Source organism: Garra rufa, chromosome 11, assembly GCF_049309525.1.
Source record: "Garra rufa chromosome 11, GarRuf1.0, whole genome shotgun sequence".
Classification (NCBI taxonomy): Eukaryota; Metazoa; Chordata; class Actinopteri; order Cypriniformes; family Cyprinidae; genus Garra; species Garra rufa.
Window position 1 is genome coordinate 28,681,857 of NC_133371.1, and position 288,358 is coordinate 28,970,214.

The following is a 288,358-nucleotide window of genomic DNA, read 5'->3' on the forward strand; positions in this document are numbered from 1 at the left end:
CTTCCTCTGACCCCTCTACCTCTTACTCTCACTCTCATCTGCCTTAGACCTCCTCCATCCATGCTGGCAAAGAACAACACAGATGTGGCACCTTTTTTTATAAGGCCTGCAGACTGATTGCTAATTGAAGATTTGTGTGAAAGAGTGTCAAACAGGTGCCTTAGTGATTTCATTCTGATCTAGGTAGTTTCTAATAGTTAGGAATGGATGGTTTCTGTTTGGTTACCATAGCTAAAACTGAATGAAATCCGTGTTAACTGTTTTGCAAAAGGGTGGGGAAAATGTGTCAATCCAATGAGAAAGGGTTAACATATTTGCAAGACGTGTCTTCTGCTCTGCTGAGATAGTGATGATGAAAACTAAGTGGTTACTAGTTTCTTTAACCAGGTCAAAGCAATCAAGAAAAACTGTAACCGTGCAATCCATGCTGTTGTTTACATCCGAGTATCTCCAATATGGCGGCGTATCCATGTAAATGACTAAACCGTGACATAATTCCAGTAACATATATTGCAGTTATAAACAATACATATTGCAATTATAAACAGAGATGTGTCCTTGTTTTACACAAGAAAACACTGTGTAATGCTACATGTTGTTAGTGTTTTTTAGGTCATTGTTTTGGGTGACAAAGTGTGTTTGTCGGCTGTCAACCTTTGCTAGTGTTCTGGAAGAATGAGTTTATTTGAGACCTGAATAAAGTGTTTTGGTAGTTGGAGTGCATTTTGAATGTGAAATGAACTGCTTTGCCAAGCTGAAAGTCGGTTAGGAGAATTGTGTGAACTGTGAAGAGTTTTGCAAAAGTGACCTAAGTATTGAGAAATGCAGTGTTGGGCAGTAGCGTCGCTACAAGTAGTGACGCTACTAGCTTAACTACATTTCTCAGTAGCGTGGTGGTAGCGTCGCTGTTTTCTGAATCAAATAGCTTTTCAGTAGCTAAGCTATTATTTTGATCAAGTAACGCGGTAGCGTCAACAAAAGCTACAAGCTATATATTGTTCTATACTTTAAGCTCAAATCGGAAATATAACTGCTACGGATCACTGATCCTGGGTCAGTAAGCGACGCCACCGCCACTAAACCTCGTGATGCCATTGGCTCATTAAACTGTCAGTCAAACCGTATTATTCCTCCCGCCTCTCTCGTGAATGAAGTGCGGCACGCAGTTTGAAGCATCTCAGCGTGTTTGCAGACTTGAGGTAAATAAAGAAGTGTTGATTGAAAGTACATTTATAAAGGCTAATGTTTTTTTTTTTTTTTTTGCATTCGAAGATATGAGAATGCAATCTCCACCCTCAATACCACGACTGAGGTGAGTCCCTTGAGCAAGGCACCGATCCCCCAACTGCTCCCCGGGCGCCGCAGCAATGGCTGCCCATTGCTCAGGGTGTGTGTTCACGGTGTGTGTGTGTGTGTGTTCACTACTGTGTGTGTGCACTTGGATGGGTTAAATGCAGAGCACAAATTCCTTGTATGGGCCACCATACTTGGCCTCACTTCACTTCCTTTTCCTTTAGAAAAGTGTGTCTTAGTCTAGCACTGGTTGTCGAGACTTTTGTTGTCGATATTTTAGCTAAATGTCAGAAAAAAAACTGAGCGCCCACATAGCAACAGAAAACTGTATAATCTGCAATGCTAGTGATGGGCGCCTTGATTTTAGTATTTGAAGCAGGCTAGTGCTCTGGGAAGATCTCAAACTCAGAAGTACAAGATGGGCAGAGAGTGGGTGTCAAATTCATGGCGAAAGGCAAAATATTTCGGTTCGTTAGTAAAAACAAACAAACAAAAAACGACCAGGTTCCATAGCAAAATAAGAATGAAACCGTGTTCTAGTCTAAACGAATTATAATAATCTTTGCTAATATTCTGAATACTTCAAACTGCTTTGGACTTTGCAGTAGCAAATTATGCCTTTACTATGACCAACATGACAGAATATGATATTCAGCTGTTTGGTCGCGCTGGTGTCTTACGTGTCTTACGCGCACACTATGTTCATTTGAAAAATAAAACACAGTCACCCAAAAGTTACACTAGTCAATTTAAATAGTGTGTATAACATGCAGTTCAGCATGACCACCGGTCCTGTGGCACATTTTTGCTCATCATGATATTTTCCGTCGACGTGCATGAAGTACAAAGCTTACCCAATGCATAATAATTTTGCTTCAAATACATTGCAGATATGGAAACATTTGTATTTGTGGCAAGATAGTCTACATAAGCCCATCTTTACTTTCACATTTAATTTGTTTTGGATTGTTTAGGCAAATTTATTTATTTATTTATTTCATCATTGTTCTGTTCTGAATAAGATTAAAGTTAAAGGATTTGTTGTGGAGTGAGGGAAATAATGTCATAACATTATGCTGTAGGCCTGTTTATTTCAGAATATAATAAAATGTGACCCTGGACCACAAAACCAGTCTTAAGTCGCTGGGGTATATTTGTAGCAATAGCCAAAAATACATTGTATGGGTCAAAATTATTGATTTTTCTTTTATGTCAAAAATCATTAGGAAATTAAGTAAAGATCAAGTTACATTAAGATTTTTTGTAAAATTCCTACTGTAAACCTATCAAAATGTAATTTTTGATTAGTAATATGCATTTTTAAGAACTTAATTTGGGCAACTTTAAAGGTGATTTTCTCAGTATTTTGATTTTTTTGCACCCTTAGATTCCAGATTTTCAAATAGATGTATCTCGGCCAAATATTGTCCTATCCTAACAAACTATACATCAATAGAAAGCTTATTTATTGAGCTGTATGTATATATGTATATATCTCAGTTTTGTAAAATTTAACCTTATGACTGGTTTTGTGGTCCAGGGTCACAAATGTGACTTATAGGCCTAGCCGCTGTGACCTGTCGGTTAAATTTTTACGTTAATGCATTTTACCTTCTGCAAACGAAAATAGCCGCTTGATTCGGTTATATTCTTACTGTCAGTTAACAAATTTACAATAGAATTTAGCTTTGCTTCCCAGATAGTAACAGAGTCTGGGCCAAATCTGGCTTACATTCCACACTTGTCTTTTATTCACAGTCTTGACTGCAAAAGTTTGTGATTTGTTTTTATTTTTGTATTTGTTATGTACTATAGATTCTGACAATTAAAAAAATCAGGCTCCTGTATTCATGAAATCAATCACTATCTTTGTTCAAACACGGCAGTAAATTAAAGTGCTGTTTTTGTGCGGTCTGTCATATTTTAGTAGCTATATACAACAAATCTACAGCGCTTCCTTTAGGCTATTTATTACGAAGCTGTCAACACTGTAAACTCTGACGACATGCAATCAGTTGACGAACACCCATCCATATATAGACTATGTTATTCAATAATATGTATAAAATTATTTTATTTACAAATTTTGTGTTTTCCCTGTTTTATTCGTTTAATATTGTGAGACTGGTGCCATTGCTTTTTTGTTTTTATTTTTTTCAAGAAAGAATTCAACCCCCCAGAATATGAGATAAATCCAGCCCTGTACATGATACAGATTTTTGTTGCCAAATTGGTTTGGAAGAGTGGTTGAATAAACAATTAAACTGAACTTGCATGCCTGTATGACTGACAATTGAATTGATCACTGAGAGAGCACTGACTTTGTATGATGTTGGTTCAATAGAAAAATGAAATTTTAAAAAATAGCTTAGATGTAGTGAACTACTTTTGCCATGATGCTGTAGCTTAGCTTGCTACATTACCAAAGGCTGTAGCTTTAGTGTAGTTAAGCTTCATTTAATGAAGAGTAACTGTTAGCTTAGCTCACTACATTTTCCAAGTAGCTTGCCCATCACTGGAGAAATGTGTCCTAGCGTCTGTAAGAAACTGTAATATTGTATGTCTCAGGGTTGCCAGGTTTTCACAACAAAACCCGCCCATTTGCTACTCAAAACTAGCCTAAAGTAGCCCAATCGCGTTTCGAGGGGGGTCCCTCGGTAAAAATTACGTTCCAGGGGGTAAAATACACTTTTTACTGGTGAAGTTAGCATTCCAGTGGCTAAATATTACGTTATTTAGGCTCGCTTGGCCATTTGGCTCTGCAGTGAGCAGTACTTGCAATTCCGTAGGAAAACCGCGGACTTGGCAACACGGGTTCAAATAGCCTCAATGCTGACGTATGACAGGAAGCAGACGAGCCGTAAAGCGAAACGCAAGGTCGTAACACAGGACGTAGCCGGATGTCCCGAATATGCTTTCACAACAGAGTGCCGTATTCCAGTTTTCATCGAGCGCCAAGGCTGTGCAATTCAATCTCACTAATATCGTAATCAACAGTAAAAACGTGATTAGTGCAAAGATTAAGAAGCCAATATATTATACGTCGTACGATGTCAGTTGTACCTCCTAATCGATCATCTACCGGTTGGCCTCGTGGAGTAAATCAGTTCGGCAATAAATACATTAGCCAGCCGGCTAAACCGCTCACCCTGGAGAGAACAATCAATCTGTGAGTAACATTCGACAATGCAAACTGCGTGTGCAATTTATTTATTTTATAACCAGTGTTTAGCGATCCAAGTGGTGCATGATGGCTTCTTTCTGAAGTAGTATCGCGTTTGAAAATAGCAAACAGTCGTAGCTCCTTCCTGGTTAACTTACTGTTGTTTGGATGCGTGTGCACGTTTACATTAAAGTGTGCGTTCATATGTAGACTAGTAACGTTAATAATAATAGGGAAAATGTAATTCGAAACACTGTTTTTGTTATTGCCACTGGTATTAGATGGTTTTGGTTTGCTTGTTGTTTTATTGTAAGTTTGCACAGTTAATCGAAAATAGCAGTAGTCGATTGGTTAAATGACCTAATCGTTAAAAGTTTCGATTACAATATTTCGTTTATGTCCATTACACTCGCGGCATATGTTTCTGTTTACATATGTTTGCAGTGTGGCTAGCCATTGTACCAGTACAATCATAAATTTGTGTTTTTTTATTTAGTTAGTCAGTAGGTTAGTTGTATCATCCCTGTATTTCTCTCTAAAATTTGTGAGCAATTTAAATGTGACCCTGGACCACAAAACCAGTCATAAATAGCACTGGTATATTTGTAGCAATGGTCAGCAATACACTACCCTGTATTCTTTAATACCAAAAATTATTAAGATATTAAAAGAGTAGTTCACTTTCAGAACAAAAAATTACAGATAATGTACTCACCCCCTTGTCATCCAAGATGTTCATGTCTTTCTTTCTTCAGTCGTAAAGAAATTGTTTTTTGAGGAAACCATTTCAGGATTTCTCTCCATATAATGGATTTCTATGGTGCCCCTGAGTTTGAACTTCCAAAATGCAGCTTTAAAGGGCTCTAAATGATCCCAGCTGAGGAAGAAGGGTCTTATCTAGCGGAACAATCTGTTATTTTCTAAAAACATTTACAATTTCTATACTTTTTAATCTCTACACAGAGTACACACAGAGCTAGACAAGACGAGCATTTGAGGTTAAAAAGTATATAAATTGTAAACCCTTCTTTCCTCTGGCTGTGGTTGTTTAGAGCCCTTTGAAGCTGCGTTTTGGAATTTCAAACTCAGGGGCACCATAGAAATCCTTAAATGTTTTTGTCAAAAAACATTGTTTCCTTACGACTGAAGAAAGAAAGACATGAACATCTTGGATGACAAGTGGGTGAGTACATTATCTGTAAATTTTTGTTCTGAAAGTGAGCTACTCCTTTAAGTAAAGATCATGTTCCATGAAGATATTTGGTAAATTTCCTATAGTAAATATGTGAAAATGTAATTTTTGATCTGTAATATGCATAAGAACTTCATTTGGACAACTGTAAAGGCAAATTTATTTATTTTGTTTTTCTCAGTCAAATATTGTCCTTTCTTAACAAACCATACACCAGTGGAAAGCTTATTTATTCAGCTGCTTATTTATTCAGCTTTTAGATTATGTATAAATCTAAATTTTAAAACATTTATGCTTGAGACTGGTTTGTGGTCCAGGGTCACAAATATAATGTCTTTGAACTTATTTAAAACCAAGTTTCACACAGTTGCTGTTGGTTTTTGTCTTGTCACATTTCTTCATCTCATTTAAATGACTCCTGATCATCATGATGTTTGTTTTTGCAGATACCCACTAACAAATTACACATTCGGCACCAAGGAGCCGCTCTATGAGAAGGACAGCTCGGTAGCCGCACGCTTTCAGCGGATGCGGGAAGAATTTGAGAAAATCGGAATGCGGCGGACGGTGGAAGGCGTTCTGATCGTTCACGAGCACAGACTCCCTCATGTTCTGCTGCTGCAGCTGGGAACCACCTTCTTTAAACTGTAAGTAGCCAATTGTTCTCTGCAATTAAGTTATGGATATGATCAATATCAAATGGGTGTTTTTCAGTGGTTAAGCTATACTGTATTGTTAAAAGTAACCTTCTTTGCAGTTTTGTTTGTTCATCTTACATTCGTTTGAAAAACTGTCTACTAATGTTATATATTGTTTTTACAGTCCTGGGGGTGAGTTGAACCCAGGGGAGGATGAGGTGGAGGGGCTGAAACGACTAATGACTGAGGTATTATTGCTTGCACCCTTTTAAACTGTATTTAAAGTTAAAATTGGTGGCATTTACAGATATAACTACAATCTGAAATGCTGTACAATGTAACAAAACTAGCAAAGAAATACACTGAATAATTCCTAAATTTATTTTCAAGATTTTGGGGCGTCAGGATGGAGTGAAACAGGACTGGGTCATTGATGACTGTATTGGGAACTGGTGGAGACCAAATTTTGAACCACCTCAGGTAGCTACTCAGTTCCCTTTCCTTCAGACAGACACATACTGGATCACTAACAGTATTGTTTCGTTCACACTCAAGCACATTAACTATACAGAATGAAATACAGTTGAGGTCAAAAGTTTACATACCCCTTGCAGAATCTGCCAAATGTTAATAATTTTACCAAAAGGTGGATCATACAAAATGTATGTTTTTTTTTTTTATTTAGTACAGACCTGAATAAGGTATTTCACATAAAAGATGTTTAGATATAGTCCACAAGAGAAAATAACAGTTTAATTAATTTAAAAAATGACCCCGTTCAAAAGTTTACATACACTTTTTTTTTGTTTTGTTTAGTTAACTGTTCTTCAGAAAAATCCTTCTTTCTAAATGAAAAATATATTTTGGCAAAATAAGAATCCGTCAAAAAATTATTCTGTTCAAAATTTAAACCCCTGGCTCTTAATGCAGTGTTTTTCCTTCAGAAGGATCAGTAAGCATTTGAACCTTCTGTAATAGTTGCATATGAGTCCCTCAGTTGTCCTCATTGTGAAAAGATGAATCACAAAATCATACAGTCATTGTTGGAAAATGTTTAAATGCCTTCAAATACAAAATATAACTATAGTTTAACTGTTTAGAACAAACAAGGGACTCATGAACAACTTTCACTAAACAAACACATAAAAGCTGTGGATCATTCATGTAACAACACAGTATTAAGAATCAAGTGTATGTAAACTTTTGAACAGCAATAATTAACATTTTGCAGATTCTGCAACCTGTAAACTTTTGACCTTAACTGTATATTGTTATTATAATTTGATTCAATAGTAAATCACATTGAACATGCCTCATTTCCTTCCACAGTACCCTTATATTCCAGCACACATCACTAAGCCTAAAGAACATAAGAAGCTTTTTCTAGTACAGCTGCAAGAGAAAGGTAGGATGAATTGCTTTTGGTTTACTCGATGTACCCTGAGTAAAAAGTGATTATCCCGCTTAACTTGTGTGTTGTGCTTTTTTAGCATTGTTTGCTGTGCCAAAGAACTACAAGCTGGTGGCAGCTCCCTTGTTTGAGCTTTATGATAACGCTCCTGGATATGGCCCAATTATATCCAGTCTCCCACAGCTACTGAGCAGGTGAGATATTACTTTTGAACTCTATAGCATGTAGTAAATGAGCTTTACATCATTTAATATTGATACGTGCTGTCTAATTAAGTTTACAGTCACAACTGTTCATTCCCCTGCACAGATTTAACTTCATCTACAACTGAGAAGCATGACGTCTTTTTTCATGACCGTTAACTGTCTCTGTGAGCGCAGTCTGATGGGGTAACTGATGAGGATGTGGTGTTCAAGTGTTGGCGAGGTCCATTGAGGTTTACAGAATCTCTTGCTTTCTGGCCTGTCTGCATTATGTTGATTTAGATTGCGTAGAAATGTGTGCATTTTGTTTCTGTCATTTATAGATGCATTGCAAGTCTTTATTATTGAACTTTGTCATCAAGTAACTACATTTTTATGTTTGACTAAGTGGGTGAACACAATGTCGTTAGAAAAAAAATGTTTCAGTGACTTTTTTTTTTAAAACCTTGTATATTTGTCAGTGCTTTTTATAATAAATTGTTGTCATGGAGATTTTCCAGGTTTCTTTTTGTCATTTGTTGCTTTATATGAAAGGATTTGCATTTTGCAATTTGCATGTAACTGATTTTTACACTGTTTTCTAGGTAACACTTTACAATAAGGTTCATTAGTTAACATTAGTTAACCACATTAGTTAACATGAACTAATAATGAACTGCACTTACACAGCATTTATTAATCTTTGCTAATGTTAATTTCAACATTTACTAATGCATTAATAAAATCTTGTTAACATTAGTTAATGCAGTGTGAACTAACATGAACAAACAATGAACAACTGTATTTCCGTTAACTAATGTTAATGAAGATTAGTAAATACAGTAACTAATGTATTGCTCATGGTTAGTTCATGTTAGTTAATACATTAACTATTGTTTAAGTAATGAACCTTATTGTAAAGTGTTACCGTTTTCTACATCATATTCTTTTTAAAGGGAAAGATTCATCTAAAAATACAAAATTGACTCACCCCACCCTCAAGTTATCTGAAGTATAGATGAGTTTGTTTCTTCATCAGAACAGATTTGGAGAGATTTAGTGCAATTACTGCAATAAATGGGTGCCGTCAGACTGACAGTTTAAAGAGCTGGTGAAAACACAATAATTTGGCCAGAAGCAGCAGTTTTGAAATTAAATACTTAAATGATGGATTTGGACGGTTTATGTTGCAGCCTTATGTTGAACGGCTTTAAATAACTTTTTTCCCACATCAATCTACACTCCATACACCATAATGACAAAGCAACAAACTGATTTTTGTCAACTTTGCAACTATATTGAAATTGAAAAACTGAGTACATAAGTGTTCATTTGGCAATTATCTGCCATTCTTCGACTCACCTCTCAAGCTCTGTTAGCTTGGATGGGGTATATGCATATTTTCAGGTTTCTTCAGAAATGTTTGATTGAGTTCAAGCTCAGGATGTGGCTAAGCCACTAAGGGACATTCACACAGTTGTCTGTAAGCCACTCTTGCTGTGTGCTTAGGCTCATTGTCCTGTTGGAAGGTAAATTTTCTGCCGAAGTCAGAAGTTTTGAATGCTCTAGACTGGATTTTCTTTAAGGTTATCTCAATATTTTAGTGCATTGAGCTTTCCTTCTATTCTGAGTCCATCAGTCCCTTCTGCTGGAAAACAGCCCCACAGCAGGTTGCTACCTCCATACTTTACTTTTGGGATGACACTGTGCAAGTGATGAGCAGTCCCTGGTTTCCTCCAAACATGATGCTTGAATTTGAGGTTCATGAGACCACAGAATCTTGTTTCTCACAGTCTGAGGGTCCTTTAGGTGCTTTGTTGCAAAATCCTAGTTGGTTTTCATGTGTTTTCACTGAGGAGAGGATTGAGTTTGGCCACACTGCCATAAAGACTGGATTGGTGAAGTGTTGCAGTGGTGTTTGTCCTTCTTTAAGTTTCTCCGATCTGCATATATTATCACGGAGCTCAACTAGAGTGACCTTCAGCTTCTTGGCCACCAGTCTAACGAAGACCCTTCTCAGTCTGCTCTAGGAAGAGTCCTAGTTGTTCCAGCATTATGGATAATGGAGACTACATGCGTCTCTAAACCTTCAATGCAGCAGAATTTTTTCTGAACTTTTCTCCAGATGTGTGACTTGACAATCCAGTCTTTGAGCTCCACAGGCAGTTTTTATTTATTTATTTTTTTTACCCCAGGGCTTGGTTTTTTACTCTAATACGTATTTTCAGCTGTTAGACCTTTTATTGAGAGGTGTGTGCCTTTCCAAATCATCCTCATTCAGTTGTGTGTAGTAACGTCTATAAGCGACATGAATACTCCTGAGCTAAATTTGAAGTGTCCAGGAAAGGGTATAAATACTTATGCAATGAAATCATCTCAGGTTTTTTTATTTCTAATAAAATTGCAAATTACTGTACATGTTTTCTTTTTAGATCTATGTGTATTTGCACTTATGATATAAAAACACTGGTCACACTTGAATATAACTTAATATAACATAATTTTACATTAGAATCCTGAATAGATATTTACTGAATGTACATTGAAATTTAGTCTTCATTAATTTTTCATATTTGTTTGTACACCAACTATTGATCTTTTATCATATAATGATATACTGTCATATTGCTAATTACTTATTAATGAAAGTGCTTCTAAAACCTGTGCTTGATATGTGGTCTTTGTTGTGTGTTTCCAGCTATAGGTGATGCCATTTGGCATATGTCGTTTTGTGGGAGGGTTTATTTCAGCAACTCATATATATTGTTTTGACTATTCAAGATTCAAAATATTTGTGATCATTATGGAGAGCAACATAGGCTGCAATTCAACATCTAACAGCACTGCTGTAGGTTCAGAGAAGATCGCTCCTGCTGTAGTTCTGGGTTTGTGTTGTTTAGTTGGTTTGCCAAGCAACATTGCGGTGATCATCAGCATTGCTCGTGAGTGGAACAGAAATCTGAGCTTCACCTTAAAGCTAATGCTAAACCTAGCGGTGTCTGATGGTTTGACCCTGTGTTTGGCTCCTTTTGTGCTGTATGGAATACTGTTTGGATGGAAGCTCGGCCTTTGGTCTTGTAAGGTCCTGTATTTTTTGGGTCACTGGAGTCTGTATGTTGGAGTCCTGACGGTCACATCCATGAGCGTGCACCGCTATCACAATGTCATCAAGTCAAGAGTCGCTAACAGGATGATACTGCAGAGACTAGAAAGACGGCACAGGCGCCTTCAGCTGATTGGTATCTGGATTCTAGCCTTTGCTTTTGCCCTACCAGTAATTTTCACTCAGGGAGTCAATGACGGATTGCTAAGATGTCAGAGGACAATGGAGTCACAGTCTGTAGAAGTGACTATTTTGCTTTTTGAGATCCTGTTGGGGTTCCTCATCCCATTTTTGACGATGTTGACATGTTATCTATGGTTGGACAAAGGGCTAAGACAAAAAGCCAAGAGATCCAGTCTAACTAGAGCTCCACAGGACCAGGAACCCAGAAACCAGGGGACAAATGTTAGAGCTTACAAGAAGAGTAAGCTTGTGATTAGCATCGTCTTGGCTTTCTTTGTGTTTTGGACTCCTGTGCACATTATCAATGTGATTGATATAGTCTCTACTCTGACTAAAACATCTCATCCAGATGTTCATTGTCAACTGAAGTTCTTCCGCAGAGTATATGGTGATGCAAGCAAGACTCTGGCTTTGCTAAACTGCTGTCTGAATCCTTTTCTCTATGCCATCTCTTCAGGCAATCTTTTGAAATGTTTCAGAAAGAGATAATTTAACATTTCTGATTGAATTAGAAGTCAAATATGCTTTAAAGACTTAATGCACTATTAATAAAAATGGTTGTAAACTCTGTAAATTCTTTGGCTTGTAACAGTAGCAGAATTGCACAGATGGAAATGCTCATATCAAGGTTGCAGGCCTGCGATCTCGTGCCTACGGCCGAATCACAGCAGTGCCAATATACAGCACATATCTCACGTCTAATCGTGTGATATTGCTTATATATATGTTGCAAGAAATGTTCACTTGAAATGCCATTTTAAAAGTAAGAATTAAGAACATTATAAGTGCAGTTATGAGATGGCTCTACATAGCAGGCAAGGTAAAAAGGATGTTTTCAGTTTGCAAGAGGGGCTGCATCAGGAGTCAACAAAAGAACTGAAGAGAAAGAAGAGTGTGAAAACCACAAAACAATAAAGAACATCAATAAGAGTATTACAAGAAGGTAGCATCAACACAGCTGATGGACTTAAAAAGTAAGAATTAAGAACATTATAAGTGCAGTTCCTAGAGATCTTCCATTCTACAAAGTTCAGCTCCAACCCTGAACAAACACACCTGAACCAGCTAATTAATCTCTTAGGTAGCACTTGATAATTACAGACAGCTGTGTTGGAGCAGGGCGGGAACTAAAGTCTGCAGGTTGGAAGATCTCCAGGAACAGGGTTGAGCGCCCCTGCTCTAGACAGAAGGCAAGATAAAAAGGATGTCAAATGTCTTCAGTTTGCAAGAGGGGCTGCATCAGGAGTCAACAAAAGAACTGAAGAGAAAGAAGAGTGTGAAAACCACAAAACAAGAAAGAACATCAATAAGAGTATTGCAAGAAGGTTGCAACAACTGATGGACTGAGCTTCACAACTGAGACTTCCTTCAAAAGGAGGACTGGACAATACAAACAACAGAGATCATCCTCCAAATGGTGACCCTACAAAGTATTTTTATTTATTTATTTAGTTTATTTAGCTTATTGCTTAACTGATTTTGACATTTTATATTTGAATACTTTATCCACCTTATTTTTTACTGTGGAGGCAAATTATTTCCTGCAAATGTGCCAGACTTCAAATTTTGCTTTTGCCTTTATGCACTGCAGTGGTTTATAGAGTGTATTTTGACATAGCAAGATCGATTTTGTTACTCGATTATGTAATTTGCAAAGCTTCATTGGAGTGGGCGTACCCTACAGAGCTCTTGTAGCTTGATTTGCTCATGAATAATTTAGTTGTCAAACTGAATTTCTTATTTAAACATTTTTATTTTAATAATCAGCAAGCAAATGGCTTCTACAAAAGCATATACCTTAGGGCTGTAAAGAATTATAAGTTATCATTGACAATTAGTGCTGTCAATCGATTAAAAAAACTAATTAATCACAAATAATCCCACCTGACATTAAAGATTTTAAATATGCTTTTATAGTGCAAAAATTTTACATTCAATTTTCAAATGAATAATGAACCAACTTAAAGACAGTATAATTTTAATATATGTTAAATATTTTTTATGACTGAAAATAATCTGTAAAACATTTTTTTTCCTTATATAACCATTGACTATTGCCATTCAACATTACAGTATACTTGAGATCTATCCATTTTAACATTTATTAATCTTTAAAAAAATTACTTCTTATTTAAGTGAACTTAAAACAATTTGCCTGTGCACTTCAGCAAGTAGGAGATATACAGAAATTGAATAAAGTTATCCTTAAAGCTACAAAAGTTTTTTATTTTTTTGTGCTTTTTTTTATTTTGTTCTTTCGTTAACAGACATCACAGCAGCTGGGTTATTAGTTTATTTGGCTGCTATTACTTTAAGAGCTACCACTGCTGAATGTTAGGATTTGGCTTTTGCTTTCTACAGTCACCATTCATTATGTGCAGTTTTGTATTAATGCCTTGCTTAATGACTTAATGACTTTTCTTAATACCGCTCCTGCAAACATTCTAATATTGAATATAGTTTTTGCGCATCATGGAGTCTCTATTAATATGCGGAGTATTTAAAATGCTTTGGATGCAGCTTGTGGAAGTAGGGTTATGTTAGGTGACATATGTCTTAAAGTATCAGTTGCGAAAGAAAACGCACGTTTATCAGTATATTGGATCTGTGCTTTCGTTCTGAAAGAAAAATACAAATAGTGCTCACTGCTCCTGACTAAATAACGTTTGTAGCATCAATAATGATTAAAATGTGTTTCATTTATACTGCGAAGACTATGCATTTGAATATGAATTTCTGTCCCTGAAAATGTCTTTTATACCGACCTGAAAAAAACTGAAAAGCACTGTCTATTAAATTTGTCTTTGTTCTATTGTATAATTATTTTCTGCCATTGCTTGTAATTTGGTTATCTGTAGGAAATATTTTTAGCACTGGGGCCATAGTATCTGCCAAATGTATTTTTGTTTCCTAATGAGGATTTGCACTATTTTACACATTGAAGCCTAAAAGACTTTCTTGACTGTTGTCATGTCATAGGCTTACCGATCTTATGTGTGACTTGTTTTTTTGTTTTGTTTTGTTTTTCAAATTCATAGGCCTATTTTTTGTTGTAAATGTCCTAACTGAGGTACAGGATGTAGATGGTTGTTTAAAATAGGTATATAATATCAAAATATTAATAAATCAATCGTTATACTCCTGTATTGAAGAATTTTTTGATGTATCTGCAAATATACCGCTGGGTATAAGAAACAAAATTGTATCGTATCTTGACGAACGCTCCGATTTACACCCCTACAGGACAGGTAAATTAGTTTTTACTTACATATGGCCTGGCAACATCTCATCTGACCACAGTTCACTGTTGTTCTACTGAAGCTTCACCTGTACCATTCCTGTGCTTGTTTGACCAGCACCTAGCGCTGAAACGAAGTTGGAGTATACTTCTGAAAAGTCTTCTGGTCAATGTGGCCATAAGGACGTTCTGCAACTAAATAAACGCAATTCTTGTCAAGAAAAAGAGACAGAAGCAGCAGTTGTGAGTAAGGGTGGCCAGCTATAGCACCACCCCTGTGTTAACTGTGTTGGATATATTTTTAACGCCGTTAAACTGGAAAAATTAATTGCATGTGTTAATGCGCTAATTTTGAATGCACTATTAAAATATCTATATTTTCAAAGTATTTCCAACAATGTTGTTCCTCTGTTATTATTTTAGCTGTAGTGTGGACAATTCTATTAAATTTATGACAATATTTATTGCGTTTATCGTCATAGTTATCAGTCTTATTGTGAACAGGCCTTTCCACGCTATATCAGTTAATTCATCCGGGTAACTGAAACAGGCATTATTTTCATCCTTGTTCATCTATACATATCACATTGTTGACTCGTTCTCTCTTTCTAAGGCAAGTCATTTCACTGAGACTACCATCTTTTAAACGCCTCTAGGGCAGCTATTTCAGAATGCAAGTACAGTTTATATCTCTTTGAATTGGGAAACATCAAATTCTTCACAGCTGTCGACCAAGTAAGTTTCAGATAAAATTTCATATTTGGACTTCAATTAAAATCTGACAAGTGTCTGGGAACTTTTGTTTCTAATGCTCAAAAAAAGCTTATTTTTCAGGCTAGACCAGCTACTGTGCATGTGCAGTCCTCAGGACTATATGCTTCTCAGGACACTGAGTAGGTTCTACATTTGAATTTGAAACTTACTTTGTGACTGTTCTATGGTATGGATATGGGTAGCATGAATGAAATTTGGACATACTATTTTGCTCCTCTCTAAAGATTTATACTTTTTCCAGCTAAAAATGACAATTTAAATAGTTTTTGATTTCGTTTCATATCAAAAGTAAGCTGCTCTGTCTTACTGTAGGCACAGTGTACTGCGAGGTGGTTTTTTTTTATGCACTTCATGAGAAAATGGACATGTGATGTGAATGTGGCAAACCTGAATATTTCACCTCAAAGTGGAAATGAAAGAGACATTTGAGGTTTATCTCAGAGCGTTGCACTTACAAAGGAAGAGAAAGCCTTCCATTATGCTCTTTTGATTGCCTATGATTAGTAATTTTGTTGTGTCCTGTTGCTGTTTGTCTGGTGTGGACAAACTACTTGTTAGTAGAACCTCATCGTATCTTGTTAGGACACGTGTGAAGGGGTAGGTGTAAATACATTTTTCCAAGTCAGAAGGGATCTTTACTGATATTTGTTTGTTTGTTCTTCCTTATTCTTGGTAAGTAAGAGTAAATTTATGGGTTTGGTTTAGATGTGGGAGGTGTTAACATAACCCCTGTTCCTCAAACAGTCTCGTTCATTTTGTTGTCTAATGAAAAAGATTCAACATTTTCCAGACAACAAAGTTTGATGATGGGGCTAATATCATGCTTTAATTCAACATCTAACAGCACTACGGTGGTTTCACAGAAGGTCGCACCCGCTGTAGTTCTGGGTTTGTGTTGTTTATTTGGTTTGCCAAGCAACATTGCGGTGATCATCAGCATTGCTCGTGAGTGGAACAGAAATCTGAGCTTCACCTTAAAGCTAATGCTAAACCTTGCGGTGTCTGATGCTTTGACCCTGTGTTTGGCTCCTTTTGTGCTGTATGGAATACTGTTTGGATGGAAGCTTGGCCTTTGGTCTTGTAAATTCCTGTATTTTTTGGGTCACTGGAGTCTGTATGTTGGAGTCCTGACGGTCACATCCATGAGCGTGCACCGCTATCACAATGTCATCAAGTCAAAAGTCACTAACAGGATGATACTGCAGAGACTACAAAGACGGCACAGGCACCTTCAGCTGACTGGCATCTGGATTCTAGCCTTTGCTTTTTCCCTACCAGTAATTTTCACTCAGGGAGTCCATGATGGATTGCAAAGATGTCAGAGAACAATGGACTCACAGTCTGTAGAAGTGACTGTTTTGCTTTTTGAGATCCTGCTGGGGTTCGTCATCCCATTTTTGACAATGTTGACATGTTATCTATGGTTGGACAAAGGGTTGAGTCAAAAAGCCAAGAGATCCAGTCTAACTAGAGCTCCAAAGGACCAGGAACCCAGAAACCAGGGGACAAACATTAGGACTTACAAGAAGAGACTTGTGATCAGCATCGTTGTGGCGTTTTTTGTGTTTTGGACTCCTGTGCACATTATCAATGTGATTGATATAGTCACAACTCTGACTAAAACATCTCATCCAGATGTTCATTGTCAACTGAAGTTCTTCCGCAGAGTATATGGTGATGCAAGCAAGACTCTGGCTTTGCTAAACTGCTGTCTGAATCCTTTTCTCTATGCCATCTCTTCAGGAAATCTTATAAAATGTTTCAGAAAGAGATAATTAGCAATTTCTAAATTTTAATTATTTATTTTTAGTTAAATATTTCTTCGGCTTGTAACAGTAGGAGAACCCTTTTTATAAGGTTCCATAAACAGCAGTGCTATATACTGCTGGACCTTTATATTGTTATATAACCTTTTCATATTAGTGTATTGTTTAACTGATATTAACTGATCAATTGATTGAATTGTTTATATAATGAATATTTGTATAGATATATTATTTATTAATATTGTTTTAACCTCTCTATCTGCCTTGTCTTATAATATATTGTAGCCTGTAGTAAAACAAAAATAGAAACAGGAAATAGTGAGGAAGACCAAATTCCAGTAAAATATCTCATTATTCTCATTATTATGTATATATTTTGGTGTAATTTAGTAACAGTTTATCTCTGCCAATGATGAAATTGTGGGATGTGATGCATCTGAAATACAAAATTGAGTTGTGAGTTTGTGTTCTTTTTCATTGATATAAAATCAATTATGTTTATGATGGCCAAACATAGAAAAAATGGACAGTGTGTGAGCTTCACAATGGTAAAAGAAAAATAGTCCAAAAAGTCTAACACAATTCAACACCTGTCTGATTGCATTTTATATGATCATATATTGGTATTCACATATATTATCTGGTTTAAACTGGATATGTTGCAGGAAATGCTGACTGGAAATGGCATATTAAAACTAAGAACATGTATAAGTAGAGAAAAAAAAGAGAACCAGAAGAGAAATAAATGTGTGAAAACCATAAACCACAAAAGAACATCATGAAGAAGGTTGCAAGAAGGCAGCATCAACACAACTGTTGCCATAGGACTGAGCTCAAGAGAATTCCTGCAAATGGAGGACTGAACAATACAAATGTCAGAAGAGATCACACAGCAAACGTTGACCCTAAAAAGTATTTTGCTGGTTTGAGTTGATTTATTTAGCTTGTTACTTAACTGATTTTGATATTTGCTGTTTTAATTCTTTATGCACCTTATTTTTCAGTGTGGAAGCATGCTATTTTTCTGCAAATGTGCCAAACTTGCTATAAAAGATTTGTAAATATTTTGTGTTTTTAGCTAAAATACGTAGCCATTTCTATGTTTTAAACAATAAAATATGCCCAATTTGTATGTTTCAGCATCAAAAAAAAATTACAAAAATGTATGTTTTGTGCATCTAAACATTATATAGCTTATATAATTAACGTATAAAGCTTAATTTAAAACGTAAAGCACTTTTTTGTTTGTTAAAAAAATTTTAAACTGATTTTTGTTTTTCTTCAAGAATTGCACTCTGTACCTTTTTACTGTAAGTTTTGGAGATCTCAATGGGGAAATGATATTTGCTTTTTCAATTGTTCTGAGTGTTCTGCTGGTGTTATTACTTTCTTAAATCATTTAATGGCAATGTCTTACACGCAGAAGGTGATAATAATTGCCACTTTCTTATTAATGTGATATCTATTATTAACACAGCATTTTTGATTATCAATATAACTCCAATGCAGAGAACGCCTGGCTGCTTGATTTAGAACATAGAATTAAACACTGGTTGATTAAATTTCCTAGTCCGCATATTTTAATTGAAGGAGATTTTAAAGTGGGAAAAATCACTTTCATATGGTGTTTGAACACAGTTGTGTAACCACAGTGTGTAAAATCAACAAGCCTATAATGGTAAAAATCCACCCACTCATTTTTTTTATAATCCCAATAAATCATAAACGGTCTTTGAGCACACAATTCCAGATTTCTCCCTAAATACACGTCATCGTAGGAAATAATCCCACCCATTTGTGACGAACTCTGCCCTATTAGCAGCATAGACTCAGCCCTAAGTGAGAAGCAGCAGTCTGCCATTACTGTTTTCTTGCTGTAGCTGCTGAAGATATACAATGTCAGCGCCAAAGAAGCATTACAAGTGTTGTGTTTTGGGATGCACCAACAAACATAGGAGTCTCCATAGACTCCCTTGATCTGAGCCACTAAGGACATTGTGGTTAAATTTCATTTTCAAAGGAAATGTCCTAGAAAAAAATGGTTTGTTTTTGAACGTCAGCTCCAGATTACGCATTTGTTTTCCATATTGCCTTTCTGATAGAGATTCTTAGCTAAAGCTACCATTGTCTCTGATTGTTTTTACTGATGATGCTAGTTAAAACTTCTGCTGTGGGTGAAGCTGCATTACAAATGATTGGCACGAGTATAGACGCATATGTAAATCGGGATCGGCACTTTCCTTTTAAAAACGAAAGTAACGTTAATCCTCTGCATCTTCAGCGGCTCAGATGTCAGGAGTAAATGACTACTGCTATGTTCATGATTACATCCAACAACAGAACACCTTAATCACTCAAGCAGCTGAGTCGACACGATGGCGGTCGGAGTCGGACTGTTTCAGCTCAGCTCACATCGACAAGAAGCTGAGAATGACTTGATTTTAAAAAGAGGATATTAAAAAGATGAAAAAAATACCACTGGGTGGATTTTTATTATTGTAGGGTGTTTGTGTACACAAACTGCCAGCACACATTAATGTTCAAACAACATGTAAAAGTAAGTTTTGCATCAAATGACCCCTTTAAACAGATGGACTAATAGCAGATTTGTATAAGCCTTTTGCCCAGCAGATGGCACAATTCTTACTGCATATATTTAATAAGTGTATTTCCAGTGGGACTTGATGTTAAAAGTGATATATGTTGAAGTGTCTGGACCAATCAAACACCCAATTGTTCATTAGAGTATCAAACAATCACAGACCCCCCCTTTACCCAGTCCCCACTGTAGGCGCCGGCAAGTCTCAGATGGCCCACAAGGCCCCCGGTTGCTATAGTGACCAGGACACCTCTGCCAGACCAGATAAACTTTACGACTCAAAAGTATGTGAATCGCAACTTCCCCAACCAACTCTCTCTTAAACAGACTGCAATAGTAACTGACTTCGTTCATTAATTCTTTGACAAACCTTCCTATGAATGAACACACCAATCCCCAAGTCAGTGTGTATTTCATTGTGGTTTGGGTATCTTGTCTTTTGGTATTGTGTAATGTTTTTATGCATGTGTTACTATAGATATGGATGGATGTGTTGTGCGGTGTAACCACATGGTCATGTTTGGTATCTCTGAATTCGTATTTTGATGGTCTAAAGGATGATGCATATTATACGTCGATACACATGTAACATATTAGAGTTTAACGAGTCCCTAGTAGATTTGCATGAATACCCACATGAAGTACCTTGCTCTCAGACAAAGGGTCATAAAAAACCCACTTTATATCCAAACCTTCCGCTTGGAATTTCAGCCTCTCTCATTGGTCAAGCCAATCCTGAGAGGCGTGACTTTTCAAGATTTTAAAGGGCTCACACACAGTTCCGCCCTCTCTCTTCTCTTCCCTTCTGGACTCGAACACACGTCATCCCGCAGGGGCTCACCTAGCATTGGCCTGCAATCATGCTTTGAAAAGCCATGCGGCCTACAAACCCTTCTTCGAAGCCATGCGGTCTCAAGGAACTCTCAAGGAACTGGAAAGGACTTTCTGAACTGAACACATACGGAACCAATGCACAACAACAAGAGCTTGCAAGTATCTGTTCTTTCTACAAATGTAGATAGCTGCGTTTAAGGCGTTTTATGAAAAACGATTTCAGGTTGTTCAGAACCGTTTCATTCCTATCCCATGCAACTCACTTTCTGTCTCTCTCTCTCACTCTCTCTCTCTCTCTCTTACTCTCTCTCTCACGCGTTCTCTGTCTATTTGTGTTTTATGTACGTTTGTCTATGTGCGATCGTTTGTAAGTAGAATAGTTTAATAAACAACCATATATTCACATATAATGATTCTCTGTGCTGAATGCTTATATTACAATAGTCACTTAAACTGTTTCGATCTCATATTGCTACCTTAAGCCCTATTTTGTTCAATTGTTTTAACTCCCTTCTGATTAGTAAAACACGTTGCCGTGACGACGAGCCAACGTAAGAGTAATGGGTATCACTGAAGAATTTGCTGGACAAAGAAACAAGTCGATATCATCATTACTGTTACTGATCAGAAACTGGAAATTGCGTATATTTAATGACGATTATTATACACAATTTCCTGAGTTAAACTACTTTCCCTGACTGAAATGTATGTTTTAAATAACTCATTTCATCCTATTCATTGGTCAAAAGGACCTGGTGGAGATTTGAAGTGCACATGTGATGAGAGAAACATAGTCTCATACATGTACACAAACATATTGATCAATTTGAAATTCTTTGAGCTAACAAAATTCCTACATAAATTGCATCTCATGTGTCTCATTGCTTGTTTATTCAAACTCGGCTCGTGACTCGCGTCTCTTTTGTTTGTGTGTGTGTGTGTGTGTGTGTGTGTGTGTGTGTGTGTGTGTGTGTGTGTGTGTGTGTGTGTGTGTGTGTGTGTGTTAGAAAGGTGTGGACCCGCCTACCTTTAACACCTTCACAGATGCTTGAGCCTCTCGCACAGAGAAACTCAACCGCTGTTAAAGATGTAACTTAACTGCAGTTTATATATTGACCCTATAAAACAAAGAAATCTTTTATAGAGCGTCCTAAAGCCACCCTAAATTGAGCGTAGAAATCCTTTTTTTAGCGTGAAGAAGTTGATTGAGCGAGTTTCCTCTTTCACCTTACAAGGCCTTTATATTTATATTTTGAGTGTAGATAGATTAGCCATTGATGTGCATTCCAATGCTAATCAGCTATCTTGCTCCTTTGGGTTAAAACCTCAGCTTAGCTACCTGATAAGGTTGACCCCGTTTGCTTATCAAATAGATTTAATATAGTAAACAACTTCGCATCATTACTGTACAAATCTTGATCGAGTGTTATTTATTTGTTTTTGTGCAAAGCACACACAAGTCTCGTGTCAGCAGCCTGACTCAAGATCAGTGTGCACGCATCGTAACTAAGCAACCTTTTAATAGTGAAACCATCCTATTAAGTTAAAGTTTGCAAACACATACATGTACCTGTGTTAAAGTAAAACAGACACAAGAAATATACACCCGCGATAACGCATCGCCATGGTAACTGCGCTTAGATGCGCGTTTAAATCCACACAAGGTGGAATCTGAAATCCGGCATAAAAAGGTATTTCCTTCTATTAAAAGCTAGAAGTCTGTCTAACACCTCTTCTCATACCTATGCATGATTTCATGTTTTTTGTTTGGGCAACAACGCTTATGGACAGTCCCAGTCAGTCTCCCCCTTCTCTTTTCCTTTTTGATTTTACATTATTAATTATTGTTATTTAAACCATAATGATAATTAACATAATGTATGTTTTTTTTGTGTGTGATTTAATTTTAATTATTTCACCGCCTTAGTTTCAACTTTCCCTTTAGCAATTATAATTGTTATTTGCTCATTTTTAATTTTTGATTAAACTGTCTTGATTAAAATTTAAACTTTGACCAAATCGATCAAGTTGCACTCTCAGTACTCCAAAAGGGTAACCCAGCCCATCCCAGGGGGTCTGTCCCTGCTTTCTCAGCTCTGCCATTTCCCAGGTGTGACGACTCCATAGCGCCCCCAGCCGGCGGGCCCCGTCACTGACCCTAGGGCTGGCAGTCAGCTCACTTTCTCTCTTTTGCTTTAACCCTTTACACCTCTCTTTCTAATCGATTTTTTTTCCTCTTCCTTTTTTTGTTTGTTCTTTCTTTCCCTATTAGAGACTGAACCTGTCTGAACATCAGTGAAATCTTTTGGTAACTACACCGATGATCTGAATAGCTACAAAGTTAATCGCTCATCATTAAGTTTACACATAGTTTTCCTGTGTTTACCCACACAGATTATCTTCCCCCGTCTTTACGGCTAGGATAATAAGCGTTTAGTTTGCGTCACCATCTGATGACATCAGTTAAGTGCGCAACACATAGCCCAAATTTTAACTCATTAGTTCTGTACGGACTTGCATTGGCTCCTTGTGCTTTGTCTCTCCCTCTCTATCTGTGTCAACATGTCTCCACGCAGTCCCGCCATCCAGTCCCGACAAGGCAAAGATGCCATCCTGCCCTGGATCTACAGTGACTACAGCACCTGAGCGGAGAACAGCCGGACGACCACGCACACAGGCGAATGGATCACGATCCAGTCAAGAGCTACAGCTGCAGAGAACCAATCAACTCATCTACAGCCCGGATCATCAGTGACCACGCCCTCAACAAGATCGTCTGACTAAAGCCGCAGCGGAGAAAAGCTTCAAGACATGCCTGCAACACTCCCACGGACTGAGCACAGAGAGCAGTACAGCAGAACACTCCTAAACAGCAGAAGCTCTCTTTACAATGGCGCCAGGCAGACAACGACAATCATGCCACAGCCAAAGCCTATAAAGGCCACCTGCAAGCAGCCTACGCCGAAGTTCAAGCAATGACTCCGCAAAGAAACACAAAGTGAGCTGAACCCAGCACATCTTAAAGAACTCAAATGCTTGCAAATAACAATGTGAACAAACAGGAGAACTCAACACAAAATCTCTCCCGAGTCTAACAGCCCACCGTTCACACCTCACACGCCAGCAAGCTGGCCAGGAATCTGACAGCTGTCACCACTAAACGCTGTCTTCCTGAACACTGTAGTAGGCTACAATACACGCCTGTCTGCAAAACATTGACTTTTAAGCAAGAACATTGCCCAGTGTGACCACGAGACAGATCTGCTTAGCTCCAAGCCTTTTGTACCAGCAGTCAAAACTGTCAAAGCGGAATACAGCAGCTAAGAACACGCCTGCTACGACCAGCATCTGAGCCTACGTGACACAACAGGCACCAAGGGAAGACGGCATCAACGCCAGAACTCTTTCCCCTCAGAAATCCGCATCACACTGTGAGTCACCACCCAAATGCTACGGCCTTCTTCCGCACAGCGATCGCTCGATTCGGCGGATTCTACAGACAGCCGGAAAACAGGCAAGCATCAGACAGCACGCCCTGTGACGACATGGAGCAGACCACTTTCGACGGCATCTCATGGATCCTCAGCAGACGGCCTCTGGAATGCTGAACCTTCTTGGCCCTGCAGTCTTCAAGGCATGAAACAAAACATGGACTACGACAATCCAGCGAGCAGAACAGTGCAACGACGGCTTAGTCAGCAGAGACTCCAAGGACACTGAAAGAACAGACCTTACAAGAGGCCTCCATAGTAGGAGTTTAAAAACCAGATCAGACTCTTTTGATTATGAGTGGCATGAAAAACAACAACCCTCCAGTATGCCCTTTTTTAAAATGTCCAAAATTTTTGCCACCTGCCTGTCAACCACAGAGACACCACGGCACTCAGACAGCTTCTCATAAGGCTGAACACTGGAAACAGGCCAAAACACACACACGGCCCAAAAGATGCAAGCCTGGAGCTCCCACGCACCTGACCATCAGCACTAAGTGCATGTATGCACCACATACAAATCACAGATGGACACGCCCTTTCTTCATCAGCACCAACCTGCTGACTCGTGTTGAAACCACACATTACAAAGATTTGGGCTCAAGTACGGGAACTTAACCAGCCAGCCAACCAGTCAACTCATCTGAAGTTCACTGCCAGGTCACAAAAGTCAAGTGTGACATCCCAGCCACTGGGCTTACAAAACACAGTGTGGCCAGAACCCTAACGGTGCACACACATTCAATGGAATATGTGAAGCAGTGCCCACTCTAGAAGCCACACCCCTTTTCTGAAAAGTCATCTTTTGCAGTGTACATACCATACAGGTATTTCAAAGACTTTAAACAATTCAGTCATGAAGAGCCTAAGAGAAAATGGCCACTCCGAAGTGGTGCCAAAGCTGCTCTCCACATATGACGATGATGCAGAACTAATGTCATGTACATGTTCCCACGCACAGAACCACATGACATCACACCAAGTCTACCTGCATCCAGGACTACACAGAAACCACCTACAAGCTCGGAGAACTGTGAAAAGAACTGCCCACTCAGGTAAACAAGCGCTCAAGACAGTGTCACAAACACCAAAATGACACCTGCGCTACACCAAATCCCTGATTTACACACACTGAATGGAGTATCATCTGCCATCCACTACCTCCGCCCTGGTCCACACTGACAGCGCGGCCAGAAGGGGGGTGGATTACACCTGCAGCGGCTCTCAGCAGAGCGCAGCACCCAGATGACAATAGCTGCGCTGCACAAGCCATCCAGCGATGTGCCAGTCACACCAGAAGACAGAGGGAATCACAGAGACCTGCCACCAACGTGTGATGTTTATAACTGTCAATGCCTGCAGACAAAGGATCCCACGCACACAAACCCATGTGCTCATAGACCCAAGAGCGAGTCAAGACACGCCCAGAGCAGGTACCTAGTGGAAAACGACAAGCCTGTCCCACTGCAACACCTTAAGCCGGGCCACCTGACATCACAGCACGAGTGACAGCTACCCGGATCGACCCTCCTGTCGCAGCAACTCACAAGAACTCCCTCTGAAAATTGCTAACCTGCATAGACTCAAAGTAGACTAAGCTCAGTTTCAAACATCACCACTCAGATTGAAACATGGAAAACCAGAAGCCAGCCGAGCATCAACACCTGTTCCAGACAAGCATTGCCATCACAATAGGAACATTACATGCTATTCGTGGAAAAACAGTGAAAGGCCCAGTAAAAAACTGAGGGATTTTGTGGCACCCTAAGGTTTTCAACAACAAAAAATCCACCCACCCACCCCAAGCATCGCTTCTAAGCCACAAGCAAACACCTCACGCTGCTACGCCGCCTGCATCACACCCATGCACACTGGCTCCACCTACAAAATAGCTCTGCTAAAGCAGCCTCCACTGCTCACAAGCAATACTGACACCTAACCTTGCACTGTCCGACCACACTGAGGCACTAAGCCAAAAACAACTCAGTGATGTCACACACATGCTGCATCTAGATGACAACATCCTCACATTTGTTCCTGATAACCAAACACCGCCACAGCTCCCAGCTTTCCAGGAACAAAAGGGGGGTCATTGCTGATGTATGCCCAAGATGCACCATGCAGAATACACCAGAGTACCAGAGCCACTACCAACGCAAAAGTGGCGCACTGCCAAGCATGCAGTGACAGAGGACATGCTAAGAATATGCTAAGTTTGATGCCAGCTCGAACCAGCGGATTTCAAACGACACAGCCTCTCTACGATGCAAAGCAGCCAGTCGACGAGAAACATCTGTGAATGTTTACCACCAGATGGCACCAGAAACAACACCCCTGTGTCAACTAAGAGACCATCCTTGTCACCACCTACATTGCTCACCAGTACTTCAGTGAAACATGCCGAGTGCGACACCTGCATCCAAAGAGCGCAGGAAGCCAAAAGCATGCAGCAGCCAGCGAGATTCACAATAGGAACTGTGAACCAGCGTGTCTCGGACATCCAGCCCTGCCACTCACCAGGACCAACTGGAGACTCAGCAGAGTACAGAGAACGGCATCCTTCAGCCTAAAGCAGCCAACGGCCTGCAATGGCAGAGAAAGGAACAACAGGACTGCGACAAATGGACAACTCACATCCAGCCCCATCCAAAACAACAAGCTGTAGGTTACATCGCTAGCTGATCTATTAAACCTTTGGCTCTGATCTCTTTAGGGTGGTGCATTAGCCCATCACCCTTACTCTCACCCTGAGCATGGCAAAATCTATCAGATGGTCTGCGTATTTCCTCAGAGGGGTGACCTGAAAGACTGACTAGCCAGTGTGAGGAAAACCATTCTTCCCAGGCGTGCTGACAACCTAGAGCCCCAGAGGAAAATACAACTGGACAACGAGAGAAGACGACCAATGACACCAGACCCAAGCCAGAATTACAGCCATGCTGGGCTGACCAAGGTTATCATCACCTTAGCCCATCTCGGGGTTCTCAAACAGTCGGTAAACAACCTCACTCGACCGAGCACAGCATCCTGCAAGGAGCAGACATGTGCTCAAAGCCTCACAAACCAGCTAGAGACTCACACACGAGCCAGAGTCAAAAGACTTTAAATGGATAAGCCAGCTGCTGAACAAAGAGAGCAGCTGGAATGAACAACACATGACATGCAGAAATGTCGCTATGGCAACAGCCCCATGCTATGAACACCATGGTATGTCCAACGGCAATCCACCACAACATCCTCCTCCGCACCCTTCACACAGGTGCCAAATGGAGGCTGCACAAGGACAGCTGGACACGCCTACTTCTCCAGTACAGGAGCTCCTAACGCTAACAAAGAGCTCCTTGAATGAAACTCCACTGAGAAGTACTGAAAAGATAAACTTCTGACTCCTTGCCCAACGCAACACCGCATTAGACCTCTTCAAAGGAAAAAGCATCCCGTAAGACCAGTCGACACCTCAGGAGCAGCCAGACAATGTTGAATGGAGCAACGGGCCCACAGGCCCAACAGCAAAACCCCTACCAACACAACTCAGACCCGCTCAAGTCAGTGTCGACACCCCCAACATCAGACGCCTGATGACGTTTGAGCAAAACAGCGGGATAACAGACACCTGCTGCCCTCCTGCCACCCTAACTGGGTCCGTCTGAAACTTTCTTTACACTACAAAATCTTTATGACAATTCCCTGCGAACCCTGGAACTACCTGCCCTCTCACAAGTGAGAGTCCAACCAGCGATTCCAGACTGCAGGGACCACAGATACTAGATAACAACCACCTGACACAGACCAACTTGGGTCAGGATGACAAGTGACAGTGCCTCGACACCTGCTGCACAAGCTCGAGGACCCATACCTTGCCACCGTCTACATTATCACACCTGATAACGTCGACCACGGCACCACAGCCACTCCTTGAAGCACCAACCTCCAGAGAGCCACCTCTCTCTTCCAGCCGTGAGTGCCGGGTGCATGTCTGATTGTTCCGCACCTTTGACGTCGCTCGCTGTTGTCTGTTGGACGGACAACAACGTTCGAAAGAGGGGATATGTAGTGTCTGGACCAATCAAACACCCAATTGTTCATTAGAGTATCAAACAATCACAGACCCCCCCTTTACCCAGTCCCCACTGTAGGCGCCGGCAAGTCTCAGATGGCCCACAAGGCCCCCGGTTGCTATAGTGACCAGGACACCTCTGCCAGACCAGATAAACTTTACGACTCAAAAGTATGTGAATCGCAACTTCCCCAACCAACTCTCTCTTAAACAGACTGCAATAGTAACTGAATTCGTTCATTAATTCTTTGACAAACCTTCCTATGAATGAACACACCAATCCCCAAGTCAGTGTGTATTTCATTGTGGTTTGGGTATCTTGTCTTTTGGTATTGTGTAATGTTTTTATGCATGTGTTACTATAGATATGGATGGATGTGTTGTGCGGTGTAACCACATGGTCATGTTTGGTATCTCTGAATTCGTATTTTGATGGTCTAAAGGATGATGCATATTATACGTTGATACACATGTAACATATTAGAGTTTCACAAGTCCCTAGTAGATTTGCATGAATACCCACATGAAGTACCTTGCTCTCAGACAAAGGGTCATAAAAAGCCCACTTTATATCCAAACCTCACCCGATGCCCTATTCACTCTCATTGACAACCTGTTGTTAGCGTCAGCTAACTGACCCCAGATTTCGGACTGCAGGACACAAACCGAGATGAGGTATGCAAGGTACGTTCACACTCGGTATCATGATTCAATACACTTTAGGTCAATATCACACCGGACTTCTCCTTTAAAACTAATGCTCAAATCTTTTGTGCTGTACAGAATTCTGTTTGGATGGAAACTTGGCCTTTGGTCCTGTAGGCTCCTGTTTTAGGGGGGTCACTGGAGTCTGTTTGTTAGTGTCCTGAAAGAAGAGAATTGTGATCAGCATTGTTGTGGCTTTCTTTCTGTTTTGGACTCCTGTGCACATTATCAATGTGATTGATATAGTCTCTACTCTGACTAAAACATCTTATCCAGATGTTCATTCTCAACTGAAGTCTTTCCGCAGAGTATATGGTGATACAGTTGTGTTACTGCTGTCTGAATCCTTTTCTCTATGCCATCTCTTCAGGGAATCTTATTAAATGTTTCAAAAAGAAATAATTACAAATTTCTGATTGAATTATTCCTTTTCAGTCAAATATATGCTTGAAAGACTTCACACACTATACGAATATAGAAATATTATTTTCATTTTTAATTTTTTGTAAAATGCTCTACTCCAAAGAGTTATTCTTTTTCCAGCTAACTAACATGATGTAGACAGTGAATTAGAGCTCTTCACAGAGGACCCGAGACCTGAGGACCCGACCCGGGACCCGTGCGGGTTCGGGTCTATATTTTAAATGGTCAGCCGGGTCCGGGTCGGGTCCAAATCTATTACTTCGGGTCCCGGGTATGTTTAACTTGTGTGTAATACCCGAGTCGATCGGAGAACATCGCACCTGCCAGTGTCAGTCACCACTTTGCACGTGTTTTGTAACTTGCAACTTGTAAAATTAAAAAAAAAGAAGAAGATTAAATAAATAAAAACGCGTGTCGCGTGACCGCAGCCGCCAGAAGCAGAGCGCGGGAGGAGTTAACGTAAACGGACGGTCAGTGATCATGGATTCCTTCATGAGTGATGTGAAATAAAAAGCCTTGCACATTTATTTATTTCACATCAGCAATAAAATATGAGATCGAAAATGAACAGTCACATTAATGTTGTCTGTGATGTTTACACTGCATTAAAATAACGCGCATGAAATGTTTCTATGGCAACCAGAGCTGGCGACTTTTACCAAAGACCAGAGCCATAGAGAAACTCTGCGAAAGACTATAGAATACTCTTAAGGCCTTAAAGGGACTTTGCTTTTACTCTGCCATAGTACACATTGCATTCTTTCTTAAGTTTATAATAATACGGAAGAACCATCCTGTTATATTTTAATTTTTTGGTCAGGCTCGGCTCAGAGAGCGCAGTAATGATAGAAAATATGGGGGGAAAAATACACTCTTTTCAGAATAAGCTATTTACGCTATCAAGCTGTCTCGTGCTATAGACGTTTTTCCTGAACACGGAAGTAAGTCCGACTCTTAACAGAAAGAATGTTTTGCATTTCCGGTCTGCATTGTTTCTAGTCAAATTAGGGTATATTCCGAGCTAATAAACTAATGTTAAACCTATTAAAATGTTTTTAAAAAGCACATGGCTCCATAGCCATCACTGTCGCAATGACCGTCATTTGTCAGTGCCTCACTTTAATGAGTGTGTAGATGACACGAAGCAGCGGACGTTAGCTACATTAAAAACAGATGGACGCTATTTGAATGGGTTCCTATGGAAACCGCAACATAAAAGCATTCAATCTGACGTTAGAATTCGTAATGGCGGCACTCATCGTTTACTCAGGAAAAAGGTCTATACGTGTGAATTCCTCCTTTAAGTTTCATAAGATGACCACTAGGTGCCGTAGGTGGAGCTCTAAACCACAGACATATAGACGTTTTTCGTGAACATGACTCTTAACTGAAAGAATGCTTTGCATTTTCGGTCTGCATTGTTTCTAGTCAAATTAGGGTATATTCCGAGCTAATAAACTAATGTTAAACCTATTAAAATGTGTTTAAAAAGCACATGGCTCCATAGTGCCATCACTTGGCAATGTCGCAATGACCGTCATTTGTCATTGCCGCACTTTAATGAGTGTGTAGATGACACGAAACAGCGGAGGTTAGCTACATTAAAAACAGATGGACACTATTTGAATGGGTTCCTATGGAAACCGGAACAGAAAAGCATTCCATCTGACGTTAGAATTCGTAATGGCGGCGCTCATCGTTTACTCAGGAAAAAGGTCTATAGAGAGAGCCCCGAATCTTTTAGGTTTTTAGCGCAATTTTCCACCAGACAAAATTGCGATTGTTAACTCATGATTTCTGTTCTGTCTGTGCGCACTAATCTTGCACTTCTATCTACTCCTCAACTAGACCACCTAGAGACTTCGGGTTTTCGGCATTATGTTAAGGAAGGTCTAATCTCGGGAACGCACAAAAAAAATCCAGGAAAACAATTATCTCTTAGTGTTGTGATCCCATGACGTGAGAAAATTGCGCTAAAACACTCACTGAGTTTTTATTACTTGTTTAAAATAACTTCAACTTTGTTTCATTTCCTCTTGTAGGCTCTACTGGGTGAATTTTTTTTTTGTTTTTGTATTTTTACTGAGTACCCTAACTATCATCATTTTCCCAGATAGTGTATAGATTTTTAGGCATTCTATTATCTCAAACAGCCTGAAAAAATAGTGCATTTAGCTGATGTAATTGGGAAAAAAATCTACATGGGGGAGCATGCCCCCGGACCCCCCTAGGTTTGGGCTAAGCCCCGAATGTTTACATCGTCTGGCTCCGCCCCTGGCTGCATCGACCGATACTCCCTACTGGCGCTGATGAGACGTGGGGCCGCCATCTTGGACCGGTCACCCGCTCCACTCAGTGTAATCTGTTTGGCAGGTGTAATGAGCTGTCAACACATTTATTTAATCATACCGAACTGATTTTCACGCTTTTTTTTTTTTTTTTTTTTTGCTGCAAAGGTCATAAATACAGCTGTGATACATGACACATGGTTTGGCGTATTTTAATATTGATAGTGAGCTTTACAGTAATATGAATATCTCCGTTCCTGTGATAGTATTGGGTCTTTTAAGAGGGTCTAAAGACTTACAACATGGACTTAGTTCATTAAGCACTTCTAATGCGTTATGGTTTGTATAGTTTTATTCTATTTTCATTTGGCTGTTTATTAATTTGACATTGTTGTTCATTACTGATATTCTCCTTAATGTAGTCTTACCATGCTGTTATTATATTTTGTAGTGATGGGAAAATGAAGCTTTTCGAAGCACTAAAGCTTTCCCCTCAACTGTATCGTAAAAAGGTTCATTACTCAAAGCTTTTCAACACGTTGCACACTATTGACATCTTGTGGCCAAAGGTGGAAAAAGTTGCCTTTGCGTCCCAGATCTCAGTTTCATCAAATGGACAGTTTCATCAAATACAAGTGCAACGAAAACCGTCAGAAATTAAAAAAATAATAAAAATGTAATTTTACTTGAATTAATCTGTAAATAAACTTTTTTTTATAAAATTCTAAAAGTATAAGCATGGTTTATGTAGGCATATAGACCTTTTTCCTGAGTAAACGATGAGCGCCGCCATTACGAATTCTAACGTCAGATTGAATGCTTTTATGTTGCGGTTTCCATAGGAACCCATTCAAATAGCGTCCATCTGTTTTTAATGTAGCTGACATCCACTGCTTCGTGTCATCTACACACTCATTAAAGTGAGGCACTGACAAATGACGGTCATTGCGACATTGCCAAGTGATGGCTATGGAGCCATGTGCTTTTTAAACACATTTTAATAGGTTTAACATTAGTTTATTAGCTCGGAATATACCCTAATTTGACTAGAAACAATGCAGACCGGAAATGCAAAGCATTCTTTCAGTTAAGAGTCGGACTTACTTCCGTGTTCAGGAAAAACGTCTATATGTTCAAAGTAAATTAACTGTCAAGTTGACTAATAATTATTATTAATTAGAAGTGCTAGTGAAGAAAGGATAACTACAAAATTAACATGCACAGAACTATACATGTACATATTTATTCGTATTATGATTTATTCTTAACAAAAAGCGAATGACACTTGAAACCTGCGCAAGGAGTTTGCGTTATTTGAATCAGAGGGCAAATTCCAAATGGAAGTGCGCATCCCTACGCCCTACTCCCTCCGAAGGGCAGATCCCTTTGAAGTGAGTTCTTTTAAGGGAGTAGGGCATTTCTGTCTCTTTTAACCGTTTGGAACTCCCTTGGCGAAGGGAATGACTGACGAAATGTTACCTTGACAACGCTGCGCAAACGTGATCACTAACGGAAATCACTTCCGTGAAGTGACCATGGAATGTTCCCTTCGCTAACGGCCTTCTGGAAGGGCCCTTCGTGAAGGGATTAAGTTGCTCACTTTCGTTTGGAACGTCCCTACAAATGGCGTCCCCTTCTAGAAGTGCCCTTGAAGGGCGCAAAATAGCCGTTTGGAATTCGCCCAGAATATGAAGCATTCACGTGGTTGTGTGTGAAAACGAAGCATCGGACGTCACAGGTCACGTGGTTGTGGCAAAACGAATCAAGCTCCGGTACAATGCTTCACTGTGAGATGTTTCGTTTTTTTGATACAAGCTTCGAAGCTTCGGTGTCAAACGTTACATCACTAATATTTTGCTTGAATTGACATTGTTTATTATTGCTGTTTTCCCTCATTTTCATTGTTTATTTCATTATGCTATTGACTGAATTGACGTTGTTCATTTTTGCTATTCTCCTTATTAGCTTTAATCTGACCAACATCTCAATCTGTTCCCTGTTAAATTTAAGTATTATATTGTTTTGTATTTATGTCACTTTGGACAAAAGCGCAACCATAACCATATGAGGTTTAGGCTATGATAGGAATTTTGCAAATCACACACTATAACTTGTAACAGTAGGAGAACCCTTTTTATAAGGTTCCATAAACAGCAGTGCTATATACTGCTGGACCTTTATATTGTTATATAACCTTTTCATATTAGTGTATTGTTTAACTGATATTAACTGATCAATTGATTGAATTGATTATATAATGAATATTTGTATAAATATATTATTTATTAATATTGTTTTAACCTCTCTATCTGCCTTGTCTTATAATATATTGTAGCCTGTAGTAAAACAAAAATAGAAACAGGAAATAGTGATGAAGACCAAATTCCAGTAAAATATCTCATTATTCTCATTATTATGTATATATTTTGGTGTAATTTAGTAACAGTTTATCTCTGCCAATGATGAAATTGTGGGATGTGATGCATCTGAAATACAAAATTGAGTTGTGAGTTTGTGTTCTTTTTCATTGATATAAAATCAATTATGTTTATGATGGCCAAACGTAGAAAAAATGGACAGTGTGTGAGCTTCACAATGGTAAAAGAAAAATAGTCCAAAAAGTCTAACACAATTCAACACCTGTCTGATTGCATTTTATATGATATATATTGGTATTCACATATATTATCTGGTTTAAACTGGATATGTTGCAGGAAATGCTGACTGGAAATGGCATATTAAAACTAAAAACATGTATAAGTAGAGTTATGAGATGGCCGGCATCAGGAGCCAAAAAAAAAAAGAGAACCAGAATAGAAATAAATGTGTGAAAACCATAAACCACAAAAGAACATCATGAAGAAGGTTGCAAGAAGGCAGCATCAACACAACTGTTGCCATAGGACTGAGCTCAAGAGACTTCCTGCAAATGGAGGACTGAACAATACAAATGTCAGAAGAGATCACACAGCAAACGTTGACCCTAAAAAGTATTTTGCTGGTTTGAGTTGATTTATTTAGCTTGTTACTTAACTGATTTTGATATTTGCTGTTTTAATTCTTTATTCACCTTATTTTTCAGTGTGGAAGCATGCTATTTTTCTGCAAATGTGCCAAACTTGCTATAAAAGATTTGTAAATATTTTGTGTTTTTAGCTAAAGTACGTAGCCATTTCTATGTTTTAAACAATAAAATATGCCCAATTTGTATGTTTCAGCATCAAAATTTTTTACAAAAATGTATGTTTTGTGCATCTAAACATTACATTATATAGCTTATATATATATAACGTATAAAGCTTAATTTAAAACGTAAAGCACTTTTTTATTTGTTACAATTTTAAACTGATTTTTGTTTTTTTCAAGAATTGCACTCTGTACCTTTTTACTGTAAGTTTTGGAGATCTCAGTGGGGAAATGATATTTGCTTTTTCAATTGTTCTGAGTGTTCTGAGTGTACCCCTCGATTTTGACTCCTGATTGAACACGCTACTGCATACACTTATGCCAATTGCCCTGATAGCACACGTACGTCACGGAGACATCTATTTGACATCTGCATTTACATCTGAAAGACATATTTTTTATACACCTTTTAGATGTCTATATGATGTTTATGATTTAGAATGTATGTAAAACTGACACCTTACAGACGTCTGCCAGGTGTTTGTACACAGCAGATGCTTTCCAGGTCAAGCTATTTTTTTTTACAGAGATCTTGCAGATGTACATGTGCTATCTGTGTGTTTTAGACTCTAAAAATTAGTTCCCCCATATGTAGTTTGTAGAGCTAAATATGTTACTAGTTTCTGCATTGCGAACATGCCAAAAAATGGCTACTTCCGACAATAGTTCTAGGAACTATGAAAATGTTCCTCCAGTGTAAAAGCCTCTATTGTGGGAGGTGCCAACATAGCCCTGTTCATTAAATGGTCATAGCTCATTTATTTAGTTTCTAATGAAAGAAGATTCTGCATTTTACAGACAACAAAATTTGATGATTGATCTTTGATAGGATTGATCTTCAATTCAACATCTAACAGCACTGTTGTAGGTTTAGAGCAGATCGGTCCTGCTGTAGTTCTGGGTTTGAGCTGTTTGGTTGGTTTGCCAAACAACACTGTGTTGATCTTCAGCATTGTTCATAAGTGGAAAAGAAATCTGAGCTTCACCTTAAAACTAATGCTCAAATCTTTTGTGCTGTACAGAATTCTGTTTGGATGGAAACTTGGCCTTTGGTCCTGTAGGCTCCTGTTTTTGGGGGTCACTGGAGTCTGTTTGTTAGTGTCCTGAAAGAATTGTGATCAGCATTGTTGTGGCTTTCTTTCTGTTTTGGACTCCTGTGCACATTATCAATGTGATTGATATAGTCTCTACTCTGACTAAAACATCTGAATCATGAATCCTTTTCTCTATGCCATCTCTTCAGGGAATCTTATTACAGTTTTTTACAGACGCTAGGACACATTTCTCAATACTTAGGTCACTTTTGCAAAACTCTTCACACAGTGAGCACAACAGAAGTCTATGTGGGCTAAACTGAGGATCAATTATCATTGTTTTGGCACAAAATACATTCAATGACTACATCTCTCAAATTTCATGAATTCTTTTCTCACTCAGACACAACAACTGCCAAAAATCTTTGTACGTACAGGACATTTTGCACGTGCTTATGTACTGTTTTCAAAACTGTTAAACTTATGTTCAAAACAATAACATAATGCAAAACTGAATAAGACAGCAAAATTCAACAGCAATATTTTATTGAAACATATTTCAAATCTAAAAATGCAGTTTAACCAGCCACAGCTGATTCTCATTGTAGATGAACATCTACACAGGTGTTACTCTTTCAAATTCATTACAAAAGGAGACAACTGCTGAATAGGTTTGTATTGTGATGTAAACATGGACCCAAATAAAAATAAATAAACGACATAAAATATTGATGAATTCTGCATCATGTCTGATTCATTCCAGTAACATATATTGCAGTTATAAACAATATATATTGCAATTATAAACAGATATGTGTCCTTGTTTTACACAAGAAAACACTGTGTAATGCTACATGTTGTTAGTGTTTTTTAGGTCATTGTTTTGTGGGTGACAAAGTGTGTTTGTCGGCTGTCAACCTTTGCTAGTGTTCTGGAAGAATGAGTTTATTTGAGACCTGAATAAAGTGTTTTGGTAGTTGGAGTGCATTTTGAATGTGAAATGAACTGCTTTGCCAAGCTGAAAGTCGGTTAGGAGAATTGTGTGAAGAGTTTTGCAAAAGTGACCTAAGTATTGAGAAATGTGTCCTAGCGTCTGTAAAAAACTGTAAATGTTTCAAAAAGAAATAATTACAAATTTCTGATTGAATTATTCCTTTTCAGTCAAATATATGCTTGAAAGACTTCACACATTATAAGAATATAGAAATATAATAATGTACATTTTTATTTTCATTTTTTTTATTTTTTGTAAAATGCTCTACTCCAAAGAGTTATTCTTTTTCCAGCTAACTAACATGATGTAGACAGTGAATGTCTCTCCTGAGGTCACATTTGTGACATATTCAAAAGCTTTAAAAACCCTTTTTTGTGCAGAACTATTTCCTTCTGCCACATATTCACATTTCAGTTTGACAGTTGAACAGCTAAGCCCAAGCCTCCGTTACTAATTCCAAAATGTCACTTTAGAACTAGTAACGAAGGAACGTTGAGTTGCTTCACTGAAAGCTTATTGTATTACTGCATTAAAAGCTCACCGTTATATTAGGATTATGAGAGAGAGATGGACTGAGCGATTGTGATTACCTGCATCTGATACAGCATTTATTCCTCAGATCAATCCATATTCAAATATCATGTTTATGTTCTTGTGTCTTATTGTGTTAGCTGTATTTCTTCATTATTTTTACTTACTCAAAATAACCCAACTACAGTTTGATTGTAAAAATGGTTAAAAACTGATTTGTCTGTTTCTGAACTCTTCATATACACACACACACACACACACACACACACACACACACACACACACATATACATACATATATATATATATATATATATATATATATATATATATATATATATATATATGAACTTAAACTGCCAGTAGGTGGCAGCAAGTGACTGTCTTAATAAGTGAGCCATTGAGTCAATTCATTCAAACAATTCGTTCAGATAGCTGATTAAGTCAAGTATGAAGCAAGTGCCTGTCTTTATGAATGAGTTATTGTATCATTGACTCACCCCATTCACTCAAAACACTCAGTAAGGAAATACCAAGGTGTGTTGCTCAAACTCGCAAAAAAAGTAGCCAAAAGGAAAAATTCACAGCTGTTGCTGTGGCCATTTTGTTAACCAAATCAAGCAAAAGCATGCAGCTGTGTTCAGTTGTTTTGGTTTTATTTATTTATTTTTAATGTGACTTTCACAAAAGTGAAAGTGTGTCCAGGGTCACATATACCAAACAAGATGAAAACAAACAAACAAACAACCAAAATGGTAGACACAGGCCTAGGGACATAGAAAAAAATGGTGATTTTTGGTGGTTTAAAATGCTGTAAAATGTTTCGAATTGCTAAAATAAATAAATAAATATCCTTAAAGTTCAAAATGTGTTATGTCAAAAAAACTTCAAAATTGATGTTGCTGAAAAATTGAAGGTAATAATCTTATTAATGTTGTCTCTTTATTACTCCCCAGAATAAAATGCGAGTCTGCGTAGTTATCAATGCACAATCAGTGCACGTTATGTGTTAATAATTACTATTAAAGTTCACTCAAAAGTGAAAATTCTGTCATTAATTACATACCTTCATGTCGTTCCAAACCCGTAACTGTGCGTTCACACCGCCGGCGGCGAGAGCGTCAAAGTGGCCGGAAGTCATTCATTTTCAATGTGAGCCAGCGGCGAGAAGCGGCGAGAGCGGCGCGGCGCGTTTTGGGGGGTGTGGGCATCGGGGAGAGTTGAAGTCAGGTCAACTTTATGGTAATGAGCTATGACGCTGCTCGGCGGCAACCAATCGGAATGTAGAAGTTCACTGCTGAGAGGTTTCAAAAGAACGCAGTCCTGTAAACTTGGTTCCGGCCACATTAGTTCCCAAGGAAAATGGAGGAGAAGTTAATTATTGCTGTGGCGGGTTTCCCCATAATCTACGACGTGTCCCTGTTTTTAAGTTTGCACTTAACCATGAACACAAAACCCACACCATACAAATGGCTTTTAATTAGTTTATTTCCTTAGCAAACATGTAACTACAATTAAATTCAATTTCTTATTTTCATGTTTAAAATATTTAATATGGTTAACTAACTTACACCCAACTTGTGGTCAGTCTGCACAAGATCGACATGCTTGTTTGCTTTGCGGCCGCTTTAAATACAAGATCAAGCGTTCGATCGTCAGAGCGTCAATCTTTCTACAGCGTTGCTTGCAGGGCGGCCAGAGCGAATTTTGACGCTCTCGCCGCCGGTGGTGTGAACGCACAGTAAGACCTTTGTTCATCTTCGGAACACAAATTAAGATATTTTTTATGAAATCCAGGACAGTAAGGGTCCACATTTAAAGCCTAGAATGGTACCAAACATTACAATTGAACCACTGATGTCACTCCATGAACCATGTGACAGTGAGATCGAAGCATGTCACAACTCCATTTCTCAATGGCTCTGGTGTAACATAGAATGACACATTGCAAAACAACGTAAAGATGTTAACGGCGAGTTTATTATTTGTTCTCTGTATTTTACCAAGTAATTGTTTATGTTTAGTAATTGTTAAGTAATTATTGAGTTATGTTTAGCTATCAAGTAATTATATATAGCTAGACAGAAGGAAGCTTTTAGGTTTTGTTGACCTTGGGTTTTTTTGTTTATGCAACCTTGTTTCTGTAAAGACTGAAGTGAGAGCAAAGCTGTGGTTTTTGGTTTAGATGTGGGAGGTGTTAACATAGCCCCAGTCATAGCTCATTTATGTTGTTTGTAATGAAAGAAGATTCAGCATTTTTCTTGAAAACAATACTTGACGATGGAGCTAGGATTAGGCTTCAATTCAACATCTAACAACACTGCTGTGGGTTCACAGAAGATCGCTCCTGCTGTGGTTCTGGGTTTGTGCTGTTTGGTTGGTTTGCCAAGCAACATTGCGGTGATCATCAGCATTGCTCGTGAGTGGAACAGAAATCTGAGCTTCACCTTAAAGCTAATGCTAAACCTTGCGGTGTCTGATGCTTTGACCCTTTGCTTGGCACCTTTCCTTATGTACGGAATAGGGTTTGGATGGAAACTTGGTCTTTGGTCTTGTAGGTTCCTGTTTTTTTTTAGTTACTGGAGTCTGTATGTTGGTGTCCTGACGGTCACATCCATGAGCGTGCACCGCTATCACAATGTCATCAAGTCAAGAGTCGCTAACAGGATGATACTGAACCGACTGGAAAGACGGCACAGGCACCTTCAGCTGACTGGTATCTGGATTCTAGCCTTTGCTTTTGCCCTACCAGTACTTTTTACTCAAGGACTTAAAGTCAAGAATGGATTGCTAAGATGTCAGAGAACAGTGGAGTCACAGTCTTTAAAAGTGACTGTTTTGCTTTTTGAGATCCTGTTGGGGTTCCTCATTCCATTTTTGACAATGTTGACATGTTATCTATGTTTGCACAAAGGGTTGAGTCAAAAAGCCGAAAGCTCCAGTGTAACTACAGCTCCAAAGGACCAGGAACCCAGAAACCAGGGGACAAATGTTAGGACTTACAGGAAGAGGCTTGTGATCAGCATCATTGTGGCTTTCTTTCTGTTTTGGACTCCTGTGCACATTATCAATGTGATTGATATAGTCACAACTCTGACTAAAACATCTCATCCAGATGTTCATTGTCAACTGAAGTCCTTCCGCAGAGTATATGGTGATACAAGCAAGACTCTGGCTTTGCTAAACTGCTGTCTGAATCCTTTTCTCTATGCTTTCATTTCAAGAAATGTCATCAAGTGTACTAAGTAGAACCCACATTTTAGCCTTGTCTGCTAATCTGGGATCAGTATGTGTTAAAAAAAAACTATTTGTTGCATTTATGAATTTAATAGCTGCTGTAGAGTCTTATAAATGTTGTCCCACTATCATATTGTCAGGCAGCAATTTTGTAGGTCTTATTGATTCTAAACTGTTTCTTCCTTTGTATTTTTGTCTTGTTTTCTAGTATAAATATCTAAACATTCTTGAATCAAGATGTACTTACTTGATAGGTAAAATGACTTAAGATTATGTAGTTTTCTGAAAAAACAACAACTAAATTTCATTAGTTTTTGCTTAAAACATGCAAACATATATGTCAATGGGGCAAGAAAAATAATCTTGTTTAGCCTTTGAATTAAGATTATTTTTCTTATCTACTTGGCAGATATTTTTGCTTGCTTTAAGCAAGAACTAACCAAATCTTTTTAGAAAACATGACAAAAAATCTTCATTTCAGTTTTTTTACTCAAGTGAATTCATCCTGATTCAAGAAGAATTTTTAGATATTTATACTAGAAAACAAGACAAAAATACTAATCATTTTTGTGGCATAAATGATAAAACACAAGCAGGAAACACTGTGCATGGTGATTTGACCACTTTTAGTTTCAGATGAGTACCAGACATGCGACGGGCATGATGATTGGTTTGCACTGTAACATTTAATCAAAGTATGAAAATATATGTTTTAAATTAACTTGTATTACTTAAAACATGATTAATAGCAAGATGGACTGAATTTATTTTTTTAATGAAAATATATTAAACATATATTTCCAGTTATGCAATTTACAGTAACATATATGTCAATATCATTCAAATCCTTGAACACAGATTTAATAACATAATAACAGTACAACATATATCCGGTCACCGTTTGGCTTAAATGCTTCTTTTTTCGTTCTTTTTTTTTTCAACTGGATAAGGATTTCGACTATATGCACAACAACATGTTGCAGTACTTAAAAAGTTTAATAAGTTTCATTAAACTACTTTTCTGACATATTCTTAAATTTAGAATACAACCAACAGGGAGCTAGAAGACAAGGCGAGGGAATTCGAGGCAGGTGATTCAGATGCAGTGGAGGAAGAGTTTTACACAAGCTGGTTTTGGATATAGTATACTTGTGCACTGAATGCCTCAGTCTATGTTGGATGTGGTGTGATGTCTGAGAGACAAGGGATAGAAATAAAATCAAGGACTCTCAGGATGTTGTTGCCACAATGCACCTGTCCAGCAGGAAGTGGCACTACAGTGGAGGAGGTCAAATGATGCTGAAGGACTAAATAGTGGCTAATCAGATCTCAAATAATGAGGTGATATGTTATCAAACTAGCCTAAAACATGCCAGAGAGGCGCAGCCATGAACAGGCATTTGAGAACTTACAGGCAGGGAATATTTCATGGAATTTTCACAGAATGTTCCTGATTTATTTTCAAAAGTAGTCAAACTTGTATAAGGTGTTCTCCACTGCTTTTTTGTTGCTTTGCATTGGTAAATATTGGTAAATAAAGCTGCGTTCACACTTTAGGCAAATCTGGATCTGTTTTTCTCATGACGGTGTGAACAGCACAAACCGCATGAAAAACCGCATGTTCCACTTCCGTATGTGGTACTAAATCCAATACAGGTCAGATGTTTTGCAATGCAACCGCAGTATGAACAGTCATATAGGAATTCATGTGACTTTTATGTCACTCTAGATCTAGATCTTGTTGCCAAGTCCACAGTTTTACCGTGGTATTGGGCTATGTTTTTACTGTTGGCTGCGGGTTGTTTTTCAAATGTGGGTTGAAGTGACCCCACTAATGATATATTTTCCCCCAGGAATGCGATTGGGCTAGTTTTGGACTAGGTTTGAAAAGCAATTGAGTGGATTTTGTTGTAAAAACCTGGCAACCCTGTTCGTACTGATATTGGCCAATTTTTCTGATATTGGTATTGATACTAAGGCCCGAAGTGTGAATGTAGCCGTTGCTTTACATTGGTAAATATGGGTTCACACTGCAGGCAAATGTGGCCCAAATCTGATTTTTTTTGTTCACATGTGACTCAGACCTGTTTTTCTCATGACAGTGTGAACAGCACAAACCACATGAAATCTGATATTTTCAATTCCGATTTGTTTCACTTCCATATGTGGTACTAAATCCAATACCGGTCAGATGTTTTGCAATGCAACCACAGTATGAACAGTCAAATCGAAATTCATGCAATATTTACATCACTCTAGATCAACATTCATCACGATTCTACACTCATGGGAGACACAAGTGTTGCCAAGTCCACAGTTTTACCGCAGAATTGGGTTATGTTTTTACTGTTGGCTGCGGGTTGTTTTTCAACTCCGTGGGTTGAAGTGACCCCACTAACGCTATATTTACCTCCAGTAATGCGATTGGACTAGGTTTGAACAGCAATTTGGTGGATTTTGTTCTGAACCTTGTTTGTATTGTTCTTTTGCAGTTCACACTGTAAATCTGATATTGCCCACATTTGAAATAACAATGTGAACAGCTATACAAAAAAAACAGATCTGAGCAGAAATCGTAATTGAGCACTAAGGCTTGCAGTGTGAACGTAGCCGTTGCTTTGCATTGGTAAATATGGATTGATAAGGCTCCATTCACACTGCAGGCAAATGTGGCCCAAATCTGATTTTTTTTTTTTTTTTTTTGCTCACATGTGTCTTTTTTATGACAGTGTGAACAGCACAAACCACAGTGAATTTGATCTTTTCAATTCCGATTTGATTTGTGCCACTTCCATACGTGGTACTAAATCCGATACAGGCCAGATGTTTTGTAATGCGACCACAGTGTGAACAGTCATATCGGAATTCATGTGACTTTTACGTCACTCATTCACCATGATTCTGCTCTCATGGGAGACACAAGTGTTGCCAAGTCCACAGTTTTACACCGAAATTGGGTTACTTTTTCCACTGTTGGCCATGGGTTGTTTTTCAACTCCGTGGGTTAAAGCGACCCCACTAACGATATATTTACCCCCAGGAACGCGATTGGGTTAGTTTTGGAATGAGTTTTAAAAAGCAATTCATAAGGAGTCGTATCATAAAAATTTTCTGTCACATCCTTGTCTTTATTTTTCATATTGCCTGCGGATAATTTCAGTGGCTTCTTCGGCAGATTACACGATAAATTAACGCATAATCGCTTAATATATGTATGACAGCGTGCTGCACAAGTGTTGCCAAGTCCACGGTTTTACCGCAAAACATTTTCATTGTTGCTGCAGGTTTTTCAACTTAGTGGGTTGAAGCGCCCCCCACTAATGCTGTATTTACCCCCGGAACACGATTGGGCTCAATTTAGACTAGTTTTAAGAAGCAATTGGGTGGATTTTGTTGTGAAAACCTGGCAACCCTGTTCGTATTGCTCTTTAGCACATGCGGGTCAACTCAGAATTGTGATCTGTTCACACTGGAAACCTGATATTGTGAACAGCTACACAAAAAAAACATCTGAGCAAAAATCTGATTTGAGCACTAAGACTTGCAGTGTGAACGTAGCCTTAGTCATCTGAATTCTCACAGTAAATAAGAAGAATGTCTCATGTCTGCCAATTGGCTCACTCCCAGCATGCTTTGCGTTCAGCCTGTTTGAACAACAGCAACAGCAAGAGGATAAACGTCAAATGCCATTTTTGCTTCCAACAGGCACAATTCATTAAAAAAAGCCTCCATTGTTGATCTACGGAAATGGTTGTACTTCTACATACACGTTTAAAATTTTAAACACCTTTAGTCAGCATCTCATAATAATAATGATGACAATTATAATAATCAGAGCAATAATTACAGTTTCGCTATAATAATGCATAATGTCTTAAATCTACTCTTTAGATATTTTCCATCTCTTGCTCCTCCCTTGTTCAAAAAGTTCCTCAACCGTCTGCATTCAGCAACTTAAATATTTACAATGATTCATTTACAACCAATGGCTCTGCCTGTCCTTTTCAGAGATAAAAAGCTCGTGGCACAGGGTACATTTGTCCAGTGAGTTTAAAACAGGCTCTGTGCCTGTACTGTCCCGGGGCACGTTCACATGGTCAGTAGCTGACTGAGCGCCATGCGGAACTGCTGGGTACAGCCCGCGAGCTCCCGCACCCTTTCCGTCATGTCTCTGGCGGCCCCTGGTGAAGGGTACTGCAGGGCTGCCGTCTTGGTGCTGACCACAATGTCTTTGAGCTTTTCGCAGAGTGTGTTGCTGTGCTGGGCCACCCTGGTGCGAACCTCTGGAGACTTGGCTTGCCTGGAGAGCGTGTCTCCGATGAAGACGAGCTTGTGAGCGCTGAGGATGACGAATTTGCTGTGAGCGACGAAGATTTTGGGCGGCTGGTTGTTGTTGATGGAGGAGTAAAACGCGTCAATGGCGTTGGTGAGCGTGGTGATGTTGGCCTCGCACTGCTCCATGTAAAAGAGCAGCAGCTGCCGGTCGCCCATGCACAGCTTACTGCGCGGCGTCTGTGAGTAGTGAGAGGGCGGAGTCCAGCCCGAAATGTCATTGTTGATTGGTCGGGAAACCTCCTGTTCCAGTCGCTCAAACTGCTTCAACTGTTGGAGACAAGAGTGAGTAATACTGTATTTAATAGATGAACAAAAAAAATACCATCGTAAAAAGTGTACTATGTACTATTTAATAATTTATTTGTTTAATTATGTATTTTCTATTTTAATATACATTCAAATATAATTTATTCCTATGATCAAAGCTGAATTTTCAGTAACATTACCCTAGTATTCAGTGTCACATGATTCTTCAGAAATCATTTTAATATGCTGATTTATGATCAGTGTTGGAGTTAATATTGTTGCTTAATATTTTTTTGGAACCTGTGATACTTCTTTTCAGAATTTTTTTTGATAAATATTAGTAAAAAAAAAGAAAAAAGTAAAGAAATCTTTTCTAACAATATACACTACTGTTCAAAAATTTGGGGTCAGTACATTTTTATTTTTAATTTTTTTGAAAGAAATTAACACTTTTATCTAGCAAGGATGTGTTAAATTGATAAGAAAGTGATGGCAAAAACTTAAAGTGTTAAAAAAGTGTTTGTTTTTTTTATGTTTTATTCATTAAATAATCCTGAAAAAAGTATCACAGTTTCCAAAACATTCACATAGATAATTCTAATAATAAATCAGCATATTAGAATGATTTCTGAAGGATCATGAAACACTTAAGACTGGAATAATGGTTAAAAATGTAGGTTTGCATCACAGGAATAAATTCTATTTTAAAGTATATTAAAATAGAAAACCACAATTTAAAATTACAATAATATTTCACAATATTACTGTTTTTTCTTTATTTTTAATCAAATAAACGCAGCCTTTATGAGCAGAAAATACTTTTTTTTTTTTAACAAAAAACTTACTGATCCCAATCTTTTGAACGGCACTGTATATGTATTATGTATATAAATTATTATATTTAAAAATAGTAAATAAAATTAGAATAATCCACAACTACATGTGGCTTTGAAAAACTGAATTACATTTATAATAAATACAAATATATTTATATAAATACCATGATGCCTGCCATATTTGAAGGCTTCACATGTATTTTGTTCTGTGATAATTGCGTTTATGGATGTTATCTTATTAGATGAAATTCTAAATAGTTAAACTCCCTCAAAAATGATATTGTGACACTTTATAGAGTGTTCTATGAATAGGTGTTATAGTTACATATACCTGTTGCTGTTCCAGCAAAGTCTTATTGTGTTTGATGCTCCCTTTTTCCAACAGCTGTCTTTGGTTCTTTTCAAACTCTTCTTTACCCTAAAATAGAAAATAAAAAATATATTATTCAATGAATAAATAATTTACTGTCTATGGATAGATGGAAGTCTCCTCCAAACTTTATATAAGCAACAAAGTACAAGATCATGTTAAATTATTTGTGCATATCCAGATAATATTTATGAGGCAACAACCAACATACAACAAAATTGAATACCATCCATCCACTACTTTCAACTCAAATAATGTGCACTGAAAATGTCTGTTTAGTCCATTAGGGGGCAGTATAATATCACAGTGAAACTTAACAGCCATTTTCGGCTGTGGAACACATTACAAAAGTCATATGTCCATTCGAACATGCTGCTTCTGATTTGACAGCTAAGAGGATTTTCACATGCAAATTAAATGTGCATACATATATATACCTCTAATTATTCAATCTTACAGTTATTAAAGGGAAAAAAGTGGTTGTCTAAAACACTGTGGTAGAAATTTGCAAATATAGTCAGCCCCTCTGAGTCACAGCTTTCACAATACTATTAAAAATAATGTGTTGGCGCTGACAGCATATAGTGCCGATGTGCTGTGGGCATCCCAAGTTCGAGTCCCAGCTTGTGGACCTTTCCTGATCCTGCCCCTGCCCCCCTTCTCTATCTTTCTCTCCCACTTTGCTTTGAGTCAAATTACTGACCTATCAAAATAAAGGCAAAATGCCAAAAATAAAGCTTAAACAAATTATGTTAAATACCATGTAATATATAACACTTAAAATAATCTAAATTTTATGCAGTTTATAATATAATCAATTAATGATATATTTGACCCTGGACCACAAAACCAGCTATAATGGTAACTTTTTAAATTAATAAATAAGCTTTCCATTCATGTATGGTTTGTTAGGATAGGACAATATTTGGCTGAGATACAACTATTTGAAAATCTGGAATCTGAGGGTGCAAAAAAAAAAATCTAAATATTGAGAAATTCGCCTTTAAATTTGTCCAAAAGAAGTTCTTAGCAATGCATATTAATAATCAAAAATTAAGTTTTGATACATTTATAGTAGGAAATGTACAAAATATCTTTATGGAATGTGATCTTAATATATCCTAATGATTTTTGGCATAAAAGAAAAATATCATTTTGACCAATACAATGCATTTTTGGCTATTACTACAAATATACCTGTGCTACTTAAGGTTTTGTGGTCCAGGGACACATATACTAGGCCCCAAATGAGCCAAGACTGATACTTAAAAAAAACATGTGCATGACATGCCTGAAAGATGAAGAAATATCTGTGTGACTGAACAGAATTTATCTTATCTGCACAGTTTCACTGGAAGTTTTGACAAAACCACACAGCAGACATGCAACAGCTGGTGCTAAAGGAAGATGTATGTGAGCTTTGAGGAAAAGCAGGTCTGCACATGCAATCGGAGTGATTGATGAGAAGACCTGAGGCTCGACACATTAGGGATTACAGGTAGAGCCCATATTGAGATGCATGCAGACCATTGATCATATCAGTGTCTGAGAACATACACCTGGATGCTGTTCTCAAAAGGAAATATATTGCAATGTGTACCTGTAAATGGACATAGTCATAGTCCTCCATCCAACCCTCCTCTGTCGTCTCGTACGGTCTGTCTGGAGTCTCTTCCTCAGCTGAGAATTTGGGAGGGGAGGGTAACGGGCGGGACTGGATGTTGGCTCGTTCAGGTGTGCCTGACTGATAGGCTGAGATGTTGTTATTGTTGGTCATCTGACCTTGCATGTCACCGGTATGAGGAACGGGCGGCAACGGAAGTTGCTGCTGTTTGTTTGTCCGTTTGAAGAGCAAAGAGGCATTTCCGTGGAGAAACGATGCTAACTGCTTGGTGTCGTCAGGCACGCCTCGGGCACACATGACCAGCCGGTCTAGGTCGTCTCCACCGGTGCCTGTAGGAGGTGCCATGAGAGCCGCTGGGGACCAGCCCAGCGAATCCAGTGCTTGACTGTACCTCACCAGACCTTGGAAGGCCTCCTCCATCTTCTGCACCTGCTTGCTGAGCTTAGTCTGCAGTGTACGGTCGGTGGCCTGGGTGGCATTGGACACGGCTCCTCTAGCAAACTCCAGCAGGTCCCTGACGGCCACACGAATCCGGTCCACAGCCTGTCGGATGGTAGGGAGGTTAGACTCCATCTGAGTGGGGCTGCGCCAGTTCCCACTGATGAATGACATGAGGAGGGACACCGAGCTCTCCACAGCTTGTTGATGACGGGACAGCCGCTCCATGGCCTGGTCTAGATCCAGAAGCAGCAGGCGGCTAGGCCCAGAAGATTCCCGCACCGGCACCATGTCCAAAGAGGACGTTGAGAGGTTACTGCGAGTGCTTCCCGTGCTGGACGCTGACAAGCGTTTGAAGCTCACAGTGAGCTCCTCGGCTGCGTCACGCACCACTTGCGGAGGCACATCGTACACATAATCGCCTGATTCTTCACCTGCAGGTCGCTCGCGGGGGAAGTCATACACATCTGCAGGATGGTGGTTCTGTGGGCTGCCTTTTCGCAGGCTGCAAGGGATGTCGTAGATCTCCTGGCCCTCAGGCTGTCGTTTTCCTATTAGCTGAGGAGGAGGAACATCATAGACGTCCTCTGGTATGGGAGGCTCGGGACCACCTGGCATCTGAGACAGATAGGCCTGGTTCTGATTCTCTAGACTCTTCATCTTGGCAAAGTGAGGAGGAACATCGTAGGTTTCTTCCCTGATTGGACCATCTGGAACATCTTTGCTGACAGATGGAGGAATGTCATATACCTGTAAAGAGGAATAATGTGTTTACCAAAACTAGCCTTGTATAATCATAACTCATCAGGGATGGACTGATATTAAGATTCTGGCTGATACTGATAAGCTGATAATCAGTCAATCTTTGAAATGCTAAAGTGAATTTAGGCATCACAACATTATAACAGGCAATAGGTAAAATGGAACATTTTTAACACTTTACAATAAGGTTCATTAGTTAACATTAGTGAACTACTTTAATTATTGTAAAGTGTTAAAAATGTTAGTTAGCTACTTTCATTAACATGAACTAAGAGTGATTAATACTTCTACAGCATTTAATAATCTTAGTTAATGTTACTTTCAACATTTGCTAATGCATTATTATTAACAAGCACAATGTTTAATTTTAATAGTTAATGCACTGTGAATTAACATGAACAATGAATACAATGAATATTAACAAAGATGAATAAATACTGTAATAAATGTATTGTTCATTGTCATATAAACCCTATTATGAACTTCTGCGATTAGAACAGACGAGAACACAAAAAATATACATATGTCAAAAGTTTACATACTGTACACCTTAATGCAAAATGTTAGTTATTTTACCAAAATAAGAGGGATCATAGTAAATGCATGTTACTTTTTATTTAGTACTAACCTGAATAAGATATTTCACATAAAAGACGTTTATATATAGTTCACAAGAGAAAATAATAGTTGAATTTATAAAATGACCCTGTTCAAAAGTTTACATACACTTGATTCTTAATATTGTGTTGCCTTAAGAGCCAGGGGTGTAAACTTTTGAACAGAGTGAAGATGTGTACATTTTTCTCATTTTGCATAAATATCATATTTTCTCATTTAGTAGGTTATTTTCTCATTACAGAAGGTTCCCCTTGGAACCTTCTGTAATAGTTGCATGTGAGTCCCTCAGTTGTCCTCAGTGTGAAAAGATGGATCACAAAATCATACAGTCATTGTTGGAAAGAGTTCAAATACACAAAAATGCAGAACAATCAAAGAATTTGTGGGACCTGAAGGATTTTTCTAAAGAAGAGAGGGCAGTTTAACTGTTCAAGACAAAGAAGGACTCATGAACAACTATGGGGTCAGTATGAAATAAAAAATAACATGCATTTTGTATGAACACTCTTATTTTGGTCAAATAAATAACATTTTGAAGATTCTGCAAGCTGTATGTAAACTTTTGACCTCAACTGTATTTGTTGAAGCTTCCCTTCACCAATATAGAAGTTTACCAAACTATAATGACTTCTGCTTCTGAAAACCTTTTAAATGTGAAAAGGATCAATATGGAACCCAAATATTGTGCCCTTTTTAAAATAAATGTAAAAGTTATACACACTTAGGATTTGCTTAATGAATAACTAGCTGATCAGAAATTCTTTATGCTTTTGAATCATTCTACACTGCAGACTTTCCTGTCATTGGGTTAGTTGAGATGTCATTAGTGGGCAGGGTTTTGGAGGGGCGGCATGTGTTTGTAGTAGGCGGATGCCTAATTCAGCTGCCAAGTCTGGCTAAAGGTAGCAAAATGACTGAAATCGCTGACAGAACCTATTCTGAACGCATCTTGTGATTGTAAGTGGTCAGTGGTGTTTTGTTTCAGGAAATACAGATCTCTTTAACCCCCATTAGTGTGCAGATCAAAGGTGTACATAAAACCAGAGTGTAATTGATTTGTGTCAGTCTTGTATGGAGAAAAGATGGAGTGTTACCGTTTGTTGGTAGTGCATCTGGCTCTTGTCCACACTAGGTGGAGTGTCATAGATCTCCTGACCATCTCTACTGGGTGGGCCTTTCATTGCCATGGGAGGAGTATCATAAACCTGTGACCCAGAGAGAGGAACAGAGTCAAAAACAGATGTAAAACTCATTTGCAAGTTTAAGCAAGTAAAAAAATGAAATGCATACACTTTCAAAACATAGATCTTTCAAAAAATTGATCATTTTGACCAATACAATATATTTTTGGCTATTGCTACAAACATACCCATGCTACTCAAGACTGGTTTTGTTGTCCAGGGTCACAAATAAATCTCAAATTTGTGTTAGTTAAACAGAATCAAATAGGAAAGGGCTGTGCATTTTTTTCTGTCTGTTTCTCTCGTTTATTTAACACCCCAGGGTCCCTGATTCCCCTCCTTCTCCAACAAACTTTGTCCTTTTCTGTCTTTTTATCCCTCTTCCTTCCACCCCTTGTTTTTTATGCATGTTGAAGCAGAATTGGGATTTAGGCAGTTGGATGAATGAGGGTCGGAGGGAACACAGGTACACCCGATAGGGGACACACTCCCACTGATGTGGAGAGATTACAGGAGCACGACCTCAGACAGGAACAGCTGGAGGAAATCAGCAGTGCTGCAGAGATGCTGACCTCCACCTTCACCCACAATCTCTCTCTTTCTCTTTGCTACCTGTCCAGTGGCTCTGTGAATAAGCTGAGATTTTGAACATGTGTCATAGTAAAGGAGTTTTGTTTTTGTTTTTTTGTCTAGAGCCTTTATCGCAGATATGCAGAGCTACCAAAGACTTCCATGTCTTCATGAAAATGACCATTATAATAACAAGAACAAAGATTACATTGTGTGAAATACTATAAATGTCACCAGCTATGTTGCGCTATGGCAGTTTATTTTTCAATGGCAATGAATTATAATGGCAATTAAAATTTTATTTAAAAGTTTAGGGTCAAAACCATTTGTTAATGTTTTTGAAAGATGTCCTTTATGCACACCAAGGCTGAATTTTTTGAAAGAAACTAAAAATGTAATTTAAAAAAACTCTGTCGTTCAAAAGTTTGGGATCAGTAAGATATTTAATGTTTTTTAAAGAATTTTCTTATGCTCATCAAGGCTACATATATTTGATCAAAAATCCAGAAAAAACAGCAATATTATAAAATATTATTTCAATGTAAAATAACAGTTTTCTCTGTGAATTTATTTTAAAATGTAATTTATTCCTGTGATGCAATGCTGCGTTTTAATATTTTAATATGCTGATTTATTATTAATGTTGGAAACAGTTGTGCTGCTTAATATTTTGTTGGAATCTGTGATAATTCTTTCAGGATTCATTAAAAAGAGTTAAAACAGCATTTATTTAAAATAGGAATTTTATGTTCTTTTGTGTTAAATTGATAAAAAGTGATAGCAAAGACTTATATTGTTCAAAAAGATTTCTATTTTTAATAAATGCTGTTCTTTTGTAACAATGTTCGTCAAATCAGCATAATAGAATGATTTCTGAAGGATCATGTGACACTTAAGACTGGAGTAATGGCTGATGACAATTCAGCTTTGCATCACAGAAATAAATTCTATTTTAAAGTACATTCAAATAAAAAGCATTATTTTATATTGTAATAACAATTCGCAGTATTACTGTTTTTTTCTGTATTTTTTTTATCAAATAAATCAAGCCTTGATGAGCATAAGATACTTCTTTAAAAAAACATTACTGATCTCAGACTTTTGACTGGCAGTGTATATATAAAAATGTTTTCAATTAGAGACCCACCCTACCCACCAAGGAGCCTTTTTTAGATTACTGTAAAAATAAATGTATATATTTTATTTATGGAACATTTTTTCCAGTTGAGGGCGCCCCCAATGTATAATTAAGTAAACCCACACACACAGAGCTATGCATGCATTCAACACTCCGACAACAGTTTCAGAACGTGCTATAAATGAAGTGTGACTTCCTGTCCCAATGCTCTGTCAAACCTTTGACGACCGAGATAAATATCAAATAATGCCTGCAGCTCAACTGGTACAAACAAGAAAAAAAAAAAAAACACGCACACACACACAAAGGCTGAGAGCGCTTGAATTTTAGTAAAGGATTAAAACCTAATAAATGTTTTATAGCGCTAGCAGTAAAAGTGTGATTTTTCCACTACTGCATCTGATATGGGTGAAATGAGGTCGAGGGAATTTGGATTAAGCTGAAGTCTAATCTTGTCTGAGATAGAGTGTCACACACACTTAGGGAATGGTAAATTTCAATAGTACACTTTAAGTTTAATACTTAGGCATTAATAATTTAAACCAGTGGCTCACAAACTGCCTTTAAGAACTGTAATGGCAGAAAATGTATATTATTACAAACGCTACTATTAGATATAGACTTCTTGTTGGTGTACAGTACAAGATGGTATTTCATGGACAACTAAAATGTCAAATTTAGCATTATATACCACTTCTTCTTAATTTATTACTGCTATTTAATTTATTAATACCTGCTAGCAGCAATACTCATTGTTTATAGCAAATATGTGACTCATACAAAGTAAAAATGCTCAATTTGAGTTAAAAATGTACTCTAAGAATGGGGTGCTACGTAATTGTCAAACACCCATTGATTTAAGCAATTTACACCTCAAGCAACAATCACAAATTCACCCAAAGAATCCTAATATATGCCTTTAATGTGTACTAGAGACTTCTCAAGTCATGTCTACTCTACACTTCTATCAATACTGCACCAATCACACATATACACACCCATCCTTACACAAACACCATTAGCATTTATAATGCTGGCCAAACAATGGCTCTCAATCTGTTGTGCGCCCCCAGGAGAGCCTGCAGTCAGAGTCTAAGGCAGGAGAACCCATGAATACCAAAAGCTCTCATTGAGCATCCAGCAGCCGCTGTGCCAGCTCCATTTGATTAAACAACCATGTTTTTTCCTCCGTATCGCTCTAATCTGAGAGATGACGATTTGTTACAATGAATATTTGGAGCGGTTTTGAAGTGTAAGTGGTTTGGCTTGCAGCATTTTTGGTCAGTGGGAGAAAATTGGGGAAATTTGCTAAACAGTTGCTGCGTGGCCTTTTTGTGTACAAATCTGCATTTTATTCACTAACCTCGGATGAACCAGATTAAGGAGATACTAAATATGCTTGAACAGAGCTGCGTTATTAAATCATGAATAAATTAAATACCTGATTCTTTCCCCTAAGCTTTAATATACAGGAACATCCTCCAAAACGGCCTACAAAATGAGGAAACTCTATTTATTGTATTTAGTTTTTTTATGTTTGGGCTGTTGAGAGTTTTATGTTTGTTTTACACCATTTGTGTTTGTACACTCTCATCTGTCCTGTTTAGTCCACTTCTCTGTCATTTACAGCATGTGCTCGGGTCTTTGCCGTCGTCCATGTTTCTCTCATTCTCTCTGTATGGCTATGCTGCAGGCTGTATGTGTGTTGGAATTGTGAGGTCTGGGTATTCGTGGCCTTTGCCGTGAGCCAGGCTTTGTCTGTCTCTCTTTGCTCTAGTCCTAGTGTGTGTGTGTGTGTGTGTGTGTGTGTGTGTGTGTGTGTGTTGCACTGAAGGACTGATCTCGCTGACAGCACATTCCCTCTCATATACACACAATGCATACACGTGTGCACACACAGCAGTCTTGGGATATTCTGCTTCACATACACACATACACACACACAATGCTGACCTTCTTTTTGAAATGCCTCCAGACACTGAAATATCTACTTCCACTGCAAGTAATGCATGACCTCATCTAAAAATAGGCATGCAATCATCGAGCCAACAGGAATATAAGGATGCAAGAATAAAGAGAGAGGAAGAAAGAGTGAGCAAAAGAGTGAAAATGAATGAAAGATGGAAAGAGAGACTGATGGAGGATGAAAGCATGAAGAAATTAAAGTGAAAGAGTGAAAGAAAGAGTAAGAGAAACAGAAACAAAACAAAAATGAAAAAAAAAACAAGATAATTAAAGAATACACGGGAAGTGAATGAAAGAAAGAAAGCAAAATAAAGTGAAAAAACCCTGAGAAAAGTGAAGGAAAGATGAAGGAAAAAAACAAAGCAAAAGAAAGCAAAATAGCAAAAAAAAAAAAAAAAAAGTGAGGAAACTAAAGAAGAAAAAAGTGAGATAAAGCAAGAGTCAGCAAAAGAAAGCAAATGTAAGTGTTAAAGAAAGAAGCAAAAGGGAAAACATGCAAAAAACATTATGTTTGAAGGAAGAGTGAAAGAATTAAAGAAATTAAAAGTAAGAGTGAAAAGAGTGAGAAAGAGTAAGTGCGAGCAGAAAAGAGAAAGAAAGAAAATGATAAAAAAATAAAAAGAAAGAAAGATTAAGTATTCTAATTGCTTGTATTATTAATGAAAGTGTAAAAGAGTAAGGTAAAAGAAAGGTAAAAGACTTAGACAGACAGACAGACAGACAGACAGACAGACAGACAGACAGACAGACAGATAGATAGATAGATAGATAGATAGACAGACATATTGCTTGTATTATTAATGAAAGCATTAAAGAAAGGTAAAAAGTGAAAGAAAGAAAAAAGTGAGAATGCAAAAGTGTGAGAAAAAACTGAGAGAAAGAAAGAATGAAAGAAAAAAAAAAGAAAGAATGAAAGAAAGATAGATAGAAGAAAGAAAGATTTTATATTCTCATTGCTTGTATTATTAATGAAAGTGGAGGTTCTTCGCCAGAGTCTGGCAGAGTGTGTGATGATCATCTATTACACACACACACACACACACACACACACACTGCAGACATCTGAGATACACTTAAAGATTATTATCATCAATAACTGGCTCATCCACAGATTACTAGATATCAAATAACCTACAGCGTAATGATCTTCACATGGACATTAAAGTGCATAATATGAAACTCAACACAGTGACATAATCAGGGCCATGTGATGCTTCTGTCCAGATTAATTCTTTACCTGTTGATTGTACTGAGTGCGGGTGGGCGGCACATCATAGATATCCTGGGTAGGCGGGAGGTGTCTGGGGACGTCATATTCATCCTGTTCATTTTTCCCCGTGTCGTAAACATACACTTGACCAACCCGTGTGGGAACAACCACCTGAGAAAGAGAGAGAAAGAGGAAAACAACTGCATGAGACTGTGAATAAATGGCTAGGCACATAAAGGAGGATAAAGATGCTGCCCCGATGGTGCCATTCATACTAGGTTAACACAAACACTACTACAACAAATCTGGGGTCTCAAAGGTCACTGTGGGAACAGGGGCCGTCCTTTTGTCCGCCTGTTTATATTCTGTCTTAGGCTTTGAGGACTGTGTCGACAGCGTGAGCCTGGGAAATGAAAACAAGCTACGACCCCATATTTGTACAAGGCCTGAGACATAATACCAATCACAACACACTCAGATGAGCTGTTCAGCATGTGGTACTCCTTCACAAAGATTGTACGCACACTCAGAGAATACTGTGATATATTTGGAATGCAAGATGCAGTGCCTTGCGAAAGTATTCAAACTCCTTCATTTTTGGCACGTTTTGTTATGTTGCAGTTTTTTTCCACATCAATCTACACTCCATACGCCATAACGAGAAAGCAAAATACTGATTTGTGACAACTTTGAAAATGTATTAAAATTAAAAATCTGTAATAAGTACATTGCATAAGTATTCATACCCTTACTTCTTTTCACCTCTCAAGCTCTGTCAGCTTGGATGGTGTAGATACACATTTTCAGGTTTCTCCAGAAATGTTTATTTGAGTTCAAGATCAGGCTGTGGCTGGGCCACTTGAGGACATTCACAGAGTTGTCTGTAAGCCACTCTTGCTGTCTGCTTAGGGTCATTGTCCTGTTGGAAGGTGAACCTTCTGTCCAGTCTGAGGTTCCAAGACCAGATTGGTGGAGTTGCAGTGACGTTTGTCCTTTCTGTAAGTTTCTCACATCTACATATATGATCATGGAGTTCAACTAGAGTGACCATCAGCTTCTTGGTTACCAGTCTAACCAAGACCCTTCTCAACTGAATGCTCAGTTTGGCCAGGAGGCCAGCTCTAGGAAGAGTCCTAGTTGTAGAGTCCAAACATCTTACATTATGGATAATGGAGGCTACATGCTTCGGTGAACCTTCAATGCAGCAGAATTTTTTCTGAACTCTTCCCCAGATCTGTAGCTTAACACAATCCTGTATCTAAACTCTACAGACAGTTCTTTTGACCTCAGGGCTTGGTTTTTGATCTGATATGCATTTCAGCTGTTAGACATTTTATTGAGAAATGTGTGCCTTTCTAAATCATACCAATTTAACTAAATTTGCCACAGGTTAACTTGATATGATATGAATGCTCCTAAGATAAATTTCAAGTGTCTCAGAAAAGGGTATGAATACTTATGCAATGGAATCGTTTTGGGTTTTTATTTTTAATAAATTTGCAAAGTTGTTACAAGCATGTCTTGTACTTTTCATTCCGGTGTATGGAGTGTAGATTGATGTGGAAAAAATGTAAAGCAGTTTAACATAAGGCTGCAAAATAAAACATGAAAAAAATGAAGGGGTTTGAATACTTTCGCAAGGCACTTTATATCAGTGCCATATCAGTTAATTTAGTGTTTTATTTTTAATTTATTTAGACAAAATAGTAAAGAATAGTAATACGGTGCATCTCTATATTTTATAAAATGGATTGTTCTAGCTCTAAGTGAATTTACCACGGTCAAGGGGTTTTGTTGAGCATGAAGCGGACCAAAATCACCGTAACACATTGCCTCAAGAGGTTTAGTGCTTTAGTATGTTAGTAATGCACTCTGTTCTCTGTGAAACAAGTATTCGCTCCTTAATATAAAACATGTATGGACGGGCAGCATTGGTTTGTATGCACTGGTAAGGTGTGGACCTTAATGATCAAGGTGGAGTGAGCTTTATGTAGTTTTCATGATTCCCCGCAGGCCAGTTAAACATGATTGCTGGCCTTCACTCATAACACTCAGTTAATGAGATTACTTGCGCTTTCATTCTCGCTCTCGTTCTCCCTTTATCACTTCACACCAGCCAGTCTATAGGAACGCACTGTGCCAGCCTTGCGTATGAGCGTCACTTCTCGCATACTAAACAACAGATACTCACATGCATCATACCGACACAGATTTGTCACTCAATAATTCAAGTACAGGAGTGAATCTTATATGACCAGATCATATTTCACCTCCAAATCAAAAGAAAGAAATAAGACAATTAAGCAAATATTTAGAAGCATTGGGTTTCTATGATATTATTTAAATTGGTATCTATACATTTAGTAAAAAATGTATTTAATTACATACAAATTTAATAAATACTTATTTTTTACTGTATTAAAATTGGGAATCTAATGTTAAACATGAGTATGAAAAAAATCAGTATGAAAATGGAAAAAAAATGTATGGTTCTACAAATATGATTAATTTTTGTGCGAAATATAATTTCTAGATCCACAGAAGTCTTCACTTATTGTCAGGGAGGGCAAAGCAGTGCTGATTAACCACACAGACTCAATGAAGCTTTTCTTTGTGAGGCGTTCATGCTTTGTTAGATTAAATCTAGTGGCTATGGTAACCAGGCACGAGCGACGACAAGACGAGCACAATGGAAAGCAGAAGAGCACACATGTAAAATGCATATAAAGAACTAAACTGTCTTCCAAATGCTGCAGAGTTGCTTGTCATGTATGGAAAGTGCGACATAAAGAAAGAAAGAAGACAGTAGGCTAATGAAAATCCCAGCGATCTTGTATTAATATTTACTTTCACACTCACACAGCCTGTCACTTTAGATGTGACATCCCTGCTAACCATCCAATTAAGTCGTTCTCATTAAAGAAAGCTGACAATCTGTCACTGTTAATTCTCATCTTTCTCACTCTCTCTCTCTCTCTCTCTTTCACTCTCATTTTCTCTCTTCACCTGTCTCACCCCTCTGCCTGATTCTTGGCCCTTTTGTTTCCAAATGGCAGTGCAAAATCGATGATAAATTTCTTTGGATTTTTGGTCGGTGAGGTAAAAGCCTGTTATTGGTGTGATTTAATTGGAGAAACCCTGTGACCTGTGGACCACCCGATCTCTACCTCCAGAACATCCACACACTCGCGACCTTTCTCACTCTCTCTGACACTGCTGTGGTAAATGGCCGCATTCTCCACGGTGCTGTACACACTTTCACACACATTAAGACCGAACTGCAGGTGTTTCATCTGACACATCCACACATATACACAACCTCCGGTGGCATCACACTCTGCATATTCACTTAACCTGACTCACACAAACAAAAATGAATCTATAAATGTATATATCTATCTAGTTTAGTCAGTATCTATCTAACCATTAGGGCTGGGTTTTGACACAACCTTCATGATTTGATTGATTCTGATTCATAAGCTTGCAATTCGATTCCATTTCCAATTTGATATTGATCCCTTTGGATATACATTTGAAGTCAAAATCATACAAGATTCATGGTATTTTTTATTTAGTACGCACCTGAATAAGATATTTCACATAAAAGATGTTTACATATAGTCCACAAGAAAAAATAAAAGTTAAGTTTTATGAAAATGCCCCTGTTCAAAAGTTTACATACACTTGATTATTAATACTGTGTTGTTACCTGAATGATCTACAGCATTTTTTGTTTGTTTGTTTGTTTTGTTTAGTGCTAGTTGTTCATGAGTCCTTTGTTTGTCCTGAACAGTTAAACTGCCCACTGTTCTTTAGAAAAATCATTCAGGTTTTTCAGCATTTTTGTTTATTTGGACCCTTTCCAACAATGACTGTATGATTTTGAGATCCATCTTTTATACTGAGGGACTCGTATGCAACTATTACAGAAGGTTCAAACACTCACTGTTGCTTTAAAAGGAAACACAATGCATTAAGAGCCGGGGGTGTAAACTTTTGAACAGAATGAAGATTTTACATTTTTCTTATTTTGCCTAAATATCATATTTCATTTAGTACTACCATACGAAAGCTACAGAAGATACTTATATGTTTCCCAGAAGACAAAATAAGTTAAATTTATCCTGATTTTTACATCAGCTCTTAATGCATTGTGTTTCCTACTGGAGCATCAGAAGATGTTTGAACCTTCTGTAATAGTTGCATATGAGTCCTGCAGTTGTCCTCAGTGTGAAAAGGATCTTAAAATCATACAGACATTGTTGGAAAGGGTTCAAATACACAAAAGTGCTGAAAAATTGTTATACATTCAACTTTTATTTTCTCTTGTGGACTATATGTAAACGTCTTTTATGTGAAATATCTTATTCAGGTCAGTGCTAAATAAAAATTAACATGTATTTCGTAAGATCCCTCTTATTTTTGGTGAAATAATTAACATTTAGCAGATTCTGCCAAGGTGTATGTAAACTCTTGACTTCAGAGTCAGTTGGTACTGCATTACTATAATATTGAAGGTTAAAATTAACTGATTTGTATACAAATACTTAAATTACAATCAACACAAGTTTTATAATAATAAAGCTATAATTACATAATATCTGTTATTTATCTGTCATCTAGCAAAGTTCTTCTCTCTAACGTTCATTTTTCTAGCTGACTAATGAGTTTATGGTCGCTGAATATGTTTGTCTAAGGTAAATGTGTTGTTGTTTACAAGCTATTATAGTGACCTCTTTCCAGGTGAAACACTGAATGAGAAATTACATAGGACAGGGCACAGATTTTGGTAAGTTGTACTCTTTCTTTTAACAAACTGTTTTAGTATGGTTTCTGTTTTGGTTTCTGTTTGTATTCAAAATTCTATGTGAGACCAGTGTGGTGTGTATCGACAAGAGGAGGTGCCAATAAAAGGTCCGTACACCATACTAATCAAGCAATACAACTGTTTATTTGATGTAAAATACAGCTGATCAGATTATGATAATAATAATCAATAATGAATCAATAACCAACAAGTAAAAGCATAAAAGGATAGACAAAGCTGGATAGTTATATGCTGAACCCCAAGCAAAATAGGAAAATAAAACCCATATTTACAGCTCAGAGACGTGCCATCATCTCCACTCTCTAAGACTGGGGAGCCCGTTGCAGTCACCGTAGAAGACCAACACGTATGTCCGAGAAATGCCGGGCGATGTGCACTAATCCCACGGCTGAGCTTCCACTGTGCCAGCAAGAAGTCCCATCTTATATACTTTAAATTTAGGTGCAGTTAAAGAAAACCTCCAAGTGAGAGAGAGAGAATCAAGTTGATCAGGCTTGACCATCTCCCCACGTGGGTGCACATCATTCTAATTTCAAGAAATGATGGTCCACTACTGGTTATTTCAAAAACTCGTAGCCATACCCTCACGCCCATAAAGCGTCATAATAAACCGTTTGTTCTAAACTAGTGATAAAACGTATCTATCTGAAGGCCGAGGCCGACACTTTCCCAGGAGACCAGATGTTCTCGGGAGAATAGTGGTACTAAGTTGCACCCCCCCCCCCCCCCCCCACATGCTCACACTCCTTTCATATTGTTCATCTCCATTGAGTGCACAAAAGCACACAGAAGAACAAAAATGACCCATCTCTTACACAAACCTTCGAATGCTCATTCATGTTTATTTTGTGCTGTAACTGGTATTAAAGCAGAGGAGGCGGTCAGTTCACATCAGTTAAAATGGATGCCTCAATGTTCATTGACTGAAAACATTTTGAATTGGTGACAGGGCTGTCTGTGAGAATGAGAACTATTCAGTTTAGCAAATGAGTCAGAATTAAAGTGAAAGTGATGAAAATCTATCAGATCAGATGAGCCACTTTCAAAACTGTTGTATAATTTATAAAATAGCCACAGTACTGCATATTGATTGGTCTATACACCATTCCAACCATGCAAAATACACATTTATAATGTGAAACACCTGTTTACAAACTCTGTATATCACTGTAGATAGTAGATGTAGACTGTAGATAGAATACCATTATGTTATCGCTTACAGGTCAGAGACTCTATATACATCAACACTGTCCACACTGTGGTTCTTTAGTGGCGCACACCCTGTGTTTTATTTCACTGCCCTCTCAGACCTGTGCCTTAAGTAATAGTCACTCCATCCCGCTGAGAGCCTCTGAAGGGCCGTCCGTAATGAACGTCGATCAATAATGTGAATTATCAATGAGCACTGCTCTGGGGAAGCGGAGATGGCACATATGGCGCATTGCCATCATCTAGCCCTCATCAATATAGCTGAAAGGGTTTGGTCATAAAGAGTGGGTGGGTCCAGGCCTCCAGCTGTCACAACAATCTCTGGGGGGGGGGGGGGTGAAGTGCCTGTAATGATGATGTCACAAAGAGACAAACACTCCCCGGTGTGGAAGGAAACAATAGGGGAGCGGTGACCGTCTGACTGCGTTGCCCTGCTCCATGACAGCTGGCCAAGAGTCACAATCACAGCAGCTACACAGCCATTAGGTTCAGCCCTGAAGAGAGGGACAGATTGCAAAGGCTGCTTTACAAAAGCCCCCGTACCCCCTGCTGCATCGACGAGCTGTGACCTCCTTACCCCAGCTGACACAATGACACATGCCACCACTCTAAAGAGCGCAGCCAAGGTCTGCTGAAGACATTCCAGCCAGGCCTTGCTCCTTGGATCATGGATGGCGCTAATTTTAATCTACGCCTGCAATCCGAAAACCTTGATGAGGATTTTGGGAGATCTCAAGAGGGCTATGATTTGCATTATGAATGCATGCTTAAAATAAAACACTAACTGTGATTAAAATAGATATCTTTCTTCTTGTTTTGTTCTGTGCTCAGATGCACATTTTGGCTTTCTCTTTCTTAAAAACATGCTGAACGTTTTTGAAATGTAATCTTTATTATTTACTCACTTTCATTCACTTCTTTTCTTTCAGACTTTCAAATGGGGGTCAGAAGTCACGGCGCATTTCCTCAACTCACGCCAACAAGAATAATTAATTTAATTTAATAACGCCAAGGAAAAGCGTAATGACTGTGAACGGAGTAATCCGTTAAATGCAATTTCAGCTCATCTCACATTCCACGCAAGCCATTCATTTCAGTTTCCACTCTTCCAAAGAGTTTCCTATTCTCTTCTGAAACACATTCACAGATTCAAGGTTGCAATAGTTAGATTTAACAAAGTTGACCCTAAGCTTGGCGTTGATTCAATGCAGTGCCATGAATAACTGCGTCCAGAGGCCTGGAACATAATGAGGGGTCAAAGTCCAAACGCTGAAGGGCTTCCACATACCTTCACATGCACTTTTTTCTCTATATAAGTGGCCTGTGCACAAGAATTTCCCCTGTAGCCCCCTACCACCGCTCTCGCCTTGGCCATCTGTGAAGCAAGCTGTCCTCTTTACCATGTGCGAAGCGAGGGGTGCAGGTCAGGGTTCTGTGTGTGTTGGCATCATGTACACTTTAGTTTTACCCTCATTTTCCACCAGTCTTGGCATTACCTGAGTTTATTTTGTAGGTCAGTTTCAGAAGAACATTTGATCTTTTCACGTATGGGATTTTTAATATATGTTAAAGGAATATGTTGGGTTCAGTAGTTCGACAGCATTTGGGGTGATTACAAAAAAAATACTTTAGACTTATTACTTCTTTGAAAAGAAAAACAAGAAGGCTACAGGGACACTTGGAAGTTAATAGGGGCCAATTTTTGGAGGATAATTAATTTTTAAAAGGAGCTTTATAAATCTGAAGCTTATAATTTTCTAAAAGCACTGAATTCTTCTGTTTAACCATGTGTATAGTTGAGTTGTAATGCTGTTTAAATAATTATTTTTAGTGTTGGTGTTTGGTTTTTGACAATATACAGTACAGTTGAGGTCAAAAGCTTACGTACACCTTGCAGAATCTGCAAAATGTAAATTATTTGACCAAAATAAGAGGGATCGTACAAAATGCATGTTATTTTTTTATGTAGTACTGACCTGAATAAGATATTTCACATAACAGATGTTCACATAGTCTACTTAAATGATCATAGTGTTACTTAAATGATCCACAGCTGTTACTTTGTTTAGTGATAGTTGTTCATGAGTCCCTTGTTTGTCCTGAACAGTTAAACTGCACGCTGTTCTTCAGAAAAATCCTTCAGGTCCCACAAATTCTTTGGTTTTTCATCATTTTTTATGTATTTGAACCCTTTCCAACAATGACTGTATGATTTTGAGATCCATCTTTTCACACTGAGGACAACTGAGGGACTTAAATGCAACTATTACAAAATGTTCAAACGTTTACTGATACTCTAGAAGGAAAAAAAGATGCATTAAGAGCCAGAGGTGTAAACTTTTGAACAGAATGTGTCCAATTTTCTATTTTGCCTAAATATCATATTTCTTTTCCATTTAGTACTACTCTTGAGAAGATATTTACTTGTTTCCCAGAACACAAAATAAGTTAAATTCGCCCTGATCTACAAATTGAAAAAGTTTTTTGTATTATCCCTCTTATTATATAAAATAATTAACTTTTTGCAGATTCTGCAAGGTGTGTGTTAACTTTGTACCTCAACTGTAACTACAGAATCATTTTTAGCATTTTTTCATACTTAACTATCACATAATGTGGCTGTACTATTGAAACTGACTAAAAAATAACTGGAGTGTTTTAACATTTATGGATTAGCCCCATTCACTTCCATTATCAGTGCCTCGGTGTGGCTCAGATTTGTGCTGTTTTTAAACAAAAGGAGGAATGAGTGTAATTTACTGAAGGACATTTGCAATAATGCCTTTAACTAGAGGTGCTGTCATGGTTGACAGTGGTCCACACATGCCCTAGTGAAAGATGTCCATCACTGGGATGAGGCTTCTCTAGGCTACAGCTGTGGAGAGCTCAGCTGGGCTCTGTGACTTGGTGTGATGTGGGTGCCAGTGGAGCCCCATCTGGACCACGGACACACACATACATTCTATCCCACAGAGAACTGCCTCCCTTGGGCATATCTGCAGATGTACTGGATGAATTTTTGCCTGATTTGGGTTTGGAAGTCCACTTTTGGGTTTATATAAACACGAGTGAGCCAAAGCTTGACTTTGGTTGCTTTTAATTTGGGGAATCTCTTAAAATAGTGAATTTCACTAAAAGAATTAGTTCACTTCCAGAATAAAAATTTCACGGTAATTGTCATCCAAGATGTTCATGTCTTTCTTTTTCTTTAGTTGAAAAGAAATTAAGGTTTTTGAGGAAAACATTCAAGGATTTTTCTCCATATAGTGGACTTCAGTGCATACCAATAGGTTAATGCTCCAAACTGCAGTTTTAATGAAGCTTCAAAGGTCCCAACCAAGGAATAAGGGTCTTGTCTAGCGAAACAATCTGTAATTTTCCAAACAAAAGAAAAATGTATGTACTTTTTAACCACAAATGCTCGAAAGGTATCAACTCAGAGCTTACAAAGCTAATGTGCAAAGAAAGTCAAGCGGCCTTTACAAAAAAAGGTAAAACAATGATGTCGGACGATTTTAAATTTGAGGAGAAAATGAGATTGAGTTTTTTACCCTACCCAACCTTTTTGAACCAAAGTACACAGACAAAGAACTAACCATGCATGACCTTTCCAACATGATTGCATAATGCATGAAGTCACGGATGTGCATGGCAGAGCTAGTACGAGACGAGCATTTGTGGTTAAAAAGTAAATACATTTTCATTTTTTTTTACAAAATGAACAAACATTTTACTAGATAAGACCCTTATTCCTTGTCTGGGATCGTGTAGAGCCCTTTGAAGCTGCGCTGAAACTGCAATTTGGACCTTCAACCCATTGATCCCCATTGAAGTCCACCATATAGAGAAAAATCCAAGAATGTTTTTTTCAAAAACCTTAATTTTAAACTGAAGAAAGAAATACATGTACATCTTGGATGACATGGGGGTGAGTAAATTATCAGGAAAATGTTTATTTTTGCAGCACTGTGCCACTGTGGGTAAATTCACAGTTCCTTGGGAAAACAAAAATGTATTCTGTGTTAAAATGAAAAAAGTACAGGAAAGGGTTCCCTCACTGCACAAACATAATTCAGTAGGAAACACTTTGCACAAAATGGGCCATTTAGAACCCAAAACTTAAAGGGTTTAAGTGAAAATTGCTGTCAGGTGACCCAAATCAGAATCTCAATCTCTGAAACATTAACAACCATGGCAGCGAAGTGCCAAAAACCTGATTGAAGCAGAAAAAGTGGGGTAGCTGTAAGGATTTATAGCCCATATACCCATCTTCATCCTCTGCTGTGGAATTAATCAGTGGCTAATTAGCTCACACTTGCGATTCTGTGCTTTGCTTGGGGCCAGTGCCATGTGGCATGTGCCACATGTGAGGGTGTGTGACGGGACGGCTGGTGGGACAGGAGACCAGAGGGGCTCCTGGAGACAGAGAGCCCTTGGGTACTAATCCACAAAGATCTCCAGTATCAGCCCCCTAAAGCCCTCTGACACATGCCCCACATTACTGTCATGACCAGGATGGGCGTGAAATGTCCCTTATAGGGATAGCTCACCCAAAGATTACAATTCTGTTATTAATTAGTCCCCCCATGTCGTTTCAAATCTCATTCAACTTCAGAACACAAATTAAGATGTTTTTGATGAAATCCGAGAGCTGCATAGACAGCAACACAACCGACACATTCAAGGCCCAGAAAGGTTGTGAGGACATCAATAAAATAGTCCATGTGACATCAGATTTGAAGCTATGAGAATACTTTTTGACTTTAAAACTTTCATTCTGTTTGATTATTTGTTTCTTTCAGAGCATATTTGTACCGAAAGGTCGTTCTTTCTCTTTTTCTCTTTATGGTTCACAAATAATTTACCTGTGGTACGCATGAGTGGCATTTACTCAAACCAGCTCAGCATATTGTATTTCTGTTTGTGCATTTCCTTTCTCAGTTTCAATTCGCTGCTCTTCCTTTTCTTTTTTCTCATGTCTTTCTGATACTGGTTGCAAAAGTGCATATAACTGAGACAGCATATGTGCAGACCTCCGTACACACACAGATACACACACACGCACACACTTCCTCTCCCTCTGCTCTCCTGGCAACACAACACTCAGGCCTGTCCGCAGCACCTATTAATAAGACCGAGATGAGTGTGTCTCCTTGGAGACCACACTGTCCCTGTGGCCAGTGATCAAAGGTTAGTCCCTGCCTAAGACCATTGTGCGTGTTTGAGGAAGTGAAAGACGCTGAAAAGAGATATCATTCAGGATATTTAGCCATGAAAGTGCATTTAAAGAGATCGTTGAGGCAAAAAATCTCTCACCATTTATTCACCCTCATGCTGTTTTAAACCTGTGTGACTTAATTTCTTCTCTGGAACACAAAAGATTGTTTGAGACTGTGTTGTTACTGTTAACTAACTATCTATTAAAGATTTGTTCGTTGAAATAAAGGTGAAATTAATAAAATGTTAACATTAGATTGAAAAAAAAAAAACTACTAAAAAATATAACACACTGAAGTACTAAAACTGAACTGAAATAAATTAAAGCTAAATATAAATACGAATAATATATATTTATGACCCTGGACCACAAAACCAGTCTTAAGTAATAGCACGGGTATATTTGTAGCAATAGCCAACAATACATTGTATGGGTCAAAATGATCGATTTTTCTTTTATGCCAAAAATCATTAGGATATTAATAAATAAATATAAATTTCGCACCGTAAATATATATAAACTTTGTTTTTGATTAGTAATATGCATTGCTAAGAACTTTATTTGGACAACTTTAAAGGCGATTTTCTCATTAGATTTTTTTGCACCCTCACATTCCAGATTTTCCACCCTCAGATTCCAGATATTGTCCTATCCTAACATTATTTTAGCATATTTACTCAGCTTTCAGAAGATGTATAAATCTCAATTTCAAAAAATTGACCCTTATGACTGGTTTTGTGGTCCAGGGTCACATAAATAAAAATAGTAAAAATAAAAATGACAGAAGGACACAAAAAAATTACTAAAACTTTAACTAAAATTAAAATTTAAAAATAAAAGCTAATTAAACAGAATAATAAATACTACAACCATATATAAATAATACTAAAATAACACTGTTTTGACTCCATTGACTATTGAAAAAAAAAATAATAATAATTCAACTTTCCTTTTAACTCCAGCTATGACTAAACAAACGTGACAATAAATATGACATTTTTACATAAAGCCACATTTGGTCTTCATTACAACTACAACTAGCTGTAATTTCCTGTATCCTGCTCCAACCTTCAGGGAAAGATGTAAAACATCACAGAGATGGTTTAAGTGCTGACCACTGAGTTTAGCCCGTGGTGCTGGAGTTAGCTTTTCACAAGCCAATTAAAATCTGACACCGTGCCTCCTTTAAACCTACCCTTACATACATATACGAACATAAAGCGAATGACGAACGACACATAGAGAGCAAAGGTTGTGTGTATTCTTCAGCGGAAGACATACGGCGTGTGTGAAGATGCAGTAAATGAGTTTGCGGCTCCATTAGGCCCCCGTTCTTCTCTCTGATCTGTGTTTTTTCAGTCCTTTCAACTCCCTGCAGTACAAAGTGAACCCTGTGGCCTCCTGTGATATTCCAGCTCTTTGATGAAGGCCACTGGAGCAAAAATAAAGGCTCGCAGTGGTCTGCTGTTTACGCTGAGGGGCCCGCATCGGGCCCCGTCTCCCCTCCTCTCCCTCGATCCGCTGCTGGCTATGCGGGGACGTTAATGACAGGACACAGCGCATGAGAAGAGAAAACCTCCTCCATTGCCGCTCAGGCTGCTAATTCTGTCTCACTGATCTCGCCGTTTTCCTCTGCTCCCTTCAGCTGTCAATCTCCCGTCCCCTCGCTCGGCACACGCTGTCAGAGCAGAAAATGAGACCACAGCAGGTAATGGAGGAGATCCTGCTAGGAAGATTCGTATTTTGTCTTTCTTTAGACAGACACACGCTGTCTTTTTCACTCTCTATTGTACATGACCTGTGGCTGTGTGGCTGTGTTAAACTGACAAAGTGGTGTGCTCAAGGTTACAGGGCGCGGAGACCCCCTCGCTGGTCCTCACTGACCTAGCGAAGATCTCCTGAGGCCTGAAGGAGAACAGCAAATGGACACATGATGTGTCCAACAGTGATGTGTCCTCGAAGACAGTCACTTTAAAGCTGTTCACCTACAGACTGGAAAACATCTTAAATCAGTTTAAGCCAGGGGCTTTTCCTCCGAGGAGGCAAGGGAGGCAATGTACGATGTAAAAAAAAAAAAAAATCTAAAATTACAAGATTAAAGTTGTAATATAAAGTCGAAATTACGAGAATAAAGTTGAAATTTTGAGAATAAAGTCGAAATGTTTCGAGAATAAATTTTAAATTACGAGAATAAAGTTGAAATTTTGAGAATAAAGTCAAAATGTTTCGAGAATAAATTTTAAATTACGAGAATAAAGTCTAAATGTTTCGAGAATAATGATGAAATGTTTTGAGAATAAAATCATAGCAATTAAAGTTATATTTTGAGAGTATAGCCTATACTGTCCATGCAAATAGCACGGATTGGGAGCACCGGGAGAAGTTGCCAGGCCACAGGAATTTATTTGAATATATGGGATAATTATTATTGGCAGAAATCATACCATGTGTTATACTCGAAGGGACAGTGTGCTTGGAAATTATATTTCACGTCTTTGATTGCATTCATTAGGCCTATTTGTAGTTTGCCAGCCACCCTATAATAGCAATAAGCTTTGTGCTTTTGGTACTTTTAATATAAAACAAAGCACATCACATTAAAGAGTGTGAAAAACACATTATTGTAATAGACATATTGTTTGTATTTCGCTATAAATCTGACAGATTTTGAAAGCTGAGATTTTGGAATATCTCCCAAAGCTCCAATTAAGCTATTTGCATGCGCAATAGGCTAAAATATACTCTCAAAATATTGTAACTTTAATCTCGTAATTGCTACAAATCAATTCCTGTAATTTTGACTTTATTCTTGTAATATTTCGACTTTATTCTCATAATATTTCAACTTTATTCTCAAAACATTTACACTTTATACTTGTAATATTTCGACTTTATTCTTGTAATATTTTTAACTTTATTCTCATAATATTTCGACTTTATTCTCGATATATTTAGAATTAATTCTCATAATTTCGACTTTATTCTCAAAATATTACGACTTTAATCTCATAATCACGCCGTCATAGCAATGCCTTCTCAAAATATTTGTAATACAAATATAAAACAATGCCAATGTTACAAAATGTATGCCATTGAGTTTTAACAGGCTCCCTAAAGCGTGGTGGGTTTGCTGGGGGGTAATTGAGAATGAATGGGGAAAAGTTCCATCAGAGGAGGCAATGCCTCCATCGCAATATGATTGGATATGACTGGTTATGTTCGGTTATGATTGGTTCATGCAATAAATCCTGCCTCTTGTGTTTGAGCATTCATGAATCAGTCTGAATGAACAATATAATGCCGTTAATAGGAAGACTAATTTAAAAAAGCAAGTAAATAACTCACACACATGATCTGTGGGAGTTTGTGGAAGAAAAAACTTTGAGGACTTCTGAGGTGAAAGTAAAAACTGCCCAAAACCCTTCTAAAACCAGACTGGAAGACCAGAAAACCAGAGTAGGCTAGCAGCAAACAGGACTTCTGTCATGCTACTGAAAAATGTAGTTAAATTAGTCTCTGTTTTTAGTTTGTTACTCCTCAACATTCGTCATGAGGACGCACTGAGATTTCAACTGAGCTCTGAAGCTCAGGGAATTATAAATAAAGCACATCGGTGCACCAGATGCACAATGTGTTTTACGGCTGCCCAGTCATCACACTGCTTCCTGCGTCTCCTCCAGCTGTAAGGGAAACATGGCATCAGCACTTGTTTTCTCCTTTTAGTCCCCCTCTCTTTTCCCCTCTCTTCCGCCTAAGCCACATCACAGGAAACCTGCAGCCGTTGCACTGAGCCCAGACACGCTGCTTGTAATGGATGCCGTGTTGTCTTCAGACACACTCGCTGCATCACATTACTATGTGGAGGAGACTGCTGGTGGATATGTGCTGATTCAGAGTCAGCGTGTGCAGTCTGAGGAGAGAGTAATGAGGCTACGTGGAGGCGCAGTGCCCTGGAGCAGCCAATGCTTCACTCATGTGCTGTGATGTGAGGCCAATATCAAAGTCCCTCTTTAAAAACCCACAATGCACTGCAGTGAGGCCCAGAGATACGAACTAAAATCACACATAGGCCCCTGAGGGGAACCGGGACTATTTAAACAACCATTAAGAGCTCTCTATTCAGTATTCTGAGGTACTCACAGAGAAGAAAAGAATAAAAAGAAGGAACAGAAAGACAGAGAGAATGCCTTTGGCAGGGATGTCCAGTTTACAAATGAATCCTCCTCTTTCTCTCTATATCAATTAATTTGAAGCATTCACTTGAATTTAAGAATCATAAACAATGAAACATTTGACACAATTTGGTTACTTAATGAAAAACAGTCATAATGCAATTCGAGAGTGAGGTGTTCTTAAAGGGATAGTTCACCCTCAGCAACACAACTACCACGTTCAAGCTTGATAAAATTAATGTCTCACAGACTATTTTAACAATGTCCTTACTACTTTTCTGGACTTTGAACCAGGGCTCTGAACCGGTTCAAGGAACGAAAACGAAAAACGAAAACAAATGACATTGAACAGGAACAAAAACAAAAACGAAAACAAAATCAATTTTAATCGTTCTGAACAGAAACGTAAACAGAAATTCCAAATTAACCGGTTAATAACGGTATTTTTATCGTTCTCTTTATTATATCAATTTGGCAGACCAAAAACATGAATTCAAATTGTGTGCGCAAATGCGACGGTGACGCATACAACTTGAAATGCCCGCCAAATAGACGTCATAAGCAGAGCCCTTTCTGATGCGACGAGCTTAAGTTTAGCACCTGGCTGTTTCATGTGCAAAGGTATGTTTAGGTTTAAGTTATTGTAGCCTAATTAAAACTTGTAGTTTAGGCGATAGATTGACTTTTTTTTTTTATAAAATATTTTGCTGAAGCCCATCAAGTTTTTCCAGTAGCCTATTTGGTATATTATAATTTAAATTGTTGATCTGTTGTGTTAAATGTAAAATAAAAAAATCTGTTGTTGTTTTATAATGTTACAATGCATTACGTTTTCTTTTACTTTTATGCATTAAATGTAAAATCATAACTATCTGGAGTTCTGTTTTGTTTGAGTGATAATAGCCTATTATGCATATTAGGTAAGGAATAAGTCAACAGGTTTTTATCGCAGATTAAGCCGTGTGGTCAGGATGTTAAGCAAATGGTCTTGAAGGGGCTTATTTCGCTATAGTATTATCAAATAAGAAAATTGTTTTTTAAAAATTATTAGCGCATTTGTAACAAGTTTCCAGGTGAACTCGTTTACTTTCGGATTTAAAGACAAGAAGTTCAAATGACACGAACACGGAATTTGGTTTAATCATTTGTAAACATAAAGCCAAACATGTTATTAAAAGGCACACTATCTATCTATCTATCTATCTATCTATCTATCTATCTATCTATCTATCTATCTATCTATCTATCTATCGCGCGTGTAATAAAATAACGTTAATTAACCGGTATTTTTTTCTAGAAAACCGTTTTCGGAACGTATTGTTTAATGAGGAACGCAAGAACAGAAACCTTATAATATCGATTCTGCTCGGAGTGAACCAAATGGATTTTTTTTTCCCGTTTTTAAGCCCTACTTTGAACGTGTCAGTTGTGTTGCTGTCTATGCAGGGTCAGAAAGCTTTTGGATTTCATCAAAAATATCTTAATTTGTGTTCTGAAGATGAACGAAGGTCTTACAGATTTGGAACAACATCAAGATTAGGAATTAATGACAGAATTTTCATTTTTGAGTGAACTATTCCTTTAGTAATCATAAACAATGAAACATTTGACACAATCTACATAACTTCAGGGCCGCTGCTGGCCAAATGGGTGCCCTAAGCAGAAATTTACTTTTGTGCCCCCTCCCCCAAATATTACGGAAGTTATTTTTGGTCAAAAAGGTAAATAAAGAGCGAAATAGCAAGATCAAGAGCAAGAGTTTTATCAACAAAAAAGAGTTACCTCCAATGGCTATGATTTTATTAATACAATTGTCTGATTGATTTAATAATCTCAGAATCATAAAAAAGGAAATTAAGTAGTTTTACTATGATAAAAACCATGGTTATCTGCCTTTTTATCTATCTTTCTATCATATCCATGCTTGTAAATTGTGTTTTATAGAATATATAATATTTGTATTTGTCTGTATTTTTTTAATTATATTTTTATTCTGTGTTTTCACCTGTACATGCACTGTACATGTGGCAGTTTTGACAATAAAGCAGACAAGGGTTATGATGTCTACATATTTTTGTTGAGGAAATGATAGGAAAGATTATGTGGACATTTTAATTAAATGTTTGGTCAATATTAAACAAGGAATTCGATCATCATGTAAGTGTAACAACTGCATTTACCAGGCCTTTGGTGCTCTTTTCAGGCATTTCTATTAAAATTGTAATGTAAACTGTTAATTTTGTATTAGATTATGTATTTTAACACTGTTATTTAATGGCACCATATGGTCATTATTAATCAATAATCATTATTGCCTCAGTGTTTTAATATAATGCATTTTAAGTCATTTTGTTTACTTAGATCGGCTTGTATTCATATTAAGAAAGATGCGTTAGTCGTGAAATTATTACCGACATTAAAACACTATTAACGTCGACAGAATAAAATAAAGTTTCACAGGATTATGAACGTACCTAAGTGATGCACGGGCTTCATCTTGGGCTTTTTTTCTTTCGTTTCTCGGCGCCGGACTGTTGATGTCTCTTTCCAGGACCAGGCATATTGTTCATCAATTATTATCATCATTTTTGGCCAAATAGGCAGCCGTAAACAGAGGTAAAGGCGCGTCGCTGCGCGTAGTCACGTGTGCTTACTAGCCTACTCTGCGTTCACAGAAAATGCAATATTTACGTTTATATTTTTGTTTATTTGTATATGTATATTATTAATATTAATTTATTATTATAATAGGCTATATAAAAACTAAAATAAATAATAATAAAAATAATAAAATAATAAAAATATTTTTTTGAGCAGCTGGGATGGTGCCCCCCTGGGAGTTGGTGCCCTACGCAGACTGCGTACTCTGCGTATAGGGAGCGGCGGTACTGCATAACTTAATGAAAAACTGAGATTATGCAATTTGAGTGTGAGGTGTTCTTAGGGGGCATTCAAACAGAATGTGTTTTGGCATTGAGAAATGCAACACGTGAGCAGTGTAATGGAAAAAAAGCATGGTCTCAAGATGCGCTAGATGTCCATCTAATACGTTTACACAAAAAAAGTGGAAAAGTGTCAGAGTGGAATGCAAAAATGAATAAACACAATGTGAAATGGAGAGCCTGAAGCCACCTTTTCAGTAGTAAAATTACTGAAACTGTTGAACAAGCCTCATCCAATTAAACCTTAAAACGCAGTGCTGACATTTTAAACCAGTTCATGAAGTGAGCCAAAAAATGATGCCTTGGAGGCCGTCTAAAGGCAGGGAGGAGTATCTCTGGTCTTCAGGAATGTGAGGTGGGAGAGGGTTGCACTAGATTACAGACGTGCCAGCCAGTGAGGGAAATTCCCACAAGATGCACACAAGCACCCAATGGCATTCCTATTCCCTCTGCACTGAAATACTACTGAAAAACACAGTATATAAGGCACAAGATGAAAACTGCAGACATGTTGCTGAACTAGTTTGTCAACCAATGGAAGCCTGTAGAAAATAGTATTTTTAATCACTACTTCAATATTTTTTTAAATGTAACCCTTGACCACAAATATATTTGTACCAATAGCCAACAATAGTGTCAAAATAATCAATTTTTCTTTCATGCCAAAAACCACTTGGATATTTGGAAATAATCATTTCGAAAGATCATGTTCCATGAAGATATTTTGTAAAATTTCTTCCATAAATATATCAAAACTTAATCTCTGATTAGTAATACACATTGCTAAGAACTTAATTTGGACAACTTTAAAGGCAATTTTTTTTATTTAGATTTTTTTGCACCCTCAGATTCTAGATTTTCAAATAGTTGTTTCTCGGTCAAATATTGTCCTCTCCTAACAAACCACACATCAGTGGAAAGCTTGTTTATATTGATGATGTATGAATCTCAATTTCAATAAATTGACCGTTATGATTGGTTTTGTGGTCCAGGGTCACAAATAGTCATAGGAATTACAAAAAACAATTTTTATAGATACTTCTTGGGTGCACAAGAGCAAGAAATGGTTTTGATCTAAAGTAAACTAATCTGTCTAGAAGACAGAATTCCATGGCTCACTTTTTTTCTGGAATAACCAGGAATAACATTCCTTTTTAGCAGTGCCCTTCAATGCTGTAAAAATGATACTGATAACATTGCTTAACACACTGATAACATTGTGATAGCAGATGTTAAACTGGTATATTTCTCCATATCGCTGCAGCTCTGTGGATGTGTTGGTGGAGTATGGATCCATGGATCCCTCTGGTCTTCCTTTATTCTGTCTCCACACAATGTTCTCTCCTCCCTCTCTCCTCTAAACACTGCCTGCCTGGTCCTGTAGATAAGCCAAGCCGGCACGTCCTCCCTCAACCTCCTCTTCCCCGCCTGATCAGGTGAGCAGCCTCAACTAAGTCTCCAAAGATTACACATTTACTTTCAGAACAGGCAGTGCGGCAAACTAACCACAGAATCTCAATCTAGCCCCGTTTCCCAGCGCACCTTTTCTTAATAAACTTGGCTATCTGTCCAGCATACTGAACGTTTATAGCAGGGGCCATTAAAGAGATAAACCAAAACTCTTTCTCCACCTCTTCAAACCCTCTTTGAGACAAGCTCACGTGGTCTTAAACCGGACGAACAAGCTTACGCTCCAATCTTTCTTCATACGTTGGTTTTATTTACTCTAATGGTCAATGTGCAACTTGAGTTGATAGTGCAAGCTCACTTTGGTTAATGTGTAAGCAGGACAGAAGGCGAGTCTTAGAGGCGGTGAGTCACAAATATGTGCAAATCTTATTCTTGCAACTGAAGGTCACATCCGGTATTAGTCTTATTTCGTCAGAGACATCTTCACAAATAGCTTTCGGTTTGATTGAAGCATGTCATAATGTTTAGTGTTCGTTCTTATCTAATTTTTATTGATGTGAGTCACTAAGTTCAGGAAAAACTAAATCAACTCAACTCCAATGTGATAACTCTGACTGCATTTCTAGTAATTGCAATTTTATCTCTCACAATTATGACTTTATTTCTCTGAATTATGGCTATTTATTGTAATAAAGCATAATGTGATTTTATTTCTTATTTTAATATTTAATCTCACAATTATCGGTTTTATTTCCCTGAGGCAGAAATTACTTTCGTGAATAAGAGTTCATGATGATTCATTCAGACAAGGCGAAGTTAGGGAGAATTAAACTCCTGGCCGTTGGAGGAACGTGCTGGGGCTTTGCCGGTCGTGTGCTAACACACCCTGCCCGCACATGTCTTTGATGTGACACACAGCTTAGTTGTTCCTATTGCTTTATCACAATCCCTCAGTCCTAACCCTGACCCCATCCACAATCATATAACTTCTCTTACTGCTGCCACAGTATCGCCTGGGTGAGTGTTTACGGTTAAGCAAATCAGGATTAATAGTCAATTTACTCACCCCTATATCATCCAAGATGTTCATGTCTTTTTTTCTTCATTCGAGAAAAAAAAAAAAGAGTGAATATCAATGGAAGCCAATTGTAGTTACAAAGCAGCTTCGAAGGGCTCTACACGATCCCAGCCAAGGAATAAGGGTCTTACGCTCTTAAAAATAAAGGTTTAAAAAGGGTGTTTTTGAAATGATGCCATAGAAGAACCAATTTTGGTTCCCCAAAGAACCTTTCAGTGAACAGTTCTTAAAAGAACCATTTTGAAGAACATTTTAAAAATCTAAAGAACCTTTTTTGACTATAAAGAACCTTTTCTGCATTTGAAAGGTTCCATGGATGTTCAAGGTTCTTTATGGAACCATCAATGGCAATAAGAGTGTGTTCACACTTGTTATGTTTGGTTAGATTAAAACGAACTCTGGTGCGATTGCTCTGTTAGTGTGGTTCATTTGAGTAAGTGTGAACACTGCCATCCGAACTCTGGTGTGCACCAAACAAGCGGACTGAGATCACTAAAAAGATGGATCTTTGTCCACTTCCAAACAAACTCTGGTGTGGTTCGAATTAACACAACATGGACCAAAGACTTCAAAATGAACCAAAATATACGTTATTCATCCCGACCAATCAGGTTGTGAACATATAATTTTGCCTTTAGGTTCGGTATCTTTAGGTTCGCTGTCAAAAATGCCAGTGTGAACTCTAAGCAGGCCAGGACCAAATGTATCATTTTCCATTTTGGTCCGGACCAAATGAACTAAACTACAAGTGTAAACACACTCTAAAGAACCTTTATTTTTAGGAGTGTAACTAGTGTAATGATTGGTCATTTTCTAAAAAAAAAACACACACAAATACACATTTTTTTCACTGTATACTACCTGAAGAACAGATGAACAACAGATGAAGAACTAATCGTCATCTTTCCAACATGATTGCGTAATGCATCAAGTCGTGGATGTGAATCGCAGACCTAGTGCAAAACGAGCATTTGTGGTTAAAAAGTATTTTAAATTGTTTTTGTTTTTTTGGAAAATTACAGATTGCTTCACTAAATAAGACCCTTATTCCTCGGCTGGGATGGTGTAGAGACCTTTGAAGCTGCATTGAAACTGCTATTTGGACATTCAACCTGTTGATTCCCATTGAAGTTCACTATATGGAGAAAAATCCTAATGTTTTCCTCTTGAGAAAAGTAACCAACTGGAGTATTTATGCTCTGAAATAAATTCCTTTATTAAGCAGAGCAAGAGTATAAAGGTGTTTTCAGCGCTCTGCTGTATGTGTGTGTGTTCAAATGTGTGTATCCATCCTCTCCTCTCTCAACAGGAACTCTTATCACATAATGAAAAACTGTCAGTGGTGGAGGAACTGTGGGCACAAGGACAAGTGATCATAATAGAGGACATTAGGAGAAAACACATCAAAACCTCACCTCATAAACCACATGAAAAGAAACCCCCAAGACAAGCACTGAACAGAAAAGTAGAACTTCTGAGAAGGATCACGGAAGGACATGATAATACAAGTCTTGTGCGTTTCAATCTTTTCCATCTCAAATTGCTATAGCAACAGTTTTCAGATGGAAAACTGCAGTGAGAGAATGTATTTGTAATCTGGAAGCAGACGTAGTATTGCATTATCTTTGGCTTCAATATAGCACCAAACCCTGAAGAACGTAAGCACTGACTCTGCTCTGGATTTGACTACCGATCCACAACATTTCTGTTCCCTCACTGCGGTATTCAGGGTGTTTTGCAAGTTCTTGGGTCACTGCCATCAGTATTGATCCTTCCAGTGTTGGGTTTGCAGCACAGACTCTACCAGCTTCCAACTGACTGTCAACTACTCATATGACACCAAAGGCAATAAATTGCTGGTAGTTTCTCACAGACTCTGTACAAAGTGACTATGGTAAAGAAAAAAAAGGTTGGTTGAAAAACCAAGGCTGAGGACAGACAAAAAAAAAAGATTTGTCAAATCAAAGCTGAGTTAAAGCTTAAACCATTTATAAAATGTGACAAATAAGATTCTTGTTAAGGTATTTCAGTTTGATTGCTTTCAGTCGCGCCCTTGAACGGCACAGACTGAAGGCCAGAAGGTTTTTCATTTGCTTTTGATTGACTATTTTTCAAATTAATTAAACTTACTGGCTGACAACTGAGGGGAAAAGAAGAAAGAAAAAGATGCCAACCATTTTACAATGAAAAAAAAAAAAAATCCACAGTAATACCTTGGTATTCTTTGAGATACCTTGAAAACCATGTAAACGTCATAGTACATTAATCCATGATTTTTCCAGGACTGTTCCAGACATTTGTGATGCCTAAATAAAGATTTTAAAATCACTTTGTTGATAATACACTCACAAAGAGCAATTTCTAGTCAAACAGCATAACTAGAAATACTAATATTGACTATAGCAGGAATTCCCGAACTTTGTTTCAGTCGAACATATTTGACTGAAAATATTTAAAATATATACATTTTTCATTTATTTAAATTTTATATTTTTATGAAATATTACATTATTATATCTGCACTGCCATTCAAAAGTTTGGGATCAGTAAGATTTTTAATGTTGTTGTTCTGCTCATCAAGGCTGTGTTTATTTGATTAAAAATTGTGAAAAAAAAAACTGTAATAATGTGAATGTTATGGGTGTGTGCAGGACGAGACGATAGACAATATTCGAATAAACAACTATATTTAATATTAATCTTCAAGAGGAACAAGGCAGGAACACAGAGATCTTCTCACACAGATACAACATTAAGGACCGACAATAAAATCAAGAAACAAACAGACTTATAAATGGTGACTAATCATTGAACACAGGTGACGGTGATGACACAAACGAGGATTAAACCAAATGATCACAGAAAGACAGGGGGAGACAATGGGGAAAAACCAAGTACAAAACAGACATGAACGTAACATTACGCCCCCCTCCGCATAGGCGCGTCCTCGCGCCGTAGACAGAAAACAAAACAGACGAGAGGGGCGACAAAACAGGATAACAGAGTCAATAAAGGAGGAGGCTTGGGTTGAGGACGCAACCCCGGGAGGGGGACCAAAACAAAAGTCAACATAGTCCAAGGGGGCGACGACGGAGGGAGGAGCCAGGGAAGACACAGGAGGAACCTGAAGCAGGAGAGCAGGACCCAGATCGCAGCCAGGATGAAGGCCCACGGTGGAGCCGAGGGAGGGAGGAGCCATGGTGGAGGAAGGACCGCCGACTCCAGGGGGCCGGCCGACAGAGGCGGAGCAGTTGGCAGAGGAACCCGAGGCGGAGATGGAGAGCCGAGGGACCAGGGCGACACCGCGGATCCGGAGGGCCAAGGCGGAAACGGAGGCTCTGGCGGCCGAGGCGGAGGCGGAGATCCGCGGCGGAGCCGGAGCGACAGAGGACAAAGGCGACGCTGACGGGAAGGAGGAGCCTGACAGAGCCGGAGGGACGAGGCGAAGCCAGAGGAGTGGAGTCCAGAGGTGGGCCGACGGGCGACGGTGAAGCTGAGGGCGTAGAAAGCCGTGGTGGAGCCGCAGGGTCGGAGGGCCGAGGTGGAGATCTGGGCTTGGAGGCTGGAGGCGGAGCTGAGGGAACCTCCAGCCATGCCCCCGATGTGAGCTGGCATCCCTGCGGCGAGCCCACTGCATGGATGGTGGGCTGAGGGTGAGCAAGGGGACTGGCTGATGACTTCAGGGACTCTGGACGGCTGGACGGAACCAGCGGGGACTCAGGACGGCTGGGCGGAACCAGCGGGGAACAGGCAGATCCAGACAGAAGAGGGCGGGTGGGGGTGAAGTTCATGCAAGCCAGTGGTTCAGAGAAAAAGTCTATTAAATCAGGCGTGTTATACTCCACAATTTCGGAAAAGTCAATTAAGTCCCCAGAGATGTCTTCCAGCTCACCCCCAGCGGTGTTGCAGTGGGCAAGGCTCTCCATTTCCCTCACCTGCTCCACGTCGCAATCCACCGTCGCAGATGTAGAAACCGGCTCACGCACCTGATCAGTCGGAGAGGGCTCTGACTCTGTCGCTCGCGGCTCTAGTCCCTCATCCGCGGTGTGCTCGGGTTCGTGCTCTGCGTGTCGGGGTGATGGTTTGCTGCTCTCTGGGTCAAGAGTGGGGCTGACGTCCTCCTCGATGAAGCCGACAGTCCAGGAAGATCTACAGGACGCCAGCACCCGCTCGATGTATTCGGCGATGCTCTCTCGAGAACCCTCCCCGGACAGCTGCGCTTTGGTGGTGGTGTTAAGTCCCTTACGGTAGAACGTGCACAGGCAGCTGTCCGGGTAATGTGTCAGCGGTGCGAGGAACACAAAGTCTCTTGTGTGGTCCTCGAGAGAGCAGTTCCCCTGCTCCAGGTTGATAATGAGGACGTTAGGGTCATCCATGAAGGAAAAAATAAATAAGTAAAACACTGATACAAAAAACGGAAAAGAAACGCAGGGGAAGACGCCCTGAACGGTTTCGGTCGGTCCTTCTGTTACGGGTGTGTGCAGGACGAGACAAGACGATAGACAATATTCTAACAAACAACTATGTTTAATATTAATCTTCAAGAGGAACAAGGCAGGAACAGGCAGGAACACAGAGATCTTCTCACACGTATAAAACATTAAGGACCGAAAATAAACTCAAGAAACAAACAGACTTATAAATGGTGACTAATCATTGAACACAGGTGACGGTGATGACACAAACGAGGATTAAACCAAATGATCACAGAAAGACAGGGGGAGACAATGGGGAAAAACCAAGTACAAAACAGACATGAACGTAACATTGAAATATTATTGAAATTTAAAATATCTGTTTTATATTTTAATGTACTTTAGAATAGAATTTATTCCTGTAATCAAAGCTGAATTTTCAGCAACATTACTGCAGTTTTCAGTGTCACATTATCCTTCAGAAATCATCATCTTTTTTTTATCTTTTTTTTTTTTTTGGAACCTGTGATGCTTTTTTCCATTATTATTTGATGAATAAAATGTTAAAAAGAACAGCATTTATTTAAAACAGAAATATACACTACCATTCGAAGTCTTAATTATTCTTCTTAATATTTTTTTAAAGAAATTAATACTTTTATTTAGCAAGGATGTGTTAAACTGATAAAAAGTGATAGTAAAGACTTATATTGTTAGAAAAGATTTCTATTTTGAATGCTGTTCTTTTAAAATTTTCATTCATCAAAGAAACCTGAAAAAAGTATCACAGGTTAAAAAAATACATTAAATTTTAATTTAAATTAATAATAAAATAGCATATTAGAATGTGACACTGAAGACTGCATTAATGGCTGATGAAAATTTTCAGTTTTGACCCACAGAAATAAATTTGATTTTAAAGTACATAAAAATAGAAAACTGTTTTTTAAATTGCAACCATATTTCATAGCATTACTGTTTTTTCTGTACTTTTTATCAAATAAAATGGAACTCTGATGAGCATAAGAGACTTTTAAAAAAACATTACAAATTTTGCTGATCCCAAACGTTTAAACGGCAGTCTATCAACTCACAAACCCTCTGCAGTTTCCTCACAAACCTCAGTTTGGAAAACCCTGGACTATAAACTACATAATATTCTTTTCCAAGACTTTTCCAGGCCTGGAAATTATAATTTCGACAATTTTCCAGAACCGTGGGAACCCTGTCTAACACAATACCTTTACTGTACCAAGGTGCCGCCACAGTACTTTTTTAGCAGTGGAAACTCTGCACACAATGAGAATGTTACTGTCAGTGGTTGGAACTGCCTGACCACATTCAGCTGTTTTATAATCATCATCAAGCAAGTAACGATGTGGTCACGCTAACATCGCAGCGTCTCATTACCATGCTGTAGTTTAAATATCTATGTAACCATGTCACGGTGACCAGAACCAGTGACACGGAGTCATGTCTCATCTTTATGGCTGTAGGTAGAGCAGAGTTGACAGGTGGCTAACAGTGAGCAGGCCTGCAGCTGAACCTCTCCTCACTTCATCCTTCCATCTTTACACTTCATTTCCCCCGCCGCTGCGGCAGTCGTGGCATATGGCTCAGTGCCCTAAGAGTGGCCTGCATTGCTCTCTCAAGGGACCATCACTGCCCACAGCTTCAACCTGTAGTTACCACTCGGAAAAAAACCTGCTTACTCATTCTGCGCTGCCCACGGTCACTGGCATTATCAAACTCTGCATTATTTATGACTGTCTTTCACACCCTCCTCTCCTCCCTCACACACCCTTCTTTCCTCAGCCTATATTTCACTCTCTTCCTGTATGTTTTCCAAGATATCACACGTCCTGCTATATGACCATGGCCAACATTAAACGCTGTTCCTGTTTTACTTCCCAAATATGAAATTTTTTAGATTGAAATAGCAGTGGAGTCAAAGAACATCAAATAAATAGGACATATATTTTAACATATATATCATATATAGACATATATATAGACACACATATAAAAATATAAATAATATATAATATAAAGGATAGTCAATAAAATAAAATAACATAAAATAAAATAGGATTAGTCAATCAATAAAATAAAAAGTAAATAGGTAAATAGGATCGATTTTGATTTGATGTTGATTTTAAAAATGTAAGTGTATTATTTAAGTATATAGAAATCTTTAAAAATATATATATATATAAATAAAAAAATAATAATATAAAATCTAATATCTTTTAAGAAATTAAATCATTTAGTATAAGGGGTAAAATCAAATAAAAAAGGACAGATTTGTAAATAGGATCAGTCAATCAATAAAATTAAAATTAAGGACATAGATTTTAATTAAGTAAATAGGATTGATTTTGATTTGATGTTATTAAAAAATGTGAGTGCATTATTTAATTATATGGAGATCTTTTTTCAAAAGAATAATGAAAAATAAATAAATAAATAATAAAATAATAATATAAAATGTATATATGGAGTATATGGGGTAAAATAATGTTTCCACAAAATAAAATAAAAAAAAAATCAGATTTTGCTGTAATTAATGTAAATGTCTAAAAATGTGTTACACATATGTGTATTCAAAAAATCTTTTCCTACCTTCCCCAAGGGTTTGGGAGAGTCCCAGCTCCTCTCTATTGATGGGGGAATCTGGTAAACGTCTTGTGTCTGGTTCACAGAGGGTGGCACCTGGTAGACATCCTGCCCTGGACATGGCCCTCCTGCAGAGGGTGGCACCTGGTAGATGTCCTGGCCCGGAACATTAATGGAGGGGGGCACTTGGTAGACATCCTGTGGGGTGGAAGGATACTGTGCCTGGCTTTGCTTTTGTGCCAAAGCGGGGGCTTTGGGTTGGGGCTGTGGAGGTTGGGGCCCGGTGGGCACCTGGTAGAGGCTGGAGGGGGCGGGCAGGCCGTGGTTGGGGGGGAGCATGTACACGCCGTCCGGGTTGGTTGAGTTGGCGGAGCTGGAGGAGAAGGCAGGGTGCATGGCCGTGTACTGGGAAGCGGGGGGAAGCTTGTTGTAGGCACTCTGAGGCAGGTTGAGATGGCTCTGCGTTGGGCTGGGTTGGTTTGCTAGCTGCTGTAACTGCTGCTGTTGCTGTTTATCATACATGCCCACGAGGATCTTCAGCCGGTTGCCAGGAACGATGCCTTGGCGGCCGTGTAGCGAACAGAGCCACCAGCCTTCTAGCCCCTGCGTGTCCCGCTCCAGGACGGTCATGATGTCGCCCTTGCGAAAGGACAGCTCATCTGGAGACTCCGCCACATTGTCGTACAGGGCCTTTGCCAACACATTCTGCAAGAGAGGAAACAGAAAGAGATTGAGTTTAGTTCACAAATGATCCCATATTACACCAAGACCATCAGGATCTCTTATTCCTAGGCTGTTGTTAGCTGGATTTTAGTTTTTTTTTTACTGAATCAGCTGGTTTTAAGCTGTTTTACTAAATTACCTGGTTTTACTTGGTTATAGCTGGTTTTTAGTTGGAGTTTTTTCCCCATTCAAGTTAACTATATGTTAAATCACACTAAAACATGCTAGCAACATCCTAATCATGTAAAGAAAACATGTTAGACACATGTTAACAACATGCTAATCATGCTAGAAAATGCTAACAACATGCTAATTGCATTAAATTACGTTTAAACATGACAACAACATGCTAATCGTGTTAGAAACATGTTAAAAACACGCTAGACGTGCTAGCAATGTGCAATCGTGTTAGAAACATGTTATTTATGCTGGAAATTAGCTGAAATTAGCTGTTTTTTCTTAGTTTTAGCTGGATTTTTTTATTCATGTTCACTATATGTTAAATCCCGTTAAAACATGCTAGCAACATTAATCCTGTTAGAAACATGCTAACAACATGCTTATTATGTTGAATCAGCTGGTTAAGCTGTTTTTTACTTGGTTTTAGCTGGATTCTTTTTAAATTCATTTTAACTACATGTTAATAAAATCATGTTAAAACATGCTAATCATGTTAGAAACATGTTAAAACCTGCTATAAATGTGCTAACAACGTGCTAATCAAGCTAGAAACAAGCTACCAACATGCTAATTATGTTAAGAACATGTTAGAAACATGTTTACAAAATGCTAATCATACTGAATCTATTGATTTTAGATGATTTTGCTAAATCGGCTGATTTTAACTGGTTTTTAGTTGGCTTTTTGCTAAATCAGCTGGTTTTAGCTGGTTTTAACTGTTTTTTTGTTATTTTTAAAAAGTAATCAGCTTTTAAGCTGTTTTTTTTTTACTGAATCAGCTGGTTTGAGCTGGATTCTTTTTCTAATCAGCATTTTCTAATCAAACTTTCAGGCTAGGGTTTCTCAATTTCAAGGTTTGTTCTCAAACTTTACTCATCTAGTTCATTTTTATAGTTACAAAATTCAAGACCACTTTTGATTAGATCGCCCAAGATCTTAAAGGGATAGTTCACCCAAAAATTAACCATAAGACCTTTGTTCATCTTTGAATATAAAGCTATAAGAGTACTTTTTGTGCACAAAGAAAACAAAAATAACAACTTCATAAAATTACGGTTGAACCATTGATGTCAGATGAACTATTTTAACAATGTCCTCACTACTCTTCTGGACCTTTAACACGGAAGTTGCGTTGCTGTCAATGCAGGGTCAAAAAGCTCTTGGATTTCATCAGAAATATCTTAATTTGTGTTTCGAAGATGATTGAAGGTCTCACAGGTTTGGAAAGATATGAGGGTGAGTAATTAATTACAGAATTTTCATTTTTGCATCAACTATCTCTTTAATATCATGTGTAAACAGGGTCTGTGCCTCGAATGCAACGCTCCATTGCTTTTTACATTTTGTCTATTTGCTCTAAACCCCTTCCCGACACATTTACACACCATGGACTCCATCTGTCCTCTCATTTACAATGCCACCCACAAGTGTGGCTGGTCTTTAACACTTAAACAAATATTTGCAATTCGGCCCCCTGGACCAGTACAACCCCTTTTCTCTGGCACAAGAGCGCTGGCAAAGTGCCAATAGACACGTGTATCACCACTCTATATGCCACCTGAATAAAGCCACAGTCACCCAACAGCACTGCACTCCATCATGGTCCTCTCAACAAAATCACAGCATTTGATTGGCTGATTGTAATCGTTCATTGTGTGCCGCGGAAACCCTCTATAACCACTAAAGGGGGAAAAAAGAGAATAATAGACTAGTTTAGCTTCAATCAAGACAAACATCTCGGCTATTGAGTGATTCAGTAGAGGGCCTTTGTGCAGGAGAACAGTACGGAACGGCTAATTTCCAACACAGAGGGCTCCATGTCCCCCTCACACCCCCGTCTACAGCTCTCCTACCGTGAGTTCACTGCGGTTTGCGAGAGTTTTGAGCTCAAGCTAACAGGTGATTGATGCAGCGCAGCAGATAGCCAGCAGGTGTTTGATTACTAACAGACCTCCCCTGTCAGGACACACGCTGCCTTCGAGTCATGTAGGAATGATCGTATTTACGAGATGAGCTCCGCGTGAACGCCAAAACAAAGTTGTGATTACCAGTGGGAAACTCTTTTAGGACTGGAGGCATCAATTTGTGTATCATGGCGGAAACAAATTTGTATTTATTACACAGTTTGTATTGTGAATGTTGAATGTTGTATTCATTACTGTTGACGATAAAATAGCAATAAAACTAACCAGAAAAGATGTCCTTACTACCTTTCTGGGCTTTGAACGTGTCAGTTGTGTTGCTGTCTATGCAGGGTCAGAAAGCTCTCGGATTTCATCAAAAATATTTTAATTTGTGTTACAAAGATGAAGGTCTTATGGGTTTGGAACGATATGAGGGTGAAAATATTACCATTTTTACTATATTTTAGATCAAATAAATGCAACTATGTGAGACTTTTTGCTACTGGAACATAAAATCTGATAACACATACTCAGTGAAAACCGTACATTATCAAAGCACCTCTGTCCTTCTGTTTTTAACATAATATCTGGGATAGTAGGTGACGTGAAATGAGATGCAGCCACAGCTTGCGGCTACGTCTTCCTTCAGGATCCCTGTGGTATAATGCTAATTATGCACCTCTGTACACAGAAACTCCTCAGTGCCCACAATATCTGGAATTGTGCCATACAAACCGCTGCATTTTTTGCCCTTGTTTGCATCGCTCAGTGCAGAAACAACGCAGACAGCAGAACCAACGTGCAATTGATTCTGCGTGAATCCCTCCCTGTGTGTTTTAAAGGTCTGTGTGGAGAGCGGCAGCGCTCTGATGAATGGTGTCTCTGTGCTCGGAGCTGGAGGAGAGAGAGGAGAGGCTCACGGAGGGCATATCTGACAGATGAATGCCCTGCCTGTGCTGCCCGGGTGAGGGACAGTCCCTGTAGTGTCTCCCTTAAAGCCGGAGGAGACCGAGGCTGGACACAATAGCGTCCGAGAGGCTTTACTGCCTGCGAGCAGCTGGTTGAGATGTCACCATGTAGTGCTGGCACACGCATGCACACACAGAGCTCTGATGCATGTATAGAGGGAGGAATGCGTGTATGTACACGCACAAATGCATGCCCGCATACCTCCACAGCCCCCTCTATGCATTCAAACTCACACGCACAATGGCAAAATAATGAGAAGCACTCAGACCAGCTGAGAGAGCTCATTAACTCCATGGGCTTTTTCCGTAGAGGCAGTTTAAGCCATTCTTTGGGAGTCTTTGCAAAGGAACGGGACATTCTGACTGGGGCTGAGTGCTATGAGCAACAGTAGGAGTTTTTTTTTTCTGAGGAGGTAGTGCCTAAAAATCATAGAAACGAAAATAAAACAATGGCAATATTACAAAATTTGTGACCCTGAACCACAAAACCAATTGAAAATTGAAATTGAGATTTATACATCATCTGAAATTTGAATAAATAAGCTTTCCATTGATGTATGGTTTGTTAGGATAGGATATTTGGCTGAGATACAACTATTTGAAAATTTGGAATCTGAGGGTGCAAAAAAATCTAAATATTGAGAAAATCGCCTTTAAAGTTGTCCAAATGAAGTTCTTAGCAATGCATATTACTAATCAAAAATTAAGTTTTGATATATTTATGGTAGAAAATGTATAAAATATATTTTTGGAACATGATCTTTACCTAATATCCTAATGGTTTTTGGCATAAAAGAAAAATCTTAAATTTTTACCCATACAATGTATTGTTGGCTATTGCTACAAACATAGCCATGCTACTTATGACTGGTTTTGTGGTCCAGGATCACATATAACAGTAAAACCAGCATAAATCACTAATTTTTCTAAAGAAACATTGTCCAAAAGAGACACCAACAGGTAAAGTTACAGCGAGAGTCAGTGTCTCTCTCGCCTCCTCTGAGCCCATTGAATTTTAACAGACCCCCTAAAGCATGCGGTGAGTTTGGTGGGGGGTAATTGAGAATGAATGGGAGAAAGTCACGTGAGAGGAGCAATGCCTCCACTGTGATATGATTAGATATGCCTGGTTATGTTTGACTGAGATTAGTTCATGTGATATATCCCACCTCTTATGTTTGTGAGCATTTCGCATTCGCGAATCAGTCTGAATTAACAATATAATGGCATTAATGGGAAGACTAATTTTAAAAAGTAAGTAACTCACACACTTATAAACACTTTATGTCAAAATAATACTTGAAATGACCTGAAAACATAATCTGTGAAAGTTTTTTGTGAGCAATCAAATTTAAAGTAAATCTGTGTCAGTGACCAAAATTTACAGAGCTTTGATGACTGATGTTCTGATATATTCAAAAAAAGTTAAGAATAGATTTTAATTTTTTAATTAGAGTGTGTAAAAATTGGAAGAACTTCATAAAATGTAATCAAATTAATAATCACAAATGAATATATGTGACCCTGGACCACAAACCAGTCTTAAGTAGCATGGGTATATTTGTAGCAATGGCCAAAAATACATTGTATGGGTCAAAATTATTTATTTTTATTTTTCCCAAAATCATTAGGATATTAGGTAAAGATCATGCTCCATGAAGATATTTTGTAAATTTTCTACCGTAAATATATCAAAACATAAATTTGATTAGTAATATGCATTGCTAAGAACTTCATTTGGACAACTTTAAAGGCGATTTTGTCAATATTAAGATTTTTTGCACCATCGGATTCCAGATTTTCAAATAGTGGCATCAATAGAAAGCTTTATTTATTCAGCTTTCAGATGATGCATAAATCTCAGTCTGACCCTTATGACTGCTTTTGTGGTCCAGGGTCACATATCATAAAATGTATTATAAATATTATAAATAAATTCATTTGATCAAACCGCCCACCCCTAGTTCTGACTCTCTAAATATGTACTAACAAACCTGCTGAGGTTTGAATCAGTTCTTCCTTCAGAGATAGATTTACATCCTTCCAGATTAGGCTGACAATAACGAATACATTAATTAGATGATTGACATTGTTGTTGCAGCAACTGGATAGAAGCTCTCCGAAAAGAATTTCCTGTGACTTGATGTCTTTGTCTTTATTCCGCTGTCTTATCTCACTTGCTTTCTCCGCCTTTGAAAAGCGGAAGCAAATTGCAGTAGAAAAGGAGTGCTGTGTGCTTTCTGAGCTCTTTTTTTCACAAGAATATTTTCCTGCCAAGCAAAAAGCCTCTGGAGGACTGATGACATCACGAGCTGTTGAACTTTGCCTCCATTACAGAAAGTATGCCAAGCCTCTCTGTCTGTCTCTTTCTGCCTCACTCCCACAATTCAGTCTCTCCTGCTCTGTCGATCAGGACGCAGGACGTTCAGGGAGTGATTCACAGGGGTTTATATGTAAAGGGCGAGTCGATGATTCGGTGACAGTGAGTGTTTTCTCATTTGTTGGGAATGTACACAGGAGAACACAAGCACATCAGCATTAAGACAACAGCAGGAGGATAAATGAAGGAAAATAACAGAGTTGGGAATATTTGACTATTGACCAATGGATCTATTAGCATCTTCACAGCCTAGGATAAATCACACCTTGCATCTCGTACAATTATAATGTAAAACAGTAAAACACTGTGCATTAAACAAAGACAGAAAATGAGTTGGTTCCTCAAGGGTGTTTTCTAGCGCACATCTGCATTTATCAAGCAGTAATGGGAAGCTGCTTTGAAAATACTTAGAGCTATTTATCACTAAAAGCAGTTAAGCTACAGTCAAACTAAAGTTTTCAAAAAGTAGATAGCCAAAACAATATTTCATACGAAATCCTGTTTCTGCAATTAAATAGTCCAGACTTCATGAGGGCTTTGAACGTGTTAGTTGTGTTGCTGTCTATGCAGGGTCAGAAAGCTCTCGGATTTCATCAAAAATATTCTAATTTGTGTTCCAAAGATAAACAAAGGTCTTATGGGTTTGGAACGACATTAGAGTGAACTATCCCTTTAAAAACAACAAAACATTTTAACACACTACAATGCTACTTTTTGGAAAAAGTATCTTGTTACTGGAAAAGCTTCACAATGGCTGAGTTACTGTCACGCTACTGTAAGTTTGTTACTGGCTAACATTGTTATCAAGGAATTGTTTGAGAAACCGTAAAGAGGCTTGTATAAGATGAGGGGATGGCAAGAGTTTCGCTTCATTTCTCCCTGGCAATCATCACCATGGAAATGTCCAGGTCAACCACTTTCCCCGTGGCTAGAGCAGACAGAGACTGATGCTTAACTGTATTATCTCTAGAGAAAGACAGAGAAAACGGATAAAAGAGATGGAGAAAGAGAATGAAGAAGAAAAGGAAACTCATCATCCAAAGGACAAAACGTTCAATCATTTGCATTTAAAAGGGTCAAGAGCAGGAGAGCATTTAGCAGGCCATGACAATTCTATCATCATTTACTCACCCGTATGACTTTTTTTTTCTAAAACAGATTTTTGATGAATATTCTGGTTACTCATTTTAAAATAATGAAGGTGAACGAGGACTGGGGCTGTCAAATAACTACACTATATACAGTTGAGGTCAAAAGTTTACATACACCTTTCAGAATCTGCAAAATGTTAATTATTTTACCAAAATAAGAGGGATCATACAAAATGCACGTTATTGTTTATTTAGTACTGAACTGAACAAGACATTTCACATAAAAGATGTTTACATGTAGTCCACAAAAGAAAATAATATTTGAATTTATAAAAATGTTCCAGTTCAAAAGTTTACATTCCCTAGATTCTTAATACTGTGTTCTTACTTAAATGATCCACAGCAGTGTTTTTTTTTTTTTTTGTTTAGTGATAGTTGTTCATGAGCCTTGTTTGTCCTGAACAGTTAAACTGCTGTTCTTCAAAAAAAAAAATCCCACAAATTCTTTAGTTTTTCAGCATTTTTGTGTATTTGAACACTTTCCAACAATGACTGTATGATTTTGAGATCCATCTTTTCACACTGGGAACAACTGAGAGACTCATATGCAACTATTACAGAAGGTTCAAACACTCACTGATGGTCCAGAAGGAAAAAACATGCATTAAGAGCTGGGGGTGAAAACTTTTTGAATTTGACGTTCAGGGTAAATTTATTTTGTCTTCTGGGTGAACATGTAAGTATCTTTTGTAGCCTCTAAACAGCAGTACTAATTGAAAAACATATATTTAGGTAAAATGAGAAAAATCTCCATTCTGTTCAAAAGTTTTCACCCCCTGGCTCTTAATGCATTGTGTTCCATTCTGAAGCATCAGTGAGCGTTTGAACCTTTTGTAATAGTTCCATGTGAGTCCCTCAGTTGTCCTCAGTGTGAAAAGATGGGTCTCAAAGTCACACAGTCATTGTTGGAAAGGGTTCAAATACACAAAAATGCTGGAAAACCAAAGAATTTCTTGGACCTGAAGGTTTTTTCTAAAGAACAGCAGGCAGTTTAACTGTTCAGGACAAACAAGGGACTCATGAACAACTACTGTCACACAGACTATTTTAAAGTTAAAAATAGTCAAAGTCCTAACTACCTTTCTGGACCTTGAACTTGACAGTTGCGTTGCTGTCTATGCAGGGTCAGAAAGCTCTGGTATTTCATCAAAAACATCTTAATTTATGTTCCGAAGATGAACAAAGGTCTTACAGGTTTGGAATGACAGAATTTTCATTTTTGGATGAACTATCTCTTTAATTATGGGGACAAAAGTGACAGAGATGGAAAGAGGAAGAAATATTGAGAATGAAAGAGAATTCCACAGGATGGAGGGAAGAGGAAAGAGGGATGTGGAGCTGTGAGAGAGGGAAGGAAGGAAGGGGCCGAGCGCTTCATTCAGATAGAGCCACTGAACAGGAGGTAATGTGGCAGCTGCTGGAGCGCGCTCTGTACAGACAGGTCAATGAGTGTATGTGTTTGTATTGTTATGGGGGGGTGGGGCCGAACAGCTTTTGTCTGGTGCCTCTACATGACCCCATGGGACAAACACTAGTAAAGTTAGCAAGGTGGGGGCAGGTAGTGTTTTTTATGTGTTATTGTGAGTGTGTTTGAGCTTATTCACTTCAAGGGCACATAGATAGACGAACACCTCTAAACCTCGAAAACACACCAAAGCTACAAATCATCTTGTGAGCACAGTCTCTGTAAACTAGGAAATGCACAATATAGCCACAACAGTTATTGTTATTGGTTTAACATTGACTGAGCGTGGATTGTTTAACTGAAACTCTGAAAACCTTCCCATATTTCACTTGAGTGAATAATCATCATTCAGGTACAGTTCGAACAGGCTGTACTTTTGTCCCTCATGGCCTGGTTTTCATTCACACCAAATTAAAGATAGAGTCTCATCTGTCTCAGGTCTATTCTCATCACATATCCACCTCCTGAGCTCTGGGAGAAAACGTTCCCTACCTCATCAAAAGTTTTTATTGGTTTAAAAACAGATGGGCGCTGCAGACAAAACAAGGCTGTCTCTGTTTTGTCGTTCAAATAAGACACCTGAGCCTGACCAAACAAGAACAAAAGCTAGACATTTTTTTCTGAGCTGTGTTGCCAGAGGTTTCTAAAATCTCTGATCTATATATGTGAAGCTTTGGTGTTATTCTGCGGTCAGGTTGTTATTTTGAGGGGCTTACTGGTTGCATAAGTAGCAGGTTGGCTGGAGTAATTATAAGGCGGGTGGAGTTTAGGATGGTAAGCTGTTGTAGACACATTTTCAGACATATACACAAGGAGCAGACGCTGTATCAGACAGCAGCGATAGTCATCATAGCTGAGACAGTGAGATGTGACTCAGACAAGCAGACGTGTGTTTGGACGTTTGCCGCTATCAGCTGTGTCAGTCGTGTATGACACACACACACGGAAAAGAAGGTTACAAAGAAACAGACCACCTAATAATGATTTTGTCATCATTTATTAACCCTCATGCTCATCCAGGTTTGAGGATAAGGATACGATGACAGAAGTATCCCTTTAAGATCACAATAAACAGTCTACTTCTCCTGAGAGAACTTCCATGTATACAAACCGGATGAATACCTCTTTTAAGGGATTAAAGCTTGCTGGAAATAATGTAAGTGGGGCACAAACCTGCTCTATTTACAGGAAGGGACATGAAATCTCGACAGAAAGGAAGACAATAGCCGAAGGTTGATGGCAGAGACAAACAGTGGGCCAGTGGCCTGCTCTATTTTCACTATATAGGTGAGTTTACAAGAGACAAGACCAGACTTGAGCACCAACAACAGGCCTGCGGAGGAGAAGAGCAAAGGCTGGGAGGCACATAATTAATCGTTAGTTTGAGTGTGTGTTCAGACCTAAGCGAAAAAGAGACAATAACAGATGATAAAGTCAGAGCTTACGACGTAAATATGGAGAAATATGATTTATGTATATTCTCAGATGTAATATAATGAATAGTGAAGCATTTTTTGGAACAAATTATTGTATTATTATTATTTTTTTTTAAGTTTGTTCTTGTTCTTATGTATTATTTGTGAAAATTATCATAACATTTAATAATAATACTTATGAAAATTATAAATTATTGAAGTTGGATAATAATTGCATTTTTTTTTTTATATATAAACACACACTACCACCCAAAAACTTTTTTTTTTTTTTTTTTTTTAAGAAATCTCTCTGCATTTATTTGATAAAATATACTATGGAAAAAAAGGTTATTGTGACTTTTTATCTCACAATTCTGACTTTTTTCTCAGAATTTCGTGATACAAACTTACAATCCTGACTTTTTTTCTCAGAATTGTGAGAGAAATGTACAATTATGAGTTATAAAGTCCAATTCTGAGGGAAAAAAAGACTATGTTCTCAGAATTGGGAGTTTCTCACAATTCTGACTTTATTAGTCGCAATTGCGTGTTATATCTCACAATTCCGAGAAAAAAAAGTTACAGTTGTGAGGTAAAAGGTCACCTTTTTTCTTGCAATTCTGAATTTTAAAGTCCAATTCTGAGGTTGAAAAAAACAACTGATATGTTCTCAGAATTACGAGAATTGTTTATATCTCACAATTCTGACTTTATTACTCGCAATTGTGAGTTTATATCTCAGAGTTCTGAGAAAAAGTCAGAATTGTGAGACGTAACCTCGCAACGGCAAGAAAAAAGTCACAATTTGAGATAAAAAAAAATACCTTTTTTCTTGCAATTCTGACTTTTCTCAGAATTGCGAGTTATAAAGTCCAATTCTGAAGTGGAAAAAACAGTGATATGTTCTCAGAATTAGGAGAATTGTTTATATCTCACAATTATTACTCACAATTGCGAGTTTATATCTCAGTCAGAATTGTGAAATATAAACTTGCAACTGTGTGAAAAAATGCAGAACTGTGAGATAAAAGTCGCAAATATCTTCTCTTTTTTTTTAATTGTTCAGTGTCAAAAAGTATTGCTTTACTTAATATCCTAATGATTTTGCCATAAAATAAAAATCTATAATTTTGACTTTTTTGGCTATTGCTACAATTATACCTGTGCTACTTAAGAAATCTGTGGTATGTCACATTTAGAAATGTCAAAGTGTGTTGGTAGCACACTCAGTGCAAGTCTAGGCCCATGCTTTCATTCCTAACACATTCCACAGCTTCAATATAACGCAGATATTAGCCAACATTCCATGCCTTCAGCCACCAGACCACACCGTCACACTTCCATACTGTACGTCTTTTTTATTTCATGTCCTCGGTACAGTCAACACTAATGCACGCATGCAGACACCACCGTTGATTGGTGCATCCGCTGCTAACACCCTCACAGTGTGTGATTCACAGCCAGACAAACATCACACAATCACAAATCCTAAAAACACAGCTCATCCCACAAACACAACTGCATTCCTACGTGCACTTAACATCGGTCATTCATCATCCATTTCACTCGTGTTCACTGAAAAACACACAAAGACACCTCCTATGCCCCTCCTTTCCTGGCAGGGTGAGGTTGCAACACCCTTTTAAAAAAAAACAGCTCTGATTCTTGTAGCTACAGGCTACGACTAAGTGTTGGTTTACTGCCAATGTTTTTTCACGGCAACACAATGCTGATCTTTACAGCTTGATTTACAGTGCTGGCCGGTCAAAAAGAGATAAACGTGAGAGTAACAAGGACGCAGGGAATTTTCGTAAGGACTGCAGCGTGTGTTATAAACACTCTTTCCTTTTCACCCTGAGCGAAGGACCTTCATCACTGCACAAACATGTCCAGAATCCTGCCTATCCCAAACAATAAATCCAAAAATGACAGGCTTCAATGGAACACGATGATTCCTATCCAGCGCGAAGCGTCACTGCGACCTCAAACAGTCATTCCGCAAGTTCAATAACAGTGACGAGGCCATAAACTCAAGGAGGTCTGAGATACAAAGACAGGAAGAGGCGCTCTCAGATGGAATGTGCACGACTACACACGGCGTAAGACATAGCTATTGAGAAAATGACGATTGTTTCATTATCTGCACTTGCAATTGTATTGGAAAGCCTTGATGTTGTCTCTTTGAAGAGTTTCAAGTCTTTGAAACAAGGTACCATAGGTTATTACTCAAGCTTTGTTACAAGAGACACACTGAATCATATTCACTTTATAACTCTGGCGGCTAAACAATATCTGTTGTCCATGTTCAATGAGATGAAGGACAGGGCTGTGAAAAGACCCATAGGAAAGAATGATCACAAATGAGTTCTTTTAAATTTCTCAATTGTATCTCTTAGACATAAGGTTAAACCCAGCTGGAATATAAAGCCTTAAACCAACATGAACTGATTTGCTGATCTTTGCTAGTCCCAATTAGGTGGCCTTAGGGTGGTTTTGCGCACTTTTCTAGCTTATAAACCAACTTAAACCAGATAATACCAGCCTAAACCAGCTGAGACAAGCAAACAATCTTAGGTTGGTTTTAACTGGATCTTCTTTATAAGGGAGAGCAAATATTTTCTCCTGAGAACCCCTGAAATGATCAAAACTCCTCAGATTAGGAAACTGGAATAAAATATTTCTCATCAAATTCTTCCTTGTCCAAATTATTAAAGGGTTAGTTTACTTCCAGAAAAAAAAAGAAAATCCTGGTAATTTACTCAGCCCATGCCATTCAAGATATTCATGTCTTTCTTTCTTCAGTTGAACAGAAATGAAGGTTTTTGAGGAAAACATTCCACTATTTTCTCCATATAGTGGACTTCAATGGAGATCAACGGGTTGAAGGTCCAAATTGCAGTTTCAAAGCAAGGCCTCTAAAGATCCAAGCCGTGGAATAAGTGTCTTATCTAGTGAAACGATGGCCATTTTATTAAAAAAAAAAAAAAAATGTATACACTTTTTAACCCCAAATGGTCATCTGGCACTAGCTTGACTTTACATTACATTGTCAAATTGGAAAGGTCATAGATAAGACCCTTTATTCATTGGATGGGATCATGTAGAGCAATTTGAAGCTGCAATTTGGACCTTCAACCTGCTGATTCCAATTGAAGTCCACCTTATGGAGAAAAATCCTGGAATGTTTTCCTCAAAAACCTTGATATCTTTTCAACTAAAGAAAGACAAGAACATCTTGGATGACCTGGGGGTGAGTTTAAGAAACTGGCCCTTAAAGAGTTAAACACAGCCAAACTTGTATAGTCAACAGTTTTAGAGGAATCAGTCACTTATTTTTTAAACATTAGTCTAAAACATTCTCCTATTGTTTAAAGGTTACACCTGCCGACCTTTTTTGTTCTTATCCCACCTTGGTTAAACACCTGAATCACTTATGGACCACATTTGAATTTGTTCTCAGATCAGCGCAAGTTCTACACAGCTTGATCCTGACATCCATGTGCGCATGATTATGAGAATAATGAGGATGAGGAGCAGGTCCCTTCCGTCAGAAGAACCCCCATGAGAGGGTGTAGGGGGGTTTAGGTCAGCGATGGGGAATTCCTCCCTCCTAAACTCAAGAGCTGGTGAAAAGAGGGTGAGTCAGGATTGAGTCAGAGAGGCGATGCAGGGGGGAGATGGACTCAGGTTACTCAGCTGTCCTTTAAGAAGGGGTCTTTCTCTTATTTAAAGATCCCTAACACAACATGACTCAACATTCTTAACTTAGCATCTGATTCAGCCTGGTTACCTCAACTCAAGAGTGATCTCAAAAAGTCAACAGCCCACACACAAGTGTACATAACTCCCCTTCTTCATCACAGATCACCTCAGGAGGAACCAATATAGAGTACTGCGTCTGGTTTCAACAGACTTGAGCCTTGAAACGGAAACCCAGTCATCATTTGTTTTCAATGTACATTCTGTTATTTAGTACACTAATAATTGACAATAACCATTTCAAGGTCCATTTCTATGGCCGGGGAATATCCCAGCCTCTGCAGGGGGTGAATCTCAGCGTCCAAATTCCTCACGGACGGAAATACAGTACAGCTCAACTCTCACGTCCAAATACCAAAGCTTTGTGTCATTTCTAAACTCTTACAAGCTGAACAAGCGCCAACAGTTTCAAACAATGGCAAGGAACGGATGCTTGGGCCCGTCACTTCACGCTGTTCTTCTCTCCTTCTCGTTTTTCTCTCTCCCTCCTTCTTTCCCCTGCTCCTTTCCATAAAACCTTAATCTTTCAGCTTTCTCCTGAGTCAGCAGAGAAGCTCACAGCGGCAGGGCTCCTTTTCCTTCCACTCTTTCCCCCTTACGCCTGCTTTCTCACACTCTCTACTAAGCTTTCAAAACTCCTTGAGAAAAGCCATTTTTAACAACCTCAGACTACGCAGATATATTCCACTGGCTTCTGTGTTAACAATTATTACTGCTTCTTTTTGAAGCCTTTTAAGCTTCTAGTCAACTTGTTCTGATTTGTTGCTGTCATAAACAACTTAAAGTTATACAAGTTTTAACTAAGAACTAAGAAAAAACATGGCAAGTGTGTCTCATCTGTCCACTAAGACTAAACTTCACCATCCACTATATATATATTACCCGAGGGCATTTAGCATAACCAACTTAAACCGTTCACACAACAATAAGAACAGCAAACACACTCACCAGATAATTCATTTTCAGCCCCGCTGTGTGAGTCTCTGGGACTCCAGACAGCACTCAACTGCCTGAGATTTGACCCCCGATGAAAAATCCCTCGGACCGTCCAGCTCTTTGTCAAACCTATCCGCGTCTCCGTCGGGCAGAAAGTCCGGGCAGCTCCTAACACATACTCCAATTCCGTGATGTCAGAGGGCAAGAATGAGACACTTCTCTCTCTTGAACGTGCTCGCTCTCTCTGTGTCCGTCCTGTGCTCTTTCTCTCCCTCCCTCTCCGGCAAAAGGAGGAGGGAAGAATGCATAGGGTAACCTGACACCCTCCCAGTTCCTTCTCAATCCTGACATTCCCTCTCCCTGCCGCCGATTGGCCGAGGACTCTGTTCTTATGTTAATAAGCTTACCCTCTTCCTCCCCCTGCCTGCGAGGAATGTTTAGTGAACCTCTCTGTAGACCTGAGAAAGACACAGACATTGGGTTTTTTGGCCATCCGCTGTACCCCTCACACACAAACACACAGCTTTGTCTAGACCCTTTCCTTTAGCCTCAAACTTTCTGGCTTCCCTCTGCTTGTGCTTTTGTGCTAAAAAGTAAAAAATCCCCTCACACAACCCTTCTTCTTCACTTCAACAGGAGACAAAAAGCTAAACTCCACTGACATTTTGCAGTGTTTTAAAACATTTAACCTCTTTTTTTCAGTATATCTGACCTGAATTATTAAAGTACTATTGATTAGAAAAAGCAAGGACGTTTCATGGACGTTTTATGGATCCTGAGGGGAATAACTGTTATTTATTTAACGTATCACTGAAGCCAAACTCAGTTCCCTGTTATTTTCTGTCTCCGATGGTTAAATTTTCGGAAATTGAGATTTATATGTCATCTGAAAGCTGAATAAATACATTGTTAGGATAGGACAATATTTGGCGGAGATACAGCTATTTGAAAATCTGTGGGTGCAAAAAAATCTAAATATTGAGAAAATCGCCTTTTAAGTTGTCCAAATTAAGTTCTCAGCAATGCATATTACTAATAAAAATTACGTTCTGATATATTTACAAAAAATCTTCATGGAACATGATCTTTACTTATTATCCTAATCATTTATGGCATAAAAGAAAAATTGATCATTTTGACCCATACAGTGTATTGTTGGTTATAGCTACAAATTTACCCATGTTACTTACGAATGGTTTTGTGGTCCAATGTCACAATTTAAGTATTTATGCAGTACAAACTATTATGGAAGAACAGTTAAGCAAATAAACTGGACAATATTTCAAATAATAAACAAAAGCAAAACACGTGAAGCTAAAAGATAATCCAGAGACATTTAAATAATGACTGTTAGATAGGTAAACTAAGCTAATCCGTTCCTGTTTGCTTTTGTCTTCGCAATTCACCAGAAAGACGAATTTCAAAGCATGACATCATTCTCCAATTCTCCCGTGAGGGAGTGACCAGGTCAGAGGGTCAAATTGGGATCCACATTTAAATCAATGTGGTAAATAGGCAAAAGCTGCAGGTCCTAATGGACTGTCTCCTGCGATTTACAGATATAGAAAAGTCAGTCCTCAGATGAGCGCAAGGCATAAACTCACTATTTCTACAGTCTCTAAAATCTGGAATGTAAGAGAGGTCACCAAAGAGAGGCAAACTGTCCTCAAACCATGACACTGTCGTTTGGGCTGGTGCTGAGGTCAGGAGAAAGGTCAGTCAGGTAGGAGACAGCAGGCCTCCAGCATTTTGGAGCAGCATTCCAGAACCTGATCTGCCCTGCCAGAAAATATTCTCTTATTTTGAGCTGAAGCCAATTTTGTAATATCACTTGATGATAGATGGTTTAATAGATGACCAGTTACCATTTCAATTTAGGTATATGATTAAAAAATAAAGTGTGTCTTAATCCGCTGACTAACCTGTTGAAAAAAAAAACAGCATATGGTTAAGTATGTTTTGAAGCATGGCAGCTGGTTTAAGTTGGTCCTTAATTGGTCCTGAGCTGGTTACAAGCTGGTCCTGAGCTCATGACCAGCTAAGAACCAACTAAGTACAAGCTTAAATGGTTAGTTCATCCAAAAATGAAAATTCTGTAAATAATTACTCACCCTCATGTCGTTTCAATGAGTAAGACCTTTGTCCATTTTCGGAACACAAATTAGGATATTTTGGACAAAATCTAAGAGTTCAAAAATTACGGTTAACCACTGATGTCACATGGATTATTCTACAGATGTCCTTGCTACGTTTCTGGACCTGGGAACATTTTAGTTGTGTTGCTGTCTATGCAGGGTCAATCAGCTGAAAGATATAAAAAATATCCAAATTTGTGTTCCGAAGATGATTGAAGGTCTTACAGGTTTGGAACGTCATGAGGGTGAGTAATTAATGACAGAATTTTAATTTTTGGGTGAACTATCCCTTTAAACCAGCTCAAACCAGCTACCATGTTTCAAAACTTAATACTTAAATACCCAACCAGCATATGCTGTTTTTTTTCAGCAGGGCAGTTCTGTAGTAAAGCGATAGTTCCCATACCTTTATGGTTTTCTTTCTTCTGCGGAACATAAAAGAAGGTATTTTGTAAAATGACTCAATGTTTTCTGGTCTAAGTGTTTAGCCACCCCCCCTCCTCCCCCCAAAAAAAGAATGGCATACAGGTTTGGAATATTATCAATAAATTATGAAAATATTTTCATTTTTGGGTTAATTATTCTTAAAGTCCACTAGCCAGGCTATGAGACATCATTCAACCTGATCTCATAAGGAAAACGTACCTGTGGGAAAGACGTGAAAAATATACCGCCATGTACGTTTCGTGACATATTCAATGTGAAATGTCCACTTCGAGTTGCACTAAAAGAGTGTTCTTAATTTTTTAAATGTTCTTCAAAATGGTTCTTTTAATAACCGTTTACTGAAAGCTTCTTTGGGGAACCAATAATAGTTCTTCCATGGCATTACTGCAAAAACATCCCTTTGGAGCCTTTATATTTAAGAGTGTACCATTCAAAAGTTTAGGGTCAGTAACATTTTAAAATACTTTGAAAGAAGTCTCTGATCTTACAATGCACTCTTTTGAATAAAAAAAAAATAGTAAAATTAGTGCATTTTTAACATAATACTTTTTTCAGTGTAACATTATAAATATCACTTTTGATCAATTCCAGTCAGACTTCCGGTCTCATCCATGCCCACCTGTTTTTAGCTGTACAAAACTGATTCTGCAAATTGGTGTGTCTTACAATTTTGTTTTAATGTGTTATTTTAATTATGAGCATGCTGGTTTGTAGAGCACAATTTTACCATTTACTGCACACTGTTATTCTTCTCGTCATTTCCCTATAACAGGTAATAAACTGGTGGATAGATGAATAAACATTCGTATAAAAATCTAAAAAATGTGGTTATGCATACAGTGTCTTGCTTAAAAATGAAAAGAAAATGCATTATGTCACAAGTAATTTGTCATCAGTCTCTCAATGTTTAGTGGTTCAAAGCCTTTTCCAGCACTCAAATGCATGCTCACAATATACCGAGGACCAGAGCGGGAATTGAGACACAGCCCTCAATACCTGAGTGACTACAATCCCCTGAAGTCCATGAATGTGGGGCCATGAATTACACAGTACAACTGGTGTCAAATCAGCAAGATTCCCCCTAATTGAAAGTGCAGTAGGAATTTCAAGCCCTTATCTTCACGCAGTGGCTGTCTTCTCAGGCCACGAGGTGCCGTGTCTGGTCTCCATGACAATTGAGCGGCACTTCATCTCGCAGTACGGGGCGGCTGCTACGCAAGATGGATTTCGATGGTTGAGACGACATTCTCCCTTTCTAATATTCTCTGGGACATTTGTTATTTATTTCCGTCAGCTAAGCCTGAGTGACATCAGAGCTGTCATTGAAATTAGCAAGTGTGCAAGGATTTTGTCACCATAGAGATTAGGCTATCACATCAGACATCATTTCAATTAGCGCCCCACCTCCTCTTGCTCTCAGCTAATAAGCCCCCTTCCGTCAGCGCCCACTAATCACAATCCTGTTATATATCGGAAAGAGGCGGGTGTTGGGCAGCGCTTGTCTAGAGGTGAGAGGTCTAACTACATGTCACAAAACACTAGAGGGGTGAAAATGTGACAATCTTTGCTGTTTAGCAGACAGCTAAATCGTTTTGTATAAAATATTCAATGACTAGAATATGTGTGACGTCCGCTGTACCTTAGCCTCTTTTGGAGAGCATTCATGGCTCAGTGAGTGTGGGACAGTAGGTTCATTGTGTCCGAGCGGCCCGGTCTCGGTTTGGTCAGGCTGTCACACCTACGCACAATGTTGTTCAGCTGGCAGCGTTTCGGCCGTGGAACCGCGACCGCTGCCCAGTGGCCTCTGTAACCCCCCGCATGCCACACGTGTCATGAGATTCAGGGCAATCCAACAAGAAAGGCTCAGCCAAGTCGGATAGGACCCGGGCCACCCCAGAACAGACCAAGCATTTAGGGCTACAGATGTGGGTCAGATAATGTGAACATGGAAATCCCATTTCCCTCTGAATCAAGGTAATGTTTCTATTTTTTTCTTTTCTCTAACTCTCTGAACCGTTCCAAGAAGTAAAACATCTCCGGTAGGACTTTTCTACATCAGTCCTCTAAATTCCAGAAGAATCTGCTGGAAAATTCTGGTGGGAAGGTGAACAACAGGATGATTTATTTAATACAGCCAAGCTTCAAGAATTGAGCAGAATTTCAAACACTAGGCACAGTTTATTACAGTATCTTAGTTTTATATTTACTTTTTTGCATTATTTATTTTGTCCTTGATTAAAGTAGTACATTTTTAAAGTATTAAAGTAAAATTGTGTCTGATATTTAAGCCTTTAATTAGTTATTGACAAGATTGATGAATGGCTGATAAATTGTATACCATTGAAAAAATAACTAAAAACTAGGGCTGGGTAAAAAATATTGATTTCTCAATTTTAAGAAATCTTATCTATTCTTAAATCCCAAGAAATCTATTAGCCTAGCCTGTTTTCAGTTATAGACTGGTACATCGTACCACACTTCTATCTAATAAATCGCAATAAGCTTTGTGCTTTGTTACTTCTGATATGAAACAAAGTCTCAGAAGTCAAATTCTGTCCATTTTATTACAGTATTCAAACAATAAATGGCGTTTCAGAGCTGTTTAATTTGGAGTGACAGATGGCTGTAGCGCCTCAGTGTGTTAAGCACACGTAAACTGATCATCTCCTCCGCTTTATTACCAGTTATAGCACAAAATAAACATAAATGAACATCCGAAGGTATGTTAAAAGAAAGTGTATTTACTGAAATCCGTATCCTGTCTCATGCAATCTCTTAAACACAACGTCAATATAACAGCTTGTAAACAATGTGACATAACGTCACATTTACCTCAGAAAAAAACGTATTCATGACCATAAACTCTTTAGTCAACTAGAAAAATGAACTCTAGAGAGGAGCATTTTGCTAAATATATGCAGCATATAACATTGCAGCATTCATTATCATTTTTACTATTCTCCAATGTTTCATTTATGTTTGGATAAATCGGTCAAGTTTTTATCACAGCCACCATTCAAATGTTTATATTTCAAAAAACGAATTGGAGTAGAAATATTTTTTTTATGTAATTGTAACTTTATTACTATAAAAAACTTAATTCAGTGTAATTTAAGCGTTTGTATACAAATCAGTTCATTTTAACCTTCAATATTATAGTAATGTAGTATCGACTGATTTTCATGTATATTTTACAGCATTAGTTGAGAGTTTTCTTTTTCATCGAGAAAGTTTGGTATGTAAGTACCTGATATATATATAAAAAATTATCTATACTGAATCTAATCAAATCAGGGATCAAACTGAATCACAAGCTAGTGAATCAGAAGCATGTAAATACGGGAAAAAAAAATACTGTCCAATAACTGACATGATACTGATATATTGTGCAACCCTATTTTAACAGATTTATTTTTATGTTTTATGTCCTATAAAACACCTATGACAAACATAAAGCACCTATGCTCCAAAAGCATTTGTTTAAAACCAACATGATCTCATGACAAAAACGTACCTGTGACGCGAAATACGTACCAATAACCAATCACTGCACTTTCCAACAGAAATAAACACAGAGGCAGTAAAACAGCAAGCACTTGTAATCTTTTTCGTACACAGTTATGATTACAGCTCCATATGTTACGCTTTCCGGACGTAACAAGCTTGCTCGGTAGCTCAGCCGACAAGGAATTGGACGTAGGATGCGGAATCCTTGGATACGAAAACATGACTCACGATGAAAGAGCTAAAAGACAAGAGATCGAAAAACAAGCTAAAATGGCATGCTTGCGATTGCGTTTTTACGTCGTATTCACTTTTGTTCATACTATCGGGTAGGTTTAGGTGTGGTGCAGATGGTACGTTATTTTAAAACATCACTGAGCATTAGAGTTATAACACCACTCAACGGACATTTCAAGTCAGAACTGCGGTGACACGTACAAAACCAGCGTCACATAAAACGTACTATATGTACACTCATCTGTTCAGGGGGAAAAAACAAACACTAATTTAGGTACATATTTTGCGTCTTGCAAAAAAGTTCCCACAGGTATGTTTTCGTCATTAGATCAGGTTGCTTAAAACAGTTGAAAATTTTAGGAAATTAAAAATAGGAAGGTGTTTTCTTCAAAAGTTCAAAAGTTTCAGATTCTCAAATCAACAAGTGCTGCTTCCCTTCTTCTATATTTCTGAACCCACAATATCACATGACATTTGAACTGGCTAGATTGACTTGAGCACATCTGAGCTCATCTTTATGACTTGTTATGATGGATGCATTGAAAAGCCTGGCTAAAATAAATCCCAAGATCACTGTCAAAGTCAAAAGAAACACTCAAAGCATTTCCTGTGTCTGAATGAGCGCTGTATTGGGAGCTTAATTCTTTAGTGCCACATCATCAAGAATTACTAATGCAGCTCCTGAAAACAACAGCATCCTGCCCATGATGCACTGCTCCAGTCTCTGCTCCGAGAAAAAACAATGCACATCCTTGTATTGAGACATCCGGCCCCCCAGCCAACAGCAATATTCAAGCAGCTTTGAAGGACAAAGGAATAAAGAGTTCCTTTCTTTGTTGGGACTGTCAGGCCCGCTGCGTAGTCTGTCACCGAGGCCTTTCAACTACTTATGACGAATAAGAGAGAAAATCCTCAGCCACACACTCACGTGAAAGCGCGCACACACACACGGGTCTGTATAAACATATAAACATGTACTAACTACACAAAACAGGACAATCATCTGTCCTACAGGACACTGCAGCAGATGCAGTGACCGGCGGACAGGCAGCTTTCCAAACTCCCCTCTGGAGCGTTTGTGGTCTTCCCTTATCCACAAACAGAGGATAAGCGTCTGTATCTGTACAGAACAGGAAAAAACAAGACCTAGCTCCTACGAAAATCAACCCCAATCTAAATCACAGCCTTATTTTGCACACTTAACACACGGCAGGAGAAACAGGGTTGATCGGACCAAACCGAAATTTAATTTCCATAGATAATTATATTTGTTTATTTTCAGATTTGGGTTCTCATTATTATTTGTCCTCTTATCAGTCATGGTAATACTTTAAGATGATTAAAAACCACAAAGTGAATCAGTCTCCCTCTCTTTTAATCTAAAGTTGCAAGGATGAGACCTATGCCGTGTGCAAAGCAAGCAAAATAAGCACACACACACACACACACACACACACACACAGAGAGAGAACAACATCAGCACTAGACGACTAGCGCACTTTTCTCATCCTCACTGCAATAAAAAGATTAGCATTAATGTGGCAGGAAGTAAATGGCATTATGTAGAGTTGAGCATAATCAGAGAGCGCTGGGGATATTACTATTCCTCACAATCTGTGTGTGTGAGTGTGTGTTTGCTACACACAGTCTCAATAATGCAGAAAGCCTTCCAATCAGCACCTTCTTCTTTACTCTCCCAGCACACACACACACACACACACACACACACACACACACATAAAAGGAGGGGAAAGATGGAGGAGAGCAATAAATGAACCTGGGCATCCCGCTGGTTAATTAGATAGTGCTGATTTGATTTTTCATTTCAATCTGTTTTTTTGATGCTCTCTGGTTTCTGGATCCCATTGGAAAGCGCTCTTTCAACAGAGCTTTATTACCAGGATTGTTAACATTTACAATATCGCTGAAGTGTATACAGTACTTACAGTAAACAACACACACAACACAGAAAAAAAAATCATAGTGTAGTAAACAACGTGATAAGGAAATTAAGAGGGAAAAAGGATGAGGTTATGAAACAAAAGAAAAATGTAAATGATTTTTAAAAATAAAAGAAAAATGTAAATAAAAAAACGTAAATAAAATAAACAAACAATTAAAACAAAATACATAAAATATAGAATAAATATTTAAAATAAATATATTTATAAAATATGAATTTAACATTGAAATATAATCAGTTATAAATCAGCCAATAGAAGAAATGATTAAAAAAAAAAAAAACGCAAAGGAAAAAAGAAAAGATAAATTTAAAAAAATACATAAAATATAAAATAATAATAAAAATAAACATATGTATAAAATGAAAAATAGAAAATATAATCAGTAATAAATTACCCAATAAAATAAAATGTCGATGATTTAAAAAAAATTAAATTTAATAAAATTTAAAATAAATGAGAAATGAAAACATAAATAAAACAAATTACATAAAATATAAAATAAAAATATAAAAAATAAACATATTTATAAAATATACATAAAAAATAATAAAAAAATATAATCAGTAATAAATCACCCAAAAAGAAAAGTAAAAACAAAATGTTGATGATTTTTAAATTTAAAGAAAAAGTAAACGAGAAAAGAAAACGTAAATAAAACAAAATACTTAAAATAAATATAAAAAATAAATATATTTATTAAGTATAAATAAAAAATGAAACACAGAAAATATAATCAGTAATAAATCACCCAATAAAAGAAAAAATTTAAATGTTAATTATTTGAAAAAGAGAAAAGAAAATGTAAATTAGAAAAAAATCCTAAATAAAAGAAATAAAGAAATAAAAACTAAATACCTAAAATACAAAATAAATTGAATAAATATATAAATATATAAAAATATATATTTAATTCAATATACATAAAAAATTAAACAGAAAACATAATCAGTAATAAATCACCCAATAAAAGAAAAGAAAATGTTCATGAAAAAGTAAATGTGACCCTGGACCACAAAAACAGTCATAAGGTTAAATTTTACAAAACTGAGATGTATACATCATATGAAAGTTCAATAAATAAGCTTTCTATTGATATATGGTTTGTTAGGATAGGACAATATTTGGCCGAGATACATCTGTTTGAAAATCTGGAATCTGAGGGTGCAAAAAAATCCAAATACATAGAAAATCACCTTTAAAGTTGTCCAAATTAAGTTCTTAACAATGCATATTACTAATCAAAAATTACATTTTGATACATTTATAATAGGAATTTTACAAAAAATCTTCATGGAACATGATCTTTACTTAATTTCCTAATGATTTTTGGCATAAAAGAAAAATCAATAATTTTGACCCATACTACATATTTTTGGCTATTGCTACAAATATACCCCAGCGACTTAAGACTGGTTTTGTGGTCCAGGGTCACAAATGAGAAAAGAATACTTAAAACAAATAAAGATATAAAAACAAAATACATAAAATATCAAATAAATATTATATATATATATATATATATATATATATATATATATATATATATATATATATATAAAATAAAAATTAAACAGAGAATATAAAATCAGTAATAAAAAAGAAAAAAGAAAAGAAAATGTTAATTATTTAAAAAAGAAGCAAAAGGTAAATGAAAAAAGAAAACATGAATAAAACAAATAAAGAAAAAAAAACATAAAATATAAAATAAATATAAAAAATTAAATATACTTATAAAATATAAATAACAAATATCAGTAATACAATATCATCAGTAATAAATCACCCAAAAAAGAAAAGAAAACGATTTTTAAAAATAAAAGTAGATAAAAAAGAAAAGTAAATACAACAAATAAATACAACAAAATACATGAAATAGTAATAAATCACCCAATAAAAGAAAAGAAAATGATTTTTAAAAATAAAAGAAAAAGTAAATAAAAAAATGTAAATACAAACAAATAAATACAACAAAATACATAAAATATAAAATACATTTTTATAATGTATATATACAGAAAATATAATCAGTAATAAATCACCCAGTAAATTTATAAATGTTCATCACTCATGTCTATTGACATGAAACATCATTAACTGTGTTTCAGAATGTTTAGCATCTTCATTGACTTCTATTGTTTTTCCATGAAGCAAACAGACTAACCCTAACCCGAACCCTTACAAAACTAATTTTAAGAATATAATTTCTTTTGACTCATTTTACCTGTAAGGACATTACCTGAGGGAGTTGTCAGATTTAGCTATACTTAGTCAACTCACACTCACACTCTAATCCATAGATCTAGTGAGAATTGCACCTAGCGAGTGACTAACTTCTTCAACAACTATAAAAAAGAAAGACCATCAGATATGAATGAGCACAGACATGCAAAAACACACAGTGAGACACCAAAGAACTTTGAACAATCCTACAAATCTCCTTCAGACGGACACAGACGGAGCATTAGCCGGCCTCCCCTCCCCCTCTCAGTGGAATGCAGGAATGTGGTGCTAAACCTAGCAGAACGCCACTCTCTCCGACCATCACTTCCAGGAAGCGGACCATTTTTCCCATGGGCTGGGTTTGTCCAAGTAGCCCGTGCTGTTTGAACCCCACCTCATCCATATAACCCAAGTGAACAAGGGTCTCCGCAACAACAGCTTTAATTACGCTCCTCCCGCCAAACGATCCGGCTGGAGAATTGTGAGGTAATACTCTTCCCAGACATTAACACTGTTATTACGCTCTCTTACAAATAGCTTCGGTGTCTGAAAGGTTAATTACGAATCGCTGCGATTTCCCACTTTCAGAAATGTGCTTCCAACAATAAAAAGCGCTGTTGTAATCAGAAAGCGGCAGCTGTTTGAAGCTATCTGTGGGGAATGAGAAACGTTTGATATCAACTCAATTGCCTGATACACTGCTTCATTCGTTTATTTCTAGTCTACTGCATTTCACTGCATGTGCGTGTGTGTGTGTGTGTGTGTGTGTGTGTGTGTGTATGGCCCACGCAGCCAAGATTTCACTCTCTGCCCTTGAAAATGAACAAGTCAGTGTGAGAAACAGAGTCTCTGGGTCCCAGGTGTCTGGATAAGGCAATAAGCGGAGGTCTTGGGGAAGTGTTGAGATAAGACCACCACAGCCAGAGCTGACAGGCCATCAGTAACTGCCATCTAATGTAATCTCATTACCAGTCTCTCCACCGTCCGACTCCTGTCTAATTTCATCTGATTAGTCTTCATGCCACTCTTTACTGTCAAATATAGATGTTCAATGATACACAGCGGTGTATGCGACGTTTGCCAAAAAAGTCATTATATGGAATGTATTTTTAAAAGTTGTAAATACTCTTTCACACTAAAAATGTCTCTATAAGGTTTGAGATGGTGGATGCTGCACTCTGTTATCAGGTTTATGGACTACAGTCATTGGCATTTAACAATACAACATTTTGAAAAATGTTTGCTATAAAATGATGTTATTTCTATTTCTTGTGATGGAGTGAATATGTTATAATATTTATGTAATAATATTTCACAATATTAAATTTTTTCCTGTATTTTTGATCAATTAAAAGCAGCCATGATGAACATAAACTTTAAAAACATTAAAAATCTTACTGATCCCAAACTTTTGAACAGCAGTGTAGCCCTTTATATATAAGATTTTTAAATGTTTTTAAAAGAAGTTTCCATGGCTAATCAAAAACAAAGTAATAATGTGAAATATTAATACAATTTAAAATAAATGTTTTGCATTATAATATATTCTAAAATGTAATTTATTTTTGTGATGCAAAGCTGAATTCTCAGCAACTAGTCCTCAGTGTCACATGATCCTTCTAAAATCATTCTAATATGATTTCTAATATTTTTATTAGCATTCTTTCATGAACAGAAAGTTTAAATAAACAGCATTTATTTAAAACAAATATCTTTTTCAAAATTAAAAATGTCTTTAATGTCACTTTGAATCAATTTAATACATCCTTGCTGAATAAAATACACATTTCCTTCAAAACAAATCGTTTTTAACCCCAAACCTTTAAACACTTCATCAAATATTGTGGACAAAAAAAAAAAGAAGTCTGTGCATGAAAGACTCATTCAAATGTATCCTTAAAAGACGGCTTGACATGCTGAAACAACTGATGGCTGAGCGAAACCACAGCAGCAAATAACTAATAATGAAAATAGCTTGAGATGAAGGGGGAAAGGTCAGAGTTCAATTATGAGGTCTGAAATGCAGTCTCTGGTTTCTTTCAACTCCAAGTTCTGCAGTCGCCTCCATTCCACACACTGATACATTCTCTCAAATCCTCAGCCTTTTTACAATCTACATCACACAATGAGAAAAGCCATTACTATCAAGTATTTATAGTCAAAGATATCAGCCAAATAATTAAAATAACTCATGTGTGCATCTCATTTACTAAAATTAAGATGTATAAGCCTATATAATACACACTGGCATAATATCAGCCATGAGCCACTCTAGTTATTACTAGCATAAGAACCAGTGAAAAACATACACTAGTAATTTATACTGGTAATTTATTCAAAGCCACTTACACAAATGGGCAATTCCTATGGAGCAACCTGTGATTAAGTGTTTCAAGCTCACAATAGTAGCTCATAGATCGCCCATATTGCAGAGTTTAGACCTGCAACCTTTTTGTTATCAACCATTACATCACACCACCCATAACTTAAGGTAAGTAGACACTGATGAGATTCCAGGGAGAAACTCAGTGTGTTTAAAACAGATTATAAAAGTGTTTCTTGCATCAAACAGCATCAGACAGCGGCATCATGTAATACATGGACAGTTATGTCAGTCGTGCTGCAGTGCAGTGGTGCTTATAGAGTTCAGGCGGGTCAGATTAAATTATTAACTCCACTGACCTACAGATAAACATCACATTGATCTGTGTAAGAGACCGGAGAGTGGGGATTGGTCTCTCCACCACAGCATATAATCTAACACACCTCATTTAGCCCACTGGAGGAGAGGGCAAACGCTCACAGAGACGGAAAGATTTTTTGAGACACCGTGATGTCTGGGTCTCAAGGGTTGAGGTGTTGTCGGTGGGTTAGGGCAGTGCCAGGGTCGGCTGTTCTGACCTCTCCTCCCAGCCAGCCACTGGCGGCAAATCCATTACCCCGGCTGAAGTACAGTGCAGTGTGGGGTCACTGACCCCTCTGCACGCTGGTGAAATACAACACCCATTTATCAAGGGGTCTGGAATGCAGCTGAGAAATTAGAGGGGGACAGTGGGTGACGGGCCAAAGCCAAATATCCCCCAAATACCAGGCATTTAACAGCCCAGAAAGCAATTTTGCACGGGAGAAAGAAAACTGGTGGATGACAGAGTTCTCTCTTGTTCTCCGATGATGACATCGTTGGGCAGTGGGGTCAGGGGTCACACAGCGCTCTGCAGTATGTTCGAGTTGACTAAGTGACAGCGTACTAGACACATCTATGCAATGTTTCATAACCATTTTTGTCTTATGTATTCCAACAGCCCTTCCAGTAAGCTCAAGAACCACTTTAGTCACATATCGGCAGGGTTCTTACAGATACTGTAAAATAGAATTCCAGGACTTTCATGGACTTTTCGAGCACTATTTTATTTTCAAGGACTTCAGTCAGAGATTTCACCTATCAAGCAATTTCTTCTCTTTTAAATTCTAAAAAAAGATAATTATAGATAAAAAATATATATACTAATAAAACAAAATGGTAAAAATAAAGTTAGGAACATTACTACTAAGTATACTACACTTTTACTATAGTGAAACTACAATTGATTTTATTAAGGGATTTGTATTTGTGTATATCTTTTTTTTATTTTTGTTTTTTTTATAACTGTACTGCCTTAATTTTGATGTTTTCTAATGTTTAATATAAAATATCAGAAAAAAAGATTTGCAAAACCGCTCTGAAATCCTGATCTGAAATGAATAATCGGCATTCGCATGTCAAAGTCATAAACTGAATCAAATGATTCGCGAACCTTCTCCAAAGTTCTAATCTAAATCTAGGGCTGCAACTAACGATTATTTTAATAATCGATTAATCTGTCGATTATTTTGTCGATTAATCGATTAATCGGATAAAAAAACAAGGGATTTACAACCCTTTATTCAAAAACAGAACTAAAATCTTTAGAAAGTGCACGAACATGTTGCTCCTTGAACTGTTATAATAATAATAATAAAATAAAAATGGACTAACACAAAAAACATACACATGTATGCTTTACATCTGCCAAATATATAGACTAAATAAACTAAAAATACTATCCGTCAAGACAGCGGCTTGCTGTGGTGTACATGCTGCATTTCCCATCAAGAAGCCTCTCAAATTAAATTCCTCAGTGCGCATTAAAAAAGTCATGTGACTTTGCACGCTGGAACGGGATAACTTGACTAACTTTCTGCTACATTCATTCTGCCATGGCGGTGTTTAGTGTCCTGCCATCAGCAGCGACCAGCTGGAAGAGTTCCGCATTCAAATGCACGCAAAACTGGCCTCAAAGCCCCAGCAAAAGTAATTACCATGAATGTGTCAAGGCAAAAATTAAGAAAATATTCGAATTACTTATTAATAAACTAGTATTTTCTGATTCAGTGTTGCAAAGATGAAATTGACGATCCTGCCATCTGCTCATTAATGCCTAATGCATCTTTATGGATAAGCTAATGAAAGAGTTTTGTTTTCGATTTTAATTATTTCGTTTTATAGTAAAATAATAATTTAAAGCTTTCTATAGATATTGTGTTTGTGAGGCAATTACCTGGGTTTCGGTTAATTATTGTGAAGCGCTCCTGTTTAAACCAAAGATATCAAGCATATTCTGTTTGTTTTCTTTAAGAGCACATTTTGTTGATACTGTGAGTACACACAAACTAAGGTAGACCCTTTACAGTTCCGGCCCGGGTGGTAAATTACTCTTACCTTTATGAGCAAAAAAGAAATTCCACATTGCACTGGCGTCTCCATGCCCTGCAGAGCGCGCTTCTCTCCGCACAAACTTTGGATTTATATTGATTGAATAATTAAACTAATATTGTGATATGTTTTACGTTTTTTTATCAATGGATTTTAATTTAAATCGCGATGAATTAAGCAGGCTTTTGATCTGTCTGCCGCTGTTTGCTAGGTATAACTTTAAAAAACAAAAACTTGAATTTAACAAACAAAAAGTGTTCCAAATCTCTAAATTAACTTTATAAACTAAAGGAACGAAAATAAATGTAATCACTTTGCTATTAAAATCAGCAGCTGTGTAATGAGGAAGAGAAAGAGAAAAAAAGACAGTCGGACTGGAAATTCAGTCGGCCAAAAATTGATGAGCTGTTGGACATTTTTACAAGGAATGTTTGTTTAATAACCTATATAATATTCTTAGGCTACTTTCTTAATTAAATATATTATTTCTTTGATTTATTTTAGCGTTTTTAGGCTGCTTGTTAGCTGACTGAAGTGTAGGCTATATATAAAAAAACAACGTGCCACCGTCACAGCCCTATTCAAAACTGAGACGATTTCACCTCAGCAGAGCTCCTCTTTCTCCTTACGGTTGTGGTATGTTTTCGACACATAGACAGACAGTGTTACAAAAACTATAGAAGTAGTTTTCTCCATCTCCACTATCCAACGACCCGTACAGCAGCTGTTTTGCGATCGAGCATTGGCTGCTGTGAAAGTACGCTAGCCAAAGTAGGCTTAAATATCAAACATGTTTGATATAAATCGGGGCAGCATATATATATAATGTAGAAACGGTGCTTTATGCTCAAATGTTCCAGTCTTGCGCATAAGTTAAATTCGCATCTTTGGATGGAAACACAGCTTATGAGGTGCCGAACTCTGCTGGCATCAGTGCGGGAGAGAGACCGAATGTGTCCACTCCGCTCTGCGCTCAATTTTTTTTAAATATATATAATAACAACCAAATGTCTCTGCGTCGCGCGACACAACGAATCGATTATGAAATTCGTTGCCAACGCTTTTAGTAATCGATTTTTATCGATTTTATCGATTCGTTGTTGCAGCCCTATCTAAATCGAATGATTTGCATATTGCGAATCATTTGATTTGAATCATTCAATTGCGAAATGATTCACAAACCTGTTCCGATCTAAATCAAATGATTTGCGATACATGCTCTGAAGTCCCGATCGCCATCAAATTGCGATACGCTAAGATCAGATCTAAATCTAATCATTTGCGTTACACAATTTAAAGTCCTGATCTGAAACAAATGATTCGCAAAACTAATTCGTTTAACTGATTCAGAGTTTTGAAAAGAATCAATTAGAGCGGATCCAGCATAAATGACTCAATTGAATTGGTTCATCTATTCCTCTTTTCCTCTTTAGCCATGTTTTAGTCTCAGCCTCAGACGTCACGTCCACGGAACATTGGCTAAACGTCTGATGCATATGGTACGCTTAACTGGAAACACTTCAGGAATGTCGAAGTCGTCATCTGATTAGTTGAATTTGACCGGATTTCCGGAAGACGCGAATGTCGCGTTTATTTTCGGTCCGCCGGGAAACAAAGCGCAGACTGATTTACTCTGTGTTTTGCTAAAATGTGCTTATGCAGACGCCATTGTTGTTATACACATATGCAACGTTCGCAAACAAATTACTGACTTACTGCTTGTTCTCCCTCTTCTTCGTTATCTTCAATGCTGGTTATTTCAATGACTGACTTGTTGCACGCCAGTCTGCTGTTGTGGGGGCATTTCCACACCCTGAAACGTGACGCTGAACGAAACGAACTGTGATTGGTTGTTTGACATGTCGATCAAACGTCTTATGGGCGGGACTTGGCTAATGAAAGCTGCCATGAGTTCCAGACCTTCAGCCGTCAGTCTGAAGGTCTGGCTACGCGAGACTAGCCATGTTTACACGACATTGTCAGTACTACTACTGATTTAGCTCGATAGTTTTATGACATCAACTGAAATAAGACGAAAAAGTGTGTGAATTTTGTGTGGAAAGATATATGCTTATTTCATAGATACACTGTCTATTAATAATTTAAGCCCTTTAAAACATCTCCTCAGGAATATTGCTATTTTCAAGGGTTTTCCAGGCCTTCAAATTGCGTAGCGCAAATCATTTGATTTGAATCATTCAATTTGCTAAATTTTTCACAAACCCGTTCCAATCTAAATCAAATTATTTGTGTTATGCAATTTCAAGTCCCGATCTGAAACATTTGATTCGCTATACCAGATTAGAACTGATTTGGAGTTTCGAAAAGCTCAGTTTCACCCATTACATGTTTTTTAAAGTCGTAACAAATGACATAGAAAATTGGAAATGTAGCTCTTTTCATTTTATCTGGCTAGTGAATCGCTTAAAATGAATAGCTCAGTCTTAGGTTTGAATCAATCAAAGCGGATCCTGGTTTAGTTCGCTAGGTTTATGACATTAACTCAAATAAGACAAAAAAGTACAATGTTTTTTGAATTGTGAAAATTTTGTGTGGAAAGATACATGCTCTTTCAATAATTCAAGCACTTTTCAAGTACCTCTTCAGGAATATTGAATTTTTTTTATAAAAGTCTAAAAGTCTGGGAAGACTAATAAAAAATAAGTAAACAAATTAAACACTTATATATCACCACATCAAAATAAGACTTAAAATGGCCTGGAAACATAATCTGTTGGAGTTTTTAGTGAGTAACTAGCTTGGAGAAATTTAAAGTAAATCTCCGTGTCTGTGACTAATTTTACCAAGCTTTGATGACTAATGATCTGAAAAAGTTAACTATTAAAAAGAATATTTACATTTGATTTAAAAAAAAAGAAAAGAAAAAATGTCATAACACCACTGCATTCCACTGAGATATATAATAACAAAAATTTGAATTAATTTGTATAAATCCAAGTACAACCAAGGTACATATACCTCTTATTTTAAATCACTCTGAAATGAGTATGGGAATGTCAGTGTGTAGATATAATGGCTTTTAATGAGCAGATCAGTATCTATGCTGCTCTTCCATGCTCTGTGTGCCATTAACGCCTCTTAGAGATCATCTCAGAGACCCATCAATTCCTGATAGGCTCCTACTCTAAATGCTGCCTGGAGCACTGGAAATAAAGGCCTGACCAGCAGCTAATAACTCATTACGGACCCACTGAGCTGGTGGTTAGATAAATAGTGAGGGGAAAACAAACATGTCATTCAGCTTGGTGCCAAAGCATGCATACGCACATAAACACACACTCTGCTCTCCAATTTAGTAAAGTTATGCCTCAGCTTGACCTTGTGAGGCGCCTGTGCTTCAGTCTAAAAATATAAGAGGCCAAATAAACATATTTCATACTGTTTTCACGCCCTGTTTAGACATGTGATGAGCAGCGATCAGGCAGACATGATTGCTGGGAGTGTTGTTAATGAGAGTTATGTGTGCCATGCCAATAGTGAGCATTCACCAGCCAGCAGGAGGCGCCACTGATGGCTTCACAGTCACTCCTTACCAGCGTCTCTGTAGGAAGATGCTCTAGAAGAGTTCCAGATCCCACAGATGAGGGGTTTAACGTTCTAGATGCTATCTATCAAAGAACATTGAGACAGAAAATAAATTACTGCACTGTTTTGGAGAATAACAACATTGTAATGGGACTTTGACTTGACTTTTAGTACACATAGACACACACAAACTTATAATTCTTCACATTCTTCTCATTGCAAACCTTGCGTTAAGCAAAAAAGGATAAGAAAATCGTTACTGAATTTCAACTGGTGTAAAAGTTTCTGACATAAAGTTCATATATACATAGTATAGATATACATCATATTATATTTTCATTATTGATCATTGCTGTCACTTCTGGGTACTCATGCCCATCCCTACTGCACACACAAATACACACACACACACACACACACACACACACACACACACACACACACACACACACACACACACACACACACACACACACACACACACACACACACACACACACACACACATATATATTTGCTACCAGCTGCAGACAGTGCAAGAGCACATTAAAGCTTTATGGAGAATGAAGATCTGTTTAAGCAGTGAAGAATGCCCTGCTGATGGGCTTCTAATTCCAGTTTCATTTAGAGAGGGAGTTTCCTCACAGCCAGGGCCTCGATTAGAAGGGTAACGGGCCGTAAACAGAGAGAGAATGAAAACCGGAGAGAGAGAGGGATGGGAAATTAAGAGAAATCAGCTGGAAAGAATGGAAAGAGTGTTCAGAAAGGAGTACAGAAAGAAGGATCAGAAAATGTCACTGGTAGTTAATCGTCAAGTATCTACATACATCAAACTGTCATGCTCCACACTCCAAGAGACTTCACTGCAAACAAAAGCAAACAGATCCACAGCAGCCATGTGCAGCCAGCAGCTGTTAGGTCCATCTTACGATCAGTCGTGCAATCAGTTCTCAGCTCTCTGACTATCCTGCACTCCATGCTGCACCTACCTCAGCTGGAGCCCCCTGCAGACAGTCAAACATTTTACAGAACACCTGGAAGGGGAGGGGAGGAGATGAGACGTCCGCTCAGACAAACAACACATCAGCCTTGATACAGTATGACAGCGCTCTGTGCTTCAGGAAGCACAGCAAAACAGAACAACAGACTTCATCACAGCCTCAAGATAACCATGTAGTTTGAGGGTTTATCTCACTCATACACATTATTTGGGTATAAAAGCAATGTGGTCACATAGTATTTACAATATAGCAAGGCCTCAAGTGTCGTATTACCAACCTGGTCTCATGGGAATATTTTCGGGAGACGCAAAATACATATCAATAAGGTCATATCACTGCAGTTTCGAATAGAAATGTCCACTGTGTGGCATTAAAAGAGTGTTTGTTTTTCCCCAAAACAGATGAACACACATATGGTCCATTTTATGTGACGTTGGTTTTGTATGTGTCACCTCAGTCCTGATTTGAAATGTTCGTTGAGTGGCGCTATAACTATAAAGCTCTATAACTCTATAAAGCTCTGTGACGTTTCAAAATAACATACCATCTGCACTACACCTAAACCTACCCGATAGTATGAACAAAAGTAAATGTAACGTAAAAACGCAATCGCACGCATGCCGTTTTAGCTTGTTTTTCGATCTCTCATCTTTCAGCTCTTTCATCGTGAATAATGTTTTTCACAAGATTAGTACCCAAGGATTCCACATGCTAAGTCCAATTCCATGCTGGCTGAGCTACCAACGTCTGAAAACAGCTAAACGATTACAAGTGCTTGCTGTTTTACCGCCTCTAGTGGAAATTTTCATTCACAACAGCGGCGTGTGATGCATGAACGTGCTCTGGCATAGTAGACGCTCATGCGTATATGTCATTCATTTTTTACATAGAGAAATTGTGGGTATGATGGCTACTCAAAATGGTATTTACTTGTGCTTATCCTGATTGTTGCAACCGATTAAAAACTAAAAAATTACGTTTGCTTGCGCAAACTCATCCAGGAGTGTTGACTTTTCACAGACTGCCAACTTTTAAGCCTGATTGACAGAAGTTATGGTTGCTTGCTCTTCGTCACGCGCCGGCTGTTGTGAATGCGTTCAGGACAGTTGGACATTGCGGTGGATCAAAGGTAAAAAATTATATTAATACTGTTCAGTTTCTTGCACATACCGATTGTTTCATGTGTTAAGACCTCAATGTATCGTCACGAGCCGCAGGGTTTAATTTGGTTTTGTCTGTGTATGTTGACTGCCATTGACTGCCATTACATGACTGACAGACTGCAAAGGTTTGAGTTAAAAATTATTTGTTTGTGTTCTACTAAAAAAACAAAGTCACCTACATATTGGATGCCCTGGAGGTAAGCAGATAAACATCAAATTTTCATATCTGGGTAAACTATCCCTTTAAAGGATGAGTTTACTTCCAGAAAAAATAATTCCTGGTAATTTACTCACCCCCATGCCATCCTTTCTTAGTTCAGTGGAAAATGAAGGTTTTTGAGGAAAACATTCCAGGATTTTTTTCTATATAGTAGACTTCAAAAGCAAACAGCGGGTTGAAGGTCCAAATTGCAGTTTCAATGAAGCTTTAAAGGGATCCCAGAAGAGGAATACGGGTCTTACCAAAAAAATGCATTAGAAAACGCATTTTACCAAAAAAAGTCAAAACAACGATTTCGGATGATTTTGAAGTTGGAGAGAAAAGATGTTCTCGCCCTACTCTGGGTGATGCATATCACAGAGCTAGTGCAATATGAGCATTTGTGATTAAAAAGTGTACACAATTGTTTTTTTTTTTTTTAAATGACGGATCGTTTTACTAAATAAGACCGTTATTCCTCGGCCGGGATCATGTAGAGCCCTTGAAGCTGCATGGAAATTGCAGTTTGGAATTTCAACCCATTGATTCCCATTGAAGTCCGCTATATGGAGAAAAATCCTAGAATGTTTTCCTCACAAACCTTAATTTCTTTTTGACTAAAGAAAGAAAGACATGAACATCTTGTATGACATTGGAGTGAGTAAATTACCAGGAAAGTTTTATTCTGGAAGTGAACTAATCCGTGAAAACTGGTTTCAGACAGACTTTCAAGGCACCGTAACATCATGATCTAGAACAAATCCAATGCTTTAGACATAATCAAGCAAATACAGAACGATCTTTGACTATGACATTTGCCTGCATTGTTTAAAGTTGCCATGAAATAAAAATTCACCCTCATTCATCCATGCATAAATTACATACATTTTCATTGCAAGTCAATATAACGGCATTTAAGCGCTGGAAACTATTCTTTCATGGAGTAAATGTCAAATGTTTTGAGGAAAGAACAGCACACATAGACTTTTGCCCTTTAAAATTCATGTGCAGGCATCTTAGTAGAAAGAAAGTTACACAAACACTAGATGTGGATGTGCCAGCTATTGGTATATAATTATATTACATGTGACCCTGGACCACAAAACCAGTCATAAGGGATTTATACATCATGTGAAACCTGAATAAATAACCTTGAGATACAAATATTTAAAAATCTATTGGAATCTGAGGGTGCAAAAAATCTAAATATTGAGAAAATCGCCTTTAAAGGTCATAGTAAAGATCTTAGCAATGCACATTAATAATCAAAAATTAAGTTTTGATATATTTATGGTAGGAAATTTACAAAGTATCTTCATGGAACATGATCTTTACTTAATATCCCAATGATTTTTGGAGTAAAAGAAAACAATCAACAAATTTGGCTATTGCTACAAATATACCCGTGCTACTTAAGACTGGTTTTGTACTCCAGGGTCACATATAATAGTCTATATTGTGTATTTTAGCACAAGTGAAACTTGAAACTACACATTTTAAAACACGTAATGAAATTATGGATATACAAGGTTAGCTCTACTAAACCTTTCGAATGGTGCTAATTCTACTAAACTAGATGAATGTATACATGGCATGTGATGCTGTAAATCTTCGCAGGCCGTTTAAATCAAATCATCTGCTGTGGAGTAATAATGAGGATGCTCTTGTAAAACTGCATTCATATGCAAATATATTCAGCGTGTGTCCACGTACGCGTGCGAGTGTGCGCTTTGAGGCTTCCCTGCTGCCGTGGCTCATTCCTGACCTGTTGGATCCTGTCTCACTGAAGACACGCTTCGTTCATTGTAATAGTTCCTATGTGTTTCTACGACTAAACGCTCCACATTCCACACTCCACACTCTTTTCTCCCTCTTGGCTCTGGTGTTATCATACTTGGAAAATACAGGCCTGCATGAAACATACACCTATAGCGATATGTAGTCATAGATATAAGTTCGCAGCTCAGGGTGTTTCCTGTGCTTTCCATGTTTTCATGCCTGGACCGAGAGCGCGTCTCTGATTGGGGTCGCCGTGGAAACAGGGCGACGGTCCAATGCAGCTCGTGCCTGCACAGGTAAAGCACGCGATGCGGCTTTGATGAATCAACCTGTTGTTGACACAGCTGCACATTCTTTCTCTCACTCTCTCGCTTTCCTCGATAACTCGAAACAGTGTAAACACAGAGATCAAGTTCATTTTAAAAGTTTGCCAAATTACAGAATAAGAAGTACACATTCACCAAAATCCAGATACACAGCCAAAACATTTATCCGGATATGTTGTAAACAGAAAAACACAAGCCAAAATATTACGTCAAAAAATAACGTCAACAGAAACGGTTACTGCCAAAACCAATATAAAATATGTGTAACTCAGTTAAAATAAGACTAAAAGTATGTGTACTGCAGGAAACAAAAGTATGAAAGTATACATGTTGTTCTCTGCTAAAGAAAGCCGACGATGAACAGGTGCCATTTTGAGCTTTATCCTGAGGCGTATGACCGTAAAAGCCTAGATGCTGACGGCCACTGTTGAAAACCACTGGTGTTTTGCACTTACTGCATCCGCAACATTTTGCATCTCCTTTCCCGTACGCTGCCAGAGGCCTATACGCCAACATGTCCGACATCAAATGCACATAAACACCACGCTGAGCCTGTACAGCTGATGATGTCATCCGCCTCAGGCCACGCTCACGCATCATCAGCGCCAAGTCAGGCTCCGTCCAACAAAGAGAGAGCGCCCGTCACTAGAGACCATGAGAGGGAATAGGCAGGACAGGACTGAGGAAAGGATAAAAAGGTTGGGAGAAGATAGACTGATAATGGCTTGAGGACAAATTAGAGTGACGGTTTACAATCTGTCATATGGTATGTATAATCTAACCAGCAAAAGCATTGTGTCCCACTTTTGATTCATCGATCTATCTATATTTCTATACATTATATAAATAAATAGATTTCTATTAATTTTTATTAATTTTTTATTATGTTTCTATCTTTCTATTTATTGAAAAAAAAATTATTCTATTTTTATATCTATCCATCAATCCATCTATCTGGGATTCTAAAATACAAAACATTAAAAACATGTATGGCATTTCAGAAACAGAACTACAGAACAGATCTATCTATAGATTTCTATTCATTATAGAATAAGCTTTCTATCTATCTATCTATCTATCTATCTATCTATCTATCTATCTATCTATCTATCTATCTGCCTGTCTGTCTATCTATCTATCCGTCCATCTATCTATCTATCTATCTATCTATCTATCTATCTATCTATCTATCTATCTATCTATCTATCTATCTATCTATAAATCCATTTATTTCTATTTATTATGGAAATAGATCATTTCTATTAACTTCTATTCATTCTGTTTATTTATCTATTTATCTATATCGATAGATATATTTCTATTCATTATAAAATAGATCATTTCTATTCATTATAGAATTAGGTCATTTCAGTTCATTCTGTTTCTATATCTTTCATTTATCCATCCAATATATTTTTTTACTTATTATAGAAATAGATAATTTATATTCATTTCTATTCACTAGCTATCTAGATTTATATTCATTATAGAAATATGTAATTTATATTCATTATAGAAATAGATAAATTCTATTCATTCTGTTTTTGTCTCTGTCCATTTAAATTGCTAGATTTCTATTCATTATAAAAATACATAACTTCTAATCACTGTTTTTATATCTATCTATACACATGAAATTATATCAAATATACATTTTGATTTCAAATAAACACTGTTTTTTAACTACCTTTTTATCAAAGAATACTGAAAAAATGTACACTTTCCACAAAATGATTAAGCAGAACAATGTCTTTAACATTACAATATTTCAGCACCAAATCAGCATATTAGAAAGATCTCTGAATTGTATTACTTTTCCTCTAACTCCCCAACATTACTATATATTTTATATATATTGTAACAAAAAAAAATGTACTCTACTCTACTCTCATGCACACTAAAAACATCCAGTATATCATGAAAATTTAGATCCCCTTTCAGCTTGAAAATATGTAGTTTTGTATATCAATTAATTTTGCAACAAATTTTATTGTCATTGTCATTCAGTTTCTTTAAACATCATCTGTCAAGTTTCTGACAATGGAATATTTCAACTTTCAAAGTTGGAAATCTTACGTGTCAATATCTTAAATCCAAATTTGACTGGAACGCATCACAATTATAACCGCTATATTCTGCAAAATTCCTGCACATACACCCCACATTGACACTGGCCTAAGGGTCAGACTGTGTTTCTATGGTTACCAGCCCCAGAGGACAGCGCGGGAGTAGAGGAGAGTAGCAGCAAAGGGAGTGGAGACAGATCGGACTTGTCCAGTTCTTCTGATAAGAGACTCTGAGCAGCTCGTTCCACATTCTCCTACTACCATCCATCAGCTCAGGTCACACAACGTTGATCCTGCATGCATCCTCACCTCTGACCCTGCTCATCACTCACGCTAACACAGTGTTTATCTGTGCCACACACACAGGCAGATCTGAAACACTGCTCTACTGAAACACATTCACCTGGACGCCTCATACCAAAGCTTTTCATTTTCAGATAATAATGCTTTAAAGTAGTTTATCAGGCAGCAAAGCTGATAGAAGGGGCCCTAGAGAGGAATGCTGTTCTTTGTGGGGGAGTAAATGGCTGACCACACTGCCAAAAACAGGTTAGTAAACATGTCTACTCAGCAGCACATGCTGCCCCTCCTCACGCTATACATTTCAGCCCACTCCAATTAACATCCACAGGAAGAAAGGGGGGAAAAGAGATTGAGGAAATGGAGGAAGAGGATAGCGGGATAGCGGAAATACAGTAGATGACTACTGATGATTCATAAGAGGGCAAACTGAGAGATAGATGTGGGTGGTATATTAAAAATATACACTACTGTTTTATAATTTTGGAAAAGAAAACTTTTCTCCCAAAAGCTGATTTTAACAAAATACAGTAAAAGAGTATTATTGTGAAATATTATTACAATTTAAAATAATTATAATAAATAATTATATATTTTAAAATGTAATTTATTACTGTGATAGCAAAGCTGAATTTTCAGCAGTCATTTTTCCAGTCTTTAGTGTCAGATGATCATTCAGAATCATAGGCTAATCTGGTGCTCAAGAAACATTACATAACACAACTGCGTAATATTATTTCTACAGTATAATCAATAGAAATCAATAGATTGATAGATCCACAGATCAATAGATAGAAATAGAATGAAGAATAGAAATAAATAGAAATAGAAATCAATTTCTATAATGAATAGAAATCTATAGATAGATAGATAGATAGAAATCTTATTCTATAATGAATAGAAATCTATAGACAGATAGACAGAAATTAATGGAAATCATTAGATACATAGATTGACAGATCAATTAATAGACATAGAATGAAGAACAGAAATAAACAGAAATTGATAGAAATCTATAGCCAGATAGACGAAAATGAATGGAAATCAATAGATACATAGATCGATAGATCAATTAATAGAAATAGAATGAAGAACAGAAATAAATAGAAATTGACAGAAATCTATAGATAGATAGACAGACGGAAATGAAAGGAAATCAATAGATACATAGATCGATCGATAGAAATAGAATGAAGAATAGAAATCAATAGAAATTGATAGAAATCTATAGATAGATAGACAGATGAAAATGAATTTAAATCAATAGATACATAGATCAATAGATCGATCGATAGAAATAGAATGAAGAATGAAGAATAAAAATAAATAGAAATTGATAGAAATCTATAGATAGACGGAAATGAAAGGAAATTGATAGATACATAGATCGATAGATTGATCGATAGAAATAGAATGAAGAATAGAAATAAACAGAAATTGATCTAAATCTATAGATAGATAGATGGAAATGAATTGAAATCAATAGATACATAAATCGATAGATCGATAGATAGAAATAGAATGAAGAATAGACATAAATAGAAATTGATAGAAATCTATAGATAGATAGACAGACATAGATACATAGATCAATAGACCAATCGATCAATAGATAGTTCAATCGATCAATAGATAGTTCAATAGAAATAGAATGAAGAACAGAAATGAATAGTGATCTACAGATAGATAGACAGAAACAGAATTAATAGAAATGAATAGAAATCTATCCATTTCTATAATGAAATCTAGCGATAGCTAGACAGACAAAAAATGTATGGTTATTGATAGACACTTAGATCGATAGATCAATCAATCGATAGAAATAAAATAAAGAATAGAAATGAATATAAATCAAATTCATAGACAAATAGATAGACACAGAGAGACAATGGAGATTAATGGAAATCGATAGATCGGTAGATTGATATACAGAGAAACAATGAAAAATTAAAATATTAACAGAAAACCTTTTTTTGTTTTTGTTGAAAAACTATATTGATTAAATATGATATATTTTATTATTTTATGTTTTGCATTACATGTTTTAAATATAACTGGTAACAAGGTTCAAAATAAAAAATATTAAGATAAATATTATACGCCAAATGTGTGAAAAAATCAATATGATATTTTATGATCGCCTATAGCCCTCCCAATTTTATGCAGTGGTTTCCATACAGTTGATAGGATTACTGCTGGATTCTGAATTGCTGATATCTTATCAATTACACAGAGATCAGAAATCTGTCTGCTCCAGTCCGATTGTGGCACTTCCTGTGAGCCTGTAGCTGTGGGGCAGTGAGTCCTTCTGAGTGGATCTGGGGAATAGCGAATAGCGCCATGAGCCAGTGTGTCTGTGTGTTGTCAGATGTGCTGCCTATACACAAATACACACACACATACACACAGATTGAGAGAGATAGAGAGAGAGTCTCCTCTCCAGGACATGGAGACTGACAGCTCAGACACTGTCCAGCTATTTGTTCCACTAACTCGCAGACAAGCTCTCCCAGCGGGCAAAAGCAGCTCGAATAACACCACATTTGACTATAAAGACTCACACAAAGTCACAAAAACACATGTACACAGAGGAAACAACAAATGTTGAAATACACAGAAGACAAATATACCAACAGTTCTCTCCAATGTACGTGTTTCTTCAATTACCAACTCTGTTGAACAGTACACCTTAATTTGCTATTCTTCAAATGAAAATGAGCCTTGTAAGGTGTAAATAAAAATAAATTAATTGGCAATGAAATTAGCTTTAGCAAGACAAATAAATCTGTCGTTTTAATCTAAAATCATGGTAATTTCCAGCACGGCACCAAAACACAAGCAGACATCCACACGTTTGTTTGTGGCGCACACACACAAACACACATCAGCTGGAATGAGCGTCACTGTGCATGTTGGGAACAGTGAAAAAAACGAAAAGAGAAGGAACAGTGTTTCCTCTGAGAAAAGACAAGCTTTTTATACTCTCTCGGAAGTGGAGTAGGCTAATTAGAAAAGCAGGCCTACATAAATCATATTAATAACAGCCATGCTACCTCACTCAGAGAACAGGCGAGAATGTGTGAGATCCACATCCTAACCCTTCAGACACCCCAGCTCAGAATAATACAGAGTCTCCAACTAATGCTTTAATCGAGGATGATCAGGAGATATATAGGAGATTAACAGTGTTTGCTAAGACAAGCATTGCCATTATTCATGCTCATGCTAACCCTCTGAATTAAACTTCAGGGCATAACTCATCCCACACCGTTTGTGCTACAGATATTAATTATATCTTAAATTGCACGACATGTTGCAGACTTACAGTGCTCATCTAGTGCCCAATAAAAAATGGGAGTTGGACTTGGATTCGGAGATGGATGCTTTTCCGACTTGGACCAGTAACCGTGTTGCCAAGTCTGCGTCAAACCCTGCCAAAACACATGCATTTTACCCCCTTGAAATGCAATAGGGCTACTTTTGGGCTAGTTTTGAGTAGCAATTGGATGAGTTTTTTTGTGAAAACCTGGCAACCCTGACCAGTAAGCAACCACTGAGCAATGTCCTATAAACCATTCAGAATACCACATATCAACTCACTGGAAAACATTCATAATATCTTTGCAACCTGAATACTACCAACTGTAAGAATCTAGTTTTTAAATCCTACTGAAAAATCCTTCACCAGACACCAGATGGAAGGTTCAACGTTCAGATATATTCATTACTACAACTATTTTATCATGTTGACCGCATGCACACATCAAGAACACTTCCTGTTTTAATGCAAACAGTTTTTTCCTAAAGGGACCGTTCATTCAAAAATGGAAATATTGTCATCATCATTCCAAGTCTGACTTTTTCTGCGGAACACAAAAGAGGAAAGTCAACTGGGTCGAATGCTGTTTCAATCTGACTTATTAGCTATATTTACATGCATCCAAATTAAAATGTTTATAATCAGACTGATGGTTTAATCAGAGCGAAATCCTTCATGTAAACACCTCAATTGATCCAACGGAGCTTATCCGAATTAAATTTCGTTTGGACTGAAAGGGAAGGTCTAGACATCAAATCCGATTAACAGGAAATAATTTAGCATGTAAGTTTTCTCAGTCAGATTCAAAAATACCTTTCACATGTGCAGTGTTGTTTATATATATTGTATGCCATACGAACATGTGTGTTTATTAACGTCTCATAAACTAAGTCAGTGGATGAGACTGAATATTTACTAAATATTTGCTAAACAAAACCTCTTTGAATGAAGAGCCATTTTATTTTTTTCCCAAATTGTTTTTTTTTTTAGTTTTAATTTTTCTAGACTCTGATTTAATGGTTAAATAACAAAAAATTAAACAAAAATCACGTCTAATAATTGAAATCATGAAACTTACACAATTTAACAGCAATTTGCTATCTAGTTTAACAGTTTAACAAAAAATTTAATTTTTAAGGCCCTGTGAAATCCTTTAGTTTTATTTTTTACCAAATTCCATGTCAATTTTAATGAATTTATAACATTTTATTAACCAAAAACATCTCTAATTAATTTAAATTAAAAAATATTATTTTACTTATTCATTTTACTTGTCTAAATTTTTAAATTCTGGTAAATACTTTCTTCTGGTACATATTCCATAAAAAACATATTATTAGTAGTACTATTATTACATTTAATAATATTTTTTCTGTCACCATTTCTTCAAGTTAAACCGAAATGTAATTTTGACAGGTTATTATGAAGACCTTTCTGTTTGTATATGATATGATAATAGTATTTCTCAAAAGAAACGGTAAAAGGCTCATGAAGTGACTCTCAGAGCAGTTTAAGAGATTGTAATTATGTGTTCATGTACTCATATTTTGAGACGGCGTCAGTATGTGTGGTAAACGAAACCGTTCATTCACACAGAAAAACACGGAACATGCATGATTCATATTTAAATTGTATTTTTGCAGCTTAATATTCACAGACACCAGTCCATATCGAGTTGTAATTTGAGTGTACTAACCTACTTTCGATTTATCCATCAATATATTCCATTTTAATGGCTGGATTCAGCGATTCCGTATGCATTTTCTGAATTGCCAAAATCATAGTGCCCTAATCAAGCATACTGTTAGTTCTGGCAGGTCACATGAGTCAAGCTTGCATCAGCTGACTCACAGCTGATCCACATCGACCTATAGGAATATGGCACCTATCACAACATTCCTATATAAGGTCTATTCTATATTATTCAGCAGCTTTATCGCTTGCTTATGAGCAAATTATCCTCCTCCATCCCCTGCTCCTCCTTTCATCACAATCAAGACTTAGCTTTCTGATGTTCCTCCTTTTCCTGGATCAGACTTCTTTTATCTTGAACAATGTTGTCTAAAACCAGATTCATTCTGATTAATGAAAATAAGTGCATCATCCAAATATTTTTTTTGTGTTCCACCAAAGAAAGAAAGTATGGTTTGGAACAGCATGAATGAGGGAATGATGACAGAATGTTTTCTGGGTGAAGTATGCCTTTAAGTAAATGAAGCAGCATGTGTATTTTTGGAATGATGACATCACTTATGGAATTGTGGTAAGACTGATTTAGACTGTTAAAATGAGTGCCAATCATCTCTCATACAGCTGATGGAGAGCAGCGTGTGTTTGAGTGAGAGAGAGGGAAAGGGGGTGGGTTATTCCTGAGAGTGTGAGACCAGTGGCAATTTGAAGGTCACCTCCAGTCAGCTTAAAGAGAGACCAACCCTCCATCCATCACTTCAAATGGCTATGGACACTTCACTGATGGACAAGAGAGAGAGAGAGAGAGAGAGAGAGAGAGAGAGAGAGAGAGAGAGAGAGAGAGATATGCACTCAAACAGACAGATTAAAATCTTCCCCATGATCCCAAACACAAACCTAGACAAGCAGTTCATTTTCTTTGTGCCTGGTATTATGCCTCCAACTGCTTGTATCCTTGTTTCAATCAGCTCTTGGACGTAGAGCAAATGGTTGGACACGGCTCCCATCGCATACTAGCAGCAGCTTATTGAGTGCAAATCCTTTCCTCAACACGCCAAGCACTTTCTGGATGTAATACCTGTAACATGACAAATCCGTGGTTGCACAACTTCCGAGTCAGCGACTATGGAAATGCAAACTGAGACTCGAGGGACACGATTTCATTAGGATTCCACTCACCTACAAAAGTACCCAGACTCCTATCGGCCAATCACGTCTTGCAGCAAGGCTCAACTCCACACTCCCCATGAGCGATTACAAGCATCATTTACACACAATGACGTATCGTCTAATCTTGACTCTGAAGAACAGAATTTTGTATGTGTATTGCATTGCTGTTATTTTTTTTTGTGATAGTTGTTCTTTCTTTGTCCTGAAGTTAAACTGCCCACTGTTCTTCAGAAAAATTATTCAAGTTCAACAAATTCTTTGTTTTTTTTTTAGCATTTTTGTGTATTTGAACCCTTTCCAACAATGACTGTATGATTTTGAGATCCATATTTTCACACTGAGGGCAACTGAGAGACTCATATGCAACTATTACAGAAGGTTCAAATGCTCAATGATGCTCCAGAAGAAAACACAATGAATTAAGAGCCAGAAGGTAAAATTCAGGGTAGATCAGAGTAAATTTAACTTATTTTGTCTTCTGGGAAACATGTAAGTATCCTCTGTAGCTTCTGAAGGGCAGTACTAAATGAAAAAATATATATATTTAGGCAAAATAAGAAAAATGTACACATCTTCATTCTGTTCAAAAGTTTACACCCCTGGCTCTTAATGCATTGTTTTTCTCAGTTGTCCTCAGTGTGAAAAGATGGATCTCAAAATCATACAGTCGTTGTTGGAAAGGGTTCAAATACACAAAAACGCTGAAAAAACAAAGAATCTGTGGGACCTGAAAGACTTTTCTGAAGAACAATGGGCAGTTTAACTGTTCAGGACAAAGAATGGACTATCACTAAACAAAAAAACACAGAATCAAGTGCATGTAAACTTTTGAACAGGGTAATTTCAACTATTATTTTCTCTTGTGGACTACATGTAAATGTTTTACATGAAATATCTTATTGAGGTCAGTACTACATAAAAAAGAACCTGCATTTTGTATGATCCCTCTAATTTGGTAAAAGAATTAACATTTTGCAGATTCTACAAGGTGTATGCAAACTTTTGACCTCAACTGTAATTCGATTTGCAGACTGAAGCATTTACTGTATGTCCATCATTTTCCTGTTAAACTGTGTTAATGAACTTACTGAATTACATACAATATTGAAACAGTCAAAGTTCACCAAAACAATTTTCAAAATTGTTCTTTTGTGTTCTGCAGAAGAAAGTTGATCAAACTGAATTTTCTAGGGTGACATCTTTAAGTCAAATTAGTCGTTCTGGCAACACGTCAACTAAAATATGTCATTTTACACATCCCTAAATATGAACAGACCTATTTATACAAGCACACCTGTTGCAGACGGACATAAACAATACTTTCATCTGTGTTTTTGCCAATGAGAGATGTCTGTGAGTACTGTACCTCTCCATGGCAGAATTTCCTGACCTGTGCTCCCTTGACAGGCTTCATGTTCCTGCCAATCTCTCACATTCTCACATTCAAACACGCTTCCATTCATACTGTCCACCCCAACCCTACTGACACAATCAAACAAGAGAAGAACACAAACTAGAGCCTGGACAATAGACAGAAGGATTTAAATCTCAAGAAGAAAGCATAACCTGAGGAATGCACCGCCTACGGCAATGTTTTCTTTGATAGTCTGCTTGTCCTGACCTGTTGGCTAGCAGTGAGTGTCAGTCCTCACTGTTCAGCACACGCTGACTATGTATCACTTTATAGCCCATTTGTAGTCAGGGCTGTTCTAGTTTTATAATCCTTAAGGGCTAAAATATGCTCAAAGACATAAATGCAAATGCTTCTACTGTAGCTTTGCAAATTTGGTTTCACACAGAACATAAACAGGCTTTTTTTTAATTAGGGATGCACAATATATTGGTTCCATATTGGTTAGCAATATCAGCATATTATTTCTAAAGGATCATGTGATACTGAAGACTGGAGTAATGATGCTAAAAATTCAGCTTTGATCACCGGAATAAATTACATTTTTAAATATATTCAAATAGAAAACTGTTTTTTTAAATAGTAAAAATATTTCAGATTTGTGCTGTTTTTACTACACTTTGGATCAAATAAATGCAGGCTTGGTGAGCAGAAGAGACTTCTTTAAAAAACATTTAAATCCTACTGTTCAAAAACTTTTGACTAGTTGTGTATGTAAACCAATTAAACTATGAGTATGCGTATGTAGGGAACAAATGTGTTTTGCTCCGATCTGAGTAGTACACCCCAAAGCAGACAACTCATCCACTGAAAAAACAACATGATTTTGCTGGTGTGATGGACAGTTGAGGACATATGTGTGACAAGAGACAAAAAAAAAAAGGAAAGAGAGACCGGTTACACTACATATACTTCTATAGTACATATATAGTTTCTGTTAAGTGAAAGCTGAAATAAAATAAAACAATTATTTAATTTAAAAAAAAAATACTAAAATATAAAATATTTTAAAAAATTCAAAATACTAAAATGCCTCAAAATGTATTTAGACATATAAAATGTCTGTATATCGCTGTGTTAGATAACAAAACATCAAATCATGTAGAATATGAAAACAAATTATACTAAATGATCTTTAAAATAAACGCCACTTTATTTCATACATTTGAAGTGTGGCATAAGTGTCAAAAAAATACTTTTTGAGGCCACTGCAGCTGTTTCCATCACCCTGTTTTTATGTGAATTTTAAAGTATCCCATAAGGAACTCTAGAAAATTCACAAAAAAGTTTTTAAACTCACTTGAGGTGGTTTATGACTTGTGCAAAAGAGTTAATGCAAATAATGGGAAAAGGAAACAAGTTTGCAGATTAAATTCCTCCATGCGAATCAAAAAGTCATGACTTTGCATGATGGGATGGCATAACCTAACCACAGTATCTGAAATGTTGTTGTTCATTCTGAAAAGCCCGAACAAAGTCTGTCGCCAAAGTATTTCTGTACAATTGTCTCCCAGAACTGTCTTACACGACTGCATTCCCAAACAGCAGGCATCCACCTCCAAAAGCAATCAACGCATGTGTTTACACCTGCTTGCTCTGAGGCGCAAGTAATTTTTTATATATGAAAATGATTATATTCAGAGGCTTCTCCTACTTTTCTTAGTGATATTAATTGCTAGTTTATCAGGAAGTGACGATTTTGTTCTCTTTGACTCTGGATGTTATTCGCAAATGTTTTATACGATATTCCAGTCTTTGGCATAAGCTAAATTCACAACTTTGGATGGAAACCCAGCTAGTGCATACAAAGTGAGCACACACATAGAGATCCAGGTATGCTGCACCATTTAATCTCAAATCTATATGCAGACATGCTCCACTGACAGTAAAATGCCAGGAGAGACCCATCAGCCCCGCTTTTTCCCCCCAAGTCCACTCAAGGAGAAATAATGTCTGGATGGTGTGACCACCATCAGATGAAACCCAATCAAAGCTCTTTCACACATACAGCTATCTCAGTCTCATTGCTGTCAGGATGGGATGGAAGAAAGAACTCTTCAAAGTACGTGGCCACATGGAAATGTCACCATCAATCCCGGTTCTTTCACTTGATGTGTCTGTATGCATTAATGCAGACTATTTTTTTCATTTGGCTTTGAGGCTTGAGAGTGGGCGGAGCATGAAAAACATGTCACGACACATGAGAGAACTTCTCGCCAAAATGACCTACATTTGGATAATGGATTCAGAGAGTTGAGTGAGGGCATTGTGAAACACAAACACAAGCATACAACTTCCCCATCTGTAGGAATCTCTGCCTCCTGAAGTTTCTCCATTAGGGAGGCACATGTCCGCTCTAATGGATTGCTACTAGAGGCAATAGCACAACATCCCTTCGGTCTGAGAATGATGGGTATTCAAGACGCAAGGAGCTGGAGAACGGAGCGAGCCAACATTCAGAAACAACTGTTCATCATAACTTTGAAAATAAAAACGGCTCTGATTTATGAGCGCAGAGCACTGAAGCATTTCATGCTAAGTGAATATGCATGCTTGCAAACCAAAAATATTGACAAGGCAAGTCTGATTACTAAAACAGGCATCATGCATCACCTAGAGCAGTGTACTGTATATCTGATTTTATTATATGCAAAAGTTACCTGGTTTACATGCTTCGCACAGCCATAACCATAGCTATAACACTTGCATTTACAGAGGAAAATAATATTATAGTAGTGTTTTTCAAAAGTGATTTTTGTCTTTGAGTTAGGCACTGCACATTAGGTGGCCTCTGCTTCTCTCTCTGCATTTGTTTATCTAGCTGCTCTGTAGTCAACGGGGCATTGCCTACTCTTCTCCCCATGTCCATTAGTGAGCATGTGATTAGCATTCCAGCAAAATTCCCTTAACGAGCCCTCGTCTGAGCACACAAACACATGCATAACAAAACACCACATACACACACAAACTGTATCTCAGATTTGTACACACAAGCTCAGCCAGTCAGGATAAAGGAATGGTCCATTTCCTGACCCATAACACAGAGTTGAGTGAGCATGCCCAGTGCAGGACCGCTGAGAGATGGGGAGATGATGATGATAAGGAAACTCACATCAGCCCATAACGCTCCTTCTCCAGTCTGACCAGCACAAGAGTAAATCACAAGGTTTAAAAGCATTATTAACCACTATGGAGACTGGTTTTAGGTAGTAATGAAGCCAAAAATGACAATTCTGTCATTGATTACTCACCCTCATGTCATTCTAAACCTATAAGACCTTCGTCCATCTTCTCAACACAAATTGGGATATTTTTAATGAAATCCGAGAGCTTTCTTACCCTGCATAGACAGCAATGCAAATACCACGATCAAGGCCCAGAAAGGTAGAAGAAATTGTTAAATAAAATCATTATTTTTGCTTGCATTGTGCACAAAAATTAAGGTTTGAACCACTGATGTCTCAGTGACTATTTTAACAATGTCCTTACTCCCTTTTTGGGGTATGGAATGTGTTAGTTTTGTTGCTGTCTATGTAGGGTCAGAAAGCTCTTGTATTTCATCACAAATATCTTAATTTGTGATCCAAAGATGAACAAAGGTCTTACAGGTTTGGGTGAGTAATTAATGACAGAAATTTCATTTTTGGGTGAACTATCCCTTTAAGCAAATTGGATGCTTCACAACAACATTTGCTTGAAGACAGTTAATTATATTGTTTTGTTTTTGTGTGACATAGGATATATCAATTTTAGATTTCTAAACATTCCATTAAAAATTCAAGTAGCTTGCATGGATGTTGTTCCAAGTTTCTTTCAGAATTTACCACAGTTATTTTTTGGATTTGCTTCAGTCTCTTTATGTAATTCCAGACTGACTCAGTGATGGTGACATCAGAGCTCTGTGTGGACCGTACCATCTGTTGAAGGAATCCTTGTTTATATGGGTCATTGACGTGACGCCTACATTTTTTGTCCGATTTATTTTTTTCTGCTAAAAAATTGGTTTAAATGCAAAAAAAGATGCCATATGTAAGAAGTACCTCTCCCAAATATGGACCAACTTTAACTTTTCTAAAAACATAAGTTATTTGTAATTTTTTTGTTATTCGAAGTGTCAAAACATCATGTGGTGCGACCGTCCGGCCATAACTTTTTTTGGTAAACATCTTTGAAATCACCTAAAATTTATTAAAATGAATTTTCTGCACTATTTGGCATGATTTTGGCAGTGTTTTGTAATTGTGTATAAAATTGCAAAGCATTTGTATTTATATTTCCATCATAATATACAAACAAACGTTGTCCGATGGTTTCCATTTTATAAAATATCATGTGGTGCAACCATCAAGAAACTACCATTTTGGGACTTTTATGTTGAAATCCATTCAAGGACAGGATGTTGCATCATATTGCAATTCTGCCAAGGAGCAACTGAAGCAGCAAGCAGGTGTGTAACTCTCTTTCAAATTTTGAAAAAGAATACTTTTTTAACAGCTGTTATGTAGTGACCACATTTGGATATCATGTGGTATGACCTCAAAAAAACTATGAATATTAAGTTTTCTCTTCAAATATATATTTTATTATACATTTCATATTAGCATTTTTTGGAAAAGCTAGCTTATTTTTTTAGGTGGCCAGTCATGTGCCTGTAAATTTTAAATGAATTTGAAAACATCATGCGGTGCGACCAAATATCATGTGGCGCGACCACTGCAGAGTGTTTTTCATGATAGATATATGTCTTAGATAGGCAGGTCTTCTTATTTTATATTCAATTAATGGGTTAAATACATAAAATACTTTATTTCAGTCTAATCTGGAATAGAGTTTATGCAATTTTGGGTCATTTTTTAAACATCTGTATTTTAGATGGGTTATATTTAATCTGTGTACAATATGAGGGAAAAAAGAACATTTAGAGCATGTACTTTCAGTTTGGTAATTATACATGCATGCTTTCATTCATTCGTTCATTTAACTATTTTAATTGATTTTACCAGGTGGCACTGTCAAGCAAGGAAAAAAACGCTCGCCATAGGCAGCATGTTAATTCTGACCCTGCAGCAAGAGGAGAGTACCCTGGAAATCCAGAGGTCTCGCGAGAGCACAATTTAAATTGTCTCTGCAAGACACTCTGGCATCGAGCAATGATGCATGTTACTGCAATACGTAAGCGTTTCTGGGAACTAATCAAATCGGTGTATCTGATGTAGGCGGGCCAGAGGCGGAGCTAAGCTGATGACAACAGCGCTGCGACGTCCGGAATCATTTAGTAAACATTGAAAGATGACTACAGTTGTTTGAAACGGCTTTGGCCGCTACAATGAACGAGTTAGACTCGGCTTTTCATATAAAACCGCGCTCGAATCGTTCCTTTGCAAGAAGGATGTTTTTGCTGTTTTGCTGACTGGATACAGCAAGAGTTTAATCTATCAGTTATCTCCGCTGGTAGCTAAGCGTATGGGGCTTAGTGAAAACCCACTGGTGGTTGTGGTCTCGCCGTCGATCGCCCTTATGGAGGACCAGGTGAAAGAGGCGAGGAAATACAGTCTTTTGGCTCTGCAACTTGGCGACCACGAAGAGGAACAGATCCGAAGCGGGCAATGCCAGATAGCATTCGGCAGAAAAAAGAAGTGGCGAGAAATGTTATCGAACAAGGATGAACAGGATGATATGTCTCACTGCTGAATGAAACGCTAGCGTCCATCCACATATTAGTTGATATAATGAATAGTTTGATCGGACCTAATTGTTTTATGAGGTTGATTCGGCTGTCGTAATTAATAGATATTAATCTTGTCACATTGTTTATGTTATAACATTGAAATCCACTCTTATATGTTCACCGTCGCTCAGGATACGTCACACCGTGTATTGATGTGATTAGTCGTGGCATTATCCAATTGCGTGCAGAGAGAGTTTCAAATGCATGCTTGGTGCCGCCCCTTGAGTTAGGCCCTTTTCATTGCTCGATGCCAGACCCTTAATCTTAATAGATTAGGGTCTGGATTTTTCCAGGCTAAGAGCAGAGTACCTTGCTAGGAGAAGAGAAAGGTATTTTTATTTTTTAATTATTATTAAAACTATATATAAAGCATTATGAAGTTGCTTGTGTGTATTTTTCATTACTTGAAAATGCTTTTTTGGTAAAAATTCCATATATCAAGTCAAGTGAGATGCTAGAGAGACATGATGTAAAACCTATTTTAATGCCATGTTCTGCAAATACCCCTCAGTTTTTGTTTGTTCATCAGTTGTACTGTTACATCTGAAGGCAAGTGTTTACTTAAATCTTTGATGTTTTATGATGTTTAGTTATGATCATACTAATCGCTGTCATACTGATACATGATTGTTCCGATCAAGAAGTATTTGTAATGTTTTATAAAGAATGTTTACATAAAATGTTTTATAAAATGTTTATTAATGTTTGTGTAAATGAAATTTCTGTGAAATTTGAATAAAATGTAAAAGTTTAAATCTTTTTTTTTGTATAAGATCTCTTTAAATAGATGTATGGTCTTTGTGTCATTTGGAGCGACCGCTCATCATGTGGTGCGACCAATAACAGCAATAACTGTATTCAATAAAAAATATATATATATAATTTCTGTGGCTGAAATATGAATCACTGCCACAATATGCTTAAGTAAATGGTATTTTTAAAACTTTTTTATCAGCTTTATGCAATTTACAGAAAAAAATAAGTCTGCTAAATACATTTAAGGCGGCAATTCTGAAATTATAGAACAAATATGTGAAATCGTTATTTGCAAAAAAACAAAAGAAATGCAAATACTTTGTTTCTAAACACTTCAATTACTGAGAACATATAAAAGAAATGTTAAGCATGTTAAGGGAATAAATTAATTTTAATATAAATCATGGTCGCACCACATGACATTTTTCAAGGCTGCGGCCAGTTCATCAAGCTGAAAAAAACAATAAAATCACTTAATTTAAAATTTTAATATGAATTTAACATTCTTAACATTCTTATTGTTTGAACAACTACAAAAGATATTATTAGTTTTTGCATTTTAAAATTTGCTTGTTGAAAATCCTTATACGTCAATGACCCATATAAAAACCTCACTGGAATTTTACAATATTTGCAAAAGGAATGTTTGGAAACCTATCTAACTGGTGGCAGTAAAACCATATAAATGAAGCAAAAGATATAAATAACCATTTTAAAAGACTTCTGCACAGCACTATACAGTCAAACCAAAAATTATTCAGACACCAGATAAAATTTTTGATATTTTTTACTAGTGGGTGCAGGACACTATAGTTACATTTACTTACATTTATGTAAGTGAGTATAGCAAAATAAAGTAAACGGTGACATTTTTTACCCAAAAATTCTTCATACAGTGGACTACCAGTAAAATTGATTAAAAAAAAAAAAAATTGTGACCAAAAATTATTCAGACACTTTGACCTGACCGTGTTTTGTTACATACCTTTCTATCAAAGTTATCTGACATTATCAAGATGAATTTGTTCTGACACAGTTTAATTCTGAGTTCTTGTCAAATTTCATTACCATTTTCTAAACTACAGCGAATAAACTGTGATAATGTGAGACATTTTGAAGATGTGTAAATAAATTTTGGTTTGACCGTAATTTATTTGTGATTATCAAGATGAATTTGTTCTGACACAGGTTAACTCTGAGTTCTTGTCACATTTTATTTCTATTTTCTAAACTAAAGTGAATAAACTGTGACAATGTGAGAAATGTTGAAGGTGTCTGATTTTTTTGTTTGTTTGACTGTATATATACACTTCCGTTCAAAGGTTTGGGGTCATTAATCTATCAATCAATCTATCTACCTATCTATCTATCTATCTATCTATCTATCTATCTATCTATCTATCTATCTATCTATCTATCTATCTATCTATCTATCTATCTATCTATCTATCTACCTATCTATCTATCTATCTTAACAACCTCAAGCAGATTCAGAATAAATTCAAGTGATATGACAGTGTCATTTCCCCAAAGCTATTCTGCATTATTTCATCTCAGGGAAACCTATCTTCCTCCAGTGTTTGTGTTTGTGTTTATTTTGCACTGCTGTTTTCTGCTTTGTCCACAGATGAGCAATGAACGACCTCTGAGCTGTAATCCAGTGGAGGAAGATTTCCCTGTGGGCCCCGTTCTGGATAATCGAAGTTCTGCAAGACTGTCTAAGGTCTGTCTGATTCCCTCCTTAAGAACAGGAGATAAAATCCTGATAAGAAGCCATATGATTGGAGGAAGTTCTGTGCGCCAACCACAACACTCAGATCTAAAGCTCAGCTCAGCTCAGCTGATGACTGAAGCGGATAAATGAGAAAACGTGATCAATAATGATATCATGCGAAGACTGTATGATCAGAGAAATAGCTGATCTGAGCAAGACGCACAAGCACACTCGAGTGGGTGGTATAATCAAAATCATATCACATATATGTATCACAATATAGCCTAACTATTTTTGCTAGAAAGTGAACAAATCAAACGTTCTTGAATTGAGAATTCAATTACTTTTCTTCCTCTATTCCTGTATCTCATACATTTACTGCAGTTTCAATCAAAAATCATAGTCTAGTGAGTGATACTCTGCAAAAGACAGCTGATTCCCAAGATTCATTCTTGTTCAATCACACAGTGGTTTTTCAAAGCTCCTCTGAGGGTCTCGGTCCCATCGAGAGACTATCAAGAGCGATGACAGGTTTGCAGCACACAAACAGCGATTCAGAGCCCGTCGCCGCATTCATCGCCAATAAATATTTACAATCCATTTATTTCATCACATACACACACATGACAGAGTGTAAAATGGCCAGCTCAGCGAGCTGGAAGAGGAAGCACGCAGGAGACCAGAACAATACCTCTTCCCAGCTGGTGCCACCACCAGATCCATCAGTGTGTCAACGGCAAACGGATGTATGTATGTGTGTGTGTGTGTGTGTGTGTGTGTGTGTGTGTGTATGAGAGCCTTAGCACCTTCACTGACAAACACATCAGTCAGACGTAAAACACATCCTAACACACACCATCAATCTGCCATCAAATAGACATTAAAACACACACCGGTCAGTCAGCAAACACAGTTCAAAGGCTGTACTCAGCTGGTGAGAGCAACTGCTCGCTAAACTGAAGAGAAAAGGATGGTCAATTGTATTTTTTTCCACAGAAATTTACTTTTACATGGTGTTTGCATATAAATGTGTCTTAGCACTGTGTGAACATAACCACCCTACAATGAAAAAAATCTACTCACTTCTTTTTTTTATCCCCAAAAAACCTAAACAGTCTCAATTATCAAGCCGTTTTGATTGTCTAAGCAGTATGATGTCATATTGCTCAGGCCCCACCCACAACCGCTGACTGTCCTGTAGCATATTTTTGCCCTCAGCCAGTTGTATGTTGTTTTCTCCACGCTTAAGCAGCTGTAGCAATGTTTTTTTGATTGGATGTAGAAGTGAACATAAGGCTAGTTTCACAACACAAGCATGAGCAGACGCTGTACAAACGCTGTACAAACGCTTCCAGTGTGAATACTTTCGCATGAGAAGTGTGAAAACAGGCATAAGATTAATTTTCTCCCAACATCAGAGCAACTCAGGATGCATTTGTTTTGTTTTTGATGGTAACGCTTTACCAAATACACAAAAAATGAAAGAGAGGGGTGGGGTGAGCAGAGCTTATTAGCATTTAAAGAGACATGCCCTGAAACAGGTCTCTGTGAATAGCATATTTCTGCCGTCAGCCAGTTGTATACTGTCCGCCATTTTGTCCGCGCTTCAGCAGCTGTAGCAACAACATTTTGCGAGCAATGCAGGAGTTTTGTAGTTGGATGTAAAATTAAACATGAAGGCTGGGACACACCAAGCCGTCTTCAGAACTACCGGCGACGAAAGGCAACAGTGTTGTCGTCTCGCGTCGGCAGCATCTGGACAAAAATCTGTGCTTAAACACACCGCACAGACTACAGCTGACTGCAAACTAACTAACTAACTAACTAACACTGCACCTGCGTGAGAACATTTCCTTGTCTATATCAGCAGCTCTTAATAGTATATATTTGTCATTGAAAAGGAAAAACTGAAACAAAGATATACAAGATAAATGCAGATACATGAAATGTAAACAAAGCAGCGCTTGCTTACCATTTTGAATGTCAGTTATGTTAATTACTTTCAACATTTTAAGCGGCTCATGTTGATATGATAATATTCAAATATCGGAAAGCTTGGGTAAGATCACAGAACATTAGAAAAGTCTTCTGTTTGTGCAACCTTCATTTACTTACTCGTTTTCTTTACTTTCACTTTAATTCTCAGCATTCGGCATTCTTAATTCCCAACGTCGATTCAACATGTTGAATTGGGCAAACTCCCGCTGATGTGAGCTGTATGACAGCCGAAGTGTGGAACACACCAAACAAACTAGCCTGACAGACACTGCCCAACGGTCCAACGAGAGCCAGCGAACCCCAACCCTAACCGAGGCCTTAAGGCCTGTTTTACAACGCAAGAGTGACCAGTCACTGTTGTGACACTGTACAAACGGTTCCATAAAATGTGTGAAAACCGGGATGAAAGTCATTTTCTCCTAAAATCAGAGCCACTAAGGACAGATTACTTTTGCTTTTGATGGCAACGCATCACCAAATACACAAAAAGCAGAAGAAAGGGGCGGGTGTTGTTTTACACGCCCATTGAGGAATTTTAACCAAAGTATGTAATAATAACTCCTTATATTTATATAGTGCTTTTCTGGGTATTCAAAGCGCTTTACATAGAAGCAGGGAATCTCCTCATCCACCACCAATGTGCAGCATACACCGGCAGCCATATTGCGCCAGAATGCCCACCACACACCAGCTTACTGGTGGAGAGGAGACAGAGTGATGGAGCCAATCAGAATATATGTTGCAGACATTTCATGAGGGCCCTAAAGAATCATACCATAAATATAGACCCTAGGAAATCATAACAACTTGTGTGCCTTTTAATAAAATAAAACATTTTATTTTCACTCAATGCCTCTTTCCTCTCCGAGGATCCTTTAAGACATCCCACTGTGTGGGAATAATGCTGCTCTACTGGGCATCCCATGTGAGCCTACTGGCTACTGTATCTAATCAATTCCAGTGTAATATCTTCTGCAGTGTGATCGTATAGGCACAAACAATATCAGAATAGCCTGTGTCCTGATTCAAACCAAATCCTGAAGAGGAATGATCTTGTGTTATGAAGCTTTAAGGCAGTGTAGGAGAATAAGCTGGGTGCTACAGACACGCGACCATCACAAGTAAACAATAACCAAAAACAAGCTGGCACGTGACAAGTGCATAACTACAAAAACAGGATTTAGGTAATTCTTCCTTTGCACTCAATGTTTTCATAGCATGAGAATGTCTAGTTAAAAATAGACACGTTTCAAGTTGGCATTCACGTTGCTTGTTGTTTTTAAACGCAAGAATGCAAACTGTGTGTAACTCTACTGTTCTCTCCGTCTATCTCTGGACATCTACCAAGGCCTTAGTCAAGGCAAGCCTCTGACAAGGCTTTCAAAAATGCCCACAGCATAATTACTGTAAACATCTTTTTCTAAATAAATATTTTCCGGATTACCCTCTTTTAATGCTGCGATTTTCACAATATCCTTTCTGACTATGACAGCTGAGCTGGAAAGTTATTATCATAGATGCTCTGCACTACTCTAGCGTCAAAATGGGATTGCTCCTTGGGAAGTTGATATGTGACCCATGAAACTGTTCCATGACACAACAGCTATCCTGAGCTCTAGGGTGAAGCCTGTGGCATTAGAGGGTCTTCTGGTCGACAAAATAATCGAGTGTTGAGGTGCCTGTGTATATTAGCAGCACAGCGGCTGTTGACATGACAGCGGTCTAGCCTAGACTCACTTTGGCTTCTGGGAGTTTCCAAGCCCAGAGCTCCTGGACACAGTCTGGAAAAGAAAAGAGAGGAGCTGCGGGAGAGAGAAAAAGTGAGAAAGAGAGGAACGGAAGCCTGCATTCCAGTGTGGCGGTCCAAAAGTCTGCAAAATAGCTTTCCAACAACATTCAGAAACAAAACCTATGCACAACATTACACTAACATTGCAGATACGGATCTGATTCAATGGATGCTGTTTTGTAGTAGAAATGTCACAGAAATTATGCACAATAATAACAACTTATGACTCAAATGTTGTTTATCCACTTAAAAGTATATGAAATAGAATTCAGGAAAAAACATTTGGAAATCTTGGAACCTTAACAAGTGGTACAACCATCATATCAACAAAGCTTTGAGCCTCTCATACAAACAGATCCCACAGACTTTCTTTTCTTCCTCTTATTCTGTATATTTCATCTTCACAATCCCTCCTTTTTGCTTCATATTTATCCTACTCGTTCTATCTCCTCTATGTTTCTCATCTCATCCTCTATCTTTTGCTCTCCATTTCTATCTAATCCATTCTTTTCCTCTTCATCTTCCTCAACCCCATCCCCCTCTTTTTTTCTCATAAGCTGGGGAACGGTCTGCGAATGAGCAGTAAATTGCTTGCCCTCCCAGTTCAAACCCAATTCACATGGCAGTTGAGCAGATTACCTGCCCAACCAACAGGGCAAAGGGGCACGGGACAAGAACAGAAGCTTTTCCGCAGTCTCTGAACACTGTAGATTTGTCCATCAACAGTCCTACATACATTAACATTCACCTTAGAGTTATTCACCCAAAAATGAAAATTCTGTCATTAATTACTCACCCTTGTGTCGTTCCAAACCTGTAAGACCTTTGTTCATTTTCAGAACACAAATTAAGACATTTTTGATGAAATCTGAGAGCTTTCTGGTCCTGCATAGACAGCAATGTATTGATGAAATAGTCCATGTGACATTTTATACAAAAACATGCTGAAAAACATTTTGCTTATCAATCGGACCAACCCAAGTTCAAAAAGTTCTTGTGCATAAACTTTGTTACAAATGGGACCAAACACATGATAAGCTTTCCAGACTTTCTCGTCGAATCCAGAGCAGACCTCTAGGAACACTAGGAGTCCCTCAGCCATGTAGCTAAATTCAGAGACCAGGAAAAATCCAGGTAGGGGGCCCAGATGGCAAACCTTTCATGTTATGAAGAACAAGGCCCTCTTTTACCAGTCTGCAATTGGCCACATTGGTTACCTTCATTTGTTGCCAAGTCTAGCAATGATCCATGAGCCACGGGGATGAACACAGGGCCTCCACCTGCTATGTAAATTAAAGACCTTGATAAACGCTGCCTCTATCTGAAACCCATCATTTACCTGCTTCACTGGATAGCAAGATCTACAGGCCACCTGTACTGACACACATCTCTGCATTCAGCAGAGCATGAACATCCTACTTATCACCTAAGAGACGAGTTGAATCGACTCAGTCAATACGATCGCAGACCCTTTGTGGAACTGAAGTCTTCCTTTTGGACCCGAACCAGTCTCACATCAGCACACATGAGCAACTCTAATAAAGACGCATTAGATGAAGTATGAAAGTTTGTGAGGGAAGAAGTAGTGCTGTGAGAGTATGAATGTCCAGCAGGTATATCTATAAAAGCCAGCTGTGGTTCATTAATGTTAACTGATGAGTTTGCAGAGGTTGGCTGGAAGCATTCCGGAGATCATGCTGGGATTCTTATACAGCACTCTGAGTGTGCTACAGGAAGTACAGCATTCCTATAGCACATAAACTGTGTAATAGCTACTCCCTCCTGAGACTAGCATGCTAACACACACACTTACACAAGGACCTTATAAAGGAAGAAAAACATCAGCACATATAAACAGCTCGTACATCAAGAAATGGTTAGAAGCCTATGAAAGCCAGTTTCCGCCACTGAATAAAAAAAAAAGGTAACTGCGATTTTCTTATCTCACAATTTTATCTCAAAGTCTTTTTCTCTCGCAATTGCGAGTTTACCTCTTGCAATTCTGACTTTTTTTCTCAGAACTGTACGATATAAACTCACAATTGTGAGTTATAAAGTCAGAATTGCTAAATATAAAGTCAGAATTGCAAGTTATAAAGTCAGAATTGCTATATATAAAGTGAAGTATAAACCCGCAATTATAATAATTATAAACTCACAATTGCGAGATATAAGCTCACAATTTTGACTTTTTTTCTTAGAATTGCGTTTGTATCTCGCAATTCTGACTTTTTTCTCACAATCGCAAGTTTATATCTTGCAATTCTGACTTTTTTCTCAGAACTGTAATATAAACTCGCAACTGCGAGTAATAAAGTCAGAATTGCTAGATATAAAGTCAGAATTGCAGGATATAAACTCGCAATTGCAAGTAAAAAGTCAATCAAAATTAGTCAGAATTGGGAGATACAAACACAATTGTGACTTTTTCTTAGAACTGCATGCTTATATCTCATAATTCAGACTTTTTTCTTAAAATTGCGAGGTAATATCTTGCAATTCTGACTATTTTCTCAGAAATGTGATATAAACTCGCAATTGCGAGTAATAAAGTCAGAATTTCAGGATATAAACTTGCAATTCTGACTTTTTTCTCAGAATTGCAGGACATAAACTCACAATTGCGGGTAATAAAGTCAGAATTGCAGGATATAGAACTGCGTGTTTGTATTTTTTTCTTGCATTTGCAAGTTTATATCTCACAATTATGACTTTTTTTTCTCATAACTGTGCTATTAACTCGCAATTGCCAGTAATAAAGTCAGAATTTCCAGATATAAACTTGCAATTTTGCCTTTTTTTCAAGATATAAACTTGCAATTGCAAGTTATAAAGTCAGAATTCAAAATTATATCTTGCAATTCTGACTTTTTTTGCTATTGCGAGTTTATATCCCAATTCTGACTTAACTCACAAATGTGTTCTGACTTTTGTTCTCAGAACTGTGAGTTTATATCTTGCAATTGTGACTTTACAACTTGTAATTGCGAATTTATATGAGAAAAAATCAGAATTCCTAGATGTAAAATTTAAATGAGTCATTTTGAGATTAAAAAAAGTCACAATGAGAAGAACATTTTAGAACTACAATAAAGTCACCGTTACGAGAATTAAAGTCAAATGAAAGAAATAAAAAGCAACTGTGAGATATTAAGTAGGCTATAAAGATGCCTTTTTGCAAGTCACAATATTATGAAAATTAAGTCGCAATTATGAGACACAAAGAGCAACTGACATGTCACGTTTCAAACTATGATAAAAAGTCAACTTTGTGATATGAAGTCACAACATTGTGAGATACAATCTGATGATGACAGAAACAGATCTTCATAATGCCAGATTCTTGTTCATAAACATGGACATTATCTTTCAAGTGAGTGAGCATTTATTCTGTATGCTGTGTGTTTGAAAATGTATGTGAGCTGTAATAGGACTGTTATTAAGCAACCATTGCTAATCTCCAAACAGTAGCACAAAAGCAAGATCCAAGCTGTCGCTCGCCACTCTACGAAACCACGAGAAGCAAAGTCCTACGAGAGATCGAAAGCCAATCTTCAAAATCAATTTTCTTTCACATCAAGCTTCTTTGTTGCCTACAAATGACTTTTTTTTTTTACCGCAAAGCTGGAGTAATAACGTGCAACGTCCCTTTATTATACTTCTGCAAGTGCGGCTCACTGGCGTTGGCATTAAAAAGGCAACAAGCTGCTTAAAGGTCGCCCCTCTAGCGGAAAAATAGGAGATGCAACATTGGGTTAGCCCATGCTGCAGCTGATGCAACTTTAATCCTCTGCACTGCATTGATGAGGAAGAGGGACAACGGTCTGCAGAAAGGTCACATTATAGCAGCTGTGCGAAATGGAGTCGCCCACTCCAAAACATCACCTCCTCTCTCTCTCACCTTTCGTTCTCGTGCTCTCTCTCTCCCTAAATCCCCAATCACACCTCACAAGTTCCCATCATCGAAAAGGTCAACAGGAGCAAGAACACATCCGCAGCGACTTCCAATGAGACGCTTCCTCAAGGAGAACCACGGAAAGGTGATGAACGAGGTCAAGCCGAATCAAAGAGGGCACCCCTAATCTATTCCAGCGCTAGAGTGAAATAAATTACATTAATTATGCATTATGCTTGCTGTTTATCCGAGGGACTCTGATTATAACAGCTTCCAGGGTGTTAGCACACACTGTACGTTATTTGCATGCCACTAAATGACCCCGGATTGTCCCAGAGGTCGGATATAGAAACCTGGAATGTAGTTAATACATTGCGAAGTTGATTAATCCACCTGATCCATCAATTACGAAATTGAGTTCCGGCATTCCAACACATACATAAAACGCTGTTGCTTTAATTTAAGGAATGCAACATACAGTGCAGCGTTAACCTTCACGTGGATTAGCAGGACTTCAACTAAAGATTACAGCCTCTTCATGCTGCTGCAGTGCGGCTTAGGCACATCAAATAAGAGGCGCACGCTCACACGTCAGTGCCACACACTCACTCAAGCACGCTCATTAGCATTAAGAGTTCCCATGTGCATATACAATATGATATTTCACGTACACACTCATATGGACACACATGGCTGAGAGGATGTGATTGAGGTGCTCTACACTCACACGTCCTTAATGAGCATCCAGACAGAGCGGTTCATTAAAACACAGGCGGATGCTGATGATGTCATGCCCATGCCCTGTGGAGAGGTTCATGAGGACAGGAGCAGTGTTGTTATTATAAACTATTTCATTTAATTTGAACAGCTTTGTTTTAAAGCTGAAACGAAATATAAATACTATATAAATAGTACTGAACACAATACTCAGAATGTTCAAACTGATGGTCTTATCTGCCTGTAGTCCACATACAACATCTTCTGTAATCTTCCTTCCTCAAAGTTTTCATTTCTTTCCCTCTGTGCTTACTATTATCTTTTCCTAAGCCTCTCGGTGTCCTTCACTGCAACCCTGCTCTTGTGTTGCCATTATGTCTTTCTCTTTTCAACTTTCATATGATTTTCTGGTTCTCTAGAGGCTGTTACACTTGACTTTTCCAGTTCTAGTCTCATTTGTGTCTCTTTTTCTTCCATCCCCCTCTCTCCTGGCTCCTGCTCTTCATCTGACCCTTTCACTTCATCAGTCATCACTGCCAAGCTACTCTGCAATTCAGAGGGCGATCAATCCGCAGCTGAGCTGGGCTGTGCTGGTCTGGGATCAACTGAGTTGAACTGGATTGGCCTTAACTAAAACTGGACTGAACTGGGCTGGCCTTAGCTGAAATAAACTGGACCTGTTTAGCTAAAATGCACTAGACTGGGTTGGGTTTAGCTGAGTACAACTGGACTAGTCTCAGATTATCTGAACTGAAAAATAGGCACACTAGAGTGGACCTGAATGAGTTTAGCAAAACTAGAGTGGACTTGATCGGTCTTAGTTAAGATAAACTGAACTGGCTTTAGCTGATTTGGACTGAACTGGGCACACTATACTGGACCTGACTGAGTTTAGCAAAACTAGAGTGGACTGGGTCGGTCTTAGTTGAGATAAACTGGACTGGCTTTAGCTAATCTGGACTGAATTGACCATGCTAAACTGGACCTACCTAGGTCGGTTTTAGTTGAGATAATATGGAATGGCTTTAGCTAATCTGGATTGAACTGGGGGTGCTAAACTGGACCTGACTGAGTTTAGCAAAACTAGAGTGGACTGGGTCAGTTTTAGTTGGGATAAACTGGACTGGCCTTAGCTAATCTGTACTGAACTAAACTGGACCTGATTGAATTAGTCTTAGTCTTAGAGATAAACTAGACTGGTAATTGTTTTGCACTAAACTTGGTTTAGCTAAACTGGAATGATCTAGGCTGGATTTAGAGTAGTACAAGTATACTGGTTTTAGCTAATCTGGACTGAACCAAGCATGCCAAACTAGACCTGACTTGATTTAGCTAAACTTGACTAGACTTGACTGGCCTTAGCTAATCTAGACTAAAATCAACATGATAAACTGGACCTGACTGGGTTGTTTAGTTGACAAACGGGACTGGCCTTAGTTACTTTGCATTGAACCTGGTTTTATCTAACCTGCACTGAACTGGGCATACTATACTGGACTGGACTGGAGTTTTAGCTAATCTGGTTTGAACTGTGCACGATAAACTGGACCTAACTCAGTTTACCTAAACTGGACTAGACTAGACTGGGTTTAGCTGTTTACAGCTGGACTAGTGTTAGCCAAGCTGGAATGAACTGGGCAAACTAAACTGTACCTGACTGGGTTTAGCTAAACTTGACTAGACTTGATTGGTTTTAGCTGAATAATACAGGACTGCCCTAAACTAATCTGGACTGAACTGAACATGCTAAACTGGACCTAATTGAATTAGTCTTAGTTGAGATCAACTGAACTGGCCATAATTATTTTGCACTGAACTTGGCGTGATAAACTTGACATTAGAGGGTTTAGCTAAACTGGACTGATCTAGGCCATAATTACTTTGGAATGGACTTAGCATGATAAACTTGACACAACATGGTTTAGCTAAACTGGACTGATCTAGGCTGGTTTTAGAGTTGTACAACTGCATTGGTCTAAAATAATCTGTATTGAATTAAACATGCTAAACTGGACCTGACTGGGTGGGTCTTAGTTGAGATAAACTGGACTGGTCATAATAACTTTGCACTCAACTTGGCATGACATGGTTTAGCTAAACTGGATTTATCTAGTCTGAGTTTAGAGTAGTACAACTGCACTGGTTTTACCTAATCTGGACTGAACTAAACATTCTAAACTGGACCTGACTGGGTCTGTCTTAGTTGAAATAAACTGGACTGGCCACAAAGACTTTGCACTCAACTTGGCGTATTAAACTTTACATTACAAGGTTTAGCTAAACTGGACTGATCTAGACTGGACTTAGAGTAGTACAAGTATACTGGTTTTAGCTAATCTGGACTGAACCAAGCATGCCAAACTGGACCTGACTTGATTTAGCTAAACTTGACAAGACTTGACTGGCTTTAGCTAATCTGGACTACAATGAACATGGTAAACTGGACCTGACTGGGTTGTTTAGTTGAGACAAACTGGATTAGCCTTAGCTACTTTGTATTGAACCTGGTTTTAGCTAACCTGCACTGAACTGGGCATACTATACTGGACTGGACTGGAGTTTTAGCTAATCTGGTTTGAACTGTGCACGATAAACTGGACTTAACTCAGTTTACCTAAACTGAACTAGACTAGACTGGGTTTAGCTGTATACAGCTGGACTAGCGTTAGCCAAGCTGGAATGAACTGGGCAAACTAAACTGGACCTGACTGGGTTTAGCTAAACTTAACAAGGCTTAACTGGTTTTAGATGAGTACTACTGGACTGGCTTTAGCTAATCTGGACTGATCTCGGCTTGGTTTAGCCGAGTACAACTATACTGTTCTTAGCTAACCTGCAATGAACTGGGCCCGGTAAACTGGACCTAACTAGGTTTAGCTAACCTGGACTTGGCTAGGCTGGATTGAGCTGGGTATGCAAACCTGACTGGGTTCAGATAAGGTGAACTGGCTGGTCTGAGCTTATCTGAGTTTAATTGACTGGGTTTAGCTAAACTGGACTAAACTGGACTTAGCTGAGATAAACTAGACTGAGCGTGCTAAACTGGACTAGACTGGAAATAGCTAGACTGGACTAGGCTAGGCTGAGTTCATGTGGACTGGTCTTAGCTGAACTGGTCTAGTCTAAACAGATGTCTCTGTCAGGTTCACTTGTAGGTACAATTCCCTCCCCCATCCCATCATGCACATACAGTCTAATCTCAGACAGCCTGGTGTGATTGATGGCGCTCCATTAATATGACCACGGCGCACATCAGCCAGCAGATTTACGACGGTGGCGACGGGACGATTTGGCACAGGCAGTGGCAAAAGCAGACACATGCACACAACTACACTCGCTCGTTTTTCTATCATCCTTTCTCTCTCACAGCTGCACTATAATGAGGATCCACATCAGGATCCAGCGTCCTCGAGCTGCAAAACAAATATGCACAACACCATCTCTCTCTTTGTCTACCAAAACAATCACTCAACACAAAACATGAACTCGAGACATGCAAATTTTACACATACACACCCAACATAATCTCCATCCACAGACGCACGAACACACACACATATTTCCCTCTCCTCCCCCTCTAATGCTGACGAAAGAGATTTACAGGGCAGTGGAACAAAAGAGCGGGTTACACTGAGTTCAAATCATCATATGGTGAAAAAGCCCTGCGTTTTATTAGCGACTCAGCACAGCCAAGCCACGTTGACACACACATACGACTTCAACAGCAGCAGAAACAGAACTCTAGAGAGGGCCATGCATCCAGTTCAGCCCGTCTGACACACAGAAACAAGATGCTACACTTTAAACACCCTGGGGTCAAGAGGAGGGGGAGTTGTGACTTGTTTAGAAGAGACGTGTTTACCGTGACTCTTTTAGGTCCCGTGAGGACCGGCATGTGTCCTCCCAACCAGCTGAGAGTGGTCGTCTGCAGGACAGTCAACGCCAGGGTGAGTAAAACGACACCGGCTTTTGAAATCATAAGGGGCCTACTTGGATTTCACACTGAGTTTGTCCCCCGCTGCTGCAAATATAACAGCAAAAGAGCTTTGTAACACAAAAGCAAGCAAGCGCACACACTCAGATTGTTAAAAGCAGGGAAACTAAAATTAAAAACAAAAAGAAGCCACATGAACCTTTAGAGAGACAAAAGATGAAGGACAGAGAAAAAAGGATGAAAAGCATTTGGCGAGGATAAAGAGGCTGGTGAAGCTATATTCAGACAAAGAAAACCAGCCAGAGAGTATCATTTCGAAGTGATCTGTTTGTTTGCCAGTCTGCAGACTTGCACACTATCACTGCATACATAACCACATATTTCATACGCTGCATTCTTTTACTAAACTATATCAGACAGGTACTCTCTTTACTCCATCATGTGAATATACAGCACTTCTGCATATACATAAACCATTCAGAACTGAACAGAGAGTGAAGAATGAGAATGAGTTAAAATTCAAAGAAATGAATATTACTGTAGTTTTTTAACTCAAGTGTGTAAACCAATATTGCCTTGACAAAGTATTGCGTTTTGAAGGTTTGCAGCACTTAGACAGAGAATGACAGAATGAGACAGAAAAACAAAAAGGCAGAATGACAGAAAGGCAGACAGACAGACAAACAGATAGATAGATAAATATAAAATTATAGATAGAATGGTAGAATAACAGATAGATAGATAGATAGATAGATAGATAGATAGATAGATAGATAGATAGATAGATAGATAGATAGATAGATAGATAGATAGATAGATAGATAGATAGATAGATCAAACTAGAAAGCACAATAAACCAAAGGACAGACAGACAGACAGACAGACAGACAGACAGACAGACAGACAGACAGACAGACAGACAGACAGATAGATAGATAGATAGATAAAACTAGAAAGAAAAAACCGAATGACAGACAGACAGACAGACAGACAGAAAGACAAACAGATAGATAGACAAATATAAAATGATAGATAGAATACTAGAATGGTAGAATGACAGACAGACAGAACGACAGACAGACAGACAGACAGATAGATAGATAGATAGATACATAGATAGATACAGATATATAGAACAACAGACAGACAGATCGCACTAGATAGAACGATAGACCGAATGACAGACAGACAGACAGACAGATCGCACTAGATAGAATGATAGACCGAATGACACAGACAGACAGACAGACAGACAGACAGACAGACAGACAGACAGATCGCACTAGATAGAACGATAGACCGAATGACAGACAGACAGACAGACAGACAGACAGACAGACAGACAGACAGACAGACAGACAGACAGACAGACAGACAGACAGACAGACAGATCGCACTGGATAGAACGATAGACCGAATGACAGACAAACAGACAGACAGACAGACAGACAGACAGACAGACAGACAGATCGCACTAAATAGAATGATAGACCGAATGACGGACAGACAGACGGACAGACAGACAGACAGACAGACAGACAGACAGACAGACAGACAGACAGACAGACAGACAGACAGATCGCACTAGATAGAACGATAGACCGAATGACAGACATACAGACAGACAGATCGCACTAGATAGAACAATAGACCGAATGACAGACATACAGACAGACAGACAGACAGATCGCACTAGATAGAACGAGACCGAATGACAGACATACAGACAGACAGATCGCACTAGATAGAACGATAGACCGAATGACAGACAGACAGACAGACAGATCGCACTAGATAGAACAACAGACCGAATGACATACAGACAGACAGACAGACAGACAGACAGATCGCACTAGATAGAACGATCCTGCTGAAAACACACACATAGCCTACAACACAACACGATTTTCTCTTCATTTGTATTCTTATGCAAAATACATGTGCGCCGTACCAAGACATAAACGAGAATGAGGAATATTCACACATATACCCATATACTGCATACTAATGTGAATGGTATTTAAATCAAATGAATATGGAGAGCTGTTTGTCAAAAGACTCCTGAGGTGACATAAACGTTTATATTTACATTCATATTCATCATACGTTCTAGCATTCCTATTTTTCTCCTGAGCTGACAAGCAATAAACTAATGAGCGTGTCAGCTGGTCTCTGGATTAAGATGGTCCGGTGTAAGAGTGTGTGTATTTGAGCAAAAAAATGGCCGTCCTTAATCACTAAAAACGGATAAAGATGCCTGCCGGGAGTGGCAAAGCAGGGGCCGCTGATGTGTGACTGCGTGTAGGCAAGAATGTCTATGAGATGAGACACTTACTATGCAAGGACAAGCATAAATAGTGGGATTTCTGAAAGGAATTCATAGACGTATTCACAAGCGCGTGTCGCAATTCGTCTTTGGACTCGTGCTTGTTCATGCATGGCATGTGTAGCATTATACGCTGTTTACTATGAGTTACGCTGCCAATGAAACTCATATGTGAAAGGCTGGTGGCCTCTAGTTGCCAGGGCAACGCATACACATAGCAAAAGGTCTTTATTGGGTGATTGAAATGCGACAGCTCACCTAAGCCAACATTATTAATATGTATGTGGAGTATCATCTATGACAAGCACCAAATGTCAGGCGTCGGAGAGTGATCTAGCAAGCTCGTTCCCTGCTGGCGTCGCATTTAACCTCTCGCGGCAAAACTCAGAAGGACGGTGGGGGGGAATATGTGCAGGCCTGCCGTCGTAATGCGCGCTCTCTGGGAACCGTCCAGGGGACGGGATAAAGATCTGAAGCTGAGGCAAATGACGTTAACAGCCAAACATTAATACCCATCAATATGTATGAAGCTGAGCATGTGCAGAACTCGAACTTATGAATTTATGTATTAAAGGAAGTATGCATGTATCCATACAGGCTTGCGGTATTCAGGTGAAAATGTAGGGAGATATGCATGTCTGGACACAGAGTCTTCATATTGTTATCTAAAAGAAATCTGAAAGTATTCTGTCAACTGAAATAAAGCTAAAATAAAATAAAATAAAAATATTAAATGACAAAAATTTACTTAAAAACAGAAACTTTTAAATTGCAAAGTTAGAAATACTATCCATCTATGTCTAAGTTTGAATACCTTAAACTGGAATAAAAATAAAGCTACATATAGAAATATTTTTAAAAATGAACAATAACAAACTCTTAACTAAGTTAAAGTTCATTCAAAATATTCATAAAAACTACAATATTACATACAATATTATATAAATAATACTATAACAACATTGGCTAATCATTTTTACATGCTTTCTGACTTAAAAATATGGAAGCATAAATAATATGGCTAAAAAGATATATTTTACCTGTGTTTGAAGTCCATTGAAGTGATAAGATTAATGAGAAAATGTTGTATACTGCTAAGTAATAGTAAGCAAACAATGCCATGTTTCTTGAGTTTACAACTGAATTTTGATGCAAAATGTATTTTCTATTAATTTTGCATAATGTTATAATGTTTATATATATAATGTTTTAATATATATAATATATATATATATATGTTTTAATAATATAATGTTTTAAACAAGAAATACACTATTCACAGATCAGTTTCGGTGATTGTTATATCTCTTAAATATAGTTGGAGAAAATATTACGATTTTCGTACACTGTAAAAAACGAAAAACACAATTTGTTGAGTAAACTTAAAATAATTTGTTACCCTGTTGCCTTAAAATTTTAATTTTAGTCAGCTCAAACAAGTTTAGTCAACTTGAAATGTTAAGCTGTACTAAGAGACAACTTAGATATTTGAGTTGACTTAAAACATTTGGTTTGTTAAACTTAAAAGCTGGGTAAGTTACGTGGCTGCCTTAAAATTTTAAGTTGAATTAACTCAAATATCTAAGTTGTCAATTAGTACAACTTAACATTTTAAATTGACTAAACTTTTTTGAGTTGACTGAACTTAAAGTTTTAAGGTAGCCAGGTAACAAAATTTTTTAAGTTGACTCAACAAATAGATTTTACAGTGTAACATACCAAGTTAGGAGGTTCCCATATGCACGCAAAATGGATATTTTTAACCAAGATGACCAAACTGATCAGAATTGAATGAAGAAATAAAGCTGAAATAAAATAAATAAAATAAAGTATAAATATCAGATGACAAAAATTTTTAAAAACTTTTAAACTGAACTATCCTGGTTTACACTGATTAGGCTAATTTCACAGGCTGGAAAATTACTAAATAATAATATGGCTATAAGAAGTTATATTTTACCTGTGTTTGAAGTCCAAATTGATGTGATGAGACTAAAATTTTGTGTACTGCTAAGTAATAGCAAGCAAATAATCACACTTTTTTGAGTTTATGACTTAATTTTTTTTTCTATTTTACAGACTGTGATAATAAATGATTTAACTAACTTACACTATTCACAGATCAGTTTTTGGTGATTCTTATATCTATTAGATATAGTTGGAGAAAATATTAAGAGTTTCGTAATATACCAAATTAGGAGGTTCCCACATGCAAACAAAATGAATATTTTTAAGCTAAATATGACCAAACTGAATGGAGATATAAAGCTGAAATGAAATAAAATATAAATAAATAAGATAAAATATAAATATCAGATGACAAAAACTGACTTAAAACCAATTTACAGAAATATTTTTTAAGTTTATAAGTTTATAAAAACTACAATATATAAATAATACTAAAATACAATGTTCTATATTGATTAGGCTATTTTCAAAGGCTTTCTGACTGAAAAACATGACAGCATAAATAATATGGCTAAAAAGTTATATTTCCCATGTGTTTGATGTCCAAATTGATGTGATAAGATTAAAATGTTGAATACTGCTAAGAAATAGCAAGCAAACAATCCCATTTTTCTTGAGTTTGTAACTGAATTTTGAGCCAAAATGTATTATTTTCTATTAATTTTGCATAATGTTATAAATACACTATCCACAGATGGGTTTTTGGTGATTATTATATCTGTTAAATAACAAATGAACAGCAAAGTTGGAGAAAATATTATGGTTTTCATAATATACCAAGTTAGGAGGTTCCCATATGCAAGCAAAATTGATCTTTTAACCAAAATATGACCGAACTGATCAGAATTGAATGACGAATCGATGTAAACAAATCAGGAAGTTCGGATTTAAACCCAGACCTGATGAATAAACCAACGTAAGATGCAATCCTGACACTCCTGCAGGTTTCCGACTGATGCAAACAGGCTGATTAAAATGCTTCAGCCATTACACTTGTTTGTTTTTCACTTCTTGGTGACATCTGTTACTCTCAGGTAAACGGAATCACACCGGTTGCGTGGAAAACGAGGCACAAGACAAGCAAACCATACTCTCGTCTTTGTGGTAGAACAGCTGCTGCGATCAAGCTCGATCACCCCGGGCAAAAACAGCAATCTGGCTTCTGTTTGTTGAAAATGGCGTGGGACATCAGTACTCATGCGACACTGAATCTGAACATATTTCTTTCTCACTGGCACTGAGCATTATCTTAAAGAGTTAAACTGAGCAAGGAACAGAGCACAGAGGTGGCCTTCTGAGACCAATTCCTCACTTGGATGCAAAGAGCAGAAGTGATTTTATTACTTATTCATAAGATCATCAAGATGCCAGCTCTCCTAAAAACAGCAGTGGGAAAAATATATAGGTAAGCTGCCAAGACATGCAAATTAACCTCATTCCTCCCACAGGGATCCGCAATGATGTTTTGCAGGGCTGCGCATCCTCCACAGCCCCGTATTAGTAATCCACTGACTTCTTCCACTTAACTTCAGCCAGCGAGGGCAAACATTAAATCGTGTTGCAGTATGTCGAAATGAGATGCCAAAAAGCAGCAGGGAGGCGGAACACAGGTCTCGCAGGTTGAGACTCGATGGAGAGATCTGAACCGGGACCAGGTCCATGGTGCAAGAACAAATTTTCCCTCAGGGTCAACCATGTTTGGTTGTGAATATGCACAATATTAGTAATACTTATCAATTATTGATAACAATACCACATCTTAAAGTATCCACTTTGCACATCCATCAAAACAAATGGCATTGCGTCAAAACAAATCCATTGTGCATTTATGAATTGCTGCAAGAGAAAACTACTTTCAACTCTTCGAAGCCTGCACACAGATAAAAAACATGACCAAATCTTAGAAAATGTCAGATTTGGTTAACTGAAAAAAATCTAAATATTGTGAAAATCGTTTTTAAAGTTCAAAGTCCAAATAAAGTTCTTTGCAATGCATATCTTTGGCATAAAAGAAAAATCGATCATTTTGACCCATACAGTGTATTTTTGGCTATTGCTACAAATATACAAGTGCTACTTATGATTGGTATTGTGGTCTAGGGTCACATATGGGTTAATCATAATGCAATGTAACACTTTTTACAAAAAAAAAAAAAAAGTTATAAAATGTGGGAAAATGCGTTTGATCGATTTAAGTAGTTAATTTAGGTTTTTTTGAAACCCAGCAGAAACGTGAAATATTTAGTATGGAGAGATGTCACGAGGAAATTCTGCATCCTATCTGTGCGTTTATTTTTTGCACACCAGTTAATTTATTCCGAGGTTGTGTGTCAAAACCTTGTGAGCTGCCTATATAGAACGCATTTTTGGGCACCTCTGGAAGACGCACCATTTCGGGCATCCTCGGAACGCGCCTATGACGCCCAAAAACGCTGTCTATACAGCTCACTATGTTTTGACACACAGCTCGTGTATTGTCTTGAAGGAACTACAAAAATTCAGGTCCACTACCACTACCGTCCTGAACAGCTGCTTTATAGCAAATGACCACAGCGCGCAATACCGAGAGCAAACTGCCTATTCTTTCAGACCAACATCTGTACGTCCAATAATACAATGCATGTAAGTTACTATCAAGCAGCTCGGTAACTTTTCCACATCGCGATGAATCACACCAAAGGTTAAATTGAAGAACTTACCGGTACAGACATCTTGAGCTCCTTCTTTCAATCCACTACAAAGCTGATGCTGATTTTAACGGACCAGTTTCTTCCCCTCTAACGGGTTTTCAGCAGAAAACATCAATTTGTCTTGTTAGGCTTCGATTGGTGTTTTTCTATTCCATGTTGTCGGTAGTAAGGGTGCAATCCGCGTCTCGATGGGGTGAGAAGTTTGATGTGAATGTTTCAGATGTGTGTCTCCGCTCCACCTCGCACGGGCTGCGCTGCGCAGTTTCAGTCCTGCTCTCCAGAGAGCTGCGGCTGGGCTAGTAATAAAATAGCTGTGTTTAAATTAAAACGCTTCTTCACTCGTTTTTTCCGTATAGTATGGAATGACCTGGCTTCTGTTTGTCTGTATTGCGGCGGCGTACACTGACACTTCATAGCACAGCGAACCAGCACGCTGCTCCCTCGCTCGCTCTCTCTCCCTATGATGGAATCATCAAGTTCTGTTTAAAGGGATAGTCTCCTGTTACCTCTGTGTGGATAAACACGGCATGGTTTATATTATACGCTGTGAACGGTTTAACGCGTGTTTACATTCGACGCGCTTATGCCAGTTTCCTGCTACTGTCCTATTGGTGACCCTGGACCACAAAACCAGTCATAAGGGTTAATTTTCTGAAACTGAGATTTATACATCACAAATAAGCTCTCCATTGATGTGTGGTTTGTTAGGATAGGACAATATTTGGACAAGAAACAAATATTTGAACATCTGGAATCTGAGGGTGCAAAAAATCTAAATATTGAGAAAATCACCTTTAAAGTTGTCCGAATGAAGTGCTTAGCAATGCATATTACTGATCAAAAATTAAGTTTTGACATATTTATGGTTGAAAATTGACAAAATATCTTCTTAGAAAATGATCTTAATATCCTAATGATTTTTGGCATAAAAGAAAAATCAATAATTTTGACCCATACAATGAATTTTTGGCTATTGCTACAAATATACTTTAAGGCATTTATGAAGAAAAAAAAACATTATGTAGCAATGTAACCACCTGAATCAATGATGAATCAATGATGAAAAAAGCATTTTTCGGCAAATCCAGGTAATTCACCTTAGAAATATTATGTTTTTTTTTGGTAACATTTATGACTGTTATAGCGCCAACTGTGGTCAGATCTCCTTAAATGTTTGCATGCTTGTTTAAAATCACCTGTCACATGCTCAGCTTGAGTTTTCATTTAGGCTTTATAGGATTTTGGGTCAATTTGGAAAGGCCCGTTTTCTAAATGACCCATTTATCGCTTCCCAAAAGAAAACAAATGTTTTTTTTCTCTCTCGATAATTATTGACCTAGAGAGTCCAGAGAATTGTCCTGCAGTGTTTTTTCCAGATTAAGGGAAAAACCTAGGACTAGTTTGCGACTAGTGACTCTGACTTCATCGGCCAATGGCGGTCATGGTTTTTTTTTTAGATATGCAAATGTCCTTATAGACACTTATGGCACTTTGGACCAAGACTGCGTAGGGATTTTCACATTCACAGTTCAAATAGTTGCTTAGGTAAAGCCTATATACAGATGCATGTTCGCTTTCTGATATAGTCCACATGCTTGCATCTGTCATCAATAACAGAGACAAACAGAGTGAAATAACATTTGCTATGACACGTTTGGTTTATACAGCTCTTTTGCATCTTTGTACAGATTTCAGAAGGTTCCCAGTGTAAGTCAAGTCATCAAGTGGATAGTTAGCATACAAAGAATGGCATCCTGGATCATATCTGTGAATTGTTCAAAGGATTTTGTTTTGTAAACGAGGCACAGTGTCATGGAGAGCTCACAAAGAAACATTTGTTGAAAGAAGAAGCGGCACTAGATCTGAGTGCAGTTGCATCACAAATGGTAAGTAAATGGTTTTATAATGCTTTGTCTAGAAATGGCAGTTTTATTTTGATCATGCTGTCAAAACACGCACATGCAATAGCAAGATGACGCTGATGCTGTTTTCTATGCAATGACTTTAGCCAATCATAATAGTGGCCAATTACTGAGAGGCCCTAAAGGAACACTCCACTTTTTTTGGAAATAGGCTCATTCTCCAACTCCCCCCGAGTTAATAAGTTGAGTTTTACCATTTTGAAATCCATTCAGCCGTTCTCCTGTTCTGGCGATATCACTTTTAGCATAGCTTAGCATAGATCATTGAATCCTGTTAGACCAATAGCATCGCGTTCAAAAATGACCAACGAGTTTCGATATTTGTCCCATTTAAAACTTGACTCTTCTGTAGTTATATCGTGTACTAAGACCGGTGGAAAATGTAAAGCTGTGATTTTTTAGGCCGATAAGATTAGGAACTACACTCCCATTCCGGCGTAATAGTCAAGGAAGTTTGCTGCTGTAACATGGCCGAAGCAGGAGCAGTAATACCACACCGCACATGTGCAAATGCTAACCTAGCTGGGAACTAATTTCAGGCACTGCGTGATATTACTCCGCCTTTCAAAACGGTAAAACTCAACTTATTAACTCCGGGGGAGTTGGAGAATGAGCCTATTTCTAAAAAAAGTGGAGTGTTCCTTTAAAGGACCACATTTATGGTTTTTGCGCAAAAAAAAACACAACTTTATTAACATTGTAAGTAAACTTCAAGGAAGATATTAAAATAATTTAAAAAAACTATGTCATGATGTAAATTTTATCATCAGTAAGCACCTTTTTTTTGCGGCTACATTGGCCTGGGCCCTTGTTTCACAGTTGAAAAAAAAAATGTAGGAGACAGGACAACAAGGACAAACAGCTGTAGATGCAGCAAAAATAGACGTCCACGTTGACTAGCGACTGTGTTCTGCCGAGAAATAGCGAAAACACTAGACAAGGATAAAACTTTCTAGTGTGCATGTGTTGAGTGCCTGTAGCTGGCAGGTTTACATGAGCTTCACTATCTTCAAGTCACTCTTCATTTGCATGAAGTTTTTCTCAGCTTTGTCGAGTCACCAGACATGCATAAATATAGTCACCAACAGTCACTCATGTTTGCGGAAGTCTCCGGTTCTCACTGAAAATGAATGAGTTCAGGCCACATTGTTGCTTAAAGGTATAGTTCACCCCAAAATTAAAAATTTGTCTTTAATTACTCACCCTCATGTCATTCCAAACTGCTGCGTTCACACCAAACGCGAATATGCGTCTGGCATGAGTGATTTCAATGTTAAGTCAATGGTAAGGCGCGTTTACGCGCGTCTGGAGTTCTCGCGGCGCGGTAGACGCGAATTCGCCTCGTTCGCGCGTATGGCGCGAATTGTGCTTTTTGTGCATCACGCGTTTGACGCGAATTCGTGTCTGCCGCCCGAGTTGAAAAATCTGAACTTCTGCGTCAATTCGCGCCGTGTTAACCAATCAGGAGCCTGCTTGATGCTGTGGCGGCAGACCCGCTCGGAGTCACTCATTCAAATATGAAACATGAATACTAAATGCCTAGTGCGGTTCTAATGCACAACAAAGCAAGTGTTTTATCACATATATGACACATATTCATTTTGTATTGAATGCTATTTATTCCATATCTAAATCTTAATTATATGAAACATTATTATAGTGTAAGTGTGTCTACACTATAATAACAGAACAATAATAACTATAATAGTGTGTATACTTTAGTGTGTCTGGACAGTGTTGTGTGAGGAAAATAAAGAAATCACAGGACAGGTTAAATATTTTTGGAGGCTGGCTCCATTTATCATCAAAACAAAAATAAATAACAGATTTTACAGTAATAACCTGAACAAAGAAATGGCTCTTTGTGATGAAACTCGCTGAACTGGGTTCGCCTCCAAAGGGTCTGGTGGACCCAAATACGGCGACGATGATCCCTACGCCGCTGTTCTGCTCTCCAGAGCAAATACAGAGCGGTGACTCTCTCGATAAATGACCGATTAACAACAGACATCTTGTAAAAAGATGGCCGCCAACGGGGTTTGAAACTCTGACGCGCGGAAATTTCGCTTCAAGCATTTGTTTTTACGCGCGTCGATTTCGCTCTTGACGCGCGAATGAGCACAAAGTGGCAGTCACGAATTTAGACGCATATTCGCGTTTGGTGTGAACGCAGCATTATACTACAGGGCCGTTGAATGCTTGAATCTGAATGGCTGACGAACGTTCTAGAGGTGTGCATTATATTCAGGGAAACGCACGAACGTAGTTCCAGACAGCTTTTGACCGCATTACATGTCTATATCACTTCGCCACACGATTTCAGTTATTTCAAAGGTCCTTACAGCCCAAAACAGCAAAATAACCAAAAGCTACAGTGACACTGGCAAAACTAATACATACGGTAAACAACAGGATAAAAACGACAGATTATGTCCATGTTTTTTCCACAATATTACGTTTTATTATGTACGGAAAGCACATACTCTATTTCTCTCGCTCTCTCTCACTCACAGACACACACACATACAGTTAGCACTCGAGCTAATGTTGTTAGCGCATCTCTGACGATAAACAACTTAAAAACGACATGACAGTTCTCACGCGAGGTAACAACGGCGTGGTCTTGAAGAAAATGAACTTAAAGTTTAACTGTCAGTAGAGACAATGCTGCCAGTCACCTTTGAGAGACACACAGACTTGAGAGAGGTAATTTACGATCTTAAACTCTCTCCCCCCTCTCTTGCCGTCCGTCTGTTTGTCTGTCGGTCTGTCTAAACTTCATTATTGACTGCATTAGTTTGCTATCAACGGCTCAAGCGTCGTTACTAGGTCTAAAATGACGTTTTGGAACTAGCAACGAAGCTGTTGGATGAGCTGCGTAAGAAATTAATCCTACTCACAATAGCGTTTTAAGGATAAAAACCAGACGAATGTCTTGAAATATATCATCTGATCGATGTCTTGAGGTGTGGTAACTGTAGTATAAGCGGAATAATTGTCGTCAATTATTCCTTACGTAAGACCTTGGTTCATCTTCGGAACACAAATTAAGGTATTTTTAATTTAAATCCGCTTTCTGACCCTCCATAGACAGCAAGGGTCCTATACTCTTAAAAATAAAGATTACAAATGGGTGTTTTTGCAGTGATGCCACAGAAACACCATTGTTGGTTCCCCAAAGAACCTTTCAGTGAACCTTTGAAGAACATTTTAAAAATCTAAAGAACCTTTTTGACTATAAATAATCTTTTCTGCATTTAAAAGGTTCCATGGATGTTCAAGGTTCTTCGTTGAACCATCAATGCCAATAAAGAACCTTGATTTGCACCACGTTCAAGTCCCAGAAAGGTACCAAGAACATAGACAAAACAGTCTGTGACATCAGCGGTTTAACTGTAAATTTATGAAGCTACAAGAATACTTTTTGTGCACAAAAAAACAAAAATCTTTCTAGGGCTTGAACGTGGTATGACCCCTTGCCGTTACGGATGGTCAGAAAGCTCTCGGATTTCATCAAAAATATTTTTATTTGTGTCCCAAAGATGAACAAAGGTCTTAATTTTCTGATTATGTAAATGGAGCTTTAGAGTAAAGATTTTGTCTCTGATCTTCCAAATTTATCCAGAAATGAAGAAAAACGCATTTCAAATTTGATTATTCATTACTTCAAAACACAGTAGGCTAATACATTCACCTAATGCTTTTATTATTTAAAGATCTCCAATACAGAAAGACCCAAAAATGTGTTGTGGCTGCATATCCAGTTTTCAATTATGTTAAAGGTAACAGGTGCATTTAATAAACCCCTTAGGACGCTCCTTAGAGACTCTGAGCAGTCAAATAACATCTTGACAGATACTGATTCAATAAGCAAACCTTTAACACAAGAAGAACTATCTTTTCAGTTCACATTATAGCACTGGATAAAGAAGACAGTTTGGGTAAAAAAAAAATGTTTAAAACTCAAAGAAATAGTTCACCCACAAATGAAAATTCTGTCATTAATTGTTCACCCTCATGCCATTCCAAACTCGTAAGACCTTCGTTCATCTTCGGAACACAAAGTTAGCAGTGCAACTGACAAGTTCAAGGCCCAGAAAGGTAGTAAGGACATTGTTAAAATAGTCCACGTAACATTAGTGGTTTAACCTTAATTTTATGAAGCTACGAGAATACTTTTGCACAAAGAAAACAAAAAAGACTGACACGGTAGAGAATAAAGTCATTGTTTTCATTCTCTTTGTGCACAAAAAGTATTCTTATAGCTTTATAACAGGTTAAACCACTGATGTCACATGGACATTTTAACAACATCCTTACTACCTTTCTGGGCCTTGAACGTGGTAGTTGTGTTGCGGTCTATGGATGTTTAGAAAGCTCTTGGATTTCAACAAGGTATCTTAATTTGTGTTCCAAAGATGAACAAAGCTCTTACAGGTTTGAAACAACATGAAAATGACAAATTACTGATAGAATTTTCATTTTTGCGTGAACTATCCTTTTAATTACTGATTTCTAGTTTTGTGTGACATCCTGAGGCATTTGCTGCAAATATCTTGGAAACTATTATATCTGCAGAAACACAATTTCTCCTCAACAACAAAAACACACAGTATATATTTTAGTACCAAATGTAGCAATTACCCATTAACATGATGAAACTGGCTGCAAACTAGCATTTTCTAGCATTTGACTTTGAAAGAAAAATCATTAATAACACAGATTGGCCAAAAGATGCTGATACCAACAAAATGTTTGGCCTTTCAAATTAGCTGATGCCGACGATATTCCGAGGTTGGGCTTACTAACAAAGATTAAGCACGTCTTCAAAAAGGTTTAGATTTAACATCAAAAATCAGCCTTCAAGGACAAAACAGTGCGATATTTGCCAGACAGCAGACAGAAGTGTGTGTTGTGAATGACACTTAGTTTACAACCAGTATCATTCCCAACACTCTCACTGACAGCTATGCTATGAACACTGTGAATGGCTTTTAATTATAAAGGGCAGCTGCGTGAAAGAAGTCAAAGGTCCTCTTCTTATCTTCAAATGTCTGTTAAATTGGTGTCATGGCACTCCCTGCCTTTATCTGCCAACATCGGCTAATGTTGAAAGGACTAAAATACAGGAAAGAAGACCTTCAGAAGGAAATCTTTTTGGTGGGCTGCCAAACCAGTCCACTGTTACAAGGCTGAATTTACTGCAAAGATGAAGAAAAGAAAAAAACACTCTCTCGCGGTCTGGAATTGGATATTAGCCACTGTGCCGGCCCGTACGGAACACTGCAGATTTGGAACACCCCCGTTCATCAAGTTCTACACTGTACATTCAACACCTCTGTGTGTTTGTTTATGAAATATTTAGGGGTAATTTAATGATGCTTAGATAGCACAATGAAAGTCTCAGCTCTTTCTAAAACATTTTACCTACATTTAATTCCATTCTACAGGATTACACTGATTTTTCTGCAAAATCACTGCAAAGTGCTAATATATATCACAAGTGTGCCATAAAAAAAGAGCAGCACATTGTACTAACCTTAAAAACAAACCATACAGCTCAGCAGGCAATCCACTGAAAATGTAGGAGGAAATTATTTTATTATAGCTTACACATAGCGAGTAGTAAATACCCAGCAGTGCTTTTAAGCTCCTCTTAACTCTGGCGACCTGGAGGTAAGAGGCATTTGGAACATTTTAGCCAGCTGTTATTTTAGGTTCTCATCACAGTGATTGTTTATAATTGTCCTCTCAACAGCGCTGTCTATTTTTAAGGTTTCTGCCCCTGTTTGAAGTCATGCACTTGGTGACAGACAGATACACATGCCTGGAGGTGAAGTTTGTGCTATATATACGCTACAGGAATTCCGAGTGGACACCTAAGGCCCTGTTGCTCCATAAAGGTCTTTTTATATAGGACACCGCTAAGGGTCTTCACCTCTATCACAGTATTGGATCTGTGAATTCACTGGATCGGATCCATTTTGGCCTGCTTTTCTGACTCTATACATAGCGCATTCTAAGTAATGTTAAAGAGACTTTACCCCATGATTTACTCACCCTCAAGCCATCCTAGGTGTATATGACTTTCTTCTTTCAGATGAATACAATCGGAGTTATATTAAAACATATCCTGGCTTTTCTAAGCTTTATAATGGCAGTGAATGGCTGTTGAGACATTGAAGTCCAATAAAGTGCATCCATCTATCATAAAAAGTGCTCCACACCGCTCCATGGGGTTGATAAAGGCCTTCTGAAGTGAACTGATGTGTCTGTGTAAGAAAAATATCCACATTTAAAACTTTATAGCTCATAATCTTGAGTACAACAGTTGGCGGAAGCTATAGATTATGGTTTATAAAGTTTTAAATATGGAATACATCAACTCGCTTCAGAAGGCCTTTATTAACTCCCTGGAGCTGTGTGAAGGACTTTTTATGATGGATGGATGCACTTTATTGGACTTTAAAATCTCAACAGCCATCATAAAGCTTGGAAACATCAGGACATGTTTTTAATATAACGCTGATTGTATTCGTCTGAAAGAAAAAAGTAATATACGCCTAGGATGGCTTAAATCATGGCGTCATTTTAATTTTTGAGTGAACTATACCTTTAATAACTGACAGTTGGCTACTACAGTGAAATCACTCAAGAAGTGAAATAACAAGAGGAAATAGAGAGGGGAAATGCAAGTATGACAGGAAAGGAAATAGTCTTGTGAAGTGGAAGTCAAAGTTAATGATAATGGCAGAGACAATTGCAAAGAGAAAATCAGACTCTTGTCATCAACACATCTAAGTGTAATGCAAGATGAAAGCGATGGAAAAATTGAAGAAGTGACAGAAGAAAAGGAATGAAGGCATTATTTAGGAGGTAACAGCAGTGTTCATACCCAAGAGAGAAAGTAAAATCAGGAGAGGACAGGTGCATTTGAATAAAGATGAGGGCGACTGGCTCCTCTCCACTCCTGAATACCACACACTTACCATCGACTTTGAGTGGACGGGGGAGGACATGAATAAAAATGAGTGTGGCTACCTCTCTATACTCCTACTATGCCTTTACATGGAAAGGGTGATATGCATTAAGTCCATGTTTAAAGGATTAGTTCACTCAAAAATGAAAATTCAGTCATACTGTCACGGCGGTCTAAACCAACTACAAAAAGAAAACAGAAGCATCATAAAAATATACAGTTGAGGAAAAATGTAAAAAAAGTTTACATACACCTTGCAGAATCTGCAAAATGTTAATTATTTTACCAAAATGAGAGGGATCATACAAAATGCATGTTATTTTTTAGTACTGACCTGGATTTCACATAAAAGTAGTTTACATAGTTACATATAGTTTGTCTGAAGAGTTAAACTGCCTGCTGTTCTTCAGAAAAATCCTTCAGATTACACAAATTCTTTGGTTTTTCAGCATTTTTGTGTATTTGAACCCTTTACAACAATGACTGTATGAGTTTGAGATCCATCTTTTCACACCGAGGACAACTGAGAGACTCATATGCAACTATAGATTCAAACGCCTATTGATGCTTCAAAAAAAAAAAACACAATGCATTAGGAACTGGGAGGTGAAAACTTTTTGAATTCGAAGATCAGGGTATATTTAACTTATTTTGTCTTCTGGAAAACAATGCAAGTATCTTCTGTAGCTTCTGAAGAGCAGTGTTAAATTAAAAAAAATATAATAATTAGGCATAATAAGAAAAATTTACACATTTTCATTCTGTTCAAAAGTTTACACCCCTGACTCTTATTGCATCGTTTTTTTCCTTCTGGAGCACCAGGGAGCATTTGAAGCTTCTGTAATAGTTGCATATGAGTCCTTCCGTTGTCCCTCAGTGTGAAAAGATGGATCTCTAAATCATACAGTCATTGTTGGAAAGGGCTCAAATACACAAAAATACTGGAAAAAAAATAATAATTTGTGGGACCTGAAGGATTTTTCTGAAGAACAGCAGGCAGTTTAACTGTTCAGGACAAATAAGGGAGTCAACAACTATCACTAAACAAAAAATAAATACATCAACTCTTATCACTCTTATTTTGGTCAAATTAATTAACATTTTGCAGATTCCACAAGGTGTATGTAAACTATTGACCTCAACTGTAAAATCTATATTTATGCAACTCATATGCTTATATTAAAAGTCGTCTTAAGTGTGAGGAACAGACTACATTTAAATTCACCATTCATTGATTACTGATTGAACTGTTAACTATTACAAAAGGACCCTTTTCACATTTCCGGTGTTCTCAAAAGCAGAAGTCGACACAGTTGGGTAAACATCTATAGTGGTGAACGGAAACTACAACAAATATACATTTTATATATTCATTTGCCTCATTAGCAAAAGAAAAATTCCACAATACAGTTTTATGATTTTGCAAAAGTTTTATGTAATTTAAAGGTAAGAAAGCAAAGTATAGCATTATAAATGTACTTTAAGGCCCGGTTTCACAGACAGAGCTTAGACTAAGCCAGGATTAGGCCATAGTTCAATTAGGACATTTAAGTAATTTTTATTAACATGCTTAGAAAAAAACATTACTGCTGTGCATCTTGAGACAAAACAAAGGCACTGATATATTTTAAGATCAATCAGTGCAATTTTGTTTCAGTTGAAACAGCTCAGATTTACATTTTAGTCTAGGACTAGGCTTAAAGGTTGTATCAGCGATTCTAGGCTGAAACATAAAGTGTCACTTTCAGCTGACCTTTTTCACGATCCGCTCACTGCCTGCCCCATGAATTGTCTGTAAAAAAAACGCGTCTCTGTGGTCAGCCTAGGGTCCGAGATATGCCAAAAAAACAATCAGTGCTACCAACGATTCCACAGCAAAACAAACAGTGTTCCAACCAATCACCGTCAGGGGGTTGGTGTTGTGGACTTTCGTACTGGTGCAGGGATGTGAGGGAGGCAGAGCGAAAGTCCACAACATCAACCGCCTGACGGTGATTGGTTGGAACACTGTTTGTTTTGCTGTGGAATCGTTGGTAGCACCGATTGTTTTTTTTGTATATCTCGGACCCTAGGCTGACCACAGAGACGTGTTTTTTTTTTACAGACAAAAGTTTGGACACACCTTCTCATTCAGATGTGTCCAAACTTTTGGTCTGTACTGTAGATATGAATTCAACTGAAAAAAACTTGTGAAAAATATCTTTCAGCTGGTCAAATAGCAAATAGCAAACAGTGGAGCTCTGCAGCCACCTACTGGTAAAAGTTATTTGTAGTTGTTTTTTTTTTACTTTTAAAACTGGATTTTCCAAAAGACGGGCAAAAATCTTACACTAAACCATGTGAAATTATCCAAGGTATCCCCATGAATTAAAGTTAGAAATGTGGGTCTTTTATAAAGTGAATTTTACATAAAAAGCAGTTTTTGTATAAAAACCCATTTTAAAAAAATATTAATTTATTAATTTATATATATTTAAAAAATATCACTAACCCACTGAAAACTGCACAAATGTACAGTAAAAACTTTAATAAACAAAAATATACAGTACAGACCAAAAGTTTGGACACACCTTCTCATTCATTTGAATGAGAAGGTGTGTCCAAACTTTTGGTCTGTACTGTATATCAGGTATAGTACATGGCAAATTTTTAAAGGCTGCAAAATATACGACAAAGTATTCACTACTACAAACTTGATGGATTCATTCAAACATAAATTAAATACTGAAGAACAGTAAAAAATAATAATAATAATGAAATATGTTATATGGTGCATAGATTTCGCTAAATATTCCTCTCTAGAATTTCTCTAGCCGAGTCTATGGTCAGCGGCTATGTTTTTTCTGTGGTAAATGTGACGTTACGTGTTATATTGTTTACAAGCTGTAATATTGATGTCTTCCCGCAGTTGAAACATAGATTAAACCAATACATGAGACTGGTATAAAAAGCAGAGATGATCAGTTCTGTTACTTCTCTTAAACTGAGGCACCACACGGACATTTTGTCAAATTCTGTCATTGTTTACTCACCCTCATGTCATTATAACATTATGACAAATTTTTATGTATTGTATTGTTTTGCATTGTATTATTTGGTTACCAACATTCTTCAAAATATCTTCATTTATGTTCCACAAAAGAAAGAAAAGCGCAGTTTTGAAACATCATGAGGGTAAGTAACTGACAGACTTTTCATATTGGGGTGAACTATTTCTTTAAGAGCACAGCTGTGCATGGAATATCTCCAAATGGCACGTACACTGTGATATGACTGTTTCTATTTGCTAATGTAGGCACATTTATTTATTTCTGCCTAGAATGTACCAGTTTATTGGTGTGAAACACAAAAAGCCCACAGTGCTTAGCTTTGAGAACACTGATTAAGTGAGGGAATTATGCCAGTATCATTCAAATTCCCACCTGCAGAGTCTGATGTTTGCACAGGACAACATCAGAGCACGGAACAGCTACTCGTTTCCATTTGGGAAAAAAGCAATGTTGCAGTGAGGCAGGGGACTGCTGTGGGGGTCAGCCATTATTGAAATCTGGAGAGATGCGTGGAACATGCCGAACATCCTTCTAAATGGTAGTCGAGCAGCAGGAAATGGCAGTAAACAAACTTTGTGCCCACACAGGCCTACGCACAGGGAGAGGGAAGATTGAATTATGTAAACAAGACCATTATCTTCAAGCGAAAGGATGAACAAGTTACCGCCCATGCTATCATAAGACCCAACATGGTTTTTCAGAAAAAAAAACACAAATTAACAATTGACACATCAAAAACAAACAAATATACATAATGTATTTACACAACAATAACCGCTGATGATATTAAATGATTAGCTGACTCCAGGATTAAAATTAACTGATAATTTACTTACCCCTGTGTCATCGAAGAGGTTCATGTCTTTCTTTCTTCAGTCGAAAAGAAATTACATTTTTTGAAAAAAAACATTCCAGGATTTTTCTCCATATAGTGGATTTAAGTAGGGATCAACAATGAAGTACACTATATGGAGAAAAATCCTGGAATGTTTTCCTCAAAAAACGTAATTTCTTTTTTAAAGCATATGTGACCTTGGACCAAAAAAAAGTCTTAAGGGTCAATTCTTTAAAATTGAGATGTATACATACTCAGCTTTCCACTGACTTATGGTTTGTTAGGATAGGACAATATCTGGCTGAGATTATCTGGCCAACTATTTGAAAATCTGGAATCTAAGGGTGCAAAAAATCTAAATATTGAGAAAATTTGCCTTTAATGTTGTCAAAATTAAGTTCTTAGCAATGCATATTACTAATGAAAAATTCAGTTTTGACATATTTACGGTAGGAAATTTACAAAATATCTTCATGGAACATGATCTTTACTTAACATCCTAATGATTTTATGTAATTTTTGATTAATTTTGACCCATATAATGTATTGTTGGCTATTGCTACAAATATACCCGCACTAAATAAGACTGGTTTTGTAGTCCAGGGTCACATATAACTCATCCCATTTGTGGTACAGCCACCAATGATACCTCAAATCATGCAAGAGAGGTGTGCTATTACTTTTCTAGACTATATGACTTACCATTTTGCCTCAAAGATGATAAAATGGGTAAAAAAATCTCATAGACATTAAATAAAAAAAAGACACACAGCCATATCCACAGATGAGAATATCATAAAGATTAAGGCATGTGCTTTTGGAGCTGAGCAATCATCCATAACACCCTCGCATCTGCTTAGCAATGCAGTAAAAGCCACTCAAAACACCTTTTATACGGTCAAGCAGCACTCGCGTTTTTTTAAATGATGAAATTCTGCAACTACAGGACTTTCATTGTCTGAAAAAGATCTCACAGATTATTATAGCTTTGAAAAGAGGAAGGATTCATGCACGACTCACTACAGTGATTCAGAGATACGTGACTTAAACCCTGCTGATCCTTTTCCTAGATGGTATTTCAAAAAAAAAAAAAAAAAGAGAGAGAGACAGTGGTGGGGGTGGATCTTTAAGTGTGTAGGGCGTCAAGGGGGGCAAAAGCTGGCTAAAAGGAAAGCTGTAAGAGGTGGAGCCATTAATTAGTAGGTCAAAGTAATTAACAGCAAGACACGGTTCGTTTAAAAAAAAAAAAAGTGTCCAAATCCAATGACATGATTTATTTCTGTCAAACAGTGAAACACGATTAAAACGACGGCGGGGTAATTAACATACAACCACTCTTAGCGAAATAAATTCTCAAGGCAGTAGTAAGCATACAAGGGAAAAACAAAAACAACTGCGCTATTAAATTTCACCATCAAATAAAAGAATACACCTTAATGACTATAGGACGTTTACATTTACAAAAAATCCTCACTGTCAGAAGAACAAAGATGTAAATTATGCTAAATAAGTCAGCTGAAATCCCTTATCTGTGCATCTTAATGAGCTTTTCTTTCCCATTAATGTCACAGTTATTGAATGGTTAGGAGTGCCTGACGTACCTCAGAGAATTCTAAAATGAGGTTTATGAGGAATTGCTTGAAGTCCTTGAGAAGAAAACATCTTGAGCTGTTCTTCTTTCATGTTGAAGAAGCCCTGATAACCATGGACATGCAATATTGGACAAAGGAACAGTGGAATAAGGAACAAAACAATACGGGAGCTGTACATTTGATTGTTTTTAGAAGGCTATAAGCCCTTTATGACAATGAAAACTGAGAGTGTATGCAGGGTGTGTGTGAAAATGGGACAGTCTGTGTTTTGATCAGTGAATGTGTCTGCTTTCTCCTCTTGTCACCGTTTCATGTTGTTCAGTCGCACAGTCTTCTCCAACTCAAACTGCCGCTGGTCTACTCGCTCTAGGAAGTTCTTTCGCTCCACGTACCTACAGACAAAGAAAGCAGAGATGGTGAGGACACTGAGATAATGGTGGAGGAAATAAAGCACATGTAAACAAGCCCTTAGCAAGAATGACAGTGACACAAACCCTTGCTTTTTCATTTGTCTGTGTGAGTTCAATGACTGCATACACTGAAAATCATCTTTTTGCAACTGTTACACACTACATCTCCAGTGATTTCTAAAGCTTCTTTCTGTGCTTTTGTTGCCGTTTTTCAATTGTGCCTTGGAACGAAGTACAACGGTGGTGAGTGGGGACAGTGGGGTGTTGGTAAATGTCAGCACTCAGGTGGTAAAGTGTTTTCACACACATATTTGTTTCTTTTTTTAGGCATGCTGGCTTCACGATGCTACTACCTGTCACAAGTGGTTTGCAATTGTGAAGAACCGCAGAAATTCACATTTTGGATGGTTTCATTTTCTGACATACCCCATTCAGGTTTCGAAAACTGTATGATTTTTTTTAGAATATTTTTGTTTGTTTTTGTCAATGCGGTCCAATTTCATTTGGAAAAAACAGTTGAGGTCAAAAGTTTATACACCTTGCAGAATCTGAAAAATGTTAATTATTCAACCAAAATAAGAGGGATCATACAAAATGCTTGTTGTTTTTTATTTAGTACTGACCTGAATAAGATATTTCACATAATTGGCGTTTACAATTGCATGATGTTCTTCAGAAAAATCCTTCAAGTCCCACAAATTCTTAGATTTTTCAGCATTTTTGTGTAATTGAACCCTTTCCAATGACTGTATGATTTTGAGAGACATCTTTTCACATTGAGAACAACTGAGGGAGTCATATGCAACTATTACAGAAGGTTCAAACACTCAATGATACTCTAAAAGGAAAAACTGTGCATTAAGAGTTGGGGGTGTAAACTTTTGAATACAAAGATTTGTACATTTTTCTTATTTTGCCTAAATATCCTTTTTTACATTTAGTACTGCCCTTCAGAACCTACAGAAGACACTTACATGCTTCCCAGAAGACAAAATAAGTTCAATTTACCCTGATCTTCAAATTCAAAAAGTTTTCACCCCCGGCTCTTAATGCATTGTTTTTTGATCTGAAGCATCAGTAAGCATTTTAGCCTTCTGTAAAAGTTGCATATGAGTCCCTTAGTTGTCCTCAGTGTGAAAAGATGGATCTCAAAATCAGTCATTGTTGGAAAGGATTCAAATACACAAAAATGCTGAAAAACCAAAGAATTTGTGGGACCTAAAGGATTTTTCTGAAGAACAGCGGGCAGTTTAACTGTTAAGGACAACAGAGGAACTCGTGAACTATTACTAAACAAAAAAAAAAAAAAAAAAAAACAGCTTTGGATCATTCAGGTAACAACACAGTATGAAGAATTAAGTGCATGTAAACTTTTGAACAAGGTAATTTTTATAAATTCAACTATTATTTTCTCTTGTAGACTATACGTAAACATCTTTTATGTGAAATATCTTATTCAGGTCAGCGCTAAATAAAAAATAACATGCTTTTTGGTCAAATAACTAACATATTTGCAGATTCTGCAAGGTGTATGTAAACTTTTGCCCTTAACTGCATCTTCTTTTGCGTTCCACAGAGGAAATAAAGTCATACAGACTAGCTCAAATGATCAAAAGCCAGAATTTGTTTTAGACAACACAATAGTGGCTGTAGTGAACCTGTATCCATTAGATGTCGGAGGTTACAGGTGCATGTATTCAGCCTCCCTGTTTACTGTCATTACAAGACTCGCCGACACTCAGCGTAAGAGCAGATGCTGAGGAGAAAGAGAATAAAATGGCCCTTTCAGGCTGGCATCATCTGGTTTTGTGGTTTTCCTTATAATAGTCTAGGTTCAGGTTCAGGGAGCTGGCTGATGATCAGCAGAGAAGGCCATCTCCCACACAAAGCTTTATGTGAGGTCTAAATGAATTGTTCTGTAGAGCACTGTGCACACTAGGAAAACCCTTGGAGCAGATGCTATGCAGACATGTGATGCTACAGAGCAGAGACTGAACATTTTATTAGATATCACATCACGCCCCTGCCAATGATGAAAAGAAGACAGAGCAAAAACTGATTGCCTGCGTCTTGTTTGAAGTCCTAATGGGATCTCTGTGAAACACACACACAAACACCCACATGCTCCCAAACACAATCTGGCTTGAGTAACACAGTGGGTTTAAATGGCTCATATCGTGCATTTTTTACAGTTGGTATGAAATTATATTTCCAAATTTTTTAAATCCTATCGACTGAATCACAATATCACAACTTGACATAATTCTCTCTAGTGACATTTGTTGAATTTCTGCAATCATTTAGTTCACTTGAATCCCACCATCAAAACCTAACATCTATCTGCCACTACATTTTTACTTTCTTTTTTCAATCTTTTGTTGAACTCAATGTATATCACAATACACAAGAAAAAAAAAAAAAAGCGATCGATACTTTAGTTTCACTGACACTTTAAGTCTTGTTTTTTTTCCCCCATTGTACTCAAAAGATCTTATTTTTCTGATTGCAGTCATTTTATTTTTTTGGATGGCCACAGATCAAAGGTTGGTCAGGTTAGTACTGGTGTCCCCCAGGGCTCAATTCTTGGTCCTTTGCTTTTAAGCATTTATATTTTTCTACTTTTTTTATGCTGATGACACCCAGATTTATATCCATTGGACTTTCCCCATCTTTCAGATTTTATTACATGGATGTCTAATAATTTTCTGTCATGCTTCTCAGCTCTCCCCATCAACTGCGCAATACTGTTTTGTTTGTTTGTTTGTTTGTTTGTTTTTCTTTAGCTATCTGTTGATGGGTTGGGCTGGTGCTAAAAAATAAATTAAATTAAAAATTTGGAGATATTTTTGAAGCCAGCCTATCATTTCAGCCTAAAATTTTTGGGAGGGCTAGGGTTGTAGACCATATAAACCCCTGTTTTGGTGTCGTTGTATTGGCTCCTAGTAAGATTCTGCATTCATGTTAAAATCCTTATGTTAACATACAAGGTACTGCATGGTCTGGCTTCTCAGTACCTGGCCGAGCTTTTAAAGGGAACCCTGGAAGTTAAGACTTGTATGGCTTAATGTAACATAAATAATCTGTATTACTAAAATATGCAGGGGGGGGGGGTGTCATTATAATGTGAAATGGTTGCACTTGGTGGGCTACTGGCATCTGTTGCTATTTTTACTGCAACACAACTCTGAAAACACAACCCGTAAAATAAAATACTGATACAATGACCACAGCTATCGAAAACTTATAGGTGGCAAAGGATATAAGTGTAGGCTTAAACTAAATGCCGTACTATAGATTTTTCCCCACTAAACGCTCCCAGACATCAAGTGAAATCTACGCTGAGAAACTCCTTCAGTGGCTTCCATAGCATTTCTTGTCAAAATAATGGTGCCCCCCATAGTCCAAAAAATGTATAAAATAATATGGATTTTTTTAAATAATGCAAGTCTTTCAGTAAGAGGCATCATTTACGTTATATTAAGCCATGCAAGTCTTAATAACCGGGGGTCCCTTATTCAAAACCTTATTCACCTAGTCATGATTTGTTTGTTTTTTTCTGAGTGGTCTTTTAATCATCTTCTCATCTCCCGGTTGGCATCAGGAAAGCAAATTCGTTAGGTGTTTTTAAATCCCGCCTTAAAATTTTTCCTTCAGCATTGCTTTTACTTGATTATTTATGGTTTTAGTTTCTTGTTTGCTTATTTTGTGTTATATACATTTTTTTTTTTTTTTTTTTAGTTTTGTTGTGCTTGCTGTAAAGTGCTTTGAGAAAGGCGCTATACAAAATAAATGTATTATTATTATTACCATTATTCATGGTAAATTTTTGCCATCAAAACAGACAAATTTATGCCCACTTTCCCCTCGTCTCTGACCTTTACAACTGCTCTGGTCTTTTTTCACGCTGTCTTTAAGAGTGCTATGTAAATGCCATTTTTGCATATGAAATGAGAAACAGCAATTTGCTGCGCTTACACATGGGCTGAAGGTTTGCTGTTGGGTCCAATATAGCTTGTGCTGCCGCCTTTTTTAATGTCAGCTTTATTGAATAGAAATGTATTGTGCAATTACACTGCAGGAGGATTACATAATCATACACTGCCATTCAAAAGTTTGGGATTGGTACGATTTTTAATGCTTTTTAAAGTGGACTTTTTTGCTCATCAAGGCTGCATTTATTTGATTAAAAATAAAGAAAAACTTTGTAATATTATAAATAAGAAAAACTGTAATATTGTGAAACGTTAATGCAATTTAAAACAGTGGTTTTCTAATTTAATATACTTTTAAATATAATTTATTCCTGTGATGCAAAGCATTTTTCAGCATCATTACTATTCAGTGTCACATGATCCTTCAGAAATCATTCTAACATTCAGATTTTTTTATCAGTGTTGGAAACTTGTGCTGCTTAATATTTTTTTTTTCATCCAAAGTTGCGAATTTAACTTATGTGCAAAATTGAAATATCGCAAAAACATTTGTAAGTAAGCTCCGTTTACATCTAACAATTCTTTGAGAACAAAATCTCAAAGGATTCTTTGATAAATAAAACATCAAAAAGAACAGCATTTATTTATTTCTTTAAAAGAAGTTAATACTTTTATTTAGCAAGAATGTGTTAAATTGATAAAAAGTGATAGTAAAGACTTGTATTGTTAGAAAATATTTCTGTTTTGAAAAAATGCTGTTCTTTTTAACTTATTCATCAAAGAATCCTGAAAAAAGCATCACAGCTTCCAAAATATTAAGCAGCACAACTATTTCCAACATTGATAATAAGAGTAATAAATCAGTATATTAGATGATTTATGAAGGATCACGTGACACCGAAGACTGGAGTAATGGCTGATGAAAATTCAGCTTTGCGTCACAGAAATAAACTATATTTTAAAGTATATTAAAATACATTTTATTTATTTTTGATTATGTTATTTTGAATTGCAGTAATATCAGTATTTTCGGTAACACTTTACAATAAGGTTCATTAGTTAACATTAGTTAACCACATTAGTTAACATGAACTAATAATGAACTGCACTTATACAGCATTTATTAATCTTTGTTAATGTTAATTTCAACATTTACTAATACATTATTAAAATTTTGTTAACATTAGTAAATGCAGTGTGAACTAACATGAACAAACAATGAACAACTGTATTTCCATTAACTAACGTTAATAAAGATTAGTAAATACAGTAACAAATGTATTGCTCATGGTTAGTTCATGTTAGTTAATACATTAACTAATGTTTAACTAATGAACCTTATTGTAAAGTGTTACCATTTTTTCTGTATTTTTGATCAAATAAATGGAACTTTGATGAGCATAAGAGACTTTTTTTTAACTTTAAAAAATGTACTGATCCCAAACTTTTGAGTGGCAGTGTATGTCAATTGAATTTTTTTCAGGGACATAAAAAAAAACAAAAACTCTAGGTTCTACAACCAGCCAGGAACAGCATAGGTTTTTCCATATTTTACTCTTGTCTATCCGTTTTGCATTCTAATAAATACTACAATTCCATAGCACTAAAATTAAATTCTAAATTCTTTTTAAATTAAAGAACAATTGATTTTTCACAACATGACCCATTTAAAGCTAATTTAGTTTTTTTGTTTACCTAGTTAAATTCTGTAAACAGAGAAACATTGTGCATCCTGCCTGCAGGACAAAGAGCACAATCTGTCACATGTCCTCTCCATTTCCCCTAAATCCCAGCAGAAGGTCATTCTCCCCAGTGTCTCAATCCCAGGATGCTCTGGAAGCTCCATTGCCCAACTATCCATTTGCCTCCAGAGACACAAGGCCCTGGGTTTACCAACTGCGTGAGCTCTGACAGATCTGGGTGCATTTGTCGTCCTACATTTGGTGAAAAGAAAAAAAGTTCTGCAACCATCAGTCTCGCACTGAAAGCAGCCCTTACAGTCCTGTGGGCATACAGTTTGGCCTAGCGGCCTGCAAACTATGCTATTCTTTGGTCTGCGCATCCTCCACACCCTTCAGCGATCCTCCTCTTAAACCACATCCCTCTCAGAGAAACAGAAATATGGAAACAGTGGCAGACCATAATTTTGTCTGCTTTATTTTTAAACCCCCAGGCCAGGTTTTTAATTTAGTAACTCTTCCACTCCCTACAACTGTCTGATAAAGAGCTAACACAGTGCTTTTCATCCATATATTAAAAAAAAAAAGCATCAGGCCATTTTAGGAAAGCCACAGCATCGATCCTGAGTGTGCAATGAGATTTAAACAGATAGTTTACCCAAAAATTGTAATTCTGCTACTATTTAATCACTTATTGCAAACCTGTATGACTTTTTTTTTAATTCTTCAGATTACAATGCATGTCTTCTGTGAAATACAATGAAATTCAGAAGGGTTCAAAACAACAATAGACCCCATTGATCCTCACTGTACAGATGGAAAAAAATAAACATTTAAAAGAAATATGAAAAGAAAAAAGAAAGTCGATCACACAGGTTTGGAACAACATGAAAATGAGTAAATGATGGCGGAACTCTCTTTAACTCAACAAATGTGTAGTAAGGGAGTAAAATAAAGTTAATTGGATGCACAAATTATGTCATAGCACATCACTATCCCCTTAGGACAAGATGCAAAGCTTCTCCTCCCTCACATCCCTGCTTGTTTTTACACTAAATGCATCTTGGGAGCGGGGTAACGTCGCACAAATGTGGCACTGCATTACCCCAGAGGAATGTAGGATGGGTAACTATGGTGACAGGGCTCGTTTTGCACGGTATTTTCAACAACAACAACGTTGATGCACTACTGAAAAAAAACCTAAAGCCACATCTGTGGCATGGAACCCAAGAGACCTCACAATTACTCACCTCCCGAAACCCATCGGTGTGCATTCACGAAACAAATGTTCCGCCAAAAGATTTCACTTCTTCCTAAACTCACTATGAATGAAATCTAATCACAACTATGGAGTAGAGACACACAAACTATGTGTGTGTAGATCTCAATTATGGTCTTGTTTAATTTCCAAAGCCTTTTGAAGTCTGAAAACTGTGATGTAGATTACTAGCACTACAGTCGGTCCTGACAGGGTAAGTATACTTAATCTACGAACGTTATTTTCAATCCCTTAAACATAATAATTTGTATCATAATGTTGTAATTTGCCAGAAAAGACCATGTATTTAGGTTTGTGGTAGCAACCCTGGAGACAAGCAGAAATTAGCTTGCTATGTAAAGAAACCGTCCATACAGAGTACGGTTCACTCTCTATCATCTCTATATGCACTTAGTCTCCATTACAGCAGGCGTAAACCTTTCCACTGTAGACTGTTAGATATTAATTATACATTCGAGATGAATGAGGTATGTTGAGGGAGATCGATAAAGCGGTATGTCTCTCGGATCAGATATTATTAAAATGAAAACCTCTTTCAGAAACCCCATCCCTAAAATTAGGGAAAAAGGAGGGTGAGAACAGCATTTCTAATCCTGCATTTATGACTTGATTGTACTGTTGCATCTTTTATTTATTACTATGATGAAATGTGTTCAGAATTGCATGTGCGCTTGTATAAAAGAGATGTGGGCTAGAATGTCCTGCACAAAACTATACTAACATACAAAGGCGTTCGAAAAAATCCACTTGAGACAAAGCTTCAAATTTGCATTTTTCTCATTTAGAGCAGCTTTTTCCATTACAAGTGTTTTTTCTGCAGTGGGATTTGGCAAAAAGTTTAGCTTAAAAGTTTACATGAATTTCAGAACTGAAAAAGTACATCAAAACGCCAGCTCCTGCGTAGCTTATAACATTACGGTTGAACCACTGATGTTTTGTAAATGTCCTTACTACCTATTTAGTCAAAAATATCTTAATTTGTGTTCTGAAGATGAACAAAGTTCTTACAACTATTCCTTTAATAGGTGTAGAATACCTGTTAGACCTTTAGTCATAACATTTCTCCAGTTTTAAATCACACTAAGCTACACCCTGTTTCAATTCCAACTCAAACGAGAACCATGATGAAACTGTTGTAATAAAAGTGAGAAGTCAATACTGCAATATTTCATTCACTTCCTGTTAACACTATTAGAAACTTTTTGACCCTGGTTAACATAAGCTTTTTTGGGGAACAGTTTTGCATTATCAGCTTTTGAGTAAAGCTAAAGCCCTATTCCTCACCTCTTTCTCCTCAAGATAGCCATCAAGGCCAAGATAAGCAGGTTTAAATGAAGTGCTATTGGCTTAGTTCCCACTCTCATTCATTCTGCTGATCTACTGAATACTGATTCTAGACCAGTCTGGAGGGCAGTGTTAATCTCAAAATTACAAAGAGCTTTTTCATTCCGTCAACAATTCTAAACGAAATATAGACCAATTTGGAGTAGACATCACAGTTACATCACTTGCAGCTGCAAGCGCATTGAGGTGGCAGAAAAACACTGGTAAGAAGTGGAGTGAAACAAGTAAAATCCATGGAATAAAAGATAAAATGTATTGTGCCTTTGGCATTTTTTATTGAATACTGTCATTAAAGATGTCATTTGAAGCTAAACGCAGATGTTTAAATGGACAGACTATGGATGAGAACTGCTATGATTAGTCTTCTGAAACATACATTTGATTTTAACAATAGGCCTACATAATATTCACATTTGCAGTTCATAAAGAACATAATAATATATCCCTACAATTACAGCATGAAATACTATTTCAACCTATAACATTTTACATTTACCTACTTTATCTAATTTCTATGCAAATGCAAGTTTATATCTCCTAATTCGGATTTTATAACTCGATTTAACTGAACAATAGCGAGTTCCATTCTGAGGGGAAAAAAAGCCATGAAGTGTAGGATATAAACTCAAAGGAGAGAATGATGAGTTGATTTTTCTTATCAGATTTGTAAGATATAATCTCGGAATTGCAAGAATAAAATCAGAATTTTGAAATATAAACTCAAAATTACCTTCTTTATTATTTTATTCCATGGTTTCCATAGACTGCCATTTGAAAACGATCATCTGCCACCAGATAGGCTCCGCCCACAAAAACATCATCACTGTTTGCAAACACCGAATTGGTCTATAGAGTGAGCATTATGATGGCTTTTAAATCATTTTAATTAAAATATTACATACTGCAAGATATTAGCAGTGCACTTGCATTCATTTTTAAAAGAAGAAAAATCTAGAAAAAACAACCGTTTTAATAACCCAGTCAACAATGTCGACAAATGAACTGTAAGAGCTGAAGCTGAACACTAAATGAAGATCAGTAAACAGAAAACCCTTTTACAAGTGGGTTAATTTGCTCACCCAAATGCATTATATTAAAATTATATAACATTTAGTCTATGTACGTGACATGACAAAATATTGAGTCAATTTCAAAAAGATATTTTTGACTAAAATAATTGCTGCTGTCATTAAAGCAAAAGAGGAGCAAATGATGTTCTGATTTGCATTTAATTTGTTCTATTCAGCTTTTCACCCAAATTGCTATGATAATAACGTTTGAAATGGAAAAAATCCGTTTTAAAATGGTCACAAGTTGACTCATTTAAACTCTGTTGTATATTTGTTGTAGTTCATCCTTAATCGACCAATCACGTGTGTGAGCAGACACCTGCATTGACAGGTCATAAATTTAAAGGGACGGTTCACCCAAAAATGAAAATTCTGTCATTAATTACTCACAATCATGTCATTCCAAACCTGTAAGACCTTCAATCATCTTTATTTATTTTTGTTTTCTTTGCACACAAAGCATTCTTGTAGAACAACTGATGGACTATTTTAACAATGTCCTTACTACCTTTCTGGGCCTTGAACGTGTCAGTTGCATTGCTGTCTATGCAGGGTCAGAAAGCTTTCGGATTTCTCAGAAGATGAACGAAAGTCTTGACGGTTTGAAACGACATGAGGGGGAGTAATTAATGACAGAATTTTAATTTTTGGGTGAACTATCCCTTTAAAATCCCTTTAAAATCTCTACTACACATACACATATGCAGAGACAGCACATAACTTTTGACAGAGAAACAGTAAGGAATGGCTCATACTATGCTCATCTCTAGTCCTTAATACAACTGCAAAGGTCAGAATGTTAATCAAATGCATGTACAGCATATGGTTTTTACCCCAAATACATAAATTTTACTGTCTAGTTAACTTCAGTGCATAATTAATGAATTGCAATGTATTATAAAAACTGCGCTGAAATACAATACGCCAGCACGCTGTGGCTTTAAGCACTTAAGACACTTAATGATATTTATTCAGCTCTGATGAAAATCTCAGAAGCTGGTGTGAGACGCTAATGGGAGATAATATGAGATGATGTGTTTGTCTGGGTCACTAATGAGGCTTAAACATACCCTTCTTTGCCTCGATTATGGATTGCCAGCTCGTCTGAAATGCCCTCCTCTGTTTTAAAGGCATCCCAGTCCATCTTAGACTTCTCCAAAGTGCTCATCTTCTGCTTTTTGGACCCGATGCGATTCAGGATGCTCCCCATGCCCACTGGCCTCTTCGCACTAGAGGAAGAAAGATCATAAAAGATATTTTGGAGCAGGATTTTCAAATATTAAAATTGGCTGTTCTAACCGAGAGGAGCTAAAAATGTGTTTTTGAAAAGGCTCCAGTGACATTTTTGTTGGATTTCAAAGTGGAAACAGATCATCTGCATCAAAATAATGTGGTTAAAAATGCAGGAAGACAGACAGAAGGACAGAGGGAAAAATATTTCATCATTTTATTCATGAAGAGGCAATCTAATGCTGACGTTAACATAGCTGGTATGTTTCTTGCAACATGCTGCCGGAACAAAGATGTGTTTTGAACATTACCAAAGTCATCTTGACACTAAGGTTGCGCTTGGCTGCAGTAATGAAATGTTAAACGATCTGTGGAATGAAAGAGCTGAAGAGTCCAGACCAGCGGCCCTCCCTCTTGTATGTGGGTGCCAGAGAGAGTGAGTGGGCTAGGGGTCTGCAGGGGGAATGGGGGGCGGCAATAGGACCTTGGGGTGCATTAGAGGGTGCCGGGGTGTCCAAGGACAGACGGTTTCACGCTCAAGCGAGTCATAGGAGAAAGTCTGCCATGAGGAACGAGAAGGAAAATTGTGTGTACGTGGAAGATGGTACAATTGTTTTCAGAATATGAAATGAATCTAAAATATAAATAAACCAAAAGGTTTGGGTAGGAAGGTAGGCTCAAAAAAAATACAAAACTGCATCATGTATTAAAATTCCCTTATATAAATCAGTTGTTAACGCTCTGTTATGCTTCAAGCTGAAGTTAAATGAATGCTATGAACTTGTTTTACTTCATTGCAGGGTAAAAGGACTTCATTAATTTCTTAATGAACTGCAAATCACAGTTTCCTCACTGTGATCGAGTCGATTTAGCAGGACTTGTGTGTTCAACACATGCCGTGCACGTGCACACCGAGGAATGAGGCGACCCACAAACAGACACACATGACTAATGTCTAAAGGTCTGACAAAATGCATCTGCCATCTGTGCAAAAACTGTCAACATTATTCAAGGAGGAAAACAGGGAGGTGAAAAATGCAAGATGAAAAAATGGAACAAAGAAGAATGCTTTAACATCTGCAGGCACTAGGGTTGGGCGATGTCGACCAATTTGGCATCGTACGATGTCTAATGTGAAACATCACGATGGACGATGGCATCGTCTGCGGGGGGGCAGGGGTGAGGGATGGTTGTTGTTAAATAATTTATTCATAACGAATTAATTAATTGTAGCCTACCATTTCCACCAGTGCTTAATTTTAGCCGGATCCTCCCAGATCCTGTTCTGGAAAATGTCAGATTTTGAATTTTTGCGTTCCGGTATTTGTTTTTAAAGATCCGGCATTAACAAGTGCATTAGATCATGACAGTGAGTGCGTGCAAACGAGACAGAGCAAGCGCGGGTTTATGTAGATGTATTTGGAGGATGTGTGTTGGCCCTTAACATATTTTCGATCAGTTAGCTTTAAGTTCAAAATCGCTCTCATTGATTAACCCACTCTCTCCAAACAGAAGCAGCAGAATGTTTAGAGAGAAAGTGTAATATCAGAAATAATACCAAATCAAGCGAAATATTATTATGTATTAACATTATAAACATAGCTATAAGTTAGTTACCCTGACTCCAAAACGAATCATTTAAATGTAACGGTATTCAGAACAAAACAGGAATAAAACAAAATATATAAAGTTAAGAAACCAAAACAAAGCGAAACTAAAAATAGCAGGCGTTGGGCTCACATACTTCTTTAATTTGGCACAAATTCAAGTGTTTCCATATTCCCAATGTATTTGAATGATAAACTGTTATTTATAATGTATACTAGGCTTTGTACTGTACGTTCGTATTTCGATGGAAAAAAATATATTCTCTTGTTTTTGTTCCAAGCTCTGTTCGTTATGGTAAAACCATGAAAAAGGCATATTTGGTGTAGTTTATTTAATCTAATTTAATTAAAATTATTTTGATTTTTTTCTGCTGTTTTTGTATGCCTCATTTATTAACGTAAATGAACTAGTTCATGTAATTCGTTTGGAGTTCACTGTAATTTGTATTGTGATCACTAACAACTTCCTTGTTGTTATTTCCTCATAATAATAATAATAATAATAATAATAATAATAATAATAAAATAAGTAAAAATGTGGAAATTGAAAGCATGCATTTCATTTGGCTATATAGTGATTAAAAGTGTGTGTTTTTCGCGAGCAGGTTGCTGCTGCGGCGGGGGCGGGGGCGGGGCGGGCCGCTGCGGGGGCGGGGCGGAGGATCGCGATGCCGGCTCAGCATCGTGATGTCTATCGGCCATCGGCGATGGACGATGGCATCGTCTATCGACCCAACCCTAGCAGGCACACAACTACTCTTTCCTCCTTATTAATAAGCTTTCCACATTAGGTATTTTCTTACAATATCTGCTCATATTCATCCATAAGTACGTGCAAACTTTAATACATTATTTATTATTACATTATGTTATTAAATTTTTCCAATGTTTTATATATATGCCTTCTACAGAATTTGTGCAAACCTGCTGTCCCATAACCAAAAACACATTTAAAAAGCATTCAAGTATTCAAATCTTAGATGTTTACTAAAAATCTTCTATCATCTATTGAAACCCCACAATAATATTTAAAATATCAGTTAGCTTAATATATAAAATCATCATTTAGTGGGTACTGGCAATTGGGAGGAGACTGTCCCAAACCCTAACACCAGAATTTCAACTTTTGAAAATGATATTCAACTATTTTTTGCATTTTCTTTGTAAATTATGAAACTAAATTATGAAACAGTGTATGTTTTAGTCCATTGGCTGAGCCTGATTTTAACTACACCCCTACATTTATGATCAGGAAATATTTATGTGTCACTCTCTCTCTTAAAGCTACATGGTGAATAGATATGCCCATCATTTTGAGGTAAACGTGTTGAAAAGTCTGAAAAAGTCTTTTTTTGGGAGTTCTTCAATAACATTTAGTTTTTTTATGTCTACCACTGTTCAGAACTGTGCTAGATAATCTAACCATGTGCTAGGTTCAAAAAGTATATAAAATTGTCACTACCATTATTAACTATTTGGTGGAGTTTTGGTAGTGACATCTTTGTTGTTGTTTTTTTGGGTGTTATCCCATAAAATTGTCACTACCAAAACAGTCACGACCGAAACATATCATACAACAGTGGGAATACACAATCCTCATATTTGGGGAAAATAAACAAAATTTTAGTACCGTCATGCAATTCTTTAGCATTTGAGTATGTTTTAGAAGTGTTTTAGTTTGCAAGTTAAAATTCGTTGATATGATGTGGTCGCTACCAAAACATTACTGTAACTACAAAAATGTGCTGTCACGACAGAAACATGGGATGTTTTGTCAAAAATAAAGTATACTAAATTATCAATTAAGATGTTAAGACGTTTTTTGGTTCAATGTATATTCAAACTATTGATTCCTTAACTTTGAAATCTGTATGATCAACTTTTTTGCCTTTGACAAAGACTGGATTCAAAATACAACAAATCTTATAACACTTGAAATATTGTTAAAAACGTAATTATTATTGATTTACCTCAAAAATAGGGCTGGGCGATTAATCGAAAAATAATCGAAATCGACATTCAGAACCTATAATCGTTAAAATTTTTCCAGGAAGATTATTTCAATTACTTTCCCTTTTAAAAACACTAGCGCTCCGTTCCGTTATTCCGCCGACATGTCAATGGATAGCTTAAACAGTATTTATACAGTAAAAAGTATTTACAGGATATACAAGGGTAATTTTATTTAGAGATACTGCTTATTTTCTACTTTTAATATGAAAAACATTGAAAATTATTTATTTTGTTTCCAATAGTGCAAGTTATTTATTTTCACTAATTTAAGAAAAATGTGACTTTTCGTTTTAAGCAATGCTTGCTTTAATTTCAGTTGTTCAACACTGATGTTCAATTAATAATCATAGATCGTAGATAGTGTGTTTCCTTCAATTATTTTAAAATCAAGTAATGCACCCTTCATCCAAAAATCTCTCGCTTGTAATATGTGAACATATTTACTGTACAAAACTTGTCAGTGAACTATGAGGGCAAAAAAATAAATATTATATAAATATAATTAAATATAATTTTATTAATAAATAAAATAATCGTTCATTAATCGTAATCGGGTTAAAATGTTCAATTAATCGAGATTTTGATTCTAAGCCAAATTGCCCAGCCCTACTCAAAAATAAAATAAAAATAGCAAAAAATATATACATTTACAATGTAGATGTAAGCAAAATCTTAATAGGTCAATATAACCCTTCTAATTCAATTATTACTACTGCGTTTCAGTAGTGACAAATTTAAGGAGAGGACAAATAATCCAAAACTTACTGAAAGTAAGTACAATATGAGAATTAACTGCACAATTACTAGAAATGTGCACCTTGGATATATTAAACAATTTGCATACATACATTTTTTTCCAAGACGTTTCCAACAAATATTATTTATATTTCAAATATTGTTGATATGTGTAGAACTGCACATATGCATGTACGCACACCTGCAAACTAAAGCATGTCAAATGAAGCCCATGATTACAAGCATCTTTGTGCCAGCTGTTTCACTGCAGTGCTGTTCCCACGATAGTCACAGGCTGGCCAGACAACACAGACTAAAATAATGTTGGGGTGCAAAAAAGGCAGCAAAAAGTAAAAATCAATAATGGTAAAATCAATACTGTAATTATATTCCCTCTGTTACAGCTGCATCCACAAACACATTTCATACGAGAAAAGCTCACCTGACTGCTGCACGACTGAAATCTTATTAAAGTCACATGGAAAACCACCACAAAGATTTCATATGAACAATTCAGCTAATTATTCACAGACTGGAGCACTTTGGCATTTTTCCATTAAAAATGACAACTGAAGAATAACTCATTTAAAACTGTAGCAAAGCAGTAGCCCTGCGCACAGTGTTGAATAAAGTATTCTCACATTGACTATTTTAACAATGTCCTTACTACCTTTCTGGGCCCTGAACATGTCAGTTACTTTGCTGTCTATGCAGGGTAATAAAGCTTTTGGATTTCATAAAAAAAAATTATTTGTGTTCCAAAGATGAACAGATCTTCCAGGTTTGGAACGACACGAGGGTGAGTAATTAATAACAGAATTTTCATTTTTGGGCGAACTATCCCTTAAACAAACTGAACCTTATTGTAAAGTGTTTTACAGTCTCTCTCACACAAAAAAAAAATTAACAGAACTGATTCAATCTGATTTGTGAACCGAGACGAGAGACAACAAAAGGGAGACGAGGTTGATTGTGAAAGTGTTACCTGCAGTTTAACAGCTTAGTCAACAGAACCAGTATACATACACACAGAGAGAAACAGGAACACTGCTTAAACCCATCCAGACAGGGAATCAATATACAATCAGGGCTCAACTGATAGTCAATCCTGTGTGCCATGCAGCAGCCTCGATGTGAGCAGGGAACGTTGGGCTGGGAGCCAGACCACAGTACACAACGCTGGGACAGAATGCTAAAAGCAGAGCCAAGGTGACTGTATCCTGCCTCATCACCCACAGTGCTAAAACTGAGAGAGATGTATGTATCGGTTACATCACAGGCTAATAAAATACAACATACTGGGTTATACGCCAATGCGGGCACTTAAAAGTCAAGCAAATTGGAATTAAAACCTAAGGGGAAACAGGATGTACTAGGCAAAACAGTAGCCTACAAGTCTGTGATTTCAGTTGTTTATTTGCAGTCAGAGTTCTCCCATGACCAAAGTCTTTTTACCATCTCATTTAAAGGCACACGCAGAGTCGCAGAGTCCCAGCACTCTGTGCAAGGGGAGGAAAAGCCTGGAACATCCTATTCTGAATCCTTTCAAGACAGGAAGTAGATTCCCTCACCTCATTATATCGGTTTATGTCATCGTAAGTTCACAGAGCGGCTCATAAACTCAGCATCGACCCGCAGTCGCTTGACAAGTCTTTCCATCTCCTCTCTGAGTAATTACGGCCTTTGTGACATCATAAGAGAAGGCACAACAGGGCATCTTGGGAGACGGACGCCAGCTAACCCTGAACGCTTCATCTCCATTATCTCAGTAGCCTGCTTGTTCGGACTGATCTAATGGTCTTTTGCCGCCTGAGGCGCGGACGCTACCCTAGTTGTAGACCAGCTATTTACGAGAACGTACAGGCGTGGGCCTGGGAACCACAGCTATAAACTCAGCGCACACGTCCTCCGTAAGACCCCAGTGCAGCAAACTGACCCACATTCTGTCCGACAGGCAGAAGCTGGAAGAACAGCCAGAGGAGAGACCGTGGGGTTACACAATACATCAAATCTGTGCGCATATTTCAACAGATAAAGGAAGTTTCTAATGCTAAATGTTTTACTCGCATACAAAGACTCCAAAATATCCTTTAGAAATCAATCTAATGTGCTAATTTGGTGCTGAAGAAACATTTTTAATATAGATTAATTTTGAAAACAGTTTTGAGGAAATTCTGACTAATTATTTTAAAATTGAAATCTTTTGTAACATTATAAATGTCTTAACTGTCACTTTTGATTAATTTAATGTGTCCTTGCTGAATTAAAGTATAAAATTTTTGTTCTGAACAGTTAAACTGCCCGCTGTTCTTCAGAAAAATCCTTCAGGTCCCACAAATTCTTTGGTTTTCCAGCATTTTAGTGTATTTGAACCCTTTCCAACAACGACCGTATAATCTTGAGATCAATCTTTTCACACCGAGGACAACTGAGGGACTCATGTGTAACTATTACAAAAGGATCAGACCCTCACTGATGCTCCAGAAGGAAAAACAATGCATTAAGAGCCAGGGGTGAAAACTTTTGAACAGGAGATGTGCATATTTTTCTTATGTTGCCTAAATATCATTTTCATTTAGTACTGCCCTTCAGGGGCTACAGGAGTCCCTCAGCTGTCCTCAGTGTGAAAATATGGATCTCAAAATCATACAGTCATTGTTGGAAAGGGTTCAAATACACAAAAATTCTGGAAAACCAAAGAATTTGTGTGACCTGAAGGATTTTTCTGAAGAACAGCGGGCAGTTTAACTTTTCAGGACAAACAAGGGACTCATGAACAACTATCACTAAACAAAAAACACAGCTTTGGATCATTCAGGTAACAACACAGTATTAAGAATAAAGAGGATGTAAACATTTGAACAAGATTCTTTGTTATAAATTCAACTACTATTTTCTATTGTGGACTATGTGCAAGCATCTTTTATGTGAAATATCTTATTCTGGTGAGTACTAACTAAACAATAACATGCATTTTGTATGATTTTGGTAAAATAATTAACATTTTGCAGATTCCAAAAGGGGGCTGCAAACTTTTGACCTCAACTGTATGTATTTGCAGTATTTTTTTTAGCATTATTCTGTAAGAATACATTGTTATTTTTTACACTTTCAAAGCCAGATGGTGCCGTCATGGGCCATGCTAATGATCAAAACCTAGTTTTCTGGCAGTTAGTGAGGCTGTTAGTAAGTAACATCTTCAAAATGTGTTTCTTAATCATTTTAGCTTTAAAATTCCCAGCGGAGGTGCATCAACAAAGAATTTTGAGACAGGGTTTTAGGGTCAGGGTTGCTAGAACTGCTAACAGAAAACTAAAACGATCTCAGAGAACTTGTGTCTTTAATTTCCTTTAAAAGCACAGCTGGTACAACATCAAAGCACCAATTGTAACAAATTCACCACATTCAGCTATAAATTTCAAGACAATTACTGTCAGGACTTCAATTCGCCTGCTGTGAGCAATGGTCCCAATATTACGCACAATCCACAGGGCTGCATTTGTTTGTGCAGACTATGATAGCTTTGTGTGTTATAAAATTATAGTTATTGAGGTATTTATTTGTTTAAAACTGGTCAGTTACCCTAAAGACACTGCACTTAGTGCCTGTATAATGCTAAAAAACAAACCTACTCTTTGTCTAATGGACATGACCCTAAATTACAATAATTGGCTTTCCCTACCACTCACTAGCCAAATCACAAAGCTGATTTGAAAATACAGAAAATAAGGAAACATTACCCATTTAATAATCATACATCATGTAATAAATTATAAATTCAATGCATTACTATAAGGTAAAGACAGATAAATTGAAATCTGTGCTTGACTGTAGCATCAAATGTGCACTGCAAAATTACATTGGATCAAGAGCATAAACTAGAGCCCCTCAAATAAACTATTTGTAAAACAAACCATGTGTGGACCATGCAAATTCTACACTGTCATTTGCCTCACTTCCTGTGAAGGAGGGTCACATACAAATGATTTATGGGCTAAGAGATTTAAGTTTATTTTAAATATGATATTCTCATCATCTCTGCTTTTAAGGTCCCATTTCTCTCTTGCTTTAATCTTCAAAGAGCTGTTTAAGTTGTAATATGAGGTTTTGAGCATCTCTGCTCCACCTTTAACATGATGAACGACAGATTTACATTCTGTGAACAATGAGCAGCACACCTGCTCACTGGCGACTAATGAACATACACACGTTCACGTAAACACACCTGCAGTGCTAAGACCTAGAGTTCAAAGACCTTTTACGCTCCGGGCCCCTGGCCCCTGTGATCAGCCACCTGGACTTAGTGACACTAATAGCCCCACCCAGCCCCTAAGCTGTGATTTGTGTCTTTCATATACACAAACAAATGTGTTATGTCTAAATATTCGGTAAAAACACATTTCTAAAAAAAACTCATGTACACACTGCATCAAAATTCGGTTGTCAATTCACCTTTTAGTGCTCAATCTTTGATAACCGCACTCTACAACCGAACTTCAACCAAAAAAGCAGGTAGGGACACATTTTCAGAAAATCTATGCATTGTGTACAGAACTAAACAGAATAAATAGCTATTAATTAAATTAAGTGCATATCAGAGTTGTGGTGCAGAAAATCACAGGGAAGGAGGTATGTCTTGACTCAGAGTTGCCAGATCTTTCAAAAATGGCAAATAAGAACAAATTAAATCCAACCTTAAATCTAAGCTACATAGCAAAATATTGAGATCCGCACCAGCTTACTTTATTAACTCCTTAAAATGGATCACTTCATTAGATGAGTCTAAACAAATCCAAAGATGCTTAATAAGCTTTGCTTAAAATAAGTAGACATGGCAACACTTCAAGAGCATGTTCTGCAAAGCAGCCTTTTAAACAAACAAAACACAATGGTTCTGTTGATGGTGGTTTAGAAAAAATCACTAAATTTAATAAAGACTTTGTTCACTGAAATATTACTTTGGTCAAAAACAACGGATACTAAATGCACTAGAGTGGTTTTCAACCTGTGGGGCGGGCCCCCCCAGGGGGGCGCCAGGACCTGCAAAGGGGGGCGCGAGAATCTGACTCGTTCACCCGAGTAATTATAAGGATGAGCTCTCAATGTTTTAGGCTTCCACTAGGGGGCAATCTGATTAAGGCCGCAGCTAATTGTCAGGCAGCCATTAGCAGAGTTGGTGCGATCGAGTTAAAGGGATAGTTCACCCAAATATGAAAATTTGATGTTTATCTGCTTACCCCCAGGGCATCCAAGATGTAGGTGACTTTGTTTCTTCAGCAGAACACAAACAAAGATTTTTAACTCAAAGCGGTGCAGTCTGTCAGCCAAATAATGGCAGTGGATGGGTTTCTCACAAAAAAACGTGTCTCTTGTCTTAGGACATCAGTGTATCGTCACACGCCACAGGGTGTAATTTGGATTTGTCTGTGCATGTTTTTTTTTTTTTTTACTTTTAAAGGTTTGGTGCCCATCCACTCCCATTATTTGACTGACAGACTGCACCGGTTTGAGTTAAAAATCTTCGTTTGTGTTCTCCTGAAGAAACAAAGTCACCTACATCTTGGATGCCCTTGGGGTAAGCAGATAAACATCAAATTTTCATTTTTGGGTGAACTATCCCTTTAAGTAGTCTGGCGTTCAAAATAAAATGGACCGTGGAGGATGATTAACGGTTAGCCATGTCAGGAATTTAACTAAAAGGTTGAAAACCCCTGCACTAGAGAGTAAAACACTGCGAGTATCACAGCCTAAGTGTGTCGTTTAATACAGCCAGTACAGTGTTAGGTAGTTGTGGCTTCAAATTTTCAATTTTGCATATGACAATGTCTTTTATGAGTCCATAAAGATTTTATACTTTGCTTAAGCCTGGGTTAAGGACACTTTTAACCCCAGGCATAATTCTTTGTTATAAATAGGATGCTCACACTAGTTTTATCCCTGCAATGCAGCCAACCAATCACAAACTGCCTCAATACTTGTCTGATTAATTATTCATATGCTTTGAACAGAGACAGAAACCTGCTGAGTTTAGTTTCAGCATCTAAAGAAAAGTAAAAAAAAAAAAAAAAAAACAATGGTAGATAACACTCCTCTGCCTTTTTTTTTGTATTAATTTTGCAATTTAAAAGACTTAAAAAAAACATATCAGATCAATGTGACATTTCTAAAGACTGACAAGAAATTATTTAAACATGTAACATACTGCAATTGTCCAATATTATGAACTTTGTAAACATGCAAATGTGAGACCCTGGACCACAAAACCAGTCGTAAGTAGCATGGGTATATTTGTAGCAATAGCCAGCAATACATTGTATGGGTCAAAATTATTAATTACTTAACTTTTATGCCAAAAATCATTAGGATGTTAAGTAAAGATCATGTTCCACAAAGATATTTTGCACATTTCCTACTGTAAATATCAAAACTTAATTTTTGATTAGTAATATACATTAAGAACTTCATTTGGACAACTTTAAAGGTGATTTTCTCAATATTTTGATTTTTTTGCACCCTCAGATTACAGATTTTTAAATATTGCCTTTTCCTAACAAACCATACATCAGTGGAAAGCTTATTTATTCAGCTTTCAGATTATGTATAAATCCCAATTTCAGAAAACGGACCCTTATGACTGGTTTTGTGGTCCAGGGTCACATGTGAAGATTATTCTAGGTTTACAGGAAAGTTGAGTCTACACAGATTTAGATATTGTAAAATGATAAAATGAGTAAATCTGCAAAATAAATTCTGCAAAGAGTTATGAGTTATGGTTATGAGGCAAAATTTGAATTTAAGGTTATACTTAAATCTTTAAAACCAGGTTTACAAATATACAGTATGAAATTGTTAATCCAGGGTGAACTCATGAGGAACCAGTTCCTCTCTCCTCCAGTTTTCCCCTAAAGTAACAGTGCAGATATTTTCAGCACAGATGGACAAAGTGTTGAGCCCAACTGTGAATTCAACTGAGCTCTGCAGGAGAAAGATGTAAGGAGACATGAGAAGAGATAAAACCTTACATCTCAAACACACACAGACAGATTTTGTTTTCACGTGTTCGCCAGTAGTTGCTGGGGAAACTGTCTGAGAAACATATGTGTGGTTTGTCCTTTGGATCCTCTCTGAGAGTGTGCGACTTTTTTGTGTGCACACAAGACCGGCCTTGGGCTTTTGAAGAAAGGCCTTTGTATTCTGTGAGGTCTGTGCATATCAGTGTATATATGTGCATGCACGTGTGTCTTAGACAAGACGTGGCGTAGACGCGGAAACACTGGAATGCAGGAAATGCATCCTGAAGACACAAACAAACTGGCTTCAGACTTCAGTAACTCATTTGAAGACTTACACAGTCCTAGTGGAAAACTGTCAGTCTTTTCTGGATACACTCACGTTGTTACTTCATACAACCCAGCAGGTAATAGGAGGACTATTATATTTTCACAAAAATAGACAAAAACTGTGAATGACTCACGCCAAACCTGCTTTTAGGATGCTAGCAGGTGTTCTGGGTGGTTGCCAGGACATTGCTATTTGGTTGCTAAAACATTCAAAGTGGTTGCTAGGGTGTTCTGGGTTGTTGTTAGGCAGTTAATTACAGATCAGAAACCCATATTCTCTATTCATGTGGTGCAATGCTATTGTCTATAAAAATATTGTAATTGTTGCAAGCTCTCATTATTGAGTACATCACTCACCTTGCAAAAACCAAACTATGAAAATTCCTTGAGTGTGCACGCTTTCACTACATTATATCCTATTAAAATGAAGTTAAAATGCCAAAAATATTCAAGATATAGTAAAAATGGCCCTACAGAATGAGTTTGTCTTATTGTTATAACATACAATATAGTTAAGTAACATTTACATGACTGCATACTTTATACAACCCTTCGACAAACTAGTTTATTTCGTGAGTTACATTTTAGACCCAATATTATTAATATTGTCTGTATTTGCTCCGTATTGTATGACGCCGTTTTAGTGCCACATTAAAATCTAAGATTACAAGATTAAAAGTTGTAATATTACAACTTTATTCACAAAATACTATGAGAATAAAGTTGAAATTCTGCGAGCATTAGGTCGAAATACTGCAAGAATAAAGTTGAAATACTACAAGAATAAAGTCGAAATACAAGAATAATGTCGAAAAATATACTGATTAAGGTCGAAATACTACGAGAATAAAGTCAAATACTACGAGAAAAAAGTCGAAACACTACGACAATAAAATACTACGAGAATAAAGTCCAAATTTATTAAATTTTTAATAAATCAGGTGAGTCAGTGATTCAATGACTAATGTATAAATAAAGTGACTAGCTGCTATTCTTTTTAATAATTAACTTTTAATTATTTTTTAATTTTTCAAATTATCAGTCATCAAAGCTCTGTAAATACTGGTCAGACAAGGAAATTTACTTTATTAAAAATAGATTACTCACTAAAAACTCAGATCATGTTTTCAGGCCATTTCAAGGCTTATTTTGACGTAACAAATTTATTATATCTAGGTGTGCGAGTTGTTTACTTAGTTTTTAAAATTAGTTTTCCCATTAATGCCATTATAATGTTCATTCAGACTGATTTGCGAATGCAGAACGCGCACAAACAGGCGGGATTTTAATCATATGAACCAATTGCAGCCGATCATAACTAGTCATATTCAATCACATCCTAATGGAGGCATTGCCTCCTCTCATGTCACTTTCCCCCATTTATTCTCAATTACCCCCCACCAAACTCAGTTGACTCAGAGGGGACGAGAGAGACGTTGACTTCCGCTGTAACTTTACCTGAAAACTGTGGACCTGCTACAAACATGAAATTCAGCAAGTTATTTCATCTTCATATTACTTCTTCTCATAGTATCATTAAAACTTTGTGCGTCTTTATTACTCCAAGTTGTTGCAAAGTCAGGCAATCAGATCAGAGCTTGCCAGATCAAGAAAATACTGTCAGTGAATAAGCACTGGGTGATCTGTTAGCTACATCTACTGAAAACAGCAATGATAAAAGAATTATCTTTGATTAAATCAGCACTGAGAGCGCTGTATGTGCGTGTATCTGTCACTCGTCTGTCTCTGCCCCGTGAACACAAGGCTGTCACACTTTGTTCACCTTACAATTGTCCCAGTTCCAAGCTGTCAGTACATTTCCCATCTTCAGAGCCACTGCCTGCTCCTTGCTCTGCATTTCTTCTTTCACTCACGTACTGCTCCGATCCTCATTCCACTCACATATTACCATACTTTGCAAAGAGGCCAGTTTGGTAGTTGCACAAATCCATAAAGCTTTCCTTAGCTAATTACGCTCTCATTATATCAGCATAACCGATAAGAGTGAGTTACTATAATCACTTCCAGCCATTTTGTGTCTAACGAGGATCATTTCCTTCCTGAAAGTGTTTTCTCTTTGTATTTTAGGGGAAACCGGCAGGGGCAGTGAAATGTGGGGTCTTGAGTGGACCCCAAACTGATGTTCCCCATCTGTTCTCACAATATTGAAGAGAAGAGCATTACCCAACTTTCCCCTCAACGTTTAGACTATTGAAGCTCTGCAGCTGCACGTCAGTGAGGACGGAAATACACTTCCTGGCACAAGCAAGAGTCGTCTCAAACCCTGCTGTTTGAAGATGAGGCCTGTCGAGGACTGAAGTGGTCTAGTTGTGTCTCATTGACAGGCTGAATGGAAGCTGATGGAGCTCTCAGGAACCACAGAAAAACAGGAGGGAGGTAAAGTGTCTAAACACCAAGAGCTGGTTTGACATTTTAAGTGTGTCTGTGGTGAATTCCCCCAAAAAATGTTAAGCGCTGCTTTGAATATTGAAGTAAACACTCTTAATATTTCATGTGTGATTCTACATTCAGAGCTGAAGCTTGATTGTAGGTCATCGCAACGGTTTCAACACTTTTTAAAAAACAAGGTTCCAAAAGTGGGTTTTTGCAGAGGAACCATTTTGTGGAATGGAAAGGTTCCATGGATGTTAAACGTTCTTCATGGAACCACAGATGCCAATAAAGAAAATATCTTTTCGAAGCAAATATTTAAAAGATTTAAATATACATCAGCTGAATGCACTATGAGACGCAACCGCAGTTTGTTGCCACACATTTACCACCTCCTGAGACGATGCCTTTCTGTGATCTCTTGTTTAACACAGAGCCACTTGGGGAATCTGCATCTGTTTTAGCAGGAGCACACACACTGACATACAGGAAACTGTGTGGCCTGATCTCTTTCGGGCCACGGCACATTTTTAGATGCCAGGGGAGTGAAGAGTGGCCTGGTTTTGTCAGAAGCATTAGCTGGGAGACAGAGCACACGGCAGCGGCGCTCTGATGTGTCCGGTGGTGAGGGGGCGTGATATCGAACCCTCACTTCAGTTAACATGCATTCATTATAGCGTGAGGACCGGCTGACACGGCGTCCAGCTGCGAGGAGACAGGGAACAGGTCATTTCAGGTCTGCTAATGAAATCCTGAAGCGGCCTTCCCCATTTTAGACCCAGAACAAGCTTCCCTCTACTCACTTTGACCTCATTATAAGTGGGAGGGTGAAGTGTTGAAGTAGTTAAAGATCTGAGCTGGTAACGGAAAGATTGTTAGTTTGAATTTCATGCCGAGAGAATCATTAGCTCAGTTGGTTAAAGCACTTTTTTTAACTACTCCTAGGTTTTTTATCCAATCAGAACCAAACCAGTGCAGGAAGATTCTCTGGAGAATGAATATCAATAATTGTCCATAAAGTTAAACTTTCGACTCTTCGTCATGTCTATGAGGACATTTGCCGATCTCAAAAGACATGGCTGACATTGGGCGATGAGGTTTTATTAGACTATTATGGCGCTTTTCCACTACACAGTACCAGCTCGCCTCAGCTCGCCTCGGCTCGCCTCGACTCGGCTCTGTTTGGTTTTCCACTGTGTAAAAGTTGTACCTGTACCGGCTTCCAGGTACTTTTTTTCGCCAGCAATAGTATCCAGAATAACCCCGCCATTTTTAAAAAGTTTGGCCAGAGATTGCGTGACATATCCAATATTACATATTATGGCAACTCGGAAGAATACGCCGTGGTCAAACGAGGAGGTGCAGACAGCGGGTGTGTGTCGCGTAGAAGATTACATCACGGCAGTTTCTTGCAGCGTCGCTATGACAACCAGGTACTATTGTAGAGGTACAGGTACAACTTTTACACAGTGGAAAACCAAACAGAGCCGAGTCGAGTCGAGCCGAGGCGAGCTGGTACTGTGTAGTGGAAAAGCGCCATTAGACAAGGTTAACGGAGGCCGATCGGAACAAAACTTGGTGGGCCTGTTTGACTCATGGCCCTATAGGTCTGTAAGAAATTTAAAAGAAATTGGCCACTTTGTGGGGGTTTGATATCGCATTTTCAAAGGCATAAATAATTATATACTGCACGTTTTTTCACACAAATGTATAATATTTGCATCATACAATAGACAACTTTTTCTGAACAACTTTGTCTCTAGAAACACCTAACTTTTATTAACTAGTCTAAGATTATTCACTCAATTTACAAAACAACACTGCAGCGCAATTCTCTGGGCTCTCTAGATCAATAATTATCCAAAAAAAAAAAGATTTTACCCTATAGGAAGCTTTAACAGGGTCGTTTAGAAAGGGACCCGTCCAAATATACCCAGAAGTCTGTAAAGCCTAAACGAAAACTCAACTTCACAAAACCTGGTGAACACATGCGACAGGTGATTCTAAACAAGCATGCAAAGTTCCAGGGAGATTGGACCACAGCTAGCACTATAACATTCATAAACGTTGAAAAACATCATATTTTTATGGTAAATGACCTGTATTTGCCAAAAATATCTTAAGTTGTGTTCTGAAGATGAACGAAGGTCTAACAGGTTTGGAAGGACACAAGGGTGAGTAATTAATGACAGAATTTTTATTTTTGGATAACTACCCTTTAAGGTGCAGTCACATAACTTGCCACATTTATCATTATTTCCCAAAAAAAGCCTAGTCATTTCAATAGGAAACTGTATGATCTGTATGTTTCGCATTAAAGAGCAAAAAGTTCTCAACGAAGATCATCTCTGGTCTGAATAACAAGCTGCTTATGCAAATTTGCCTGTGATAGAGCATAGAGCTTATAACCAGGGGTGCACATAAGTTTTTTAGCTTGGTTCTCATAAGAGCACCTGGAGATTTGGTTTGGTCCTCACACTATAGTGTGACCCATTAAATATAACTAAAAAAATAATTAATAATAGTGATAATAATATCATTGGACTTTATTTTTTAGGTTTTTATATATAAAATAATGAATAAAATAATAAACTGTGGTAATACTATTGTTTTAAAATAAAAAGGGAGTATTAAATAAAAATACTATTATTTTATAGTAACCCTAAAAATAAAATGACAATATCATTTTGGCGGGTTGCCGGCAAGAATACACACTTCCAATTGAAGAGTGCTTAGTGAAGAGCGTCAGTGAATGAAATGTCACGTTTTTGCATTGTGCTTTGAAAACAGCAGCGAATAGCCTAGAATTATGCTTTCAGTTCGAATAGAAATCTTAAACAGTATTACAGTTTGTCGATCTAAAATTGTAATTGTGCATTTACAGCTTCAACCATGTCAGTACGCAAATGCGTGCTCTGAATTTATTTACACATCTTATTTGGTCATGCATGCAGACCTGCGGACCACTTATGTGCACCCCTGATTATAACATTGGGCTGTGGATTTCATTAGGCCATATCATTTTTGGTTGTGTGGAAAAAGGGCTAAAAACAGAAATGTTACTATTTTGAGTCCCATAATAAAGGAATCATCAGCTATGACTACTGTGCCTTTGAGAAAGGCACTTAACCCATGTTTCTAAAAACAGCACAAGACATGATGCATTGATGTTTCACAGAATGTGACTTAAAACTAAGAGAATTATGATGGAAGAGATAACATAGCATAAACTCCCTGCTGTCTAAAGTACTACAGAACAGCTGAGTTTTACTCATCGGCATGGAAGCAATTATTCAGTAATCCCATGCCCTGAGCATGAGAAAATTGAGAACTAGAAAGCATGAACACAAGAGGTGGGATTTATCACATTAACCAATCACAGCCGAACATAACCAGTCACATAACCAGTCATTTTTACTTTTTTACCAATCAATTACCTCCCCATCTTAATGCACACTTTAGGGGGTCTGTTAAAACTCAATGGGCTAAGGGGAGGTGTGAGAGACTCCCGCTGTAACTTTACCTTCTGGCGTCACTGTTGGACAATGTTTCTTTAGAAATACAATTTATTTATACACTTTTTAACGTTTCATTTTTGTACTACAATTTTTTTCTCCAATATTTTGAGGAGGCGCTACCTCCTCTGAGGAAACATCCCTGACATCCCTGATTAGGGGTGGCACGGTTCACAAAACCCACGGTTCGGTTTGTATCACGGTTTTCGGGTCTGTACGGTTGTTGTTGTTATTTTTTTCTTTTAATCTTTAACACTCCAGAAATGTACTTCAGCATATGATATACAGCTTAATTATCCACAATTTAGGATACAGTATTAAAAAAGTTATATCATGAATTTGACTTGACTTTAAGCACATTATTGGGACCATCTCTGAGGAAAGCTAGGAGAGATTTCATCAATGTCTTCTCTCTTGATACATCAAGAGAGAAGATATTGATGACATGCTTTTCATTCATTTGGCAATAACAGGAGAATGTGTATTGCTATCTCTACAGGAATTTATGTGCTTTTTTGCACATAAAGATTGAACTGAAGAATTAACTTGCATTTATCAAAGAGCCAACTTCAGTGTAGCTCTTACAAAAATAGTATCTTTTAAAAGAAAAAGAGAGGAACTCTTTAAGCTCTGTCTTTTAAACAAGTTATTGGTTGGTTCATGTCATATGACCTGCAGTGCGCTTGCGGCATACTGAAAAGTTGAGATGTTTTTATCTCGATGCGGCGCAGACGCGCCTGGAAAAAACGAGTGCGTCGCTTCCATTATGAGCGTGCATACCGCGCGTCCACATTCGAAATAACGAACATGAGCGCGTAAAAGACGCTACATGTGAACGGCCCCTTATACGACGCTGGTGCATCCTCCAACTCCGGGCAGCCTTCCTTATCTCTCCAACTTCCCATTTCTACACGTGACGTAACCTGCAGCACACCACTTTTACTGTCTGTATGTCCACACACACCTCTTATTTCGCGCAAAAAGGACACTCACTACGTGCACGAGGCTACATTGCGCATGCGTTGAACCGTGTGACGCACACACGCACCGAACCGAGACGAGCGAACCAAACGGTTCGTTTTTTTTCCATGTACCGTGCCACCCCTATCCCTGATATAACAAAATATGACAAAAACTGTTCATCCACATGTACACACACAATCACACAGTGTACAGTCTCTTTTACAGTTGATGAACTGCTTGACCCGACGAAGAGCGAGGTGTGTGACTGTTCTGTAATAATGGAGAGCAAGGCCCTATTTTTAGGGTCCTAGAGATGAGGCACTATAATTAGAAAAGCAGAGCCGTGACTGGCGCATGTGGAAATCATTAGTTTAAGTGGACGTTCACAAAGGTTTCCCAGAACTGCTGTATGTTGGGTTACTCACTCACGTACAGCAAGCTGACGGGAAGCCAAGCAGAACAGAAACAGGAAGACAGAGGGCAGACTTCTCTCCGACTCGGAGTGTGTGCTGTGCAACCAGCACTTATAAACGTACGTGAATACGTAAGCTTTGATGAAGCAACCGTTGTCCTTAAAGTACAGATTTGTTTGTGTACTTCTGGGCGCTTACATGGAGCTCAGCTTCAACGTCAGTCAAGTTCTGTGATAAGACCACAGAGACACTAGACAATCAATCAAGCCATCACTGGGGCTCAGAACAAGCATCAGTAAATCTGTCTGGTTCTGTGATCGATAGCACTTAGACGACACAGAATTACACAACGCTGCTCAACACTTGAACCACTAGCAGTGAGGTCACATCAGTCTGTGGTGTCCACACAAATGGCGCTCACAAAACAAGTTATCATTCACACGTTCATGCAAACTTGCACAGTGTCCAAAATTAACTTTTGCCATTTTACCTGCCAAAGAAAATGTACAGGTCTTAAATTTTCTTACCAACCATTTGTTTCCATTTTATGGTCGCTCGCTACATGCAGCTCTGGAAAGAATGAAAAATCCATGCATCCTAAATAAACTATAACAGTACATATTTCAGAGGAAAAAAGGTTAGACTAACATTTTACAGTTCAATTAAACCTAGCAATGTTGCAGTTCCTAATAAAGTTACCAGCCAACTGGTGAGGAAATACATTCCATTTACTTGCCAAATCCAATTTTTCCTTGCATTTTGGCACTTGGCGTGTGTTCATTTTGATCCCTGTTCACACACCAGTGGGCTGCTGGGAAGAATCAACAGATGGAGGGTCGAGGTGAGTCTGTGTGTGTGGAGGGAGAAAGAAACTGAAGAGCTGTTTAACATCATTTCAGAAATGTGAATTGCTGAAAAACAGGCTCTGCACTGTATTTTCAACTTTTTTGGGAATGACTGGGCCTTTTTAATGAAACAAGCAGAATGATTTGTTCCTAATTCTATTAAATTAGGAACAAAATGCAAGAATGGCTTTAAAAATGATTTGCACTAAAATTATTTTTTCTATGTTTTATCAATAGCTTATCAATAGTTTCCAACTGCCTGTTTTATGTGCATTTTCAAGTATTGCATAAGAAATTCTATGAAAACAAAACAAAAAAAATCCCTTGATTGGCAAAAAGGTTTTACGCTCGCTTGAGGTGGTTTTTGAATTGTGTGAAAAAGGGTTAATGTGGATAAAGTAAAGTCCGCCGTCAAAGTATTCCCGTATAATTGCCTTCCAGGACTGTCTTACAAGACTGTGTTCCCAAACAGCTGGCACCCACCTCCGAAAGCAGTGACCGCAATTTTGTGCGTTTCGTCTGCTCTCTCAGAGGCACAAGTAATTTATTATATATGAAAATGATTATATTCAATGGCTTCTCCTACTTTTCTTGGTGATATCTAGTGCCAGTTTATCAGGAAGTGACGAGTTTGTTGTCTTCAACTCGTATGTTTCCGATTCCAATTCCAATTTTGTGCATAATTTAATTTTGCAACTTTGGATGGAATCCGGGGTATTGAAGCCCGCTGTATAGAGAGGGGGGAAAAAAAGAGTTTTAATATAATACCGAGCATTAAATTTGGTTTCTTTATCCGATTAATCAATACTGAGCATTAAGTGTGTCTCTGTCCGTTTGGCAAACCAAGAATCAACATAAAAGTTCAACGTTAAAAGTTCTAGTTCAGTGGGTTGTTACAATATCGATTTTAACTGACATTAGTTTAGTTAGTTAATTAGTGCATTAGATATAATAAACTATCAATGAACAATACTAACAGCAATAATTAATGTTAATTTCTACACACGCTATTGTTCAAAGGTTTGAGGCTATTTATGATTTTTAAAATGTTTTTGAAAGAAATTTCCAAAGCTGCATTTATTTGATCTAAAATATAGTAAAAACAGCAATATTATAAATTGTTATTACAAAGTTAAAGAACGGTTTTTTATCTAATTACATGTAAAATGTTATGGCAAAGCTGAATTTTCAGCAGCCATTACCCTAGTCTTCAGTGTCACATGGTCCTTCAGAAATCATTCTAATATGCTGATTTTATGCTCAAGAAACATTAATCATCAACGTTCAATACAGATGAGCTGCTTAATATTTTTCTATTAATATGATGGGGTGTTTTTTTTTCAGGATTTTTTCATAAAGTTTAAAGAAACAACATTTGAGATACTTTGGATCACCCAGGATCACAAAACCAGTCGTAAGGGTACATTTTTTTAAAACTGAGATTTATACATTGCCTGAAAGCTGACAAAATAAGCTTTACATTGATGTATGGTTTGTTAGAATAGAAAGATTATTTAAAATTATTTAAAAAATCTGGAATCTGAGGGTGCAAAAAAAAAATATATATATATATATTGAGAAAATCACCTCTAAAGTTGTCCAAATAAAGTTTTTAGCAATGTATATTACTAATCAAAAATAAGGTTTTGATATATTTACGGTAGGAAATTTACAAAATATCTTCATGGAACATGATCATTACTTAATATCCTAATAATTTTTGGCATAAAAGAAAAATGATCATTTTGTCCCATACAATGTATTTTTGGATACTGCTGCAAATATAGCTGTGCTACTTAAGACTGGTTTTGTGGTCAAGGGTCACATTTTGTTACAGTGTAAAAGTCCTTATCATATTTGATCAATTTTAATTTGTCCTTGCTGAATACAAATATAAATTTCATATAAAAACAAAATATCTTACTGACCCTAAATTTTGAATAGTAGTGCATGTGACCCAGGACTACAAAACCAGTCATAATGATTAATTAATAATAAATAAGCTTTCCATTGATGTATGTTTTGTTAGCATAGGATAATATTTGGCCGAGATATTTGAAAATCTTGAATTCGAGGGTGGCAAAAAAAACATAAATTCAAAATATTGAGAAAAATCGCCTTTAAAGTTGTCCAAATGTTCTTAGCGATGCATATTACTAAATTAAAAATTAAGTTTTGATATATTTATGATTTATGAAAATTTTCAAAATCTCTTCATGGAACATGAACTTTACTTAATATCCTAATAAGTTTTGGCATAAAAGAAAAATCGATAATTTTGACTCATACAATGTATTGTTGGCTATTGCTACAAATATACACATGCTACTTAAGAGGTTTTGTGCTCCAGGGTCATTTTTAACATTTAATCAAACAAATTAAAAACGAATATTTATCATGTTTACAAAGCACAAAACTTTACCTAAAAAAATAAATGCTGCAAAAAGTCATTGCTTCATTACTTTGTGATACCTCATGCAATAAATAATGTAAATCTTTACTGTAAAGGATTACCATTTCCCACAATTATGCCAACCAGAGTAACAAAGTAAGATCTGTGCGTAAGGAAAGGGTACAAAAATGCCAGAGAAGGAAGAAGCGTGTGTATTACCATCGTCAGCAGTTCTGCATTGAGGCGCAGTATGACACTGTTAAGTAGAGAAACAGAGAGCCACTGTGCCTGTATGTGAGAGAGCGCCACACTGCTGACTCAAGCCCTTTAACCTCAAATCACACAAAAGAGGCTTAAAGGAAGAGAAGGGAAGCGAGTGAATATTGGAGACAGGTACCCTTTGTGTTCAGGCTCCTTCAGTGCCTACTTTAAGCAGGAACCCTGCTGTGTTGAAGCAAAACAGCCATTGGAATTTGAAGAGGCCTGATTTAAAGTCACATTGACTGAGCAATGATATGCAAGCACTTAAAAGCCATCAAAACCAGACACGGACAGTTTAGAAGAGGCTGAGTGAATACAGAGTATTTTCAGACGTTTGGATGATAAAGGGATGAGAGAGGTGGGGTTCAAGCTGCTTTCCTGCTCCACAAGCCAACGCCCCATACTGTATATCCTGTGCAGGGAAATAATATGACTTCCTGTTAAGCAAACATTCACAGTCTCAGAGGACAGACGAAAGCGTTTGTCCAAAATAACCCTATGTAAGAAGTAGTGAAGACCCCGAGGAAGATCACAACAGTGATTAACTCTTAAACATGCATAAACTCCACAGATGGACTACAAGGGTCATTTTTGAGTGGGTTAGAACAACATCAGAGGAAATACAACCCATCCGCGCACACTGCGGCTGAAACATTTGTGTGTCACCGCTGGTTTTCCCTACAGGCAGATATGGCATTATAGAGGATCAAAGAGTTGCTATCATAGCTGTCAGAGATCAATGACACGTCTGACATTCCCTCTAGCCCTGCACGGCAAACACACAGACGTCTCCATCCATTTACCAGCACCAACCCCACTGAAGGAGATCACATCTAATTACTGTAATATAACAACATCAATAACAAAGAATTAATTATAGTCAAGCGCTAATGAGTTATTCACTTCTGCGTCAGTGAAACACAAAACAGAACTATTAAAAACCACTCTGTTTCATTAATGAACTGACACAGTGGTTGTAAACTGTAATTTCGCATGTACTGAGAAGGATCTGAACAACAAAACGCAGGACTAAAGGGGTGGGGTGGTACCTGGATCCAGAGGAGAGCGGTACGGACGGCTGTGGCTCAGAGGGCTCTTCTACATCCTTCAGAGCTTTCTCCTCCTGCTTTAGAAAAGTCTTGGCCTCTCGTGAGTCTGCGTCCACCTCTTTGGTGACCCTGTGGAACACAACAAAAGATATAATGCTATAAATACTCATTGTGCATTTTAAAATCTTCCAAAACAAAAAAACACACCACTGTTACATGTTTGAAAAAAAAATTATATATATATATATGAACAGTAAGATGTTAATTTTAATGTTTTTTTAAAGAAGTCTCTTTTTTTAAAGCTGAGTTTTTAGCATCATTACTCCAGTCACATGATCCTTCAGAAATCATTCTAACATTTAGACATGTATTATTATGTTGAAAACAGCTGAGTAGAATTTTGTCATGTTTCTCTGATTAATAGAAAGTTCAGAGGAACAGCATTTACTGAAATAGAAATCTTTTGTAACATTATAAATGTCTTTATCATCACTTTTGATCAATTTAAAGCATCCTTAGTAAATGAAAGTATTAGTTTCTATAATTTCTTTTCCCAAAAAACAACAACAACAAACATTATACTGACTCCAAGCTTTTGATGCATAGTGTATGGTGTATAATGTTACAAACATTTTTCTTTATTTCAGATAAATGCAGATCTTTGCATCTTTTCATTCATCAAATAATCCTAAAAAAAGGTACTCAACTGTCAAAATGTCAGCAAATCAGCATATTAGAATGATTTCTGAAGGATGTGTGTGAATTACTGATGGAAATTCAGCGCTTCCATAACAGGAATAAATGACATTTTACAATACATTAAATTAAATATTATTTTATTTTTATTTAATTTTTTATTTAAATGGTAATAATATTTTACAAAATCACTGCTTTACTTTTTCACTGTAGTGTTTTTTAACCAAAAAAAGTATTACATAAGTCAATGTTTAAAACGTACATACAAAAACACCAAAAAAAAAAAAACAGCAAAAGTGGAAATTAAGAAATATATTAAGAAAGCATTTTATAAGCAGAACATTAAAAAAAAAAAAAAAATATATATATATATATATATATATAAGAATATATAAAATGTTAGGCATTAAATTATCCAACAATTGCTATATATATTAAGAACTAGGATATTTGAAAATATAAGTATTAAAAATAAAAGCATTTTCTGTTTGTCAAACATTAGTGAACCTACACCTGGTTTCATTTGTTTCCAGATGTTATTATTTTTAATATTTTGCCATTTATGCAGTAAATTTCATATATTTTTAATTATCAAAAGTATCCTAATATTTTTGGGGCCACTGTATTGTGTTTCATATTAACATTTGTTCTATAAAAACATCTCGTGTTCATCAAATGAGTTCAAAGCTTGTCAGTGCTTTGTGCTTGGCAGGATTTGAATATTTTACTGGCTCATAAACACAATGTACTGGAATGAATTATTGAGAAGCAGCAATAGTATGCTAAGATGTGACGACCGCATTGCTATTAACTATTAAATTACAGCATTCACTTAAATAGCCCAAATATTTTAATACATTTTTAACTTCATTAATAACATGCACATATAAATTTAATTTAAAAGCTGCCTATTTGCACAAAACAACGTTTTGTAAAGAACATGTTTCTGAAGAATTGTTTAGAGAATGTTCAGCTCTATATCTAATTATTGAACGTATGCTGCCATCTGGTGGCCATACGAAAGTTACAGTTGCACATGAGTTTTCACTTACCGAACTTCTTCTCCTGCAAAATCAAACACCTTGGTAATTGTGATTTTGGAAGATTCTTTTGGTTTGTCCTCCTGCTGCTGAGACGCTGTAGATGGTTTACTGGGCTTATCTGTGCCACTTGTAGATGTGGACTATAAGAGATACAAACAAAAACATACACATTAATCTAGGACACAATAAAATAAAACAAAAGCACAAAATACATTTCTATGGACTATGAAAGCCAGTTTCCACCACTGAATAAAAAAACGGTAATTGCAATTATGGCTTTTTTTCTCAGAATTGAAAGATACACCCTTGCAGTTCTGTCTTTTTTTTTCTGAATTGTGATATAAACTTTTTCTCACAATTCTGAGAACATATTAGTCCTTTTTCCCCTTAAAATTGGAGTTATCTCAAAATTATGAGAAAAAGTCAGAATTGTAAGAAAAAAGAGAATTGCAGAACTGCAAGTTTTTCTCTCACAATTCGTAATTTATTTCTCACAATTGTGAGTTTATATCACGCAATTCTGAGAAAAAGTCAGAATTGTAAGAAAACAGGCAGAACTGCAAGTTTTTCTCTCAATTCTTAATTTATTTCTCACAATTGTGAGTTTATATCACGCAATTCTAAGAAAAAGTCAGAATTGTAAGAAAAAAGGCAGAACTGCAAGTTTTAATCTCACAATTATTATTTTATTTCTCACAATTGTGAGTTTATATCAGGCAATTCTGAGAAAAAAAGTCAGAATTGTAAGAAAAAAGGCAGAACTGCAAGTTTTTCCCTCACAATTCGTAATTTATTTCTCACAATTGTGAGTTTATATCACACAATTCTAAGAAAAAGTCAGAATTGTAAGTTTTAATCTCACAATTGTGAGTTTATATCACACAATTCTAAGAAAAAGTCAGAATTGTAAGAAAAAAAGGCAGAATTGCAAGTTTTAATCTCACATTTATTATTTTATTTCTCACAATTGTGAGTTTTTATCACACAATTCTGAGAAAAAAAGTCAGAATTGTAAGAAAAAAGGCAGAACTGCAAGTTTTTCCCTCACAATTCGTAATTTATTTCTCACAATTGTGAGTTTATATCACACAATTCTAAGAAAAAGTTAGAATTTTAAGAAAAAAGAGAACTGCAAGTTAATCTCACAATTCTTATTTTATTTCTCACAATTGTGAGTTTATATCACACAATTCTAAGAAAAAGTCAGAATTGTAAGAAAAAAGGCAAAACTGCAAGTTTTAATCTCACAATTATTATTTTATTTCTCACAATTGTGAGTTTATATCACGCAATTCTGAGAAAAAAAAAGTCAGAATTGTAAGAAAAAAGGCAAAACTGCAAGTTTTTCTCTCATAATTCTTCATTTATTTATCTCAGTTGTGAGTTTATATCACGCAATTCTGAAAAAAGTCAGAATTGTAAGAAAAAAGGCAAAACTGCAAGTTTTTCTCTCATAATTCTTCATTTATTTATCTCAGTTGTGAGTTTATATCACGCAATTCTGAAAAAAGTCAGAATTGTAAGAAAAAAAGGCAAAGCAGCAAGTTTTAATCTCACAATTATTATTGTATTTCTCACAATTGAGTTTATATCACACAATTCTGAGAAAAAAAGTCCGAATTGAGATAAAAAGCCGCAATTACTTTTTTTTATTCAGTGGTGGAAACAGGCTTCCATAGAAGACAGATGTAATGTTGGTACATCAAAATTAAAACCAAATAAGTTATATATCTTACTTTACTTTGATTGTTTTCTTGGGTTGATGGTTACCTGCTGAGAGCCTGTACTTGGAGCTTCTGCTTTGGGTCGAGGGCCAACATCGCTCAAAAAACTAGCCCAAAGATCATCAGCTTTCATCTTCTGCTTCTCTTCAATGTCCTCTTTTTTCTTAGTTACAAAACAATCTTCCTTTGGCTCATCTTCACCTTTCTGTTGGTCTACTGAACCACCCTCATCATCTCCTTCTAGCTTGAGGCCTCCTTTTTTCCTTTTCCTTTGTAAATATGGAGAAGGTGAGAACATTTTTCCATACAATCAGTTTTACTTTGATTTAAAATATACATCAGCAATGATACCTCATAGGGATGTTTGCTTTAGTTTTCTTCTTTTTCTTCTTCGCATGCTCTGACTGTTGAGCGTCACCATCCTCCCCTTCCAGTGCATCCTCCTTAACACATTCATTCATGTCATCCTCGCTCAGATTATCATCTAATCGATTCAAGAAAACAAAGTGAATGGATCGTATTTATGACATAAAGACAAAATAAACACGACAGTTGGCAAACTAAAAAAAAAAAAAAAAAAAAAACTTTAAATACTACTAAAAATGTCTTTCACTTTCAATAACTTGAGTGTAAACTATAGATTTTAAAAAAAATACTTGGAGGCAGAAAAGAAAGACCAGCAGGGGTCTTGGTGAATTATATCAGTAATTGTTTACATCCTTGTCATCACTCTCACAGACAAATAAACTTATTTCAGAAAGAAATTAACATATTAATCAAGTGGATTCTGTATAAATATACCATATATACATTCTAGATAATACTGGGACAATAGATTTATATGTTGTAGGTAATTCTGAAAGTGTAAACCCAAAATGAGCATTGTGTTAGCTATGATACTTGTTGTGTAACGTTGTTTTTGCATATCACGTAACATAATTTTTTTTTTAAGTATAATTTGTAAAAAAAAAAAAAAAAAAAAAAAGGGCAGTGTATGTTTACACATACAGAGCACAAACGAGTTAGCTTAGCTACATCTGAGCATCTTGAGCCCATGCTAATTTCATGCTAAAATCTCTTACCAGAAGGGACATAATCTTCATCCTCATTTGAGGAATAACCGTCCGAATCGTAATCCGAATAATTCATCTTTATTTCTGTGTGTGATGCGCTGTGTTAGCTGCTAAATCAGATAAAGACTCCAACAACAACTACATGAAACACTGTGGCTAACCAGCTAGCTTGTAGCAAACGTGCAATTGCCCTACTAAGAAGACCAATATGTTAGCTTGCTAGCATCATCTGATCTATAAAAGCCCGATCTGCCTCCATTCAGAACTGGCGGTTCTTTTCGGTTGTGGCTAGATGGGATACATCTACGACCGGAAACTAACAATGAAATTAATTGTTCTACCTATTAGATTGTGTTTTTTTTAACGTCTACACTTACCCCAACTCTAAACTTAGCCCTTACTATAATATAAAAAAAAAAAAACAGTATTGTTGTTCAGTGTGATAAAAATAACGTTAGATTGATGTGCGCATGCCCAGTAGCGAATCATGTCTCCCTTCTAGTCTTTACCGTTCTTTTCGACTTCAAGCTCTTTGCAAAATTGCATCAACCTTTAGCTAATAAAAAACAATAACAGAAAATATTTTTTTTAATATTAATTAACAACAACTACTACTACAGGTAATTACAAGTAAAACATATTATTAAAAATAATAATAAAATATAATATACAAACTGTAATATGGTCAAAAATGGATTTATATTTTGCCTTCATTGCTCTTTTATTATATTACATAAATATTATATAAATGGTGCTACATTGCTAAATACAATGACAATAAATAAATAAATAAATAAATAATGACAACATATGTATAAAAATATAAAACAAATCAAAACAACAACAATAATAAACTGGGTTGTTATTATTATTATAATTTTAAAAAAAGATAAATACAGTAAACTAATTAATAAAATTCTGCCCTCCTGCCTCTTCTGTTCTAATTTCTTTTTTGTTTTTTGTTTTTTCATGAACCAACCTTGTGCTAAAAACAATGACAGAAAATATTTTAAAACATGAATTAACACCAACAACAATAATAAACTGGGATATTATTATTACTGAAGGTAATTATAGGTAAATAGTATTAAAATTAATAATAACAAAATATAATATCCAAACTGAAATACAATAAAGAAAGGATTCATATTCTGCCTTTCTTGCTCTTCTATTCTATTATATAAATAGTACATACATTTCCAAGTGTGTTACTTTGTGCTAAATACAATGACAAGAAAGTTATAAATAAATAAAATAAAAATATAAAACAAATTATTAAAAACAGTAACAATAGTAAACTTGGTGTTGTTATTGTTATTATTATTAAAGATACATAAATGTCAAATATTATTATTATTATGTAGTATATACTAAATATACCAAATTAAAATACAGTAAAGAAATTAATAAAATTCTGCCCTCTTGTCTGTTCTAATTTCTTTGTTTGTTTTTTACAAACAATGCTAAATACAATGACAATAAATTAATTAATTCATTAATTAATAAAAGACTATAATATTTATAAAAATATAAAACAACATATTAAAAACAATAGCATACATTATTATATTATATTATATTTATTTATTAATAAAGATAAATAAAGACCAAATATTATCATTAAGAAATTATAATAAACAAATAAAATACAGTAAAGAAATTAATACAATTCTGCTCTCCTGCCTCGTCTATTCTAATTTTTTACTATCTTTTTCATTTACCAACCTTGTCCTAGAAAAAAGTGTGACATAAATATTCGAAAAAAATATTTATTAACAACAACAATAAACACAATTATATTATTATAGACAGTCCACGACATAATATAAAAATAAAATAAATAAAATAAAATATATTCATTTCAGCTTAAACTTTGCTTAAACTATCCATATGATATGCGAATCGGTTTTTACGGATACCTAGACTGGACAGCCGCTACAAACCGTACAGGCCCCGCCCACGAGCCTGTCGGAAATCATAGTTGACAGCAAGATAATCTCAACACCGACACAGTTTTGATCGTTAAAACTATATTTCCCCCGTTTTTGAAATTACAGAGGATTGGTAGATGCTTTTGGCAGTGCTTTTAGTTTAATGAAAGTAAATCCGCGCACTCGCCGGGTTTCCGCAGTTCAAATGGACGTTCATGCAGACGGATGAGCATCTGTGCTAAAAACAAACGCTAAACTCAAGCCCACATTTCTTTTCTAATGCTGTTATTGGGATTTGACAATTTCACGAATGAGCGCAGCGTTGATCTTAAGAGAAATGCAGGACGAATATAGCGTAGGATTCGTGAAGCAGATCCTTAGTTTGAATTTGGTGCCGAGGAAAAATGTCACCAACTGCGGGAGGAACGACACCTCTCTGTGCGATTTCTCCGGTGAGTGTTCACACCTCAGCAGAAAGCGCACATCATTTCGATCGGCTCATGTTTTTGTTTCTATCAGACATTATTATTATGCTGTATGATTAGCACTGCACTCAAAAATTTTCAAGCTTTCAGACTGATAATGGGTTAGCAACTAATGCTAGAGTGTTAGCTTGTCCGGCTAATGTTAAATATGTTGGGATGCTAGTGTTTGCTAAAATTATGGTGTAACTGAGAGATGGCAATTAATATATCTCATCGGTGTCTTTGTATGACTGTCTGTTTTTCTGTCTATTTATTTATCTGCAAAGTAGTTCCTTGTCTGTTAATATATATCTACAGACAGAACGACAGACAGACATACAGATGATATTTCTACATATACCTAGGCAATTAGATATCTGTCTATCTTTGGACAGACAGAGCGACAGATATTACTACAGACAGACATCTGTCGTTCTATCTTTGTCTGTGGACAGACACAGAACAACAGACATACAGAAGAATATATTGTATATTACTAGAGTTAGATAGGCAGATATAAATCCATCTATCTGTCTATCTTTAGACAGAATGACGGATATTACTACAGACAGACATCTGTCTGTTGTTTTCTCTAACTGTGGACAGAGACAGAACAACAGAAATACAGAACGATAGATATTACTAGACAGATAGAAAGATATCTATCTATCTATCTTTAGACATAGAACAACAGATCTTACTACAGACAGACATCTATCTGTCATTCTCTTTATCTGTGGACCAAGACAGAACAACAGACATACAGAATGATAGATATTACAAGAGGTAGTTAGATATCTTTTGTCTATCTATCTATCTATCTATCTATCTATCTATCTATCTACTGAATCTATTTATCTATCTAGACAGGCAGAATGACATACATCTCTACAGACAGATGGAACAACAGACATACAGAATGATAGATATTACAAGAGGTAGTTAGATATCTTTTTGTCTATCTATCTATCTATCTATCTGTCTATCTATCTGTCTATCTATCTGTCTATCTGTCTATCTATCTATCTATCTATCTATCCATCTATCTATCTATCTATCTATCTATCTACTGAATCTATTTATCTAGACAGGCAAGATATTATTACAGATAGACAGGCAGATATCTATTTATCATCTATCTATATATCTTTAGACAGGCAGAACAACAGATATTAGTAGATATACTGACAGATATCTATCTATCTATCTATCTATCTATCTATCTATCTATCTATCTATCTATCTATCTTTATCTTTATCTTTATTGTAGTTCTATCTTGTCTGTTAGTATATTGACAGACATGCAGATAATAGGTTTTTGTACATATACCTAGGCAAATAGACAGCTATCTTTAGACAGGCAGAACGATATTATCGTTCTATCTATCTATCTATCTATCTATCTATCTATCTATCTATCTATCTATCTATCTATCTATCCATGGAGAAATGGAACAACAGACATACAGAAAAATAGATATTACTACAGATAGATAGGCAGATATCTACAGTGCCTTGCAAAAGTATTCATACCCCTTAATTTTTTCACGTTTTGTTGCAGCATTATGTTAAACTGCTTTAAATTAGTTTTCCCCCACATCAATTTACACTCCATACACCATAATAATGACAAAGCAAAAAACAGATTTGAAAATTTTACAAATTTATTAAAAATAAAACACTGAAATAAGTACATTGCATAAGTAGCTCTGTCAGCTTGGATGTGGGCTGGCAGACATTTTCTAGAGTCCTAGTTGTTCCAGTCGTCTTCCATTATGGATAATGGAGGCTACATGCTCCTGTGAACCTTCAGTGCAGCAGATCCCTAGATCATTGCCTTAACGCAAGTCTGTCACTGAGCTCTACAGGCAGTTATCTTGACCTCAGGACTTGGTTTTTGCTCTAATATGCATTTTCAGCTGTTAGACCTTTTCTGAGAGGTGTGTGCCTTTCTAAATCATACTCATTCATCTATATACACATCATACACAGTCATCTATATATCATTATATCTATCTATCTATCTATCTGTGAACAGACAGACAGAATGATAGACATTACTGCAAATAGATTTCTATTTATCTATCTCTCTTTTTCTCTCTATTTATCTATCTATTTATCTTTAGACAGGCAGAATGACAGATATTACTATAGACAGACATCGATCTATCTATTTATCTGACTGTCTTTAGAAAGCTCGAAGATATCACTACAGACAGGCATCTATCTGTCGTTCTATCTATATATCTGTGGACAGTGAACAACAGACATACAGACCAATATATATTACTAAATATAGGCAGATATCTATTTATTTATCTATCTATCTCTCGCTATCCATCTGTCTTTAGACAGGCAGAACGACAGATATTACTACAGACAGACATCTGTCTGTCTATCTATTTATCTGACTGTCTTTAGAAAGCTCGAAGATATCACTACAGACAGGCATCTATCTGTCGTTCTATCTATATATCTGTGGACAGACAGAACAAGAGACATACAGAATGGCAGATATTACTACAGATAGATAGGCAGATATCTATTTAGTATCTATCTATATATCTATCGATTCATCTATCTTATCTATCTTTAGACAGGCAGAACGACATATATTACTACAGACAGACATTTATCTGTGGTTCTAGCTTTCTATCTTGGACAGACTGACAGAACAACTGACAGAACGATAGATATTTCAACAGACAGATAGGCAGATATCTATTTATTTATCTGTCTATCTATCTACCTTTAGACAGACAGAATGACAGATATTACTACAGACAGACATCTGTCATTGTATTAATCTGTGGACAGACAGACAGAACAACAGGCATACAGAAGGCTAGATATTACAACAGATATCTTTCAACATACAGCACGACAGATATTACTACAGACAGACTAATATACATTCATCAGAGAGACATTGATCTATCTCTCTTTTGTTCTGTCAATAGTAATGGCTGTCTGTCTATTGACCTGTTTTTGTATCTGTATCCATCTGTCTATCCACCTATTCGTATAGCAATCCATCCATATGTGTGTCTCCCCATCCATTCATTCATCCATTTCTCTATCTGTCTGTCTATCTATCTTCTTCAAGTTGTGTGATAGAAATATTGTTAAATATTTAATTTACAATATTACAAGGTATTGTATTTTAACTAACAATGCTTCACAGCTAACAAACACTTCTAATTTCAGTGCTGCCAGTCATTAAGATATTTTCTCATTGGTTACGTGGGACATGTTTACATCACAGGTGTGGGAAGGTTTGATAGACTGTTGGCTGATCTTCAAGCTTTCTGAATGTGATGTTTTGCTTTTGGCAGAGATGTGGTATGGTGTGTTCCTGTGGGCTGTTGTCTCCTCATTGGTGTTCCACCTGCCTGCTGCCCTCCTGGCTCTGGCAACCCTCCGGAGACATAAGATGGCACGGTTTTTCCCAATCGGCATCCTGCTCATGGGCATCATCGGTCCGCTGTTCGGAGGGGTTCTCACTAGTATGTAGCTTTCTTTTGTCTGGTTACATCTGAAATATATCATAATGAATATGAAATGCATCTAGACCAGGGGTGTCCCATCCAGCTCTTGAAGGGCCACTGTCCCGGAGAGTTTAGTTCTGACCCCAATCAAACAGACCTGAACCAAAGTAATCAAGGTTTTCAGAATTACTACAGTCTTCTGGTTTGATACAAGTCAAAAGTTCTCATACACCTTGCAGAATCTGCAAAATCTTATTTATTTTACTAAAATAAGAAAGATCATACAAAATGCATGTTATTTTTATTTCATACTGACCTGAATAAGATATTTCACTTAAAAAATGTTTACATATAGTCCACAAGAGAAAATATTTATATTTATATTTTATAAAAATGACCCTGTTTCAAAGTTTACATGCATTTGATTCTTAATACTGCTGTGTTGTTTAGTGATAGTTGTTTATGAGTCCCTTGTTTGTCCTAAACACTTAAACTGCCTGCTGTTACTCAGAAAAATTGTTCAGGTCCCACAAATTCTTTGTTTTTTCAGCATTTTTGTGTATTTGAACCCTTTCAAACAATGACTGTATGATTTTAAGATCCATCTTTTCACACTGAGGACAACTGAGGGACTCATATGAAACTATTACAGAAGGTTCAAATGCTCCCTGAAACCTCGGAAGGAAACACTGTGCATTAAGAGCCGGGGTGTATAAACTTTTTGAATTTGAAGATCAGAGTAAATGTAACTTATTTTGTCTTCTAGAAAACATGTATGTATCTTCTGTAGCTTCTGAAGGGCAGTACTAAATCACAAAAATATGATATTTAGGCAAAATAAGAAAAAATGAACACATTTTCATTATGTTCAAAAGTTTTCACCCCCTGGCTCTTAATGCATTGTGTTTCCTTCTTTAATAGTTGCATATGAGTCCCTCAGTTGTCCTCAGTGTGAAAAGATGGATCTGAAACTACAGTCACTGTTGGTTTAATACACAAAAATACTAAAAAAAAAAAAAAAGTTGTGAGACCTGAATGAATTTTTCTGATCGCTAAAAACAACAGCTGTGGATTACTCAGGTAACAACACTGTATAAAGAATCAAGTGTGTGTGTAAAGTTTTGAACAGGGTCATATTTATAAATGCGACTGTTATTTTCTCTTTTTCGCTATATATGTAAATGTCTTTAATGTGAAAAATCTTATTCAGGTCAGTGCTAAATAAAAAAATAACATGCGTTTTGTATGATCCCTCTTATTTTGGTAAAATAATTAACATTTTGCAGATTCCGCAAGGTGTATGTAAACTTTTGACTTCAAGGATGTTGGCCCTCAAGGAAAAGGATAGACTGAATGAATGAATAAATAGTGACAAAATATTTTATTTATATGCTATACAATATATGAATGTATATGTCTTACAGGTGCAGCAATAGCAGGAGTTTATAAAGCGGCTGGGAAGAGCATGTTCTCCTTGGAGGCCTTGGTGTTTGGAGTAGGACAGTCGTTGTGTGTTTTTATCATTTCCTTCTTCAGAGTGCTGGCTACCCTGTAGCACAAAGACATTGGCACACCAGGCTGCCATCACAAGGAGAGGAAGCGGTTCAGTCACCTGGGCGTCATATGCAAAACATGGAGGCCTTACTTCCCAAACAGTCCCGACAACTTATTTCCTTTGATACAGAACAATGGTATTTTTTCCAAACGGGTTTCTGATGAGTTTTTCGAGTAACACGGGACTTTTCATTTGGAAACGAAACATTACGAGCTACCTTTAAAGCAGAGCTAGCCTTGCGTTACAGGTGGAGTCATCTTGCACATGTATTATGTTTGTTAGTTTCTTTTCATTTTCTTTCTTAACACTAAATTTGTCTTTTATAAAGTTTTGGATGGGGTTAAGATGTACATACTAAAGCCCATTCCAGCTTGCCCTTAAATTATGCTTGAGAGGAACAACTTGCATTAACTTTGCACTGATTATATAAATCCATTAGGCCAAAGGCTAGAAATTTAAAGTTGTTTCTTTTCCTCACAATGCTTTCTATGTATTTTGCCTCTAATGTGGGCATATTTGAGGAGATTACAGTTGTTTGTGGACTTCGACATTGTAATCGTTTCACAGCGTAAGATTTTCGTCTGGAGTGGCTTTTGTTGGTCAAATGACATATTTGTGACCTGTTTTTACATTCAAAATCATTAAGAATTTGTTTTTCAAGTGGGCTCTGGGATTTGGCCTTCACATTGTTATTTCTGTATATATTAGAGTTAAACAATGTTGCTTTGACACTTATTTGCCCATAAGATTCTGTATGTGGCAGCCTCACCTCTTATGCCTAACATGTGAATGTAAAACAGATTTCAGCTGAATCCATCGTAGAATCACTTAAACCTTCACCAAAGAAATTCTAAAGCTATTCGCTATTATTTTTAGTAGAGAAAGCTCATGTGGAAAGATCAAACGGAATTACTATAGAATGTACGAAATTATATCAGAATCAGAAACCCAAGTTAATGTGCAGAAGTTTATAAAATAAGATGCTTAAGTTGCAAAAAAAGTGCACTCACACATTTAGATGTTCTCCCTATCAGCAAGAGGTGTAATTCTGAAACAGATATATGATCTTAACACACAGTAGCAGATTTTTAGACTTGTCTGAGGAATTATCAGCCTGACATCTAAACCAAACTTATTTCTCAAATATCATTTTCACTTTTCTTCAGCATACGCATTTGTAGACTTGTGTTCTCCCATATTACAAGCCCTCAGGAAGTTCTTGTGTTCTGGAAGTTTCATTCAAAGCTCGTGTGGTGTGAGTTAATGTAAATCAGACTAATCTTTAACGATTGGAGCGCTAACATTAGTGGGACGCACTGAAAGCTATGCTTTATTCGTCTGAGCCTATGGTCTCTCAATTGCACAAATGGATTTATTTTTCTAAAGTCCAATCATTCATGGTGGAGTGACTGCTCATTTTTTTTGTGGTTTGTCTTTGATTGTATGGTCTTGAGAAATGGATTTACTCTTTACAACGTACTTTCTGTTTATTCTTTTTTTTCTGGGCAAGTTTAATTTTCTTATTGTATAATAAGTGCCAATTGCTAGTATTTTCATGAAATAAAATGGTTTAGATTATAATAACACCACCTGGTTCTGCTATTGTGATTTGCTGTCCTGCGGTTTGGGTTTAATATGTTGGCTGGGCAGCTAAATGTGTGCCTCAGACATGAAAATAACAGCTGAAAGAGTAGTAAAAACAATTTGGTTGTATTCCAAACGGAGGGTGGTTTACTCACGCCACTCTCATCTGTGGTTTAGTGCAGCTTCTGTGTTCTCCAGCACTTCTACATTCACAGATGGCTCTCCTGTGTTCTATTAACATTCACCGGCCAAATCGCACAACCGCCACTTGCTGTGTATTGGAGGGAGTAACATGCTGTAGAAACACACGTGGAATGATGACTCAAATCATGTGGGCTTTTCTGCTAACAGAGGCCTGGTTCTGTACTGGAATAAAAGGACACTATAAGAAGTGAAAACAGCTATTTTTGAACATAGGAGAAATGTTACTTACCATAACAGGTTTGGAATCACTTATTTTAGTGTTATTAGTTAGCAAGACAACCAAAATTAATGTCATCTGTAATTCCAAATGTTACCCTGGACCTTAAGTAACACGGGTATATTTGAAGCAATAGCCAAAAATACACTGTATGGGTCAAAATCTATTTTTCTTTTATGCCAAAAATCATTACGATATTAAGTAAAGACCATGTTCCATCAAGATAGTTAATCCTACTGTAAATATATCAAAAGTTAATTTTTGATTGGTAATATGCATTGCTAAGAACTTTATTTGGACAAATTTGAAGGTGATTTTTTCAATATTTTTTTTTTTTGCACCCTTAGATTACAGATTTTCAAATAGATGTATCTCGGCCAAATATTGTCCTATCCTAACAAACCATATATCAATAGAAAGCTTATTTATTGAGCTTTCATATGATGTATACATCTCAGTTTTGTAAAATTTAACCTTATGACTGGTTTTGTGGTCCAGGGTCATATATGACACTTTACATGTAGACATTGTAAACGCAGTTTATTTTGCAACATCAAGCTAAAAGCTATTTCATAAAATCTTAAATATACTTAAAGCATGTTATGTAATACACATTTTAAATAAGATAAGTGCACAATAAACCTATGCAGAGAGGTGTCCACCTTATTCGTCGACTTGAAAGTAACTCTATGGGCGACATTTCCGGTTCAAAATAACGACTTGAGAATTGTAAAAACTGTTTGCACTACAAACCAGTCTACTCATAATTAAGATAATACATTAAAATAATATGGTAAGACACACTTATTTGCAATAACAAGCAGCAAAACGAGACTCATAAAGTTTACATATGGCCGTGCCTGCTGTGCTTTTACAGGCGTTGTTGCTAAATCCGCGGTTTTCCCGCGGAATTGGGCTACTTTACCAATGTTGATGCGGGTTGAAGCAATATAAATACCTAGATGCCTCATTTATATATGTAGCCTATATGGTTGAAGCACAGTAACTTAATATTCACCTGGAACCTCGCCAAAAACCTGTTTATTTTACCCCCGGAATGCCATTTTAACAGATCCCTTTCAAAACGCGATTGGGCTAGTTTTGAATAGCAATTGGGCGGTTTTTGTTGTAAAAAATTTTTACAACCCTGCTTATGGGATAATCATAGTTCATAAATAGAGGTGCTGCTGAGTGACTGCAGAATATTAAATTCCTTCCGATTTACTTTTCTTTTTATGCTGTAATGTATTTTAAAGCAACTATATATACGTTTAACTTAAATATGAGTTTTGAAATAATTCTGATGGTACAAAGACTTCTAATAAGGCGAAAGGCTTCCATTTCTTTCCCATCCCCCCTCAATCGTCTTATGACCATGGTTTTATTATAGTAGCCTAAAGTGTAGTAACCATGTTTTTTGGCCTACAGACTACCATTTGTATAACCATAGATTTACTACAAATTTAAGGTAAACGGTTAGCTTAGCAAAACTTTGTGGTTACACTGGGGTAACTGTAGGGGGCTCCAAAGTCCCAAAATTCACAAAACTACTTACAGTTGCTCTAAAAGTATAGTTCACCCAAAACTGAAAATGCATTTACTTAATGTACTCACCCTCAAGTTGTTTCTAAGCTAAGTTGAAAACAAAAGAACATTTTTTGAAGAATGTTGGTTATCAAACAGTTGTCGTCCGTGTCCAGCTATTTTTAACTGAACAAAACAGCTTGTTTTGCTGCTTGATATTACAAATTAGTGTGTCTTACAATTTTTTTTAATGTGTTATCTCAATTATGAACACACTGGTTTGTAGTGCAAACAGTTTTATCGTTTACTGCACATTGTTATAGTCTTGCCCATAGCCCCCTTAGAAAAATAAGGGGGATGGAAATCAGTGGTTACCCTTAAATTTTTTTGTTTGTTTTCTTTTTTCACCAGCATTCTTCAATGTTTTTTTTGAGTGAACTATCCCTAAGTTTAATCAAATCCCTGCCAAGTGTTTTTTGTTGCCAAACCTCATTCGAGTTGAGCTGTGTTATTGAAAAAGGGAAAAGACACAAGCATGTTCACGTCCATGAAAAAGCCGGGACTCGTAATGACACAACAGAATTCACTTTTTAATCGTTATTAACAAGTATAGGTATCGATTTACTTTTTTTTTTTTAAAACGCATTTGTTCATAATTCATTCTTTTGTACATAATCTGGCGTGCAAGGCAAAGGTACACATGATAGAAAATAGATTTGCGCAGGGTCAGTCCATGTGTGTCTCAGGTGAGGGGGATTCAGTTCTTTGGTCTGATGTTTCTCCCTGCGTTGTGTGCTCCTCTGAGACTGTCTCCCCCCTCTCCTGGTTGGTCACTTGCTCGCTGAGCCTGCATGGGCTCTGCTCTGATTGGCTGTCTGTGACTGTTGTGCTCTCCGTCTCATCGACCTGTCCAGTGCCATCTTCTTTCTCTCCAGATTTCGCTGTGAATGCACATGATGGGCACGTAAGCAAAATGTCGAATTTAAATACTATAATGTTACTTATAAAAAGAGTTAGGTGCACAATATCTAATGCAGACTATAGAAACTATAGATTATATTCATATTCAAACTGTACAGAAAGATACTATATAGGTATATTCTTCTCATGGTGTTGGAGTAGAGATAATCTCTTCCTCCACTCACCTTCCTCACCCTCTGGTAAATCCTCTGAGCAGGGCGTCAGTTCCCCCAGGTTCACTCGCTTTCGCCCTGGTGACCTCTGCCGTCTTGGCAGCGCAGCCTTTAGCTCTAAGAGAGATTATAATAACAACTGCCATTATTGACAAGAGATATACAATAGATCTGTTGCTTTCAGAACAAAACAGCAATCATTTTATGTTTTAAAGACCCTCTAGCTTTTAAAATGTGCCTTGTAGCTTTGAATTAATTTACAATACCAGTCAAAAGTTTTTGAACAGTAAGATTTCTAATGTTTTTTAAAGAAGTCTCTTCTGCTCACAAAGCCTGCATTTATTTGATCCAAAGTACAGCAAAAGTATGAAATATTCTTACTAAAAATAACTGCTTTCTATTTTAATATATTGTAAAATGTAATTTATTTCTGTTTTTAAAGCTGATGTTTTTTTTTAGCATTTTTACTCCAGTCTTTAGTGTCACATGATCCTTCAGAAATCATTCTATTATGCTGATTAGCTTTTCAAGAAACACTTATTATTATTATTATTATTATTAATTTTTATCAATATTTAAAACAGTACATTTTTTCAGGATTCTTTGATTAATTATAAGATCTACAGACCAGCATTTATCTGAAATAAAAAGCTTTTGTAACATACACTATACCATTTAAAAGCTTAGAGTCAGTATAATTGTTTTGGGAATTTTTCTTTTAGAAAATAATACTTTTATTTAGCAAGGATGCTTTAAATTGATCAAAAGTGAAAGACATTTATACAAAAGATTTCTATTTCAGATAAATACTGTTCTTCTCAACTCTCTATTCATCAAAGAAACATAATAATAAATGTTTTTTTGTTTTTTTACAGCAAATCAGAATATTAGAATGATTTGTGAAGGATCATGTGACACTGAAGACTGGAGTAATGATGCTAAAAATTCAGCTTTGAAATCACGAGAATAAATAACATTTTAAAATAGATTCAAACAGAAAGCAATTATTTTAAATAGTAAAAATATTTCACATTTTTACTGTTTTGCTATACTTTGGATCAAATAAATGGAAGCTTGGTAAGCAGATTAAAAATCTTACTGTTCAAAAACTTTTGATAAGCAGGTCCAAATCAGCATATTATAATGATTTCTGAAGGACGATACGAGACTGAAGACTAGAGTAATGGCTGCTGAAAACAGGAATAAATTACATTTTAAATAAAATAAATTGCAATATGTCTAAATTTTACTGTATTTTTAATCAAATAAATGCAGCTTTGATGCAAACTTTTCTGATAGAACTGCTCTCTAGTATGAGAATGTCCTCCTAATAATAACTAGTAATAACATCATCACATGTTCTTCAAAACATCGCTCTAATATTACATGAATAGGATTATTCAGAGCTCTGTTTAGAAACACGTGAATGTGAATGCGACTGACATATTGTGACTGACAGGTATGAGACATCAGATGCTCACCCTCAGGGTCAAGCATGGCGGCGTGTTGGAGGAGAGAGTCCTCGTGGACAGACACGGCACGGCGCTGGGGAGAGGGCTTCATGCGGGGCCGTGGTATAGGGAGGGTCTCTATGAGAGGAAATACGGTAAGACTGTGTCTGTTCTTATAAAAGACATGAATTCGATACAGCACAGGGTCTCTGAGGCTGTTTTATGCCTTTTATTAGGGCAGGGAGGATCGACAGTGGGAATGAGGGGAAATTGGGAAACAATACAGTCAGGAGTGTATGTTCTTCCACTGTGCCACAGATATGAACATCACATATCTGGATGTATGGATGTAGGGTGGAACTGAATGTCGGACTGCTTACTGTCCACCGAAAATGCTGACATACACAACACTTGATACCGCCAGGGGATGTTCAGCTTATCACATTATCACAATATTCATATTCACAGTTATGTGGTTATTGCGCTAAGATAACATTTGGAGCTACAAAGAGTATTTTGGACCAACACTCAAAGAATGAATGCATTTTCATCAGGGCCCATTTGCTGCATCGCCCTCACAAGCATTGAATTACATGACTGATGGGACAGGGCTAACTGAATTGTGTTCGGCCGAGCCCTGGAAGAGCCGGCAGACTCTGAGAGCTTTGAGATCGGCCATCGAGGGATGTGTTGAATGAAAACAGACACTAGTTGAGTCATTATGTGGCCCTACTTTAGCGTTATAAATTTGTTTAGACAGTGATGGATATCATAAAGGCTGAGCGTGAGTGCATGCGTGAGACAAAGTGAAAATACGAAACAGAATAGAAGATAGATAGGGGGTGTTTAAAAAATCAGAACAGTAACTCGTTTTCTTAAATTTTACTTTAAAAGAACCAGCTCATAGGAGTCATTCATTTTGAGAATCAGACTACACTGGTTGTGATATCAGACATCACTGATATGATATGTTTTAGGTGTTCTGATGTGGAAAAGACAATTAAATCACTATTTACTATTAATACACCGTAAGCTGTCACTGTATGGGAGAAAAAATGTTCTGCTGAAAAAAAAAATAGGTATACTGAAACAACATTCCAAAACACAAGGGCATTTTAGTGCCATGTTAAAGAATGTAAAAAGATTACAGGATTCCAGTCGAAATATTTAGACAATAAAGTTGAAATACTTAGACAATAAAGTTGGAATATTTAGACAATAAAGTAAAAATTACGAGAATAAAGTCGAAATGTTTCAAGAATGAAGTCAAAATATTTTGAGAATAAAATCACAATTACGAGAATTAATTAGCAATTACAAGATTAAAGTTATAATATTTTGAGAGTATGTTCTAGCCTATTGCACATGCAAATTGCCCAGATTAGGAGCACCGGAAGATATTCCAAAGTCTTAGCTTTCACAATCTGTCAGTTTTATAGCAAAATACAAACAACATGTTTATTTGTTTTTCATGCTCTTTAATGTGGTGTAACAGATCGCTGTATTCGCCTCAGTTTAAGCGGCATGTGAATCAGTCATCTTTCCGATTACAATGAGACATTTGTTTCATTAAATTAGGCTTTATTGTTTTGTTTTTCTGATACCAAAAGCACAAAGCTTACTGCTATTATTGGGTGGCTGGTGAATGCAATCGAAGACGTGAAATATTATTTCTAAGCATACTGTCCTTGCAAGTATAACACATGGTTTGATTTTTGCTAATAATTCCACATATATTCAAATAAATACATATACTCTGGTGGCCTGGCAACTTCTCCCAGTGCTCCCAATCCAGGCCATTTGCATACGGAGACTATACTCTCAAAATATTATAACTTTAATTGCTATGATTTTGATTTCATTCTTGAAACATTTAGACTTTATTCTCATAATTTCAACTTTATTCTCGAAACATTTAGACTTTATTCTCATAATATTTTGACTTTATTCTTGAAATTTCAACTTTATTCGACTTATTCTTATAATTTTATTTTATTCTCAAACTATTACGACTTTAATCGCGTAATTCATTTTTTTTTTTTTTTACATGGAACTAAAAGTCCACTTGATCTTTTGACATATAAGAGCTCATTGTACTATAAAAACAACCTGTAAGTTTTAAAACTCAAAACTTTCTTATTAGACTAAAAACATCTTATATTAAAGGGGTCATAGGATGCAGTGTTGTTTTTGACAACCATCTTAGATTTAGTCTTAGTCTTAGTCTTTTTGACTAAAATGCTTAATAGTTTTAGTCAAATTTTAGTCACTTCTATATGTGTTGGTTTTAGTCCAATTTTAGTCGACGAAAAGTCAAAAAGGTTTTAGTCTAGTTTTAGTCAAAAAAGGGGGAAAAGTAGTCTTTTAACAAATTAACGTAGGTCAGTAAGTATTTTGCTGTTGGGTAGTGTCACTTGTAAGTTCTGAAAATAGCAGATCTATAGTTCAACACAATGTGAGCTTCCGGATCGACTATTTTCAACAATAATTACAATAATGAAGGAATGTTTTAAAATATAAAAGACAAACAATGGAATGCTAAAACGGCTTGCCATACTAGTATGGCAAAGAGTATTTAATGCTAAAACGGCTTGCCATAGCGGCAGATACTTTTTAGGTTTTGATTGGCATGCACAATAAGCAGAAATGTCATGCATTTTAAACGTCTGACGGACCACCCACTAACATTTTCGTCTATTCTCGTCTCGTCAACGAAAACTCACACACGTCTCGTCATGTTTTAGTCATCAACGAGCCATTTTTATCTCGTCATCGTCTCGTTATCGTCATGAAAAAAAGTGGCGTCAACGAAATGATATCGTCATCGTCATCGTTGACGAAAACAACACTGATAGGATGCCCATTTTTCACAAGTTAATATGATGCTTTAGGGTCCTAATGAAAAGTTTGTAATATACTTTGATTAAAAATTCTCTATGGAAGTGTAAAAAAACACTCATTTCACCTGGTAAAAAATACCTCTGTTCTCAGCAAGCGATATCAGTACCTGGCCCTTTAAATGATATGAACCTCTGCTCACCCCGCCCCTCAGTTCTGTGGGGCGTGTCATTACATAGCACACGGGGTGTTGCCTAGACAACAGTTGGGGCTATAGTTGTATAGTTTGGGGGAAAAATGGCACTGGGGGGGGGCTTTGAAGACATTGTACAACCCCATCCATTTAAAATTTAATTTAAAAACCGGAGTTGGAACCGAAACAAGATGACACCCTACAAGAAGTTCGGCAATTACAGCTTATACTGGACGTGTCTGAATGGTTAGTAAACTTAATGTGGCTTTGATTAATCTTTGTATGAGGGTATGTCAGGGTAGCGTACTGAGACAGATACGAACGCGATGTGTTTACTGAGGTATAGCTGATTGAATGAGAGCAAAATGTGATCGGTTAACATAACTACCCCGTCCTAATATTGAAATACATAAATGTAAGGGTAGAAGAAGATTAACACCTGCTTCTACATCACTTCTTGTTTAGCCCTGACCACAGATTTGTGCCTGTAGTGCAAATAACAAGAGCGGCAAACAAAGGTCTACACAGAAACGATAAAGATGGCTCTGAAGACAAAATGCTGTGCAGTGGCAAGTTGTGGAAAAACAGTCATTGTATTGCCTTCCTTCTGATCCCAACAGTAAGAAAGAGTGGATAAAGTTTTAATGAAGATCCAGACCATGTCAGTAAGAACTTGGTCCTTTGTTCACTTCATTTTACTGTGGATTCGACAGGGGATTTTAAGAAAGATTGAATCTAAAAGGTGATGCTATGTCGAATATATTGGATCCGACAGTAATGTTGCACCACACAAGTGTGAGTAACTTGTTTTATTTTGTGGTCACTATTGCTTTGTCTGTTATTACAGATCGTTTGTTATGTACTGAGTATTTATGCGTCCATCTATGAAGAATGTAGGCTGTCAAACATACACAACTGTTAACCAATCATAGCAGTGGGCTGATGAGGGGGGTTAAAAACAGGACAGAAAATAGCATATTACTTCAAAATTATGATGTTTTTTGATGTAAAAATCTTGATGGCATTATAAGTGGACATCAAAGAACAGTGCAAACCCCTTTAAAAACAAATTTAGAAAAGTATATTATGTAAAAACTGGCCCCATCATCCCCAATAGACTGACAGGAAGGCAAACCTTCAGTGACGGATTGTGCTCTCTCTGAACGCTCTCTGATATCCGTTCTGAGAATCCTCCGTGGTGAGGGGGCTGGGGGCGTCTCTTTGCGGGGAGATGGCATTGGAGGATCTTTCTCCTGGGGCTGGGATACCTCAGATATCTCTGCCTGACCATCCTGAGAGGGGCTGGGGAGCTTGGGACTGGGCGTGGCTGTCCGTGCTGCCTCACTCCCGGGAAGCAGAATGGGCTTCATTGGTGGTTTAGGGGGCAATGGGCCTATGGGACGCTCTGGAAGTAGTGGCTTTTCTGTACGGTGGAAGTCTGTAACACTCTGGGTTACTCGGGTTGGTCGCCTGGTGTCTGGAGAAAATAAAGTATTTTCTAAATGCATGTTATCTTACTGTGAACAATTCATCCATTGATGTTTCCTTTTTTGACCTTGTAATTCTTAATCAAAATGTCAAGTCAAGTCTCTCTGTTGATATACAGTTTAGGTCAAAAGTTTACATACACCTTGCAGAATCTGCAATATGTTAATTATTTGAGGACAACTGAGAGACTTATATGCAACTATTACACAAGGTTCAAACACTCACTATATGCTTCAGAAGGAAACACAAGAGCTGGGGGTGAAAACTTTTGAACAGATTGAAGATGTGTACATTTTCTTCATTTTGCCTAAATCATTTTTTTTTCATTTAGTACTGCCCCTCAGAAGCTACAGAAGTTACTTACATGTGTCTCTCATGTTTAATTCAAATTCAAAAAGTTTTCACCCTCCAGCTTATAATACATTGTTTCGTTCTGAAGCATCAGTGAGTGTTTGAACGGTCTCTAATAGTTGCATATGAGTTCCTTGGTGTTAAAAGATGGATCTCAAAATCATACAGTTAACATTTTGCAGATTCTGCAAGGTGTATTTAAACTTTTGACTTCAACTCTACGCTAGATTTCTTTTGTTACAAACGACAGCCGATGGATAGAACCCCGCCCTGCATCGCCCTGTCACTATGTTTCAGCGTCTCTTCTCACTTGCTATGTTGAAAATGATTGAAGCTGGGTAATTCCTTTCTTACCTGATGAGGTGGACATTGTGCGGGGTTTCATAAATGTAGGTGGTGGCTCAGGTTTGTCAAGTATTGCCCCTAAAAAGCAAGCAAAGTGTGCTCAATAACACAGAAAATGGCAAAAGTGCTGTACACGAAATACATGCTGAGCTGTGCTAATGCATAAGCATAAATACACTGCAAATAGCTTAAGGAAAAGGATTTTATGGCCAAACCTGCAGACAGTGAAACTGCCTCTAAATTGGATTTAATACAGTGCTGCAAGGTATTCTTGCTGTTTGCTTGTTATAATCATAGCATTATGTGCAGACATATGGCCTTTTGCTAAACTTACAAATATATATGTGAGTCAGGGTCAGGGAGGTTTCCTTCGAGGAGACAAGGGAGGCAATGTCTCCTCAAAATATTAGATTAGAAAAATGAGTAGTACAAAAATAAAACACCAATATTACAAAATATGACATTAAAAAGTACATAAATCTCGTTTTTTTTAAAGAAACATTGTCCAACAGCGACACCAGCAGGTAAAGTTACAACAGGAGTCTTTATCTCTATGGCCTCCCCTGAGCCCATTGAGTTTTAACAGACTCCTTAAAGTGTGCGGTGGGTTTGTTGGGGGGTAATTGAGAATGAATAGAGAAAAGTCATGTGAGAGGAGGCAACGTTATGTTCGGCTGTGAATGGTTCATGAGATAAATCCCGCCTCTCGTGTTTGTGCACCTTTGTGAATCAGTCTGAATGAACAATATAATGGCATTAATGGGAAGACTCATTTAAAAAACTAAGTAAACTCACACACTTAAACACACTTGTTACATCAAAATAAGACTTAAAATGGCATGAAAAACTGATCTGTGGCAGTTTTTAGTAAGTAATCAGCTTATATAGACACATAAACACCTATATTAACAGAATTAAACATGTCTGATTATTTAAAAGTATTTCAACAACATGAGAAGCAAACATGGCCACTATGTCATGTGACTCTCTAGCAGGCACACCTGAAACCCCAAAGCAGAAACACTGAGATCACCACTGTCAAAACAGTGATGTGCTGATGCAGCACTACCAATGCGGCAAATTCTCACATCCCAGCTTGGTAGTCTACATACTGTAGCTGAGAAATGTGTCTTACCCTCAGAGTTGGCTTTCCTCAGCTCCTCATCCTTGCTCTGTAAGAGGATAACACTGGTTTAAATAAGATGTCATGTAAAGTAAGTGTATAATCTCTAATTCACTCAGAACAGAGATGATTTTGATACTGCGGTTTTAGCAGAATAAGCAAATAATACTGGGTCAAGGTGTTTTTGCCTGATATGAGCTTTTTCCAATAACAGTAAATTATTTATGACTGTTAATACAGTTTAAAAGGTCTTTAGAGAACAGAGTTGTTCAATCAGTTTGGTTCAAAAGGGTATACAGTCAAACCAGAAATTATTCAGACACCAGATATCCGACAAAGTATTGATAGTTGTGTAAATATTGTCATACTAACAGTTGTCTGAATTTTTGGTTGATTGTAATCCATTACATACCTTTCTATCAAAGTTATGTGACATTATAAACTCTGAGTTCTTGTCATATTTTATTACCATTTTTTAAACTATAGCGAAAAACTGTGATACTGTGAAAAAAGTTGAAGGTATCTGAAGAAATTTTGGTTTGACTGTATTTTTTTCAAATGGCAAGCAGCAAAGACCTAACATCCCAAAAAGAAAATTGGAAGTATGAAATACTTGCACTTACCTGACTTTGGTTGGTGTCAGTAGGAGATGTTTTGGTGACTCCCATGCGGTGAAGCATGACATGGAGACGTTGTTCAAAGCTCTCCGAGGCATGTTTCTAGACAGTGACCCGAAAAATTAGCTCTTAGAATATTTTTGTACAAACAGCACAAGAAACATTTCTATCAATATTTATTCTCTATGCTTTCAGGGCACTTTTTAGGAAGTGAAGTCAGCCATATATTAAATAGTCAATAGGAACCTCTAAAACTGAGGGCGCCCTCTCATCCAGAGGGATTTTGGATCAGCGACCAAACTATTTTATACTGACTCAATGTTTTCAGCATTAGCTGACAAAAATCATATTATGCAACAGCATATGCTGCAAGAAGAACAATTTCAGCATCGTGTTTATACAGTCTTTTAGATGTGCTGATGTTAAATCACACCCATATTCACACTGTGACAACTGAACTTCTGACACGTTTATATATAGAGTAACAACAGTCTAGGTCAATGACGTCACAGACTGCTCGAAAACAAGAAAATGTGACAAAACAAATGCAGTTCACACATAAAGTGACTCAACACATGCTGTCACAGCAACAAAAAAGAACCTGGTAAAACAATGGTTCACTTCCAGAATAAAAATTACTTACCTCCATGTCATCCAAGATGTTCATGTCTTTCTTTCTTCAGTCGCATAGAAATTAAGGTTTCTGAGGGAATCATTTCAGGATTTTCTCCATATAGTGGACTTCAATGGGGATCAACGGGTCGAACATCCAAATTGCAGTTTCAATGCAGCTTCAAAGGGCTCTACACAATCCCAGCTGAAGAATAAGGGTCTTGTCTAGCGAAACGTCTTAAAAAAAAATCTATACTTTTTAACCACAAATGCTCGTTTTTCACTAACTCGACTTCCTGCAATACATAATCATGTTGGAAAGGTCATGTGTGACGTAGTTTTGTTGACGTAGTCATGTGAGTTGGAGTTTTTCGCCCTACCCTACCTTTTGAACCGGACTACACAAACGAAGAGCTAACCGCATGTCACTTTTCCAACGTGATTACATAATGTGCAAAGTCAAGGACACGCATCGCAGAGCTAGTGCAAGATGAGCATTTGTGGTTAAAAAGTTTATACATTTTAATTGTGTTTAGAAAATCACTGATTGTTAGCAAACTATGACAATAATAATCTCAAATACTGATTATGTGATTTATTCAATCTTAAAAGTGTCTAATGTCAGTTTGAATATCAGTTTACCTCTGATTTTGAAAATAAATTAAAGCAAAGATGTACGTTAAAATTGTGAACTCCATGACCAAGATGCTATCAGTCACTCACTATGTAGTTTTAAAAAGTTTGTAAGCTTGTCCATTTTTTGGGAGTGCAGTGCGCTTCTATGCTTCTGAATGGCTGTGATATTTCACTAATTCTGTTACGTCACGCTGTCGCATTGTGTCTGGTGTGGACAGCCAAATTGCTTGTAGCTGGAATCTTGTCGCATCGTGTGTAGTTAGGACACAATGTTATTCCTCAGCTGGGATCATCAAGAGCCCTTTGAAGCTGCATTAAAACCACATTTTGGACCTTCAAACCATTGGCCACCATTGAAGTCCTCTATATGGAGAAAAATCCTGGATTGTTTTCCTCAAAAACCTTAATGTCTTTGCGACTGAAGACAAAAAGACATGAACATCTTAGGTGACATGGGGGTAATTAATTTATTAGGAAATGTTCATTCTGGAAGTGAACTAACCCTTTTGAAGATTTTGGATTTCTCTTGATCAGTCAATCAGCTTACTATATAATTTATGAATAACTAAATCAGAACCACTGCTCACTTACCTTAGCTTGCGTGGCTGTGCCGTCCTGCTCTGGCAGGACGTCTGAGAGCAAGATAAGGGACTGTGATTTGCCCTCTCTGAGAGAGCGACGGATGGGTTTGGGCCTCCGCTCTCCATCTGGGGTGCGGCTCTTCTCCAGGGTCCGGCTCTTCTCCCGCTCTGAGGGTGACACAACTGGGACTGGGCTGGGGGTTTTAGTGGGAGTGGGAGGTGCAGCAGGGGACAGTGCTAGGACCTCTTCGGTTTTGCTTGGGGAGGAGGCAGGAGGTGTGGGAGTGGATGCAGGTGGGGTCAGTACAGGTGTAGGGGCAGGTGAAGGAGCTCTGGGTGACATTTTGTCCTCGATAACTGGTGCAGTTGTTGTGGAATCTGTGATGGTGAGGATTGTGGTGGTGGCCGTGGTTGTGGCTGCCTTGACTACGTTTTCCTCATCCAGTTTCTCTTTGTCCCTCTCCTTTTCTTTCTCCTTCTCTCGCTCCCTCTCCTTTTCTCTTTCTCTTTCTTTTTCTCGCTCTTTCTCTGCACGTGCCGCCTCCCGGAGTGGTCGGATGAGATCTGCTATTGAAGTCTTTTTGACCTTGCCCTCAGGAACGCCGTCGCCCTTGGCCCCTCGACCTGCTCGGACTTTCTTAAAGGCGAAAAAGTCACCAAACTTCTTCTTAATGTTTTTGGAGGGGGCTGTGGTGGGGATGGGGGTTGTAGTGGAGGTGGTAGGAGGGGCAGTTGTGACAGACGTGGGCTCTGCAGGTTGTGCTTTAATGAGGGGCTCCTCCCTCTGGTGCTTTCTGAACACGAGGAGAGGAGAGGCATGATGGGAAATGTCTTTTGACAACCGGTAAGAATATTGCTTTGTTAGAGATCATGATTTAATCATATGCTGTGATTAATTCCAGTTAGATATCTGTTCATTAACATTGATCTGCATACTTGAGTGTGTTTATAAGTGTTGTGTACTCACAGGGGGTCATCAGGGATGATTTTTTTGGTGAAGAACTCTTCTACACCTTCATCCACCCTCCCCATGTTCTCATTGGCCTCATTCTCGCTCTCAGCTGCCTGCTCCTGCACACATACAAACAAACACAAGGCCAAGGTCATTCACCCAATTAAAATCTACTTGAACTTGAAAAATTCCATTATAGCATAATGGAATGAAAATATTAACACAATTTACTCAAGACATGACCCTTGATCAATAACCTTAAACTCAACCTCAGAAAGCATGCCCACGAGATCCGTTCACTGAGCATCTAATGCACACTGCACACAAAAATTGTAAGCACTTGTGAAAATAGCAAGCTTCAATCAGACTGCCTGAGAGCTAGCCAATTTCCAGGAGTATGGGTGCACAGAATATGAGGTGCCTTGTCAGTTCGCAGAGAAACAAAATGGTGTCTACAATGTACTGGGTTAACATTAGAAACGCTTCTAAACAGACATGAAAAATATATCTATTGACTATTGTATGTCTATTTTTGGCCATACAGATAAGAGTAATACATCTTTCACATCAGTAAAGACTCTACATTTATTTGTGTGCACTCATAATAACAACGAAATGTTGCGCTTTTGTAAAATAATCAAAGCAAACAGGATGCGCTTTATGTCGTCTCGGTCTCTGTGAACTTGAGCACGAAACTTCGAAACTCTGTATATACTTGCTTTACAGACATGAAAAAATATTGTGACGAGTCGGCTGCCTCCCCCCTAAATATCATCACCACCCCGTCCCTTATTCGCCGCCCTTCTCCAGGCTCCCGACGGTAGTGGGTGTGTAGGGGAGAGGAGGGGCGAGAAATCATCCCGGGCTGGCGGCGTGTGATGGGGAGCACCTGAATGGAATGAAGCCTCATCACCGCCGCTGTTTAAATGCAGAGCGCGCCTCTCCTCAGGAGACCGGTCTCTCCCCCGTGCATGCACGCTGGTGTTGGCAGGACGAGCAGCCGCACCCCGTGTGTCCGGATGAACGCCGCACCCGTTAGTCGGCTGACGGGCCAGGTTGCCGGGCCGTCGAATCCCCCGAGAGTGCCGCAGAGCAGCAGAAGGAGGACGTTGCTGCAATAGATGCCGCCGCCCCTCGTGCTCTGGACCTAAGCGGGGAGCACGTGCGGCCGCCGGACTCCGCCCCTTACCTGGACCCTTCCCATTTGAACACTGCCCCCTCCTTCACGGAACCCCCTTCACAACGAGGACACCAGATCCCCTTTTCTTTGGACACTTTATTTCCCTTTTGGACACTTCTTTCTTTTTCTGTTTAATAAAAGCCTCTCCGAGGCCTGACGCCACACCCACTGTGTCTGTCGTTCGTCCCTCCCGCCACAATATCCATAGAGAGTAAAATATCTACTTTTAAATGAACCAATTTAAATAGAAGACAAATATTTTCAGATTAAGTAATTCGTATGAAACATGCACATGCACAATACTGCGGAGATGACGAGTCCGTGTCGTCGAATTCATCTCTTAACCCGAAAACAAAGAAAGCACTAGTTTATCAATAGAACATTAAAACATTAATGCAGTCTCCTTGCTGCTTTTGCCTGACAAATTCATAATTATTATATCTACCAGTGCACTGTGGCAAGCTTTTTTTGTATGCGCTTGAATGCTTATTAGGCTATGTATGAGTAGTATTGATGCTCTTTAAAACTAGATATTCATGAAAAGAACTGTATATTCATTCATGCTCTTGGTTTATGAAATAATTTGCAGTTTTTGTATTTTGGATGAAGTCAAATATAGATTCTGGCCTTACTTAGATTTCTAAAGCCTCTTCACACTGACACGTACATTTAGTGTGAAAATTTGTAGTGATGAACCTTTTAATTTGAATGAACGCCTATTACTGCATCTGTTCAGATTGTCACGAATATTCGCATGCCGTCAATAATGTTTTTTGTTATGGAGAGGTGTTCTAATCTCTTTTCCTTCATACTGCAAAGAAAACTGACCAACCAATAGGATTTTCTTTTGATCACAAGTCCAGAGCCTCGGCTGTTGCATCAAACCATGACTTGGTGTTGCTCACAATCATTTTTTGTTAAGTATTTTGGTAAGCGACAGTGAAAAGCATAGGAAGAATTTGGAACCGGTGAACAGAAAAGTCTGAACGGCTCTGCTTTCTTCTCCGTGACAAGTGGGTGTCAGAAATGCAAAGTTAAGTAGTGCTTTGTGTCCCAGAGTAACCAGGGTATTTTTGCTTTTCTTAAAGCATCTTCTATTGTCAAAGTGAATCTGCACTTTCATTCAGTAGATCTGCTATTTACACACTGGCCTAAATAGGCAAACTGCATTCAAAAATCAGACCGAATTTTTATGCTGAACATTTGTGTTGATATGAAAATGCCTTTAGTCAGAATAAACTGCAGAATGGACCAAAATGTATAGCATCAATCAAAAGTGTGGCTTTGCGGGACCACCTAATTTTTCCTGTAAGAGTGGCCATTTTATGGGTCTCAACTGCATCCAGACATTTTTAGCTGTACAAAAAATGTTCGTTTTGCTGCTTGATATTGCAAATTGGTGTGTCTTACCATATTATTTTACTGTATCATCTTAATTATAAACACATTGGCTTGTAGTGCAAACAGTTTTACTGTTTACTGTACATTGTTATTCTTCTCGTTATTTCCCTATAGCGGATAATAAACCAGAAGTCTCGCCCATAGGCTTACTTCCGCATTGAAGAATATGGTGGAACAACATGCCTATCAACCAAAGAGTGCCGTTTGATTTTAGGTTTGGTTTAGGGTTAAGGTTGACATAAGGGTTAAGTTTATATGGTGAGCACTCCCATTTATGCTTACATTTAACAAAGCATGATTAAGATTAAGATATGTAAGAAGCTGGAAAGTTTTCTGTCTGCCATGAATTTATTTTCAAGTGGATCTGCCAATAGTGTCCCAAGAAAGAGCCAAACCCTACCTCAATCTCTTTTGTCTGTTCCCCCCCACCACCTAATATAATTACACCCCTCAGATACAGCCTAATCTCACACACACACACACACACACACACACACACACACACACGCTTACATGAGAGGATGAGTGCTCATCGGTGGTGACTGGTGTATCTGTCATGTAGCCACAGTAATAACACAATAGCTGCAGATATGGAGGTTGTCTGTTGTAAAATATGCCAATCCTGCTCGTTCTCAAACAGTGAGTTTTAATGACATTACACCACACTGTGATTATGATAAATGAGCAAAATGATTTTCGTGATGGCAATCATTAATCTTTTACCCTAACAATATGTTGCCTGTAAGCTGAAATCACACTGCTGATCATTTCCACAGAGGCTACAGGAATACAGGTTTGTATTAGGATTAATAGATCTTGTAAATATCAGTAAATATCAGAACAGAATCTGGAGTAGGATTCATTTTGAGTGTAAAAAGGTATTAGGGTTTTTAAAAAATCACATCAATACATAAAACAGTCCTTTGAGCTATATAATATAGCACATTATTTTATTCAGCACATGTATTATATTTATATCCATACAGCACAAAGTATGTAATATATATATATATATATATATACTACAAGTCAAAAGTTTTTGAACAGTAAGACTTTTAAAATGTTTTTAAAGAACTATCTTCTGCTCACCAAGCCTGCATTTATTTGCAAATCCAAAATACAGCAAAATTACTAATTAATTTTACTAATTTTACTATTTAAAATAACTTGTTTTCTATTAAATTTATTTTTAATGTAATTGCATCATTACTCCAGTCTTTAGTGACACATGATCCTTCAGAAATCATTCTAATATGCTGATCTGCTGTTTGTATTATTATCAATATTTAAAACTGTTGAGTACATTTTTATTAGAATTCTTTGATGAGTACAAAGAATAGAATGAATAATAATAATAAATGTTTTTAAAGCAGCAAATCAGAATATTATAATTATTTCTGAAGGATCATATGACTTGTCACGTATCTGGTCTATCTCGTCATGAACTCTAGCACACACATTCTGGACTGCAAACCCCATAAGCCACTGCACCAATCACTGCACACAGCTGCTCCTCGTTTCCCACTGAACTGATTGCTGCATACACCTGTTTATCATTTACCCACATGCATTTAAGCCACTCACACACACAGCCACCTTGCGAAGTCTTATTGTTCCATATGGTCGTAATTCTAAGCGTTTATTTCTGTGTTGGATTATCGGTGTATGACTCTGGACTGTGTACCCTGTTGACGATTCCTGCTTCCTGCCATTGCGACCATTGCCTGTCTATCGAACTGTTTCCCGGATTACCTACGTTGTTCCTGTTTTCTGGTGATTATTCTGGCCTGTTGACGATTCTAAATAAATGCTGCAAATGGATCCGCACGTCTCTGACCCTCCTTGTGACATGACTGGAGTAATGATGGAAAAAAATCAGTTTTAAAATCGCAGGAATAAATTACATTTTAAAATATTTTCAAATAGAAAACAATTATTTTAAGTAGTGTGTGTGTATATATATATATATATATATATATATATATATATATATATATAAAATTGTTTTTGCTGTACTTTGGATCAAATAAATGCAGGCCTGGTGAGCAGAAGAGACATTGGTGAGAGAAAAAAACCCAAAAAATCTTACTGTTCAAAAACAAAAACTTTTGACTGGTAGTGTAGGCCTATAAATAATAATACTATAATATTTATAATTATTAAAACTGGTTGGACAGAAACATGTTCGGTTCTCAAATAGGGCAAAACTATTTTATTATATTCATTAATAATTATATTAATTATTTATTATAAATATGAAATAAAATTTGACACATAATATTAAAAATAATTCATAATTTTTCTTTCACTCAATAACTTATTTTTTTTTAACAGAAGAAAATACAGTTCTTGAAACGTCTGGAATGACATAATGAATCAATGTTCAATCAATTTAATATATCAATATTACCAATTTCTGTCATTATGTCATTTAGTAAAATTGTTTCAGAGGCAGAGCAATTTCATGAAAAAAAAGTTCAATTCAGATATTTCTAGTTTATATCTCACAATGAATTTGATTTTGACCTTTTGATTTTTTTTTAATTCCATGAAAGAAATTGGCTTCCATACAATTCACATGATTACAATTTTTTTTTTATGTTTATTAAACACATATTAATCATTATACGACTGACCGTTGATACAACCAAGTGCATTAAGAAAGCAAATTGGGTCAACGTCGTTTCCATGTTGACTTGTCAACTGTGCAAGATCAGTAGCTTACAAACACTATACACACACACAAAAGCACAGGGTGCCCAGTCTGTGTGTTTTGCCTGTTTCCTGCTGCTGCACAGACTGCGAGGCCTTCGGGCAGTTTGGGTACTGCAGGACGAGAATGAAAGAAATATGGAGGGAGAGAGGGAGAGACAAAGAGAGAGAGACCACTGCAGAGCTATAGCAACCATATGCAAATGAGGCTCCGCACACCGCATGAGAAATGGATTATAAATCATTTAGCGCCTCTCGGCCAATCAGAAGGCAAGGCACTCATCACTCCATCTTCAAAAAGAGGAGGAGAGCAGGCGCCACGTTGCGTGAGGCGGCACAGGGAGAGGTGTTTCCCACACATCTTAACAACACAATCATATTCTCCTACAAAACACACTGCATGAATAGTGCGACCATACAGCTTATGGTTAATTATATATCAATAAAGGGAAAAAAAGCTTTTGTGTGGTTCACGTGGCCTGCTGGGTTTGTTAATACAGAAACAAGATGTCTACGATTCATATTTGTCCACATACAGCCAGGAATGATTCATTTCATCACATGGTGAATTTGTTCAATAAATAGGCTGTTCCACTAGCCATAATTTAAACCAGATAATGTTAATAGCTGATTGGTTAAGCTGTTAAAAGTGATATGTCTGGGTCTAAAGAAACTGTTCCTGGATCAGTGTAGCTGTAGGAAGCTCATTCCGACTCACATGTAATGACTCATGACTTTGTGTACACTGTGTCAGATTTTCATTGATGGTTTCTCTTTAAATTTTAGTGGAAGGAAGGAGAGATACGGAGAGATGCAATGAATTCAGTGATCTGTACCTCTCTGTTAAACTCTGTGAACTGAAACCATTATTATGTGAGCTGGAACAGGCCTGTCTAAAGGTGTCAGGTTGAGACAGTGATCCCAGAATTCCATGGGCTTCTGTCTAAGCCTCTGGTAGAAAAGCTACAAGCTCTATGATAGGCAGTAATGCATCTCAAAGTGATTCAATCCAATACTTTCCACAAATACGGTACAAAATAGAACCTGAAAGGTGGTGCTTAACTGTCAAAAAATGCTGATCAGCATCATCAGCGTCAGGTTGCTCATATAAAATGGATATAAACAGCTCATATCAATTTTTGTTTGTTCTTCTGAGGTTGACCAGTTTTCTGAAGGCTAAGCAAGCAGCTCCCTTTAATGTCATTTGTTGAAGGTATGAATAACAAGGTTTTGTAACCCTAATTCTAAAATTTTGGTCTTTAAATAAATCCGATTTTAAACTGTACTGTGTTTTGTAATTTTCTAGCAATAACGATTATTTTGGTAATTGAGTAATCGTCGATTATTCTGTTGATTAATCGAGTAATCAGGTATTATAATTATTTTTGTGCTAATAAAAATAGGCCTAAGTGAACAATAGACTTTAAAGAAATGATCAGAAAATGCAGATCATCAACCTCAGGTTGCAAATTTCATATAAAATGAATATAAACAGCTCATATAAATTTTTGTTTCTCCTCCTGAGGTTGACCAGTTTTCTGAAGGCTAAGCATGCAGCTCCCTTTAATTTTGTCAAAGGTATAAATAACAAGGTTTTGTAACCCTGTTTCAAAAATTTTGGTTTTTAAATAAAACTGTACTGTGTTTTGTAATTTTCTAGCAATAAACAATTATTTTTGAAATCAAGTAATCGTCGATTAGTCGGATGGTTAATCGAGAAATCAGATAATTGTAATTATTTTGTGTGGTAGTAAAAAGTGTCCAATAGACTTTAAAATTACTGAAACACATAAGGCAACAATAATTAGTTAAAATAAAGTATCCAAAGCAAGTAAATTTATTGGTTTATTGAACAAATCCGATCAATTACATAATGTATGTATGTCATGAGGGCGCCAGTGGCCTGGTTTTTGGTATTGCGTGATTTAATCCTTGTTTAATATTGGCTAAACAATATTTAACTCAAATATCCATTCAGTCTTTAATATTGGGCCATTGGGTCAGAAATGCTACAGCCACTTAAAATTTGGACATAAAGTGTGAACTCGTGAAGTGTGAGGGTTTGATATTTAATTTTGAAATTGCGACGAACAGTTAGCATATTTAGAAAGATATCGATGTATCCTCCTGTGTCTGCGTAGATTTATAAATTATTTACCTTAGACCTTTGATGTACCAGGAATAACAAGGTTTTGTAACCCTGTTTCCAAAATTTTGTCTTGCAACAGGGAAGACAAGAATGTCTCCTAAGCGATTAAGGTGTTCAGTTGTTGGATGTAATAATGAACATAGCAGTTGTCATTTATTCCCGAAATCTGAGCCGCTAAAGACGCAGATGATTACTTCTGTTTTTGAAAGGAATGTGTCTCACGATCTGCCTAAATGTGTCTATGTTTGCGAAAATCATTTTGTGATTCAGCTTCACCTACAAAAGAAGTGAGTATAAGTTTTTTTTAGGAATCTTTGCAAATCGCCTTTCTTAGTAATATGCTAGTTAGCAAGCACAGCGGCTAAATGTGGCTGAAGTTTACAGTCTCAGAAAGCTAATCATGGTGGGGTGAGCAGAGCTCATTAGCATTTAAAGGGACATGCACCTGAACAGCTCACTGTGTTAAGAGCGGTTTTTGACAAGGTAAAAAGGTTCTTGTTTTACACTACCACTGAGAAATTTGAACCAAAGTATGTTATAGACTTTTCACTAAGACCCTAAAGAATCATATCAACTTGTGGAAAAAGGGCATCCAAAGACCCCTTTAAATACACATGAAAAAAGCATAAAATCCAAAAAATAAATACATTTAAAAAGGACAAAAAAAAATAGTAATGGGTTTGCAAATTTAAAAATTGTACTAATAAACTTCTATGTTTTAATTAATTACAACATGGACTGATCTTTTTTCTTCCTTTATAGATTATATAAAAGAGCTGAATAGTCAAGTTTGCTGAATGCAGTCAACAGAAATTTTGTCAAAATTGAGAAAATGGAACAAGATGAATTACTTGTCTTCCTGCCACGTAGTAGAAAAATGTCCAAATTATATTACTTCTTGAGGGACACAATTTAAGGAATGTTCATTTTTATAATAGGCAATCATATGGTAAAAGGACAGGGTTGAATAATATGTGGAACAATGCTGAATATGCTGTTTTCATCATTGTAATATTATAAAAGGCCTTGCTACAATTAATTGAATATCTATTCAATCTAACAAATTTATGTCGACATTATAAAATGTGACCTTGGACCACAAAACTTAAGTAGCACAAGTATATTTGTAGCAATAGCCATTGTATGGGTCAAAATTATATTTTTTTCTTTCATACCAAAAATCATTAGGATATTAAGTAAAGATCATGTTCCATCAACATATTTTGTAAATATATCAAATCTTAATTTTTGATTAGTAATATGCATTGCTAAGAATTTCATTTAGACAATTTTAAAGGTGATTTTCTCAATATTTTAATTTTTTTTGCACCCTCAGATTGCAGATTTTCAAATAGATGTATCTCGGCTAAATATTGTCCTATCCTAACAAACCATACATCAATGGAAAGCTGTTTATTCAGCTTTCAGAGGATGTATAAAAAATGTAGCCTTATGGCTGGTTTTGTGGTCCAGGGTCACAAATTAGCATAAAATTATTATGGTTGTGGTCCCTCCATGACAATAAAATAAAATAAACACCATTTTAGGAAGGATAAAGCTACTTTTTCATTGTGGGTTACTTTTATGTTAGATAATAGATAATGTTATTAAAATATTATATAGGCCGCATTTATACTGCAAGTCTTAATAGACAGATCAGATCTTTTGACCAAATCCAAATTTTTGGCCTGTCAGTTTATATTCACTTCAGACACAACTGGTATCCGATATCTGTGTTTACATTAATTCCCGCCCAAAATGACTGTCAGTGATTGCTTTAGGAGGCAAGGGTTGAAAACCAGCTCCTGGATGTGTAATTTCTCATCTATATAAAGCTTCCATCTCAATGAAATATGGGCAAAAGTGTCGCCCTCACATTGGGAGTTCTGAGGGGAATCGGATTTGTCTGTTTAGACTTAAGTCAGATGTCCACATATCAGATCTGATTAAAATCCACATCGGCCCAGATCAGATGTGAAAAAATCAAATCTTGTGCGGTTTTCACATATGAAACAAATCCTGATCCGATTCCGAGTGAGCACAAAATCTGTTTTTTTGTGCCAGTGTAAATGCAGCCATAGTTATGCAGCCAGAGTTTTCTTCTACATAGAAATTCTAGTGTAGCTTGATTAATTACAGAACTATTCAGCAGCAGGATGTCAAATTGTGGAACACACTGGTCACTCTAGATTGTAAGTGGTGAGCTTCCTTCTGTAATAAAGCTTTGTGTGGGTATGTGTGTGGAGAGGAGAGGTAATAAAAGAAGTGCTTATGCAGCCATCAAAAATGCAGGAGCAGAGAGAATTTTAACAGGGATACAGGGACATCACTAAAACTCACAGAGCCTCGAACACAATTTTTATGGATGGGTCTTCTTTCATTGAGAGCAGTGAGTAGGCCGTACCATAGAGGCACCCCTCTTCACAGGACCCGGTTGTCCCACACTGCTCACAGCCCTGCGGGGACATACAGGAAAAAAGCACACACACACATAGTGGACCATCAGAGCATCATCTCTTCTCCAGTCACACAAGCTTCTCCCTGAGGCACCACCTGTCATTGGATTTTCACCAGCCAAGGAGTATGGCGGTCACACAATATGGACACACACCCTCGCCAACAGATCACGCTGACAGGAATAAACATATAACACACATACTCATTCAGGTGATCAGAGGAAATGACAGGGGTGTTTTCATCCCTCCGTGCTCATGTCTGCGATAACACTGGCGCCAAACTCTCCAGAGAGTGTCTGTTCTGCAAAAAGCTGCCTGCACAATGACCTCACACACAGACAGTGTTAACAAGGATAAAACCAGTCTACAACTAAACATTAACACTGGGTTAATCACAGAAATCCGCTCAATTACACACTTTTTTGTATCTGTGTGTGAGGACACACACCTTATTAACTGTCCATAGTGACTGGTATTCACCAACAGGTAGACATGACAACATTCAGCATTACACTCACGTTCACCAGTCGCCATGACAACGCAGAATCAGCTACAGGTCTCGTACATGGAAGATGACATCATATAACAGTATAGTATGACTACGACATAATACGGATCATCCTATAATCTACCAACTACACTAAAAGCTAATGCAAGCAGACACATTTTTACACAGAAAATACTATACCATGATTTTTATGGAAACTACCATGATAATACTACTATGGTATTTATCTATGGCAAATATCTTGCATTTAAAAACTGTTATTATTTAAAGATCATACCATCCTTATCAATAGTGTCATTAAAACACATTTTAGGCTTAATATTAAGAAATCTGCATTGCAATTAGAATTTTTATATCAGTAAGCCGCAAGCAATCTGTCAGTAAATATGTCAACAGATTTGAACTATACTTAGTTTGAAATAAATGTTTTTTATATTCATGTGGACACTACTGTAACAGTAATACAATGGTATTGTTATCACATAACTAATGATATTATGGTAAATAAAGGTGGTAATCATATACACATTAAATTACCATACTATGAATTCACCATGTTTTTTTTTTGGAAACTACTGTAACAGTAATACCATAGTATTTTCTTTTGACATATGTTAGGATACTATGATAAATAAGGGTTGTAATCATATGTGACCCTGGACCACAAAACCAGTCATAAGGGTCAATTTTTTTAAATTGATATTTATACTTCATGGTTTGTTAGGATAGGACAATACTTGGCCAAGATATAACTATTTGAAAATCTGGAATCTGAGAGTGCAAAAAATTCTAAATAATAAGAAAATCGCCTATTTTAGAAATATCTTCATGGAACATAATCTTTACTTAATATCCCAATAATTTTGGCATAAAAGTAAAAACAATCATTTTGACCCATACAATGTATTGTTGGCTATTGCTTCAAATGTACCCGTGCTATTTTAAGACCATGAATGAATTCTGTGGAGACTACTGTAACTAATACCATGGTATGTTTTGGCATGCTTTGGGATACTATGGTAAATACAGGTGGTAATCATAGTACGATGGTATTACCATGAATTTTGTGGACTCTACTGTACTATGGTATTGTTAAACAAACTTTGAAGCACCATGATAAATACAGTGATCATACATGGTATCACATAATAGTACCATGGTATTCACATTATTTACACAGACACTACCATGGTATTTTTTTGACAAATTCGGTACTAGTAGGGGTAATAAAATGGTAATGGTATCACAGTTCTTTGACATTGTCTTGTTTTGGTGGCCTATCTGTGACAGCATTACAATGTATTCACTGGCATGCTGCGAAGTACTATGGTAAATGAATATGGTAATAATAAATTATATCACAATACACCTCTACAATGGTATTTTTTGGCAAACCGATGAGCACCATGCTACATTAATATTGTAATCACACATTCTTCTTGTTTCTTCTTACCAAAAAAGTACTGCGGTAATACCATACATTTTTTATAAATATATATTTTTATTTATTAAAGACGCATTAGATGAATCAAATGTGACAGTGAAGACCTTTATAATGTTTGTTTTTTTAAATTTCATTTCATCCACAAAATATTTTATTCATCCATTATTTCTATTCATCACAGAATCTTGAAAAAAATGTACCATGGTTTCTACAAAAATAATAAGCAGCACTAATAATAAATAATAATAGCTAATAATAAATTCTTTTTGAGCACATTCATGATTTCTGAAGGATCATGTTACACTAAAGACTGGAGTAATGGCTGCTGAAAATTCAGCTTTGCCATCTTACGGATAAATTACAATTTAAAACATAAAAATTGTAAAAATTTATTTTGAATTGTAATCACATTTCACAATATTGCTGTTTTTGCTGTATTATTATTATTTTTTTCAAAAACATTTAAAGGCATCATCGGTTGCCCATTTTCCACAAGTTGAAATGATTCTTTAGGGTCTTAATGAAAAGTCTAAAACATACTTTGGTTAAAAATGATCAGTGGTAGTGTAAAACAACACCCTTTTTATCTTGCCAAAAACAGCTCTGTTCATAGCGAGCCATTTCGGCACATGTCCCTTTAAATTGCTAATGAGCTCTGCTCACCCCGCCCCTCTCTTCCAAGGAGTGTTGAGCAGTTCTCTGAGCAACTTCTACTGTAGGTGAATCTGGATCACAAATAATTTGCGTGAACATAGACACATTTAGGCAGACCAGGGGGCGAATTCCCTTCAAAAACAAAAGTAATCCTCTGCATCTTCAGCGGCTCCGACGTTGGGAGTAAATAACAACTGCTATGTTCATTATTACATCTGACGACAAAACACCTCAGTCGCTTTGGAGACATTCTTGTTTACCCCACTGCGGCGTCGAAACAATGACTGTTAACAGCTCACTCAGGGCGGGTCTAAGGTAAGACGTCCGTGTCAATCAACAATTGTGGGAGTGGCCTTGGTCTGTGTGACGTCACCCAGCCAAGAATCTGAGAATGGCTAAATTAAAAAAAAAAGGGTTTGTAATTTATTAGGATTTAAAAAAAAAACAATGGGTGGATTTTTATCATTATAGGGTGGTTGTGTACACACACTGCCACACACATTTATTAACTAAGCATTTTCCCACAATAAACTAAACTAAAAAAGGATTAAGGGATCTAGAATATGGTTGTGCAGAATAAGGCATTAATATGTCTTTTATAGGTACTAATAAACAAAGTGTTTCCAAAAAAAGCTTACAAACCCCAAACTTTTGCACGGTAGTGTATATATCATGGTACACACCCAAAAACCATGATAGTAACATGGTATTCTGTGGTACTACTATCTGTTACCATCATTGTAACATGGTACCATCACAATACTTCAGTTAAAAGCAAACAGAGATAAAATGCCCGAAGTTCTGCCACAAAGAAATAAAAAATAAGGTTTGAATGACTTGACAGAGTAGCTTCCAACGTACCTGTGATTATATAATACCTGACAACCGCACAGAATTGTCACAATCACAATGTGAGGGCACAACAGCACCCTCATCACACGCAGCATCAAAGACAGAAATCACAGCTCACAATGAAAGCATCAATAAACAGCCACACATGCCATAGGAACACATTAGAATAGTGTAAAGGCATGTGTGTGTGTGTGTGTGTGAGCAGCTACAATTGAGAACACTGTAAAGCCCATCACTATGGCAACCATTTACCAATTGACCATTCAGAGGATGCACAAGTGTTACAGATATGAGGAAAAATACATCCTCTGCCGTTCTTTTCACCCCACGTCATGAAGACACCGCAGTGAGGATATAATATCTCACATTAGACTCGACTCAACAGAAAAGACAGGACGGGCTCCACAGAATCGCAGTGTGCAACCACACACGGTCGTTGCAGCATCGTCCTAAACATTACATCTCATTTACACACACAATCAGTGATCTGTACAACCTTACAGAGGGGCGTATAAACAGATTTCGATCCCCCACCCCGGGAATGCCACGCGAATGGAGGGACCCTCCATTCCTGGTGACAGAAGCGAGGGGGAAAAGAGAGGGAGAAACCCTCCTTGATCTGGGAACATTAATAATTGAGATGCTACAGCAGTCACACCATGCATAAGCAGTGGACAGATACTGTGCCCCTTTCTGACAGCATACACACACCGCCCAGCTGAGCCTCGCAAACACGATGACACACACACTCACTCACGGTGCCTGAAAATGGCAGTGGAGGATACACACCCAAAAAATCTCAACCCACCACAGCGGCACCCTCTCTCGCCGCATATAAGGAAAAAATGAGAAGATGGAGAGGAGGAGACGTGGGAGAGAGAGCCTGGGTTGCTGCGGACGAAGCAACCTGAGCAGTGCCGACAGAAAGCAGCATCCCTCCCCCTCTTTCTCTCCACCACCAGCGTCCCCATCTCAGCCTCACGAAACCCTTCCCCTGCTCCTTTCTTCTCGGCTCCCGGGCGTCCGTGCTGGCGTCTTACCTGCGGCTTGCTGGGAGGCTGCCTGTTCCGGCGGTTGGGTCTGGGCCTGGAGCGGGTGTAGTGCCTCAGTGTGTGGCCTTCGATGGGCAGGTCCATAGGGGGCTGAGGAGGTGCAGGCTCCGAGCGCCGGGGCTCTCTGTTGCTAAGAGCGGCAGCAGCAGCAGCAGCGGGAGCGGCAGCAGCATCCGCCTCTCTCCCCGAGTAGGAGGGGCTTCCTGGCTTCAGCTGGCCTGCCGGGGTGACTGACAGCCCCGTCGCCAATGACAACGACAGGGCCCGCCTCCTCTCCTCCATTCCTACCCTGGAGACCTGAGGCCCTCCCCCTCCTCTCTCCTCTACCTCCTGCTGGGGATGTGTGGCCGCACGCGCCTGCTGTTCCCCTTCCACATCTAACAAACCTGCAGAGAGGGAGAGGGAGGAAGGAAATAAGGGACAACAGAGGGAGATAGTTAGGGAGGGGAGAGACCCAACCCTGTATGATGTGTGCATCTACATAGACAGGAGAAAATAGATGGAGATTGAGAGAGAAGGAGGGAACGATGGATATGCAGATATGCAGCAGAAGATGCTGAAAGATCAGTGAAAAAGGCAGGAAAAGGCAAAGATGGAGATAAAGCTGGACGTCACGGAAGGTGCAGGATATCTACATGATTGATGGAGGCTACCAGGGAATCTCACAAAAACATGCCCAGAATGTCATGTCATGTTTTACCCCGAAATCAATAAAAAAAAGTATTTATTTGTAATTATATTATAGATATAGTAAGTCAAGCCTAATTTAAGACAATTATGATCCTTGCACTATGATGTTGCTGTGTATTTTTCAGTGATTATTCTCATTACTGTAATATCTTTAGTGTATTAAAATAATAGTTTTTTCCTATACATTTTTAATGTTTTTTTAAAGAAGTTTCTTCTGCTCAGTCTGCATTTTTTATTTATGAATACAACAAAAGCAGTAATATTGTGAACTATTTTTACTATTTAAATAGCTGCTTTCTATTTGAATAGATTTTAAAATGTAATTTATTAATGTGATCAAATCTAAAATTTCAGCATCATTACTCCAATCTTCAGTGTCTCATGATCCTTCAGAAATCATTCTAATATGCTGATTTGCTGTTCAAGAAATATATTTTGTTATTATTATTAATTTTATTATTTAGAACAGTTGAGTACATTCTTTGATGAATAGAAAGATGCAAAGATCAGCATTTGTCTAAAATAAATATCTTTTATAACATTATACACTATACCATTCAAAAGCTTGAAGTCAGTATAATTTTAATAATCATAGAAATAAATACTTTTATTTAGCAAGGATGCTTTAAATCGATCAAAAGTGATGATAAAGATTATTGTTATCAACTGTTTTGAAAAACTGTTTAGATGTTTTAAACAGCTGACTAATACCGTTGTGAAAACCTTTTTTCAGAATTCTTTGATGAATAGAAATTTTAAAAGAACAGCATTTATTAGAAATAGATATCTTTTGTAATATCATGAATGTTATTTTGATCCATTTATTGCATCCTTGCTTACTAAAAGTATTAAATTAAATAGAATTACAGTAATGTCACAATACAAAATTGTCTGAATAACAGGCTTCATTTTCTTTAAGCAAATTACTTATGATTTCTTCATCCGATTTATTTTGAGGTGAAATACGACTGGGACAAGAAAAAGAAAAGATAGGTGCAGAGATTTGAGAACAGGTAAACACAAAAGAGCAGAGGACAAGGAGGGTGGCGGACCGGAGGAGGGGTTTTGTCATGGTTGTAAGCGGGTGGCCCCCTCCCTTGTCTGAGGGGCTCAGTGGTGTGAGAGTAACAGGGCTATGCTCCAGTTAGCTGCTGCCAGCAGTGTTACCCAGCTGATTATATTTAGTAGAGACAGGGTGGGACCTCCTAAAATAAAACCCCCTGCTGTCTCAGACTCACACGCACACCACACATAGACGACCAATTAGACAGGGAGGGGAAATCCCATGAGAGGGGGATCCCGCTCTCTCAGACAGGGCTTCAAACAACAAAGCACGCTTTTGAAGTCACATGCACTGTAGCACTACTACATCACATACATACATTTGCACAAGTTAAACACAGTAGGCTGTCATTAAATCAGTTAATGAATGCTTTAGTAAAAATCATGCTTAGAAAAGAGCAACGACAAGTCTTTAACCCCTCCTGTTCTGACATATTCGATGACTGCATAATTAAACAGACCTGAATATGATCTCTGACCTTAACAGCTGTGCTGTGATAGCCAGGGTTTGCTACAGCCAGTCATCTTTCAAGTAATGCGCAACTATGATCTCACCAGTATACGCTACATCCAATCACATGTGATTAAGGAGTGCAAATGCATAGACAAATGGCAAGAACTGAGCAAGAAGCACTTGTCGGCGTCAAGACACATGGGACTTACTTTTGATGGAAGGGGCGGGACGGATGCTACGGGAGTGGAAGCTGTTCCTCCAGATGACAGGGACGTACTGTGGACATGTAGAGAGAAAATCAAACTTAAATGCAATCAAACTCATGCTCTGGATTACTGAAACAATTTGAATTCAGAATCAAACTTTGCTTATAAAACAACAACAATTCTGTGAAAATAATTGATATTATGCGAATGCACATTACTTAAACTGCAAAAGTGAGGTCTAAATAGACCACTCTGATTTTTTTTTTTAAATCTGGAAATGTATTCAGAATTTAAAACAGAAATGTTATAACAAAAAAGGAAACATTTCTATTTTTTCTTTTTTTTAATACAGATGTATCCACCTTGGATCATTATCAAATCATACTGGAAAACATGGATCGTCAAATATGACACAAACTGGTGTAGATTATTTAGGAAAATATTAAGATATCATGGAATTTGTGACTTTAAAACAATTATTTAATCAATTACTATGCTGCTGATATAATTTGAGATTTAAATTAGAAAAACACCAAATAAAATAATTTTCATTAGTTGGTTTAGACTTTTAGAATATTGTTAGGGCATGCTGTTATTTTCTGTAAACAGTTTATAATTAGTCTAATATTAACTATACTGTATTTATATTACTATACAATTTTATAAAAGCAACAAGCCTCACAAGGCTGTGTATTACAGTAATATTGTGTTGTTACCTGAATGATACAAAGCTGTGCTTTTTGTTTAGTCATATTTGTTCATGAGTCCCTTGTTTGCCCTAAACAGCTAAGCTGCCTGCTGTTCTTCAGAAAAACCCTTCAGGTCCCACAAATTCTTTGGTTTTTCAGCATTTTTGTTTATTTGAGTCCTTTCCAACAATGAGTGTATGATAAGGAAAAAAACACCAAGGGTGTAAACTTTTGAACAGAATAAAGATGTGTCCTTTTTTTTTTGCCTAAATATCATATTTTTTCATTTAGTACTGCCCTTTAGAAGCTACGGAAGATACTTACATGTTTCCCAGAAGACAAAAAAAGTTCAATTTACCCTGATCTTCAAATTAAAAAAGTTTTCACCCCCCAGCTCTTAATGCATCGTTTTTCCTTCTGAAGCATCACTGAGCTTTTGAACCTTCTGTAATAGATGCATATGAGTCCCTCAGTTGCCCTCAGTGTGGCAAGATGGATCTCAAAATTATACAGTCATTGTTGGAAAGCGTTCAAATACACAAAAATGCTGAAAAACCAAAGAATTTGTGGGACCTGAAGGACTTTTCTAAAGAACAGCAGACAGTTTAACTATTCAGGACAAATAACTATCACTAAACAACAACAACAACAACAACAAAATCAGCTGTGGATCATTCAGGTAACAACACAGTTTTAAGAATCATGGGGATGTAAACTTTTGAACGGGTCATTTTTATAAATTCAACTATTATTTTCTCTTGTGGACTATATGCAAACATCTTTAATATCGTATTAATACAAAACAACATGCACTTTGTATGATCCCTCATATTTTGCTAAAATAATTAACATTTTGCAGATTCTGCAAGGTGAATGTAAACTTCTGACCTCAACTGTATTTGATTTTTTTTCCCAACAGTGTAAAAGTCTTTACTGACACTTCAGAACAATTTAATGCAGTATTCATTGCATTAAACCATTCATTTAATTAAAAACATATTACTGACCCCAAACTGTTGCTAGTGCTAGTGTATGTGCAAAATAAAAAACAAAGGAAAAGTCCTGAGTAAGCGGTGGATCAGAATGCTAGAATCAAGCAGAAATGCTTTATCCTCACATCATCCATAGGGAATTCATGCTCCATCACTCTGAGCTGAGGAACATTGGCCTTGATATTGGTGGACTGGGAAAACTCCCTCATGTGCTTGTCCTGAAAGCAAGCGAGATATATGTTGCACATCATACACATGCACACACAATTCTCATGTGCTAAATATACACATTCGCAAACACAAACACTTACCAGCTTTTCCTGAGCCACAGACAAATCCTGAAGAACTTCATCAATTATACTCTCCACCAGAGAAACACTGACAGACAGTTTCAGCTCACTGAGAAAGAGTGAGAAAGAGGAGCACAAAGTAAAACAAAATAGTTCCAGAATTGAATATTATTTATAGTGATGTGCATGCATGTCTCACCTGAGCTTGTTTTGGATGCTGTTCTCCGTCTCTTGCATTGTGTTCTGAATGAAGTGTGCAGCCTGACGTGTCTTCTTGGCCACACAATCTGCCAGATGTTCGCTGACACTCGACCTCTGGACGACTCTGGGGCAGGTTAGCTGGGCAGACTGCAGCATTGCCGTTGCCAGTTCCTGAACAGCACAAGAGAAATTCTGATTTGTACTTCCATCAAATTACACTGACCTCCAATAAAGCAATAAACATACTCAACCCTCGAGCTATATTACAGAAAACCCACAAAAAAGACTAAAGTTCACCTGGATTTCTTCAGTGATCTCACTCCTCAGGGCTGTAGCAGCGTCATTGAGAATGCATTTAAGCATATGACCACTAGAGGGCGCTCTGCCCAACTCATAGAGTCCGGCGAAAGACTGAGGGGAAAGGCCAAATGTCAAAAAGCACAGTATATTTCGAGCATCATTACATTGTTATGGAAATTTACAAAAAAATTAGATTGTAGTGTAAAAAAACATCTGGGTCTGAATCTGTAATATTGCAAACCATGTAGATGTGTAATCTCATACACTAATGGCCGTCTTTGCATGTTGAAGTGCTTCCTCTGCGAGCAAGATGTCCGACTGCACCTCTTGTATATTGTAGCAGGTTAAAGGATGCACACTTTCTTGTAGTTTCTTACAGAGATCTTGAACTAACTGCGAGAAACACAGAGAAACACTTTCTTATAATGATCTGAACTCTTAGTATGTAGTATACAGTTTACTATATGTGACCCTGGACCACAAAACCAGTCATAAGGTTAAATTTTACAAAACTGAGATGTATACATCATATGAAAGTTCAATAAATAAGCTTTCTATTGACGTATGGTTTGTTGGGATAGGACAATATTTGGTCGAGATACATCTATTTGAAAATCTGGAATCTGAGGGTGCAAAAAAATCAAAATGCTGAGAAAATCACCTTTAAAGTTGTCCAAATTAAGTTCTTAGCAATGCATATTACTAATCAAAAATTACATTTTGATATATTTATAGTAGGAATTTTACAAAAAATCTTCATGGAACATGATCTTTACTTAATTTCCTAATGATTTTTGGCATAAAAGAAAAATCAATAATTTTGACCCAAACAATGTATTTTTGGCTATTGCTACAAATATACCCCAGCGACTTAAGATTGGTTTTGTGGTCCAGGGTCACATATCAGAATGTATACATCCACACAAACCTGTTCAGAGCGAGTGGTCTTCAGTCCATGCTGCAGATGACACATTACCTCACCTGTTCCACACTGTCTCTGATTGTTCCTGTGTAAAAATGTCTGGATCTACATATAAACATACAAATAGAGTCAGTTGAATATCTGGGCCATTCTACAGAATTTGTGCAAACTGCTGTCCCACAATCAAAAAAACACATTTACAAAGTATTTAAGTATTCAAATCTTCAGATCATTTTATTATCTATTGAACCTATAATAATGTTTAAAATATCAGTAAGCTTAACAAATAAAATCATCATTTAGTAGGTATTTGCAATTGGGAGGTGGCTGTCCTGAACCATAACCCCTAAATTTTAACTTATGATTAAATCATTTTTGCATTTTGCATTCCATTGTTGTTTTTAAAAATATCTTTTAGATTTTTTTTAAAAAGTGAAGATGAAATAAAATATTTATTTGATATTTTCTTTGTAAATTATGAACATTTATGTTAAAAAATGTGTCCCGCATTTTCATGTCACTACCGAAACAGCGCATGTTGTAGTCTCATTGACTGATTTTAACTACACCCTTACATGTATGATCAGGAAATATTTATGTGCCACTCTCTCTCATAGCTACATGGTGAGTAGATAGGCTCATCATTTTGAAGTAAATGTTTTCAAATGCTGTGAAAATCTGTGTAACTTTAAGGAATGTCACTACCGAACGCCATTTTCCTATAATTAAACACTTTTTTGGGAGTTTTTCCAAAACATTTAGTTTTTGTATGTGTAAAACTGTTCAAAACTGTGCTAGCTAACCATGTGCTGATTAGCATCTTTAAACTAGGTTCAAAAGTATCTAAAACTGTCACTGTAGTGACACCTTTGTTTTTTGGCTGTTATTCCTATAAAATATTTACTACCAAAACAAGTCACAACCGAAACATTTGGTGAAGTTTGGTGAAGTTTGTTTTTTTGGGTGTTACTTATTTCCATAAAATTGTCACTACCGTAACAGTCACGATGACCAAAACATGTCATTATTGTTTCGGTAGTGACAGAAAAGAACACATAATTCTTTATTTGGTGGAAATAATAAAGTTTTTAGTATTTTACTATGTTTTAGTATGTGGGTTAAAATTCTTTAATGCGACGTGGTCGCTACCAAAACATTACTGTCACTACCAAAAATGTGCTGTCATGACCAAAACAAAAATGTTTTGTTAAAAATAAAGTATATTGAATTATCAACTAAGTGTTTGCCTTTTTGCCTTTGCAATACAATAAATCTCATTAAAGGAGTAGTTTACTTCCAGAACAAAAATTTCCAGTTAATGTACTCACCCCCTTTGTCATCCAAGATGTTCATGTCTTTCTTTCTTCAGTCGTAAAGAAATGATGTTTATTGAGGAAACCATTTCAGGATTTCTCTCCATATAATGGACTTTTATGGTGCCCCCGAGTTTAAACTTTCAAAATGCAGCTTCAAAGGGCTTTAAATGATCCCAGCCGAGGAAGAAAGGTCTTATCTAGCGAAACGATTGGTTATTTTCTAAAAACATTTACAATTTATATACTTTTTAATCTCTACACAGAGTACACACAGAGCTAGACAAGATGAACATTTGAGGTTAAAAAGTATTTTTTTTTAGAAAATAACCAATCGTTTTGCTAGATAAGACCCTTCTTTCCTCGGCTGTGATCGTTTGGAGCCATTTGAAGCTGCATTTTGGAAGTTCAAACTCGTTCAAATTAGAAGTCCATTATATGGAAAGAAATCCTGAAATGTTTTCCTCAAAAAACAATTTCCTTACGACTGAAGAAAGAAAGACATGAATATCTTAGATGACAAGGGGGTGAGTACATTATCTGTAAATTTTTGTTCTGAAAGTGAACTACTCCTTTAATCACACGTTGTGAAAATTCTTGAAATTGTAATTGTTATTGATTTACCTCTGAAAACTTTTTAATAAAATATATATTTACAAGTAAGACGTAAGCAAAATCTTAATAGATCAATATAACCCTGCTTATTAAATTAAATATTACTGTTTCAGTAGTGACAAATTTGGGGAGAGGACAAATATTCCAAAACTTTCTGAAAATACAATATGAGAATTAACTGCACATTTACTAGAAAAACTAACTTTCTGTAAAGCCTCCTCCATCTTCTCTGGGGTGTTTCGGTACGCTTGATGAACATCACTCATTGGAATAGACATGTTCTGTAGTGTCAAGTTTCTGTTTGAAAACACACATATAAGTTTTTAAAAAAAATATAAGTGATTGAAAAATGCCTGTATGTCTGTGGGGTACCCTTACTTTTCCATGGCATTGGCCACATCCATAAATCCTCCAACAGTCACATTGTTCCGATCCCAAACCAGTGTTCTGTCAGAAAACAAAGCACAACCTTCATAAGAAATAATGGCGACTGCATTTTTGCCAAATTAGTCCTTAGTTCATCTTCAGAACACAACCTTGATTTGATGAAGACTGATGAAGACTATCAAAGACTGACACAGAAGAGAATAAATTGTTACATGCTGTTATATTTGTTTTTCGTTGTGCACAAAAAAAGTATTCTCATAGCTTCATAAAATGACGGTTGACTATTTTAATGATATCCTTACTACCTTTCAGGGCCTTGAACGTGGTAGTTGCACTGCTGTCTATGCAGAGACAGAAAGTTCTCGGATTTCATCAAAAATATCTTCATTTGTGTTCTGAAAATGAACTAAGGTCCTACGGGTTTGGAACGACATGAGGGTGAGTAATTAATGACAGAATTATCATTTTTGGGTGAATTAAGCCTTAATAACTATAATATCTAACTGTTAGACAGGAACAGTGATCAAGGAACATGTTTAACTTGCTATAGGTCACCATGTGTGGAAAATTACTTTAGCTTGGTGTTGATCATGAGGGCCTTTCCTAGCATCTTTGCTCCTGTGTCACCTATACAGTTTCCGCTGATATCAATCTTGGACAGGCTAGCGTTGCTGCCAAGGCTGTTGATGAGGATGGTGGTACCAGTTTTCAACTTCGAGTCACATACAGAGAGAGACTCCAGGGGCTAAAAGTGTAAAAAAGAGAGTAAAGACATCAAGGAGGTCACTTTGCATGCCATATGCATCATATTATATTAAAGGGCTATATTTGATCAAGTTGCATTGATCTTACATGATTTAGAGTCGTTTCACTGAGTCACTAACCTTTGCCAATACGTCTCATTAAGATTTCTATCAAGGTCTGAGTCTCATTAGCTTTAGAAATAGTATCTACTAAGAAGTTTGGGTCGTGAAAGGCCAGTGCCGATCCTTTGGAGACCATAAATGCTCCTATTAATGTGGGTAAAGTTACATAAAGTTGAGAGTCTGTTTTAATGAGTCCTATATGTGAGTCAGAGCTGCTTGTGTAATTACTGAGCCCGGGCGTGCCTTGATAAAGAGAGATTCTGGGTAATTAAAACTCAAGGCTTGCTGGAGAAATGGAGGGGGGAGGCATCTCTGTGGACCTTCTTTCTTTATTGGTTCTAGTATTAAAGACGCAAACACACACAGAGGCACACATACCAATCTTTACAGTTAACTGAGCCAAAGACAGCAGCTCTTCCTACTCTCAATGTTAAATGAGAGAGCTGTGGTCTGTAGGTGGTTTCTTTACACTTTCTGGTGTACATATCTATAGAGGATGGGGGAAGTGATTCTATTTTGCAGCAATTCTCATATCATTTTTTATGAGAGCCTGATGTGGAATAATGGGAAGTGTGTGTATATGTGTGGAGTGTTGCTAATTATTACAAATTATGTACTTACACACTCCTCCTCTTGAATTAGCTGTACAAGGCGGTGTAACACATCTGTAAGTGCTCTGAGAGAAAGAGGCAGCATTTAAAATATGCATCATATGCATGAACGGAAAAAGGGGGGATAGGGTAGATATGACGTGGAGAGAGAAGATGAACTGGATAGACTGAAAAGTGCATCAATAATGTTTCAAACAGGATTCAAGCAGGTTTCCAGAACACTCATACATCTAATATGACACGATGGTACTTACTTAGACTTCATGGCAAAATTGCGTCCAATTGAAAGGTGCCGAATAGAGTGACTGCGACCAATGGAGAGAATTAAAGTAACCATATTGCTCTCAAAACCTGTCAGAGAGAAAACACAAATTACTAATTGTGATTTGTCTATATATATATATATATATATATATATATATATATATATAATTTTCACAGTAAGCAAGCCATTAAGCTTCCATCTCACACAACCACCAGTTAGACATGCGTCCTCTGTGTAGAGCTCTAATATCTAATAAAAAAGTTTATTAAAAAAGGTATTAATGCCTAAAAATAAGAACTAGTACCTAATTAGTACCCAAAAAATACTAATACCTAATTAAATAGATACTAGTTGCTAAAATGTAAGTACTTGTACAAAAATAGATACTTACAGGTTTTAAAGGAGTAGTTCACTTCCAGAACAAAAATGTACAGATAATGTACTCGCCCCCTTGTCATTTAAGATGTTCATGTCTTTCTTTCTTCAGTCGTAAGGAAACTATGTTTTTGAGGAAAACAATTCAGGATTTCTCTCCATATGGACTTCTATGGTGCCCCCGAGTTTAAATGCAGCTTCAAAGGGCTCTAAACAATCCCAGCCGAGGAAGAAGGGTCTTATCTAGTGAAACTAACAGTTATTTTCTAAGAATAAATTACAGAGTATATACTTTTTACCTCAAATGGTCGCCTGGTCTAGCTAGAGGGTTAAAAAGTATATAAATTATAAGTATATAAATCTGGGATCATTTAGAGCCCTTTGAAGCTGCATTTAAACTGCATTTTGGAAGTTCAAGCTTGGGGACACCATAGAAGCCCACTATATGGAGAGAAATCCTGAAATGTTTTCCTCATAATTTCTTTACGACTGAAGAAAGAAAGACATGAACATCTTGGATGACAAGGGGGTGAGTACATTATCTGTACATTTTTGTTATGGAAGTGAACTAATCCTGTAAGTAGAATTAGGATCATTTCATGCAAACCATTCCATAAAAAAATCCATAAATCCCTTACAAGTGTCAAATGAGTTTGGGGATATTGTACATGTCCAGTCATGCATGTTTTTACCTTTTATAATTCGAATATATCTCTCATTTATTTCACACTGACACCGGTCTCTCTGTTTGTATATGTGTTCAGGCAGGTGTTACAGCCCTGCAGTAGCACAGTGTGTGTCCAGTGGGTCATGTGCTATTCTGACTGATGTGTTGAGCCTTTTCTCCTCATGTAGCAGATAAAACAACACTTATATTTGTTTTGTCTCCTCCTGGGTTATAAAAATAGCATGGCCTGATTCAATCTTCTCCTAGGGTTCAAGATTTTCACAAATATTGCTTCTATCTTGAAAAGCCACACTAGTTGCTTCAACAACCATTGAAAACATCCAAAATTATTTTAGTTTCTATTAAGCAGATATGTGATTCTGGACCACAAAACCATTCGTAATTTGTAGCAATAGCCAAAATGATAGATTTTTCTTTTATGCCAAAAATCATTGAGATATTAAGTAAAGATCATGTTCCATTAAGATATTTTGTTAATTTACTACCGTAAATATATCAAAACTTAATTTTTGATTAGTAATATGCATTGCTGAGAATTTCATTTAGACAACTTTAAAGGCAATTTTCTCAATATTTAGATTTTTTTTTTGCACCTTCAGATTCTAGATTTTCAAATAGTTGTATCTCGCCCAAATATTCTCACATCCTAACAAACCATACATCAATGGAAAGTGTGTTTATACCTTATGACTGGTTTTGTGGTCGAGGGTCACATATCTAGCTCAACAACTAAAGAAGATTCCAAGTTAACCCTTACAAAAATAATCAATGGTTTTACTACATGGCTACTAGTTAAACCATGGTAACCACAAATTAACCATAGTTTTGCTACACTATCTATAGGTTAACCATGGTATTTGGCTGAGATACAACTATTTGAAAATCTGGAATCTGAGGGTGCAAAAAAAAAATCTAAATATTAAGAAAATCGTTTTTAAAGATATTTTTATATGTTATTAAAACAGTTTAGCAGGTTTAAATCCATTCCACAGTTTTAAAAATTCCAAGCCAAAAATGTGGTAATATCATCAGGTCATTGCAGAGATGTAAACAACAATCTGCCTCTTTCTTATCTCATGAAAAGAGGTTTTCTAAGCAGCAGGATGACAAATGCACACACACAGTGAGTCAGATTAATTTATGCCTCCAACTCTCCACGTATCAGTCAGATATGATTCATAACCTAATGTGAGGAGAGACCCCGGAACCCCTCTAGTGCTGTTGTCAAAGAGATAGTCAGTGACCGCAATATAATAAATCTGACAGAAATAAAGAGGAAGGTATAAAGGGAGGTTAATAAAGTGCCGGCCACATGGAAGAGAAAATAAAATAAAAGACTGTACTGTTGTCAGACAGGTCCAGACTGCTGATGGCCTTGGCCTCGAAGATGTGTTCCTGAATCACCTGAGCTCCAGCCGACCTCAGCTACACGTACCACAAAATCAAACACAATTTTAAGAAAGGATTTATATAAAAGGTTGATGTGTATGTGTGTGTGTCTGTACCTCACAGCAGCTGATGTCAAGCTCCAGCTCAGATAGATGAGTGTTGGTGGCCAAGCCCTGTAGTAACAATCTAAACAACATTTACACTGAACATTATTAAAAAGAAAAACACACACCATTAAAAGATGCTTGTTTCAAATGCTGTTTTATATATATATATAAAAAAAACAGTCATAAGGGTCAATTCTTTATTAATTAAGATGTACATACCTAAAAGCAGAATAAATAAGCTTTCCATAAATGTATGGTTTGTTTGGATAGGATATTTGGCCAGATACAACTATTTGAAAATCTGGAATCTGGGGTGCAAAAAAAAAATCTAAATAATGAGAAAATTACCTTTAAAGTTGTCCAAATGAAGTTGTTAGGAATGCATATTACAAATCAAAAATAAAGTTTTGATATATTTATGATTGAAAGTTTACAAAATAATCTTTACTTAATATCCTTATGACGTTTGGCATAAAAGAAAAATGTATAATTTTGACCCATACAGTGTATTTTTGGCTATTGCTACAAAATTCCCATATGTGACCCTGGACCACAAAACCAGTCTTAAGTCGCTGGGGTATATTTGTAGCAATAGCCAAAAATACATTGCATGGGTCAAAATTATTGATTTTTCTTTTATGCTAAAAATCATTAAGAAATTAAGTAAAGTTCATGTTCCATGAAGATTTTTTGTAAAAATCCTACTGTAAACATATCAAAATGTAATTTTTGATTAGTAATATGCATTGTTAAGAACCTAATTGGGACAACTTTAAAGGTGATTTTCTCAGTTTTTTTTATTTTTTTGCATCCTCAGATTTCTGATTTCAAATAGATGTATCTCAGCCAAATATTGTCCTATCCTAACAAACCATACATCAATAGAAAGCTTATTTATTGAGCTTTCATATGATGTATAAATCTCAGTTTTGTCAAATTTAACCTTATGACTGGTTTTGTGGTCCAGGGTCACATATGACTTAAGACTGGTTATGTGGTGGTCCAGGGTGGTGAATGATTTCTGATCATGTGACACTAAAGACTATAGTAATGCCTGCTGAAAATGTGCTAATATTGGCACAAACCCCATACCTGAGAGCTTCTGGAGGTAGTTTTGTTCCAGCCAATCCCACGTATTTTAACACAGCGCTCTTGCTGAAGAAATCCCTCACACTGCGTGTGACCTCTCGTACTTTCCTAGTGCAGCCACACAGATTAGTATGTACACGCAGCATGTGTAGAGACACTTATAATCCACAATGTCACTTTTGATGGCTCACCTATGAGAAAAAGTGTTCCTGGAGAGGTTGAGGTAGCTCAGAGTAGTGCAGCAGCCCACAGACAGAGACACAAACAGCTAGAGAGAAACAGAAACAGACAGAGAAAGGTCACAGGTACTGTGATACTTTTGGAGGAATTACTGTAGTAAAAAAATCAAGGTGGTTTATAGGTGGTTTGATATTAGATGAATATTATATATGGCGTATCCTTGACTGATTTTACACTAAATAAGCAATCAAACAGACTCGATGTGACTCACTGTGTCTAGAGGGCAGTCTGTATAGCTGAGGTCAAGGTGAGAAACTGCATTTGGAGCAGATAGGAACTTACAGAGACTCTAAAAAGAGACAGACAAGCATGTTTTTTTTCAAAGCCATCTCAAGTGTTCAACTCTATTCACTCTTTCTTGCTAAATTTTGCAATCAGACAGAAAGGCAGACATATGCAGCCATGCGAAACCAAGACATGGCTTCTGTAATCACACATAATAAATGACTGCAAACAACATTTTCAGTCCCTTGTAACAAAAAGTTAATGTACTGAAACACATCAGTGATTCCATTCCCTTCTACAACATAACAGAACACTGAAATTGAACATTGAAACCACACCTAATCACCTTATTATTATAAAAACAATATGTTGTCTTTAATGTCAAATACTTAAATTCACTCATTTACTTTAATCAATATTTTAATTGTCAATAACAATAGACGATTTAAAATTGTATCGAAATTATACATGTAAAAAACAGAAGCTAACATGGCTGCAATATTATCACAAAAATCATTATTGTAGATTGCTGCTCTTTATATTGTAATAATGATTATTAATATCTCTAAAGAAAACAATATAAACAATAAGCATATTGACACGACTCATTCATTTTCACATTTCATTTTAATCGCGACAGCCGTTATATGTTGTTTAATTCTGCAGGGCATTTTTTACCCCTTTGTCTTGAATTTATGGGGCATTTTTGTTCATTTTGGTGGCAAATGTTAATTTTGTTCATTTCTGCCCCTGCCCCTGCCCCTGCCCCATATAACGATCAACAGTAAGTCCACAGGCAAGTGTTGTGCCAGTTGACACATTTGGACTATTGCCACATTGTCAATAATTTGCTCATAGTTTTTTTCCCCTGCTTATTTAAATATGTCATCATTACCATTAAAATACCATTATGGTTTTTCAGTATTCCAGCAAAAATTTCAATTGATCAAATTCATTCAATTGACCAAAAGTGACAGTCTTTCTATTCATCTAAAAAAAATGTTTCCACAAAAATATTGAGCAGCACAACTGTTTTTAACATTGATAATAATAAGAAATGTTCAAATTCAGCATGTTAGATTGATTTTTCTAAAGTTTAATATGACAATGAACACTGCTAAAAATTCAGCTTTGCCATGACAGAAAAAAATTACAACAGAAAATAATTCAAAACTGTAACAATATTATTGTTTCTACTGTATTTCTGATCAAATAAATGCAGCCTTGCTGAGCATAAATAACTTTTTTCTACATTTTAAATGGAAGTATATCTACAGTCAAACCAAAATTTATTCAGACACCTTCAACACTTTTCACATTATTCCAGTTTATTCGCTACAGTTTAGAAAATGGTAGCCAATCACCCAATTAATCAATATTTTAATATATATATATATATGACAAGAACTCAGAGTTAAACTGTGTCAGAACAAAATTTATCTTGATAATGTTAGATAACTTTGATGTAACAAAACATGGTCAGGTCAAAGTGTCAAATTTTTGGTCCCAAATTTTTATCAATTTTGCTGGTAGTTCACTGTATAAAGAATTTTTGGGTATAATATGTCACAATTGCTATCTTCACTTACATAAATTAACTATAGTGTCCTGCACCTACTAGTAATAAAAGTATAACAAATTCTAGTGTCTGAATATTTTTGGGTTTGACTGTATAATATTAATGTATAATATAAGTAGTTATTTTTGTTATGGGCCAGTAAAAATATTGACAGGGCAAGTACAAATATGACCTGCAGAGCTTCAGCTCTCTCAAACTCACCACGGCTTCTTCTGTCGCCAGGCAGCCGATGTTTCCGCTCAGGTCTAGATGGGTGAGAGTGTTGCTGAGAGATGTACTTTGATGAAGAACTTGAACCAGACAGCCCAGGCCTAGGCCAACAGGAAGAGAGAAAACAGTTGGCAACCAAAGCTTACACTGTCTTCAGAAAATATATCTAAATACTTTTGTAGGCATGAAACAGCATCTTAAAATGTAGAAAAGGCAGTAAGAGATCAACGCAGCACCTTTCGGGGACATAGAGACCTTAGAGAGGTACAGCTGACTGAGGCCACGCGGCAGTTTCCCCAAACTCTGACTGAGGGCGATCACACCTAAGTGTAAGGAAACAGAGAAATCATAACATCAGCATGTATACGCAGACAGACAGGGATCTGATCTCAGATCAGAAAGAATATCTGCAGCAGTACCTTTATCCTCAATAGCATTGAGAGAGAGGTTGATGATATGGACAGCGCAGGCAGAACTGTCCCGAAAAGCACTGGCCATCTTGACAGCAAAATCCCTATATCGAGGATGAAATAACAATAACTTTCTTCAAAGAGACTTTGTTTTTAGCTTTTCATAAACACAAGAACCTTCATGAAACTCACATTTTGAGACCGCTGGCTTCCAGACTGACCTCCTCCAGAGCAGAGGACCGGGCGATCATATAAAGGACCTGTTCTTGCACATCAGGGGTCTGAGAACAGAGAGCAGTGGCTAAGCAGGAACATATAATTCTCAATGTTTTTGAAGGCAAATGGACAGCACACTAAGACTGACATGAATTGAGTATAATGTACTATGATAAAAATGTTGCGTGGGATGAATTTTGATAGCTGTGCAGCCACAAAATATCGAAATTGCAATAAAAGATTTGGCTGATTCAAGAGAGCAGCTTCAGCTACAATTCTTTGTTGTACCCATCCTTCAATCCTCTCTCCATCTTAAATGAGTATACTGTATCACACTGAGATCAAAGTCGGCCTTGAGCGTGTCTTGTCGTGCTGTTGTCATGCCCCATGGTCAAAACAACAATTTATTTTTTGGCAAGTGGCCTGTATCTGACCTTTTCACAGCCAAGAGCGAGAAGGGTCTAAACACGCAAACATTCTGCTTCAAGTTTCCAGCTTTCTTCATTAGTATTAGTGATTATTGGGCCCAGTTGTATCCATACATACCAGTTTGAAGTCCTTGCTGCATATCTTGGTGAACCACTGGTTGAAGGACAAAGCACCTACTGCTAAAGCCAAGTCTCTGTTAAAATGATTAAACAGATTTCAGATTTTAAACAGACGAATCTGACTTTTTTCTCAGAATTAAGAGATATAAACTCAGTTGCAAGTTATAAAGTCAGAATTGCGAGATATAAACTCACAAATTACAGTTTTTTCTCAGAATTGAGAGAAATAAACTCACAATTGCAAATCTGACATTTTTCTCAGAATTGTAAGATATAATTTCACAAATCTGAGTTTGTTTCTCCGAATTAGGAGATATAAACTTACAATTGTGAGTTATGAAGCCAGAATTGCAAGATATAAACTTGCAAATATTGCTTTTTTTCTCAAAATTGTGAGAAATTAACTCGCAGTTGTGAGTTATAAAGTCAAAATTGTATTATATAAACTCAATTATGAGTTATAGTCAGAATTTTGATATAAACTCACAAATCTGACTTTTTTCTCAAAATTGAGATAAAAACTGATATAAACTCGGAATTGCAAGTTATAAAGTCAGAATTGCGTAACATAAACTCACAATTCTGAGAAACAAAGTCAAAATTGCACAATATAAACTCGCAATTGTGTTTTTTTCTCAGAATTGCGAGTTTATATCTGGCTAATCTGACTTTATAACTTATATATATATATATATATATATATATATATATATATATGTGCGCAATTGGGAGTCATTAGTTTAGAATTGTGAGATATAAACTCGCAATTCTGAGAACATATCAGTCGTTTTTCCCCCAAAAATTGGACTTTATAACTCACAATGGTAAGGTTTTATCTCACATAATCAGAATTGCAAGAACAAGAATTGTGAGTTTTTAGCTGGCAATTTTGACTTTATTTCTTGCAATTATAACTATATCACACAATTCTGAGAAAAAAAGTCAGAAATTTCAGATAAAAGTCACAATAACTTTTTTATTTTTTATTCAGTGGCGGAAAGGGGCTTCCAGAATTTTATTCAGCAAGAATCAGGTTGTTTTCGTCAACGATGACGATGACAAAATCATTTCGTTGACGCCACTTTTTTTCATGACGATGACGAGACGATGACGAGATAAAAATGGCTCGTTGATGACTAAAACATGACGAGACGTGTGAGAGTTTTCGTTGACGAGACGAGAATAGACGAAAATGTTAGTGGGTGGTCCGTCAGATGTTTAAAATGCATGACATTTCTGCTTATTGTGCATGCCAATTAAAACCTAAAAAGTATCTGACGCTATGGCAAGCCGTTTTAGCATTACATACTCTTTGCCATACTAGTATGGCAAGCCGTTTTAGCATTCTATCCATGTTTTGTTACGCCCACCACCTTTGGGTAAGTGACACTACCCAACAGCAAAATACTTACTGACCTACATTAATTTGTTAAAAGACTACTTTTTCCCCTTTTTTGACTAAAACTAGACTAAAACCTTTTTGACTTTTCGTCGACTAAAATTGGACTAAAACTATCACATATAGAAGTGACTAAAATTTGACTAAAACTAATAAGCATTTTAGTCCAAAAGACTAAGACTAAATCTAAGAAGGTTGTTAAAAACAACACTGGCAAGAATGCATTTAATTGATCCAAAGTGAAAGTAAAGACTTTTACATTGTTACAAAAATTCTATTTCAAATAAATTCTTTTGAACTTAAGTTTTTAAGTTCAGAGAATTTAAGTATCACAGATTTGACAAAAACATTATGCAGCACAGCTGTTTCCAACATTGCTAATAATAAGAAATTTTCTTAAGCACCAATCAGCAAAATAAAATTTTAAGATTTTTAGAGGCTGATGTGACACAAAAGACTGGAGTAATGGCTGCTGAAAATTCAGCTTCGCCATCACAAGAATAAACTACATTTTAAACTGTATTAAATTAGAAAACATTTACTGAAAATGGTAATAATATTTCATAATATTATGTTTTTACTGTATTAAAAATGCAGCTTTGGTGAGAATAATGGCTTTTTCAAAAATCTTACAGACCCCAAATTTATGAATGGCAGTGTATTAAAGTTTTACATATGATATATAATATATAAATGTATACATAAAATGTCATTTTATTCATTAAAAAAATATTTCTCATTTAGAGGTGTAAGCAATTGTACCTACCTGCTGTCTAAATGACTGAAGTCTATGAGGTTGAATACCCGACAGTTCTGAACATGGTAAATGTTATCAACGTCCTAGAAACCACAAGAGCAACAGTTCTTAAAACCATCATTGCTTAACCTTTGAAAACTTGATTCTTATTAGCAGTGATTACCACAGACCCACTGAACTTCCACACAGCATGGGAACTCGTTAAAGTCACACAAAGCTGCGTAAGTGTCTGAAAAGCCTCCTGTGGAAGATCAAAGAGAAATGAAACATCTAGATGTGACTGTCCTATACAACTAATTTGCGACTGATATCATTATCATCTGACCACATGGTCCAACTGTTCCATTCACATGCTCCTCAACTCTGGAAGCAAGACTGCATAGCCGCTCTTGGAGATCAGGGGGAACTTTCTTCAGCAACTTCCTGAAAGGAAGAAAGAGATAAAGGAAGTGTAGGATCAATGAAACCCATCAGCCAACACAATTTCTTTCTTTAGCTTTCCAGTCAGTGGTGAAATAATGTGCCATATGTGATTAACATTGCTGGTACTTGATAGCATTAGATAATGAGTATTAAAGGTCATGTTTTTTCCGTTTGTGGGTAGATAAATCAGTTGAGATTCTCGAGAAGAAGTGAGTCAAATCTGTGAAGACCTTAGAGTTTATCACAAGGAATAATATGGAAAAGTGAAACTATATGAAGATCAACCACTGCTCTACGATTGATAAAAGCAGTGGTTCTTAAGGTGTTGGTTGGTTTCCGAAGATGAACGAAGGTCTTACAGATTTTGAACAACATGAAGGTGAGTAATTAATGACAGAATTTTCATTTATGCATGAACTATCCCTTTAAAAGCACTGAACTAAAAATCTAATGTATGAACAGATAGACAAAAAGCATTTGAAGTAATGCTTGATGTTAGATCAGCTGTGATGATTAACAGATCCCTCACCCTGGCGATGAATCAGGGAAGATCTTCTTGAGCGAGGCGGTGACATGGGTGACCACAGCTTCTAGATCTCGCACTGACATCAGGCTAAGAGAGTAGATCTGCCTGTCCGTCTCAATAACCACCTCACACACGCACACACACACACACACACACATAAATAAAATGCAAGGTATGGTGAACGATCGTAAGTATCCATAAGAAAACACAGAACTAATTGGCTGGAATATATGAAGAGGAACTTTTTTTTTTTGAGACAGTCACTTCTGAAATCCATTACATGCCTCTAGACTTTGAAAGCAGTTTAAAATCAGACACTTTGAGATTCTAAAAAAAACCAGGGCTGAAAAAATGACCTCAACTTCCTTGCGTTTTTAACTATATGTTCACATAACACTATAAATATGTTTAAACAGAAGAGGAATCTAAAAATACTGCAGTAATATGTTCAAATAGAAAACAGTCGTTTTAAATTGCAACACTATTTCACAATATTACTGTTTTTACTGTATTTTGGATCTACATAAATACAGCCACAGTAAGCATAACAGACTTCAGAAATATTGAAGTCTTACAGACCCCAAACAGTTAAAATGCTTAATTATTTAGAAAAAAAAAGGTTTAATAAGCTTTATCAAAATCAACTTTTTTTCAGAATTGATATAAACTTGCAAATATGACTATTTTTCAGAATTGTGAGATATAAACTTACAAATCTAACTTTTTTTCTCAGAGTTGAGATATAAACTCACAATTGTTTTTTTTTTTTAGAATTTTGAGTTTATTTCTTGCAATTCTGACTTATAACACGCAATTGGGAGTTTATATCTGACAATTCTGAGAAAAAAAGTCAGAATTGTGAGATAAAAGTGGCAATAAACATTTTACAATTTGTTATTCTGTGGCAGCAATAGGTGTCCATAATTTTATTCAGCGAGGATGCATTAAATTGATCAAAAGTAAACAAAAAATTGCAACACTATTTTACAATATTACTGTTTTTACAGTATTTTTGATCAAATAAATACAGCCACAGTGAGCATAAGAGACTTCAAACACATTAAAAAGTCTTACAGACCCTAAACGGTTAAAATGCTTAATTATTAAAATAAATTAATAATAATAAGCTTTATTTAAAGCTACTTTTTTCCTCAGAATTAAGATATAAATTCATAGCTCTGATTTTTTCTCAGACCTGTGAGACATAAACTTACAAATATTACTTTTTTCTCAGAATTGAGATATAAACTCACAATTGCAAGTTAAAAAGTTGGAATTGAGAGACAAAGTCACAATTCTGTGGAAAAAATCGCAATTCTAAGAAATAAAGTCAGAATTGCGAGATATAAACTCACAATTGTTTTGTTTTGTTTTTTTGTTAGAATTTTGAGTTTATTTCTTGCAATTCTGACTTATAACATGCAATTAAATGCAAAAAAACGTTTATATCTGACAATTCTGAGAAAAAAAAGTCAGAATTGCAAGTTTTTATCTTACAATTTTGACTTTATTTCTTGTTATTGTGAGTTTACATCATGCAAGTCTGAGAAAAAAGGTCAGAATTGTAAGTTTGTATTACAAAATTTTTAGAAAAAGTCAGAATTGTAAGATAAAAGTCGCAACAAACATTTAAAATTTTTTATTCTGTGGCAGAAACAGGCTTCCATAATTTTATTCAGCAAGGATGCATTAAATTGATCAAAAGTAAACAAAAAAGGAATCTAAAAATACTGCAGTAAAATATTAAAACAGAAAGAAGTCATTTTAAATTTAAATTTTTTTACTGTATTTTTATCAAATAAATACAGCCACAGTGAGCATAAGAGACTTCAAACACATTAAAAAGTCTTACAGACCCTAAACGGTTAAAATGCTTAATTATTAAAATAAATTAATAATAATAAGCTTTATTTAAAGCTACTTTTTTCCTCAGAATTAAGATATAAATTCATAGCTCTGATTTTTTCTCAGACTTGTGAGACATAAACTTACAAATATTACTTTTTTCTCAGAATTGAGATATAAACTCACAATTGCAAGTTAAAAAATTGGAATTGAGAGACAAAGTCACAATTCTGTGGAAAAAATCGCAATTCTAAGAAATAAAGTCAGAATTGCGAGATATAAACTCACAATTGTTTTGTTTTTTTGTTAGAATTTTGAGTTTATTTCTTGCAATTCTGACTTAAAACATGCAATTAAATGCAAAAAACGTTTATATCTGACAATTCTGAGAAAAAGAAGTCAGAATTGCAAGTTTTTATCTTACAATTTTGACTTTATTTCTTGTTATTGTGAGTTTACATCATGCAAGTCTGAGAAAAAAAAGTCAGAATTGTAAGTTTGTATTACAAAATTTTTTGAAAAAGTCAGAATTATAAGATAAAAGTCGCAACAAACATTTTACATTTTTTATTCTGTGGCAGAAACAGGCTTCCATAATTTTATTCAGCAAGGATTCATTAAACTGATCAAAAGTAAACAAAAAAGGAATCTAAAAATACTGCAGTAAAATATTAAAACAGAAAGAAGTCATTTTAAATTTAATTTTTTTACAGTATTTTTATCAAATAAATACAGCCACAGTGAGCATAAGAGACTTCAAACACATTAAAAAGTCTTACAGACCCTAAACGGTTAAAATGCTTAATTATTAAAATAAATTAATAATAATAAGCTTTATTAAAAGCTACTTTTTTCTCAGAATTAAGATATAAATTCATAGCTCTGATTTTTTCTCAGACTTGTGAGACATAAACTTACAAATATTACTTTTTTCTCAGAATTGAGATATAAACTCACAATTGCAAGTTAAAAAGTTGGAATTGAGAGACAAAGTCACAATTCTGTGGAAAAAATCGCAATTCTAAGAAATAAAGTCAGAGTTGCGAGATATAAACTCACAATTGTTTTGTTTGTTTTTTGTTAGAATTTTGAGTTTATTTCTTGCAATTCTGACTTATAACATGCAATTAAATGCAAAAAAACGTTTATATCTGACAATTGAGAAAAAGAAGTCAGAATTGCAAGTTTTTATCTTACAATTTTGACTTTATTTCTTGTTATTGTGAGTTTACATCATGCAAGTCTGAGAAAAAAAGTCAGAATTGTAAGTTTGTATTACAAAATTTTTAGAAAAAGTCAGAATTGTAAGATAAAAGTCGCAACAACAAACATTTTACATTTTTTATTCTGTGGCAGAAACAGGCTTCCATAATTTTATTCAGCAAGGATGCATCAAATTGATCAAAAGTAAACAAAAAAGGAATCTAAAAATACTGCAGTAAAATATTAAAACAGAAAGAAGTCATTTTAAATTTACATTTTTTTTACTGTATTTTTATCAAATAAATACTGCCACAGTGAGCATAAGAGACTTCAAACATATTAAAAAGTCTCACACACTTGTGAGATATAAACTTACAAATATGACTTTTTTTCTCAGAATTTAGATGTATATAGATGAATTTAGAAGTCAGAATTGAGAGACCGCTTTTCAATTCTGAGAAAAAAAATCACATAAAAAAAATCAAATAAAGTCAGAATTGCGAGATATAATCTCACACTTGTCTTCAGAGTTTATTTCTTGTCTTCAGAGTTTATATCTGACAATTCTGACAAAAAAGTAAGAATAAAGAGAAAAAAGGCACATTTCTGACTTTATTTCTCACAATTGTGAGTTTATATCATGCAATTCTGAAAAAAAGTGTTAAATGTAGATTACATTGTATTAAAGTGTAGATAACAATCTATCATCATTGTGCCCTGTTGTAGCATTAGATCTCTTACCTGTTCGATACTGTCGATGGTGATGGCATAGATCTCTAAATAACTGAAGGAACTCTCCACCTGCAGAGAGAGACAGGACCGCTGTAAACATCACACATACTCCGACATGTATATGCAGCAAATAACACTGGAAATATAGTGACTCAGAGGTTAACCCAGAAGAGAAGGTGGGGGGTCTGGGAGGCTGGGTCATTCATTGAAACTCAAACACAGAAGTTGAGCTTTGGAACAAGCTATTTTTTTCCACAGGAAATAGCACTGAGTCATAGTCTTTCAATATCTAACTGCATATCGTTACATGGTGTGGCATAGTCCATTAAGAACTAATAGCCCTTCTTTCACTAAATAAGAAATACAATCAACTTTCAAAAGGGTACATGAATCAGTCATGAAATCACACCAAGCACCAGTCAAAAGCACATTTTTAAGCTGGAATTTGAAACAAATATCACTCACAGGACATATAAATTGTAATGGAGCTCTGCTAAGAAATATTCCCCCCTACAACACTTCGAGTTAATAGTGGACGTAACCTACCCTGACCCTCCTGCTTCTAACCTACTGCTTGTTTTATCAGCTGCATATTTACATGACAGAGTCAATTCACTGTTCAAGGTTAGTTGCTGTTTTTTGGCTCCCTGACTATTTCCTTATTTTAGTCGAATAAAAGAAGCATTTATTTCACATACCTGTTATTCTGTTATTCATTTTTTTTTCACCTTTTGTTATGTTGCTGCCTTGTAAACTGTTTTTAAATTACTTCTTTTCACATCAATCTACACTCCATGCACCATAAAGACAAAGCAGAATTGTCACAATTTCATAAATGTATATAAAAAACTGAAATAAGTACATTGCATAAGTATTCATACCCTTAACGGAATACTTAGCTGAAGCGCCTTTACAGCCTCAAGTCTTTTTGGGTATGAAGTGACAAGATTTGCACATCACATGTGTTCTGGCAGACATTTTTTCAGGTTTCTCCAGAAATGTTTGATTTGGTTCAAGCCCAGGCTGTGGCTGGGCCACTCAAGGACATTCACAGAGTTGTCTATAAACTACTCTTGCTGTGTGCTTAGGGTCATTGTTCTGTTGGAAGGTGAACCTTCTGCCCAGTCTGAATGGTTCTGAATGCTCTAGACTGGGTTTTCATTAGGGCTATTTCAATATTGTCTTCTACTCTGATGAGTCCCTCAGTCCCTGCCACTGAAAAACAACCCCACAGCATGAGGCTGTTACCAGCACACTTTACTTTAGGGATGGTACTCTGCAGCTAATGAGCAGTGCCTGGTTTTCTTCAAACATGATGCTTGGAATTAAGGTTCATCAGACGACAGAATCTTGTTTTGCACAGTTTGAGGGTCCTTTAGATGCTTTTTTAACACTGGCGAGTTTTGAGTTTTGCCACACCACCATAAAGCCCAGATCGGTGAAGTGTTGCAGTGATGTTTGTCCTTCTCTAAGATCCTCCCATCTGCATATATGATCATGGATCTCAACTAGAGTGACCAGCAGCTTCTTGGTCACCACTCTAGCCAAGGCTTTTCTCCATCAGTTCCTTAGTTTGGCCAGGAGGCCAGCTCTAGGAAGAGTTGTGGTTGTTCCAAACTTCTTCCATTAAGGGAAAGAGACTATATGCTTCTGTGAACCTTCAATGTAGCAGAGGTTTTTCTAAACTCTTCCCCAGATGTGTGGATTGATGCAATTCTGTCTCTGAGCTCTACAGGCAGTTTTCTTTTTTACCTTAGGGTTGGGTTTTTGCTCTGATATGCATTTTCAGCTGTTAGATCTTTTAAGATGTGTGTGCCTTTCCAAATCATACCCATTCAATTGAATTTGCCATCAGGTTAACTTCACTCAAAGTGTAGTAACATCTACAAGCGATATGAATGCTCCTGACTTTAAAGGAACGCTCCACTTTTTTTGGAAATAGGCTCACTCTCCAACTCCTCCCGAGTTAATAAGTTGAGTTTTACTGTTTTGAAATCCATTCAGCCGTTCTCCTGTTCTGGCGATACCACTTTTAGCAAAGCATTAGCATAGATCATTGAATCCTATTAGACCAATATAGCATCGCGCTCAAAAATGACCAACGAGTTTCGATATTTGTCCTATTTAAAACTTGACACTTCTGCAGTTATATCGTGTACTAAAACCGGCGGAAAATGTAAAGCTGCGAGTTTCTAGGCCGATAAAATTAGGAACTGCACTTCCATTCCGGCGTAATAGTCAAGGAAGTTTGCTGCTGTAACATGGCCGAAGCAGGCGCAGTAATATCACGCAGCACATGTGCAAATGCTAACCTAGCTGGGAACTAATTTCAGGCTCTGCGTGATATTACTCCGCCTGCTTCGGCTAGTTCCTAATCTTATCGACCTAAAAAAATTGCAGCTTTACATTTTCCACTGGTATTAGTACACGATATAACTACAGAAGAGTCAAGTCTTAAATAAGACAAATATCGAAACTCCTTGGTCATTTTTGAATGTGATGCTATTGGTCTCATAGGATTCAATGATCTATGCTAAGCTATGCTAAAAGTGATATCGCCAGAACAGGAGAACGACTGAATGGATTTCAAAATGGTAAAACTCAACTTATTAACTCGGGGGGAGTTGGAGAATGAGCCTATTTCCAAAAAAAAGTGGCGTGTTCCTTTAAGTGTCCCTTATATGTATGAATACTTACGCAATGGAATCATTTAAGTTTTTTATTTTTAATAATTTGCAAAAATCTTGGTTTTTTGCTTTGTCATTATGGTGTATGGAGTGTAGATTGATCTGGGAAAAAACATTTAAACCAGTTTAACATAAGAACGTGTGAAAAAAGGGGGTATGAATACTTTTGCAAGGCACTGTATATTCAACTAGCTTTACCCTACTATTCAGGTTATATTTTGTCGTAATTTTGAACAATAAATCCACTGTATATTGACAAGCATCTTTTTTCAAAATGTTTTCCTTGAGAGATGTGCCTGTGCTATTTTCTATTAAATCGAGAGCTACTTGATTTGATATTTTGCATCAAAGAAAATGCAAACATTGATTGTCCACATGCTTTTCAAGGTCACTGCAATCTGAAACTATGCTGGAGCATAAATTACAGAAAGACAGTGGTGCAGAAACAATACGCTGTGTGTCCCACTTTAAAGTACTAGTCTTTAACCACTTGTTTCCTCTCACAAATTAGGCCAATCGACATGAAAAATTCTACAGTATGCCAAGTATTGCTCTAGCCCTGCTGTGAGATCTATGTGCTCTAATGCAGGCCCGAATTTATACAATGTTCCTCACCTTCACTGGCTGCTTGCTGTGGAACACATGAGCTCTCCATTGAGACATCACCTGTCAAAAAAAAAAAAAAAAAGCACAGAATAGAGTAAATGTCTACTCTAGTGTCAGTCTAGTGCCATCTTCTGGTCAACAACGAGAGCTCATAACAACAGGCTACATTTGTGTGCAACTTCCTTTCAGTTGCACACACAAATGTGTTTTCATTTTTTTGTGGCTTTCAGTTTTATGGCTCAGCAACCTGCCTGAAAATATTGTTTTTGGTTATCGGGTTTTTTAACAATATATTTTGGCAAAACCACAAACAACAATATTTTGACCATCTTAGTGCTTTCTCTTTCACATTACTGAGAAAGCACACAGCCCTTCAATGATAAATGACGCTTCACATATGAACAATGCAGAGCTGACTGTGCAAGCAGAACCTTGCTCTGATGCTCTGCAAAGCATGATACATGCACATTTCATCAGCACATCTCTACAACAGCAGAGAAAGCTGCTTATAGTCGAGAACAAAGATAAACAGTCAACAGTAAAATAATACATAATTTACATGAGAAACATGAGAACTAGAGTTTTCTACGGTACTTATCAAATAAGTTATCATGTGACTCAGACACAAAATGCTCTTTGGATCATCTCAAATCATGTTGAAGAACATGAACATCAGGTTTTACACAAACTAGAGTGTCATTAAAGCAAAATACATTATGAAATTCATGTTTTTTTCCTCATCTATGGGTTTTATTTTATTAAGCATCTGCATTTCATACACCACTGTTCAAAGGTTTGAGATTAGCAAGATTTTTAATGTTGTTACACTGAAGACTGTAGTAATGACTGATGAAAATTCAGCTTTGCCACCACAGGAATAAATTACATTTTAAAATATAAAAAAAAAAATTTAACTGCAATAATATTGCTGTTTTCATTTATTTTTATCAAATAAAAGCACCCTTGATGAGCTTAAGCAACTTATTTAAGAACATCTTACTGATCCCAAACTGATACTAGGTCATAAACTGCACATAAACGAAAATATAAAATATTATATATACATATACAGTTCCTTTGAAAAAGTATTAATACCCCTTCATTTTTTTCACATTTTGTTTTGTTGCAGCATTATGTTAAACTGCTTTAAATTAGTTTATCCCCACATCAATTTACACTCCATACACCATAATAATGACAAAGCAAAAAACAGATTTGCAAATTTTACAAATTTGTTAAAAATAAAACACTGAAATAAGTACATTGCATAAGTATTCATACCCTTAACTCAGTACATAGTTGAAGCACCTTTTCAGCCTCAAGTCTTTTTGGGTATGATGTGACAAGCTTTGCACATCTGCATTTGGCAATTATCTGCCATTCTTTGCCTCACCTTTTCACCTCTCAAGCTCTGTCAGCTTGGATGGGGGCTGGCAGACATTTTCTAGAGTCCTAGTTGTTCCAATCACCTTCCATTATGGATAATGCTTCTGTGAACCTTCAATGCAGCAGACTTTTTTCTGAACTCTTCCCTAGATCATTGCCTTAACGCAAGTCTGTCACTGAGCTCTACAGGCAGTTATCTTGACCTCAGGACTTGGTTTTTGCTCTGATATGCATTTTCAGCTGTTAAACATTTTCTGAGAGGTGTGTGCCTTTCTAAATCATACTCATTCAAATGAATTTGCCACAGTTTGACTCCACTCGAAGTGTAGTAACATCTAGAAGCAATATGAATGCTCCTGAGCTAAATTTCGAGTGTCCCAGAAAAGGGTATGAATACTTATGTAACGGGATCTTTTCAGTTTTTTATTTTTAATAAATCTGCACAAATGTTCAAAACCTATTTTTTTGCTTTGCCATTATGGTTGATTGATGTGGGGGGGAAAGGTAATTTAAAGTAGTTTAACATAAGGCAGCAACATACAAGGGGTATGAATAATTTAGCAAGGCACTGTAAGAAGCGGACATACCAAAACTCTGCTCTCTGCTCGTCCCTTGTACTGGTTGAGCTGCACCAAACTCATGAACTGAACCCTCTGTGGCTTCAGATACTTAGTTATGCATTCTGGAAACCAAGCACAAACAAACATTTATGCAGAGCTGCAATTGGCGGTAATTAAACAAAATAATAATGTAAGCACTGTACTATACTGACAGTGTAAGTGAGGGCCGATAGTCTGAAAAAGTTCCAGACACTTGTCTCATAGACTAACCAAGCCTACAACGAATTATTTACTTATTTTAGTAGCATGTAGCAAGTATTTAATTTTATGTTTAAGCAGCTTACCTTTGAGGCAAAATGGGACTTCTGTCTGCGCGGCCATAATGTCGGTGGCAACAGGGTGAAGACAGGCCAGCGCTGGCAGCTCTCATGTAAGTGTGTTACACTCTCTTGTACACACACGCATCCTGCTGCTTTATGATTCATGCTTATGGGGGAAAACCACAGTTTGAGAGTACAGGTCTGAGACAGGATGTGACACCTGAAGTGCATGAAGAGCATTCTATCACAGTTACTTCTTAATGTGCAGTTTCACACATCACGACAATCATTTCAATCCCAATGCAGTAAGCGTTTGCAAATGAGGTTAATATATGTACAACTTCAGTTTGTGGTACACGTGATGATAATAGGTATTTGTCAAATCACTGACCTGTTTAAATGATGCTAAGGTTTTGGTGTCTCCATCAGTGAGGTGTACAAAAAGACAAATGTTGTATTTGTAACCTTTATTTTTTAAATTAATGGTTGGGTAGATGGTTAAAGGAAAATAAAAACGCTAAATTGACTTTTTTTCTCTTTTTTACTCATCATCTCCCTCTAGTGGAATATTGTTCACTTTGAAACTGTGGCAGCCCTTTCTGACTAAAACTGTATCCGAGTCACTATTTGATGTTTTCTGAAAGATCTTAAATTTTTAGGTGGAAAAAGCATTGGCCAATTGTAAGAGATTTTTTTTCTTTCAAAAATATTTTGATCCAGATAGGATCTTTTTCACCCAAAATAATAGTTGATTTTATGGCATACTGGACACCAATTTTAGACCCACCTTATAGCACTTGTTTCCAGTCTAAAATATGCCGCAGTTGTACTATTTTAACATTTTGAGAAATAAAGTCGAAATTGCAGAGTCAAAATATTTTGAAACAAAATCGAAATTACGAAAATGAAGTCAAATTGTTTCAAGAATGAAGTTGAAATATTTTGAGAATAAAATCAATATTTTGAGAACAAAATCGAAATTACGAGAATAAAGTCAAAATATATATTTTTTTATTAGCAACAATTTACAAACCAGAATAACAAAAATCGAAATATTTTAAAAATAAAGTCGAAACTACAGGTAAAAGTCAAAATATTTAGACAAAAAAATCAAAATATTTTGAGAATAAAATCGAAATTATGGCAATAAAGTCAAATTTTTTTGACAAAAGTCAAGATATTTTGTGAACAAAATCGAAATTACGAGAATGAAGCCAAAATATTTTGATAATAAAGTCAAAATTGTGAGAATGAAATTGAAATATTTTAGGAATAAAGTCAAAATTACAAGTCGAAGTAATTTAGGAATAAAGCCAAAATATTTTGAGAACAAAGTCAAAATTACAAGAATAAAGTCAAAACATTTTGAGAAATTCTGACAGTATTTGCAAAATATTTCAACTTTATTTTTGTAGTTCTTACTCTGTTTGTAATTTCGACTTTATGCTCAAAATATTGACACTATTCTTGTCATTTCGACTCTATAAGCAAACTATTTCAACTATTTTTGTAGTTCTGCCTTTATTCTCAAAATATTTCGATTTAAGTCTAAATTACAATAGTATCAAAATTATTTGAGAATAAGGTCAAAATATTTTGTGAATAAACTAAGTGAGAATTTATTTTGAAATAATTTGAAAAAAGCCAATATTTTGAAGATAAAGTTGAAAAATTGAGAATGAAGTCAGAATTACAAAAATAAAGTTGAAATATTTAGCAAATCAAAATTGAGAAAACTTAAAATAATTTGTGAATGAAGTCAAAATATTTTGAGAATAAAGTCGAAATTGTGAGAGTAAAATCAAAACATTGAGAATAAAGTCGAAATTGTGAGAATAAAATCTAAAGATTTTGAGAATAAATCAAAATTACGAAAGTCTGAATATTTTAAAGTTGGAATTAGAAGAATAAAGTTAAAATATTTTAAAGTCTATTTTGAGAATAAAGTCAAAAATGAGAATAGTCTAAATATTTTGAGAATAGTTGAAATATTGAGAAAAGTCAAAATTACTAGAATTCAGTTGTAGCAATTATAAGATTTAAGTTGTAATATTTTAAAGTTGTAATTTTCTAAATATTTTTTTTACTCAAAAACTGAGGTGCATAAACTGATCAAAAGGGAAAGAGTCACTTTCAACATTAAATAAAAAATGTGCCAACTCAAATAAAACCAGTCATTTTTGACCAGGAACACTAAACTAGGTATTTTCAGCATAGTAAAAGAGCCAACATGTCAGATGCTTGGCAGATTTTCTTTTTAAAAATATCTCAGATTTTTTTACATTTTAAATCTTCACTGGTGCTTATTAAAGAAAAGGAATCATGCGTCAAATCAAGTAGCACACAACTGTATCCAATTCCCGTTGAAGAGTCAACTCAAATAATGAATGGAAGAAAGAAAGAGACATTGAATTAGGACAATATTTTTTTATTAGCTGTACAGCAATACATTCTCCACACCATCTTACCTCATATGACCTCTATACCCCACCCAGCCATAATAAATGTCTTTATAAGGTTGGTTTTCTGACCATTGTAAAATTCACACAGTACAGCTAGGTTAAAAAAAAAAAAAAAAAATGCATTAACCTAGAATTTTAAGAGCTTAAAAAAAGAAAGCAATTTAAATGCAATTACATGTTGGAGGAAAACTTCATTCTGAATCAGAAAAACAAATAATCAGAAATAAAGACATTGCTCTTTTTTTAAACAAGTGACAAACTTTTTACAAATATCCTATCCAAGCTTCCCATTCTAGAAACAGTTCGTATCAAAATAGCTTCCTCGAACACTCGTATTAAACTTTTTAAATTAAACGTGGTCTGAAAAAAACCTATTTGTAAACTTTTAGTCTCCTTTCAGAATCCCATGAAACTACCTCAGGTCACACACAATTTAGTATTAGGGGTGGTTGATGGGAACACGACCCCATCGAAACAGATCCAAATGATTGGAGACGTGCACGTTGCTGTACCTGCCCAGTTCTGTCCCTTTTCCTCCTTTTACAAAAGCTAGAACAAAATCCAACATGGAAGCCTATTCGTCAGGTGGTACAATATTAAAGCCACTCTCGTCGCCTTTAAGCAGTGGTAGAAAGATGAAGCAACCCCTTCCCATCAAGCGAGCAGAGCAGACCAAATGCAACGATTCAAGCTACAGAAGGACAGAAAGAATGGGGTTATACAGCCTACATGATTCTTCAGTCTTTTATTTTTTTCCCCCTCACAAATAATTTGAAAGCCTTCAGTGGCATGTTTCCAAACTACTGTTAAAAGCCATTGCCCTAGCATTCAAGGTCATCAATTCACTAGAAAAAGATTAAAATGTTCATAATAAAACAGAAAATAAAAATTATTTACAAGCAAGACTAGCCAAGATTACCTTTTTTGTACAACTTTATCAACCGTTTTTTTTTTTTTATAATAATATGGATGGATTGATGTCATCGTCCCTGGCTTGATAATCAGATGGCTACATTTCTACGCTCTCTAACATTATCAACTGTGACCAGTGAATGAGCACATGAGGAAGAAACAGCGAATAAAAGTCTTCATAAATGTCAAACATTGAAAGGTTGTTCTGGACAGATGGGGTAAAAACACCCATTTCTACAGCAGTGACGGCGATTCTAGATATCAAGGCTTGACCAGGCACAAAATGAGCATTTCTGAATATTGCCATGGTAACTGAAATGACAAGTAAAGATGGCAGGTTAGCTGGGTAAAGAAAACTCTAGATGCATGTATTATACCACAATGTCTGAGACATTAATGCTCTCAAAAATCACCTTGCCTCTCAACATACAATGTACACAGCCAAAAAAAAAAAAAAAAAAAAAAAGTCAGCAGTTGAACTACTGGTGTGATAAAAACAGTAGAAAAGCGCAGTTTTGTGATCATCATGAAAAGACAAAATGTAAGAAACTTCAGGACGTTCAGAATTTGGAGTTTATAGTCTTTGAGAAATCTGATGCAAGACAAGAGGACACAGCGCTGTATTAAAGGAGGTGAAGAAGAGAAATGTGAGCGTGTGTATGTGTTTATATATATATATATATATATAATCAAGGGACACATATGGGGTGTGCATTTACGCAAGCATGTGTGATCAGCCTGTGCATGTACACGTATCCCCCAGATCACCGGTCCATCATGCTAAGGATCATTTCAGGAGTAAGATCACCGTTGGGTGCAGCTTCGGGTACGGCTAGCTGCACTGTTTCTACACCAGCCTCGACAGCCTCCACTTCCTCCACCACTGGCTGGGCAGCTGCAGCGGCATCACCACCATCAGGCTCCTTCTTCACAATGATGTTCTCAATGGCCCCTGTGCTTTCATCCTCCACCTGGATAATGGCAGCAGCTGCTAGGAGAAGCAGAGAAAATCATTTAGTTAAACCTACTTAAATGAGGCTTTGAGTGGTTTGTCGTAATGCGCAGCAGTGCATACGTTACCTGTGGTGGTTTTGGCGACAGACTTGGTAGGAGAAGCCTTGGCTGCGTTCTTTGGGGGTCTGCCACGTTTCCTCTTGACAGGAGGTTCAGCTGGTGCAGGGATGGGAATGATGGGTGGAGCCTGTTCCACATCCATCGGGTCATCTTCATCATCAAGAAGATCCTCATCCTCTTCGTCAATGTCATCAAGGTCAGGTTCTCCATGGTCATCTGAGATATTAAGGTCACAGCATTAATATTTATAAAACTCATGATTTTTATTTAGCTCTTTGAAGTCATATCCATTTTATTCGGAAAAAACTGTTTCTACCACTGAAAAATAAAATTGTGACTCTCTCACAAAGTCAGAATCGCGAGACAAACCTTTCACAATTCTGAGAAATAAACTTGCAATTGCAAGAAAAAAGTGAGAAGAATTGTGAGAAAAACGTTCAAAACTGCCCTTTTTCTCAGAATTGCGAGAAATAAATTCAGAATTTTGAAAAAAAAAAAAAAAAAAAAAAAAAAAAAAAAATTGCAAAACTACTTTTCAGAATTGTGTGACACACTCACAATTCAGAGAAATAAAGCAGAATTGTGAGATAAAACGTGCAAATATGACACTCAATTGCGTAATATAAACTCACAATTGCAAGGGAAAAAAAACAGAATTGTGAAATAAACGCACAAAATTGCCTTTTCCTCAAAATTGCATGATATAAACTCGGTTGTGAGAAATAAATTCAGAATTGACACAATTGCAAAAAAAAAAAAAAAAAATTATTGCAAATCTAACTTTTTCATGAAATTGCAACTTTTTCCAGAATTGTGAGATAAAAACTCTCAAATCTAACTCTCTCACAACTGCTCATTTTTTATCTCGCAATTCTGACATTATTTTTCTATTGTAAGTTTATAAAATCGCAATTGAGAAAAAAAAAAATTCAGATAATAAAGTTATATTGACAGATTTCTATAGTTTTTTTTTTTTTTTCACAGAACCATATCCAATCTACTCACCACTATCATCCTCATCATCCTTTCTAGAGCGCATCTTCCTCTTTCGGCCACGGCCCCTTTTGCTTGTAGCGCCATTCTCTCCTTCAGCAGAATCCATCCCAGTGCAGTTCTCTGCATGTCTGGCCATGGTATTCTGTTAAAAATGTACAACATTTGTTAAACCCTGTATCCAGCAGAATCCTGAAATATATCTGAGTTTTCAATACACCGTACCCTGCGAGTAAAGGTCTTGCCGCATTTAGTGCACACAAAGGATGTAGGTACAAAATTGGGGTCATGATAACGCCGAAAGTGCATGTCCAGCAGCTGTTTCTGTCTGAAAGTTTTCTCACATTGACTGCAGGCGTATGGCTTCTCCCCAGTATGGGTGCGCTTGTGCATGACCATGTGACGCTCCTATTAGCAAGAACACAACTAAATGTGAAGCAGAGTTTCCTACAATGTGATTAATGAATGTTTATAAAACTATTTAATTTGAAGAGATTTTGCATGAGCTGTTTAACCTGACGGCACGCATAGTCACACTGATCACACTTGAAGCGTTTCTCATTTTTGTGGGACTTCTGATGCTGGATGAGAGCGTAGCGCTCATGGAACACGGCATCGCAATAACGGCACTTTCTGCCCTGCTCAATGTAGGAATGCTGCTTACGGAGATGCACACCTACAGGGAACACAGCAATTGTGTAATCATCAAAACACCACAAGTATATTCCAAGCTGTCATTGCTAGTAAAAAGCACATAAGTCACCAGCAACAACTAAAAAAGGTAAATGCTGAGCATTGCGGTTTTACCAAGATCACTCTTGCGGGCAATAACGGTGTCACAATGGGGGCAGTGAAATTTGGCCACATTTTCTGTGTGCTTCTGCAGTATGTGCATCTTCATGGTACCACTCTGGGTAAAGCGTGCATGACAGATATAGCACTCATAGGGCTTCTCTCCTGTAGAACAGATTTAAAAAAGAAATTCATGTCAATTCTATTTATCTAACCCATTTAAAGTTGACAATAACACAATCTGGGAAAATGTTAAGTGCTGCTGACCTGAATGGGTCCTCATGTGTCTCTTCAACTTATAGGTGTCTCTGCTGGCATAACTACACAGACTGCACTGGAACGGACGCTCTCCAGTGTGGGAGCGAATGTGACGCTTCAGCTTGCTAACCTGCAAAGTTTCAAAGCTCAGGTCAATTTGAAAATAACTTTCTATTTAAAAAAAGCCTCAATATGAAGATCTCAGACTGACCTCTACACTGGCGTAGTCACACATGGAGCACTTAAATGGTTTCTCATGAGTGTGCTTGTAGCGTCTGTGTCGCACCAGTTCTCCACTGGTGACGAAGGCCATGTCACAATCAGTGCACTTATGTGGTCTGGTGCCTGTCAGAAAGAAAAAAAAAAGGCTGTTTAAATTTCTAATTCACACTAGATAGACTTCTAATGCACTTCAGATCACGTGCCTGTGTGGGTGTTGAGGTGGTTCCTCAGCAACGTCACAGTCCTGAAGGCTCGACCACAAAGATGGCACTTGTGAGGCCTCTCATCTGTGTGACTCTTCATGTGGCGGTCCAGATTGGAACGGCGCGGGCAAGTGTAACTGCACAGCTCACACTGGAATGTCTTCTTAACACCTGCAAACATGCAGTGATTTAAAGCCAGCACACTGACACTATACTGTAACATACAAGTGTCTGTTCTTTCTGTGCGCATCACACGTTCTCACCTTTCTTCTTGATTTTGGTTGGTTTGGGCGGTTTCATGTTACCCACAACTTTCTCAGCATTGACTTCAGAGAGCAGTCCCTCCTGCTGCTCCTCCTCAAAATCGTACACAGACACATCCATGTCTTTATCGCCCTCTGTGTTATAACGCAGCTTGCTTTTCTTAGTCTTCTTAGCCTTTTTAACAGGAGGCGTGTAGTCTGGATCTTTGGACCAGGCGGGGTCTTCATTTTGAGCTTCAGTCATATCCTCCTCCTCCTGCTGTTGAGGCTGATCGTCTTGGGCCTGGAGCTCATCTTGCTCCACAGTTTCCACTTCTCCGTTTGCACCCACTTTGACCACCTGTAGAAGATACAGGATTTAGATTCACCAGAACATCCCAGAGCATTGCATTTAATATGCATAGCCTGATCAAAAAAATCAATATGACTGACCTGGAAGCCCTCAGGTAATGGCAGAGTGTGACAGATGACCGGCTCCCCATCTTTAGGCATGGCAGTGGCGTCCACCAATGTCCCCTGCAGCTCTTCCACAGTGGCGGCAGTGACAGGCACAGCTGACACAGGCACCTGCACCAGCTGCAGCTCTCCCAAGCCCAACTGCTGCTCCTCCATGTTCACCACCTGCAACGTGATGATCTGAGTATCGTCTACGGTGGTGACCGTGGCTTCATGGGCAGCACCAGCCACACCAACGGGTGCACCAACAGCAGCCTCCATGACTTCTGTCTTCATCTGGAGCAGGGCAGGGTCCAGGGTGTCCATCACCATCATCTCCACACTACTGTTAACAGCCTCCACCACAGGCTCTCCTTCCACCTGGGCTTGCTCTAACCCAGCGGCCTGCAGCAATTCAGCCCCCACTACTTCCTCATCTTCTCGTCGCCTTTGGTATGTCTTACACTCCTTGGCCTTGAAAGCATCCCCTGCATCTTCCACCACTGCCTCAGTCGGTCCCCCTTCCATGGGTAATACCTATACCCATTAAAAGCAAAAAAGTTAGAATGGTGCACTAAATATAGGATGTTAAAGTTCTCCTACCTGACTGCAATCTGGACTGCGTTTACTCACAAATGGAGAACAATTGAGTTGAATAGGTATTTCCACAGACATCCATGTGTATGTATAGCATACTGTGAGTTTACCTGTATCAAAAACGAATACTTCATCTCTCTACACCTGTGCCTCCAACACTTTCTGCCTCCGATGAACGAACTACCTGTCTCAACTTTGCTTCTTACTACCTAGCTTAACCTGTTGGGATGCAAACAAATCAAGTCATCAATGTCCAAAACAAAACATACTTTCAGTTTGAAAGTCATTATAGTCAAAGCGAGTAGGAGTTGGGGTAAGTTAAACCAGCGGGTAAGTTGACCCACCCTCTGCATCTTGGCAACTGTACACTTTTACGGTTATGTGATCATGCATTTTAGAATCACACCTCATTTCTGTCAGACTGTGAAAAGGAGAAACACATTGGATGATGGACAGCACCCATTTAAAAAAAATGTTTAAAATATCTAAAAAATATTTTTTCAACATATAAAACCATGTAAATTTTTTAGCTATATATTAGCCTGAATTGGTAAGCTAGCTAGCTAGCTATATCATGCAT

The 288,358-nt window shown here is 37.0% G+C and overlaps 8 protein-coding genes across 14 annotated transcripts in view; 4 read left to right on the forward strand and 4 right to left on the reverse strand.

Annotated features, from left to right (window-relative positions):
- Nucleotides 1-4,200: 4,200 nt before the first annotated feature.
- On the forward strand, nt 4,201-8,390 carry nudt21 (nudix hydrolase 21). 2 transcript variants are annotated; one of them, XM_073850728.1, is made up of 7 exons: nt 4,201-4,462; nt 6,095-6,295; nt 6,471-6,534; nt 6,677-6,766; nt 7,616-7,691; nt 7,777-7,891; nt 7,981-8,390. In XM_073850728.1, the coding sequence occupies exons 1-7, from the start codon at nt 4,344-4,346 to the stop codon at nt 8,057-8,059; spliced, it is 744 nt and encodes a 247-aa protein (XP_073706829.1). In that variant the 5' UTR covers nt 4,201-4,343; the 3' UTR covers nt 8,060-8,390. The 2 variants fall into 2 exon arrangements, with proteins under 2 accessions (XP_073706829.1, XP_073706830.1); XM_073850729.1 differs by having other exon boundaries at nt 4,204-4,462; nt 8,007-8,390.
- Nucleotides 8,391-10,682: 2,292 nt separating this feature from the next.
- On the forward strand, nt 10,683-11,654 carry LOC141345299 (leukotriene B4 receptor 1-like). The gene has a single exon (XM_073850167.1). The coding sequence runs from the start codon at nt 10,683-10,685 to the stop codon at nt 11,652-11,654; it is 972 nt and encodes a 323-aa protein (XP_073706268.1).
- A 4,329-nt stretch (nt 11,655-15,983) lies between these two features.
- Nucleotides 15,984-16,952, forward strand: LOC141345300 (leukotriene B4 receptor 1-like). The gene has a single exon (XM_073850168.1). It carries the CDS (start codon nt 15,984-15,986, stop codon nt 16,950-16,952), a length of 969 nt encoding a protein of 322 aa, XP_073706269.1.
- Nucleotides 16,953-41,081: 24,129 nt separating this feature from the next.
- Nucleotides 41,082-159,500, reverse strand: bcar1 (BCAR1 scaffold protein, Cas family member). 2 transcript variants are annotated; one of them, XM_073850389.1, is made up of 7 exons: nt 159,117-159,500; nt 83,510-84,208; nt 55,643-55,786; nt 50,646-50,756; nt 47,710-48,921; nt 46,071-46,157; nt 41,082-44,924 (listed from the first exon to the last, which is right to left on the reverse strand). In XM_073850389.1, exons 1-7 carry the CDS (start codon nt 159,126-159,128, stop codon nt 44,412-44,414), a joined length of 2,778 nt encoding a protein of 925 aa, XP_073706490.1. In that variant the 5' UTR covers nt 159,129-159,500; the 3' UTR covers nt 41,082-44,411. The 2 variants fall into 2 exon arrangements, with proteins under 2 accessions (XP_073706490.1, XP_073706489.1); XM_073850388.1 differs by lacking the exon at nt 159,117-159,500 and adding an exon at nt 98,397-98,616.
- A 13,654-nt stretch (nt 159,501-173,154) lies between these two features.
- cfdp1 (craniofacial development protein 1) lies at nt 173,155-212,663 on the reverse strand. The gene is made up of 8 exons (XM_073850896.1): nt 212,499-212,663; nt 211,768-211,900; nt 211,463-211,685; nt 209,702-209,832; nt 207,954-208,082; nt 184,270-184,428; nt 173,791-173,877; nt 173,155-173,588 (listed from the first exon to the last, which is right to left on the reverse strand). The coding sequence occupies exons 1-8, from the start codon at nt 212,563-212,565 to the stop codon at nt 173,573-173,575; spliced, it is 945 nt and encodes a 314-aa protein (XP_073706997.1). The 5' UTR covers nt 212,566-212,663; the 3' UTR covers nt 173,155-173,572.
- Nucleotides 212,664-214,449: 1,786 nt separating this feature from the next.
- tmem170a (transmembrane protein 170A) lies at nt 214,450-221,513 on the forward strand. The gene is made up of 3 exons (XM_073850748.1): nt 214,450-214,872; nt 218,220-218,390; nt 219,797-221,513. Exons 1-3 carry the CDS (start codon nt 214,731-214,733, stop codon nt 219,925-219,927), a joined length of 444 nt encoding a protein of 147 aa, XP_073706849.1. The 5' UTR covers nt 214,450-214,730; the 3' UTR covers nt 219,928-221,513.
- A 2,512-nt stretch (nt 221,514-224,025) lies between these two features.
- On the reverse strand, nt 224,026-274,140 carry carmil2 (capping protein regulator and myosin 1 linker 2). 4 transcript variants are annotated; one of them, XM_073850544.1, is made up of 37 exons: nt 274,018-274,140; nt 270,232-270,353; nt 269,605-269,702; nt 269,450-269,520; nt 269,289-269,362; nt 267,122-267,197; nt 266,552-266,640; nt 266,369-266,463; nt 266,186-266,272; nt 265,941-266,050; nt 264,147-264,224; nt 263,887-263,963; nt 263,699-263,803; nt 262,616-262,685; nt 262,454-262,535; nt 260,037-260,133; nt 259,793-259,847; nt 258,878-259,050; nt 258,297-258,365; nt 258,122-258,215; nt 255,997-256,095; nt 255,333-255,461; nt 255,066-255,179; nt 254,767-254,939; nt 254,589-254,676; nt 254,403-254,495; nt 252,600-252,666; nt 250,173-250,570; nt 235,792-235,895; nt 234,835-235,618; nt 233,002-233,097; nt 232,391-232,427; nt 231,265-231,333; nt 230,207-230,548; nt 226,071-226,178; nt 224,611-224,706; nt 224,026-224,397 (listed from the first exon to the last, which is right to left on the reverse strand). In XM_073850544.1, exons 2-37 carry the CDS (start codon nt 270,309-270,311, stop codon nt 224,183-224,185), a joined length of 4,692 nt encoding a protein of 1,563 aa, XP_073706645.1. In that variant the 5' UTR covers nt 270,312-270,353; nt 274,018-274,140; the 3' UTR covers nt 224,026-224,182. The 4 variants fall into 4 exon arrangements, with proteins under 4 accessions (XP_073706645.1, XP_073706644.1, XP_073706647.1 ...); XM_073850543.1 differs by having other exon boundaries at nt 224,602-224,706; XM_073850546.1 differs by lacking the exon at nt 226,071-226,178.
- A 7,848-nt stretch (nt 274,141-281,988) lies between these two features.
- The window catches only part of ctcf (CCCTC-binding factor (zinc finger protein)), an 8,515-nt gene continuing 2,145 nt past the window's right edge, over nt 281,989-288,358 (reverse strand). Inside the window, exons 2-12 of one of the 2 annotated variants that reach the window (XM_073850446.1) lie at nt 287,179-287,718; nt 286,747-287,086; nt 286,484-286,654; nt 286,270-286,403; nt 286,068-286,188; nt 285,816-285,965; nt 285,524-285,684; nt 285,234-285,416; nt 285,021-285,153; nt 284,022-284,231; nt 281,989-283,929 (exon numbers count right to left, since the gene is read on the reverse strand). In XM_073850446.1, the coding sequence (XP_073706547.1) occupies nt 283,706-283,929; nt 284,022-284,231; nt 285,021-285,153; nt 285,234-285,416; nt 285,524-285,684; nt 285,816-285,965; nt 286,068-286,188; nt 286,270-286,403; nt 286,484-286,654; nt 286,747-287,086; nt 287,179-287,709 (2,358 nt within the window). In that variant the 5' untranslated portion in view covers nt 287,710-287,718 and the 3' untranslated portion in view covers nt 281,989-283,705. Of the gene's footprint in view, nt 283,933-284,021; nt 284,232-285,020; nt 285,154-285,233; nt 285,417-285,523; nt 285,685-285,815; nt 285,966-286,067; nt 286,189-286,269; nt 286,404-286,483; nt 286,655-286,746; nt 287,087-287,178; nt 287,719-288,358 lie in introns of both variants that reach the window. The other variant, XM_073850445.1, reaches the window with a different exon arrangement.

What these genes read in the sequence shown, in the direction of transcription:
- LOC141345300 (XM_073850168.1), top strand. Translation starts at nt 15,984, where the DNA reads ATGGGGCTAATATCATGCTTTAATTCAACATCTAACAGCACTACGGTG.
- LOC141345299 (XM_073850167.1), top strand. Translation starts at nt 10,683, where the DNA reads ATGGAGAGCAACATAGGCTGCAATTCAACATCTAACAGCACTGCTGTA.
- cfdp1 (XM_073850896.1), bottom strand. Translation starts at nt 212,565, where the DNA reads ATGAATTATTCGGATTACGATTCGGACGGTTATTCCTCAAATGAGGAT. An exon ending in TGAAGATTATGTCCCTTCTG is followed by an intron (nt 211,901 to 212,498) that starts GTAAGAGATTTT and finishes TGAATCGATTAG; the next exon opens with ATGATAATCTGAGCGAGGAT. An exon ending in TTTGCAGGAGAAGAAGTTCG is followed by an intron (nt 208,083 to 209,701) that starts GTAAGTGAAAAC and finishes TGTGTTCCACAG; the next exon opens with GGTCACCAAAGAGGTGGACG.
- carmil2 (XM_073850543.1), bottom strand. Translation starts at nt 270,311, where the DNA reads ATGTCAGTGCGAGATCTAGAAGCTGTGGTCACCCATGTCACCGCCTCG. An exon ending in AGACCACTCGCTCTGAACAG is followed by an intron (nt 255,462 to 255,996) that starts GTTTGTGTGGAT and finishes TGTTTCTCGCAG; the next exon opens with TTAGTTCAAGATCTCTGTAA. An exon ending in GCACAGCCACGCAAGCTAAG is followed by an intron (nt 233,098 to 234,834) that starts GTAAGTGAGCAG and finishes GTCACTGTCTAG; the next exon opens with AAACATGCCTCGGAGAGCTT.
- bcar1 (XM_073850389.1), bottom strand. An exon ending in ATGACTATGTCCATTTACAG is followed by an intron (nt 46,158 to 47,709) that starts GTACACATTGCA and finishes TTTCTATTTTAG; the next exon opens with GGTAAAGAAGAGTTTGAAAA. An exon ending in CTTTGCTGGAACAGCAACAG is followed by an intron (nt 44,925 to 46,070) that starts GTATATGTAACT and finishes TGTCTCCAACAG; the next exon opens with TTGAAGCAGTTTGAGCGACT.
- nudt21 (XM_073850728.1), top strand. Translation starts at nt 4,344, where the DNA reads ATGTCAGTTGTACCTCCTAATCGATCATCTACCGGTTGGCCTCGTGGA. An exon ending in GGAACCACCTTCTTTAAACT is followed by an intron (nt 6,296 to 6,470) that starts GTAAGTAGCCAA and finishes TTGTTTTTACAG; the next exon opens with TCCTGGGGGTGAGTTGAACC. An exon ending in AGTACAGCTGCAAGAGAAAG is followed by an intron (nt 7,692 to 7,776) that starts GTAGGATGAATT and finishes GTGCTTTTTTAG; the next exon opens with CATTGTTTGCTGTGCCAAAG.
- tmem170a (XM_073850748.1), top strand. Translation starts at nt 214,731, where the DNA reads ATGAGCGCAGCGTTGATCTTAAGAGAAATGCAGGACGAATATAGCGTA. An exon ending in CTCTCTGTGCGATTTCTCCG is followed by an intron (nt 214,873 to 218,219) that starts GTGAGTGTTCAC and finishes TGCTTTTGGCAG; the next exon opens with AGATGTGGTATGGTGTGTTC. An exon ending in GTTCGGAGGGGTTCTCACTA is followed by an intron (nt 218,391 to 219,796) that starts GTATGTAGCTTT and finishes TATGTCTTACAG; the next exon opens with GTGCAGCAATAGCAGGAGTT.